A 224075-nucleotide genomic window follows, 5' to 3' on the forward strand; every position below is an offset into this window, starting at 1 on the left:
ATCAACTGTCTGTGTGGAATTTAATATGGAAGCTTCTAGATAAAGTATGAAAGAATAATTATATAGTGAAGGAAGTTAGATTATATAAATATAAAATAGATAATAAGTTAGTGATGGCAATAATGTTAATAATGTTAGTAGATAAGTATGTAATGGGTTAAGTTCAATTAGGTAGTAAATAACTGCTAAGTATGGTACCAACATTGCAGCAACATTTCAAAATCTATTGCTGAAGCACATAAACAAACAGCAATCACATTAAAGACAAATCTTTAGATGAAACCAGTCCTGCACCTGCAAAGAATGACAGATAAGAATTATAAAGCTATAGATTTATAATTATAAAGAAATGCTCTATGGACTTTGAAATAAGATATGCAGTAGTTTAAAAGATAGTAATTAAGGCAGTGATAAGTAAGAAATGTAAGTAATGTATAAAGACAATAATACAGGGGTCGGCAAACTTTTTGGTCTGAGGGCTACATCTGGGTGGGGAAATTGCATGCAGGGCCATGAATGTAGGGCTGGGGCAGGGGGTTGGGGTGCGGGGTGTGGGAGGGGGTGCAGTGTGCAGGAAGGGGCTCAGGGCAAGGGGCTGGGACAGAGGAGGGGTGCGGGGTGTACAAGGGGGCTCAGGGAAGGGGGTTGGGATGTAGGAGGGGGTGCACAGTGTGGGAGGGGGCTCAGGGCAGTGGTACAGGGAGGGTGTGGAGTGCGGGACGGCACTGAGGGCAGGGGTTGGGGTGTAAGAGGGGTGTGAAGTGCAGCGGGGGCTCAGGGCAGGGGGTTGGGGTGCAGAAGGGGTGCGAGGTGCGGCAGGGAATTGGGGTGCAGGGAGGGGGTTCAGGGCAGAGAGTTGGGGTGCGGGGTGCAGGAGGGGTTTGGGGTGTGGGCTCTGGCCCAGCACCACTTACCTGGAGTGGCTCCAGGGTGGCAACAGCATGCACCCAGGCCAGGGCAGGCTCCCTGCCCTGGCACCAGCCCCTCGCCGCTCTGGGAAGCTGCTGGCACCACGTCCCTGTGGCCCCTGGGGGAGGGGATGCAGAGGGCTCCGCTGCTCTTGCCTGTGGGTACCTCCCCTGAAGCTCCCAATGGCTGCGGTTCCCCATTTCCTGCCGATGGGAGCTTCGGGGGAGGTACCCACCGGCAAGGGTAGTGTGCTCAGCCCTCTGCCCCCCACTCCCCCAGGGGCTGCAGGGACGTGGTGCCGGCTGCTTACCAGAGCGGCATGGGGCCCATGGCGCCACGGGGGTGGCAATACCGTGGGCCGGATCCAAAGCTCTGAGGGGCCGGATCTGGCCCCTGGGCCATAGTTTGCCCACTCCTGCAATAATAACTAGTAATTTTGTTTAATAGGGAGAAAGAATTAGAAAGGGATAAACCAGATAAGAAAGATAACCATGGTGGAATATTGGGAGGAAGAAGACAGGAACAGTGAGGCAGTTGGAATGGAGAGGACAAGGAGAATTTGCTGGACTTAGTAATTGTAAGACTAATGGTAACTAGAGAGGCGACTTTTGGTTCCGGTGGTTATAATTCTACCAAACATGAATGTGGAGGTATTGTGTTATTTTAACACCGGATCATCCATCTCCATTCTGAATACCAACATGGAGGGAGATAATCTTACAGCATCTGCCACCAGGAATAGAATCATGCTCGATACTGGATTTAAGAGGCAACTCCATGTCCTGCTGAGACAACCAATCACTATTACAACTGGGAGGCAAAATTTACAAAACTTATAATTTGGGTTGGTTGATTTGGGAACAGCAATCGTTTGCTATCAACTTATCTAGATATTTGCCTAGTTTTACAACAGGTTACATAAAAGTTTACCTCTAGAAATAAGAAGTATAATGTGGAAATATGCCACTGAGGCTGAGAAAAGACTCTATTCCGGATGGAAGATGGTGAACTCCACATACAATCCTCAATTAAATCAAGTTGCTACATATATAATTATGGTGCAATGCCCAAATTGAATGGATATCTCCTATTGTAACACTGGGGTTAAATATTAATGGAACCAATAAAATACAAATTGTGGGCCATAAAACAAAATCAGACATGGAAAACTGTTGAACTTGAGGCTTGTATGGAGGAACGTGGAATTGGATATGTTTGCAATAATGATGCAATCATTATAAATAAAGAGAGAGGAAAATGCCATTATCAGTTAGATCCTTTTCCATTTAATGGATCAATTGCTGTATACATCAAAAGAAAATGTGTATGTATCAGAAGTTGGTGTATATTGTTTAAAGTAAATCATATATACAATATAACTCATAATCCTTATGAGAACAAATGCTTGTGTAACATTACTTCAGTTATTGGTTGCAATTTCAAGATCACATTACCCAAAATTGAAAATGAAGAAATTAAAGATCAATTCCAGCTATATGAAAGAATTGAATCGATAGCTTTAGGATTAAATATGAGCTTAGTTTAAGCAATTGATAAGCCACCCTGAATTGCAAAAATAATTACAAAAAGCTCAAGAAAATGCACAAAGAGTTATGATTACTGTTCACCACTCCACTAAGAAATGAAAACAAATAATTGAATATCTAAGAAGTGCTAAACACAACTGGTGGGAAGTGTTTTTGGGATGGTCTCCCACAACTACAGGATTTTTTAAAATAATCCCACACCCTATTGTGATAATATTGGCATTTCAAATTATAATGGTTATTATGCTCATTATTTTGGTGGGCTGGATCAAATGGAATTTCAGGCAGCTAAAGCATATGCAGACCCTCAGTCTTAAAAGAAATTACTATGGCACACAGGCGAGTGTGACCAAAGTGAGAATCAAGAGTGGTGAGGAATCGTGCCAATACGAAGACATGTCAGCTCGGTTTCCTACAAAGGAAACCCTTGAGCCAACACTGGACAAGACCACACACTTATTGGACTCACAAAATTATGAAATGCTGGATTTATAAAGAAGTTTGCAAACCCAGCAAGGAGGGGACTGTAACGAGAGATTTTGCTTTGAATGTTCTGAGATATCTTGCAGCACCTTAACAGAGGATTGCAGAAAAACCTCAGAGGGGGTTTAAAAATACCATAAAATTCACTTCTCCCAGTTGACATAATTAGGATGGTGACAGTATCAGGACACTTTGATTAGCATAAAATGATAATTACTTTTAAGATTAAGACTCTAAATAAGTAGAAATTAATTATAGTTTAAAAATAGAAAATCCAACATGGCAGATCAAAATCATAGAATCATAGGACTGGAAGTGATCTCAAGAGGTCATCTAGTCCAGTCCTCTGCACTCGTGGCAGGACTAAGTATTATCTAGACCATCCCTTACAGGTGTTTGTCAAACCTGCTCTTTAAAAACTCCAATGATGGAGATTCCACAACCTCCGTAGGCAATTTATTCCAGTGCTTAACCACCCTGACAGTCAGGAAGTTTTTCCTAATGTCCAAACTAAACCTCCCTTACTGCAATTTAAGCCCATTGCTTCTTGTCCTATTCTGGACTTTCTCCAATTTGTCCACATCTTTCCTGAAATGTAGCACCCAGAACTGGCACAATACTCCAGTTGAGGCTTAATCAGCACAGAGTAGAGCAGAAGAATTACTTCTCATGTCTTGCTTACACTACTCTTGCTAATACATCCCAGAATGATGTTCACTTTTTTTGCAAAAGTGTTACACTATGGATTCATATTTAGCTTGTGGTCCACTATGACTTCCAGATCCCTTTCTGCAGTACTCCTTCCTAGGCAGTCATTTACCATTTTGTATGTGTGCAACTGATTGTTCCTTCCAAAATGCAGTACTTTGCATTTGTCCTTATTGAATTTCATCCTATTTACTTCAGACCATTTTTCCAGTTTGTCCAGAGCATTTTGAATTTTAATCCTATCCTCCAAAGCACTTGCAACTCCTCCCAGCTTGGTATCATCTAAAAACTTTATGTGTACTCTCTATGCCATTATCTAAATTGTTGATGAAGATGTTGAACAGAACTGGATCCAGAACTGATCCCTGTGGGACCCCACTCATTATGCCCTTCCCACATGACTGAAAACCACTGGGATAACTACCTTCTGGGAATGGTTTTCCAACCAGTTATGCACCCACCTTATAGTAGCTCCATCTAGGTTGCATTTCCCTGTTTTTTTTATGAGAAGGTCATGTGAGACAGTATCAAAAGCTTTACTAAATTCAAGATATACCACATCTACCACTTCCCCCCATCCACAAGGCTTGTTACCCTGTCAAAGAAAGCTATCAGATTGTTTGACACGATTTGTTCTTGACAAATTCATGCTGATTGTTATTTATCACCTTATTATCTTCTAGACATTTGCAAATTGATTAATTATTTGCTCCATTTTCTTTCCGGGTACCGAAGTTAAGATGACTGATCTGTAATTCCCCAGGTTGTCCTTATTTCCCTTTTTATAGATGGGCACTATGTTTGCCCTTTTCCAGTCTTCTGGAATTTCTCACGTCTTCCATGTCTTTTAAAAGATAATCACTAATGGCTCAGATATCTCCTCAGTCAGCTCCTTGAGTATTCTAGGAAAGATGTAGTTTAAATTTAGAGTGGAAAATTCCAGTAGGTTCCAACAGCGTATGTTTTTCTGACAGAAACTTTCATTTCTATTTCCCTGTAGAAAAAGTGTTCTCTTAAATGAAAAACATGCACTGTCTTGAAATGTGACCATCGTATGACTGCAATTGGGGCATTTTTGGGGCCGAGGGTGAAGAGGTAGAGGTGTGTGTGCGCTGGGGACTGAACTGGGGTGGCCAGAGATTTTGTTAAATTAAAAGCGCTATCATAGGTTAATTTAATTGGCATCTACGTTTTAGGGTAACAATGCCATGTAATTTTTAAGTCCTGTACCATATTTACTTTACAAATTACACCCGGGCAATAGCACAGGCTTTTAACTGATAGTGTTTTCAATGTATATCACTGCATCTAGCTTTCTGCTGACAGTCAAGATTTGTAATCCGGGGACTACAAGATAGTACTTTGATCAGGAGTAGACTAGGGCCCAGGTTGCCCTTTGAACTTTTTGATAAACTGAGCCTCAAAAAAGGAAGCAAGATAATGCCAGTCATCAAACTATGGATTCCAGAAAGGGAAACTTTAGTCAGAGCTGCTCATAATTCTCAAATGTCCCTCATTTGAAGGAATCTTATTCATTATAATCCCAAGATTACTACAAATTTTGTGTCCACTCTCTTTTATTGCTAAAACTAATTAACAATTAATAAAAAAATATGAAACTGAAGATATAGAAAGAGGTCCTCATATGAAAGGAAGGAATCCCACAGCATTTTAAGTTCTCTGCATGAATAATTTTTGTGTCCCTCTTTTTGAGTCTGTCACATAGTGTTTTTGGGCCTTGATGGGTTAAAAAGTACTGCCAGTCACCCTGGGGCAGGTCCCAGACAGGACACCTTCGGGCACTGCTAGTCACTGGAAAGGAGCATGCAGGTTGCACCGGTGGGGTTTCTTTTCCCCTGTGAGGATATGCAGGCAGTCAGGCCATGCTGCCAAGGGCTCTTTGCAGGGTGGCAGTAGGGTCATGCATTGGGGTGCCAGTGCCCCTGTGTGGGATATGCAGGAGGGTGCCAGGTGGCTGCTGCTGTCCCCGAGGGCTACGCCAGCCATCCAGTGGACAGCCTGCTGCCACCATGGGAACCCTATCCCAGGGACCTAATTCCAGCCGTCAGCGGGGCGCCCTGGTGGGGGGAGAGGGATGCGCTGGCGCCATCATATCCCTGGACGCCCATCCCGCCCAGAGCCTCTGGAGAGACGCGTCGCGCGGCCGTGACACAGCGCGCGCCAGGCTTCCCCGCCCCGCCCCGGTCTCTGAGCTTTCGCTGCCGGACGGAAGAAGCCGGGACGCACCCTCCTTCCGCCCGGCCTGGCAGACGCTGCTCGGCAGCCGGCGCGTGCAGCCCAATGACCGCGGACATGCTGGGCGCGGGGGAAGGTACGTGCCCGGGGGGTCCGGCCCGGGGCTTTCCATCCATGCTCCCGAGCGGGGCGGCCGGCTCGGCTGCTGCCCAGCGCTTTCCTACTAGGGTGGGGCCCTGATCCCGGCCTCCCGTGCCATGCATGGGGATAATGCAATGGGAGCTGCCGTGCAGGGGACCCTGCTGCCGGCAGGGTGGTCAGTGCAGGGCTCCGTAGCTGTGCAGGGGATAACGCTGCTGGTGGTGTCCTGATAGCAGATCAATTCCAGTTCAAGATAATACCCAAAGAACGGCGCATGCAAAGCACTGCTCGTGTAAAGAGCAACGCTTCTTTGCAGGCTGGTGCTGCATGTAGACGATTATCATAGCGGAAGAAACAACACTGCCTTACCGAATGATGTTGCATGCAGTGTATTCTCATACAACAATGGTACAAGAAAAAAATACTCATTGTAGCAATGTATTGCCTACAATAATAGTGCTGGAATAATACATTATAGAGTAATATTGTGTACAGTAATTCTTACACAATGATGATGCAGATATACTAATTGTGGAATAATACTGCATTAAATTTCTCATGTTATAACAATATTGCAAGAACTAATTTTATGCAGTTAGGCATTCCGTAAAATCGATGTAGTAATATTACTAGTCGTAATATTTTTTCTGTGATATTACTAATTCTAAAGGTAAAATCTCTCAGAATATTTGTTATGTAAGTAGTCTCTTAAATGTACATGATGCCTCTATAAAACAAGAAGAAAAACTCCATGGCCCAACTCCCTATAAACAAAAGGTGGGACTTTCCAGGAGGGAGGGAGGAGGAATGGGGATGCTGCGCACTTAGGGGAGGAGGCAGAGAAGAGGTGGGGCTGGGGCAGGGATTTGGGGAAGGGGTTTGAATAGGGGCAGAGAGGGGGCGGAGTTGGGGCAGGGCCTCATGGAAGGGGTGGAGTGGGGGCAGGGCCGGGGGCGGAGGGGGGGGCTTTAACAGAAGTAATTCTAAAAGTAAATGCATGTTTTGTCATTTGAGTGAGGTGTATTACTGAGTGCTTATATTTTATTAAAACCCTCTTCGCATTACAGTTTTAAAAAGGTTAATACATTGACTTTTAATAAACTGCTGAGCTAGAATTGATATGCAAACTAGACACAATCAACTCCGGTTTGAATAAGGACTGGGAATGGCTGAGCCATTACAGACATTGAATCTGTCTCCCCTTGTTAGTATTCTCACACTTGTTATCTAACTGTCTGTCTGTACTAGGCTAGCTTGATTATCACTTCAAAAGTTTTTTTTCTCTTAATTAATTGGCCTCTCAGAGGTGGTAAGACAACTCCCACCTGTTTATGCTCTCTGTATGTGTGTATATATATCTCCTCAATATATGTTCCATTCTATATGCATCCGAAGAAGTGGGCTGTAGTCCACGAAAGCTTATGCTCTAATAAATTTGTTAGTCTCTAAGGTGCCACAAGTCCTCCTGTTCTTCTTTTTATATTACTCTTAAAGCTTTTAGTGATGCGGCCCTCAGGCCAATGTAGTAGTCCTCATGTGGCCCTCGTGGTGATTTGAGTTTGAGATCCCTGCACTAAGCCAAGTCAGGAGCCTAGGCTCCCTATACAATGCTCAGGGAGAGAGAGCGAACTTAGAACGCAATGCACAAAAGCTTGCTCACTAGGTGTGGAGCTCCCTAAACTAGCCAGTGGGAGACACCGATGGCAGGGATGTGTCCTAAGCCAGTAGTTCTCAACCAGGGGTATGTGTTCCCCTGGGGCTACTCAGAGGTCTTCCAGGGGGTAGCAACTTATCTAGATATTTGCCTAGTTTTACAACAGGCTACATAAAAAGCATAGCTAAGATGATATCCCTCGGCCCACGCCGCTTCCCGCAGCTCCCATTGGCTTGGAACGGCAAACTGCGGCCAGTGGGAGCTGCGATTGGCCGAACCTGTGGACAAACCATCCCGGCCCGCCAGCAGATTTCCCTGATGGGCCGCGTGCCAAAGGTTGCCGATCCCCAAATTAGTGCATGAGTCCTGAATCGGAAGCGAGTTTGTGCTCAAAGAGAAGGGCAGGGTGTGGAACATGTAGTAAAAAAGAGAGAGGGAAGAAGGCTTCAGATAGAGGATAATTGAGAGAGGAGGAATGAAAACTAAGGTTGAGAATGAGGGCCACATTCTCTTTTCTTGAGATAGGAGAGATTGATTTGCCACCAGGAAAATAATTGCTAATGAAGAGGGATGGAAGTTAGGCCCAAAGTAAGAGTTAAATTGAAGCGTCTATAACTCTGCAGTATGATAATTGCTTCCCCTCCTGCTACTCCTTGTAAATCACCATCCCCTCTTAAGACAGAGTGAGAGAAGAATTGTATTCTGTCCTTTGTGCTCCGATCTTCCTCTCTTAAAGCGTTGACCACTCTTTCACTCAGATCTCTCCATCAAACACACTTTTCTCTGATAGAAACTTTCATTTCTATTTCCCTGTAGAAAAAGTGTTCTCTTAAATGAAAAACATGCACTATCTTGAAATGTGTCCATTGTATGATGGTGATTGGGGCATTATTTGGACTGAGGGTGAAGAGGTAGAGGTGTGTGAGCGTTGGGGACTGAACTGGGCTGGCCAGAACTTTGTAGGGTTCCTGTAACGGGAGGAGCCCAGTGGTTGTGCCAAGATATTGGTACTTAAAGGGCTCTCCATCAGTACAGCTGGCTTGGTGTGCTGGAAAGCTGAGCCATCAGCTTCAAGCCTGGATGCCTGGGCTTGAATATATCGCGCCCAGGAGCAAAGTCGTAGGAGTTGAGTCTCGTTGCCAATGTAGTGGCATGTCAATGACTCCCAGTGACATTACTGCCTTGAAGTGCGAAGGAAACCCTTCAAGCAACAGTACCATAGTACAGAAGCACTGAACTACTCTCTACTTCAGGCCACCTGCTCAGCCGCAGTATTCCCACATACAGTCTCCCTTTACCCCAACCCATGGATCATCAGGGCAGATAACTTCTCTCCTCCACCTCTGATATACACCATCCTCTTCAACTCGTATCCCATTTTTCTCCCATCTCTGTCATTCACGTCCCTATTTGTTATCTGTATAGTGGTAGTACCTAAAAGCTGTGGTCATGGACCAAGACCCCATTGTGCTAGGTGCTGTGCACCCTTACAGCTTCACTTGCACATCATGCTTCCTCTTCCCATAATTCCAACACAGATGTCCCCCATGCTTCTCTGAGGGCCCACAGCAACCCCACATGATCCCTGCTACTCATCATGCTCCCTGTCACAGGGTGGCTGGCCCCTCTCTGTGAAGTAGGTCCAGCATCCCTGTACCAGAGCAGTTCTCCCATTTGGCCAGCTAAGGGGGTGGGCTAGCACCTGGGGTCTATGGAGTATCAGAGAGACAGCTAGTGAATAGAATCAGTGAGGAAAGGGCAGCTGAGAACTTCCAGAGACTGTATGTTTGGGACCTACAAGAAGGCTGAAGGTAGGAGAGCAGCAAGAGGGGTTTGCTGAGTGGTGGTCCCCAAGTCAGAGAATTAGAGATAGAGGGATGAAGGCAGGAGGACCAGTAGCCGAGGGAGGTGCCTGCTGGTTCTAAGCCAGAGAGCTGGAACCAAGGGCCAGAGAGGGCTGAATGCGGGGCAGCAGAGTTCACCTGCTGACCTCTCCAGGGGCGGAAAGCTGAATCCAGAGGAACTATGAGAGGGCAGGAGGGGTAAGGGATGCTCCCCTGGCAAGGAGGCTCCCCAGCAGAGAGGCTGTGAGGGTTCTCATTGGGAAAAGTGGGGTTGCACTCCAGTTGGAAGGGTGAAGGTGGCTGTTCTGGTACAAGGACAGGGGAGGATTGACAGAGAGTGTGAGCATGTTTGAAGATGCCGGTGTGTGATGTATGGGATGTTACTGGATGAGATATTGGGTGATCTTAATGACTGTTTGCACTGGGGTGAGAAATGAACTATATGTGTTGAGACTTCATTCAGGATTACATAAACTGTGTCTGGTAATAAACCGTGTGGATGGACTAGAGGATAAGCTTGCATGGAGTTATTGGGTTATCTGAGAGAGGAAACTGAGGCACAGATGCCTGTCAGGCTGTGTTCTGCCACAGAAGGGTGCTCCAGATGGGGCTGCCCAGTGACACTCCTCTCCCATGTTTAGCTCTTAAACGTTTAAACCAATTGACTCTGGTACTACTGAGTCTGGGAGGGAAGTAGGAGGGGCATGGTAAGCAGCAAGAATATGCCCGTGTTTGGGATGAGAGTGGAAATATGTGGGCTGTGGATGGTAGAAGGGGAGTTATTTGAGGTTTATGAGAGGGGTGTTGGATGTGTTTACTGCTTATTTCCTTGCTTTTCATGGTGTGTTTGGTTGATATGTGGAATACAGCATAATTTGACACCACACACAAACAAAAATAAAATAAAAATGGTTAACTTTTAAGTCTTTCTTCATAAGTACAGCTCCTGTTGTTGTAGTTGTGGGACTGAAAGATGTGCAGAAAGAAATCCCCTATTTGTCCACAGGCAGCAACAATGTGAGCTTCCCTGCTCTGCTTTGCCAAAGTGCTTTTGTGCCCATTCAAATATTGGCCTCTGCTGAGACTGCCCAAAGAGAACCAACCACTGGTAGTTTTTTTTCACATGGACATTTGTTCACAAGAACTGGAGTGAGACCAGCTACTCATTATGGCCCTGATAGTAATGGCTTTATTTCATTCATCACTGATCTTGGTTGGATTTGAACCAATAATTGAAAGGTGAAGAATTTGTATTTGGTTGAAAATCCTCTGAGTGATTCTTGCAAGTTAAGCCTGCAGCCAAGTAATGGCATCACATAGCAGTTTGACTGTAATATCAGATAGAGGGGCAGTTACTATACGTGGAAAGGGAGATTGTTAGGGCATAATTCTTATTTCACTTACACTATTGTAATTTGGACTAGATTAAAGGTACATCAGTGTAAATGGGAGGAAAACTGGGTATATAGTAGAAATAACAATCTCCTCCTGGTGGGTAACTGGATTCCCCTAAATACTATAATCTGTCATCTAGAGTCAATGGAGCAATCCGGATTTATGTCAGCTTTACATGTAGCCCTGATGTTTTGTGTTTGTTTTGTTTTTACAGGACCAGGTTAAAAAAAACACCCAAATTTCTTCGCTGACAATATTCAGCAGCCTGGAGTTAAAACCATGGGCTCATGCAATATTATTACTGAGGATTGTTTCACGGGCAGTTTTTATTAGATACTAGTGTTTGGTATAAGTTCTTATCTGCTTAATTGTCTTTCCTTCTAGCATCCATTTTTGCTTCCAAGCTGATACTACAGCATGCACATGCTATGAAATCAAAGTCCTGCTGTATTAAAACAGTAGCAAAAAAAGGCACTGTAAGCAACAAGACATGTTTCTGGTCTAACAATCCAAACTAAATTTGTTGCATTCCTTCGTTTTTGGTCTGATTCATGAACTGATCCCTCAAATCCTATTCATGTCAGTGGTCCTCATTCATGTCCCATTGGAGTTCTCAAGTGAAATTCTGGCCCCAGTGAAGTCAAAAGGAGTATTGCAATTGACTTCACTGGGTCCAGAATTTCACTGCTCCTATGAGACTTGCTTCTGTGAATAAGATATTGTAGGATCGGATTATATTTAAACTCTTCAGAACAAGGCAGCTAGACCAGATTTTGAACTCTGTTGCCCAGGTGTAAATCCCAGCTAATACCACTGACTTTCTAACAAAGCAACTACAATGTACTGAAGTTTGTAGATTTGTGAGTGTTGAGCAATTTAATAAAGCAAGGGTAATGCATCCTTTATTTTGACAATCATTAGGTTTAATTATTTATGTACTGGTCACTCGGTTGCAGAATATTTGAAAATAATGCAGAAGAATGAGCCCTTCCTTGAGTTACTGTGCTATTGAAGAATCTTTGAGGAATGGGGAGGAATTACTATTTCTATTTGCATATTTGCCAGATGTTGATTAGCAAGGATCTGCTGTAATTAAAACATAAGTATATTTGTCAAAATAAATGAGCAAAGTTATAGTGCAATATCCTTGATCCACTTCCTGCATTTTTTCACAGATTTTGCACAATTCGATAATTTGCAAAGGGACTTCCAATCATTACTATGAATTTGTAAGATCTGTTTTGTTTTATTAATGATTAAGTCAAACCCAGAAAAAGTTTTAAACTGAACCGTTTTTTAAAACAAATTGTTTTTCTTCACTCAAACTCTTTTGGTCGTATGCAGTTGCTTGTTGTGTCTTGCAACTTTATTTTAGAAAAATGTGTATTGACACAGTTGTTCATTTTAAAATAAGTACGAGCAAAGCATTGCATTAACTCACACTATAGAGGAGATATAAGAAAATGACTGGGAAAATCAGGTTTTGGTCCTACTGAATCAGTTAGGGTTCCTTAAAGTAAACTGTGAAACAAAAACCAAAAAGTGTTGACTGTGCCTTTTACTGCACGTTGGATACTTAAAATCAACTTCATGATCTTTTGTGGGTAAATCAGGGCCTAGTGTTGGGAACTCTGGGTTCTATTTGTCTTTTAATATAGGATTCTTTTGCCCTTTAGAAAATCATGTCTGCCTTCTATTTTACAGAGAGAGAAACTAACACCACTCACCTCCTGTGGTTGCTATGAGGCTTCATTCATTCATATTTGTAGAATGCCTTGAGATCCTAATATAGAAGATGCTGTATGAGAGTAAAATGTACAATGAATCTGTAACCCCTTGGGACTTCATGCTTATCGCTGTGCTGCTTAACACACCCACACAGAAATTCAGGACAGCAGTGGAGAACAGAGCTCAGATGTTATTGCTGAAAAAGTATGCAGGCCACCCATACCCCTTGAGCTATCAGAAACTCTTCATTAACGCTATTTAAAAGAAAACATTGCTCTCCCTCCCCCTCTCCATCCCCCTCCCCCATTCATTGCAATGAAAATTTAATTTGCTTACAGTCTAGTTCTGGTCAGGGCCAGCTCCAGGCACCAGCTTACCAAGCAGGTGCTTGGGGCAGCCACTTCGGAGAGGGGCGGCACGTCCAGCTGTTCGGTGGCAGTTCAGCGGACGGTCCCTCACTCTTGCTCGGAGTGAAGGACCTCCCTTCGAATTGCCGCCGCAGATCGCGATCGCGGCTTTTTTTTTGTTTTTGTTTGGCTGCTTGGGGCGGCCAAAACCCTGGAGCCGGCCCTGGTTCTGGTGGAACTCTGGACCTCATATAATCTGTATTGCTGACTCATTGTTTCAATTTAAATTGGAGCCTACAGTCTGTTTTTCTACTTATTACCCTCATTTTCTTTTGATATTATGTTTTATGTACAGTACTTAGGTACTCTGAAACAGCACTTCATGAACATTTCAGTAAGTTTACATTTCCGTATCACTTACACCTTTAAGTAGAAAAAAAGTATTTTTTTCCTCCATCCAGATCTTGGCCTTCTCTACACACAGTTTGAACTGTGATTTAATTAAAATCCAGTTTAGACATTGATGTAGTTAAATTGGTGCAATGCCCCTTGGTATAGATATTCCTATTTCAAATTAAAAGTGTCCACACAAAGGGTGGCTGCACCAATTTCACATAAATTGATTTAGTACTCCAACTGTGTTTAGACCCGTCGTTAATGTTTTAAGAAAGGCCTGAGATCTGGATCTTAGATTGGAAGAATGTAAGGCCTAAACTAATGCTCATTGAAGCTAATGATGGTTTGCTCATTGATTTCAGTGAGCTCTTGACTGGCTCTGTTGTATTTCAATGGAATGTATAGGACCAGCATTAAAGGTATTAACATGACTCTGTAACTGTCCAACATTAAACAGTTTTAACCCAGGTTCAGCATTTGGTATACAGCAGGGGTAGGCAACCTATGGCACACGTGCCGAAGGCGGCACACGAGCTGATTTTCAGTCGCACTCACACTGCCCGGGTCCTGGCCACCGGTCTGGGGGGCTCTGCATTTTAATTTAATTTTAAATGAAGCTTCTTAAACATTTTAAAAACTTTATTTACTTTACATAAAACAATAGTTTAGATATTTATTATAAACCTATAGAAAGAGACCTTCTAAAAACGTTAAAATGTATTACTGGCACGCGAAACCTTAAATTAGAGTGAATAAATGAAGACTCGGCACACCACTTCTGAAAGATTGCTGACCCCGGTATACAGAAACCTCAACCTGCTCAGTGTCATGGCAAATACACCATTAAAAATATTTAAAACCCTTTATTAAGGATACAGAAAAAAGAGTGAGGGGAGAGAAAAGGTTAAAGCATTTGAAATATAGAGTATTAAAAGTAAGACTTTTATTTTAACAACATCCCTTGTTTCCTTTCTCTTTAGCTGGAGAGAGTCTTCAGATGGGGAAAAAACCCTTAGCTGGTAATAACTGTCCTTTTTTGGGGAAAAAGAGAAAAAGTTACTTGAGATGGGCTGAAACTGTTGTTATCGCGGTCGTTGTTTAATGTCTGATTCCATTTCCTAGAAGATAGAACAAGGCAAACACGCATAAGATGGGAGAGAAAAGAGCAGAACAGCAAAGATAGAAAATGCAGCTTCTACCTCTGGTATTGACTGTAGTAGCGAAGGTATAGTAAAATACAGGCACAGTGCATGGTTTTATCAGCCATTCTGAGACCTGGCAAACTTGTACCATTATCGAACTATTTAAGACATTGTTTTTAACTGCCTCTTTGGTCATATGCTTACAGCAGTGTTGCAAAATATACAGGCTGTTTTGGCTAAACCGGACTTCTGTTAAACAGGAGGCAAAAGGAGAGAGATAGGAAAGAGAAGAAATAAGGTGGGGAAGGAAAAGGACATAAGGTGGGAAGGTGGGGAGAGCGACTAAACCTCACATGTGAGATGGTGTTTGGGATTTAGCCAGAGTTGGTGATGTCAATTGAGTTCTGTCTTTATTCCGATCTGGTCAAGACATCTCCTGGGATTAGGATGATGAAGGCCCAGTGATGTTATGCTGGATCCTGTGGTCCCAGGAGATGTTGGAGGATGAGGTGGGCCGTCATAATGGAAAGTTCACTCCTTTCTAGTCTTTCAGTTGATGATGATGATAATAATAATAATATTGAGATATACCTATCTCATAGAACTGGAATGGATGTTGAAAGGTCATCGAGTCCAGCCCCCTGCCTTCACTAGCAGGACCAAGTACTGATTTTTGCCCCAGATCCCTAAGTGGCCCCCTGAAGGATTGAACTCACAACCTTGGGTTTAGCAGGCCAGTGCTCAAACCACTGAGCTATCCCCCCCCATGATAATAGTTGCATCCGCCTCCCAACGTCTTTCTTTTTTAAAGGACCCCAAAAGGGAGTGATGGCTGGAATTGCCCATCCCTTCATTATTTTGTTCACCAGTTAGGCCTCTTTTCCGACTCATCATATTTGGTTCCCGGATTTCCAGTTCCACACTTCTTTTGTTTACCAGACATCATCTTAACACAGTCCTCGAGTTATCTCAATAGGCTTTTTCATTTGGTTTAATTCAGTCTTTGTCTTGCTTTTGCACCTTTCCCCATCGACATTCATTGTTATAAGTAATTGTGACACTTTATGAACGTTCACTTGTTTTTCACAGTTGAGCTTACGTTTAGGGTAAACTTGTAGGCCCATTTATCACAGTAGCCCCTGTGATGGTTCTCAGGGAACCCAAGACTGAGAGTCACCTTGTTACCCCTCTGCCTATAGTGTGAGAGGGTCTTGCTTGTGCTTACCTGGGTGTTGGCTCCTTGACACCACCAGCTTGTTAATCACCCAAGCACACTCTTCTGGGCTATGCCAGCTCTTTCTTTGCCTTTTGGATTAACAGTGGGTGCACTCCAGTCCCTGACTTCTTTTGAAGTGTTTCCCTGTAGTGTTCAGCCCTTTCTCCACTGGACACAAATACCAGGTCTGCTGACCCCAAAGGACCACTATACACACCAGCTTGTAGAATTCAACTCAGGATTATCACCTTGCTTAATGTTACAGCACATAGATATATGAATAGTGAAAACGAGAATAGGTTTATTATCAAAGATTTAAATGTTAGTGAGTCAGAATATTGGCAACAAAAGGTTGCATGTAAAACAAAATCATAACATGCTTTCTAGAGACTAAACTTTAACAGGTTTAAAAGGAAGTATTTCTTCACACAACGCACAGTCAACCTGTGGAACTCCTTGCCAGAGGATGTTGTGAAGGCCAAGACCATAAAAGTGTTCAAAAAAGAACTAGATAAATTCATGGAGTTTAGCTCCATCAATGGCTATTAGCCCGGATGGGCAGGGATGATGTCCCTAGCCTCTGTTTGCCAGAAGCTGGGAATGGGCAACAGGGGATGGATCACTTGATGGTTACCTGTTCTGTTCATTCCCTCTGGGACACTGGCACTGGCCACTGTTGGAAGACAGGATACTGGGCTAGATGGACCTCTGGTCTGACCCAGTAGGGCTGTTCTTATGTTACGTTAACCTCCTATCTCAAGAAATTTATCTCACCCCCAAAAGTCCTCTGCAGCATTTCGACCAAGGTTGGCTGATATCCCATTTTCATCAGTGTAAACGCATTACCCATTTACTTCATAAGTGTAGGAAAAGAGCGTGTCTTCTTTGCTGTCTCCTTATACTCTCCAAAGTACATAGAGACAGTATAACCACCCAGGGCTTCTTTTTCCTGAGTGCTTGTTCTCTGTTGACTTCATCTATAAATGGGTATCCATTATGTTAGTTTTCAGTGTTTGATTTACATCTGACACAGAGAAAGGTGAATAAAGACCTCTTGTCTGACAGAAAACTTGTTTTTGTTTTTTAATTCTTGTGGTGGCTCATACCTTGATACCTCTAAGACCTCACATGGCATTCTTTGGTGAAACAGAATATATATACCAGAATCAGGACATTGCTGTAACCTCTTTGCCAGTTGGCATTAAGGGTTTCTTGGGTAACATCCCCAAGTGATGATATATATATAAAATAACATTGAAACAGGGCCAGGCTTATGACTTTACAAGTCTTTTGGTTTGACAAATGCACCTGCCATTTCTTGATAAATGATCCTTCTGGCAAACATTCGCGTGTATGTCATAGTTCATGTTGATGACATTTTTATTCATAACTAGTGAGTTGATGAACACACACACCTTTTTGACTAATATTACAGATGTGTCTAGAGGTGAACAAAAGCTCCTGGTTAACAAAATTATCCAGTTCCCAGGTGACAGCCACTTGGATACTAGAAAGTGTCTAAATGATGAATATACGTATTGGTTGTTATGTTTGTGTGGCCCTTATATTTTCATATTATAGTGCATTGTTTTCTTTTCCATTGCTGTATTCAGACAATTAAAGAATTAAGAAAACACATTAAAATTAAATTTTGACACAGATATATAATTTGAACAAGCCAACGTAGCTTTAGACGATGAAGACCTTTCCTTGTATCCTATAAATATTCCCAGACAAAAACGACATTATAGTGAGTTTGAGGGTACGCACAACGCTGGGAGGCAGGGTACTGGACTGTGGCCTAAGAAATGTGGATTCTATTTCCAGTTTGACCGTTGACTGGCTGTGATGTTGGGCAAGTAACTTCTCCGATGCTTTCCTCTGCCACCCTTTATCTGACTTGTCTATTTAGATGATGAGGTCTTCAGGGTAGGGACTGTCTCTTACTATCTGTTTGGACAGCACCTACTACAATGAGGGCTCTGATCTCAGTTGGGCCTTACTTGAATACAAATTATAGATGATGATGGTAACACACATCAGTATGTCATGCTGATATCACCTCCCATTCCGTGTTTAGTGAAATTGGTATGTTAGTCTTGTTGAGCCTGTCATGGGGTGCATTCACTGCAGGTGGAGCGCTGGGGATTAGCTCTTTCCAGATGTGAGGCCCCCTTGTGCTGCTCACCGCACGCCTGGCTGCTGCTTTCTCTCTCACTCTCTGAGGCTCAGGGTGCTCCCTCTTTGTGACTTGGCCCTCCAGTCACCTCACTGTGCATGTTTCCCCATTCCGGGGTAACAAAGGCTTTCCTTACCAGCAGTCTTAGGCAGTCTTCCCATTCACTGCCCCATGGGACTGCTTCCCCAGGTGCTGGTATGGGAACCCAGGCCCACCCTCTGTTCCGGGTTCCAGCTCAAAGACCCTCTAATGAGCAACTGAGGTCTGTCCCATTCTGGACCTTACTGCCTTTCACCTGAACCTTTTCTAACCTTCTGGTTTCCCTCCTTCCCTGGGTTTGTCAGAACTCCCTCCTCCCTTTAGGCTACTTGTTTCTATAGCCCCAAACAGACCTCCCTTCTCCCATGGAGTGATTGCAGAATACCTCCCTGCAGCCCCTCTCTGCTATCAGCTCCCTGGCTTTATAGAAGCCCTGACTGTTGCTGCAGAAGTGAGCTTCCCCTAATTAGGTCCTTTCTCTCGGCCTAAATTCTTCCAGTTTGTAGCCTAATAGGTTAATTGGCCTAACTGGCTTCCATAAACCCCATCAGGGTAAGTGTGGGGTGTACTGTAATGCCTAAGGGGGGAAATATTCTCTCTCCTGTGTTTTTTTTTCCCCCAGTTTGTTTTTAGTGTACAGTTGTGCCTAACCAATGAACTGTTTCTTTCCTTTTAGACAAGGATCTGCCCATTATAGCCACCTGGGTAGAACCTTGCTCCCACACAGAGCTACCTCGAGTTCCATGGCCTGCTTGCTTGGATCTGAATGCAGGATCTGGTTCTTAGCTAGTCAGTTTTCCACTGTTAGTTTTGTTTTGGGACTTTGCACTCAGTTTCAGGGAAGAGGAAAACATTCTTTAAAAAGTTAGGAATATGTCATGTAAAATCCATAAAAACTGACAAAGGGAACTCGGAGACAGAAGCAGTAACTTAAAGTACTTAAGACCAGATTTGATGCTGACCGCTTCACTTTAACGGTGATGCTGTGTTACTTCTGTTACTTGGTCAGTACTGTCCACTTGCAGTCATGTCTTGTCTTGTTATACAACATGTATCATCTTCAGTATTAAAGTTTTCCACTTGTGGCTCTCAAAGCACCTTATAAACATTGTCATTTGCCACAGCTCTCCTTAACTCTCCTTATCACCATTCTATGATTGTATGGTGTGAGAAACTGAGGCACAGAGAAGTTATTGAATGATTTGCCCAAGAAGTCACACAGGGAGTTTGGAGCAAAGCATCTTTTGTGCATTAGCATAGAACCCAGTTGTCTTACTATGGCCACAGTTCAGGAAGTACTTAAGCACATGCCTGGCTTTAAGCATCTGAGTCAGTGGGGTTACTCACATTGTTGAAAGTTGATCTTGTTGAATGAGGACGTCCTTGTCCTGTTTTAGTAAATATAAAGTAATCCTTCTCTGTTATCTGTTTCCTGCTATTGGACTCAAAGTAAAAACTGTAAATATATAGCTTTGGGGGTGATTTCTCCCTGTCCAGAAAACCCCCATTAGTCTTTGCACTAGCAGCTTTGCAATATGAGATGTATTGCAAGATGGATGGACCCAGAGGTGTAGCAGGTGTAACAGTTGTACTGTGTTATGGCCTGATTGATCAATGTGTATGTCAGAGTCATGCACCCCCAATTTAGTGGCCTCTGTATCTTTATACAAATGTCTACAATATACTGTCACTGAATCAGGTTGTTGTTTAGTTGAACACTGGACATGGGAACTGGGTTTCTTTGGTTATTTATGATTTAATGATCGTGTGTGTAGTGCTGTGGTGCTAATTATACATAGATAATTACTGATATGTTATAACAGCATCTTGGTCTGTTTTGCAGAGAGCACAAGATCAGGATCAGAAGAGCAAGTCCCTCTGTATGAAGAATTTATTTACTGTTGTGGAGCTGCTACTCAGGTCTTAAAGTGTGGGCCCTGGAAAGACCTCTTGGAAACTGAAAGTAAAACTCTCCCCAGGCTCTTATTTCTCATTATTCCAGGTAAGTTTAGAAAAAATGCAAAGCTCTAATTAAAAGGACACTGGCAGGTTAAAATTAAATATGACAAAATTACCCAATTCGTCACACAGGGAGTTTGAGGTAGTTGCAGGAATAGAGCCCAAACTCCTGATGCTTTAATCACAAAATCATCCTTCATCTGTTTTTTTATGATCTATATTACAAGTAGTGCTTTACATGAATAAAACTGAAAATTTACAAAGTCTGATGTGCTCCTTATGCTGTTCACTTGCTTTCTGCATCATATTTATCTTGTAAAGTTAACAAACTAACAGATGTTAGTCTATAAGGTGCCACAGGACTCTATTGCTTTTTACAGATCCAGACTAACACAGCTACCCCTCTAATATTTATCTTGAACAGTTGAAGCAGGCAGGGCAGTTTTGCTTCTCTTCCTTGTCAGTTTCACTTTGCAGCTCTTGTCCTTTAGGGTAATGCTGCCTCGTCAGTCTTGCACACATGTCCAGTGGATGATTAAATTCACAGGGAAGAGTTTCAATTGCAATTTAAAAGAAAATAATTGATGAAAATAATTTCTTCTTATGAGAGTTTTGTAATATTTTTCTTTAAAAAATCCCAGATTTTCAGCCTAAACTACCCTTTACATCAACTGATATAACAAATATCCAAGATTATTACTTAAATTACACTATTAAATTTTGTACAAACAAAACTATTAACACTTGCCAGATTAAATAGAGTTAAGATTTAAGAGCCAAAATCTAGCTTCATTGAAATCAACGGGAGTTTTGCCATTGACATTAGTGGAAGCAAGAGTTGTTCTCTAGTGATCCAGTATAGCATGACAATTATAATTATGTTGAGTGACTTCAATAGTGATTGCTTATATTGGCTTGGGGGGCAACTGTTTTGGTACTTTTAACTCTCTTCTCTCCATCACAGTACTGTACTTTAGAGATAATGTTAATTGCCTGAGAGACAGTGAAGCAATGAATGACCCTTCTGGTTTTCCAGTTCCTTTTCACGTGTTTGACTAAAAAACCTCTTTATATACCTCTGTATACTCTGGTGCTATAAATAACTACTCAGGGGCAAGTCCAAAAAATTAATAATTTTTTGGGGTATGATGTATTTGGAACAAGTTGCATCATTAAAAATAGATGTTCTGATCTTACTTCAGTGGTAGTTAGCCTCTTAGCATCAGGGCTGTGAATGTTAATTGTGTGACAATACATTAAATATGTATTATTTCTGGACTGTGATTGGCAAAAATCATATTGTATATTAAAAAAAACACCCAATGCCTTAAAGACATTGTGTCCATTTCTGTAGCAAAAAAGCATGCTGTTTCCATTGTTGGATTCTTATGCAAGGTTTTGGAAGCCTCCCCAAAAGTTGTGTGTATTTGATATTTCTGGGCATATCTCTTTGGGACTTGGGCACTACATTTTGTGTGGTACCTACTGGAGTTGGATAATCATGTCATTTTAACAGATCAGCTATTGTTAAAACTATCACTATTTAACCAATAGTTGAGAAATAATGCTCCTAATAAATAAAAATCAGATGTTGCCACCTTTTCAGGGGTGAAGTAAGCACCAGCTAACACAAATAAGAGTGGCAGAATCTGTTCCTGCAATGACCTCTGTATGGGCAGACCCTCACTGAAGTCAGCAGAGCTCTTCAAAGGAGCAGGATTGGGACCAAAGTTTGTAGCATGCAGTCTGCTTTCAGTGGATGTACTTCTGGAAGGCCAAAACGGATCTGCCGAATTAAATAAGTGTTGTCCCATGTTGTAGATGCTTTCCTGAACATTGCTCCTGCGTTCAAGTGGTGAAGATGGGAAAAGAATTGTTATGTGTGAGGCAGTGGAGTGGCAGTACTACATTGATATAGTTTCCGAGAGAACCATTCTGCAAAAACTTTGTAAACGTCTTTTGGCCAAAGGAGCAGAAGTGAAATGTTCATAGCAACATTTGTCCTTGCGGTCTGGGAGGCTTTACTAACAGCTGATTCACGTTTTTGCCATTTATTTTCAGTACAAATTGGAAGTTCCCCTGACTGTGAAAACAATTTTTTTAAAAAGAAACAGGTTGCTAAACAAAATTTTGGACTAAGGAATAATGAATGATGGTGAGGGCATTTCCTGGCAGTCAGTAACCAGCTGGAGGAGCTGAGAGCCCTTGGCTCTCCCCCAGTCCCATAACCAGATGATTGTTTTTTCCGTTTTCACAGTTTATAGTAGCAATAATGACCTTCTGGTTCCTAGCAGTTAACAAAGTACCTTCTTATGTGTTAAAAAGTTAAAAATTGAATGACACTTTACCATGGATACAGTGATCTGTTTAAAGGGCTAATCTTTGCTCTAGCAGTTAGCAGCTGTAGAGTAACCAACCAAGATTTGATTCTGATTAAGTATATATTTATAAATTTCTCTTCAGGTGATTGCTAATATTTTTTTGACCTGAGATGTTAAATATTGACTCAAGCAAAGCAGATGTCAAGTTTTTCCTCCAAGCACTCAAAAGTTAGGAAATGCCGGCACTAAGGTTTCCTGTGCAACCTTCTTTTGGCCCTCTTGTGAGTAGTATTATGACAGTCTTTAATTATGTGATTCTATACTATTTTTTCCAAGCCCCTTTTCACCCTTGCTACTTCCTTCCCCTTCAGCACTAGCCTTAGCCCATCTCATGCACCCCTTGTTCCCATCCGTGTTCCTTGCCCTTTCCCAGCTCCTAGCTAGATCAGGAAAAAGTTTTCCCCTCCCATGAAATTTTTAGATTTTTCAAAAATGTTCCCATTCCACATTAGAATGAAACCAAGTCCTTTCAGTGTTTTTCATGAAAAACCAGAGAGAGATCTGCCCTAAAATAGCTGATAGCCAGTGGTTAGGGCACTCACTTGGGATGTGGGACACTCAGGCTGTGCTGCTCTCCTCCATCCCAGGCTATTCTGGGGTGGGTTTTAACCAGCAATTACATCCTGGACCTGGAAAGCCTTTCCCAATGGAAGTTTTTCAGTACATTCCCATGAAGAGTTTGGGGTTTTGACAAATTAGGATTTTATGACCCCCCCCCCCAACCTCCAAAAAAGTTTTGTCTGAAAATTTCCAACCAGCTCTATTCTTGACCCCTTACCTCACCAGCTCCAATTCTCCTACTGTGCTGTTCTCTCACTCCTTTGCATACGAGTCAAGGTGTTTCCTCTTCTCTGCCTTGGGCACTGGCAGGGGGAGCACTGAGTGCACAGAGGACACAATCGGCCTGCTCTCAGTTCTGGCACTTAGCCCCACTCTGGCACACAGCAGCCGAGAGGAGCAATTGCAGGGGAAGTCCTGCTCAGTCCTGGGATGGGACATGTTCATTTGGTCTCTGGTTAGCATATAGAGGCTGTCATGGGGAGCGCGCATGCTTGATGCAGACAGAATATTTAGAGAAACTGTCTTCCAGATTCTTAATATTGAGCATATGCAAAGTGCTTTTTTTGTTTTTGTTTTTTCCAGAGATTTATAACTAGGAATGATTTGGGCTCCTTTTTTTTCCCTAAGGACAGAAAAAGGCACATCGCTAACACCAGCATGACCCTCCTGCCAAATTTCAAGTCCCTGCTGCAAAGCACGGAGGCTCTAGAGTTTCTTGCCAAAACAATTGTAAGGTAGTTTTAACACGGGCAAAACAACGCATTTTCCCCTCACCTCGTTCTCGGAAGCAGCTGAACTGTTTTAGGTGAAACTTTCCAAAAAAGTGTGGAAAGTGCCTTAGGCCTATGACCGACATAAAACATTTCAGCCCAAACAGTTTGGCAAAATTTTATATGTATGCAACTGAAAACAGTCTTACAATTGAAAGTGTCAGGCAACTTTAACTATAGATATTGCTGCGTGAGGTGCCTATAATAAGACTCTGTATTATGTAGATTATTACATTCTGAATGTCTACCTGTTAACTCTTGTTTGTACCTCCGCTAGCACAGTGGCCATGATTTACTGCAGTGCCAGACTTGCCAATCCCCAGTATTCAAAAATCATGAGTTTGCCCTCCTTTCCCACCCCACGCCCCCAAATCATGAGATCAACTTAAAAAAAATTAGTTTTTTTTTTTAAATGGGTTCTTTTGATTTGCCTTCTGATTCTTGGGCCTTGAGGTTTCACACTGTCAAGCATTTCTCTCCAACCATAAGATTATTTTTTTTTAATGAGCTGAGATTCATCCCTCCAGGATCTAACACCAAACATTGTGACAGACATGGTAAAGCCATGAGAATTGGTATCATTGCAGAAATAATAATCTGAAATATCTAGAAATCTTTCCATTATCGCTGTAAACTTTTAAGAAATGTAACAGTTTTCCCTTCGTAATTAACAGTAACAAGCTGGCATTGTTAGCATGAAATGTCCCAGTCTGGTAGCAGGGGCTGATACTGGGCTAAGTGAGTATGCTGACCTACTGAGGCATGTGAGTTGTTAGGCAGATGTTTCTCTCTGGGGGAAGGAAGATCTAGGGCAGGGGCAGGCAAACTTTTTGGCCTGAGGGCCGCATCGGGTTTCATAAATTGTATGGAGGGCCGGTTAGGGGAGGGGGTTGTGGCCCGGCCCCCGCCTCCTATCTACCTCCACCCACCCGGGACTCCTGCCCCATCCAACCCCCCCGTTCCCTGATGCCCCTGGCACTCCTGCCCCATTCACACACCCCTTCTCCCTGTCCCCTGACCGCCCCATCCAACCCCACCTCTCATTCCTGACGGCCCTCCCTGGACCCCTGCCCCATCCAACCACCCCTTCTCCCTGTCCCCCGGACCCCTGCCACCATTCAACCCCCTATTCGCTCCCCTGACCGCCCCAACCCCTGTCCACACCGCCACCCCCTGAGCACCACCCCGAACTCCCCTGCCCTCTATTCAACCCCCCCTGCTCCCTGCCCCCTTACCGCGCTGCTTGGAGACGGCGCTACAGCCGGGCCACGCCGTAGCTGCTGCCACGCAGCACAGAGACACTGAATGCTGAGAAGTGCTAAGATGCTACAGTATTGGGGTCAGATGCATCTCTGAGAGCGAGGTGAGAATACCCTTAAAGTTGGGAAAGCTTTACTTTGAATCTGAAATATAGCATGTGGGCCTATCTATGATTAATTTTTAGGATGGTTTTCATTCTTCGTTTCCATTAGCTACAGACTGGAGCAGGTCGAAAAAAGAAAAAACTTGGCAGTATATGTTGAAGTCATCTTTGTTCCATGGATTTAGAAATTGAATTATGTTTTGGTTCCTGAAACTTTTCTTGAAGATTTTTCTCAAAATGTTTAGATATTTTGATCTTTAAGTTTTATTTTTTTCCACTCCCCACTGCTTTTCTCTTTCCTTTTTTTTTCATTTTATTGTTGGATACAATAGAATAAATGATGTCGGGGGGAGGAGGGGGGGTCTTTTTTTTTTTTTTAACAAGCTGCAAGTTGTCCGAAGTTGAGGAAACTTTCAAAAACTGCAAAGCTGCATAAGGAAGAAAGAAAATGAAACAAACAAAATTCCCCAACATCATTCATTCTGTTGAATTCAGCAGGAAAACTGGGGGTGGAGGTAGGGGGAAGGGCGGAGAGGAGAAGGGACAGGAGGAAAGAAAGTGTGCATGTGGGGGAATGGGTACATTTTTCATTTCCAATTTATTGAAAAACAGTTTTAATCTAAATTTTTTTTTGACCAGCTCTACTTATAACTTTTCCTCCCTGAATTATTTTCTTTACTTTGTAGTTTATTATGTTCTAATAGCAATAATTTACAATTCTCTATAATGCCTTTCATCCAAGGTTTTAAAAACATAAATTAACATCACAAAATTCCTGTGGGAAGTTTATAAAATGGTATTATATCCGTATCATAGATGGGTAAACTGAGACATAGAGAAGTAAGTCAGTGGCAAAGCCAAGAACAGGAGACACACCCCTTGCTCTGACCACCTGTTTAATGTAGTTTAGCTGTTTTAGTGTAATATCAATTTTATTTTTCATAACTCAACCTTTCTGTCACTGAAGTTTTCTGCTTTGGTGTTGGCCTATGTATATAATTCAACAAAATCTCTATTAACTGTGGAACATCTAAGACACTGGAGCAGGCCTTGAGAAAATCTGGGATCTCTGATCACCTTGCAATATATTCCCAGACATAAACATTCAGAATTAGATGAGTTCCCCCCTTCACCCCGTTCTCCCTCTAGCTTTTGTAAACTGTTTGAGCCACAAAATGATAAATAATTATTTCCCAGCACTGGAATTTTCACACTTGAAAGGTTTGTATTTATTGTTCAGTTCCTTTTATAGGGTGAGGCAGTGCAAGAAAGGGCAAAAGGGTGGCTGAGTAGTGGGTTGATGAAAGGAAAATCCAGGCAAGAGCTGAAGGGTGAGTCTTGCCCCAGAAGCAGAGGATGTGGAGCCAGGCACTCGCTGGTCTGAACCGAATATAGTTAGTTCTAATGTAGATGATGATTCATTGTTCTGCTTATTAGAATGATCTGGTGCATATTTTTCCAGTCTAATAAATTTCAAGCATATGACTTGTTTTATGTGTAATCAAATCAAACTGTTTTTAGAGTACAGAAAGGAAAGATACTAAAATGCTAAGGACCCTGCTCCTGCTCCCACCGGAGTCAATGGCAACAGGCCCAAGCTTTGCAGGGGATTTGGGAATATGTCCTGTATATTTATTTCCTTTTCATTGTTTAATCAAAACCATACATAAAGGGTCAAATTGCTCCCAGCTTAGACTTGTAAATATGGAAGGTGATTCAAAAATACTGCCTGATCCTGCACTCATTGAGTTTGATAGCAAAGGTTTCATTGACTTCAGTGTTGCAGGATTAAACCCATGGACAGTGTCTTACAGCCATTAAAATGCATAGACTTTAGAGGAGTTAATCCTAATGTAACTATGACCAGCTGATGCATTTTTAAATAGGATTGTCCTTATCCACATTTGGTGCCAAATTTGTTTAACGTCATGTTAGTTAGAATAGGTTAGTTAACGCATTCTCTAACTCAGTACTTTTCCCCACTGTAGGCAAAGCCCGGACTGTTTTAGTGTGAACACTTTTACTGCAGTATACTCTTCTGAAAAAAGGCACAATTAGACGTAGATTCTGCAAATGCTTATGCATATGCTCAATTTTACTACCATATACCTGTCCCATTGAAATCTGTGAGATTCACAGTAGTAAAGTTATGTATATTTGCTATCACTCATTCTAGGGATTAGCATCAGACAAAGTCATGAAAATTTATTTTTTATTTTGCAGAGTTGGTTTAGTGTAAAATTAGCAGTGGCATGTACAGTCTACAATAGCAATATTTGGCTTCATTGAACTGGGGCCCACAGAGTTTGATGGAAATTTCTTGTTCTGTTTTAAGAAAATCTGTCTATTTATGTCTGTGTATTTATAAAACACGCAACTTAGTAAATAAATAGAGTACAAACTTATATAACCTCTATGCTGTTTAGCTCAGTCTTCACAAAGTTTTCCTTACATTTCATTGCAGGAGTACTTTGTAATAGCTCCATTCCAAACATCCTAACTCTTGATTTCATTGATGTAAATAGGGCAGTTTTGTCATCTTTGTGGTTTTATACCAGGAAGTTTAGTTCATGGTTGATAATGCGTAATGTAAATCATAACATTTTTTGTGGTAAAGTGTGCTTGCACAAGTTTAATGCATTAATATACAAGAATCGTTTCATATTTTTATTCTTTGCTGTGCATGTAGAATACTCTCTTACTTGCCAAGTTTCCTGATCTGCTTGTTTGCAATTGGATTGCTTCTAGGTTATTGGATCATGATATTGTTTTACCAGTACATGCAGTGATTTGGTAGTATTACATTTCTTTTTTCATTGTACGATTTAGTCTTTTAGGGAGCTCTTCGTAATCTAAGACTGTCACATGGCAGCTGCTTATGGTGTTCTGCGCAACAAAAGATTGACATGCCCTGCAAAGATGTTTTGAGGGCTTAGATCCTCATTCTGCCAGCACTTAGGGATGTGTGTAATTCTACTCGTATGAGTAGTCAGTGGGAATATTCACCTGAGTAAATTTAGGTGTTTGCAGGATTGAGGGCTTTAGTCACTTGTCATCCTCAAAGTAAAATGTTTTTAATTTTAGTAAATTGTCATTTAAAGTGAGGTACTTTTTAAAGCCTTCACTTCCATTCGATAATGTACAAAAATGGAAATATATTTCAATACAATTCGAATAACCTTTTATTTTCGCTTGCTCCGGATTTCAACTTGTCAAAGAGGAAAGGGTAAGGAATATGAGAGATTGCTGGTTAAAATCCAGTCAGCTGCTTTCACAAATTATTCATTATATGAAGGGCTTATTACAGTTTTAAGGGAAATGTGAATTTTTTTTTAAAGAAATTACTACATAAATAGATTTTTGTATTAGAAATTAATTTGTTGGACCCATGGACTCTGAAACATGATTTCTTGTTTTTTCACTCCTATTAAGATACGGGAAAGCTAGATCTAGAATGTGAGTCCCTGACATTGGTGAGCAATTAAATTACTCATTCAGGTAACTGACGTCTACTGAAGGAGCTGCTTCTTTGAGTAACTACTCACCAGTGTGAGCAGGTGCTTTGTAGTCTGACCATTAATGAATTAAGTTCTATTTCCTGATTCAGCAAAGAACTTAAACCTGTTTAAATCTTTTTTGTTCTTCAGTAGGCCTTAAAGATGTGTTGAAATGATGTGCTTAAATTTTAAGCATATACTTAAGTGCTTTGCTCAAGGTGGACTGAATACTGCTGTCTAGCATGTGGGCTGAATCCTACCGAGGTTTACTATCGGACATAGTGCTTTCTGCTGTGAATAGTCACAGTGAAGTCCAGAGGGAAGTATTTGTAAGATCCCTCTGATCCTACAACTTTGGATGTGAATGGTCATACTCTTATTAAAGTCAGAACTGGAGGCCAGAATGTGGCCTTTATAATCTTCCTCTGTTAAGAATCTGTTGTTCTAGCTATGTGTTTTGTACAGTCTCTTTAGAAGGGAATTCTGTCTGCCATTTCAGTTTATTCTTCCTCACAGTCATGCAAGTGGCATTGTAAATCAGCAGTTTAGATCTTTAAGTTTATATGTAAGGCTTTGTAGCAGCTTCTTTGTTGTATCTTTTCTAATTTTCATAGTTTAGGGCTAGGTTCTACCACCATTACTCCTTGCTGAGTAGTACCTCTCTATGCTAATCCTCTGGATTTCACTTGGACAACTCACTTGGGGTGTGATCCAGAGCCCATTGTAGTCAATAGAAAGACTCCAGTTGTCTTTAGTGCACTTTGAATCAGGCCCCTGTCGTCCCTGATTCAGCAAGGCACTTAAGCACATGCCTAATCTTAAGCGTATGAGGAGTCCCATTGAAGTTAAAATGTTTTTTCTCACGTGATTAAAGTTAAGCATGTGCTTAAGTATTTTCATCAGTCAGGGCATAGAAAAGTGAATAATAATCAGGGTGAGTAAGGGTGGCAGAATCGCCCCTTCGTGCTATTCAGGAGTTATATCAATATTTTTTTCTTGAGCGCTTGTTGTTCTGACAACTGTCTGTACAGTCAACCCTCAGTGTTGAGCGATGAAAGTGAAGTTTCTCTTCCCTTCCCTTCAGAGATTGCTACAGAAGCACTCGCAGTCAGATGTTTATTGTTCACAGTTCTCACCATATGTTTTGCAGACACCGTTTATTACAAACCAAACAAAATTAACAACTGATAATAAGTGAGTCATGATTTTTGAATGTAGTATTGAATGGATATGCCAGAAGATGGAGCTGTTTGAAAGATTAGCATAAATATGTTTTATCGTTTTGGGAAACCTTTTTGCTGCAAACAAAGAGAAAATCATCTCTAGAATGCACTACATGGGGTGCAAGCAGTCACCGAAGGCATATATAAACTTAATCAAACTCTTTTTGTAATAGCTGTACTTCATGAAAGTCTGTTTTCAGACATTACCAGTGGAGTGTAAGGAGGCTGAATGTAACAGAATGGTTGATTGGCTTCCGCTATTTTATCATGCCAAACGGACTCCTTCCTTTGTTCATATTGTGCCTTAAAAAAAGCTTCTTTGCAAAGCATATCTATTGCCCAATTCTCAAGTGTGGTATCTAAGTTGTAAATAATAATGTTCAGTGACAATTAAGTAACAAATTAAAAATAAAAACATAATTCCCCCAGTAAAATATAACAGTAACACATCTCTCCCCTCCTCCAAAGGCATCTGCTCTGCTGATCCCAAGATTGGATCATCACCCATGTTCTCATGAAGCTGTTGTGTAGTGTATTGTCTGACTTTTTTGTAGTTGTAGCAGAAGATCCTTGAACAACACCAGATACACTAAAGGCACTCAGTAAAAATAACAGTAATCACAGTCCTTTGTGCTTCAACTACTCAATCTGTAAAATAGGGATAATAATTCATCTGTGTGGCTGAGTTAAATAATGTTTGTAAAGTGATTTTGAGATTCTCTGATGAAACCTACATAAGTGCAGTTGCAGTTGATGTTTAAATAACTTACAGATGCTTTGTGTTTACAGGGTAAAAATAATGTCCTGTTCTGTTCAGATTTTTATATCTTTGGCTGAATAAAATGTGAAGCCAAAGGAACCAGCTTGTTTTTATATGGACATGTGCTATCTGATCTCTCAGCACTGTGCTCTCTGTATTTACCCTAAGTACTGACCCCTCTTACTGTGGTATCCAAGTGCCTCACAATCCTTAACGTATTTATTCTAACAACAGCCCTCTGAGGAAGGGAAGTGCTATTATCCCCATTTTACACAGGGGGAACTGAGGCACAGAGAGGCTAAATGACTTGCTGAATGTTACCCAGGAAGTCTGTGGCAGAAAAAGGAATTTAACCCAGGTCTCCCAGATTAGCACCCTAACTGCTGATTCATCCTTCCTCACTGGCTATACTGCTGAGACCGCCACATAGATATCCCATCATTAAACATGGCTGACTCAGGTCTTAAATCTCAGTTCTTTTAATATCCCTGTGAAGCCCGTGGCATTGGCCACTGTTGGAAAACAGGATACTGGGCTAGATGGACCTTTGGTCTGACCTAATGTGGCTGTTCTTATGTTCTTTCCTTCTGGTACTTTTTTGGTGGTTACTGCGTACCCAGAGAGTAGAGTTCAGGGCAGTTAGTATTTCTGCAGTGATTAATCTGCTGAGCAGTCATAGATCAACTGAGGGCAGTGTGATGAATCTGTCAAGAATTAATCTCTTCTGCTGTGCGGGGATGGACGATGACTCTCCAGAAGCAGGGAGGTTCCTTGCCATGTGGGGAGGAGTGGGTCACAAAGGGTCTGGTGGCCCTGGGAGGAGTGTGGCATTTGGAAATAGTTGGCGTAGTGGGGCCAAGCTGACGCTAGATCCTAGAGATCCTAGCGCTTGGAGCACCTACAGTATTTGCCTTGGAGCCTGTGGTGCAAAGATACACTATCAGACATCTAGAAGGGATGGGGGAGGGGCGGAGAGATGACACTATAGCACTCCAGCATCCCACAAGAGGGCAGTGATTGCTCCAGTTCCACCATCCCTCATGGCTTCTGCCAGAGAAGGTCAGCTTTGGCTTGGTTTCCACCCAGAGCTCCAGGGCAGTTTTGCTAGTGGATGCTGAACCTAGTACATGACACACTGTGGAGCACCAGAGAGGTTGAGACCATATTTGAGCAGGGGGTTGGACTAGATGACCTCCTGAGGTCCCTTCCAACTCTGATATTCTATGATTCTATGATTCTATGATATTATGCAGCTCCAATTGCCCCTTAGCAGGCTTCCTGATGTTTGTGGACCTTAAGAAAGTTGGGGTACATTTAGTCCATTGGCTCTAGTGCTTTTGCTGATATCAGAATGTGGCTCTTCTTGTGTACTTTAAACATAACGTGCCGTTACTAGTACTGCGGAGGAGCAAGAGGAAGGGACTGATTGACAACGGGAAAAGAACCCCTACTGTTCTCTGGCAATTTTTGATATTTGTACTTAAATGAAACAACCAAAGGGAACGGATGGCTCAGCACAGTTCAGTGCTTCAAGTTAATGACCAGAGTATTCATGCTTGTCAAATACCCCCTGGAGAGCAAAATAACTTCCTCCCCCTCCCCCCCGCCTTCCACAATTACAGTTGAGGGAAATCGATAGTTAAGTTATTAAGAACACAATTCTCTGCTGCTATGTCACAGTATAGGTAGCATCTTGCTGATTCCCAGGCTAACTGAGATGTATTGCAAATGATTGAATTTTGCAAACTTATAAATGAAGGGAAACAGACAACAACAAAAAGCCAGGGTAATTCTTCCTTCTGCCTCCAAGCAGCAACGCTTCATCATGTATAAAAATACACCATTAACATAGTGTATATTAAAGCTGGCTAACTGATAGCTCTCGAAATGTAATTGTGTTTCTAGTGGGGTCCCACAGTGGTTCTTGGTCCTGTGCTATTTAACATTTTTATTACTTTCCTAAAAGAAAACATAAAATCATTACTGATAAAGTTTGCAGATGACACAAATGTTTGGGAGGTGATAAATAATGAAGAGTACAGGTCACTAATTCAGAGCAATCTGGATCACTTGGTAAGCCGGACTCGAGCAAATAATATGCATTTTAATATGGCTAAATGTTAAATTTATACCTCTAGGAAAAAGGAATGTAGGCCATACTTGCAGGATGGGGGACTCTATCTTGGGAAGCAGTGACTCCGAAAAAGATTTGGGGGTCATGGAGGATAATCAGCTGAACATGAGCTCCCAGATTGATGCTGTGGCCAAAAGAGCTAATGCAATCGTAGGATGCATAAACAGAGGAATCTCGAGTAGAATTAGAGAGGTTTTTTTACCTGTATTTGGCACTGGTGCAATTGCTGCAGGAATACACCTCCACCTCGATATAACGCTGTCCTCGGGAGCCAAAAAATTCTACCGCGTTAAACGTGAAACCACGTTATATCGAACTTGCTTTGATCCGCTGGAGTGCGCAGCCCTGCCCCCCCGGAGCACTGCTTTACCGCGTTATATCTGAATTCGTGTTATATCGGGTCGCGTTATATCGGGCTGGAGGTGTACTGTGTCCAGTTCTGGTGTCCACAATTCAAGAAGCATGTTGATAACTTGGAGAGGGTTCAGAGAGGAGCTGAATCTATGTAGCTTAACAAAGAGAAGGTTAAGGGGCGTCCTGATCACAGCCCCCAAGTACCTACGTTGGGAACTAATATATAATAATGGGTTTTTCAATCTAGCAAAGAAAAGCTGTAACATGATCCAAGGGCTGGAAGTTGATGCTAGACAAATTCAGACTGGAAATAAGGTGTAAATTTAACAGTGAAAGTAACTAACCATTGGAACAATTTACCGAAGGTCATGGTGGATTCCCAATCAGTGACAATTTTAAAATTAAGATTGGATGTTTTTCTAAAGGATCAGCGCTAGAAATTATTTTGAGGAAGTTCTCTCATCTGTGTTATACAGAAGATCAGACTAGATTATAACAATGGTCCCTTCTGGTCTTGGGTTCTATGAATTTCTAGACTTTTCTCAGTCATTAGGGGTCAGTTCATGATCTTGTACCTATTTTCTGTGCCAATTTATATTTATTTTTAATCAAAACAATGTGCTTTCTGTGATCAGCACTTCCACAATACAACCGCTGGTAAACTTAACTTGCATAATTATAATGACACAATACTCACTTTGCTGAACTTTAATAAGCTTTGTGGTGTGGTGGACAGGTAATGGATTGAGAGACCTGGGTTATGTTCCTACTAATGCCATGACTTGTTATGAGGCCTTTGGCAAGTCACTTTATGTCTGGCCTCATGAGTAAAATGAGAATAATTACACTTATCCTTTATATCAAGTGCTTTGAGAGCTACACATGACAAGCACTGTATGGGCTTCAGTGGAAAGACTCCCATTGAGTTCATTGGCTTTTGGATCAGCTCCTAAGAGCGCTAAATATTTGAGTAATACTATGTAATCTGACTGTTGCTGTGTTTTTTTCAGCTGAGTCATCACACCGGCTTCCACTGCGTTTCAAGACAAGAAAAAAATTTTTTTATTAAAAATAGGCGATGCATACTCCATGCTTCCTTCTTCCTGGGGCAGAAAGAGGCCTATGTCAAATCTGAGTTTGGGATGCTACTTTTGTTTCCTTCCCCAGTGCTGCAGAAATCCTTCTGATGGGGCCCTGCAGAGATTGGGCTTTGTCAAGTTTGAGAGGGCAGGGCAGTGACTGGAAGGATGAGTGACATCTATGCTTTGCCAGGTTCTCCCTCTACCAAATCAAAGGGATCGACATTTTGCATTGAAAACTTAATGCATTTTCTCTCTCTGCAGTTTAGTTGGCCTCTGCCAATGGAGTGGGTCCTTGATTGTGGAATCTTTTGGAAGGATAGCTGCTGCAGGATTGGCTGGGCAACACAGGAGAGGGAAAAGCCCCTTTATTATAATGTAAAACTTTGAGAATTTTCAAGCCATCCTTAGCCAGGGAGATGTTTTTAAACAATGGAATGTTTCTCATCAGTTGGCCCGTGAAGCAGAAGGAAAGAGGAAACTACCTGCTGTTAGATCTGGCTGTGGAGGGAATTCAGTTTTGGTGGAGTCAACATCTTGCATGCGTAAGAAGTTTAAAATGTTAGTAACTCCTGTATCAGTATATAATGTAGTTCTTCCTTCCTGGTAACTGCCGCTGAAAGTGCCTGAGCTGATACAGATCTGAAGTGACATTTAATACTTTGACCTGCTGATCTCTTTAAGTCACAGAAAGTAAACATGTCTTCCACTCTCTGAATCTAATTAACGCATAGGCCAGGCCTCATTTATCCCCTGGTATAAGCCTGTAGGAGTCATGGAGTTATGCCTGGGATAAATCTGACCCATTATTTTTTTAAAAAATGTTCAAATTGTGAAAAACTGACCAAGCCAAAAATTCAAAGTCAAAGCTGCCAATCTGTTCTTTTCTTCTCCTGTACCTGTGTGTTGCAGTGCTTTCCAATGAGTATGCTAGTATATATAATGGACAGCACTCCTTAGTCATTCCTAAAGAAGTAAAAACTTTCATAATAAACAATAACTTGCATTTTCATCATGTCTTTCCATCTCTCAGTTTTAAGATTTAGTACCTATTTCTAGTACCCAGGCTTCATCAGGTCAAAGGACTTCACAAGCACTTATGAGTTTAGCTTTGCAACACTCTTGCATGGTAGAGCAGTATTATCACCCCCATTTTACAGATGGAGAAACCGAGGCACAGAGAAGTTGATGGAGATGCAAAAGATCCCTCAGGAAGTCTGTGGCAGAGCCACTAATAGGAACCATCTTGCCCCCAGTCCTTTGCCTGAACACTGATGTCAGTGGGTGTTTTGGGTGAATTGAGAGTCAGTAACGAATACAGGTGTGAGTCCGTTATTAGACTTTAGGGAGCAAAACCTAAGGTATTATCTTTTCTTTAGGACTCAGGAGTGAGAGAGGATACCAAATTGCCTTTTAACATCTCTGTAAAAGTGTCGTGGTCCCTTGAAAGTTTTGAATATCCCAAAGGAATCTTCTCTTTTTTTAAGGAATGCAGACATAGCTTTTTCTAACCTTCTTCCATTATTAATGTTAGTCCTTGTATGCATGTGCTTACTTTATGTCTATAAACTGGTTTATACTTAAACTATCAAAAACACACACACTTTCCAGTTTTTGTCATTCAGGCCCCTGGTACAAGGTTGGGAGACCTTCAGTTTACATTTGAAAACTTTAAATTCAAAGATGCAAAAAAATTAATTGCTTTCTCCCCCTCTTCCACATAAGCATGAATTCCACACCAGTGGTGGATAAAATCATAGAACCATTTGCTATGCAATGTACTGTAGTCAAATAATATTGTGAGTACATTGTTTTTTAATGTTTTTTAGCCATAACTTCATTGCCTTATATTTCTCTCCATTGAATTGCGTAAGAGTTTGTCTGCCCGTTTGTAGTCTGTCCAACTCCATTTGGATTTATCTTGCCCTCTTTCCTTGTGTTGGCTGCTGCCAGTTTTGTTTCATTGGGTTATTTTTTTCCAACTTGCTCCATATAATTCATTAAAAATTATTAATATACCGTATAACCAGATTTTGCCCAATATTAATTTTTGTGCCATTCGTGAGTCTCTTTTCTTCATTTCATACCTTTCATTCCCAAGAAGATTGATTCCCCTTAGATCTGATTCAGCTTCATTAAAGCCAGTGGCAACACTCCCATTGGCTTAGAATCCAACCAAATTTGGGAAGACTCCCATTGGCCTCAGTGGATTTTGGATCAGGCTGTTTGAAAGGAGTAGGATCTAGCCACATCCTAAGTAACACCCTACATCACATTTACTGGCCTCCTAATTGTATCTTTTGTGTGATGATATTATTTTGAAAAACAAACAGATAAATCAAACTGAGTCCTAGCTTTGAAGTCAGTTACTGTGCTTTTTGGTCAGTGACTAGTAAACCTAGAAAAGATTATTTGGAAATGTTTAAAGGACATTCACAATTAGTCATTTGGAATATTTTTCCAGAATGCTACAGTAGAACCTGAGCGTAACGAACACCAGAGTTACGAACTGACCAGTCAACCACACACATCATTTGGAACCAGAAGTGCAATCAGGCAGCAGCAGAGACCCCCCCCAAAAAAACAAAAAACAAGTAGCACTGAGTTAAATAGTTAAATATAAACTACTTAAAAATGAAGGGAAAGCAGCATTTTTCTTCTGCATAGTAAAGTTTCAAAGCTGTATTAAGTGAATGTTCAGTTGTAAACTTTTGAAAGAGCAAGCATAATGTTTTGTTCAGAATTACGAACATTTCAGAGTTACGAATAACCTCCATTCCCCAAGTGTTTGTAACTGAGGTTCTCCTGTATAAACAGATTAATTTCATAAGGTCATTGTCCTTCAGAGAATAAAATAGAGAAGTAATTGGATTACCTTAAACAGACCTCAATACAGGTTGACTAATGTTTATTTGATAAATATATATATATATATATATATAAAATAAACATTAATCAAATATCTGGGTTGTTTTGTTGGGTTTTTGGGTTATGTGTTTTTTTTTCCTCTTTCATTCTCTTTGTATATTATCTGACTCAAAAAGTACTACAGAAACTAATATTAAAAATACCGTGGTCATTCAGCAGGGTGCCTGGCTTATTTGAAAACAAGACTTGAATTTGACATTGTTTTAGATTTCAAATAGGAAAATTACAAGTTCATTAATTTCCAGGGAAAAAAGTTTATACTAGGATTTATTAAACCTATTTTCCCCTTATTCTTGTGTCCATAAATGAACATTCGTCCTGGGCCAGGTCTTCAGTTGGTATAAATCAGTGTAGCTCCATATTGAATGTTGCATTTACACCTCATGAGGATCTGGTCCTATATCTTTTTATTTAAGATACATAGTACTGTTTAGTGTCACCATCTGACTTTTGAGTGTTTACATATTAAGTCATTCAGTGGCCCTTTTTGACATCGTCATTTCTGCAGTCTTGCTTAACAAACCTTTTGCTATACCAAGAAACATAATTAAATGGTCTAAATTGTTTATTTGTTCTGCAGGGAAGAGGAAAAAAAGTTGTTAAAGCTTAACCCCTGGGAAGTTGTGGGGGCCACCTTAAGAGACTACTGCATCCTGCTAAACTTTTATGCTGTCCTTTTTTCAGTCTGATCGCTTCCTCTTAACTTTTTTCTGCCTCTAATAAATATGAATTTGGAATATTGCAAAAGTTTCATAAGGAATCAATTTATTAATAAATTTACATACCATGACTTGCCATGTTTATGTACATTTAAAATCTGGGTGAGTTGAAGGTAATTATTGAAATATGACATTGCACTTGATAAATGTAATGCACCTCTTCAGTACTGCTTACTAATGTCTATGTCCAAAGGTTTTGCAAAGGCACATCTGGGATTTCAAACTTTAATTATCTGTAGCCTACACTGGCATATGCTCTTACTCATACATGGAAAATCAGGATGCGCTGTCCTGTTGTGATTTCTAGCCCTCAGTCCATGGAATTGATTCACAGGCACAATTGGTTAGCTGGTTAGATTCAGGCACGTTAGTTAGGCTGGCAGTGAGCTCTCTCACAGAATGGTACAGACCTGATTCATCCTACAGATGGAATTTAAATATGTAGGCTGCGTAGCGTGACCAGGTGTCCAGTTTTTGACTGGCCCACCCACTTGAAAAGGGATCACGGCGGCTCCGGTCAGCACCGCTGACCAGGATGTTGACTGTCTGGTCTCCCTGCTAGCCGCCGCGCAGCTGCTGGGAAGCGCCGGCATGTTCCCTCCTCCGGCTCCTACGCGTAGGGGCAGCCAGGAGGCTCCTCACACTGCCCGCACCCCAAGTGCCACCCCTGCAGCTCCCATTGGCCGGGAGCTGTGGCCAATGGGAGCTGTGGGGGGTGGCACCTGCGGACAGGGCAGCACGCAGAGCCACCTGGTTGCACCTCTGTGTAGGAGCTGGAGGTGGGACATGCCACTGCTTCTCAGAGCTGCTTGAGGTAAGCGCTGGTGGGAGCCTGCACCCCTGACCCCCTCCCGGGTCCCAACCCCCTGCTCCAGTCCTGAGCCCCCTCCTGCCCTCTGAATCCCTCAATCCCAGCCCGGAGGACCTTCCTACACCCCAAACTCCCCATCCCCAGCCTTACCCCAGAGCCCGCACCCCTAGCCAGAGCCCTCATTCTCCCCCACACCCCAGTCCTGATCCCCCTCCAGCCCTCTGAATCCCTCAGTCCCAGCCCGGAGCACCCTCCTGCACCCCAAGCCCCTTATCCCCAGACCCACCCCAGAGCTGGCACCCCCAGCTGGAGCCCTCACCCCCTCTCGCATCCCAACCCACTGCCTCAGCCTAGAGCTGCCTCTTGCACTCTGAACTCCTCATTTCTGGCCACACCCCGGAGCCTGCACCGCCAGCCAAAGCCCTCACTCCAGCCCTCTGAGCCAGCCTGGTGAAAATGAGCAAGTGAGTGAGGGTGGGGAGAGTGAGCGAGAGAGGGGGGAGGGATGAACTGAGTGGGGGCGGGGCCTCAGAGAAGTTGCGGGCATGGGAGGGGTCCCGGAGGAGGGGCGGGGCATGGGTGTTTGGGTTTGTGCAAATAGAAAGTTGGCAACCCTAAGACTGCCCACAGTTCTTTGATTACTTTGCCATGTGGGTTCCACATGCCTCTTCACACACAAAATAGCCTGATTCTTATAGCTATCTGGGCAAAAATTCAATATGTTTAGAGTTCAGGAGGGGAAGAAGGGGGGACTTGGGGAATCTCAGGGACATAATAAGCTGTATTTACAGGAGGTGCTTGACAGAATCCTTTTGAGTTTTCCACTAGTCTGTAAATGTGGACAAGTGACTGTAAGTGCAAAATGCAGATTAGGTCCCCTGTTTACATAATGGAGGCAAAAACTATAAGGTGCTCTTCAACCGAGTTCGTAGTGCCATAGTTATGATGGGTCAAAATGAAGCCCACTTGTATGTGTTTCTGCTTAAGATGCTTGCAGTTGCCTGCACTTCGGCTATGTTTAAGGGAAAGAATAAAGGAGAGAGATCATCATGCCCTTGTATGTGCACACAGGTAAGAAATGAAAGTTAATTGACAAGAGCTAATTATGATGATCATTTGTATAAATATAATATACATTCGATATATCTTATTTGCAAATCCTTTGCCCAGCCTGTCATGGAAACCTATGTTTCCCTTTAAGGCCTGATCCGTTTGTTTGAGGTGTGTGTGTGACAGCCTCCTTAAGCCTTTCCCATGTGTGAGAACATCATTGTATTCTGTATATGCTCCATTTAAATCTGTCTGACATCTATGGGGGCTGCTTTCCATGCATGAACATAGGTGAGTTACATCTCTGACTTCCTTGGTTGCTGGACTGCAGCCAAGGACAGATTAAGTTTCTGTGAGCAAGAAACTTGTCTTCGTGATTCCTCAAGTCAGAATTGGGAGCCATGGCAGCCCTGGAAGGGGGCAACTGGAATCCATGCGACAGAAATGAAATCTGTGGGGTCCTGCTGTGCACCTCGGAGTTAAACTTTCATTTATAGTTGCTCATTTCAAAACACCATTCAGCATTTTGATTTTGTCGAAACAAATGATCACGTGAATCTTGTTGCAAAAGTTCTGAGTTCTGGAATGTTTCTAAAATTAAATCTGTGGCAATTGTTGATTATATCTAGCAGTTCTAAAGCTCTTTGTAAATCCACTGCTGCCTGTATTTCTCCCTTCATTTATTCAGAGAGCTTCTCTCATTCTCTATGCTCTCTTCACACTCCCTTACACCCTGTGGGTCAGATTTAGACCTTGTGTGTGTATAGGAATCTCCAAACTAAATTGGACCGGTGGTCTAGCTACCTCAGTATCCTGTCTCCAACAGTGGCAAATACCAGCTGCTTAAGAAGAAGGTGCAAGAAACCTTATAGCTGGCAGTGATGGAATAACTTGCTGTGGCAGGGTGCTAGGGTAGCACCCTCAGCACTGAGTATGCTGCAGCACAAGGAAAGGTGCAGGTTCAGCTGGGAGCAAGTTTCTGTTGGGACCGGTTTCTGTTGGGAGGGATGACTGACACCTGGGTGGTAATTGCCGGGCTAATGAGACATTTGGCTCAGTAGCTGGGTGGATATATATAAAAATAAATTTGGGAGGAACAGGAAGTTATGGGGAGCTCAGAGGATGAGCTGCTGGAGGAGAGAGAGGGCTGTGTATAAGTGGCCTCCTGCTGTATATTTGTGTCATGTTCTGTTTTGCTTGGGAACCGAAGAATAAATGTACATGTGGTGAAAATTTCTTTCCTAAACTTCAATAAATTAGAGGGTGGCTCATGCCTTGATGCAGAGGTATTTATACCCCTTCCAAAACTGTTTGAGTTGTTTTGTTCTGTTTTTTACTCTGTGCTCCCCCTGGAGTAGTCAGGTTTCCCTAGGTTGGGAAACATGGCTGTGAAGCCAGATGTGTTCCTGAGTTACCCCTTTTTTGTCAGGAACTGGATTGTGCAGTATGTGGGCTTGTCTATACGAATGTCTAGGTCTTGGCAAATGGGTGTAAATCTACCCCTCGCTAGCATGTCACACACTAAATGTGTATGTGGACTCTGCTGCCATGCACTAAAAATTCCACAGTGCGCTTTAATCTATTCCTGTTTCAAAAACAAGCCCTCTCTGTGTTGTTTTTGTGTCATGTGCCTACTGCTAAATTTAATGGTACACTAATTTTTTTACAAACCTAAACAATTCACTTTTATATTTTATTGGTACTATTGTTTTGAGGATGTTTTGAGTTCTGCAGTAAATCTGGGGATTATTTCAAAGTATGCTGGGCTATGTGCTACCCCTGTTTTCCCGACTAAGGTTCAGGCTACATATTATAAAAAAAAAAAAAAATTTGCAGAAAAATTCAAAATGCTTGAGTCTTATAGACCCAAAAGCTACCTGTCTTTGCTGCACTGTGTGCAGGGGTTATGGTGATTTTAAAATGAACATTATTATTTACTTATATTTTGAGCACAAAACTTCAGCCACTTAATTAACTTGGATGGTGATACTATATCCAATTCCATACTTCCTTACTATATAGATAGCTTGGTTCTTTTGAAAGTGCGTGTGTGCGCGTGTGTGTTTAAACAAACCTACAGTTTCCCTCTGTGTAGCTTTCCAGAGGAAATGTCAAGTTGTTTGGCAGCATTGCTATTGTTTATCAATGAAACACTGGGGCAGAACTCCAGCTGGTGTAAATTGTCATACCTCCCAGCTAAGTACCTTCATGGGGAGAGGGCTCTTTAATCTACCAGATTATGGCATAACAAGAACTCATGTCTGAAAGTTAAAGCCAGACAAATTTAAATTAAAAATAAAGGACACCTTTCTAACAACGTGAGTGATTAACAATTGGAACAAATTACCAAGGGAGGTGATGGATTCTCCATCTCTTGAGATCTTTAAATCAAGACTGAATATGTGTTTGGACGATTCGCTTTAGCCATGCAAAAGTTTATTGAGCTAAATGCAGGGGTAAATGGGTGGAATTCTCTGGCCTGTTTTATACAGAAGGTCAGACTAGATGATCTGATAGCCATAAATCCTATGAAACTGAGAGTTTATTACCACTCCCCCAGTTTTTATGCCATCTGCAAACTTTATCAATGGTTTTGTTTTCTTCCAGGTCACTAATAAAAATGTTCACTAGCGCAGGACGAAGAACTGATCCCTGAAGGACCCCACTAGAAACACCCATTAGATGATTCCCCATTTTCAGTTACATTCTGAGATCTATCAGTTAGCCAGCTCTTTATTCATTTAGTGTCAATTTTATATCGTTCTATTTATTAATCAAAATGCCATGCTGTACACCGTCAAACACCTTTCGGAAGTCTAAGTATTCCCGTGAACAGTGGTACCTTTATCAGTCAAACTTGTAATCTAATCCAAGAAATCAAAATCAAAATATTTGTTTCTGTTGTGTTCACTCCTTATCAATAATTGATTTGATATTTTTGAAAATATGAAAACCATAACAAAGAAAGCACAGTTGGGGACATCTGCTTAATATGTACTTCTTCCTATTGATTAATCTTTGGAACTTGAAACTGCTACCGTACATGAATGATTTAGTTGCCCTGAGGTGGTTGAGAAATGATGTGTTGCTCAAATAAACTTGAGTACCCTGCAAATGGTGAAAGTTGATACAGCATATTGCATTCACTCAGGGTTTCCATTTTTCAACAGTTACTTGCTGGGATAAAGAAATCGAGATATGCTGCATGGTTTTTGTTTTGATGCTATTGGGAAATCTGTAGAATGGACAAATGAGCAGTAGTACATTGCTCCAGGAGCATTTATCATTGTGATAAACTTGGCAGTTCATCCCACAAGGTAAATAAAGTTTAAATTGTTTAATTAGATAATATTTTGGTTGCAACAGAAGAGCTCCTAAAACTACATATTTTGGTCCCAAACCAATGCACAGACTAAAACTCATTGTCTTTCATTGATATAGAATATGTGGGTTGGAAGGGACCTCAGGAGGTCATCTAGTCCAACCCCCTGCTCAAAGCAGGACCAATCCCCAGACAGATTTTTGCCACAGATCCCTAAGTGGCCCGCGCAAGGATACTCCTGCCTAGGAAACATTTGTTACCTTGTAATTGTGATGCATGGAAATGCTTTGCTTAGATTCCTTTTGCACTAAAAACAACAACCCGGTCCCCAAAAAACCCTCCTTTACTGACAGACACCTTTTGTGTCTTTCAGACTGACCAGGTAAAGCTGCTGAACATTATACTGGGGTGTAGAAGTTTGAAATACAATAGGTAGTAAACTCCACTGGCTTGGGGATTGCAAATGTTACCCTTAACTGGATGCTTAAATTTGTCTACAGTGCAGCTGGGAGTGTGCTTCCCAGTGTGGGTAGACAGACAAATGTTAGCTCTGCTTGAGCTAGCATGCTAAATATAACCGTGTAGCTGGTGTATCATAGGTGGCAGCCCAGGCTAGCCACCTGAGCACAAGCCCACCTGGACCCCTTCGTTATGTACTTGAGCAGCTAGCCCAAGTTACTGCCTATGCTACCCCAGTTATACTGCTATACTCAAGCATACTAGCTTGAGTAGACCTAGTGTGTGTCCGTCTACCCGTGCTCGGATTGTAGACATACCCTGTGTGTGTCCGTCTACCCAGCTGCATTGTAGACATACCCTGAGAGGCTTCCATTTTGCACCACTTCTAAGGCGTCGGCATTGTGGCTTTTCGATTGTGGATGAGGTGCTATGCTCTGCTGTCGGTTACACTGCTGCAACTCTGGAGTAACTCCATTGGAACTGAAAGCTCAATAAGCAATTTGCTTATAACTATTCTTCAATTCGCTATGGAATTTCTCTACTACTAACTACTAGCTACTAACTATTCTCAGTTCACTTTTTGTTGGTTAAAACCTTGACATGCAATTGATTTCTCTTATTAAGAAGCTCACTTTGTGGCAATGGTTCTCATTTCTACCCTTTCAAGACATTTTTAAGTATCAGTAGCTATTTTAACAATTGACTGCACAGTATTTCTTTTATCCTGAGCAGGTACTTATAATGAGGGTTCCGGGTGGGGTGCACTTGCCTGCTTTTTATGGGTCTTATCTCTCTTCCCTGTCTGAAATAAACTTCAGGTAGCAGCTCCATTTATCAGAGGATAAAAATCTCCTTTGTCTCAGAAAGGCATTAGTCACAGGTGCCCTGAGCTATATAGAGGATTTAACACAAAGCCTGACAAGTACTCTATAAACACTTCAGACTTTCACTATTCTTCAGCGGGTGACTGAAGCATGAGAATACTTTCATACTAGCTGCCCTAGTTGATGATGGGAGAGAATGTGTAAAAGCTCTGGACATTGTAAGATTGTTTTTTTCTCTTTAGTTGTTTTTGAGTTAATAAAATAGAAACTGGTTGAAAATGGATATTGGAAGCATTCAGAGAGGAAAATATCTGCTTTGAGGTTAACTGGATTCCTTGACCATAAAACACCTTAATGCATTGTATTTCAGAGTTGAAGTATAATGCAGGAACATTTCTCAGTGATCAGATACACTATATCTCTGGGTAGCTACTTTCATCTTCTTTCTTGCTGAAAGACAGGCTTCCTTTTTTGTAACGTGAGTTCAAGATGTTTGTCAAGTGGTACCTAGAGTCCTTTTCAATATCTTTCTACCTCTCTACATGAAGCATTTTTAAGGAGTGCTGTTTAATAAAGCATTTCTGTGGTATATATTTTTGCATCTGTTTTTATTTTCTCAAAAATAATTGTTTAATCAAAAATCCTTTTTTGTTGTTGTTTTACTTGACACGTATGATGTAGCTCAGTTGTATAGAATCTAGACATTTAGAAATGGACACATTTTTAACTTTTCCTAATTATTTTTTCCAGGTGCTAATATAAACCTTGTAATGCTTCTTTGATTATACACACACTATTTTTATCTGTTCGCATTGTAATTTTGCTAATGAACATCATGGGCTTGAATACATAAAATGGTGTTGAGTCTGTTTAAATCTGTACAGTTTAGTAACAATACATTTATTTTTAGAATAGTACTTCTATTAAACCTCAAACAGTCAGACCTAACACTAGCAATTAGCTAGAGATAAGTGAAGGAGAAAGTGCACGTTCAACATGTTTTCTAGGGAACACCTCTTTTCAGGGCACTGTATTTACTGTATAATACCTGAAGAATAAAAGGGCTAAAGTGAGAGATTTAAAATAAATGAAAATATGCAGCACAGAAAGAAAAGGAGGTGGAATAAACTTAGATCTGATCTACACACAATTTTTGTACCTGTATAATTATTTTGCTTCGGGGTGTGGGTATTTTTATCAGAATAAGTTTACTGGCACAACCCTTAGTGTGCACACAGTTATGCTGATATAAAGGAGCCTTATACCAGGATTATTTCCCTTCTGGCGCCTTTATACTAGCATAACTGCATCTACGCAAATAGGGCTGTACTGGTATAACTGTACTGGTATAGTTACTGCTGTACAATTTTTGTGTGCAGAGAAGCTCTAAGTGGTGTTCGGCTGATAGCACCCACACTTTAAGTGCTACTGAAGGAAGACTTGCTGATATACCCTTAATGTCATGGTGCACTCTGCACATTTTTAATGGGCTGTATTCTGAATTTCTCAGTCACCAAAGTCTTGGAAGTTTAGCCTGAGAAATGGAATTAGTGAATGTTGAGTATGGGTTTCACGATATGTCCCTAAAATCAATAAATATTGTGAATGGAATTTTCGAAGGCCCCTCAGGGTGTTAGGCATCTAAATCACGTTCAGTTTCAATGGGAGTTAGTCCCGTGGAGTATTTGAAAATACCAGCCTGTATTTTTAAATAAGTATTGGTGATAATTAAAAAATATATATTATGGTGCTTCATCTTGAAATATACTTGAAAGCTGCTTCTAGTTTATAATCTAATTAGCTGCCAGTGTGGACATGATCGAAAAATGTCTCATTTTTTTACTGGACCAAGAAATACCTTCACATTCCCAATGTGACACAAATCCGCTTTTAAAGAGATAAAGGAATATTATGACGTTTCAGAGAATGGAGTAGCAGAACATCTAGTATCTACATCAGTGTGATATGGAGAAATCATTGTGATATTTTCATTCTGCACTCATCAGTGGGTTTCCCCAGAGCTAACTTTATATTGTCATTTGATATTTGTTAGTATATAAGGTAGGTATAATTTATGAGTTTTCAGACAGAGTTAACAGAAATCAAGAGGATAGACAGGGAAAGCAGCTTGACCTTCAATGGAAAAAGAGTTATTGCTTTCAGTGTGGGTAGCAATGCACTTTTCACTGTGGTTACTCTCTCAGCTTGTCAAAATATACAGTACCCATGGTCTGTAGAATTGAAGCAGTTTGGTACTGTAGTGAAATAAGGTGAAATATCAGAGGTACGAGACATAAGAACATAAGACGCAACAAATGTTTGTTTTATACAGAACTGCGTTGTCGTTTGTCAGTTGTTGTAAGATCAACATGAACACACTTGTGTGTTTCTCTTGTCAGGTAACCCAGGACTGGCAGGCTATTACAGGACCTTCATACGGGCATTATACCATGGACTAAACCGGCGGTATCCAGTTTGGGTTGTGAGCCATGCTGGGCACTGCAAGCCCCCTAGTGGCATGGGAATGACAGAAGGTACTGTACTGTAATTTGTAACATACACAGATTTTACCATAGCAATGATTTGTCCTGCAAAACCTATGTTTATTAATAATATCACTTAACACTTCCATGGCACTATTCGTCTTTGGAATGCCCTGCAGACATTCCCTCAGAACAGCCTTGTGAGGGAGAAAGTACTGTGAGTGTTCTTATTATTGAACACTGTAGGCACCTCTACATGAGAGAGTTGCTGTGGGTTCACTGAAACTGATTTTAACTGATTTTACTTCTGTTGTCGCAAGGAATGTGGACACTCTTAGTTCAGTTTAAAGCAGATTTATTTTGGTTTAGCATAAATCAATTAGGGATGGATTTAAGGTAATTGGAAATATTTTGGTCAGAAACCAAAATAAAAATGTCTATACGTTGATTTGCTCCAATGTTACTAGATTTATCTTAAAACTGTTTTTAAATCGATTAGTGCAACTTCAGTGTATAGACAAGACCTCTGTCTTATAGATGGAGGGAGGGACCAGGGAGAAGGAGCACAGTGACACAGTCCAAGGCCATGGAAGTAGTATTGCCATATCCAAAACCTAGGACAAGGGTTCCTGGCTCCCAGGCCTACACCCTGACCACTAAATGGTACTTCTCTGGTCTTAAATTACTTTCTTAAGTCTTAGACAAACCTGAGCATTTGCTCTTTGCATTTACACCTGCACAAAGCAGTTTTCAGGATCAGGGGCTTAACAGCAGAAATGTTTAAGGTCACTTTCCTTACCATAGCATTTGCACCTGAGCTTTTGAGCCTTAGTATTTGCTTCTGTAATTTTAACGTTGAAAGTGAAATCTGAAACCTAACGGTGTTTTTGTCAAATTGCTACTAATCATTCTGGTCAAATGTCAAACTCTAAGGCAAACATTAGCACTTTGGCAGTGGAATGAGAATTCCCCATACTTCCAACTACTAGCTATACCATAATATATGTTAGGATCTACACTTGCTGGTAAGCCTGCAGCACCATGGAGTTAATAAAAGTATAGATAACTGTTGACGGATAGCTACAGAAAAAAATTAATGAAACAATGCAGGGTTTTAGTGTAACTTCTTGTTTATTTTATTAGGAACAGGAAGTTCAAATCCTGTCAGTGTGAATTTAGAATTTATTTAAAAATATTCTTCAGGCAGCTTTTTCAAACTAGTCTTCTAGGAAATCCAAAAATGTTAATAATTTTTAAAAATTTTGTATTACTAAACTGATTTCTTGAGTAGGGCAGCAAGCTACACTCTGTAATAACACGTGAAGCATGTAACAACAAAAAATCAGTTAATTTCTTATTAACCCGAGGGAAAATGCTAAGCAGCTAGAAGTCCTCGAGTTAATCTTATTATCATAATCATAAATTGAGTGCAATTGGGGAAACAGATGTTGGTCAGTGTTGGGAGAAAGGAGGAGAAGAGGAAATAATAAAAAAGTAAATTTTGAGTTATTAGAAGCTGATCCCCTTTCCTGCATTTGTTTATTGCAACATATGCAGTGAACTAAATCATGAATTAATTGCAAGAGTTTTACCTGAAAACTGCAAACTAAAGCCTCAAATGATGGATTAAGAAAAGAGGAAGCCAGAATGAATCTCTAAAAAAAAATCATTTGCGAAATGTATCTATGAGGTGCTGCAGTGTGAATAACCCACCAAAGTGCCTTTAAGAGTCAGCACAAGGAAAATGCAGTCAGATCACATCTACAGTGCAAAAATATAAAATACTCGTATTACACAATACACTCATATTACACAATACACAGTTGAAAACTGAGGGAGGTAGGAAACCTCAGAAGAATGAAAGTTTCCTATTCATTTGTCAGGATGCAAAAAAAAAAGTGTCTTCACTGCTGTGTAACACACATCTGCAAGCACATTCCTCTCTCAACACTAGGGTATGGGTGACGTTTTTCCAGTTGATACTGTGTTTGATTTAAACATCCCTGCTATTTCTTCATTGTGTTCATTCAGTTTACAGAAAACAATATTTTATATTAAGTTTGCTCTTTTTCAAAGGGATCTAAAAGCCTGTTACAAATTATGGGGCAAATCCTGACTTCCTGTGTAAGGCTCGAGTAGCAGGGTGCCTTGTTTCGCCAAGGGGAATGGCAGGCTCTCCATAGACTGTGGGTCAAAATGGCTGTAGTCACCAATATGTTATCTAAATCTTCTCTGCCCTTCACAAAGGGGTTTGGCTGGTGGATACAGGTGATGGACCCATTTTCTATGACCCTCCACCCCTCATGCCTCCTACGTCAGCCCCCAACATACATCTTGCAGCATTGTGGATAATAAAACCCCTGAGGAACACAAATCTATAGGCACAGGGGGAAAGGATCCTGCTCTCTGCTGCTGCTATCTATTGGGCCCTGAATTTCTGGAGAGTGGAGTGCTAGAAACAGAATTTAAGCCTATATAAATGCTGCAGGAGGATGGAAACCAGGTGGATAACTGGCACACTACACAGCAATGGAGGAAAAGGAGAGTTTGCCCAAGAATACTAGGGCTTAGATCTTTTTTCTGTGGACTCTTTCACGTCCCCAATAAGCACCAACAACCTCTAGTTTTAAGTTCTCATTTGAAAGACCCACACAAAGAATTTCAGGAAACCCAATTTCAATACAGATGCTCCCTGGGTTACGCAAACCCGACTTACGGAAATCCGCACTTACGGAAAAAGTTCTGTTTTTTTGCGTAATTGTCAGAGATACATTCCCAACTTATGCAAAATTTGACTTATGCAAGGTGTTCTGGAACAGAACGCATGCATAAGTCGGGGAGCATCTGTACTTGGGAAGGATGAAGGGATAAACTGATTATGCTAGTAATTAAACCTGTGATTCAAGAGTCTTTCAAATCTGAGCCTTAGAGCAGTAAGAAATGTGTTCTTTTCAAAACCTCATGCATCCTCAGAAGAAAGGAGGCTCCATCCCCTTGTTGCTCAGTGAGCACTGACCTTTTACACGTAGAGAACAAAGTCTACCTGAGTATTTGTCGCCTTAGTGGAAAGAGATTGTGGTCAGGCTGTATTCTCTTAAAGAATCTCAGAAAGGATCTAAGGCTGTATTTTGCTCTGCTATCAGCTGTCTAATCTTTCTCCCCTTCATGGGGCAAGGCCCCATTCCACAAGAGTGCAAGCAACATCTATGGTATTGCTTCAAGAAGTTCTACTTGATATCTTACATGTTAGTAAGACTTTATGCTTTGGTATAAGAGTCCTCCGCTGATGTATCCTTTGGAATGGTGGTCCTTCATTCAGCTCTGCTGCTTGTGTCCTCACACCCTCCTCCTACTTGAGTACTGCTTGTCAGTCACCCATAGGGACCAGTACTTGAAGAAGAAGAAGAGACCTTATAGTAACTGAAGGTTCTTTGAGATCAAAGAACCTTGTGGTTCTTGTCTGTGTTCCGCTACCTATCCTCCTTCCCCTCTGCTTCGGACCATCTTTTGGATCGTGACAGAGAAGGAACTGAAGAGGCTGTCGGTCTGCCCCTTCCTGTATCTCCTAGGTCGGGGGCATGAGGTGAGTGAGGATACATATTTGGCCCAATGGACACTGCTTTCAAAATTTCAAAATCCACATGCTCCCGGCATGTGGAGCGCCTGCGTACTCCCAGTGGAATACAGATGGGGCCACACATCTTGAAGAACCTCCAGTTACTATAAGGCAAGTAACTTTCTCTTCCCTTTTGTAAGTTTCATGTTCTGTGTTTGTTTTCCTAATACTCTAAGGAGAACCAACAGATGCACCAGTATTCTGTACTTTCGAATAAGAGTCACTGATGGTAACAAAATTGTTGTTAGCAGTGCATGTTGCTTAGCAATTTGATTGTGAATGGGATGTTAAATAACCCACCATTTGCTGCTGTGGCTTGTGAAAAGCAGTAATCATATGGTATCTGGTAAAGGAATCTTCTTCTGTCATCCTTGCCTCCTGATATGGATTGAAGCAAAGAGGCTTAGCACTCACCAATTTGCATGATGCTCCCTGTTCGGAGGTAGATATGTTGAGTTTTAGCTGATTTAAGTTATATGTTCCTGAATGTTGAGTTTAATCAGTAATTTAGACTTTTAGCAACCAGTTGTGCATAAATTATTCATAATTTTCACGTTCACTTAGCCAAAAATCAGTCTTGCCCCTTAGTCAAAAAGAGTGGCTCATCTTCCAGCTCAACTGTTATAAAAATCCTTGTAGGCTGAACACTGCTGGGATTGTTCACTGTATATAGCACCTGATGCTGAAGTATTTAAAATTGCGAAAAGGAGAGCAGCTTCTGAGCACTTTCTTGGACACACTGTTTAAAAATCAACATAATCTATATATGCTGTAGAAACGTTTGCAGAATCTTAAAGGTGTTGCTTTTTCCTTTGCAATGCCTAATATTGACACTTTGACTCACAGTTTTCCTAATGGTTAATGTGCTTGAGTCAGTCACACAGATGCTACCTATGAACGGCTTCTTTTATAATGTCATAAACACTGACTACTTATTTATCCTGGCAGTTTTGTCTGCTACGTGAAATGTATTATGATTTTATTGGTGACTGCCTTTATGAGCTGCGAGTATTTGGACATCAGTTGTTTAATTTCAATTTAAAATACAGGTTTGTAAGAAACAAAGGGGGAAAAAGTATGAACCCAAACAGATCATAATTCAGATATAGCAATGTCTGCCTTTAATTAAAATAAACAGTGAAAGTATACCCATAATTAGTTTATTTGTCCAAGTTTGTAGGGTTTCTTTTAGCATGTCACTAATAAAAGGGATTTGCATTACTTTTCTTTGAGATTTCCGGTCACATTTTGATGAGAAATGTAATCTTCTACAGCTCATAGAGTAACATGTTAGGCATTGAGAAAGTTTATTTAAACTACGAGTTAGTGCTTTTCCTATAAGAGGCTTTTTAAAATACATTGCAGCTCAATGCCCTGGCTGTCAAAACAGAGGCTACTGCCTGAGAATGGATGTCAGTTTGTATTTTCATAGGGATTAAATAGATGGGCCTTTGAGTTATTAGCAAGACTAAATGTGGGTAATGATGGTGTATAACTGGCATTTAAGGAGCAAATAGAGTAAAAATGTGCAGCGCTTGATATATGGAAAATGTTTACTCTGAAAAGGAACAGTGGGCAATTAAGAAAAGAATGGAGGGAAATGGTTCTCCAGGAAACAGTTAATTACTGAAAGAGAATAGTATAGATACTTTAGCGTAACTTTGTAAATGACATGTAATTATTTTCAAATAACTTCCTTTTAAAAAAATTACAAAAGTTCACCAAAGATGCAAATGGGGATTGCTTGAGGAATGAGGTATCATTGCACATGAGTAAGTTGTGGCAGAAACTGGCTCTGTGTTTATACGTTGAAATGTCCATGCTGCTACCAAGAAATACAGCCTGATTCTCATCTCACAACACTGTAACTCAGGAGCATATCCATAGTGTTAAACCTATTTGGGATCAGAATCTGGCTTAAAATAGTCTTTGCAGTCAAATTCCTCCTCCATTATTTTTCTTAAAATGAACTCCTATTGTTTGGAAAATGAGAGATGAATTCATTTATTTAGAAATTGAATACCCACCATCTTAAGTAGTTCAGTGGTCTTTTGTTTACTTTGTTATAATTATCATCCACATTTTACAGGCAAGGATCTGGGGCACTGAGTATTGCCCAAGGTCATGCTGGATGTCTGTGGAAGAGCTGGGAATTGAACCAGATCTCAAGAGTCCCAGCCCATTGCTTCTGCCACAGTAGATCATTTCTCCTGCATGCAAAGTGCCCATAGTGCTCCATAAATAATAACAAAAGGTGCAGACAGTATCAGGGTTGGTAGAAAAAAAAGTCTCTTCTAAAGCATTCAAATTAAGTGCTTGTTCATTCTTTTGAAACACTCCACTCTGCTTGGATTTTAACCCTGTCTTTATCTCCAGATACATTTGTATAAATAAAGTAGACACACATAAGCAGCCGTGCATTACAATTGCGTTCCACAAAGGTTTTTGATGACTTGATCAACAATAAGGAATACAATGTCCCTGGCCAGAATATGAATAAAAATCCAGTGTTTCTTCCCCAAAAAAACCCAAATGAAATTGTCTTCTACAGATACTTTTCTATCTTGCATTATAAGCTCAGAAAACTTGTATTTGAATTTTAAATCTTTAGCTTATTTATTATTGGTTTAGTAATTTACGGTAGTACCCATAATGTGTTAGGTGCTATAGAAATATAAAGTAAGGTATGAGCCCTGTCTTAATGAGTTTATAATCTAAGACATAAAGTAGACAGATGGACAGGTGGTACACTGAAGAGGTAAAATAGGCAAAGTGGTTTTTGGTAAAACAATGTGTGATAGTCTATATATAAAACTATTATGTTATCTCCAGTCAACTATTCTATTGAAAGATGAAGCTAGGCAAATTCAGACTACAAATAATGTTTCTTTTTTTAACAGAGTGTAATTAACTATTAGAATAATTTACCTTGAGATGTGCTGTATTATCTATCACTAGATATCTATGAATCAAGATTGATTGATTTTCTAAACGATATGCTCTAATTCATCCAGATGTTATAGGTGAAATTCTTGATGCAGGAATTACTGGATGAAATTCTATGGCCTCTGTTATGCAGGAAGACAGCTAAATGATCATGAGGGTTCCTTCTGGCCTTACAACCTATGAATTGAATATCAGTCAGTTAATTTCATTTAGCCATCATGGTGGAAGAGAGTATTCATGAGCATGTTAAGGGCTGAGTCAAAGCCCTTGAAGGTTACTAGAAATCTCTTCATTGATTTCAGTGGGCTTTGGGTCAGGCCCTTAATACGGAGAGGGCAGTCCAACACATTCAGAAAGTAGGTTGTATGCTTAAGCAGCAACATGGAAGAAGGCCCAGGAAAGGGTAGTGGGAGAAGCAAACAAACAGCACCTGAAGATATGGAGAGCTTTAGGTTACATCCTCCAAAATGGTAACATTCTTATCAGTGTAAAACAATGACAGTGAAATGGCTATGTATCAAGTATCAGAGGGGTAGCCGTGTTAGTCTGGATCTGTAAAAGCAGCAAAGCATCTGACGAAGTGGGTATTCACCCACGAAAGCTCATGCTCCAATACATCTGTTAGTCTATAAGGTGCCACGGGACTCTTTATGGCTACTCTGAAATATGGCTATGTATGTTCTCTCTCACTCCGTGGAACATTTGGAAACTCTGTGCTATGTTGTTTCTTTGGTTAATTGCCTCTTGGCTCTGTTTTAGGATTTACTACCTGACAAAATGGAGTTTGTGGTTCCATTTGCAAATCCTCTCTGTGTAACTAATATAGGAACAGATTCTGCCTTCAGTTACAATGATATAAATCCAGATTAACCCCAAATGAAGTCAACAGAGTTACTCTGGATTTACACTAGAGTAAATCAGGCCAGAATCTGGCCTATTGTGTAATATGTTGGATCATTGTTTGTCTGCCAGATGACACAATATGAGGGTGTGCATGAATGCCAGAGAAGGACCATTCATTTGTATAATCCTATGATTAACTATTCTGCTAGGAAAATGGCTAAAATAGTAGTCTGAAGAAGACAAGGAACACTGTGTGCCATAATAAGAGGGTTGCGTATTATTTTAGGACTGTGATTCCCAAACTGTGGTCTGTGAGCCACTGGTGGTTCCCAGGCACTTGCTGGTGGTCTGTGGAGAGCTTGTAGATCAGGCAGTGTTGGCTCTCACACTTGTTCCTACTTGCTGAGATGTATTAATGATAGCTAAGAATACATGCAGTACTTTTCTAATAATATTTTTGTGTGTGTAAGCAATTACCATGGCGGTCACTATGCCACCACTAATGGGATTGTGGCCTGCACAATGGCAAATGTCAAGGGAAGTAATCCAATGAAAATGTCATATTACAGGGAAATCTAAATGTAAATCAGTTGTAATAGTGACTAACCAACTTTGCTCTCATTATTGTCTCTGTATAAGCAACAAGGAGGGAGTTTATGGAAAGGGGTATGAAGTCAGAATCCATTGGCAACCTTATGGTTTTTAACTTATTTGGAAGCATATCAAATGTTTTTAATGCTTGCTTGTTTTGAAAAATACCATCTCTTTGGGGTGACTGGGTGTTATTGACAAATTGTGGGTCCAGTGTTGAAATAAGTCAGCTCTAGGTTTGTGTCTATGGCATTTTTCTAGACAACTCCTGAAAATGTAGTGACTCCCTTTCTGTGCTTCAGCAAAGAGTATATTTGAGATGTTGGATAGCAAGTGCAGTATTAAAAACGTGATCAGATTCAAAGGCTAAATATAAGGTGGTGCAAGGTCCACAATTGGTAGGTAGGTGTAAGAGAGTTTTAGGTGGGTGATTTGGGTGCTTAGTGGGCAGAAGACAGGGAAGTAGCAGAAGAAGCAACTAAAGAGTGTAAAAGTGTAAGGCCTTGTGTACACTACACAGTTTTGTCAACAAAAGTCAGCTTTCGTCAACAAAACAGTGGAGGTGTACACACTGAAATGTTCTTCCCACCGATGTCACTCCCCTGCTATGCCAACATAATAAAACCACCTCGACGAACGATAGAGCTTTTTGTGACATAGAGTGACGCAGCATCAGTGTAGACGCTGCGTTTGGTTATGTCACCCTAATTGGCCTCCTGGAGGTGTCCCACAATGCCCATCCTGACCGCTCTGGTCAGCAGTTTGAACTCCACTGCCCTGAAGGTACACAAGTATGTGCCCCTCACCTTGTTAAAGGCCCTGGAATTCCTCTTCCTGTTTACTTGGCGTGCACAGTTCACGTAGCATTTTTCCAGCTGACCATGCTGGCTTTCTGCTGCAGACGCTCTCCTGCGTAGAGCATACCGGAACTATTGGATCTGCTCAGTCTATGGGGAGAGAAGGCTGTGCAGTCACAGCTTCGCTTCAGCTGTAGGAAATTTGATACCTACAGGCTGATTGCTAGTGCCATGCAGAAGAAGGGGCACGAGAGGGACACGCAGCAGTGCAGTGCTAAGATCAAGGATCTGAAGCAGGTGTACCAGAAGGCAAGGGAGGCCAACCGTCACTGTGATGCAGCGCTGAAGACATGCCACTTCTATAAGAGCTGGATGCCATCCTCGGCAGTGACCCCACCTCCATCCCCAAGAGCCCCATGGATACTTCGGGGGGATTGGAGGCAGTGGCCAGCAGACTGAACCCCAGTGACAAAGTGGTGGATGAAGTGGAGCTGGAGGACGATATGGAGCAAACAGCAGGGTCATCCAGTGGCGTGGCGAGTCAGGACCTCTCTTCCACTCCAGAGGGGTCTAGCCAGTCCCAGCACTCTGACTCTGGCATGCAGGATGGGGAGCTCTAGTAAGTGCTCACTTTGCTTTGATACTGAACGGTGAAAGGAGTTTGAGCTCTTCTGTACTTTGTTGTATGGTAAAAGAGGAATAAGGGACAGAAATTAACAATGGAGCCTGTGCTTCTACGCAATGGGTCCATGGGGGAAAAGTTTGTTAATGTACACAGCGATGTTCCTGTAATCCTCCATAGAGATCTCTAGGAAACTTTCCTGTAGGTATTCTACAGTCCTCTGCTGAAGAAGGTTCATTGGTAGAAGTGTTCATTTCTCCCTCCCACTGTACGAAACTTTGCTGCACCACCCGGTAATTATTTCTACAAGGACCAGAGCAGCACACAGGCGAGCAGCATACGGAGCCGGTCTGAAGCCACACGCATGCAGGAGATGCCCCCTTGCATCCTGGGTTACCCTTAGGAGTGAGATCCTGGGTTTGATTACCCTAGTGTGTGGAAAAGGGTACCAGTATTCAGAATAGTCTCCCTAGCTGCTTGTCGTAACCCTTTTGCAAACTACCCTTTGTCCCTTCTCCCCCTTGCCCGCCTCTTGCCCCCCCCCCCCCCCCCCCCGCCAACTCACCATATTTGGGACTCAGGCCGACCTGTATGCTAGCTCAGGGACAGTGAGAAATAGGTGCGTGTAACTTTAGTGACTCACAGTCCTGTCTCTGTTCATTGTTTCTTTGGCTTCTGCCGATGAACCCTTGAGGTCCCCCTCCTCCACACCGGCAGAGCACTTCCGTCAGATAAGGTGGCGAACCAGGAGGCATAAGGAGGATATATTTCGTGAAGTGCTGCAGTCAACAGATGCAGCACATAGTGAAACAAGAGACCCCAAATTAATGAAAGACTGAGGCTAGATAGCTTGGAAAGGACTCAGGGGCAGGAGCAGATGATAAAGCTCCTGGAGTGCCAGACAGAGACGATGGAGTCCCTCATTACCCTGCAATCTGAGCTCATCCGTGCACGACTCCCCCTGCAGCCATTATAGAACTCCAATCTATGCCCTCCCCAAACTCCCCCACAGCAGTCCTTGCGTGTTCGCAGTCCCTCACAGTACCCCCCCCATGCACTCCACACCTAGGGACTGATTTCCTATAGAAAGCTGGAGTTACACACAGCTGTGAAAACCCTAACGGCGAGACTGTTCCTCATTGTCATGTCGCCTATCTTGCCAAAAAAATTTGTTTTGTCCTGTTATTAAAATGAGTATTTGTAACAAACACACATTGATTAGTGCTAACGTTGAAACACACTGGCTATACAGTTAACTCTCAGGAAACAAGCAAGGTAATTCAAGGCTGCAAGTAATCATTGCTTGGCCTAATGCATCACATAAAGACACATTACTGGGAATCATTGTCAAAATGCTCCTTCAAAGCCTCCCTGATTCAAACAGTCTCTTGCTATGCCCCTCAAATTGCCCTTGTATCTGGCTGTTCAAAATCAGCAGCCAGCCGATCAGCCTCTGCAGTCCACACCAAATATTTTGTAGAGTACAGCAGGCCACAATGACCATTGGAATATTTTCCTCATTGAGGTCTAACCGGCCAAAAAGACAGCACCAGCGACCTTTTAATTGGCCAAAAGCACATTCAACAGTCATTCGGCACTTGCTGAGCTTGATGTTGAAGTTCTCCTTGCTGCTGTCTAGGTTCCTGGTGTAAGGCTTCATGAGCCACTGGAGCAAAGGGTAGGTGGGGTCTCCAAGGGTTACTGTGGACATTTGCACATCCCGCATTGGGCTCTTCATGTCTGGAAAGAAAGTCCCAGCATGCAGCTTTCTATACAGTCCAGTGTTCTGAAAGATGCATGCATCATGCCCACTCTGCATTGAGGTCAGTGAAATGGCCCCTGTGATCCACCAGCCTCTGTAAGATCATGGAGAAGTAGCCCTTTTGGTTGATGTACTCCGTCGCAAGATAGTCAGGGACCAAAATTGGGATATGTGTGCCATCTATCACGCCCTATAGTTAGGGAATCCCATTGCCACAAAGCCATCGATTATTTCCTGCACATTACCAAGAGTCTCATTTCATAGCAGGAGGCGATTAATGACCCTGCACATTTGCATCACCACAACCCCCGCGGTGGACTTTCCAACCCCAAACTGATTTGTGACTGACCAGCGGCAGTGTGGAGTTGCCAGTTTCCACACAGCAATCGCAACTCGCTTTTCCACTGTGAGGGCAGCTGTTATTCTGGTATCCTTGTGCAGCAGTGCTGGGTCGAGCTCAGCACCCAGTTCCATGAAGGTGGATTTGTGCATCTGAAAGTTTTGCAGCTACTGCTCATCATCCCATACCTGCATCACGATGCAATCCCACCGTTCAGTGCTTGTTTCCCTAGCCCAGTATCGACCGTCCACTGTGGCAAGCTGCTCCATGAATGCCAGCAGTAATCTTGAATTCTTTGTTTCCATGGCACACAACAGGGCAGGCATCACCCGTTCACACTCTTGTTTCACAGCTCATGAAGTACTGCAGGACCAGCCATGTTGTGTTCATAGCGCTCATCACCAGACTGGTCAGCAGGTCAGGATCCATGCTGTCAGGCAGAGATGGTGGGCACACAGTTCACAAAGACAGTTGAAAAATGACGCAAAACAAAGTAGGAAGCCCATGGAGTGATGGGATGGGAAGAACGGCATCACGGGACAGCGAGCACGTCCCTATGATGTACTGCGACACAGGGTTTTGAGTTGCACAGAGGGGTAGCTACCCACAGTGCAACACTCTCTCTCTCGATGCTAGAGAACCAACTGTGGACGCTGTCCATCAACGCAAGGAGCTTTGTGTGGACGTGCACAACCAATGTTACTAAAGCGACTTATGATCGTCAGCATAACTTAAGTCAACTTAACTCTGTAGTGTAGACATGGCCTAAATTAAACTACAGTGCCTAAACACATACACTTAATTTATGCCTGTTTACAACAACATCTGCCCCAAAGGCATGCAAATTACATCAGTTGAAACCCAGTAGACTCCCTTACACCAAGATATATATCTGCAACTTAATTTATCACTCAATTTAGCCTCCAAAATTTGTCCTCCAAGTTTATATTAGGACAGGTTTTTTTTCTTTTCTGATTTTGGTCATCATGAAAGCTGCTTGTTCTTAGAATTGTGGATAGCACTGAGTCCAAAGAAATGCAGTCAGGACCGAATTCTCGAATCATGGCATCTTTTGGCTGTGTTAAAGAAAACCAAATCATGAACCTGTTATCCAGGCAGAGTTAGGCAGGCTTCATTTGTAAGCATGGATTTTAAATATAGGTGGACGTTGAGCTTCCTGTTTATGTAGCTAGCTACTGCAGGTGATGATTCACTTTGAGCCCCTCACATGGGATTCGTCACCAGTGAGCTATCCCACATCAATGCCTGTGCAGAGGAACTGGTTGTTTTCTCAGGACAGGGCAGGAACTGCCTCAACACAGACTAGTCATGCTGCCTATCTTGATGCTGCAATCTCTGTTGCTCAAAAAGCTTGTACTTCTCAGCCTTTTGAGGACTGTTTAAATCCTAAATGTACATCATGAATCATTAGTATTGATATAAATGTTGACATTTTTGTCACTGCTTGGCAATACTGATATTTCACTTTACAGTTTTATTACTGGATGCTTATTTTAGGGAAACAAATGTACATTTCATTTTATGAACCCACTGGAATGTATTAAATTGAAATGTGTGAAAAGCAAATAGCCCTAGAGATGCTGCAATGTTTTATTTACTGTGACTTTTTTCCCTTTGAGCCGCATGCAGTAAATTATTAATAAAGACCCTGATTGAGCAAGATTCTTTAGCACATGCTGAACTATAATCATGTGAGTACACCTAATGGTGATTCCTGGCACCCAATTAAACTCAATGGCAAAACTCCCATTGACTTCCACAGAACCCCTTAGATGCTTAAAGCGAGGCAAGGGCTTAAGAACCTTGCTCAATCATGGTCAAAATGAATGAAATGGAATTTTGCAGCATGCATCAAGGAAATGTGTCTACATTTTCCTGTTTATTTTCTTAGCATCCCACCCAAACATTTAGTAACTTTAATGATAAAGCCAGATCTTACAATGTTGTGTGTGCAGTTATTTACTTACTTGAACTGAAAGGCTACAGACTTGATTCAAATATTATTTTGATATTCCCGTGGACTTCAATGGAGTTATGCCCAGTTTGTACTGGTGTGAGAAAAGACTCTGACTGTCTTCATTTGTATTGTTGCCATGTGAAAGATTTGCATTCTTGAGCTGTCTGTGTCAAGGTTTTCTACAGTGTCCATCATCATAATATCTTAGGGCTTATTTCTTAAAGAACGTCCACTGGTACATTTCTAATGCATTATTCAATATTTCACTAATACTTTTTGTTAAAATAAACCTGCACTGTTCGTCCCAAATTACACATGATCTTAGTATGTTTATATTTTTAAAGAATTGTTTGAAAGTGACAATTGCTGAATCCCTAAAATACTCTTTGAGATTCTTGTGTAGAAAATAAGAGGCATGTTAAAATTTGTTGATAGCCATCCATTGCGGAGTTTAAACCTTTCACTGACTGCATTCCATGGAGCTTTGGAGCTAAGTTTTAGGATTGTTTATGGATCGTTTTCAGCCTTTCACCCCATGACACAGGTATGTTCTCCAGCTGATACCATCATCTCTAATTAGATGCAGATGGCTGTTTGTGCACGCACAAAAAAGTTTGAACCCAAAGGAACCCCATGAAAAGGTAACATTTGTGTCTTTGGTGTCCTGCCTTAGAAAATAGGCCATAGTTCACTGAGTTGAGCAACAGTGTGATGTTTCAGTATATTTTGTTTGTGCCTTTACTGTCTTCTTGTTTGTAAATGGATTAAGAATGAAATTTGGTTTAAATATAGTAAACAAGAGATTGGGGTTGATGCGAAAGCATGTTGTTTCATTTTGATTTTGAGGACTTCCTCCCGGAAATCCAAGGCAATTTGGACAATATATTTTACATCTGTAAGCAGAATGAACTTGGACTATCCCCATTGCTCAGAATCATTCCATGTGACTGAGATACACTGTTTCTGCTTTTGTTGTGACTATTGTCTCTTCATTCCCTACACAGGCTAGGTTTAAGATAAGAATCATTCACCAAGAACTCTAACTTATTAGCGTAAAGTTTCTATTTCATGACTAGGACATTTAGATTTTTTTTTTCTGTTACCTGGTAGATTGGCACTGGGAATAAATAATGTTATAGAGACTTGATGGCATCAGTTCAACAACTGCTAACGGTGGTTTTCTTTTTATTCCACCTGATCTACAGTGTCAAGAACCATTACAATATGAATTTGGAAATCTCCATCTGTTAGTGCAAGAAACATTGCTTGATATAATTGTTTGTTGGTAATTATGTCTCTGAATATAAACCCATAACCTGTTGTGGGGGAGAGGTTGGGGGTCATGGAGTTGCAAATTAAATTCAAATTTGGACCAATGCAAAGCAATGCACGCTGGAAGGAGTAGCTCCAAGTAACAGAGAATTTATTGCATCCCTTGGTCGTCTCTTCCAATGATTAATTACGCTTACTGCTAAAAACTAATTAGATAAACAACTAAAGGGGATTCCTTTAGAGCAGCGTTGTGACATACTGGCAGCAGGGCTGCTGTCAGAGGATGCAGGAGGATAAATGGAAACAATGTCCCAGGGTCAGACTGAGCAGGTTGATATCGCTGCTGTTCTGCCTGAACTTTTTAATTTTTATTTTTTTTTCTTTCTGATGCTTGACGGAACTACTACTAACCTGCCTGAAGTTACTTGCTTGTGTGTTTTGCCGAAGGAAGGAGTCTGGGGGGTCATAGTAGATCACAACTAATCACGAGTCAACAGTGTAACACTGTTGCAAAAAAAAAAAAGCAAACATCCTTCTGGAATGTATTAGCAAGAATGTTGTAAGCAAGACACGAGAAGTACTGTATATACTCGCCGAATATTTTTGGTTAAAAGTGATGCATCAGAGAGCGGGGGTCGGCTTATAAAGGGGTCTACACCAAAATTTGATGATTTTAAACTCTATGGAATCATTGAATTGAATATCTAATACAGTGTCGTTTTGTTTACCTGGAGCGTCTGCAGGCATGGAGCCCCTCAGCTCCCTGTGGCCGCAGTTTGCGGCCCCCAGCCAATGAGGGGCTCCATGCCTGCAAACACTCTAAGTAAACAAAACGTCCCGACCCACCAGCGGCTTACCCTGACAGCCGGGAGCTAAAGTTTGCCAACCCCTGAAATATAGGGTCGGCTTATGAAAGGGTCATAGAGTTTTTGCTATTTTTACCTAACCAGGTTGGGGGGTCGGCTTATAAACGAATGGGCTAATGAACGAGTATATACGGTAGTTCTGCTCTATTCTGCACTGATTAAGCCTCAACTGGAGTATTGTGTCCAGTTCTGGGAGCCACATTTCAGGAAAGATGTGGAAAAATTGAAGAAAGTCCAGAGAAGAGCAACAAAAATGATTAAAGATCTAGAAAGCATGACCTATGAAGAAAGATTGAAGAATTGGGTTTGTTTAGTCTGGAGAAGAGAAGAGCAAGAGGGAACATGATAACACTTTTCAAGTACATAAAAAGTTGTTACGAGGAGGAGGGAGAAATATTGTTTTCTTTAACCTCTGAGGGTAGGAGAAGCAATGGGCTTAAATAGCAAGGGTGATTTAGGTTGGACATTAGGAAAAACTTGCTAACTCTCGGGGTGGTTAAGCACTGGAATAAATTGTCAGGAATGGTCTAGATAATAGTTAATCCTGCCATGAGACTGGACTAGATGACCTCTCAAGGTCCCTTCCAATGCTATGATTAATGTACTAGAAGCACCTCAGAATCTTTAAAGATTGTGAGGTGCTCATATGCTACAGTATTTGGGGGCAGGGGGGCGCATCAGCTAAATGGGAGGAATTTTCAAAGGTGCTCAATATTCACCTAATTTTTTGCTCCCAGTGAAGCAATGGTAAAACTCCCAGTTAGTTTGGTCTATGCTGAGCCCTTTTGAAAATCTTACCTGAAACTTTACCCATTTAAAATTGCAGACAACTGAATAGCGGACAAAATTGAATTTTTAAAGTAGCCGTGAAAGCCCTGAAGTGATATAAATGAAACTAAGTGTAGCTAACTAGCTACTTTAATACAGTTAGTACGGTAACTGATTTAGTTAAGTTAGTTAAGTATACGTTTAATGCCTTTAAATACTAAACTTGGACAATATTGTATTAATAAAAGCATACAGAAAAAAGGCGAGTGGTGTAGTGCCCTCATTCATCTACATGTATTTGCTATTAAGACACTAGTTTGATAATCCTGTCTTTTAAGAAGATGCCTCCAGTAATAATAATCGATCATGTAAAAATGATTAATTATACAGTATTGTATCTGTTCCTTTTTTATCAGGGGACCATCACCTGCCCTTGCAGGTGATGCATTTTTCCCCTCTCTCATTGCTATTATTCAGCACTGGAGGGATGGTAAAGGCGTCTCTGAATGCCATAGCGCAGATCCTCAGCTCGTGTAACTTGATGTTGCACCATTGACCTCAGTGGATCTATGTCAGTTTGTACTAGCTCACAATGCTTCAGTAATGATTTTAGCTATGACCTCTTTAAAAAGTTTAACCCCGGCTCTCCGCTATGACTAAGTGATGCACATTGTGTAGCGTGTCAGACAACAGGAGCCAGCTGGGACTCCCTGATTCCTGGCCACTGCTCCCCTAAGGTGCCTGCTCTAATGCTCACTTTTGGCATAAGTGGCACAAAGTGAATTGCGCAGACTACAGAATCTGTCTCACAGGGTCCAATCTCCCCTGCTTTATATTTTGTGTAGTCATTGATGCTTGTGAAAAGTGAGTGGGGAAAACCACAGTTTTGATTTGGTAGCATTTTACACTCACTTTGTGCTCACTTTGCATGGGTTTAAATCAGGGTGGATTTGATTTAAATCACTAGTCAGGAAGACTCGATTTAATCATGGATTTCTACATAAAAGTGCATTCTTGTTGGTTGTTACAACCTTAATACATATTCTTCACAACTCAGAGATAGATGTAGGTTTCATTTTTAGAAGGTACGCACTATACATATTTAAAGTGATTTATTTTGAAAACTTTTCAGATTAGTTTTACAGCTATATCGGAAAATGAATGATTGTTCGGTTATTTCATTACAAAGATAATTGAAGCAGATATTTATGAAGTCATTGGGAGGTGAACTATCTCCAATTCAACAGGTTAATCATAAATATTTGGAGGATTTTCTTGCCACACTGTATTAGGAGGAGACATCACCAGACAGACATTTAAATTGTTTTATTTACCGTATATACTTGATCATAAGCCGGTTCGCTTATAAGCCGACCCCCCCAAGATGGATAAAAATGGAAATTTTTTATGATCCATTCATAAGCTGACCCTATAATTCAGGGGTCGGCAAACTTTGGCTCCCGGGGCCATCACGATAAGCCGCTGCTGGGCCAAGATGGTTTGTTTACCTCGAGCATCCACAGGCACGGAGGTAAACCTAAGTAAACAAAGTGTCCCGGCGCACCAGCGGCTTACCCTGACGGGCCGGGATAGCAACCGGTGGGGAAATTTGGGGGGGGAGGGAGAGGAAAGAGAAGCTGGGGGTTAGGGGAGTAACCCCTGTGACCACCCCCCACATGACCCCATCCCTAGCCCAGGACCCCCACACTCTCCCCATCCCATCCCTTCCCACCTTAGCTGGGGCGGGCCAGGGGAGGATGTCTCTGGCCTGGCCAGAGCTGCTCCAGCAGGCCGGGCAGCGCAGCCACAGCCTGCTCCGGCGGGCCAGACCAGGCGGCATGGCCACAGTGTGCTCTGGCGTAGCCGGGCGGCGTGGCTGGGCGGCCCTGGAGCTGCAGCTGCTTCGGAGGCTGCGGGGAGAGCAGTGTGGCCAGAAGGGGAGAGACTCTGGCCCCGCCTCTTCCCTTCTGTCTCTGCTGCCTGTGCTGCCTCTCCTTGCTCCCTGTGTTGGGGGGAGGGTCTGTGCCCACCTCTCCCTCTCTATACCCATTCATAAGCCAACCCTCTTCTCTGGTGCTTCCCTTTTTTACTAAAAAAATTCGGCTTATGAACGAGTATATATGGTAATTAAAACAACGTTATGTATTCTGGATTTTTGTCTTCAACAACAAATATATAATATTTTAACAAAACAAGCATATGAATTTTTGAATTTAGTTAAACATTCAAGTTTTTTAAAATCAGGTTTGGTTTTGTTAAAATTGTTTTTAACTAAAATAGTTAAATTAAATATTTAAAAAAATAATAATTTAATCAACTATGTCAGCCAGTTCAACATGAGAAACTTAAAATATTGGCTTCTGCAGCTAACTCAGTTGTCTTCACCTTCATTTTGCTGTTTGTTCGTAATCTGGAAAAGAAAAACAAGCTTTCCTGCTTTTTCAGGTCCCAAACAATTTCTCAATTTGGAAATGAATTAGTCCAAAGGAAGAAAATATTCTTTCTATACCGGCAGAAGAAGCTACTGCTGTTAAAAGTGAGATTATCACTTCAACAATCTCTGAATCCAAGTGCTTACGTGACTTCCACCAGTTCACTGGTGTGATTTTCTTTAAAGCATCATCAGCAAACATATATTTCTTGAATGGTTCTTATTCCCAAACTGGGTCTCTTTTATGGCCTGCTGCCATTATAGGTTTTCCCTTCTAGTGAGAGAATGGTATGGTAGATCTCAAATCAATTAAGGCTACACTCAGAAAGACCTCAAGACTTCTGGAATATGCTGCTCAAACATTTTCACTTTTGTTTCTACTGCCTGTCCCTCCCTTCTCATGTTTATCTCCAGACTTCTTCTCCTTGTAAATCTATTCCGCCTCCAACAATCTTCTATTCATTGAACTATTTGAAACTTTGCCCTTTTACAGAGAGGTAAGGGATTGACTCTGTATACACACATTTGCAGAGGGACAATAGGGTTGAGGTCTGTTATTTCTCACCTCTATATATTTATTTATTTAAAAACATTTTTGCTGTTAACAAGCATGTTATCTCTGGAGACACAAATCCACAGTTTGAGAACTGCAAAACTAAGCATCTCTGATGGTATCTTCTAGACTGAGCACTGAGGCACATTGGGTAGATAGAAAGATTAACCTAAATAATCTATACAGAAGCCCCTGGAACCCCATAAAATTGGGTCCCTAATCCATGAACTATTGGAACTCATTTACAAAACTTTTCTTAAACCTTACATGAATATACTGTCTCATACTATAGAATTAGAATGAATAATCCCTATTGCAGGATGAGATATCTTTGAGCTATAATGTATCTTTAGATCGTTTTTTTTCCCTCAAAACAATACAAAAAATCTGATTTTTTTTAAATGATTGATTTTTATCCACCCTGGTTTAAATGGCTACACATAGTGCAAGGCAGTGGTGAACTGGAGTCTGTGGGTGAAATCCTAGCTCCATCAAAATCGAAGTCAGAATTCCCATTTACATCAGTGGGGCTCGGGTTCCACCCTGTAGCTTATTTAAACAATGTAGGCTTATTTATTGATGTTTTATCAGCCTTCTGTGTATGCCATTTAAAACAAGGAAGCATTCCAACCTTCAAATTATTATGTAGCTTAGGGAAACAAAGCAATTTATGTTAACAATCAGGACAGTGCAATATACATTCTTCTACTGCCAATAGTTTTAAAATAAGGTAGCAGTTTAATCGAGAAGATTGCCATCCTGTTACCAAGAATCCAGTTCTTCTTTCATCATTCATGAAGAAAGAGCTGGTGGCTTTCAAGTGTCTGCAAAGATTCTTAGTCCTCTATCTGAGCTATAATGCTGCAGGTATGGCAATGCGCCAAAGACATTAGGATGGATTTATTTTTCTTGGAATTCTGCATTATGGCTGAAAAAGAGACCTAAGTGCTACTGTTGCAAAGTTGATCTTTCGTTATACTTAAATAAGGGCTTATTTTTGTTTTCAGTCTACCCAGGTGAGGTGTGCTACACAGAGCTCCGTTGAATTCACCTATGAATCACAAACTGTAAATCTGTAACAGGTTTGTGTTTGTGCAAATGCAGACTGTTTTCTTCATTCACATAAGCACACACTTCCATGGTCATGCAAACTCCTAGGCATTCCCTGTGGTCTTGCAGAATCACAGTCTATTATATAGACAGAGCATTACTGACTCTGATCTTTGTTGTCCATGTCACAGGTCCAAAGATGAGCATATTGTTAGCGTTCTATGAAACACTAATAAAAGAGAGGTGTCAGTAGTAGCTATCCTGGCCTTGAATCAACTTCCTCTTGGTCCATTGCTAGTTTCCTGTCTTTCTTGTTTAAAGAATTTAAAGTTCAAATTCTGTGTCTTCCCTTTATAGGCACTGCACAGTTCAGCTCTATCTGAATCTCCTCTCCTTCATCCCTGCCTTTACCTCTGTGCTCTCATCTTCTCACAGTGTTGCTGTCCTTGCCTCCTTTTCCCATTCTCTCCATGGCTCCTCTTATTCCACTCCCTCGCGGTGGAGACTCGTCTTTTTTCTCACCTCTCCTCCTGTCTTGTTTTCCTCATTCACATCCAACCTGCATACCCATACTTTTCACTTTGCTCTCTACTCTTGGGCTCTCTACCCCTCTTCCCTACTTCCATCTATTCAAACATATCAAAGCTCATAAGCTTTGTTCTTTATGGTCAGATTCTGCTAGTCTTATTTATGTTTGCTTAGTACCTTATTTACTGAGTAACCCCATTGACTCTGTCCTGAGTAATGCCACTCATGTTACTTATTTTTGTTTAAACCTTTATCCGATTACCTCCCTCTTTCTTTTATGTGTTATCATCATATACTGTCTGCCTAATTTAGGTTACAAATCCCTTCGGTGCAGGGATAGCCTCTGTTTTATTCTCTGTAAAGACCGTGCACAAAGTATTAAAATTAATAATAGCTCTTGGATAGAAGTCACTATGGAAATACAGTACAAGGTGTTATTAAAATGGACTGTGGGCTGAAGTTCTTCTGCCTTTTCCCCAGTCAGTGATCAAACTTTGCCTGAATCTGATGGCAGGAATTTCCCTTTGTAAAACTGGAAGATATTTATGTGTGGCCAAATATTAAATGATGATTATACCACTATACATCTAAAGAATTAAAGAAGGAACACACCATATTGTAAGCCTCTGTCCAGGAATGCTACCTTACACACCTCAGGCTGGTGACACAACAGACTAAGATATCAGTGAAACAGTTTTCTCCTTTTAAAACTGGACTTATGTTGTCCAAATATGCAATAAAAATAAGACAGTTCCTAAAGGAAACGCATAAGGTAAGAAATGTACTAGATTGCTGCCTGCCAGAGTCCAACTCAGGAGCTAGAGCTGGGAGGACTTTTGGGAAGGGCCTTTTACAGCACAATCAGATTGCTCAGCTGAAACATGGCCTTTCTCTGTGAGAAATCAAATGAAGATGGCTTCCGCCAAGCAGGCGGGTCCTCCTCATCACATGGAGTAGACTCAGTGAGTTAGTGATGCCAGAAAATTGCAGGATTTCCACCATGTAACTTCCTCGTTATTATTATTGTAATATATTATTTGTATTCTGGTAGTCCTGAGAGACCCAGCTGAGGTCAGAGCCTTATTGTGTTGGGTGCAGTGTAGACATAAGAAGAGACAGTTCCCATCTTGATGGTCTTGCTGCCAGCCTTCATCACTGACTTGGTTACATCTTTAAACAAGCACTTTCCTGCTTTCTCTCTTGCTGCCCCTCATGTTTGAGAAGAGCTCTCTTTAAAAATCCACAAAGCTACTTCCTTCTCCTCCTTTAAATCACTCCTTACTGCTCACCTTTTCTGTGATGCCTCTAAAGAAACACGATGACAGTCAGGCAGCTGGTGTATTGAGATCATTGCATATTATGGTGACCAATATTGTCTCCTTATGCTCCTGTTTGTCTGTGTTGCCACCTGTTGTCTTTAGTCTTATATTCTTAGGTTCTAAATTCTTCGGGGCAAGGACTGCTGTGGGTTGTTTTTGTCCTGTTTTTACAGCACGGACCTGATCCATGACTGATGCCCCTAAGCGGTATGAATAAAAAGTCAAGATGAAATGAAGTATGATTGTCTCCATTTTCAAGATGACAAATTGGTGCACATGTAGATCAAGTGACTAGCTCATGATCACACAGGAAGTCTGGCAGAGCCAGGAATTGAACCCAAATCTCGTGTCTCCCAGTCCAGGCTCTAGAACCACAAACTGACTATCTGAGTTTTCCCTCCTCTACCATTCATTCCAATTAACCTTCTGAGGTCAGCATGAGCTGCAACTTGATACAGTTTACAGGCATCTAAAAACAAAATCATAACTGGCTTCTGTGGACAGTTTGCAAAGAACAACATTCACTCAAAATACCATTGGTCTATGTACATGGTTGGAACTCAAAGCAGCATCCGTTAGCAGCTGGTGCTGAAGGCAGACCAAAATGTTCCAAGAGCAGACCTCTGTCTTCACCCACTGGAGGCCACTGTGCTGAGTAGGCAGAAGGCGTCCTCTGGTGGCCATGTAAAACAGAGAGAAGCTCTGGCAAGGGAACACAGACAGCAAGCAGTAAATTGGCAATTTCCAAGCAACAGCATCTGTTCCCTTTGTCCTCCTCTATTGCTGCAACAATAACTGGAAGGCGATTTGGGGGAGGGGACTGATTCATGATCAGTTGAAGCCAAACGAAGAGATGGGTGGAGACAGAAATGCCCAGCCACCTGTATGCTGTATAAAGAAAACGTGGGGCAAAGTCCCATACCTCCAAGGACCAGAGGGAAGGGTAGAGGCATCCTAAAATTGTTGGAGAAGGGGCAAATACAGATCCGTTGTCCTCCTCAGAGTTGCCTAAAGGCATCAATGGAGAGTTTCAGCCTGGTGTTCTTTTGTGAAATGGCAGAGAAGATAGCAAGCTACTGGGCCTTCTCCCAGGAAGACTCCCTGGTAGGAGGAAGTTTGTTTGGGGATGGGGAGTTGTATATGAGTGTAGGATTGACTGAGGAACTTCATGGGATCCTTCATTGGAATTCTGATGAGTGTCCATACCTCCTACTTCTAATTGGCTCAGGCCTCATTGGCCCTCCCAGTACTCTTTTTGAGGTAATTTTATATTAGCAGTTTCATGTATACACTTCAGCTCCTCTTACAGTGCTGATGCTTTCCTGCCCTCCTCCCCACCAATGTTTATTTTATAGCCTTGAAAGCTCTAGTAAATGATTAGGGCCTGGCTCCCCACTCTCCTATACCATATGTAGTCCTGTAACTCTTATAACTATAACCATTTTTATATGGTAGCATTTTATACCCATATCACACTTTCTTTACATCAGGGTAAGTGATTATACAAGGTGTAGGGAAACAGAATTCGACCATCAAAACATATGTAAAGTACCTGTATTGACTTCCTATTTGGGCACTCAGGGAGATTTAGTGCTCCAAAGGTCTGTATTTTTATCTCTTAGGTCTTGAAGTTCATCTCGGCAAAAGTAGCTCTCTGCTGATTATTGCTTAGAGAAGTTTTAAATATGCAGAGCAAAATAGACACTAATGTGTATGCCTAGTTAATTTGTTTGCTGTAATTAATTTTTATTTTAAAAACAAATCTTTTTTTTACTGCATTTGTTGTGATCACACAAATATGATTTATTTTTAATACAAGACCCGTTGAAAAACAAATTAGACATTAAAGAATATTATTGCAGACATGGAAAGCAAATATTTGAGAACAAAATATAGATAGTCAATTTTATAAATTAAGTTTCATATTATTTTCTAATAAAGAAAATAATGCACATAAATCAATCCTGAGAAAATTGCAATTTATTTGTGGAGGATACTTTTACAAAAAGTAATTACTCCAATAAACACTAATGAATAGTACGTTTATCTTAAATGTCTCATGAACAGTTCCCTAGGGGAGAAGGGCCCAGATTGAGGTCTAAAGGTTAATCTAAAACACAGTGCTTTAAGAACTTGTTCCTGGTGTCAATAGGGGTTTTTTAAATATTTATTGAACATTCTTTCATGCTGCCCCCACCATTACTTTGGCATTTTACAGTTTGCTAATATAAATTAGCTAGGGTTCAATAATCGAATTGGGCTGGGTAAAGCGTGCAGGCTTTAAGCAGTAGATCTATGGGGGATACATTTTCCAAAAATTTGCCTGTATTTCACGTGCAAAGCAAAAACTGGGCAGTTCAGTTTCTGAGTGCACAGTTCCATGGCTTTTAACATGTTTATTTTGGGTTTCTCAGTGGCAAAAAAAAAAAAAATCCTAGATTCCACGGCCAGAAGTGATCATTTTGATCATCTTGTCTGACCTCCTATATAACACAGACCACAGATCTTTCCCAAAATAATTCCTCGAGCACATCTTTTAGGAAAACATCAATCTGGATTTCAAAATTGTTAGTGATGGGGAAGCCACCATAACCCTTGGTAAACTGTAATCATTGTATGCCTAAATAAGAGCAAGAGCAGTGAGGTGGGTTGATGAGAAGGGAAAAGTTTAGGGTCATTGAACTTGGCATCTAATTATGCAGCCAAACAGTGCTGATGTATTTCCCCATGTAAATCATATTTAGGGCTACTGTGGGGGGGACCAAAACTTAACCCCTTATATACATTTCTGTTCCGTAGCCAGTCATCATCACAATCCCTGCCCTCTTAGCATCCTTGGGTTTCACTTTATCCCGACAGGAGCAAAGAAAAGGCAGGCCCAAAGTTATATTCTCTTCATACTGGACTGGTTAATAAAGCATGGAAAGGGGAACACACTATCATTCAAAGAGTGGAGTTGACATATATCCCTCTGAATTTCTAGATAAACCGTCCCTCTCTGAAACTGAGTGGCTCTTGGAGCAACTTTAGCTCCTCCCCATGTTGTAGCACAGCCCTCTGTTGCCTTAGTATATTTGCAAATAGATGAGTGTCTACTTGTGCTATAGGAGGACCTATTTCCAAGTTCTTTTTTCCCTTCTTACAGTGATGAATTAACCCTTTTTCACCTTTCAAAAGTAGTACATTTTTTTCCTCCCTGATTTGGCAGCCCTCCATCACAGCTACGTTTTCCTGGATCCATGCTACCGTTGACCTATAGGGGTAGGCTTGTGACCATGGAAGATAGACCCTTCACTGGAGCCAGACAAAGAATATGGGAGTCACTGCTAGTTGAAACACCTCAGTGTGTTCAAAGCCAAATGTAAACTCCACCTATTTGCCCACAATAGTATCCTCCATTTCCACAGAGTCATTCATTAAATAAAAGCCAAAACAAAAATAAAACCAAAGCCTGCTTGATAGGAGGGAAGGAAACGAGAGAATATCGTCATCTTTGGAAAAATGGGAAGTGCTCAGTGACAAAGGCCATATAAATAGACTCATAACTGAATAACATAACTGAATGGGTGGCTGAACTGGTTGATTATCTTAAAAATAAAGTAACTGATAGTATCTGCTTTGTAGGTATCTGAAACTCTACTCTTCTATTTAAAAAAAATGAAAAGATAACTTTTCTCACAAGTGGCTGCCTCTAGCACTCCCCTAGATTATCTTCCCTTTATTTCGAAGGAAAGTCTATATTGTGTCTTAGCAGACCATGACTAAAATTTGGGGGTTATGGAATTACTGTGTGAAGTCTTCAACTATGATTAAACATCCTGGGCCAGATTTCAAAGTTTGACCCTGGCAACTGCACAGAGATATTCATAGGTACCCAACTTGAGTGTTCAAAATCCTGTTGCCTAACTGGCCATGTGTGCATGAAAGTCCCTTATTTCCATGCACACTTCAGGGATGTACATGCAAAAATTAGGCATGTACAAAGGTAAGAGTACAATTTCATCCCTGCAGATCTTGCCTGCAGTGTCTTTTATGAGCAACTAGTTTAAAAGAGATCCAAGATCTTGTAGACTTTGTAATGATATGCCCCTGTTTATGGTCTCTGTGTCAGTCTCATGGGGGTTGTTACTGTCTGCTCATATGGCTGTATCGATTTTCTTCTCATCTAATTTCACTCACATACAACACCACCCCTTTCCCCCCTCCAAAAAGGCTATTTCTCTCAAACCCATTCTTCTTAGCAAGGTTAACCAGACAACTAAACTCTGAACAAGCACTTGAATTTAATCTATCATTGTTTTCTGACTCTGGGTTTAATAGAGGTCAGAAAAAGAGATTCTTTAAAGCAATCGCAAGCTTATTTTTCCAAAAGCACATCAGTAGATTAACATTTTGCCAAAGAAAATACAGAAATACAGTATTTCTTTTAATACATTTCAGCTAAATAAAGTCTTAAGACTACATGGCTTGGCTCAGATAGGGTGTATTCAGCATAAGGTACAAGTCATGTAACTTCTGCTATCTAAAAATTCAGCTTAAATGAGCTTCATTTCAGCCGTGCAATTTATTCCACACCTGAGGTGAAGTAGCTCGTCCTTTGCTCTCTTCTCTGATGTAGAGCCATTAGAAAGGGAACTGCCAATGTGTTTGTGCAAATCTTTTTGCTTATATAAAGATCCCATTTAAACATCTCCACCCAAGAAATTCATGTTGATTTTGGACAATCCCTGGATGATTTTATTCTATAAAAATAAATAAATAATCATGTAAACCAATGACACGACCCTGCTCCCATAGATTTCATTCCATTATAAAGGTAACGCTTGCACTGGAGAGACATTTTGAGATAACATGAGACCAGGACAATTTTATATGGGGCCAAAAAAATTAAAATAAATGTAAATATATATGAGGATACACGATGATGTGGGATGGTCTAGAAGTCTTGGAGTTTGGAATGTGTGGATTATTCATGATTGGCAAAGCCGTGAGTGATTTCAGCATCTGCCAATAGGGGTTTTATGGGTCCAGTCCAGTAAATTTCTTATTTGTTCAAATGCTATTAACCATTGATTTGTGGCCATTCTTATTCATCTGTGAAAACAGCTATTGAAATCAGCAGGATTCCACACTGGCGCACATCTGCTTGTGGGATCAGGGCCATCGTTAGTTATTTTCCATGCTGAAAGCAGTTTCATATTTCTCTCTTGTACTATTATGTTTAGAGATGAAAGTTACTAGAATAATCACTGCTGTTAAACAAGGGAAGAAAATCTCATAGAAAAAATAGAAAGTTTCAAACTGGTTTGTTCTATAGGTCTCAGCCCTGCCGTCCTTAGTTCGATTTTCTATTGAAATTAATAGGTGTTTTACCTGAGTAAAGAGTGCAGGAGCAAGGCATAATCTGTAATTTATTGAAAGTTAGCATATGGATCCTAGAAAACTCCAGTACATGTTTATCCTTCCATGCAGTGTTTGTCATACTAGTGTAATTTGGCTTCACAATATACCAGCGTGTGAAAAGAAAAGGACATGCTTGCCGCCTAAAATTAGGCATCTAAATAAGTGGCCATCCTTTCAGTGGTTCTGAGCAACCACAGCTCCTACTGAAATTAATGAGAGCTGTGGGTACCTTAGCATCTTATAGGTCAATTATTTGGGTGTCTAAATATGGATTTAGGTGCCTATCTTCGGGAAGGCTAGTTTGAAAATGTTGGCACTATGTTTGCCCATAGTTGTTGATGTTTTGTGTATTTACACAACTGTTTTAGTATGTCCATTGTATCAGGTAATGAACATACGCATGGTGAGCAACTTTCCCTGACCTGAAGTTTGTAATGTAGAAAGATACAGTATCTGAACCCCAAATGCTCAAAAATCATTATTCATGCCCCACAGAAAATCATGAGATAAATTTATTATTATTTATTATTTATGCATGTTTTCCATTTACCAGCTGGTGTTTTGAGCTTTGTGGTACATATTTTTGAGCTTTTCACTACAATAATGAGAGTTACAGATTTATTTTTGTTTTATTTTATAAAATGAAAGCTGAGATTCCCATAAAATCACTTCTTTCTAGGTACCGGGGCTTTAAGTAAAACATCCGATATTACAAAACTCTCAATAAAATCCACAGAGCGAGCAACACAAGACAAATAAAGGATGGGATCAGAAACAGGCATATAGAAAGAAACTGATTTGCCTAAGGGCCCGCAGTAGGTTAGTAGAAGAGCCTGAAATAGAACTCAGGTCTACTGAGTTCCAGTGAAGTGTCATGCCTTACCCATGAACCACGTTGCTATTCTGAATCTGACATGTTCTGTCTGTACTTTTACTGAGATGAGTGAGGTGGCCAACTATCTCCTGCATGAAGTTAGGCTGCCGAATAAACAAATAAAAAGTAGTAAAGACAATTTTTTGCTAAAAACAGAAATTAAGATGAAAAACAATGTTTTGGCCTTAGGCCCTTATTTGAAGTTTTGGAAAACAGAACAAGCTTTTTCATTTTCCATTACCTGCAGAAAGCCTCATTGGCAAAACATTGCTTCTCATCTAATTTTCTGTCCCTCACATGTGTTTTAATAAAACTTTTTTTTTTTTTCATTTAAAGCAACCTAATATAAATCATACCAGGACATGACCAATAAATAACAGTTTTACTAGGAGTATTAGTTTGGTTGAACAAAGCCCTTTCTGTGGCAAACTCTGTGGTAATTTGCTTGAGGTTTCGGGGGGGAGATATTAGGATACATTATTTTCTTTTAACAATTATCATTTTGCATCAAAAGGTCATTTTATGTAGGCAACTAAAAAGGTAGTCTAGTACAGTATCAGCTCATTCCATCCAGGAAAGTGGCTACTACATGCACAGTAGCTACAGTACATTAATGTGGAAAAAAAAATATTTAAAACTGCTGACTGTGATTGACAAGAAATTTACTGTATGTGGATTTAAAACTTTGATGGCGGCATTAACAGTATTGTGGACTATATTCTCATTTATGCTAAGCCCCCTTTATATTGTGGAAAGGGCCTTTAAAGAGGGTATAAATGTCATTTATTCTATGTATATTATTGTAAATGAAAATTTGGCCCTGTCTACGTTTTTCTCTCTCCCTCTTTCTCTCTTCAGAAATTAAATATATCTGAGTGCCTCACAGTCTTTAATGTATCTATCCTCACAAAACCCCTTCCTGGTAGGGAGATGCTACTATCCCAGTTTTACAGATGGGGCACTGAGACACTTGCCTGGGGTTTCACAAAGTCTTTGACGGAGTGGAGAATTAGCAGTGATCGGTGAAGTCTAAGAATTTGTGTAAATTTATTTACAAGTTTATTAAAGTGGACTCAAAACAATCTGTGTATATCTGTGTATGTGTGTGTGTGTGTGTGTGTGTGTGTGTGCGCGCGTGCCTCTGTATTTTTAAATGTGAGATTTTGGTAGGGTTATTTTGAAGGTGGGAAGCGTGGGGTTGAAGAAGTGGATTACATTATATAATGCACTGAAGGTCCTAAGGTTCATGGTCATTCTGACCTTTTCTGGAAACAAGTTCCACAGCTGTGGTCTGTTTGGAGAAAAAGTTCTATTTTACGTGTGTTAGTTTCGATCCTTAAGTTGCTGGTTCCATTGTTTATGAGGTACATCGCTGTTGTAGGTCTTGATCACACAAGGTAAATTGTCCCTGAGGAACCTGAGTCAGTCCATAGAGTACTTTGAAGATCAGGACCGAAGCCTTGAATTTGATCTTGAATTGAATGAAAAGCCATTGAAAAGAGAGCATCAGGCTGGGATGATGTGCTCTCAGTTCCCTGGGTTGCTAAGTCCTTCCCTTTCTTCAGTTAGACGCAACATTTCACATCCTGTGCAGGTCATAATGAAGGTCTAAGTTTATCAGTGGGTGATCACTCAAAATTACAAATTATTTTCATTTCAGAGAGTTTCCTAGAGAAGTGGGGAGAGATGAGTTAGTGGAAATGCCCTTAAATAAAAGAATGTGTATTTGTTTTATTTTTCAGACACGGATATTAAAGAACTAGAGGATGTCTTTGGACTTCACGGACAAATTGAGCACAAGTTGGACTTCCTCAGAAAGAACGTGCCAAAAGATATGAAGCTTGTGCTGATTGGTCATTCAATCGGTTGCTACATCACCCTTGAAATGATGAAGAGGGCATCAGAACTTCAGGTATGTCAGCCTTGGGGAAGGGAAGTTATATCGCTCAGCAGAGCATCCCCCAAACTTAACATTTGATTAATCAACAAAGACGATAATCGGATTCCACATCCTTTGTTTAGAAGCAGCATCCCCTCTACTTTCAGACCAAGTTCTTATTAAAGTAAATGACGTTCAGTTACTTTTCATGAGTGTCTGACTCCAGAAGAGAGGAGAGTGATACAGAAATATATGATCTGATTTTTCCACTGTAAAGCACTGTGCGTGGCAATTTACGCCCCTGCAAAAGAGATATGGGGAACTGCTGCCAACTCAGAATAGTAGTAATTCCCTATTTGTAAGATGAGGTAGGTATTTATGCAGGACTGATGTATCTCAAAGGATGCCGTGAATGTTAATTAACTTGAGTAATCCGGTTTGGTAATTCAGTAGTAAATGTCATTATTGGCAGTGATGCAATTTGATATGTTTACATTTTAATAATATTATGCAATATATAATTTGAATGGAAGATCACATAACATATACGCTGCTGCATGTCATGGATATAAGGTGGGGTTTTTTTATTAAAAGGGCTACTGCTAGCCAGTTTCAGGATTAACATGCACCTAATTAATGTGTTTGAAAAGCCTATGGTAATATGTGTCAAAATGTTTTCATAATTTTTTAAAATTTCCTTGAACATTTATTTATTATTTAAACATCTGCTATCAGTGCCATGAATTTAAATAATAACCAACAGAATAATAGCCTAGTAAAATGAGGGCCTGATTCAGTCTCTAATTGCTACTGTAATATAAATGTTTAAGAATAAGAATACTTAGGGCTTCCATGGTGCTTTCATAACTTCAGAGCAATTTGCAAACATTAAACCTCACAAAATCCTAGTAAGCCAGAAAAGTAAATATTTCCATTTTACAGAAAGAGAAACGAAGGCCCAACAGTTAACTGGTTTGCACAAGGTTAGAAGGAGGTAGTGATGATACTAGGATTGAAATTCCAGAGTTCCTTGCTAATAATCCTGTGCGGAGACCACTAGATATTTGACATCTGCATTGTGTTGTTGCATGAGAACCTAAAACTGAAACTAGCTAATAATAAAAATTGACATTTTTAAAGGAAAGTATTATGAATCAATCTGCTCTTATTGTCTGAAGATGAGTAAAATGCTAAATGTAAATGAAAAAAGCATAAATTGTGAAAAATGAATTAGAGATTTCAATTTTTTAATTATATAAAGTGTTAGTAGTAGTAGAGTTAAGGACATTCTTTCTTTTTAAATGAAATACAAATGTACTAAAATTCTTGCTTTTGTGGCTTAGACCTAGTTTAGGCAGAGAAGTTTGTATGTGTGAGAGGGGGAAGATCTCGTATCTGGTGACATTTTCCTTTATATCTCAACATTTTCAGTGAGCTCCTTTGTGTCTAATGTTTTCTAGATAGCAAGTGACTTCAGGCAGGGACAGTGTCCTTCCTTTGAATGTGAGTGCCTAACACACTGTCAACACTTAGCAATAAATCATAAGAATTAATAATAGTGAGATTCTTTACTTCCACTCCTCCCAAATATTCACCTTTTCTTTTATATTAATTCCCTACTGGGGCAGGAGGGGGAATACAATGCTCATATATATATATATATAATCCATTCACTTCTTCTTAACTATTTCCCCTCCCATTCAAGCTTTTTCCCTCTCTAAAAGAAACAGCAATTTTTTTCAAAAAATGAAACATTAACTTAACCTGATCTATTTCCACAGGCATAACTCATTCTGTGATTATAAACAAAGTTTTCTGAAGGAACTTGTGTAACTGTTTTTTCTTTTCAAGAAGGGAGTGTTCTAGAAAATATCATGTGCAGTAATTTGTCCAAAAATATCAACTTTTCTTTGGTCTCCATATGTATGATTTTTATTACTCAAATTGTTTTATCTGGTTTCCATTAACTATGAATTGTTGAGTAATTTTTGTTACACCTGGCCCGGTGGATACTGGCAGCATGATATTTGTCAATGTGTTGAAACTTCGGTATCTTTAGGACACTCTGAAACTGCACTGCGCAATGTGTGCTTGAAGTTAATATATGACACGCTACATTTAAGATGCATTTAACAATAGAAAAATATTTGTGTAAGCCAGAGTGTTGTGCAACCTTTGTCCTTTTGCCAAAAATAAGTTAACTGTTATGTTTTATAACGTATGAAGTGTGATAATAAGAAACTTGTGTTTCCATCTCCCTTTTTATTTTTACTGGAATATTTGATTCCCACAAGATTTCAAGCACATATGTGTAGTTTAGTAGCTAGATCATTTGGTTTTATTTTTGTATAGTTCTTTTGTGATATTCCTTTATTATATAAATTTTTGGTTTGGTCTTAAATTCACTGCTTTTTATGAACCTTTCATTGCTCATGTTTTACTGTTCTGATCTGGAGCTTAACGTGTTGTATATATTCTAGCAGTTCACTAGTTTTTATATCCTTAGTGAATATTTAGCAGGTTTAATTTTTGGTACTTAGTTTAAAACACTGTCATAATCTAACCAAATATTGTCCTCTTTATGAACAGTGATGAGAGAAACAGTGATGATAGAATATGCTGGCAGGCATGAAAGGGAAGAAGTGAAATCTCTGTAGCATTGCCCTTCTGCTTCTCTTGCACTCCATGGTTCCTCATCATCCAGAACTCTGGAGGCTTTAAGCTGTGCTAGAGTTTGACATCAGAGCTAGGACTAGGTTGGGGGTATTGTCAGGGATCACCCTATCACCACAGCAGCATCCCTTGCTGGCCTCAGTCCTCTTGTCAGAATTCCAAGTAGGAGTTTCTCTCTGTGTCCTCTGTGTGATTGCTACTGTGTAGTACGGGAGACTCTGCCAATGGTATCTCCAGTGAGAAAAGGGGCAGTGCAGGGGTGGGAATGACCCTCCAAAGGACTGCATTTTCCCGTTTCTCCAGATGCTGAGAATCAGTATAAATGGACAGACAGTTAGATGACTGGCCTGGTTTATGGGTATGTATTTAAGAATAGTCAAAAAGTACCCAAAGCAAGGAATAGGCTTTCCTTGTTAATGAATGGATGTATAAGTCTAAACAAATAAATATTTTTTTGAATCCTGCTAATCTCTCGGCCTCAGTGATACTTTGTGATGGTGAGATCCACGGATTAATTGTGCACTGGGTAAAAAGAAAAATGTGATTCCTTTTAGCAGTTTGTTCTGCTGCCTCTTCTTTTTTATTTGGATGTCTCTATAGTCTTGCATTAGGGGAGAGAGAGAAAATGGGACAAGCCAATTTGCCTTCACTGTGCCAGTCATTCCTTTGTGTTCATAGATTCTAAGGCCAGAAGGAACCACTGTGATAATTTATTCTGACCTTCTGCATGACACAGGCAATAGCCTTTACTGTGACCCTTCTTGGTAGTCTTCTCCAAACAAAACAGACCCAGTCTTGTGTGTGTGTGTGTGTGTGGTGGTGGTGGTGATGATGATGATGACCAGAACTGAACACAAGTTTGAAGGCATCATTGCCTGAAAACATTGTTATCCCATTCCATGTGCAAATTACCCCCAGCTCTTTATCCTCAGTGGTTACAGCTCATTCAGAATCCAGCAGCGTGTCTGAGTATTTCAAATTGTTCCTTCCAATATATCGTACGTTACATTAGTCAACATTGAATTCACCCACCCTGATGCAGTCCAATAACCCTGCTTTGTTGAGTCTCTCTGAAGTTTATCATCTTGACTAACTTAAATAATTTTGTGCCATATGCAAATTTTGTTGCAGTTCATCCCCTTTTTCAGATCATTAATAAATATATCAAACATGGCTAATATGGATTGTTGGGCACCTCACAGTTAACCTTTTGCCATGTAGAAAATTGATCATTTTTGCCCATTCTTTGTTTTCTCTCTCTTAACTAGTTTCCAATGCATGAGTGAACTTTGCCTCTCACCCCATTATTAGTTACATTTCTTCACAGTCTTAGGGACTTAAAATCCCTCACCCTGTGACTATTATCTAAGACTTTGAAAATCCATATGCATCGTTTCAACCAAATCTCCTGTGTCCATTATTTATGTATGTATTTTATTTATTTTTAACACATCCAGAAAAAACGAGTAGAGAAGAGAGACACAATTTTCCTTTACAAAAGTCACTCTCTGATTATTTATGATCATATTATGCTCATATAGATATTTTATCATTCCCTTTAATTTACCTGGTACTGAAAGAAGGCTTATTGGTCTACAATTCCAAGGTTGTTACTATCTTCTTTTTTCTTTTTCTTTCTTTAATAACATGATATATATTACCCTCCATTCTTCCACTTTAGGATCTGCCTTCAAGCCCAAGAAATCCAGCAGTTCTTAAGGTTCTTGAGAGCATTTAGGATTAAAATCAAATTTGGGCCACCAAAATGAATTCTTTCAAGTGGAATCTTCTGTATCCAAAGATTGGCCAGTCCAGCTGCCATGCAAGACATAATGCCTGGTGTCAGCTACATTCCCTTCAAATCTCAGTGCCTCCTTGATGTATCTTTTCCTGCCTTTATGTGACACCTTCATTGGAAGAGGACACCTTTGCCCATACCCCTTCTGATGAGATTTCCAGAACCTCCTTAGCCTTTGCCTCTCTGTTTAATGGTGTAGGGTTTTGCACTCTTTTAGGGCAGACTGTAGCAAATTGCCTGTACAACAAACTTTATTAAAAAATACGGAGAAAATTATAGTAAAAGAAAATAAATGGTTCGCATAACAATATATATAGATTTGCACTCATAAACTAAGTGAAAGCATCAATTAGAAATAAAAGAAGCAGGTGGGGAAAAGGGAGAAAAAGCAATTACCAGTAATTTAAATTAGAATCTATAAAGTATAGAAAATTGGGAAGCTGAAGATATCAGAGAAAAATGAGTGGCTGGGAAGGCTACGGCCAATGAAGAGGAGTTTTAGTGTACTAGAAACAACAGAAATCTTAGCAATGGTTTAGGCCCATTATTAGATGGAGATGGTAAAAAGACGCAGAAATGTTCAGTAAATATTTGTTTTGTATTTGGAAAAGCAGAATTATGTGCTTGTATCATGTGAGGATCATGTACTTTCCAGTCCATCAGCAACCAAGAAGGATGCTATACATAATGTACTAGGGATAAATATTTTAAAATCTGAGGACCCTAGTAACTTGCACCCAAGAATCTTAAAAGAGATGGCTTAGGATCTCTTATCTTCTGATACTAATTTTTTAATAAATCTTGGAATAACAAGGATATTCCAGAAGACTGAAAGAGTGCTAATGTTAAATCAATATTTTAAAAAGGGCAAGTGGGATGACCTGGGTGTGAAATCATTTCCAGGCAAAATTATGGAAAACCCGATACAGGGTTTTATTAATAAAAAAATTAGGGCTGTCGATTAATCACAGTTAACTCACGCGATTAACTAAAAAAAATTAATTGAGATTAAAAAAATTAATCACGGTTAATCGCAGTTTTAATCACACTGTTAAATAATAGAATACCAATTTAAATTTATTAAATATTTTGAATGTTTTTCTACATTTTCATATATATTGTATTCTGTGTTGTAATTGAAATCAAAGTGTGTATTATTTTTTATTACAAATATTTGCACTGTAAAATGATAAACAAAAGAAATAGTATTTTTCAATTCACCTCATACAAGTACTGTCGTGCAATTTCTTTGTCATGAAGGTGCAACTTACAAATGTAGATTTTTTTGGTTACATAACTACACTCAAAAACAAATGTAAAATGTCAGAGCCTACAAGTCCACTCAGTCCTACTTCTTGTTCAGCCAATCACTAAGGCAAACAAGTTTGTTTACATTTACAGGAGATAATGCTGCCCTCTTCTTATTTACAATGTCACCAGAAAGTGAGAACAGGCATTTGCATGGCACTTTTGTAGCTGGCATTGCAAGGTATTTACGTGCCAGATATGTTAAACATTTTTATGCCCCTTCATGTTTCAGCCACCATTCCAGAGGACATGCTTCCATGCTGAGGATGCTCATTTAAAAAAAAAATGCGTTAATTAAATTTGTGACTGAACTCCTTGGGGGGAGAATTCTGTCTCCTGCTCTATTTTACCTGCATTCTGCCATATATTTCATGATATAGTAATCACGGATGATGACCCAGCACATGTTTGTTCATTTTAAAAACACTTTCACTGCAGATTAGATAAAACACACAGCAGGTACCAATGTGAGACTTCTAAAGATAGGTACAGCACTCAACCCAAGATTTAAGAATCTGAAGTGCCTTCCAAAATCTGAGACGGACGAGGTGTGGAGTATGTTTTCAAAAATCTTAAGAGGGCAACACTCCGATGCGGAAACTACAGAACCTGAACCACCAAAAAAAAAAAAAATTAACCTTCTGCTGGTGGCATCTGACTCAGATAATGAAAATGAACATGCGTCGGTCCACTCTGCTATCAAGCAGAACCCATCGTTAGCATGGACGCATGTCTCCTGGAATGGTGGTTGAAGCATGAAGGGACATATGACTCTTTTTAGCGCATCTGGCACGTAAATATCTTGCGACACAGGCTACAATAGTGCCATGAGAACGCCAGTTCTCACTTTCAGGTGACATTGTGAACAAGAAGCAAGCAGCATTATTTCCTGGAAATATAAACAAACTTGTTTGTCTGAGCGATTGACTGAATAATAAGTAGGGTTGAGTAGACTTGTAGGCTCTAAAATTTTACATTGTTTTATTTTTGAATGCAGTTTTTTTGTACATAATTCTACATTTGTAAATTCAACTTTCATGATAAAGAGGTTGCACTACAGTACTTGTATTAGGTAAATTGAAAAATACGATTTCTGTTTTTTTACAGTGCAAATACTTTGTAATCAAAAATCAGTATAAAGTGAGCACTGTACACTTTGTGTTCTGTGTTGTAATTGAAATCAATATATTTGAAAATGTAGAAAACATCCAAAAATATTTAAATAAATGGTATTCTATTATTGTTTAACAGTGTGATTAATCGCAATTAATTTTAGTCGCACGATTAATCACAATTAATATTTTTAGTCACTTGACAGCCCTATAATAAGTTAGAGGATAGGAATATAATAATGCCTGTCAACATGGTTTCATGAAAAATAGGTCTTGTCATACAAACCTGATTTCAGTTTTTACAGGATTACAAGTTTGACTGATAAAGGTAACTACTTAAACGTACTATGCTTGCACTTTTGTAAGGCATTTGACTTAGTCCTGCATGAGATTCTGATTTTAAAAATTAGCACTACACAGTATCACGGCACACATTAAATGAATTAAGAACTGGTTAACTGACAGTTCTCAAAAAGCAGCTGTCATTGCGGGGAATCATCATCAAATGGGGATTGTTGTGGGGTGTGTCTGTCCTGTAGCGCCCCCCTGTCGCTCTAGAGCCCCCCTGTTTACCTAGTGGGGTGCTGCAGGCACCCTTCTCACAGAGCCCTTTAAGAACTCCACACAATCCAGATGGTTGTAAAACAAAATTTCCCTGCTGGGGTTGTACTTCAAATTAAATCCCAAAATAACCTTGAAATAAAGTCCCCTCCTCTCCCCCCCCCCTTGGGCTCAGGGATCACACAGCCCTTTTCCTTGTGACCTGTGGTCTCTGGGAAGAGTTCTCTCCCAGGAGAGCTTGTCCTTCTCTCTGAGCACCCGCCCTACAACTGAGCCCTGGTGGCCTTTTTCAGGCCCAGGTGGTCATTGTTTAATTCAAGTAGGAGTAGAGAGGTTATTTTACCTCTGTATTTGGCATTGGTGTAACCACTGCTGGAATACTGTGTCCAGATATGGTATCCACAATTCAAAAAGGATGTTGATAAATTGGAGCGGGCTCAGATAAGAGCCATGAGAATAATTAATAGATTGGAAAACTTGCCTTATAGTTACAGACTCAAGGAGCTCAGTCTGTTTAGTTTAACAAAGAGAAGGTTGTGGGGTGAGTTGATTACTATCTGTAAATACCTACACTGGGAACAAATATTTAATAATGGGCTCCTCTGTCTAGCAAACAAAGGTGTAAGACAATACAGTGGCTGGGAATTGAAGCTAGACAAATTTAGACTAGAAATAAGATGTAAATTTTTAACTGTGAGAGTAATTAACCATTGGAACAATTTACCATGGGTCGTGGTTATTCTCCATTACGGACCATTTTAAAATCAAGATTGGATGTTTTTTTCCAAAAGATAAGCTCTAGGAATTATTTTGGGAATGTTCTATGGCCTCTCTTATACAGGAGGTCATACCCACAGACTGGAGGACTGTACCCTGGGAAGCAGTGAGTCTTGAAAGAATTTAGGGGTCATGGTGGACAGTAACTGAACGTGAGCTCCCACAGTTGTGCTGTGGCAAAAAGGAATACGGTGATCCCTGGATGTATAAAAGGGGGAATAATGAGTAGGAGAAGGGAGATGATTTCACCTCTTTATATGTCACTGATAAGACAATACAGGACTACTGTGTACTGTTTCAATGTCTACATTTTAAAAAGTATGTTGAAAAACTGAAGAGGATGCAGAAAAGAGCCACAAAATTAATCAAGGGCTACAGAAAATGCCTTACAGTGAGAGAGCTCATTGTGCTTAATTTCTCAAAAAGAAGATTGAGAGGTGAATTGATTGCACTCTGTCATTCCTACTTCTGTCTCCACACACAGAACTGCTCCTTTTGTTCCTCAGTAACAGCCTGAACCTTCTTCCACTTTGATTTCAATGGGAGCAGGATTGGGTCATAAGAGAGGTAAATAACAAGTTAGTCACAATTCCTTTGCCAAGTGATGTATTATGATACAAAATTCAATCCACTGACCCCTTGAGTTAATAATTTAGATTCAATTGTGTTGAAAGCCTGATTATGAAGTTGGGAAGTATTTTCATAATGACAGGAAAGAAAGAAGTCACCACAATATTAAATAAGGGCCTCTTACGAGAAAACAAAATTCTTTAGTATAGAATTGCTGGAAATCCAAGAGGGACTACGGGATCAAAAGAGGGAAATTTATTAACAATACATGAACTGCTAGAACTATCCTTATGTGAGTGTCTGACCTTCGAAATAATGAGAGAATGTTATCAGCAACATGGAAGGATAGGCGGAAAGAGCGTAAGGGTCATGAGGTTTTTATTTTTCTGATGAGATTATGACCTGTGAACATAAGCCAACAGGCACGTGGTGCCATCATTATAGAAAACACTTTCTGAAAGGAAACTTTAACTTAGCCGGTGTAAGAGTTCTTTGAATGAATCCTGTAGTTCGAGAAGTAGACGGCAGATGAAAACCTGTGAAAGAGGCAAAGCAACGTCATGACTGACAGAAAATACGAACACGGGTTTTGATCCCACTTTTGAGGTTTTAACTTCGTACAAGGGGTTTGTAGTCACTGCATAGAGTCTAATTCAGTTACGGTGATCAGCTCTTAGAGTAGTCAGTTGTAATGATCACTTTCGGGAATCTTGGACTTCATTGACAGGTTTGCTTTTGATTGACATTTACAAAGTCTCCGTTGCACTCACGGAACACATCTATCTCTGCCCTATTTTCTGCCTTTTGAACAGTGTCTCTGCCAGGAGTAGGCAGGTCTCAGCCTTAAAGCATGGCAAAGCGTTCTGAGTAAACATTTCCCTAAAAAGAAGCATCTCCTCTTATGCTGGGGGAACATGCTGGCTGTGCTGTGTAGATCTGTGTGTCATGTGCTGGAACACTGGCACGGGAGAAACAAATTAATAGCTTTTCTTGGCTTACACAGACTTGTTATATTTGATTTATACCTAAATGAGAAGTGATAGACTTCTAACCAAGGACCATAGGTGATAGGTAAGAAAGAAACTTGACCATTGGTGCTCAGATACTATTGTGAAAGGCATGATCTGAAAATATAGGGTGAATAGATAAGGAGACTGTAGTTTCATATTGATTGTATGTTACTGAAATGTTACAAATAAAAAAACAAATTAAGGAAATGAACAGGGGGGAAAGAAAGCATCAAATGAAAAGGAAAAACAGAAAACAATAAGGAATAGTTTAACACAAACCCAGTGACAGCAGGCACAGAACTGTTGCACAGATCCAAGTAGAAATAATATTTAACAAACAGTTCAAGAGGGGGGATTGTATAAAATAGCAAATAAAATTGCAATTGGAAAAACCATAATAAAACATAGTGTAAAGCTAGACAACGGAAAGGAGCATTTTTATAATCCTTCTCTCCATCATACCAGATAAATTCAACATATTTTAAACCAGTAATGTTTGGCTGCTATATACCCATCCCCTTCCCATTATCAGCAGCCAGTAGGAAAATGAATGAGGAAAAAGGGGGAGAAACTAACATAATTTGGCCCTGATTCAACAATGCAGTTAAGCAGAGACTTAGGCACATGCTTAAGTATGTTGCTGAATTGGAAACTTTTTGTAATATATCTGTTACTTTTCAGTAATACCCGTTACCAAGTCTGTGTAAATGACAAATCTTTGAGAATCCTTGAAAGTAGGCGCAGGTGGACTGAGTCTGTCATTACAATAAAACTTAGTACAGTTTGCGACCAACTATCACATCTGCAGATGCTGCAAAATCTACTTTTACAAAGGTATGAGAAGTATATTCTCCCACAGAATTCGGTTTGTTTATTTTGCCCATAAGCAGCAGAATAGCTGTGCTGAGAGGAACAGACGTTCAACCAAGCTATAAGGTCCTAGAGCAATCCTTCATCTATCTGGAAATAGCAAGAACTAATGTTAGATGATTTATTAAATCTGCCCAAATATGACAAATAAAATGTTAAGATCCTTGAAGCATCTAGGGAGTAAAAGCTCCTGCAAAAGTTTGTGGAGGACTTTGGACAAAAATTATGGAAGAGGAGGGAAAACAACCTGCATCCGAAAATTCGGGACAAACATAAAGCTATCCTATTTGGGGGAAAGGCAGAAAGCAAGAACAAGCTATAGAGAGCTCACAGCCAGCAAAGACTTCTTAGAGAGAGAGCACCTGCTGACCAAAATGGATAAATTTATGAGATCTCTTTCAATGGTATTAGATTGCAGATCCTGCAACCTTAAAGTCCTCAATCCTACTCCCTTCAACTAAAAAATGTGTCAAGGAATTTGGTGTGTTTTCTCATATTTCACAGTCAGCAGTCATGCAGGGCTGGTTATGTAAGCGTCAGTGCATACAGATTCTCTCTCTGGGTGAATATTCATAATCTGAACTCATCCAAATTACCACATTCTCTATATAGCTCTCTCCATGAAAAGACTCTCTCCGTTACAAAGGAATGAAAAAATTGCAGTCAGATGACAGAAGAATGTGAAGTTAGTGAACTCCTTCGAGTATATGAAATAATTTCAGAGGACTCCAAATGTGGCAAGAGATACACAGACCTGTTAGAAGAGAGATGAATATATACTGATACTATACGTTAGGTAATATGCCTAAGGATGGAGTCAGAGAGCCAAATGTATCCCTAGTGCTTTCATTAGGGATAGGTGTGGCTCCAACTCCTGAGACTCCTAAGAGTAACACCCAGGGCTGAAATTTCTGTCCTCAAAATCAGTCACATGATCCATTGTCAGTTAGGAAATTAAGCCTATTGAGAACAGTTCCCACCTGTTCCCTATGGAGATGTAAGAACATTGCATAGCAGCTCACTGGTGTCCTTAATGCTCTCAAATTCTATCTCTGGGCGGGGAGAGAAGACTTCATCCTGATATATAATGCAAGCATTAGTCACTAAACATAGCACAGGCAAGAGTTCACAAATAAACTGTGGTCAATTGTATTTAACTCCCTATTATTTCAGTTATGCACACTGATATATTATCTGATTTCTTCTAAAATGGGACAGGAGGATGTTTGCTTTAAAATTTCTAAAGAATTTAAACCAATGCTGTTGCCTAAAGATTTTCACTTTCTGCTGTGGCAAACTGTAGCTCAGAGAGCTTTAAAGGCATAGGTCTCCTTTCTATTTGAGTACTGCATTAAAATGCTAATTTGGGGCTTGTTCTCAGGAAGTGGTGCTCTGCCAGTGCAAAGAGAACTACTGTGTAGCTCCATCCACATGCTTCTGGAGGCAGGAATACACAGATTTTGGCCTGGTAAAACCCAGTTTTGTCATCCCAACTCCCAGGCTTCCTGCTTTAAGCTGCTTCTACAGGGTTGGAGTTTCCTTCAGTTTTTGGATTTCCCTCCTCTCCCATGGTGAAGGGACTGCCGGGTCACAGAATGGCTGGAGTATCCTCCACAGGGTGGCTCTAAAACCCAGCAAGAGAATTTTTTCCCTCTGTATCCCACTAAGTTTGCCCAGCTCTCAGTCAGGTTACTCAGACTCGGCACTAGGCAGCGAGTTCATCCTTCATGCTATCCATAAAGCTGACTGGAACTCAATGGCTGTTTGTTGAGCGGCAGTAGTACTTACTGTATTCTTAGGTTCAAACAGTTCTCTGTAGAGACCCTAGTACGCATAGGTTTCTACTATCTAAATCTGTTCTTGTCTGCAACTGGGTGTTGGCTAGAAGCAGTGAAACATAAGGGTCAAGTGACCATGTAATAAATTTCAGTATAGTTTGGAAATACAAACCATTAAGACTAGGAGTATGTAGAACTCTTAAAGCTTCATATTAAGAAGGGATTACCTGCTTCAACTGTCCCTTTGTTGTACACCCTCTGGGTCTTGGCTGACAAGATCTTAAACTTCTAACCCAAATCTCATTGTCCCCCCCCAAACATAAAGTAAAAAGTTGAGATAATCTTTGGGGTTCTTCAGGCTACTTGTCAGAAGTTCCTTCCTGATTCTGTGTTCTAAAGAGGGGTGTCTTAAAATTAATCTTGACTCAGAATGATTTGTTTTAGTCTCCTCACTAATATTTCAAGCTGTGTTTCCATTACATATCACCAGAACACAATTGCTCTGATTATGCTGTCCACATGGAAGCTGCAGTTCATCGCGTCGTCAACACTTGAGGTGAGCCATTTAGTCCTGTATTTGCTTGGTTGTGTTTAGCACCAGAACAAAAGAAATTTAGATAGAAAATCAATGAGGATGAAGATGGCAAAATGATTGTAAATGAGTGGACAGAAAAGATAGATATATATTCTTAAAAAGTAAAATAGACACCCCTCATGTTAAATCCATTCCTCTTGCAATGCTCCGACAGAAGCAGATCAAGAACTACAACGATATGTCTTATCACCTAGTTCCTGCTCACCTCTGTTGAAAACCAAGAAGGTAGTCCAGGGGAAGGTTACAGTAATGTGGAACTAGGGTTAAAAGGATATGGGTGCTTTAAATAAATTTTGAACTGTTAAGTGACTAGTTCCTGGATATTGCTCTATGCCTACGGTTGAAGACAGTAACTGCTTTCTAACCTACACTGCCAAACATCTCTTCTTGAATGATTTTTAAATTGGTGAAACAGCTATTCAATCTGTACCCTATCCTGCCAAGGTAGTAAACATCTCCTACAGTGTTGAGTGTCCTCGGATCCCAGTGAGTACTACTCAGAACCTTGCATGATCAGGTCCCAAGTTAGGAAAATGTATAGCTAGCAAATCTTGAAGACGAAATTAAACTGATATCTGACAGGGTGGTAATAAAAGACAAAGCTTGATGTGTTAGATATTCTTGGTAGTCCATTGATCCGATGATGACAAATCTGTGCAGATCATCTGTTGTTGGTCTTATGGTGTGCCCTCTGATGGCTATACAAGCCAATTCTAGAGGTGCACATTTTGCTGCAGATGGTGCATGGGAAGTTCGCGGTCAGTGGATTGTGCGCTGCTGATGCTTTGTGACGTCGTTCGCGTGCCTCTTGTAGACGCTGGCAGTGGTCTTCCTCAAAGGCGATGCAAGTATTTCTGACTGTTGCACGCCACTGTGTTCTGTTGCTGGCGGCATCCTCAAGGTCCCTAGGTTTGATACTGTTGTACTGCAGATTGGCTTTGATGGTGTCCTTGTAACGTTTCCGTGGACGATCTATATGCCGGATGCCCTGGGAGAGCTCACCATACAGAAGCTGACGGGGGATTCTGTTGGCATCCATGCGGCTGACATGACCTGTCCAACGTAGCTGTGACTTCATGATCATCATTTTGATGCTTGCCATCTGGGCTCTCTCGAGGACCTCGAGATTGTGCACTTTGTCTTGACAGCGAATCTTCATGATGTTGCGGAGGCAGCGCATGTGAAATGCTTCAAACTGCTTGATGTGACGCCTATATAATGTCCATGTTTTGCACCCGTACAAAAGAGATGAAAGAACAACAGCTCTGTACACAAGCAGTTTTGTTGACATCCGGATGTTGTGGTGATTTAAAACTTTGACACGCAGACAGCCAAGTGCCTGGCTTGCTTTGGATATTCGTGCATTGATCTCATTATCCAGTGATCCATCACTGGATATGACACTACCCAGATATTTAAAGTTCTCCACTACTTTCAGCCGTCGATGGAGATACTTGGGACAGAAGCATTTGATCCAGGTGCAGGTTGATGGAAAACGCCTGTCTTTCCGAGGCTGATAGTTAGTCCGAAAAGTTGTGAGGCCTCAGCAAACTTGTTGACAATGTGCTGAAGATCATTTTCAGTGTGAGCCATGAGGGCACAGTCGTCAGCAAAGAGCGCCTCAAGAAGGAGTTTCTGCACTGTCTTAGTCTTTGCATTCAGGCGACGGAGGTCAAAAAGTGAACCATCGTGCCGATATTTCAAGTATATACCTCGGTCTAGATCTTTCATTGCATGGTTAAGGACATATGCAAAGAACAGATTAAATAGGACAGGAGCAAGAACACATCCTTATTTCACGCTGTCGGTGATGTTAAAGGGGGCTGATGTGGCTCCATCAGACAATACTTTGCTTGTCATGCTGTGATGAAAAAGGCGTATAATCTGGACAAATTTTCTTTCGCAGCCAAGTCATGTTAGAATGGTCCAAAGGGCTTTCCTGTTGACGGTATCAAACGCCTTTGTCAGATCTATGAAGATAGCATACAGGTGCATGTGCTGTTCAATGCACTTCTCTTGTATTTGTCTGACAGCAAACACCATGTCGACCGTGCTCCGGCCAGATCGAAAACCACATTGACTTTCAGGTAGATTTGCCTCGGAAATACTGGCTATTAGGCAGTTCAAGATGATGCAGGCGATGATCTTCCCTCCAACAGAGAGGAGGGATATGCCTCTATAGTTTCTACATTCTGCTTTGCTGCCTTTGTTCTTGAAGAGAGAGACAATAGTAGCATCGTGAAGGTCCTCTGGTATGTTTTCATCCTCCCAGGTGTTGATGATAATGCTGTGGAACACTGCTAGTGCTGCTGGACCTGCTGCTTTGTATATCTCTACTGGTATCCCATCTTTTCCAGGAGCTTTCCCTGAACTCATCTGGCTAACAGCTTTTTTAATTTCATCTATAGTGAGCGGAAAGTCAAGATCTGTCAGAGCAGGTTGTTGTGGAATTTCATTAAGGACATTATTATTCACGTTTGATGGTCTATTGAGAAGGTTGCTAAAGTGTTCTCGCCATCTTTCGTTGATGCCTTCTTTATCTTTAATTAGCGTTGTGTTGTCTAATGAGAGCAACGGGGTGGTCCTTGGTTTAAAGGGTCCATAGACAGTCTTAATAGCACTGAAGAACATCTTTAAGTTGTGGGTGTCAGCATAGTGCTCAATTTCTTTGGCTTTGCTCTCCCACCAGTTGTCTTGTATCTGATGGAGGTCTTTATGTGTTTTACTCTGAAGGTACTTGAAATGGTCCCGTGTGTTAGATAAAGGTGATGCTAATTGCCAGGAATAAATGTGTAAAACAGATTAACAGAAAGCTACAGTTGTATCCATTAGAAGATAACTAGCATGGGAGTACAAGGTTTTGTTTTATCCCTCATAACATTTTAAGAGTTAATGTGCAAGGTTCTGAGTAGTAATCTGTTCGTTAATTTACATCATCAGGCTGCCTTTGGTAAGAAACCCTGGAAAAAATAGAAAGAGCGGTGGTTTCTTTAAAAGGACTTTCATGGGAATTGTCTTAGATTCATAGACTTTAAGGTCAGAAAGGACCATCATGATCATCTAGACTGACCTCCTATACATTATAGGCCACAGAACTTCACCTATCCACTCCTATAAAAGACTCTGGATGAGTTACTGAAGTCCTCAAATCATGGTTTAAAGTCTTCAAGTTACAGAGAATCCACTTAAAACTGCACGTGACTCATGCCCATGCTGCAGAAGAAGGCAAAAAACTCCCAGGCTCTCTGCCAATCTCACCTGGGGGAAATTTTTTCCCGACACCAAATATAGCGATCAGTTAGACCCTGAGCACGTGGGCAAGACCCACCAGCCAGACACCTGGGAAAGACTTCTCTGTAGTAACTCAGAGCCCTCCCCATCTCTTCACCCTGTCCACTTTAAATTACAACCTGTATCACTTCCTGTAATCATGGCTATGGTTGACTTCTTTGTGTGTAGAAGCAATATGGTAAGCAAGATTTTTTATGTGCGCTTACACACAGTGTAGAAACATTGGAACAATACTGCTAAGAGCCTCTTAAAATCTAATTTTTGAAAACATTTATGTTTGTTGCATTGCTAAGGGAAACATCTGATTTAAAATAAATCTAAAGACAATTCTGGGATGTTACAAGACACTGAAATAACACTGGTCTACAATTTTTGAGAAGTCATCTGCTTCAGAGATAAAATGTGCTATTTATTATGTATTTTCATGTGCTGAATTCAAATATAACAATTAAAACAACTGATTGGCTACTGTTTCTAAGATATTTAATTTTTTACATTTTATGTCTATGTATATTGTGTAGATAGTAGAGTTTTAATCTTAAATTGTAAACCTAGGTCTTTTCATGTGTTTATGGTTGCTTTACATGATAATATTTCACCTGTCCTGTTTATGTAACACTTTAAAAATCAGCAAAAAGGTTATATAAATAAAATTTATTATGAAACAAAAGGCAAAAAACTATTATGTACATAGTTTAGTCCTAATCAGTGTCTACTCGGCGCTTCTTGGCTTGTCTCTTGTATTCATTAAATGGAGCATCTCTTGTCACTGTCCAGCAATAGTCTGCAAGCATTGATGGGCTCCATTTGCCCTGATAGCGTTTCTCCATTGTTGCAATGTCCTGGTGAAATCGCTCGCCGTGCTCGTCGCTCACTGCTCCGCAGTTCGGTGGAAAAAAATCTAGATGAGAGTGCAAAAAATGTATCTTTAGTGACATGTTGCAACCAAGGCTTTTGTATGCCTTGAGGAGGTTTTCCACCAACAACCTGTAGTTGTCTGCCTTGTTGTTTCCGAGAAAATTTATTGCCACTAACTGGAAGGCTTTCCATGCTGTCTTTTCCTTGCCACGCAGTGCATGGTCAAATGCATCATCTCGAAGAAGTTCACGAATCTGAGGACCAACAAAGACACCTTCCGTTATCTTAGCTTCACTTAACCTTGGAAATTTTCCACGGAGGTACTTGAAAGCTGCTTGTGTTTTGTCAATGGCCTTGACAAAGTTCTTCATCAGACCCAGCTTGATGTGTAAGGGTGGTAACAAAATCTTCCTTGATTCAACAAGTGGTGGATGCTGAACACTTTTCCTCCCAGGCTCCAATGACTGTTGGATTGGCCAATCTTTCTTGATGTAGTGGGAATCTCTTGCACGACTATCCCATTCGCAGAGAAAACAGCAGTACTTTGTGTATCCAGTCTGCAGACCAAGCAAGAGAGCAACGACCTTCAAATCGCCACAAAGCTGCCACTGATGTTGGTCATAGTTTATGCACCTCAAAAGTTGTTTCATGTTGTCATAGGTTTCCTTTATATGGACTGCATGACCAACTGGAATTGATGGCAAAACATTGCCATTATGCAGTAAAACAGCTTTAAGACTCGTCTTCGATGAATCAATGAACAGTCTCCAATCATCTGGATCGTGAACGATGTTGAGGGCTGCCATCACACCATCGATGTTGTTGCAGGCTACAAGATCACCTTCCATGAAGAAGAATGGGACAAGATCCTTTTGACGGTCATGGAACATGGAAACTCTAACATCACCTGCCAGGAGATTCCACTGCTATAGACTGGAGCCCAACAGCTCTGCCTTACTCTTGGGTAGTTCCAAATCCCTGACAAGGTCATTCAGTTCACCTTGTGTTATGAGGTGTGGTTCAGAGGAGGAGGATGGGAGAAAATGTGGGTCCTGTGACATTGATGGTTCAGGACCGGAAGTTTCATCCTCTTCCTCTTCCTCGTCTGACTCAAGTGAGAATGATTCTGGTGCATCAGGAACCGGCAGTCCTTCTCCGTGAGGTTCTGGACGTATAGCTAATGGAATGTTTGGATAATGCACAGTCCACTTTTTCTTCTTTGACACACCTTTCCCAACTGGAGGCACCATGCAGAAGTAACAATTGCTGGTATGATCTGTTGGCTCTCTCCAAATCATTGACACTGCAAAAGGCATAGATTTCCTTTTCCTGTTCAACCACTGGCAAAGATTTGTTGCACAAGTGTTGCAGCGTATGTGTGGGGCCGTCCTCTTGTCCTGATCTCCAATTTTGCAGCCAAAATAAAGGTGATAGGCTTTCTTAGCCATAGTGGTTATATTGCGCTTTTGTGATGCAAAAGTCACTTCACCACAAACATAGCAGAAGTTCTCTGCACTGTTCACACAAGTAGGAGGCATCTCTGCTCACTTTGGCTAAACAGAAATGTGTCCCTTTGCAAAATCAAACACTGACAAATAAGAGAGCACGACACTGTATGATTTCTAGAGCTGATATAGGGCAATTTGTTCAGCAGAGTGATGTAAGCTTCGTTATGATTGCCTCATCCATGACTTCTAGGAATAACATGATGCAATTCATATAATGTATGACGCAATACCAGCTTCAGATTGCATCATTCATTGTTTTGCCTAAAAAGCAAGTACTGTCCAAACCCAGTCATAGATTTATTCATAGATCCAGTCAAAGATGTATTTTAGTCATTTCTGGTTTAAATTGAGATCCCTTCCCTTTATAACTCACTTATCCTCCGCCATTCCCAAGTCAAGGGTCGTATATACTGACCCAATAGCATATCTTGAAAACTAGAGTCAATCAACAATTTTAAGCATCATTTTCGTTCTCAGTGACCCAGAATTAGTAAAGTTTGACTACTTTTATTTCAGAAGCATTTTGGCTGTAGAGCAGTGTAACCAAACATAAAAACAGAAAAGGAATAAAAATAGGAACTGAAAACCAGAATCTGTGATCACTCATCAAAAATCCAGCTTAAACCTAATTGTGAAGGGGAAATGAAGAACTGAAAATAAAAAGAGGTCTAGAAAGGCAAATGACAGAACAGGATTTATTAAGGCCTGTAGATTTTTACAGGTCTGTTCATTTTTGATCTCCAAATATTTGGATCCATATTTTAATAACTAAATCAGATAGTTCCACAAAAAATGAAGGTGTCCTAAACACAGAGCACGAGGTGAATAAATGTGACAAACAATTAGAACTTTATGGCCAATATTTTCAAAAGAGCACAGCACCCAAAATTGCAGCCAAATTTCCGAAAGAGCCGCTTATCCTGTGTACTGAGCCTTTTTGAGAAGTGTCACAATGGGAGCTGCTGGGTGTTGAGCTCTTTTGAAAATCTGGCCCTATATCTGGCAAATGCTCAAAATCTAGTGTTGAGGCATGCTACTTACATCTGGGAATTGTTGTTTTTTTGTATTTAATATGTTTTCATAGAAATCGAATAGAGCCAGCATTCTGCACTTTTTATATGAAATTCAACTTGATTTAAAGAGAAGGGGGAAAAGGCAATTAAGACAAAATTCTCCCAGGCACTAAAAAACGCACGTGCGCGCGCGCACACACACAGGCACTTTATTTTAATGCTCCTAGAGCGTAGCCTCTGAGCAAATAGGGCGTGGCCATTTCAGTGTGGCCAGTGAATCCCCAGGCCAGAACCTGTGCCTAGAAGCCACACATGAAACCATGATTGCTTCTGTAGCCCTGAGTCAGCACCAAAAAGGTGGCACTGGTGCTTCATGCTCTGCCTTTAGTTCCATTTCATACAACCCATTTACTAGGGGGGAGGGATAGCTTAGTGGTTTGAGCATTGGCCTGTGAAACCCAGGGTTGTGAGTTCAAACCTTGAGGGGGCAATTTAGTGAACTGGGGTAAAAATCTGTCTGGGGATTTGTCCTGCTTTGAGCAGGGGGTTGGACTAGATGACCTTCTGAGGCCCCTTCCAACTATGATTAAGCTGTGCACAGGGACCAGGACAGGATCTTCTAGCCAGTAGGGATCTTTAGAATGGGCATAATACTGTAGATAACTCTCTCAAGGTGTGCTAGGATGTTGCACTAATAGTACTGTAAGACAGGAATCTGAGAAAAAAATATTAAGATTGTCCACGTCGGCTTATTACTGAACATGCTTCATTGATAAGGAAGAAAACAAGCATGGCATAGCAAAGAATACAAAGAATTGATTCCAAGATTGAATTATACGAAGTGTCAGGACACATTCAATTTTATTAATCTCTGTCCTATTGAAGAAACACTTCCTCATGTTTAAAGAGTTTCTGTGAATGTTTCTGAGGTTCTGCCATGGAGGCTGGCATGTTCCCACTTACCAGTAGGAAGCAAAGGAAACTCGGGAACAAACTCATTCTTCATAGAAATCAGTGAGAAAAGCTCTGGACTTTGAATGTTGCATTTAGGCAAATTTTAATATATGTTACTGAAATTTTTTCAGGTAAATGTCATTTTGTTTTAAATTAACTTGTATTTCTTTCCTTTATTGCTACCTGATTTCCAGGAATTTCTGATGACCTTGACCTCTTTCTCTTATAGATCTTAAGGCCACAGGGATAATTAGGACTCTATAGTATGACAGTCTGCATAATACAGGCCATAGAATTTCACCCAGTACTTCCTGTATGTATTTATCTAGGATACTAATATGGCCCCACAGTATCTGAGTACCTCTCAGTTTTTCACATAACTCCTGTGAGGTAGGGGAATACCATTATCCCCATTAACACATGCGGTGCTCAGGCACAAAAAGTCCTAGGGCCTCTAGAGAATCACGGGAACACACTGCAATTCACAAAGCCTTGGTTAGGCACTCAGGCTCCTATGCAATGAATGGGGAGAGAGAGACTGTGATTCACAAGCCAGCACGCTAGTCTGCTCCACCCCGCTCTCTGAGTTAGATGTCTAAGTCTAGGCTGAACGAAGGCACCTATCTCTGTTAGCCAGAATCCCTCTTTGGAATTAGACGGCAGCTAAGATTTTGCAGTAAAGTTTGTTTAGATGCCTATCAGGTTCAGCAGAAGTTTTGTGAATTGCAGTGGAGCCTAAATCTGGGGTTGTGACTCTAGTCCTAAATGACTTGTTTAAAGTCACTCAAGAAGTCTGTCACAACAGGAAAGTGAACCCTGATTTCTCAAGACCTAGATTAAAATCTTAGCCACTTCACTATCAAATCATATAACTTGTGATTGAAATAGAGCATATTGTGACATTGCACTCCATAATGTTTTATGGAAATATGCTTATGAGTGTAAATATGATGTAACTGGAATATGCTTTATGCAAAAGGTCTCTTGTAAGATATCATTACAAAGCTTATAATCTACTGAGTATGTTCATCCTATTTGTATGAATGTTTCATTCTTGTATCTGAAACTAGGAATATGAAGTATAACTCTAAGGTCCTATTGTAATTATGCAAAGTGTGGGCCATTAATGGTGGTTTAGAATCTTGATGGCTCCCATTGACTAGGACAACTGGTTGTAAATGGTCTGTTTACTTGCAAACCTTCCTGGGTACGTGCAGGCCAGCCCTGGAAGAATGGAGGGGGTCTCACAGGACATGTGAACATGTCACTTGATATGGGAATCCATCTTAAACCTGGTGCTTTTCCATTTAGAAGGAGGGGTGGGAACCCAGAGAGACAAAACATTTCTGTCTTGTGCCAAAAATATAAAAGGGGATGGAACAGAACAAAAGGGGTGCCAGTCACGAGAAAGCCCCTGCTTTTCACCTAAGATGCCTGCTGGAACTAACAAGGACTGTACCATTGGAAAGAATTGGGCCCAGACTAGAAAGGAGTCTGGTCTGTGGAAAAAAGCCTATTGGAACATCTCTGAGGGTGAGATTTACCTGTAATCAGTTACTTAATGTATTAGGCTTAGACTTGCGTGTTTTGTTATATTTTGCTTGGTAACTTACTTTGTTCTGTCTGTTATTACTTGGAACCACTTAAATCCTACGTTTTTTACTTAATAAAATCACTTTTGTTTATTGATAAACCCAGAATAAGTGATTAATACCTGGGGGAGCAAACAGCTGTGCATATTTCTCTATCAGTGTTATAGAGGGCGGACAATTTATGAGTTTACCCTGTATAAGCTTTATACAGAGCAAAATGGATTTATTTGGGGTTTGGATACCATTGGGGTCTGGGTGCTGGAGATAGGTGACCTATTGAGTAGTTTTTGGTTAAAGTCTGCAGCTTTGGGGGCATGGACCAGACCTGGGTGTGTGTTGCAGCAGGCTAGCATGTCTGGCTCAACAAGGCATGGTTCTGTAGTCCCAAGCTGGCAGGGAAAACAGGCTCAGAGGTAATCTCAGCACATCAGGTGACAGTCCCAAGGGGGTCTCTGTGACCGAACCTGTCACACATATGTTTTAGAATGATATTCAATCTTGATGTTTTGGATTCTGACCTCTTCTGTCCCTGCATCTTCAGAGCAGTATTCTCTAAAGGTAAGTGGGAGGAGGTAGTACTAATGTTGGATTTGAGAGAGTGAACAGAGTAGGTAAAATCTAGTGCTGAGGATGGGTGGAATGTTGAACTTAGGCTGCAAGGGGGAGTTTGGTCTGTGAGAGCAGTTACACTGCAGAGACAGAGTAGAGGAAACACATCAAAGGAATGCTGTTTCTTTGGAAGGGGTGCAAGTTGATTATCTTTTGAAATTTCTGAGACAAGGTGGATGGAGTAATATCTTTTACTGGACCAACTTCTGGTGGTGAGAGAGACAAGCTTTCGAGCCACACAGAGCTCTTCCTCATGTCTGGGAAAGGTACTCCCAAGTGTCACAGCTAAATGCAAGATAGAGCAGATTGTTTAGCATAAGTAGTTAGCACATATTCTAAGAGACAGTTCAAGGTAGAGTGGCCTGTTAACATCTCTGCAGTCACAGGGCAAAAGAAGGGGTGAATGAGTTACAGATTGTTGTAATAAGTCTTAAATCCAGTGTCTCTCTTCAGTCCATGATTTTTAGAGCTTATCTACACTACAAAGTTTTGTCGACGCAAGTTAAGCCGATGATCAAAAACAGGTATAATTATATCGCTTGTGCATGTTCACACAATGCTCATTCTGTTGGCAGAGTGTGTCCACAGTTGGTGCTGTAGCTTCGACAGAGAGAGCAGTGCACTGTGGGTAGCTATCCCACTGTGTTACTCACCACCTTCTGCAGTTAGGAGTTGTGCGACAGTGGAATGGATTGCAGTGCATCGTGGGTGCGGGCTCAACTCCCATGATACAATTTTTTCCCTTCCATCATTCCATAGGTTTCCAGCTTCATTTTGCGGCATTTTCAACAGCCCCTGTTTACTGTGCACCCACATTGTGTTCTGCCTGGAGCGTCTCTGTTTGCTCCTCCATCACTTTTATCATCTGCTCCTGGTCCTTCACAGTTTGCACCTCGCTCTGCTTTCTGTTCTGCCTGTCTATTTTAAATTTTTCCTTTAAAGTCTTTTCCCCACTCCCTGTGTTCCCTCAGAGGAGTGGAACATCTCTCAGAACATGGCCTCCTTGCTTCAACTTGGTCACTTCCTTATCTGGTAGAGGTGCTCCGCCGGTGTGTGGGGGGTTCCCCTGAAGGCCACATCTGCAGAAGCACAAGAAACAATAAACAGAAGTATGATTGTTATTTCACACATAGCATTGAATCTTTATAATAAAATACACCTCTTTTTACATACGAATCATTTTCTCATTGTTCCTTGGCAAGCACACATCTCAGTGAACACCCTAAACGGGGAGTTCAGCCCAGGGCCAGGGCTGGGCAATCAAGATGAGGCAAAGGGTCAGGTGTTTTTTTAAGGGGATCACTTCAGGCGACTAGGGACATGTTGTAAATTCTGCCACAGGCAGGATTTTCCACAGGCAGGGGTCATTGAAGCCGATATCTCACTACTGAGGGTAAGCAAGGGTGCATCTCCTGCATGCGTGCAGCTTCAGAGCTAGTCCCTATGTTCCTCACCTATGTGACACTTTGGTCCCTGCACAAGTGATTGCTGACTGGCTCGAGAAAGTTTCCTACAATGGCGGGGAGGAACCAATCAGCTCTGTCAAGGAACCTTTGGCAGAGGATTGGCGAGTACGTCCAGGAAAGTTTCCTAAAGATATCTCTGGAGGATTCCCGTGAAATCTCGGTGTGCATTAACACACTGTTCCGCTGCACTGCTTAGCTACACGGGGGAATGTGAAGCACATGCAAACACAGCTACTCTTGTACATTTCTATCCCTTCACCCACTTCTAGAATATACAAAGCAAAGGGCAGCTCTACCTCATATAACCGAGCAGCATCAAATCAAAAAGATCACTTACCTGGTCTCTCCTCTCCCACATCATGCGCACCAGAGATGGAATGCTGGGACTGGCTAAACCCCTCCAGAGTGGAAATGAGGCCCTGACTCACTGTGCCACTGGACGACCCTGCTGTGGGGTCCATGTCATCCTTCAACTCGACCTCCTCATCCACGACTTCATCCTCGGGGTTGAGTCCACTGTCCGCCATCTCCAGCCCTGCAGAAGTGTTCCCGGTGTTCTTGGTGGTGGCCGAGGATGGCATCCAGCTGCTTATAGAAGCGTCAGGTCTTCAGCGCAGCACCAGAGCAATGGTTTGACTCCCTTGCCTTCTCATATGCCTGCCTCATAGCCTTTATCTTCAGATGGCACCGATGTATGTCCCATAAGTAGCCCTTATTCAGCATACCACGAGAAATCTGACCATAGATATTGAAGTTACTACGGCTGGAGTGGAGATGGGATTGCACAGCCTCCTCTCCCCTCAGTGCCAGCAGATCCAGCAGCTCAGGTGTGCTCCAAGCAAGGAAGATTTGCTGCGTGGAGCCGCCATGGACAGCTGGGAAGATGCGACGTGAGCTCTCCGTGCCAAGCAAACAGGAAGTGGAATTTCAAAAATTCCTGGCCCTTTAAAGGGACAGAAGCCTGTATACCTTGGTGCAAGGCTGTGGAGTTCAAACCGCTGACCAGAGCGGTCAGGATGGGCATTGTGGGACACCTCCTGGGGGCCATATATAGTGACATAACCAAGCGTGGTGTCTACACTGACACTTCGTCGATATAACTTTGCTGCAAAAAGCTCTATGCCTCTCATCAATGTGGTTTTATTTTGTCGGCAAAGCAGGAGAGTTTTGTCGGCAGAAGGAGCATGGCAGTGCGTACACTTCCACTGTTTTGTCAATGAAACCTGACTTTTGTAGACAATACTGTATAGTGTAGACAAGGCTTTAGTGTCTAGCAGAGTTATGAATTTAAGCTCCCAGGGTTGTCTTTTGAAAATGTTATATAGGTTTCCTTTGAAGGTGATGACTGAAAGGTCGGACAGAGCGAGTGCTTTGTGAAAAGCGTTCACCCACAGGTGATAGGGTGTTTTGGTTTTTTATCATTTTCCTTTGTGGGTTCATTTGAGAGTGAAGTGATTGTCTGGTTTAACCCACATAGTTGTTGTCGGAACATATAGTGCACTGGATGTGGTAACACCACCTGTTCATTGTAGCAGTGAAGACATGTCTACAGGTTTTGCATCAGGCAGGATCTGGTGCCACTTCCATATTTAGCTATAAAATAAGAAAATATCAGTTAAATTAAAAGAGAAATGTATTTACCTTCAAAATAATTTAAAATACATGTTGAACCTTGCCACAAAAATGGCAATATAAGTCCAATGTTTTTCCCTTTGATCCCAATGTATTATTATTTAATTTTTAGCACCCAGTGGTTTGCTAGGTACTTAACTGTAAGCTCTTTCGGTCAGGTTCCAATTGTACTGTCATATGAAAACAGAATGTCAATGTGCAATGCATTTCTTCCTCTGCCAACTTCCCTTAATTCCTGTCTGGTAGCAGGAAAATAGAAGCCACTGAGTAAGTGCTTTATTTTTTTCTCTTTAAGTGTACTATTACTTCGTTTTGCTTTGTTTCAAATGACAATTCCTATTGTCCGGACACAAGTCTAGTTAACTCTGACATTTTGAAAAACACTAGCTTTTTCCCTTAATGTGGAATACAGCCTGAAATATTCTTTTAAGTGGAAATCCAGAAACCACAAATGTATTTAATGAACTTGTTAACTTTGGAATCATGTGTGAAAGTTCAATTAACGCTAATGAAAATATGCTTCTAATAACAGTCTCAGCATTTCTAGTCACTGGAAAATTTCTAAGCACACTCCATTTAATTTCAGCTTCTGCAATGAAGCATCGCCCTTTATAGAAGTGGAATGCACTGAATCCTAATTGTTCTTGAAAGCATTAGCATGAATGTCTCCCCTTTAATAGAATTTAAAGAGCCTTCTGGTGACTAGTCAAAGTAGGTATTTTCCTGAAAAAGAAAGCACAAAATCAAGGTTTTGGTCAATCTTAAACGTTAAATAGTGGATTTTTACATTGGAATGTATAGAGCTCAAACCTTTTAGTAGGTTATTCTTGTTTTCCTAGCTTGGGCAGCAAAAAGTGAATTCGGCACAAAACCTTTGTATGGCTGACTTTAATTCAAACAGTGAATTTAGATGTGCTGTTTTAGCCTGTGCTGCACCTTTTCCATTTAACTTAATAATTGAAGGTTTGAGTAGTCTGTAAACTTGCTTAGGAAACAAGCTTATATTTTCCCCTCTCATGCATGCAATGCTTGCAGTCCTGGGAAAGTCAATGGAGGGGAGGAAAAGGCAAGTTGAAGAGCTCCGCGGTGCATCCCCTCCTTTTTCTCTTTCAAGTGCTGGCAATATTTAGGGTGTCAACTTTCTTAGGCCGCAGTCCATGCTCTTGTTTTCTTTCTCCCTAGAACAAACTGCTTGAAAAACAGAAAACAGCACAAAGTTCTGGTTTTTACCCCCCTTTAATTCTCTGTGCACATTTCCTCTCTCTCATCTGAGCATATCACAGATTTCACTAGTCAGGACTTGTTTTGCCGTTTGACCCATGTTGGTTAAATTTAAAAAAATATCTTAATGTTCTACGTTTGTTCTTTTGGAAGATCTCAGCTAATGTTTTCTCATAAGCTTGCTAAGCTTTATGGCTGAAATAAACTAATGATTTTGGGTGACCAACCTCAACTGGGCCTGATCTTCAGGAAGTGCTGAGCACCTGCTCTCTGGAAATCAGGTCCTTTTAACGTGTATCAGTTTGGGCATCTAAAAACTGAGGCATCAGAATCACTGCTCATTTATGGAAAATCTTGGTTTACATTTCTTAGCTGCTTCAGGAGATTCAAATTATAGGGCAGTCGTCCCCAAGCTTTTTACGTTGCACCCCCCATTATCTCTGTCCATGCCCTCCACTTCCCTGCCCCCCCGCCCCTAGGAGCTGTAGCTGGGAGTGGGGCTATGGTCCGGACCGAGGCTGGGGCTGGAGCTGCGGGTGGGCCAGGAGCCAGGACTGCGGCTGGGAGTGGGGCTAGGAGCGGAGCCACAGCTGGGGGGCATGGCCGTGGCCTGGGTCAGAGCTGGGGACAGAGTGGGGCTGGGTGGCACTCCCTCCCCACCCCCCCTGGGGACTGGCCTGGACCCTGCCATGCACCCTCCCCCCCCCCCAAACGTTCCTCTACACCCCACAATTTGGAGAACGCTGCTATAGGGTAAGGTTCTCCATTGTCCCTAATTGTTTGTGTATTCATTTACAACAGTATAAAGTAAATACGTTGCCATTGTGATTTATTAGTGTTTTATACTCTCTGCTCTACACCTGTTACTGGGCAACAAAGAACCTGACCCTTAATGTTTTCTTCATGTGGAGCCATCTCTCCATTTGTGAGCATTAAGGACACACTGTAGGTTCATCCCAAACAATAAGTCTACCAGAATATGGGTTGCAAGGATTGAATTTACCAGTGCATATACCTTATGGGTGCCTTGCAAACACAATGAAGTGATCTTGTGGGAGTGCTACACTATCCTACCCCACATTTTCAAAATGAAAATGGAAAGAATGTCTCCTAGAAAGTGGCAGCTGCTTTTTGACATTCGTGGAATGGGAGAAGTGAAAGCTTTATGGTGTGTAACTGTGACACTGCATTCCAACATAAGCTTCTCCCTGTCCTTCTTCCAACCAATAAACCAGTCTTCTTCCCTTTTCACTCTCTCCTCTCCTAAACTTCTGCTGTTTATGTGTATTAATCATAATAGCAACAAATCCTTCCATGCCGGCATTATCATACCGTTACAAATTTTGGCTGTCGCCTCTGGCACTTTCCTCAGAGTCAGGATGATATTGTCCGCTTTGATGGAACTTAATTCTGAGTGTAAAATACTGCTCTGTCAGTGAATATTTTCTACATTAAACTTTTCAGTCCAACAATAAGATACAGATTTTTGGGAGAACAGTTTTCTCATTATTACCAAAACCCATAAAAAGCTTTTTTTTAATGTTTTTAGGCGAGTCTTCACAGTTACCCAAATATTTATAGTACAGAATAATTTGCATTTCAGCCCTGCGAGACTTGTAAATGTAATGCACAGTCTGTGAGTTTAATATTTGTAAAATACATACTTTAATAATTCACAAATAGTTCTGTATATAGTATTAGCCCATAGAGTATTAACCAAAGGAGAAATATTTTGTACTGTCTACAAATTGCATTAAGGCTAGAACTCAAAACTGCATAGTGCAATTCCACATTCCATATGGCAAAGTTCTTGTTATGAGTACTTGCTTTTGGGGGGAAAAAATCAACCAAGTTCAAAATACAGATGACCATTTTTTTCCTATTAAATTTCCCACATAGAATATTCTAATTAAATCATATTCTTTTCCTCCAGGTTGACAGCAAATCAGATTGAAGTCAGTGGGGACTAATCATTTGAGTAAGGTTTTTCATGTGCATAAGTAGGTTTTCACTCTTTGTCAGTGCAATTTCCTACCCTCGGGTAATTGGTATTGGGATACAAGTTCTTTCCCTTGGGCTACAGAATCCAGCCCTCATCCATTGTAACCAAAGTCTTTGTCCTGTGATGTCCTATGATGACCCGTGTGAAATGAGTTGATGGTCGCAGTTCACTTTCCATTAGACAGGTGTCCACATTGCAAAACCATTGCCATAGTTGGCACTGACAGCCTTGTTGGGAGCTGCATCTGAGGACCGTGGACTCGGAAACTGATTCAAAGGCCACTGACATCAGCACAGATTGAAGTACTCACACCTCTACAAGAGGTGGTAATTGAGCATGGGCAAAACCTGATTTGCTGCTGCCCCGTCTTTACCGGTTCCGTGGAGAAAGAGAAGGTCTTTGCCTCCAGTGCTGTCAGCCTCTTGACTTGGGTGAGCTCTGCATTGACTATAAAATATCCTAGATGATAAATCCAGTATTATCCTGGTAAATTATTCTTTTAAATATACACCTCTACCCCGATATAATGCTGTCTTCGGGAGCCAAAAAATCTTACCACGTTATAGGTGAAACCGTGTTATATAGAACTTGCTTTGATCCACCGGAGTGCGCAGCCCTGCCCCCCCCCCCCCCCCCCCCGGAGCACTGCTTGGCCGCGTTCTATCCGAATTCGTGTCATATCGGGCTGCATTTTATCGGGGTAGAGGTGTATTTTATTCATATTGGTCTTGATTCTGCCCCACTGGAGGCAATGGGAGTTTTGCCGCTGATTTCAATGGGAGCAGGATCACACCCATAACCACCATACGAAGAGTTGTGTAGCATTGGAAACACCCCACAGAACCATAAAGTCTCCAGTATTCTGATTACAACTCAGCCATGTAAAGTCAATACACATTTATACTTACTGTTATTCTGTTGTGATTAGAAATACTGGCAACAAGTAATTCTCTGCTGTCAGAAGCCAAAATGAGACACAGCGTAAGATTTCTCTGCCTCTGGCTTTCTTGCCCCGAAAGACCCATCATTACTGATGCTCATTTAATCTTGGATCTTCTGTGAGATGACTGAGCTAACAAAATGGATGTTTCATAAAGTATTAGAAATTCCATGATAATGTAAACAGAAAAGTCTGATGGTATTCAACAGATCTGGTGCAAAACACCACTGTACAAAAGTATTACCCTGGTGTTTGGGGCAGTTAGTGTGGATATTGTAGTATGTTTTTAATAATGGTATGAAAAACAACATAAGAGCTAAAACTCCAGAGGCCTGATTCACATTTACCCTAAGGCCTCTTAACACTGTCAGAACAGTAAATAAGAATCAGGACCCAGGCGTCCAGCCTTCATGACCAGATTCACATTTACACTAAGGCAGCAGAAAGCGACCTTAAAATGGACATACATTTTTTTATCTCACCTTAGTGGAGATGAGAATCAAGCCCACAGAATTAAGAACTGGTTTTCTGCCTTAGCGCTGCACAATATTCATCATTAAACTGAAGAGCTGCTGTCTAAAATACAAATACCTTTTAAAAAAAATGTTTGCCCCTAAGGTTTGTTTCTATCCAGGTGAAACTGCCAGGAAGTACTGTAGGCATAAGGCATTAAAGACATACTTCAAATAAAACTGAATAATCTGGTGATGGTCTTCTTTGTGTGCCCTCTGCATAGTCCCAATTTTGGCGTTGTGCCAACCAGTTCATTCTGAACAATAGAATTCTAGCTAGTTCAAATGCCTCCCTTGCCCCTCCCCTCTGTGCACATCAACTGTTCCAGGGCAAGAGTATAAAAAGGGTGTTGAGCTCCAGCCAGCTCAGTTCCTTCCAGCCATAACCATCTGAATGGATTAAGAACCACTCTGGGGTGTTCCTGAACATATAGCTGGTTTGGTTTTAGTTTGATAGTCAGTTAAATAGTTTTAATATTAATATTAGATCAGAGTAATTATAAGTTCTTTGGTGAAAGGAGGGCGGAACCGAAGAATAAAGCCTGGATTGAAAAGGTGCATGTCATACCTGTCTGTGTTCCCGGTGTCTGACAGACATGACAGATGCCTGGCGTGTTTGGGTGAGGGACACTCACTGCTGCAATGCTTAATTTGCTCAACTGTCAAAATATGAGCAAATCAGGAGAGGCAGAATAGGCTTCAAGCAATTTTACCACAAGAGGCTCAGTCAGCAAAACTGTCTGGAACTGTATGAGTGCAAGGTTCAGAAAAATCTCAGAGACCAGCTTCAGCTCTCTGAAGTTTTAGGGTACAACTCAGACCAGTAAGGGGCTGTGTTACCACCTGACCTGTAACCCTGGGTGTGTTAAACGCCCTGCTGCTGCAGCTCACAGCCTGGATACTGACAGCCAGAAGACAAGCATGCAGTTCCAGAGTGTCTGTATGCTGTACAGCCCTGGCTTAACGCTCTGACCCCAGCCAACACAACAGTCTGGGTTATTACTTGCAGGATGAGCCCAACACACTCCCAATCCCAAATTTCCCCAAAACCATCTGCCCTGAAGTGTCCAGCCCTATCCTCGAACCTTCAGAGAAGCAATAAGGTTTGTTGCTCCTTTAAAGAGACAAAAGTGCAGCTCATTATTTGAACTGCAGTTAATAATCTCTTCAATTCAAAAACAGCACTGGGTGGTTTAGAGTAAATGTAACAAGTTTATAAACAAAAAGAGAGAGGTTTTAAGTGACTTCAAGTAAAAGGGATAATGACAAAAATGGTTACAAGCAAATAAAAGTAAACTGCTTTCTAGTGGTTAGGACTTAACAAGCTGCCGTCTATGTCCAAGGTAGATTGGTGAGAAATTTTTCTTCTTTCCAGCCATGGCTCACGTTCTCTCAGTCAGGACCTTCCACAGAAGTATAAGGTGCTAGTGTCCCCTTTCTTTCTAGGTGAAGGATGATGTAGGGGCATGCTGCCCCTCTCTTTGTAGTCCAGTAAACCTTTGAAAAGTATCTCTCTCAAAGTTCAGTGACCCTGCTTCAATAGGCAGGGTGATCTCGTACTGTTTTTCCCTTCCTGTGGACTTCCCAACCCCCTGCTGATTTGTATGTAAATAGGGCTTCCAATGTTTTGATTCCATAATGCTTGCTTTACAGTGGAGACAGGTAGATAACTCACTTCCCTCTTGTCTGGTGGAAAACCTGTTTTCCTCTGTGTCTGGTCACAGATTTTAAAGCATAATATTAGTGAGTATCTAGAATTCCTCATATACTGTTAATGCATACATTTCACAATGATATTCATCACCAGTATGTCAGAAGCTTTCATAGAAGATGTTACTCAATACACTTTTATACCACAGTAATATTGCATACAATCAGTTGATTCGTTTGTTTAACATATGAGGTTCAGACCTCAGTAAGAGGCTATCTCCCCCACTTACTAGGCTGATGGCTTTGTTTACCATTTATGTATATGTACCTTCATTGTCTGTACCTGGCGACTAAAGTGGTCAAACAAGCAAATACCCATTCCTTTGTCTAGGGGAGACTGTGCGTATGCTTTGGAACCAAACACATTTTAAGAATATAATTCTGGCACATATTCATAACTCTTTGTACACTCCTTGAAAATAAATTACTTAAGAATATTAATGATTAGTGAGTTACTAGTTTTTCAATGGTATGTTACATGCCACCTTTGGGGTATATATTATGGCAACAATGTGTCAGGTGTAGTGAGTGTGTCAGGCCTGAAAAGATATGCTGACACAATTGTGGACCAGCAATGGGCCTCTGTGTCATAGGCTCCGCGCAAACTCACATGGAAAGAAAGATAAAGCCTCTCCCTTGATATGCAGCACCAAAGGGTCCAATAGCAGGATGGATCCAAAGAGGAAAGTCTCTTCTACCGTTGTGTCAGGCTTTGTTTCTAGCACCAATCCTTTTCTCATGGACACAGATATTATGGGGGGCATGAAGGCTCCATTCTTGTTGGTGTTGGCCTCTTTGAAAAGTGCTGATCCACAAGAGGAGGATCTACCTGGCTAGAGGGTCTTCAAGGAACCCACTGTGAGAACAGTGTCTCATGGTAGAGGCAGGAAACAATCTTCTTCATGTTGGATCCAGTTTCTGAAAATTAAAGCTAAGGAACTAATGGTTTGAGGGAAAGATAAAGATCCAATAACAGATATTGACATGATGCTGCAACAAATAGTAGTTACGGCACAGGTACTTAGATTGGCTCTGTCTCAGACTCTGTTGGTGATTAACCCAGGAGAGTTGAGGAAGTCGGGATTTTTCCATTACTCCCACCTTCCAACACTCCTGGATCTCCAGAAAAGAATTTTTCTCTATTCTACTTTATTCAGCGTGGAAGATTGATCTCTCCAGTTCCATCCGAACTGATCTGGCTCAGATTGCAGAATGGGTGTGGATCAGAGGTCAGATCTGGAAAAAGACTGTTACAGGCAATCTCATACATCAGTGTCAGATCTATACGGACAAAGATATTTCCATCTGGCTTCAAATATGGACTTTTGGCTCCTTGGGTTCAGTGGTCTCTTTGACCATCTCCTGCTCCTTATCAAGATGTTACTATGTATGGGATTAGAATTTTCCCGATGCAGTACTGAGAGGGGTCACACTCCCTTTATTGGAAGGATTGCTGTTGCTGGTTGGAACAATCTGGAATGCCCCGTCAGCCTTTTGGCCTGCATCCAAAAAGACTGACAAATTGTACCAATTTCCTCAGGAAGGGTTTACATACTCATCCCTCTGCTTCATTAGTAGAAGGGGCTGCATTACGTAAGTCAAAGGATAGGCAAGTTCACTCTACTCCTTCTGATAAAGAAGGAAAAAGACTGGATATCTTTGTGAGGAAAATATTTTCTTCAGCTTCTTTAGTAAGCATGTGAATAGCAAATTATGAAGCTGTCATGACTAGTTATCAATATCATTTATGGGGGGAAATGGTAATGCTCCTGAATGCTCTGTCAGAGGAACTGAAAAGATTAGCAAATGCTCTTTTAGAAGAGGGGCAAAATGAGGCTAAATACTAATTGAGAGCAACATTTAACTCTTCAGTTGTATCAGGTAGCTTCAGCTACTGCATTAAGAAGACATGCTTGGCTGAGATCAGTGGGCCTTAGGAGACAAGGATGAGAATTGAGGAACTTCCTTTTGAAGGAAATGGTTTGTTTAACATACAGGCAGATGATGTGCTAGAGAAAATGAAGAATGTCAGATCTACAGCTAGATCTTTGGGGAAATTTAATCCAACAAGAAGATCATCTTCAGTTCCATTTTTCCTGTATCAGAGACAATACCCACTTTCTTCATTGTCGGTTCCTTGCTCTTATCACCAGCCTCAGCAACATTCCTCCCAAGAACACCAGAAGAGGTCATTTAAACCTCACAGTAATAAAGGGAAATCTCATTCCTCCAAGATCTCAGATTCAGTATAAGGACATAGAGCTACCAACCAGTCTTGTTATCCCTCTGTTTGGGGGACCACCTGCCTATTTTTGCCATCAATGGGAATTAATAACATAGGAAAGGTAACTTTGCATGTGTTTATTTACTAGAGGTCAAATCCCTTCCTCCCCCCAACCTCTCCCTTCCCACCATCTGCATTTTATCATCAAGCAACAACCTGGTTCATTTAGGTTTGCTCAGAGAGGAAATTCAGTCCCTATTATAATTGGGGTGATAGAGGAAGTACATCATGAATACACAGGGAGGGATTTCCATTCATGTTGTTTTCTAATAAAAAAAGATGGGGGCTGTCACCCTCTTTTGGATCTCAGGAGATTGAACACCTTTACAAAACATTTGTGTTTCCTCACGTCATCTCTAACTTCTATAATCCCTTCCCTTTCCCTTCAGGATTGGTTTGCAGCACTGGATTTAAAAGATGCGCATTTCCACATTTAATTATGGCCACATCATTGAAAATATCTCTGTTTCATGGTAGGAGAAAACCATTTTCAGTACAAGTTCCTCCTTTTTGATTTATCTACAAAATGCCTCTCTGTCATAGCATCGTATTTGAGAAAACAGTAGATTTATGTATATCCTTGCATAGACGACTAGTTAATAAAAATGTCATCTAAGGAAGAGATCGTGTTACGTATAAAACAAATATGTTTAATTTTTGCCAAAATGGGATTATGCATAAATTTGGAAAAATCACTCTTAAATCCAACTCAAAGGATCCCTTTCATAGGGGCCAAATTGGACTTAACTGTAGCAAATTTCTTTCTCCTGGAAAAAGGTTTATAAAAACAAAATAGTCTTTACAGTTTCCTCAGCAGTCAATACTCTTCCTCCCCTCCCCCTCTCTGGGCTGTAGTCCACGAAAGCTTATGCTCTAATAAATTTGTTAGTCTCTAAGGTGCCACAAGTACTCCTGTTCTTTTTTCTCTGGTTAATGGGTCTCTTCGCATCAGTCTTTGAATGTGAGGTCTGCAACACTAATTAGCAAGAAATTACAAACCAGGCATAGACAATATGCATTGTAAATTAGTAATTCCACAGTATGTGTTAACAACACTGATGTGGTGGACATGCAGTCTAAATGCCATTCAATTTGCCTCTGCCACCAGTCATACCTCTGATACATCTGCTCTGGGATGAGGAGCCCACTTAAACAACAATCTTGTGGTCAGGCGGCACTGGTTACCAGGAGAAAAGAAACTTATTATCAGTGGGTTAGAACTGAGAGCTGGCTCTCAAATCATTCCTACTTCAGGTCAGACAATGAGTTGATCAGGTGCCATGTGACAGCATTATATAATCCAAACAAACCAGGTGGGGCTCATTCTCTATAATTGTCCAAAGAGGCAAGGAATCTTTGGGATTGGTGTGTAGAACAAAGTGTTCGCTCAGTAGTGATTTGCATATCAGGAGAAGAAAAAACCTTTGCAAATCATCTTAGCAGATCAACTTCTCAAATGCACAAATGGTCTATAAAAAACAACATGGTAACACACCTCTTCAGGTGGTGAGGAAAGCCTGTAATGGATCTTTTTGTATCCAGGAGCAACAGAAGTGTCAGAAATTTTGCTCGAGGGCAGGCAAAGTCAGAGACCCAATATCAGATGTGTTTCTGATAAGTTGGGGTCAAGGCCTCATGTATGCATTTCCCCTCATTCAGGGAGTGATAACCAAGACAGAGCCAGGGTAATTTGAATAGTAACAGTTCTTTGTGATGAACTCTGCATGTTCACGCTCCCTACCAACCTTTCCCCACCGCTTCGGAGTCGTACTTCCAAAGTACGTGGGGCCAAGGGGGAAGGAACTCAGGTGGCTGGAGTGCCATGCCCCTCTTATGCCCTCACTCTGAAATGTTCAGCATTCACTGAAGAGAAGGACAAGGGAAGTGGATGAGCGCTCCCATGACTACTACTAACTAGAATTCTACCATCCAGCCTTCACCAGTCGGAGCATCCCCAGAGTGTGAATATGTAGAGTCCATCTCAAAGAACCCTCGTTACAAATAAGTAACTTCATCTCTGTGTGGATCATTTAAAACAGATTTATATTGTTTATATTATATTTATTTAAATATTTAATATGATTTATTATATTTATTATGAATTATATATATTTATATTATATTTTCTATTTATATTGTCGCAGCATATTTATATTGGCATGGCTATGATGTAGCCGTGATGGCACACAGAATGGACTTCCATCTCAAATGGTCCCTTCCAAGTCATTTTTTTTCAGCAAGAGTCCATATGGGAGGATTTAGGCTTCTTAAATCTCTCAAAATTGCATCTCCAACCTCATTCATGGTCATCCTCATCCTCTATTTCCTTCAGCCTCAGTTCTATAAACCTTCTGTAAAAGCATACCTACTGCACGTTGGACATGACCCCACCATTGCAGTCATCTTGTTCTCAACTGGTGCAAGACTGCAACTTGCCGGGTGAGATGGATTCAAAAAGGAGAGAGAGAGAGAGAGAGAGTGTGTGTGTAAGAGAGAACACAATAGGACATTTTCAGATGTGATGTATACATTAGCACTGGGTGTAAGACTAGGGTTGCCAACTGTCTAATCGCACCAGCCCAAACACCCTTCCCCTTCCCTGAGGCCATGCCTCCCACTCAGTCCATCCCCCCTCCCTCCGTTGCTCGCCCTCTTCCACCCTCACTCACTTTCACCAGGCTGGGGCAGAGGTTTAGGGTGCAGGAGGAGGTGCGGGCTCTGGGCTGGGGGGTGGGGCCAAGAGGTTCAGAATATGGGAAGGGGCTCCAGGCTGAGCCTGGGGCAGGGGGTTGGGGTGCAGGAGGGGGTGCGGGGTGCAAGCTATGGGAGGGAGTTTGGGTGTGGGAGGGGGCTCAGGGCTGGGGCAGGGGGTTGGGGTGCCGGAGGGGGAGAGGGGTACGGGCTCCAGCTGGGCTGCACTTACCTCAGGCAGCTCCTGGAAACAACTGGCATGTCCGGCTCCTAAGCTCAGGGATGGCCAGAGGGCTCTGCGTGCTGCCCCTGCCTGCAGGCACCACCCCTGTAGCTCCCATTGGCAGCGTTTCCCAGCCAGTGGGAGCTGCGGAGTCGGCGCTCGGGGTGGGAGCAGCACAAAGAGACCCCCTGGCTGTCCCTGTACCTAGGAGCCAGAGGGACATGCCAGTTGCTTCCGGGAGCCGCATGGAGCCAGGGCTGGTAGGGAGCCTACTTTCACCCTGTTGCACTGCTGACTGGACTTTTAGCTGCCTATTAAAATCTCCCAGATTGGTTTCAGTAGCCAACAGGAGATAGATTCCGATTCCGGAAGACTCCTGGCCAATCCAGGAGGGTTGGCAACCATATGTAAAGCAGTGTAAATTAGCATGCCTAATGTACTTGAGGAATGTGTAAATTAAAATGGGCACTTTAACTTACAACTTCTTAAAGCCTCCTGTTAATTGCTCTTCCTGCTAAATTCCTTTCTTCCTGCTCCATAGTGTATAAGTTAAACCATCGTAGTTACCCTGCCAGACTGAGGGTCAGATGCTCTGTTGATGTAAATTGTCATCACTTCATTGGCTTCAATGGAGCAATGACTATTTACATCAGCTGAGGATCCATCCTTGAGTCTCCAGCTTGCTTCCCTGCCTCTAAAAAGTACTAGCCTAGTAGCTAGAACCATAGAATATCAGGGTTGGAAGGGACCTCAGCAGGTCATCTAGTCCAACCCCCTGCTCAAAGCAGGACCAACCCCAACTAAATCATCCCAGCCAGGGCTTTGTCAAGCCTGACCTTACAAACTTCTAAGGAAGGAGATTCCACCACCTCCCTAGGTAACCCATTCCAGTGCTTCACCACCCTCCTAGTGAAAAAGTTTTTTCCTAATATCCAACCTAAACCTCCCCCACTGCAACTTGATACCATTACTCCTTGTTCTGTCATCTGCTACCACTGAGAACAGTCTAGATTCATTCATGTCTGAAATGTGGCTGGCAGGAATATATTGCGGCAATAAGTTCCACAGGTGGAGAGTGTTCCTGCATGTTTGTAGAAGACAGCCTTTTTCACCTTTAGAAAATCAGTGTAGTGTGTATACTTCACCAGTTTGAAAGTACAGTTAATAAAAGGGAGAAGGGCTGTAGGGCAACACAGAGTGATTCGGTCTCACAGAGGGGGTAGTAATTTTAGGCAGGAGCATAAGCATTTCTCTAGAAGACAATTTGTGCTCTTGGAGTCCATTTGAAGAGGATAACTCTCAGGTCTTTCAACAACATTTTATGAATACCATCTCCCACAGTGTACATTGGAACTAAGTAACACACCTGGCTAAAGATCCCTTGTAAGCATGCCCAATTCAAAATTGAAATGGGCCTGAGCTAAAATTTGAATACAGGATGTTTGAGTCCATTGTTTTGGTCCAGCCCATTATACGAATAGGATGAGCTGCTAAGTTTAGGTATGGATACGAACTTCCCCAAAGTTCTGAGGTATTTGGATCTCTCTCTCTAATTCAGAGTAATGGGGACAGATCCTTAACGGATGTAAAATAACGTAGCCCCTTTGAAGTCAGTGGAGCTCTGCAGATTTACAGCAGCTAAGAGTCTGTCCCAGATGGGTCATGCCTGCCTCTTACAGATTCCTGAAGGATCCGTCTCTTTCTCACACTTTGGCAACACTTACACCACTTGTTACACCAATAAAGCCTCGTTGAAGTTGAACTGACTCCAAACTAGTAGGCAAGAATATGACGCAAGTATCTTTTAAATATAAAAACATGAAGCTAACTATGAACAAAGGAGAATGCATAAGATGCCAAAAAGCAGAGACATCCCTGACACGGGACAAAGATAAACAGAAGACAGCACTCAAACAGGAAACAGCCCTTGTCACACAGCCAGCCTGAGCTTAGAATGCATGTGCAACGCAATATGAAGGTAATATTGTTTTGTTAAAGCATGTTATGAATTCCAAATTGCTTCGCTTTGCTAATCTCTAGAGGAGACATTGACTGGAGCCCTGGTTACCGCCTGTCTTCTGCCTCAGCTCTAGCTTACGGTTCTCTAGTTTGTCCCATAAGTGACAGTCCTGTTGAGAGAAGTTTTTTGACGACGGCCATGTCAGTGTAGGACTTTAAGGAGTCAGACTCCTCTTGTGTGTGTTTTGCAAAAAACAAAAGGCTAGGGTGCGTGCTTTTTAAGCCTAGATAAGAGTCAAGAGAGTGACTGAAAAAATATAGTATCTTGTTATTGCCTATATCTGCTCCCTGTTTGGTACAGTGTGTCTTCTGAGTTATATCTGCTTAGTTTATTGATGGGTGGGGGATAACCACAGTAGAGGATTGAGGCTTTCCAAGCACCTAGGGCGCTGACCCAACTTGGAAAAATGAAGAAATAGTATTAAAGTAAATTCAGCATCATCCCAGTTTTATGCAACACTCACTGCTGTTACTTCCTCTGAATTTCTCTACCCACATAAGGGATATGTGTAGAGTCTGTATAGTGCACATTTCAACAAGGGCTCTAAAGCACTTTTAGGATCAGCACTTCATTGAACAGCTTGACAGCCATAGCAAAGTAATGAGGATAATTTCAAAAGTGCATATAATTAATTAGTACCTATAACTAAAGCAAATTACAGTTTTCCACCCAAAAATCGGACTTAGAAGTGTCCCTGAAGCTGCATTTATTCTGCTTTATGCAGCAAAAAATGTTGCAGGTTAAGTTTTGCAGAATGTATAAGATAGAAAACCTGGTGGTGTATTTTCTATCTGTCTATTTTTGGTGCTTATCTGACCCTCATCGCCATAATCTGAGCACCTCAGACAGCAGACTGACCTTACCATGCTGTCAACTGAGAAAATGTGGCAGAAAAGTAACCAAGGGTAAACATAGTCCACTGATATGTCATTCATGGTCTCTGTCTTCCGGGCATAACCACACTGCAAAGATTCTGTCATCTTACTGTAAAACCCAAAGGTGTTTTCAGAGTGCTGTTTGTGTGGTAATAGTGAACACAAACTAAAATGAAATGAAGGGAAAATGCTACCAAGTTCAAATGACCAGGCCGCTGTGCCTTTATTCCAGTTTATTAATTTATGATATGTCTTTATGATGGATCACTTGATGATTATGTTCATGTCCTCTGAAGCATCTGGCAATGGCCAACGGTGGGAAGACAGGATACTGGGCTAGATGGACCTTTGGTGTGACCCAGTAGGGCCATTCTTAAGTTCTTATATCTCAGTACAGTGCAGTTATAATCAGAAAGTTGAGTATACTGAAGACATTATGGGTTTCCATATTGCTTCTCTGAGGATAGGACAAGAAGCAATAGACTTAAATTGCAGCAGGGCGGTTTAGGTTGGACATTAGGAAAAACTTACTAACTGTCAGAGTGGTTAAGCACTGGAATTAATTGCCTACGGAGGTTGTGGAATCTCCATCATTGGGGATTTTTAAGAGCAGGTTGGACAAACACCTGTCACGGATGGTCTAGATAATACTTAGCCCAGCCTTCAGTGCAGTGGACTAGACTAGATGACCTCTCAAGGTCCCTTCCAGTTCTGTGATTCTATGATTCTCTATCTATGGCTTCCTGCTAAAATGTACTGTTTGCAAATAATAAAAAAAAGGATTATTCTGACATTTCCATGTGGCATGTGAAAAGATGGTTTCTTTTTTGAGTACTTGCTCATGTCCATTCCACATTAGGTGTATGTGCTCGCCACATGCACCAGTGCCAGAAGTTTTTCCCTCAGCAGTATCCCTACGGGAGTGGCTCTGGTGCCCCCTGGAGTGACGCCTGCAGGCACAGTATAAGGGGTGCCGCCGGCTCCCCCCGCACCCTCAGTTCCTTTTTGCCACCAGTGACAGTGCACGAAACGTTCGCTGCTCTTACTAGCGTTTCTTAGGCTTCATTGTTATGAGCTAGAGTTCTTGTAAAGTTAGTGTACATAGTAGTTGAGTTAGTTAGCCCTTAGCAGTCGTTAGAGTTTTGTTAGTCCCACTGGGGACTCAGCTGGAGGATGGGGCATGCCCCGGTCTCCAGGCTTTAAGCCCCGTGATCGCTGCAAACGGTCCGTGCCCATGAGTGATCCCTTCACCCTCTCGAAGGCGTCATGCCTCATAGTTAGGGAGGCAGACGCATAGGAGTCCTCTACGGTCACTGGACCCTGGGCACCGGCAGCAGGATTCGAGGCGGACCTCGCCGGTTACCTGGCGCAGACCTATGGAGGCACATGCTCCCCAGCAGGAATGTTGGGACCGGCCTTTCCCATCGCTGGAATGCCATTACAGATCCCGGGAACAATTGGAAGACGGGAGCTGCAGGCCCTGCCAACAATCCCTGAGACGGGTGTCACCGTACTCGGGGACATTCCCCTGGTGCCCGGCCCGTGATACCTCCAGATCCTGCTCCTCGTCCTGGTACTGGTTTCGAAGCGTGAGACGTAGGTCACCAGTCTTCCATCGTGGATCCACCTAGTGCTGCCAGTCACTGAGGTCCCTACTGAGGCGCACATCCTGCTCGGACCAGTCGTCCTCTAGGCATGATCGTGATTATCATCAGGCACGAGTTGCCACTCCAGTGGATCCTGGTCACTGGGTAGCAGTTGCTCCAGTATGGAGCAAGGTTCCATGTTGGCAGGGCAGCCTCCCAGACCCTCGTTGCCACCTGCATCGTCGGTTCCAAAACCTGCCCCAGGCACAGTGGTGCCCCTGCAATCTGTGGGGGTTCACCCAGCCTGCCCATTCAGTGTCAGGAGCCTCGGACGGGCCGGTGGCCTCGATGACCCAACTCTGTCTGGTGCTTGAGGCCCCAGGGGATAGGACCCCACAAGTCCATGTGGACCAAGGGAAACAGCCTGCTGGACCAACAATGGGTGCCATGGAACCCGTGGTACAGGCCTCCTCCTCGTCATCACCGGATGAGGCCATCATGGAGCCCCCTAACCCGGTTCCTCAGGTTGACAGTAAGGTGCACTAGGAGCTGTTGAAGAGGGTCGCGTCCAACCTTGGCCTGCAGGCGGAGGAGTTGGAGGAGCAAGAGGACTCTGTTTGATGTCCTCTCCTCCACAGCCCCTCCTAGGGTGGCCCTTCCCCTTCACGAAAGGGTATTGAAGATATCCAGCGCCTTGTGGCAAACCCCCTCCTCTCTGCCCCCCATTTCCAAATGGGCAGAGTGTAAGTACTTCATCCTGACTAAGGGGCACTTATACAGATTCCATATTCAAAACCTGAGAGTTTTGTTGGTGGTAAAAGTTGATGCTGAAACTGAATCCATCTCTTTCTTCTGTACGTGAACTGGCTACACATTCTTAACAGAAGCAAAATTTTGCTCCTTTTCAATAAGGTAACAAGTCTGCCTTGAAGACAATAGAGGAAGAATGAATGCTGTGTAAGAACAAATATTTGTTTGTAGTCATATTAACTATTATCATTACGTATTAAATACCCTGTTTGAGTTTTCTGCCGGGCCTCCACATCTGTGTATGCAAAACTGTGGAACTAGAGACATATGCCTGTACTTTGTGCAAATACATGTGGGTTTTATGGGTGCAAAATCTAACTCTCGTGTAGGTGACAGAACTGTTCAATCAGGAGTGTTGGTGTTTACACCTGCAAATTATGTGTGTAGATATGTGCATGACAATTTTACATGCACATAAACTGAGGCTAAAAATAAAGTTATATGGCATTTTGACTGTCTGTGTAGCATGGTCTCAAAAGAGGTGGGCACTAATTCTTCATGCCACTACACTGGTTTTATTGCCAGTGCATGTCAGTCTCACTGAGGCTACAGTGGAAACTCAGAACCATGGACATAGAGGACGGAAAGCAACATCGTCCAACACTTCCACATCCTTGCAATTGTATATAATAGTGTGGGAAACACCCACCCAGGTGTTAAAGAACAGTCCCTAATGAGCACTCCAGCACATGGAAAAATCTGTGCTATATCTTCAACAATATGTCATAAGGAAAATTTCTTCCTGTACCCCACTTTTGGCCATCAACTTAATCCTGTGCAAATGAGCAAAACTTACTGAGGTTAAGTTTTTAATTGGCGCTTTACCTTGAGCTATCACTATCTAATGAATTGTCTGTTCTTTTCTCTGAAGTGCCAATGATGTGGATTCTCTGGAGAAGAGAATAACAAGCAATACATTTTCTTTCTGGGGGAAAAAGCCCTCCTTGTTGACGCTAAGCTATAATAACAGGAAAGGATAAACAGCATTTTTAACTTTCGGAGTTTGTTGTTGTACACTGTTACCACAATAGTGTATAATTGTTGTCTTTCAAATACTTTTGCTTTCTCAAACGAAGAGACTTAAAATAAGGAGTTTACAGGCCTGTTTTAAGTGTACAAAACCACCTCTCTGAGTCCTGATCTTAACTTTGGCAATATGGCATGGGGAGAGCTGCAGCTTTTCAAGTAAATAGGTCTCTTCGTTCTGCTAGTGCCAGAAAATCCCCTGGGCTAATGGCCACAAGGATAGATATCAAGATTCCCATTATAAATTGAATCAAATGGCTTTGTTTTAGCCACTTGCTGTCCAGGATTTGCCTTGCTCCTTCTGTTTTCTTGAAAACTACAAATAAATGTGAGCCAACCCAAAGGAAGCTTGTAAACTGAGGGGCCAGTTTCATTTCTTAGTCACACGATAATTCCTAGTATGATGAAAAACCCTGTCTTAAGTTACCTTATGTGTCATTGAGGCTGAGAGCTTAATAGTGTTCAAAAAAGGATTACACAGATTGATATGGCTAATGAGAACATCTGTTACAGTGGACAGATTTAAAAAAATAGGGCTGTAAACTTTCATGTCTCAGGCCAGAAGACAATGAATAACTGACAGAAGTTAGGAAGAAACTTCACCTGGAAGCAAACTATTCCATCATTGTCCATTGTGAAGCTTCTTGTACCTTCCTCTGAAGCTTTTGGTACTGGCCACTGGCTGAGATAGGAGACTGGACAAGATGAGTCACTGGTCTGATCCCCTGTGATTTGTCGACAACAGATCCCAAAGTTCCAAAACAAAATGTCTGAAAGCATTCTATGGATACAAGGAAACTACTTTTATTTAAGTTTATAATTAGAGATGGACCCAAACCAGAGCTTCAATTCCAAACCACCTGTTAATTTATTTTATTTATATTAATAAATCCATAGATCTGCATAATTGTTTACGATTTAATGTCTAGGTCCAATCCAAAATCAGGAAGAGCCTATTTTCTGGTTCCAGTTCAGATGTGACCAACATCTGACCATGACTCTGTCTTGAAGATGTACCGTAGCCGCAGCCCAACCAGATTCAAATATTCTCATCAGCGATAGGAGTACTGACTGCGATAGCCTCAGTACCTTACACAATGAATAACTATATACAAGAAGAAAGATGGCATATATGATTGAGCTTGATAGAAAACTTATTTGAGAATTTATTTGGAGATGTTTTCCAGTTGGGAGACTTGCCTCTTACCTTGGTGCTATTAATCTTAGCTATCTTATATGGTTAGACTAATTGAAACTTTTCAGGTTGTCTTTGAGAGTTGGATGTAGGGGGGGAAGTAGAGAGTTGGGCTAAGGTTCAGCTGCAGTGGTGTAGTAATGTTAGGAGACCCCTTAATTGCAGATGTGTATATATACCCCAAGGATATCCCAAGAGATACAATAATGGTCTCCCTTCTGTACAAAGAGGGAAGTTGAAATGAAACCAAACAGTATTACCTTCCAGAGGAACAAGAAGAGAGACTGGGTGTACAACTCGGAATGAGTACTTTTTATAGAGTCATAGAGTTTAAGGCCAGAAGGGACCACCAGATCATTTAGTCAGACTACCTGTTTATCACAGGCCACTGACACAACCCAGCACCTGCTCACTAAACCCAACAACTGGAATTAAACCAAAGTATTTAAGCCCATTACACGTTGATAGTTCTGTAACCACTTGGATTATTTAACTAGTAAATGTTTTTTGTTTTATAGAAACCTTTACTGATTTGAAAAACAAACAAAATGCCTGTAGTTGGATGAAAATGGTCTGAACAGATTTACTTTTGGATCAGTTGTCATCAGAGTACAGTTTTGTTGATCTGTTACCATGTAGTGATAGCCAAATATGATTGTAGGATGCAGGTGGTTTTATTTATTTGCATAGTGGTAGAAGTATACTGGATGTTTCACGTAGGCCTGGAAGGGATCTCCTGGGTCATCGAGTTCAGTCCCCTTCTATTGTAGGCAATCCCATCATATAATCAAACACATATAAAAGAAGGCACCTGCAAAAAGAATTTGTGGTCTAGATAATTTGGGCTCCCATCTTGCAAACACACGTGCTTAATGTTATTCATACAAGTAATCTCATTGACTTCAACTAGACTACTTACATATAGAACATGCATAAATGTTTGTAGGATTGGGCCTGAGTTGCCAAATACTAATAATACTTAGTACTTGAATAGTGTTTACATTTTAAAATTAATTACAGACATTAATTAGCTCTCAGCACTCTTATGATGTTGGTTATTATTATGAGTGGCACAATTAGCAACACACAGTTTGCCCTACACTTCCCATTATATTAACTGTTTTCATTTGCTTATAATGTCACGTAACTTTAATCATTCAGACTGAAATTTTTCCTACTGGGTGTCTATCTGAGGCTGATTTTTTATTTTTTATTTCAGCAAAAATGGTTCAGCCATTCTGAGAATGAGATTAGGCAAAACATAGTTTTGTCCTTGTTAACAAATTGGTTGTACGAATTTTTTAAACTCTGCCACCGCCAAGCTTTCTAGCAGGGACTTGAAATTTGGCTTTGGGGTTGCCCTATTGTCCGAGGCATGCCTTTTGCTCTTCCTGTGAAAAATTACTTGGATTTGGCCAAATTCTGAACCTTGGGGATGGGGGGAGGGGAGAGAAATAGTTCATACATGCTCAGTAGAGGCTTGTATGCAGTGTTTTTGTAGCCATGTTGGTCCCCTTGTTAGTCTAGCAGCTAAATTCTCTGAAGATTCCATCTGCACCGAGCATGCTCATGTCCTTTGCTATGTATATCAGTCTGTATGTGTACCATCTGCACAGAGCAACTGAGCAGGCTCCATCTCGGGACTTCAGGGAATGAGCAGGACTTTATCTGCAATTGCTGCTCTAGGCTACTGTCGCTCAGAACTGATAGCAGCAAGACCGTCTCTCCTGTGCTCTGTGTTTCCTCTACCCTGCTCCTTGGTTGGCAGCGAGGAGGAGGAGGAGGAAAGCAGCCTGATTTAGAATGAAGAGGGGTGAGGAATTGGGATGGGTGACAATGTGTGATGCTTCCCAACGGTCCCCAGAGTTGTGAGGAACCTTGCTACTACCTGCATGAGGAAGCCTTGTCTAGGCCTGCCAGGGATCAGCTCCCTGACTACACCAGCCCCAGGCAACACAAGCACTCCCCTCTCAGCATGCACAGGTTCTGCTGTCCCTCTGCAGGGATAAGCACACTCCAGCCCCCAAGTCCTCCGAGCATCCCCCTGGAGTGTCCAGCTCCTGTTCCACTGGACACTCAGACTTCAGAGATCTGCTATTCCCCAATGGGACACTGCACACCAGCTGACCAGTTTCACCTCAGGAGCAGCACTTTGCCCCACTCACAGCACTTCGATGTGTTTATAGTGAAAACAAGTAAAAGTTTAGTGAATAAAGAGCAGAAATTTGAGAAGAAGCAAATAGAATTAATGGGAAACAGTTACATTTATATATGATTTGTAGAGCCTAAACTTAACTAACAAAACATTCCCCTGACTTATAAAGATCGGCTCACCTAAAGTGTCTCTCTCAGCATTAAACAGCCAGCCCAGCTGTATTTCTCTGTTCATAAGACATGACAGCTGGCAACTTGTCCCCCCAGTGAAGGATAACTGGGTGTACCTGTGCACCCCCAGATGTAGAACTGAACAGCCACAGTCTTCACTTGTTTTTTCCTGTATAGACTCTGACCTAGAGTCTTTGCAACCACTTGATTCGCATTTTGCTTAGATTTAAACAGGAGTTCATTGTGAATATACAATACTCAGTCTCCATGTAGCCAGACAGGTAGATAAGTGAACCTTGCCTGAAAGAAACTTGTCACCTTCTGGTAACCAGACCCAACTCACGGACCTTAAAACAGTGATCACCAAACTATGGGGTGCACCCCCCCCCAGTGGGGACCAGAGTGAGGTGCGGGGAAGAAGCACCACCCAGTCCCGCTCTTCCCCCCCTTCCACTCTGGCCAAGCCCCCGCTCTTGCTCTGGCCTCAGCCCTCACCTCCGGGCCCCAGGCCCCACTCCCTGCCACGGCCCCAGACGCAGCTCCGGCCCTGGCTCCTGGCTCCATGCTCAGCCCAGCTCCTGACTGTGAGTCTACTCCCACCCCAGCTCCCACCCACAGCTCCTTGAGGGCATGGATAGATTTCATTACCAGTAAGGGTGGACATGACAGAGAAAGTTTGGGGACTACTTCCTTAAGAGCATAATTTTCAGTGTATATATACACAACTCCTTAAATATTATCCGTATATAGAGTTTTGCAATGATTATGATGACCAGTGTGACACATTCTTACAGGACACTCTTTGATGAACATTATGTAGAGACCGGATCCAGGGGATCCCTATAGCACTGTGCCCTCTGCCAGTTGGCACCAAGAGGTTCCTGGGTCACACTAGGGACATGGGGAGAGTGAGAACCCAGAGGGTAAGGAAAAGCAGGAGATGGACAGTAACAAGAAGGGGAGGGGAGACAGGAGCTGCAGAGGACAGGAACCAGAGAGCTGGATAAAGGCAGAGGAAGAGGAGAGGTCTGGTGGGTATATAGTCAAAATATGGGGGGGGGGAGAATAGGAGCAGACATTGGGAGCTCCAACAAGGGCAGAACAGGAGCAGAGGGAGATGGAGGCAGATGTGGGTGGGGAGGCAGGGACAAAAGCTTCTGATCACTAGACCATGCTCCCCCCCCAGGTCCTGGAATGGAACCAAGGAGTTCTGAGTTCCTCTGTTGTCAGCAAATAACTGAGAAGGCTACTGGCAAAGTGTGTATCTTATTCTTCTCTTGTGCTTGAGCCTCATATTATTGCTGCCAGTTATTCCATTAGCTGAAGTGGTAGAAGTCTCTTCTGTGGGTCTAAAAGTCCAAACTCTGCTGATGACTCATATTAACATGCTTCCAGGTGATGGAATTTCTGATTTTTCAGTTAGTTATTTCCTATGTTTTTTAAAGAAAACAATGTTAAAAGAATATTATGCTTACAAAGTTAAGTACTAAAAAGATAGAAAATGCCAAACTTAAAGTTGCCTGTCCAAAGAATAGCTGGTAAAATTTGCAGATGGCACATAAATTGCTGAAGAGGCAAATAATAAGGGGGAAAGGTCAATTATACAGACTGACCTGGATCACTTGCACTCATTTCAACAATATGATGGTTCTTGGGGTGCCCAGGACTGCAAGGTACCTTAGTATCCTGTGCTTGTGCTTAACTGGGTGTCAGCTCCATGACACCTCCAATCTGTTAGCCACCCAAACAACTGCAGATTAATTATAAATGTACCCCAAGCCTCTTTGAAGCATTCCCCTGTAGTGTCCAGCCCTTTCTCTGGTGAACACTCACACAATTACCAGGTCAGCTGTCCCCAAAGCGACTGCATCCACATCAGCTTGTATGATTCAACTCAGGATTACTGTTTTGCTTAACACCACAGCACGTAGATATATTTGTAGTGAAGAATAAGTTTATTAACAAAGAGCAGAAATTGAAATATTCAAGTGGACAGTGAGTAAGAGTATTGGAAACTAAAATAGTTACATACAAAACAAAATCATTACATTCTTTCTAGAGATTAAACTTAACTGGCTAACCTCCTGTCGAGAGCATTCTTATCTCACCCAAAGCCTTTTGCAGCATTTCCAACCAAGGCTGATTGTTTTATTGTTTTCATTAATGTAAAAGTACTGTCCATTTATTTCCTAGGCACAGGATAAGGGAGTATCTTCCTGGTCTTCTACATATACCCCCAAAAGTTCATTGCCTTCGCCAGGTTAACCTCCGTGGCTCGTTTTTTTTCCTGTATACTCCTTTCCTGTTGACTCCGTATGTGAACTGGGCTTCCACTAAATTGACTTACAATGCTTAATTTACATATAGACAGAACGATACACATATTACCTCCTGTCTGGAAGAAAATCTGTTTTCCTTTTTGGCTGGTGACAGACTTTAAAACACATTTTCAGTACATATGCACAACTTCTTAAATATCATCTGTATGTACATCTTGCAATGATAACGAGGATTTGTGTGACAAGCTTTTGTTAGAGACTTCACATGACCCTTTTTGGCAAACTAGAATGAACATGCCAGACCTGGGACATACCTGTAACCTCTATGCCCCCCCTTCTGTGCCCCTTTGTCAGCTGGCATTAAGAGGTTCCTGGGTCACACATGCATTTTAGTACAGCCAAATATAAGGTCCTATATCAAGGAACACATGTTCATGGGTAACAGTAGATTTTTTTTAAAAAGAGAAAAACTTGGAATTTTTAATTTAAATTAAATACAGGTTTATTTAAATAAATGTATTTAAAATTAAATTTGAATTTGACAGCTTATGTTAAGACATAAACTTATTATCATATATTAAAATAATGTAAATGAAATACATAAAGTAATTTTAAGGAGTAAGGTCTGATGCTGAAGCTTTAAAGAAAGTCACAGCTCTGACTAAGCCCCTGGAATCAGAGGTTTTTGACGTGCTAAACCAGCTTTTGGCAACAGTAGCCTCTTCTGCAGATGCAGAGAAAATATTTTCTTCCTTTCAGTTTATTCAGCTACTTCAGTTCAATGACTAATTCAAAGTTAAGAAACAAGCTGGGAGTTGAAAAGCCAAAAAAGCTTGTTTTCCTCTTCCAGTTATAAAAACTAAGTGTGAGAGGATGACCTCTTCTAGTTCTAAAATCTTGCAGAACGTGGTAAAATGAGTTTAATTCACTAACTTCAGATAAAACTTTAATGTATCAATAAGTTTTAAATGCAAAACATATTTTGATAAACTTTTTAGTAAACTTTTTTCTTACGAATCTACCACATTTAAGTTAGTTTTATTTAATAAAAAAATAAAATGCTGTTCTTGTACATTTTAATTGAACTTTCATGTAAAAGGAGTTTGACATAAATTACAAGTAAAAAATTAATCTAGTAAATAAAAAATGCATCATTCACCATTTTGTAACATAATACAAGTGTAAAAATTCAGAATCTGAATAAATATAAGTAGGGCTGTCAAATGATTTTTAAAATCACAATTAATCGTGAGATAAAAATAGTCATGATTAATCACAGTTTTAATCACACTGTAAAACAATAATAGAATACCAATTTAAATTTATTTAGGACTGTCAAGTGATTAAAAAAATTGCTATTAATTGCACGATTAAAAAATTAATCACGATTAATCGTGCGATTAATCGTGCTGTTAAAAGAATAACACTTAAATATTTTTGCATGTTTTCTACATTTTCAAATATATTGATTTCAATTACAACACAGAATACAAAATGTAGACTGCTCACTTTATATTTATATTTTTATTACAAATATTTGCACTGTAAAAAACAAAACAAATAGTATTTTTTAATTCACCTAATACAAGTACTGTAGTGCAATCTCTTTATCGTGAAAGTTGAACTTACAAATATAGAATTATGTACAAAAAAACCTGCATCCAAAAATAAAACAATGTAAAATTTTAGAGCCTACAAGCCCAATCAGTCCTACTTTTTGTTTAGCCAATCGCTCAGACAAAGAAGTTTGTTTACATTTGCAGAAGATAATGCTGCCTGCTTCTTGTTTGCAATGTCACCTGAAAGTGAGAACAGGTTCTGTTCGATAACGATCCAAAGCAGTGCGGACCGACGCCTGTTCATTTTCATCATGTGAGTCAGATGCCATCAGTAGAAGGTTGATTTTCTTTTTTGATGGTTTGGTTTCTGTAGTCAGAAATTTAATTAACGCATTTTTTTTTAATGAGCATCGTCAGCATGGAAGCATGTCCTCTGGAATGATGGCCGAAGCATGAAGTGGCATATGAATCTTTAGTGCATCTAGCACATAAATATCTTGCAACGCCAGCTACAACATTGCCATGTGAATGCCTGTTCTCACTTTCGGGTGACATTGTAATTAAGAAGTGGGCAGCATTATCTACCGTAAATGTAAACAAACTTGTTTTTGTAATTGAAATCAATATATATTTGAAAATTGTAGAAAAACATCCAAAATATTTAATAAATTTCAATTAGTATTCCATTGTTTAACAGTGTGATTAATTGTGATTAATTTTTTTAATCATGATTAATTTTTTTGAGTTAATCGATAAGTTAACTGCGATTGATCGACAGCCCTAAATGTATTATAAATAATTTTGGATGTTTTTCAACATTTTCAAATATATTGATTTCAGTTATATAACACAGAATACAAAGTATACAGTGCTCACTTTATATATTTTTATTACAAATATTTGCACTGTACAAAAAAGATAAAAGAAGTACTATTTTTTAGTTTGCCTCATAGAAGTACTATAGTGCAATTTTTTTAAGATGAAAGTGCATTACAAATGTAGAATTTTTTTTTTTTACATAACTGCACTCAAAAATAAAGCAATGTAAAACTTTAGAGCCTACAAGTTCACTCAGTCTTCCTTCTTGTTCGGCCAATTGCTAAGACAAACAAGTTTGTTTACATTTACGGGAGATAAATGTGCCCGCTTCTTATTTACAATGTCACCTGATAGTGAGAACAGGTATGCACATGGCACTGTTGTAGCTGGTGTTGCAAGGTATTTATCTGCCAGATATGCTAAACATTTGTATGTCCCTTCATGCTTCGACGCACCTTCATTTTCATCATCTGAGTCAGATGCTACCAACAAAAGGTTGATTTTCTTTGTTGGAGCTTCGCGTTCTGCGTTTCCGCATCATAGTTTTGCTCTTTTAAGACTTCTGACAGCATGTTCCACACCTCGTCCCTCTCAGATTTTAGAAGGCACTTCAGAGTCTTAAACCACCCTAAGTGCTGTAACTATCTTTAGAAATCTGATATTGGTACCTCCTTAGTGTTTTGTCAAATCTGCAGTGAAAGTGTTCTTAAATCAAACAACATAGGCTGGGTTGCCATCCGAGACTGCCATAGCACAAAATATATGGCAGAATGTGGGTAAAACCATGCAGCAGCAGACATACAATTCTTCCCCAGGGAGTTCACTCACAAATCTGCAGGGCTCAAGTAGCGTTTCTAGCTTTTGCAGTTTTTCAAAATCACTACCTGTTGGCACTGATAGATTGTACTTTTGAAGAGCTAATGTGGCTGTGATAGCGACTTTATTTCTAAGCAGGCGCTGAACCATACCCAATGTGGAGTTCCATCTGGTTGAAATATCTTGTACAAGAGGTTCCTGTTTCTGCCTATTTGCAGCTTGTTGTATTTCTAATTCTGTACTGTCAGCTGGACTGTATTTGAAATGACCCACACGTTTTCTACATTTTGCCAGCACATTTTCAAAGTCACTATCACTGAGCGCTACTATAATGTCTCTCTTCAGTATGTGTTACTGTTAATACAAACTGCAGTGTCCATGCAGCATCAGTCAGGTGTGCCGTGACTCCAAGATAGCTTTTGATTGCTCAAGGATGTCCAGTCAAAGCAACAGCTAGTGCATTTTTCAGAAGCTCTAAATTTGTAGTCTGCTCAATGTGATATAGGTTATGTATTTGTGTTGCAATGGGTCCTCGGGAAGGCAAGGTGTATGACTAATTGGAAGATGTAATTTGAATAACATCTCTCAGCCTTCTATCATTTACAATGTTACGTGGTCTGCAGTCCATAGCTATCCACTTTGCAGTAGCATTAGTTAAGCTGCTGTACTTTGTTTGATCCATGGGCTTGCAGCGATTCTGAAATTCTGTAAGCGTACGCTGTCACGACTGGTGGGATTCGTTTGCTGTCACTGTGTTACCTGTAGCACAAGAACTGGAGGCAAAAGCATATTTAGCACATAGGTGGTACTGCAGACTTGAAGTACTTCGATGGTATTGGAACTCAACTACAGATAACCGTCTTTTTATCCAGAGAACCTGCCAGAAGTTTTTTAAAAATAAATTTCCCATTCAAAGGACCTGAACTTTTGCTGCTTTGCTCCATTAACTTTTTCTGATATTTAATCACTCTAGATCATGAGAACACAGTACAACTGTGCCAACGTCCGCCAAGCAATGAAGTACAATAAGTGAAGATGGTCAAAACAGAGGCGTGCGATTAATGCTTGTTGAAAAGAAGCGTTAATTTGTTTTGTATTAATCATGTGTGTTAACTGCAATTAATGACTGCCCTAAAAAAAATAATAATTCTATATTTGGAAGTTGTACTTTCACGATAAAGGGATTGCAATACAGTACTTGTATGAAGTGAATTGAAAAATACTTTTTCTTTTATCTTTTTTACAGTGCAAATATTTGTAATCAAAAATCATATAAAATGAGTACTGTACACTTTGTATTCTGTATTGTAATTGAAATCAATATATTTGAAAATGTAGAAAAACATCCAAAAATATTTATAACGACTTTAAATTGGTATTCTATTATTGTTCATCAGTGTGATTAAAACTGCAAATAATTGATTTTTTTTAATCTAGTTAATTTTGTTTTGCTTAAATCGCTTGAGTTAACCGATTAATTGACAGCCCTAAATATAAGTTAAGCTATATATAAGAACGGCCATGCTTGGTCAGACTAGTGGTCCATCTAACCCTGTATCCCATTGCCTGACAGTGGCCAGATGCTTCAGAGGGACTGAATAGAATAGGGCAATTTCAAATGATCCATCTCCTGTCATCTAGTCCCCACTTCTGACTGTCAGAGGTTTTGGGATACCCAGAGCATGGGGTTGTGTCCCTGACCACCTTGGCTAATTGCCATTGATGGACCTATCCTCCATGAACTTATCTAATTCTTTTTTAACCCAGTTGTAATTTTGGCCTTCACAACATCTTATGGAAATAAATTCCAGAGATTGACTGTGTGGTGTGTGAAGAATTATTTCTTTTTGTTTGTTTTAAACCTTCTGCCTGTTAATTTCATTGGGTGATCCCTCATTCTGTGTTGTGTAAAGGGGTAAATAACACTTCCCTATTCACTATGTCAATACCATTCCTGGTTTTATAGACCTCTATCATATCCCACGTTAGTCATCTCTTTTCCGCACTGAATAGTCCCAGTCTTTTTAATCTCTCCTCATATGGAAGCTGATCCATACCCCTAATTGTTTTTAGAACAGGAGTACTTGTGGCACCTTAGAGACTAACAAATTTATTTGAGCATAAGCTTTCGTGGGCTACAGACCACTTCTTCCCAGGAAAGATTATGCTCAAATAAATGTGTTTGTTAGTTTCTAAGGTGCCACAAGTACTCCTGTTCTTTTTGCGGATACAGACTAAGGGTACGTCTATACTTACTTCCTGGTCCGGATGTAAGCGATCGATCTTCTGGGATCGATTTATCGCGTCTTGTCTAGACGCGATAAATCGATCCCGGATCGATCCCGGAAGTGCTTGCCGTCGACGCCGGTACTCCAGCTCAGCGAGAGGAGTACGCGGCATCGACGGGGGAGCCTGCCTGCCGCGTCTGGACCCGCGGTAAATTCGGACTAAGGTACTTCGAATTCAGCTATGTTATTAACGTAGCTGAATTTGCGTACCTTAGTCCGAAGTGGGGGGTTAGTGTGGACCAGGCCTAACACAGCTGCTACTCTGAAACCTAATTGTTTTTGTTGCATTTCTCTATGCCTTTTCCAATTCTAATATATCTTTTTTGAGATGAGATGACCAGTACTGCACTCAGTATTCAAGGTGTAGGCATACCATGGGATTATATAGCATCATTATATTTTCTGGTGGATTTTAATAGATTGATGAGGCATGATTTCCCTTCACAAAAGCCGGGTTGACTCTTCCCCAACATATTGTGTTTGTGCATCTGATAATTCTGTTCTTTATTGTAGTTTCAACTAATTTGCCTGGTACTGAAGTTAGGCCTACCAACACGTAATTGCCAGGATCACATCTGGAGCCTTTTTAAAAAATAAGTGTTACATTAGCTGTCCGCCAGTCATCTGGCCCAGAGGCTAATTTAAGCAATAGGTTACATACCACAGTTAGTAGTTCCGCAGTTTCATATCTGAGTTCCTTCAGAACTCTTGGGTAAATACCATCTGGTCCTGGTGACCTATTACCGTTTAATTTAGCAACTTGTTCCAAAACCTCCTCTACTGAAACCTCAGTCTGGGTCAGTTCCTTAGATTTATCATCTGAAAAGAATGGATCGGGTGTGGGGATCTGTCTCCTACATCTTCTGCAGTGAAAATAGATGTAAAGAATTAATTTAGTTTCTTCTCAATGGCCTTGTCTTCCTTGAGTGCTCCCTTACCAATGCCACACTGACTGGTAGACTTCTTGTTTCTGATGCATTTAAAAAAAATTGCTGTTAGTTTGTGTGTTTTTATCTAGTTACTCTTCAGATTCTTTCTTGGCCTGTCTTATTATACTTTTACACTTGACTTTGCCAAAGTTCATACTCCTTTCTATTTTCTAAACTAGGATTTGACTTCCAATTTTTAAAGGATGCCTTTTTGCCTCTAACCACCTCTTTTACTCTGCTGTTTAGCCATGGTGGAATTTTTTTGATCCTCTTACTGGTTTTTTTTTTATTTGGGGCATACATTTAGTTTGAACCTCAATTATGGTGTTTTTAAATAGTCTTTGTGCAGTTTACAGGTATTTCACCCTTGTAACTTTTCCCTTTAATTTCCATGTAACTAGCTTCCTCATTTTTGTGTAGTTCCTCTTTTTGAAGTTAAATGGTACTGTGGCGGGTTTCTTTGGCACCCCTCCCCACACAGGAATGTTAAATTTAATTACAGTATGAATGCTATTACTGAGCAGTTCAGCTATATTCACCTCTTGGACCGAATCCTGTGCTCCATTTAAGACAAAATCAGGAGTTGTCTCTCCCCTTGTGAGTTCCAGGACAGGCTGCTCCAAGGAGCAGTCATTCATTCAGGGGTCTGGGCGGCGCTTACCTCAAACAGCTCCCAGAAGCAGAAGTATGTCCCCCCCACTGAAGTAAGGCCAGACAGCTCTGCACGCTGCCCTGTCTGCAGGCGCTGCCCCCGCAGCTCCCACTGGCCGCAGTTGGGTGCCTTCCCCTAAGGTATTTGGGGGTGAGGTTTGGAGTGTGGGAGCTAGGTAGATCACCCTTCTCCCTTCAGTTTCCTTTGGGCAGTGATGTGGTGCTGCTATAGAACGTTTCCCCCACCTGTGTAGTTGGTGGGGGTGACAGTTGCATCAATGTCTCTAGTAGTACATCAAAAATGCATTCTGCTCCTATTGTCAGCTAATTCTACTGAGCAATGGTATTGAGAAGGGTGCATCCTGTCCATTAAGAATTAGCCCCCAGATCTCTCTGCAAAGAGGGAGAAGTAGTCACCTTTTAAACACTCTCTGCCAAAGGCCTGTGTCTGGCATTGGAGGAGGTCAACCAGGCTCTCGGAGAAAGCAGTAGAGGTGAACTCTCTCTTCCTGATAACGTCTATGGTTAGAAGGATGGTCTTGGGGCTTGTTGAGGGGAATGCAGGGAAGGGGACTCATGGGTTTCCAAGTTTCACAGAAAACCTTAGCACATGCCCACTTGTTCACATATAGGGGCTGAGGTTCACCCCACACATTGAACCTTGAATCCAAGGCTAGATGTCACACAGCTCTGCATTGGGATCTGTTGCCCTTCTAAATCTAGCCAGCAAAGAATTGTAAGTTTGCATCTGGGTTGGGGGTGAATCGGCTGGGCCCCAGGAGCATCCCTAGACTTAATGCCATATGGCAGACATCGCAGAAATTGTCAAGTGTTTTTACATCCAAAGTTTACCTGGTAAACTGGGATTATGAGCAATTTGTATCCTCACCTAAGGGTGGTTTGCTTTTATGCCTTGGTGTTGTGCCTTGGGCACAGTTGTTTGAATTAATGTATATATGTACATTTTTAAAAAATTACTGTCCAGAACGTGTAAATACATTTTCATCTTTGTCTAAGCACTTTACTGTATGCTGCTATACTGCTGCTTTCACACCACTGCTCCCAAGCAGAGTACGGATTTGCTTGAGGGGAGGGAGTTTCTTAAAAATGCATCCAGACAATTAATTGTTGTCTTTTTACTAAACTCCCCAGATGCTAGGAGATAAATTCTACTTTTGAGAGTGTTTGTGTGTCTCCCGCTGGAGCAGTGTACGGGTGACTTGCAGGGCTCAGAGCCACGCATGAGTGCATTTTCACTCTGATCCTGCCAATAGTTATCGCTGAACATAGGGATCACTACCCTGAGAATTCCTTAGTCTCTGAGTTCTGAAAACTGAGTAACGGTGGCAGACTCTTTACTCAAGTGGCATTGGCAAGCACTGTCATCAAACAGTTAAATACATACAAAGAAGTTTACATTTTCTGGGGAGCAAAAATTCCTTAATCCCATTAGAAGAGAGTCAAGTGTATAATTTCCAGTTTTGAACACTTGCTTCCTAACAGTATATTTCCTGAGAATTGCATAGACTAGCCAGTTAAGGCTCACTTGTGAAACAATTTATGCTCTGCATGAGGTCGCTATTCGTGTGCCAATGACTTCCATGGAAAATTCGTGCAATGTGCCTCTTTCTGTCACTTACACTAAACCGTTACTCATTAACATAGGTTGCATGCTGTACAATGAGAGATTTGGGAGGGGGAGAATAATGAAAACGAGGTACCAAGATGGAAACTGGGCTATTAATAAATGCAAAATATAGAAAATTAAAGTTGGATGTATAAAAAACATATGTCCTAAGTGGGAAATTGTCTTGCCCGATGTAACAGCACATACAGATGGGTTACATTTGGTAACATATGAATCTATTTGAACTAACCAACTACAAGAATACACACTGGCTCTCCTGCACAGTACAAGCCTCTTTCCCTCCAAAGTTTGGATTAATTACACAAACATGCTTTTTCTCCTTCAGATTGTTTGCTGACTTTGTACTCTAGCAGTTCCACTTCTTCAGAAGTGTGATCTGGTGGTTACAGCAGGGGACTGGGAGCTAGGATGCCTGTGTTTGTATTCCTGGCTCTTTCATTTATACAGAATGTACCCTCGAGCAAGTTACTAAACTTCCCTGCGCTTCGGTTTATCCATCTGTAAAATAGGTATAATGAGTAAGGATACGATTCCTTCACGGAGGTCATGGATTCTGTGACTTTCCGGGACTTTTCTGGAGCAGGACAGGAGCAGCTGTCAGGGGTTGCTGGAGGAGCAGCCCCCAGGCTGCCAGAACAGCTGGCCAGTGGTCAGCCCTGGGGCCACCAGAGCAGTGGCCGATGGCCAGCCCCGGAAGCAGTCCCAGAGCTGAAGCAGCAGCAGAGTTAGGTCAGCACCGCTGGGGCTGGAGCAGTGGCAGGTCTGAAGCAGCTGTCTGTGGTCAGCCCTGTTGCTACTGGAGCAGGAGCCACCAGAACAGCCGTCAGCCTCAGGACCACTAGAGCACCGGCCAGTGGCTAACCCCAGGAAAGTGGCCACCAGACTAGTGGTTAGGGTTAGGTCAGCCCCATAGGAGCTGGAGCAGCAGCACTCAGCCCCTGCCACGAGCAGCGGAGGAGCCCTTGTAGTGAAATAGGTTTTAGATATTTGTATCTTTGTTCACAAACTTTCCTGGCATCTTTTTTTGGTCCTAATTCTATTGTTCCCTGTCACACAATACTGTGGTTGTACTGATCTAATGTGAAGGTAAATGGCTAGCTAATATAACGAACAAAATACTGACTTTAAATGTACAGTGCAAGGAAAACTCATTTAGAGCATTAAAAATCTTTTTATATTCAGAGAAAATTACAGTATCTCAACAGTTCTTGTGTGTCGATTTCAAATGAGATTGCAAGTGTTTAAAATATTGACATAGAGAGCAAACTGAATTGGTGAGTCTAGAAAGTCTTGCTTTGATGAGAGAGAAACATAAGAAAATGTCTGTTTTGTCATGTGCTTTAACTTGGATACCTTCTCTGCACAGCTGTGTTAATAAAGTAGGGTATATTTCCATGACCCTAGGGGTTTTGCTTGCAGGTTCCTACATGCTGAGTAAAAGAAATGTTGATTAATGTGACACTCTCAAGTCAAATGTGGACTGTAGATTACCATTAAGTACATCATTATGTTATCTTTGAAAAATGTAGTAGGTTTCACCTGACAGATAATGGCTTTTCCTCTGCCACGGCAACAGATGAATAATAAACTAATACATGGGATGAACTAAAATATATCAAAATAAGTGTTATTTTTGACAGACAAACAGCCTTTGGTTTCCACAAATTCTTGAAGGAGTCAGTGATCTATTAAGAATGCTTTATGAAACTTCCTTACTGTATTTCTTTCCAGTCCTGTGATTTCAAAGTATGCCTTATTTCTACATGCTAATGTTTTTTTTTATATGGATCGATGGTGTGTGGCTGCAGAATCTGCATGTGAGTTTTAGTATCGTACTTGGATACAGCTTTATTGAACGTGGGTCACTGTAATGGATCAGTTATAAAAAGTAATGGATTGCTTCCTGTTTCTGCCAGCTGATTTGATCTCTAAGTTCATTGTAAACTGTGAGTTACATAACTGGTATGGAATCTGAGTCCTACATTCTTTTGGTTAACGGTGATTACATTAACTGTTTGTACACCCCAAATAATTTAAAACAGGTTCTTCAGCAAGAGCCAAACAAGCTCCAGAATATTTCTGCCTTAGACGTGCCAGTGAACCGCAACTGCCATTGATTCTGTCACTAACATAGAGTGAGCCAGCAAGTCATTTCCGAGCCAGTTCCAGTTTCTGACAGTATGAGAACCACAGTTTTGTCAATGGACTAGAACATTGCTGTTTTAAAACTGCAGCATCTCTGTGAAATGATATACACAGAGATAACTTGTCCATTTACAGCCAAGATACACAACTGATGAAACCTGATGGGCTTAGAACAGAATTCACCTACTCTGGCAAGTCAGGTTTCTTAGGGGGAAAAAAAGTATCTCAGTCCTTTTTATCACTTCAATATCTATGCATGTGCTCTCACACTCTTCTCTCTGCCCTCCCTTCTTTTCACACACATATATATAGATAGATAGATATATAAAAACACACACACATACATACATACAATTTTTACCTGGGTGACTGAATTTGCCATCTAAATAAGTGGCTGGATTTCAGATGAGCTGAGCTGAGCATTCCTAGTTCCCATTGGCTCCCATGGAAGGTGTGGGAACTGTGCACCTCTGAAGACCATGTCACTTGTTTTGGTGCCTAAAGTTAAGTGGCACTCAAGTTTTAGAACACTGGTGTTAACCTGTCAGTTCTGCAACTTTACCCCTCTGTAAAAAATAAATAAATCAACCTCAACTTTTGATCTCCTCCCCATACCTCTAGAAATTGTAGAAACATCAGTAAAATAAGCCCTTGCATGTGCATGCATGTGTGATACTAACCTAGCTAGTGTAACTGTTTCTGTCAACACCTCGCCTAGTTTACGTTGCAGTAAAACTAGAGTGCCTTGTTTTCACTGTGGTTTTTATCTCAGGATAGCTCATGCATGTTAGTTACCCCAAAGTAAAAAATACACCTTCTTTAGCAGTGAAGAGAAGCCCGGAGTCTGTTTCTCTCTGGACCAAAAACCTTTTAGATAAAATTCTGTCAATACAGAAACTCCTTAAAACATTTTGACTTAGAGCTGGTTGGAACCTTCATTTCACCTATTTTTTTAAGTTGGCATCATCCCTGGTAATTTTTGAAGCTGTTTTCACTTTTCCCTCTCCCAGGTAGATTGTGTTGTTTGCATTTTACTCTCTCTTGGAAAGTCAAACTATAGGAATAGAGAAGCATGTTTTGTTTATACATAGTTTACAGGCAGGATCAGTTTTCACTGTTTTAGACCAGTAACCAAATGCTGAGGATAGCAATTAATACTGAATGATCACATGAAGCCAATTGTAGCATTCAAAGTAGTGCATTTATAGACGTTGCCTGAAAAAATACTTGAAATTAACCTGGCTGTATGATATGAAAAAGAGATTTACTGTTCTCTGCCCAGAGGGCTCATTCTTGCCCTTACATATCTAGTTTCCCTATAATCTGTTTTATAAAATCTCCTATTGACCATGTGTCTGAGCTCAGGGATTACATTGTGACCAATAGCATCACTATATTCACACCCTACATGTTATTGTAATAATCTTTGTGCGAAACATGCCTGGTGAGGTGGTATTTAAAAGGAATAACTCACTGATCATCAATATTCTTACATAATGTATGTACGATATGTGTATTAAGAGTTATGAACATAAGCTGAAATGATGACAAAAAAGTGTTTACCGGACAAGTCTGGGAAGGGGGTAAATGGGTTTCTCAAAGACAAAGGACAAGCTGATGCCTTTAGCCTGGTGCCATCAAAGTTGATTGGCAATAACTTGTCAAGTGTCCATTCTTTGGCAACAAAGCAGGGCAGGAACAGATTGCTCTGCATTCTAGCAAACAACATGGAACCTCTTTCACCACGAGACTTCATGTCTCTGTCCTCGCAGCTGTAATTAACTTTATTTAGGGGTAACCCCCAGGAAAATGCATTTCAGAAGGGTGAAAAAGAAAGAAAGAAAGAAAGAGCTGGAAGGGACCCTGAAAGGTCATCGAGTCCAGCCCCCTGCCTTCACTAGCAGGACCAAGTACTGATTTTGCCCTAGATCCCTAAGTGGCCCCCTCAAGGACTGAACTCACAACCCTGGGTTTAGCAGGCTAATGCTCAAACCACTGAGCTATCCCTCAGTGGACTATAAAACTGAGAGGGCAAAAACACCCCAATCTCTCTCATTCACTCACTCACCTGAGAAGACAAAGGAACCAGCCCTTTGACTTTGGGGAGAAATCCTGACCTGAGAATTTGGTCAGCCATATTGCTGGGAACCCAGGGTAAGGATTTTTCCTTGAACCAAGTCTAGCTTGTTAAAACGCTTTGTAGTAGCTAAAAATGATTTTTATTTCTCTTGTAACCCTTTCTGACTTTAATATCTGATACTTGAATTCACTTAACATCCTATCTTCTTTTGTTAATAAACTTGTTTTATATTTTAATCTAAACCAATCCTGTGTTTAAACTGAACTGTTTGGGAACTCCAGTTAAAGTAGCAAGCTGTTGAATATTGACCCATTATAGGGACAACAGACCTTTAATATTTGAACAGCTCAGGAGAGGGCTGGATAGTGCAGAACACATATTCTTGGGGAAAATTTGGGACTGGGAGTGTGTTGGGGCCACCCTGTAAGTAGTAACCCAGGCTGGTGGAAGTCAGAGTATGACTGGAGTGTTGCTGACAGGTTCTGGGGCAGAACGGCTGGGCCAGGACTGTAGCTATACACAGACATTCAGGATGTGACCAGCACGCAGTCTGGCTGTTTGTGAGAGGCCCAGCTTGGGATATACCACAGCAAAGCATTATCAGGCACCCGGGGTTACGGGACAGGTGGTGACACAACCGCTCACTGGTCTGAATTGCATCCTGGAATGTGACATACATGTACCTGAAAAGCTATGGACTGATAGTATTAGACACCAGATCTCATAGGCAGTGGCAGTGGAAACCTCCCTACACTTCCCTACTAATGTCAGTCTGTTTTGGAGGGACATATGGTGAAATATAATCAGGTTCTATGCCAGTTCATTCCTTGGCCTCCCAGTTCATGCTACCAGCAAGGTTGCCAGTTGCTTCTATTAGTGATATGCACACTACTCAGTTAGGAACCGGACTAGGAAATCAGTTCATTTCATATATACCATGAAAGAGCTGACAGATGGCAAAAACTTGCAGTTGCTATCAAGATTTATATTGGACACTGAAAGGTGAAAGGGTCTGCATCCTATTATCAATCTGTTGAACCATCCAGGTCTTTGAGCCTTAGATATTTAAGTGAGAAGTTGATGATGAATGCACACAGCAGGCTGGCTGGGGACAAAACCAGAAAGAAAAATTTGTATTTAAAATTTCACATAACGTACTTTTAATTGCAAGTGCATGTGCCATCTCTAGCGTTGAAACAGTGCACCTTCACAGGATCTTTCAACTGAGACCATAAAACACTTCATATTTTATTATCATGACACTCCAATAATGTGTGAGACTATAATGACCATTTTACATATAGGCAAACAGAGGCATGAAAGGTTAAGTGACTTGACCAAGGAGATTCACAGAGTCACTGTCACAGTCTAGAATAGAATAGAACATAGGAGCCCAGAACGTTTGTTCCCCTGCTCTAACCACTAGACTTATTACCTATTTATGTAATAATATTTTCTGTGTGTCTTGGTTGATTGGGTACCATGAAAAGTCTGTTTCCCAAAGTATGAAGAATGATTTCCTTACACTGAGGGACAAGTAAACCTATATGCTTTAGTTAATGCTGATAATAGTAATTATAATACTTAGCACTTACACAGTGCTTTATATTGTCAAACTGCCTGGCTGACATTTAAAAGCTGGCTCTGCAACTTTAGTTATTTTAGTAGCATAAAATGTATTCATATCTTTGGTTCTTCTAAGTGGATTCTACTAGTGTAAATGGTGTATTCTGTATATAGTGTGAGATGTGTACTTGACACTTCAAAATATTAATAAAATGTAAGTGCAGTAGATGTTAGATATTTGCATTCTGATTAGTTGCAGTAAGTATACATTCAAAATAAAGGTAAATGTATACTCCAATGCAGATTCTGCATGGAACAGAAGCAACATATTTCTCCTATGAATATTTGTACTAACACAATAAGAGTTTAAATAATCATTTATATTTTGTCAGTTTTATCCTCATGTTATCTGTAAGTAAGTTAAAATTAAACTGTGTCTTCAAACAAATCTGGGACTCTGGATGCTGGCAGATAGCTAAACAGTTGATGAGTGGTTGAGAAATACATATATTTTAAAAAGCAACAGAGGGTCCTGTGGCACCTTTGAGACTAACAGAAGTACTGGGAGCATAAGCTTTCGTGGGTAAGAACCTCACTTCTTCTTGCATCTGAAGAAGTGAGGTTCTTACCCACGAAAGCTTATGCTCCCAGTACTTCTGTTAGTCTCAAAGGTGCCACAGGACCCTCTGTTGCTTTTTACAGATTCAGACTAACACGGCTACCCCTCTGATATATTTTAAAGCTCTCTTTGTATTATGTGCAGAACACACACAAAAAGAAAAAGAAATTTGCCCTTAAATCCCTCATATCTCCACCTTTTAAACTTGATACAGTACAATTTTAAATATATATATATATATATCAATATCAGCACAGTACAGGAGAGGAAGGGACATAACTACTTTCTAGGTTTTTCCTTCTCTTGCCTCTAAGCTTTAGCAACTTCTCTCAAAGCAGCTAATCCTGTATCTATAAACTGTAATGTCATAGGATTAATGTGTGGCTGAGAACATGGGTCAAATCTGCTTTAGATCACAAGAGTTTGAGTTCAGCGCCTAGCCGAAATATCACAAAACTACCACATAATTTAGTACAAGTTGCATTCCTATACGCCAGCTGTTGGTTGCCTTTAATAAAAAGAGGCCCAGGATTGATTTTCACTGAGAGTATATTTTTCTTTGTCTGAAATCAAGGTAGTCTCAGCTGGAAGACTGTAGGGAGTTCTTAAAATGTTTGTGCCTTTGACATAAATAACCCTTTAAAGTCCTGTCTTAAATATAGTATAGAAAATATATTGTGACCTATTATTGGCATTTTCCCTATTTCTTTTGTTACCTTATAAGGCCCTGATCCTGCAAGTTACTCTGCATGGCTGGGCCATCAATCCATAACTGAAGTCAGTGGGGCTCCACATAGGCTAGCAGAGCAGTTTGCAGGATCTAGGTCTAATAGACTGGGAAGATCATTAATTTAAAAACAAAATCCCAGCCTAAATCATACGATATGTGGAATAATTAAAAGAATCCTTGGAAATCTGGACAGTCTGATAACTGGGCAGAGGTAACTGCTTGCCTCTTATGCAGAGTACGTTGTGAAACACAACAAGTCTCCCATAATTACCTAGCACTCCAACGTCCATAATATCTTTGGCTTAGTCTGCCTCCTTCATACTACTACCAGCTATTGCGTTTGTGTATCTTTACAGGTGTTTCCTAAACGAAAGCTCGTGTGATAGTCCAAGGTACTTGAAAAGGGAGTAACATCCGACAGTAGATTCCTATAATATATTCTCTAAGAATATTTATACAATCTCTTCAATAAAATAGAAATTAAAAATAGGCATCAGTTAAATGTTTCCTCTTAATGGTTGGTTCATATTATTTTTCTTTTTAGTCTGAGATCAGAGTGTTTTCAGTCCTTATGAGCTAAAATCACCATGCAGCTTAAAGATACATATGTTATAGTACAATATTGTGAGCTGTATTATGCAACATTAGACTAGCACCAGTAAATGTGTTATGTCCTAGCACAGTGGAGTCCCAGTCCATGACCATGGCTCTTAGGTGCTCTTTATTGGTAATACTAATAAATAACGATAATAACCTTGTTTTAACTGTAGTTATAGCCCCACTTTACTATGGTTTGATCAACCTTTCTGTAGTTGCACTACCCACTGAAAAGACCATGATGTGATAGCTATGATTTTGAAAAAATCAGTTTTCTCCTGCAGGAAACAATTAATCAGATAAAATCATTAGAATAAAAAACCTGCATAGACACAAAAAAATGACTTTTCCTGTGTACTGCCCTCTTGTGGTATCACCGTCATCTCTACGTAACAATTGATTATGTTCAAAGCATTGGGCACTTGCTTCTAAATTGTACTTCGAGCCCAGTCTGGCACCATGCTGAGCACCTCCAACTCCCACTAAAGTCAATGGGAGTTGAGGCTTCCCAGTATCTTGCAGAATCAGGCCCTTATTTGCTCCCTCCAAAAAAACTGGCATTCCATGTAGCCCATAAATATCTTTGCAAGTTAATAGTGCATCTGACAAACTTCATTTCACTTAAAAAGGAGCCTCATTAAAAAAAAATCTGTCTTCCAGAATTTGATACGGTGCTAGAGGACTTTCCTGACAGTCTCTTTCTCATGGCTGTACAGGTTCTCCGCTCTGTGCTGCTGTTTCCAACAATAGAACGCATGGCTCAGTCCCCGCAAGGCAAGCTCCTGACACCTGTGCTGTGCAAGCTTCGGTACATTCTGTACATGCCAGTCTACCTGCTGTCATTTCTCCCGGAAAGAGTCAAAACTTCCATGGTGCAATTTGTGCTGCGAGGATTGAAATATCCTGATGAAGCTTCAATAGTTACCTCCCTAAATCTCTTCAGTGTGGATTGTGTTGGTGAGCAGAAAATATTTTTTTTACTATATCTACTTTTTATCCTACCGCTTCAACAAACGAGTGACCTAGCATGCTGTATAGGGCGTGAGTCTTTAAAAATGAACTTGAGGTTAAAACAGGAACAAATCTCTGAACAAATTTTAAAGAGAGGCAGGATTTGTATGTGTCCTGAAGTCCTTTTCTCTTCTCAAGTTAAGAATTCTGGAACGGATACAGCGAAATTTGAACCTGGTCGTAAAATAGTGCTCTGAATATTTCCATAAAATGATCCACAATATTAGAGCTTATGCTCTAATAAATTTGTTAGTCTCTAAGGTGCCACCAGTACTCCTGTTCTTCTTTTTCCACAATATTTGGAGTTTTAAGAACCTTATCAGAACCAGGGAGTGAATCAAGTGGTTGGATGTCTTGAAAATTTCTTTTCTTAAACAGAGACTGTTAGGTTAAAAATTATATTTTCCCAAAAATCTATTGAAAAAGAAAATCTTTACCTGTACTATTAGCACCTTAAATTATTAAAAAGAATGCATTTTAAAGTATAATTTACTTTACACCTTTGGAGTTTTTGTTGACCTTTTTCACTTCACGCAGGTTGGACAATGAAAATTTGGACATTTGACACTGTTATAGTCAATTTTTTTCTTTCTGGCTGTAATTAACATTACAAAGTCCTTAGCGTGATGCTATTAAATGCAGAAAAGAAAATCCTGCTGACGTTTACACACATGAGTAACTTTACACCCATGAGGAATTTCATTAATGCTTTACACGTATGAATTTTAAAATTCTCCAAAGAAAGGCAGAAAATCAAAATTCTTCATATGTTGTGGCATACTGTAAAATAAAATAAAATGCATATATAAACTTTGTACATCTTTCATGGACAAAAGCAGCTTTCAGGTAGGGAATTATTCACCCAAATTCTGCTGAGCATTCCAAAATGAAAATCAAAGCATATTGTGGTGTTTTACACATTATTTTAATAAATTAACACTTGAAAACACTTTGATATAGAAACTGACATGCGGTGATTCATAGATTCATAGACTCAAGGACTGGAAGGGACCTCGAGAGGTCATTGAGTCCAGTCCCCTGCCCTCATGGCAGGACCAAATATTATCTAGACCATCCCTGATAGACATTTATCTAACCTATTCTTAAATATCTCCAGAAATGGAGAATCCACAACCTCTCTAGGCAGTCTATTCCAGTGTTTAACCACCCTGACAGTTAGGAACTTTTTCCTAATGTCCAACATAAACCTCCCTTGCTGCAGTTTAAGCCCATTGCTTCTTGTTCTATCCTTAGAGGCTAAGATGAACAACTTTTCTCCCACCTCCTTATGACACCCTTTTAGATATCTGAAAACTGCTATCATGTCCCCTCTCAGTCTTCTCTTTTCCAAACTAAACAAACCCAATTCTTTCAGCCTTCCTTCATAGGTCATGTTCTCTAGACCTTTAATCATTCTTGTTGCTCTTCTCTGGACCCTCTCCAATTTCGCCACATATTTCTTGAAATGCGGTGCCCAGAATTGGACACAATACTCCAGTTGAGGCCTAACCAGAGCAGAGTAGAGCGGAAGAATGACTTCTTGTATCTTGCTCACAACACACCTGTTAATACATCCCAGAATCACGTTTGCTTTTTTTGCAACAGCATCATACTGTTGACTCATATTTAGCTTGTGGTCCACTATAACCCCTAGATCCCTTTTTGCCACACTCCTTCCTAAACAGTCTCTTCCCATTCTGTATGTGTGAAACTGATTGTTCCTTCCTAAGTGGAGCACTTTGCATTTGTCTTTATTAAACTTCATCCTGTTTAACTCAGACCATTTCTCCAATTTGTCCAGATTATTTTGAATGTTGACCCTATCCTCCAAAGCAGTTGCAGTCCCTCCCAGTTTGGTATCATCTGCAAACTTAATAAACGTACTTTCTATGCCAATATCTAAGTCGTTGATAAAGATATTGAACAGAGCCGGTCCCAAAACAGACCTCTGCGGAACCCCGCTTGTTATACCTTTCCAGCAGGATTGGAAACCATTAATAACAACTCTCTGAGTACGGTTATCCAGCCAGTTATGCACCCACCTTATAGTAGCCCCATCTAAGTTGTATTTGCCTAGTTTATCGATAAGAATATCATACGAGACCATATCAAATGCCTTACTAAAGTCTAGGTATGCCATATACACTGCTTCTTCCTTATCCACAACACTCATTATCCTATCAAAGAAAGCTATCAGATTAGTTTGACATGATTTGTTCTTTACAAATCCATGCTGGCTATTCCCTATCAGTTTACCACCTTCCAAGTGTTTGCAGATGATTTCCTTAATTACTTGTTCCATTATCTTCCCTGGCACGGAAGTTAAACTAAGTGGTCTGTAGTCTTCTGGAGTCTCTCCTGTCTCCCATGATTTTCCAAAGATAATAGCTAGAGGCTCAGATATCTCCTCTGTTAGCTCCTTGACTATTCTAGGATGCATTTCATCAGGCCCTGGTGACTTGCAGGCATCTCACTTTTCTAAATGATTTTGAACTTGTTCTTTTTTTATTTTATCTGCTAAACCTACCCCCTTCCCATTAGCATTCACTATGTTTGGCATTCCTTCAGACTTCTCGGTGAAGACCGAAACAAAGAAGTCATTAAGCATCTCTGCCATTTCCAAGTTTCCTGTTACTGTTTCTCCCTCCTCACTGAGCAGTGGGCCTACCCTGTCTTTGGTCTTCGTCTTGCTTCAAATGTATTGATAAAACGTCTTCTTGTTTCCCTTTATTCCCATAGCTAGTTTGAGCTCATTTGGTGCCTTTGCCTTTCTAATCTTGCCCCTGCATTCCTGTGCTGTTTGCCTATATTCATCCTTTGTAATTTGTCCTAGTTTCCATTTTTTATATGACTCCTTTTCATTTTTTAGATCATGCAAGATCTTGTGGTTAAGCCAAGGTGGTCTTTTGCCACATTTTCTATATTTCCTACCCAGTGGAATAGCTTGCTTTTGGGCCCTTAATAGTGTCCCTTTGAAAAACTGCCAACTCTCCTCAGTTGTTTTTCCCCTCAGTCCTGATTCCTGTGGGACCTTACCTATCAGCTCTCTGAGCTTACCAAAATCCGCCTTCCTGAAATCCATTGTCTCTATTTTGCTGTACTCCCTTCTACCTTCCTTAGAATTGTGAACTCTATGATTTCATGATCACTTTCACCCAAGCTACCTTCTACTTTCAAATTCTCAATGAGTTCCTTCCTATTTGTTAAAATCAAATCTAGAACAGCTTCTCCCCAGTAGCATTCTCAACCTTCTGAAATAAAAAGTTGTCTGCAATGCAGTCCAAGAACTTATTGGCTAGTCTATGCCCTGCTGTGTTATTTTCCCAACATATATCTGGATAGTTGAAGTCCCCCATCACCACCAGATCTTGGGCTTTGGATGATTTTGTTAGTTGTTTAAAAAAAGCCTCATCCACCTCTTCCACCTGGTTAGGTAGCCTGTAGTAGACTCCTAGCATGACATCATCCTTGCTTTTTACCCCTTTTAGCCTAACCCAGAGACTCTCAACACTTCCGTCTCAAAAGAAGTAAATTTTGATTTTGTTATAGTAATCTTTTAGAGACATTCTTACCTGACACCTAGACTTTCCAGTGAGTCCTGCTTTCTAAGAGATTGTTTAGACCCCAGTGCTGCAACGAGCTCTGCCAGGGTAGACCGAGTCACACTGACTTCAGTGCAACTCTGCGCAGGTGGAAGAGTCTGCACTCGATCCTCATTCGCAGGATCAAGGCCTTAGATCGTAAAGTGTCTGGACAGGGAGTGTCTTTGTTGTCTGTTCTGGACAGTGCACAAATTCTAATATATAGTTCCAAGTAAGCAGTTAAGTAAATCAAGTTATAGGGGTATGGGAGTACTTGGAACCTCACAGAATTAGGCTCAAAGTTACTAAACATTGTTCTCTAAGTAAGGGGCATGTCATCTTTTACAGGATATATCATCAACTTCGGAAGTAAATATAAGATCACAGTATTTTTTGAGTTCCTTTCCTCAGTACCTCAGCCGTGGCAAGAACTCAATTCTAGGATGCGAACATCTCTATCTTATAGTAGTTTTCATCATGCTAAGTGCACTAGTTGCTTTAATTTCTCTAACATCTTCCCAGGCAAAGAGACGATTCAGATATAAGCAGCCAAGGATGTCCACCTTATACCTTTAAGACATGCTCCTCAGCTGCTGTAAAATTGGTGTCGCTCCATTCACTTTATTGAGTTAAATCAGGTGCGGGTCTGAAGCCCTGAAGCCAGTCTTGCAAACCCTTATGTAAGTGGGTCTTACTCATGTGACGTTCATTGGGCCGCATCATGCCATCCGTTTTTAAGCAGAATTCCCCATTGATTTCAGCAAAGAGTACTGTTTGGAAACTGATGGCACTATAAAAGCAGCAAAGAGTCCTGTGGCACCTTATAGACTAACAGACATATTGGAGCATGAGCTTTCGTGGGTGAATACCCACTTCGTCGGATGCATGTGATGGCACTATGTGGCCCATTGACCTTAAAGGAACTACACGCATAGGTTACCGCTACCCGAGCAAGTTCGGTTTTACAGGATCAAACCCATAGGTCTTTTTTGTAGATTCACAAACAGGGAAGAAAGAAGGATCATAGCATGGTCATCAGTTCAGCAAAAATATATTTAGTTCAGCAATCTGGCCTATTTAAATCCTGTTGTATGTAACTACTCATCTGTAAACTAGTGTAGCATATTAAACTGTCATAAATGTTGTTCTGATAGATTCCCCTGTCCTTTTAATAGCTATTAAATATGATTCAAAAATGTTCTGAAAATGAATTTGTTTCTCCTCTCCAGGAAGTTTGTGTCGACTCATTAAAAATACACATATTACCTTTGGCATGTACATCTGTTGAATTACTGCAATTGCAATAAAAGCTATGATTAAGGGCAAGAAAAAATGGTAAAAGTTTCCTTAAAAGTAAATGTGTCCATTAAAACAAACTAACCTGCCAGGGATTTGTTACCACATCCAAAGCTTAGTCACAACAATGTGTTTTCTCTCCGCTGAAAGGAAATGAGATTTATAAAACTTAATTATAACAAGGCTTTGAGTTCCGATCCTGTTTTCACTAGAGTCAAGAGTAAATCTCCTTTCAGAGGGAGCAGAAAGAGGGCCTTAATGAGAATTGTCAACCAAAGAGATGAGTGTATGGAGATAGAAAGGTTGCGTTCCTTTTTGCCCACCCCACTACTGATTGAAAAAATATTTGCTTCTACATGTGATCTAAAATAACATTTTGTTATTATTATGTATTTATTCTTTAGAAACCCCAGTCAAAGATCAGGGCCCCATTGTATGAGGCATTGTATTGACATACAGGGATAACAAAACAATAGTCCCTGCCCCAGGGCGCTTACAATGTCTGTGCAGACGGGAGGCAGCAAGAGGACAAACAGACACATGGGCAGGGGGAGGGTGGGAGAACAAGATAAAATAACGTACCTATAAAGATGCCATCTACAGTCCTGAAAGCGGTTTGCTAAAGACTGACGCCAAATCATCAAAGACTTACAATGAAGTATTTTTGAGGAAAGGCATTTGAAGTGGAAATGTTATAAATTGCAAACTAATTTTAGGATTTGGAACCAAGTGTTTCAGACCTGCACTAATGAAGAGACAGAAAAAATGTTACAGTACTGAGTATGGGACTTTATTAGCCTTGCCATTATCTGAAACATAGACAGTCATTAGGTTAGCAAGTAAAAATTAATTTGTAAATTCTCATACTTAATAAAAATAATGATAATATAAAACTGGCCTTGTTCTTCAGTACTGGAACATTTATGTGACTGTAATGTTTTAAAATCTGAAAACATTTCTTCTGTGACATGGAAGTATGGGGTTTATGGTGACAGTAAACCACTCTATCTACATAGGACAGGATTTATTGTCCACTAGTTTGACTGGCAAACTTCCTCCATTTGTTTCTGTAAAATTTCCACAAAAGCACAGACATTACATAATGGGTAAACACTGCAAGGCTTTTTAGAGAGGCAGGCTTGTAGGTCAGAGGTTAACGTCTGGATGACAGCGAAGATACAGATAAGCACAATAGCAAGAAAAACCTCCAAATGGCCCATATGCCCGGTCATCCTTTGTGATCTTGAACCTGTGACTTCTCTTGAGGAATCTCCCTGTTTGTTTAACCTGTTTACAGGCCAGGGGAGTAGCTAAAATCTGTGGAGGGGATAGTTTGCTTTATGGTGTTTGGAAAGGATGGGGAGGAGTGAAAAAATCATAACTTGGAAAACAGCATTTGAAATTGTTTTAAAACATCATAAAAATTAAGAGTGGAGACAATAATCTTCCTTTTGCTATATTCTAGAGGGCTGTGAGAGGATATAAAATGACATCGAAATATACTGAGCCACAGAGTTTGGATCCAAATCAAAACTTCTCCAAAGTTTGGAGCTTTTTGGATCCAGGATTTGGGTTTGGCTGATTATAAGGTAAAATTTGTCAAAAGTGTCATAGGCACTTGAAGGTAGTTAAGCAATTAGGTTGTTTTGAGAATTTTACCCCTGGGGGCAATTGGGACGTTTGAGTCTGGATCTGGGAAAGTTTGGGAATGCTCAGATCCCAGGATTTGTTTTTGATCCATCTATCTCTTTAAAACAAAGAGACATTCAATAATGGCATATTAGCTACAGATGGTTTATTTTGTTGCATTCAGCAGAAAACAACATGATCTGAGTATTCGGGAAAGCTTTACCTTTATTGCCAGTTAGGGAAGCAGAACGTTTAGTGGTTAGCGAGGACTAGCTGTCAGGACTCCTGGATTCTAACTGCAGCTCTGCCACTGACTTGCTGTCTTATCTGAACGAGTCATTTCCCTTCTCTGCCTCAGTTTCCTTATATATAAAATGGGAAGCTTCCTTGCTGGTAATGTTGTTGGAGCACTTTGAGATTAAAACATTACCGAAGTGCTAATTGCATGACAGCATCCGGTTCAGCCTGCCACACGAGCATTGTGAAAACTATTCAAAACTATTTAACATCCACCTTTCCCAGACCTTTTTTTTAATTTTAAATGTTTTAAAAAGTATACTAGGCAGTTCGTTTACAAGTCTGTCATTTTAAATGATGAAATACAAATACTTTCCCCTTCAATTCTCAATGACAGTTTTCAGACTTAAGAACCTAAAATTAGGCACCTACATTATCTTACTTTTAAGCTTGATCTTTGCTTTGAAATGAAGACAGTATCATTTACAGAATGTATTTGCTTGCATTGAAAAGATAGTCTTAACTCCTAAAAGATTACGGGCCAAATCATTAGCTTGTGTAAATGCCACAGCTCTGCTGAAGTGCACTGATTTGCCCGTAACCACCTGGAAACTAAAATCCTCTGTACGGTTACGAGGGTGTTGCCTACAGTGTTCTGCTAATGCCTTTCACCTTGATTCAAGGAAATCATTTTCCTGTGATGATGGTGGTGGTGGTGCTGGGGATGGTATTATTATTCATTACATTAGGGCCTAGAGCCCCAATCATGATCAAGGTCCAATTGTGCTAGGCTCTATACAGACACATAGTAAAAAACCGTCCTGGCCACAAACAGACAAGACAAAGAATAAGGAGGGGAATCAGACGCACAGAGAAGTATAGTGAGACACCCAAGGTCGCACAGCAGGGCAATTTCTTCGGATAATACTGTAAGCCTTAAATAACCCATTCCAGTATTATAGGAGAAACCTTGCAAAATTTGTGTTTGCCTTGATAGCCAGAGATTCTGAATTTTGAAGGTGAAGTTTAGTTACAAGTCAAGTCAGTGAAATCAGCATCTTGCCTGCATGATTAGACAGTTGCATCTGTATAGCATGGACCAGATTGTTACAGCTGTACAGTAGGAACCAGTGTGGCCATGGAGAGAGGTCTCCTCCCTCTTTCCCTTCCACCCTAGTGCACTCATGCAAGTGCTAGTCACAGTGGCAACCCTTAGGCTTCTCTAAGGACAGGTCTACACTTACAGTGGTGTGTAGAGTACAGACACTGCACATCCAGCTAGCATAGGTATAAATAGCAGTGTAGAGAGTGAGGCACCGCTTAGGTGAGTAGAGTACAGATATGCCAGCACCCTGTGCATATACACCTCCACCCCGATATAACGCGGTCCTCGGGAGCCAAAAAATCTTACCGCATTATAGGTGAAACCACGTTATATCGGGTAGGGAAGGCTGTGCCTCCCCAAACAGCCTGGCCCTGCCCTCTATCCGACTCCCACATACTTTCCGCCCCTGACTGACCCCTCAGAATCCCTGACCCATCCAACCCCACCCTGCTCCTTGTCCCCTGACTGCCCCCTGAGACTTTCTGCCCCTTATCCAATCCCTCGGCCCCGGCCCGGTACCCTTAACACACCACTGAGAGCAGCGTGTCAGAGCCGTCCCTAGAAGGGTGCGGAGCCCGGGATAAATCAGCCTCCCCACTAGTCTCCTCACCGTCCACCCAGCACTCCCGCCCGCCCGGCCGCCGCTCGCCTCCTCACCCCATCTACCCACCCACCTGCCCACCGCTCACCTCCCCGCTAGTCTTCTCACCGTCTGTTCGGCGCGCCTCCCTGTGTCCGCCCGATCACTGCTCTCCTGCTCGCCGTCTTCCCGCCTGCCTGCCTCCTCACCCCCCTCCTGCCTGACGCTGACCTCCCCATTCGCCTCCTCACCCTGCTTGCCCACCCGCCTCCCACTCACCTCCCACCCTTAACATGCTGCTCAGAGCAGCGTGTCGGAGCCTGACGCGCTGATCTGCTGGAGCGTGCAGCCTGTTCCCCAGAGCTCTGCTTTACCGCATTGTATGCGAATCCGTGTTATATTGGATCGCGTTATACTGGGGTAGAGGTGTATACCCTAAACGGCTCTGTGGGTGTCCAAGCAGTGCCTTCCACATCTACACTGCTGTTTTTCACAGTGTAGTGTCCCACTGCCTCCCTGCTGCCAGAGCCTTTCCCTGACACAGGGAAAGGCCCTGGTAGAGGGGAGGCAGTTAGGGAAAGGCTCTGGCAGTGGGGAGCTGCCAATCTTTCACTGCTGTCTCAGAGTGGCACAGCATCTGATCTCCCTCTCTTCTTACCTTCTGACTAATGGGGGTTCAGAAAGGACTTTCCCTCAGAGCAGGTTATTCCATAGCTGCCTACTGCAAGGTGTCTTAAACTTTTCCCCTAAATCTGCTGCTACCGAATACTGTCAAGAGACAGGACACTGGACTAGGTGGTCCACTGGGCTGACCCAGAATGGCAAATCCTATTCTCCTTTGCTCCTGCAGTCACAGAGCCTCCACAGGCCTTTCTGTGCTGCCACAGTTGAGCCTCATACGGCATGACATTTTAAATTATTATTGTAATATGTATTTTTGCGAGGCACTTAAGAGAGTGTTTCCTTACCTGTGGAAATACAGTAATATTTTATCACCTGCCTTCCAGGAAAACGGGCTAAAGAATAACAGCCTTTCATATTTTCATGCTTCCTCTGCTACTGTTTATTTTCCTGTGCGATGCCTGACTAAAATGTTTGCTTAATGTTGTCAGACAACTCACCTTCCCAAGACAGCACTTAAACACGGACGGAAAAATCCCACATCTGCTTTATTCTCTCTGTGAGTGAACTAAAGTTTTCCCAATTTAGGAATAGGATGCTCATATTAAATTATTGGAGGAAGGTGAATGACTTTTATATATTTACAGTCCTATTTATTTTTTTAAGTCACTCTGCTTTCTAAATGTACCCCACTTCCAAAAGAAAGAGAGATAAAAGTTTAACAAGGGCATTTTATTACTTGTAAAAGCTTTTATTTTCCTACAGATGCCCTGTGCATGTATATAGGAAAAATAATACTAAATCTGGAAAATAAACCAAATGGGAATATATATATTATTTTCCAGATTTATTATTCATTTTCTTTTTCAAAGAAAAAACATATTAAATACTGTCAGTTTTCTTCTCATCATAAATATTACTCATGGGTCTTGAATGTTTTGATAATGGGCCTGTTGATAATGTCCAAGAAGTACACAGCACAGTTTGGGATTTGTTTGAGGGTTTGTGTATTCACCGTTTTGGAGGTGTCATCCCTGGGAACTGAGTTAATTTGACAAACTGGTGATGAGTCAGGTGATACACTGCTAAGAGACTGGAAGTGGGAGAAGAAAACCCTGCAGCATGGAGGAGTTGTTGAAAATAGGTATCTGCTGGTTAAATGCTAGCAGCTGTGGTCACTTTGTATGTTAGACAGTAGCAGTAGTGACAGTCATCTGCATAGTGGGGCTTTGTTCGTTTTGAGCCTGACCCAAAGCCCACTGAATTCAGTGGAGAAATTCACATTGATTTCAACAAGCTTTGGAACAGACCTTTTCCTGTGCCTTTCTCAGTTCCACGAGGGTACGTCTAGAATAGAGTTTGTGGTCGTGTTGTGACTTGAGTTAATTGATTGGCAATTAACTTCATTTAGGTAATGGCTTTGACAGTAGACACTCCACAAACGTTTTCTCCGGGGCACAAACATGTACCACTTACTTTAGGGTAAAATGGTTCCAACAAAGCTAACAACACTCAGGAGTAAACCACAAACATTTGTGTCCTGGAGTAAACATTTGTGGGGGTATCTGGATGAGCATTTATAAAGGCACTAACTAACTCGGTTAAATACTGGTCATTTGCAACAGGCTCACAGATTCTAGTCTAGATATGTAGTGAGTCGTTAAAAGAGTATTTAAGCCAGCCTTGCCATGTGTCATGAGTGTAGTGTTGGAAGGGTGATTTCAGTTACTGCTAATTGCAACAATCAGGTGAACAGGTATTTAAAGACAGCAATACCAAGCCATAACTAGAATTGTGTTGCATGTATGGCGATCGGGGGTGGGGGTTCAACACTACAGAACATGGGAGTGAAATCAGCCCAAGCTGACACAGGGAGGTGTAGGTTCACCTTCCCAATGCTAATTAAATCCACTGTGCCTGAGTGGGAATTCACCTACTTAGAAAGCAAATGGTGATCCAAGTGCTGCCCTCCATCATGGTTCCATGAGGAAGGGTCAACTTTAGGCCCTGATCCACAAAAACATTGAGATTGACTTCAGTGGAGCTACTCACATGCTGAAATACTTGGCTAGAATGGGGCCTTGATTCTAGGGTGTCCAGATGTCCCAATTTTATAGGGACAGTCCCGATTTTGGGGTCTTTTTCTTATATAGGCTCCTATTAGCCCCCACCCCCGTCCCGATTTTTCACACTTGCTGTCTGGTCACCCTACTTGATTCCCATCAGAGCTCTGGCAGGACCCTCTGCATGGAGTTGCTACATTGGAACACACGCTGCCCATTCTACTTTGTAGCCAGCCCTTCCTCCTTTTGAGGTCCATTCTGTGCCCTTCCTACACAACAAGTGAGGTTTTAGTTGCTTTCCACCATTAAAACCTAGACCCTCCACCAAAATTACCATCACCAGGGCCATCTTGCAGAGGATGCGAGAGTTTAATTGGTTAAGACTGAGTTTGATTGGTTAAGACTCAGTTCTCTCCATCAGTTGAAGTCAATGGGAGTTAACTCCAAGTTACTCAGAGCAGGAATAAGTGCACAGATATTTCAATTTCCGTCACACACCCCACTCAGGCTGTGCATGCTGCAGTGCACAAAGCAAATGAATATTTTTCTCGCTCCCTGACAAGGCATCCATTGTTTGTTAAAGCACCTGGATATAGTTGTTGAATAATGTTTTGTTTATTGTTGCCTTCAGCCCTGCTGTGCTTTTTTCGAGTGCTCCCGGCTAAATTTCGTGTATAGTTGTGGTCTTGCTGTAACTTTAATATCGAGCAGATTGGAGAAGACGTTTATATTAAATGCAGCTATTATGCATGTTGGGGGGGTTATTATTATTATTATTCTACACTAATTAAACTGTTTTCATTTGAGACCCATGTGTAAACCAGCAAGGAAGCCAAAGCAAACGTTTACATCATGTAAATCTCCAAACGTCAACATTTTTTTTTTAACATTTATTTTTTTCTCATATTCCTACTTCAGTCATCCCTGGTACTAAACAGTTCCTTCTGTTTGATGCTTTAAACAGTAAATTATACAAAATTTCCAAGATTGCTGTTGGCAATAATTACAGATAGAAAATATGTTTTCCCCTTAGGAAATTACACTGCTGTTTGGTATTATTATTTCTTACCACCGTGTTCTGAGCTTTTCTAAGGAATGACAGAGATTGCTTCCTTGGGAGCAAAGGATAAACTGGAAAGGAAACTAGTGTTACACTCCTCTGAAGAACCTTACAATAAGATGGGCAACTTACCAGGAAAAAATGTGACCAGATGGTAGTACATTCCCTGAGGAAAACATATTTTCAAAGGCTAAATCTACTCCTTGCAGGTCATTTCAATTTGACATGGAAACTCAACCTAAATTTGATTAATTACATTGCAATTTGGCTAATACTATCTCAGTAGTGAGAGGACATTTAAGAGACAGGCAAACCGTAATATTCAAATAAGCTACAAAGTACAAATGAGCGAGGGGGCTTGTGTTTCCACCCCTTCGGAAATAATTTTCATACGTCGGACTCTGATCATTTTTTTTTCTTTCTTAGGGAAAGTGTGGCCATCAATCCAGTGCTTATGAACAACTTAGTGTTACACAGATATGGAATCTAGAGACAAACTGTAAACCCTTTGGGGCAGGGATTGGATTTAGCACAGTGGGACCAGAATCCAAGTCATTGCAGGATTTTCTGCTTTTGCACATTTTCTAGCATATTGTTCATTCTACCTTTAAATATGCCAGATGTTGGGAAGTACACTTTCAAGAACTTACTTATTTAAACATATTTCTTGTAACGTTTGCAACAATCTGAAATGATCATATGGCCAGTCAACCTTAGTAAGGGAGGCTAAGAACTTTTGAGAAGACTCTGCAGACAGCCCCTTTATGACATTAGACTTGAATAAGAATGTATCGTTGCAGACTTCCATGTACGTAGTACTGCCAGCACCTAGGACTGTGGGACCCTGATACTGATTGGTGCCCTGGTGCACAACTTTAACACACAAAAATAATACATATGAATGAAGTAACTCGTCGCGCCATACAAAATCAATTATTCTCAACTTCATGTCAGCCCTTCCCCTGTCCCTAGTTCTTACTGGCTTCTGCAGAAAGCCGTTCAGTCCATGCTGATCACTACCTGTCTCTAAGGCGATACCGTACATTTGTATTGTTTCTATTACTGTAGCGCCTTGGAGCCCCAGTTATGGGCCAGGACCCCATTGTGCTAAGCGCTGTACAAACAGAACAGCTGCAGAGAATAGCTGCTAAACATCAAGAAGTGATTATGTTGACCCAATAGGTTTAGACCCAGAAAACTAGCTGTAGCCACTCTTGTAAATCTTTACCTGGTGGAATAGAAATTATATTCTTCTTCCCCCACCCCAGTTGGGTCTCTTGTAGCTCCGTGGACTGGGCCAGGAAAGACAGGGACTCTCATTTTGTCTAGGTTGCTGGAATATATAATGCCTCACAAGATATTGCTGAAAAATTAGTTCAGAGTGGGCTGGTCATGGATGAACATAAATTTCTCATGCTAACTGGTACAGTATTGAGTTGCTAGGAACAGGGAAATTGCCAGACTGGATCAGACCAGAGGTCCATCTAGTCGAGTATTTGCCTCTAGCAAAGGCCAAGCGCATCTGACGAAGCTGCAAGAAGCCCATGGAAGGCGGATGTGGGATAATCCTTCCCTCAGCATAGATCTCAAAAGGTTTGTCTACACAGCCCGCAGCAGTGAGCCTGAGAGCCTGGGTCGACAGACTCGGACTCACACCACAGTGCTAAAAAAAGCTGTGTAGATGTTCGGGACTGGAGCTGGGACTCTGAAGCCTAAGGACAGAGGTGGGCTTCAGAACCTGAGCGGCCCAAGCTGTAGTATCTACACAGCTATCTTCAGCGCTTCACGAGCCCACATCTGTTGACCCAGGCTCTGAGATGCTACCTGTATAGACATATCCTAATAGTTAGAGATTGGCTTATGCCCTGAAACACAAGTTTTAATATCCCTTCCAAAATTGTTGTTGCCATTAATTACGGTATCACTGGATGTTCTTTGATATCCATATAAACATCCAATCCCTTTTTGAAGCTTGTTAAATTCTTGGCCTCAACAACTTCCTGTGCAACGAGTTCTACAGTTTAATCACACATTGTGTGAAAAATATTTCCTTTGATTGGTTTTGAATTTTCCACCATTTAATGTCATTGAATGTCCCCTTGTTTTGTGTTAGAAATGAGTTTGCAGACGATTACTAGAGCTTACTGAAGGAAGCTCTGCTAAGGCCTGGTGGTATTTCAAGATCGTTATTCAGAGGTAGAGATGATACTGAAAGGGGAGGTGCTGCAAATGCCAGTGAGGACAGCGACATAATAGAAAAGGCTAGAAATGCAGGCAGCAAACAATGAAATACGATTCAGGCTGGAAAAATGCAGGCTAATAAAGTACATCTGTGGAAGAAAAGAAAAAAAGCCTAAACAGACATACTGTGTGGAAGGAGGCGGGTATCTGGAAAGCAGGAGTGCCAGAAGTGATTGGGAGTGATAGTGGGCAGCAATCTGATAGGAGGTTGCCATGTGATATGGTGTCAAAATACCCAATGCAAAGACACCATGTCATGGAGCAGGCAAAAGACTGGAGAGTAGAGCACAGGGAGCAGGAGCTCGATGTGCCAATTTCCATGGGCTGGATTGTGCCTGGCTTGGGCAGGTGTGTAAATGAGATGGGTCGGGGATGAAGTGGCACAAGAAGCCTTCCCTCACCTCTGCACACGTAGTGTGTCTGAACCTGTCTGGCGAGCAGTAGCACTAGCCTCCCAGCAAGGAGCGTGGGGAAGGGAGGGCCGTGACCCTTTTCCCCCTCCTCCTGAGCCTGTGGGTGGGTGGTAGTACCGCTGCTGTGAGGGAATGCTGCCACACTCACCCTGAGGAGGAACTTTGGCCGAGTCCAACAACATTTTTCCTGATGCCCCTGCTGGAGCGTAGCTCCTCTTCGTACTCCCTGGCCTGGCTCCCACCAAATGCAGCCGGGAAGTCACACACACAATTGGATCCAAAGATTTCATGTGCCCATTAAAAAAAACAAAAACAAAAAAATCTTTCAGGCATAGTGTGGGCTGTCCCCTCACTCTCGCTATTGGTTAGTACAAGCAGAAGCTCAAACTAAGGAACTTCCAACCGGAGTGGCTGAGCAGATTAGGCCTTTCATCAAGCCTGTTTCTGAGCCACCTCCAGATTTGTGAGCAGCATTTGCTTCCCAGGCACGAATAAATTGCCTATCAAAATTGCTTTATTCTCCCTCATTACTGACCTATAACATAACTTTGAGCCACCTTTAATGAGCAGAATTCATAGGCATAGAATTCAGTCAGTCCTGTAGGCGGGAGGATAGGCTGAGCGGAGCCAACAAGCGTGGGGGGAATGAAGTGCTCTCTCGAGCGTGGGTAGCTCTGTGTAGTCCCAGATTTGCTGTAGCCTGAAGAACAAATGATGGGGCGCCCGGTATTAAAGGGGCTGTCTTCATGGCCACTCATTTTTTGTTAGAAAAGAAGTCTTCATATTTATTTCCTTAATTGCTTGGTCAACCAAGTGGAAAATAATTTTTCTTTGGATCTTCTCTATTGTTCCACTAGTGTGCCATTGCTTTGTATCTATTTTTTACGTTACAGAGGACCCCAGATGCTTGGGCAATTAAGAGAACACAGTATTGTTTTTACATTTCTTTATTTACGTTGCTAAGTGTTTATTACATAGTGAGACAATGGGGACAAGAGCTAAAGTCATGGCATCTCAAAGCGCTGTTGTTTTTTACCTAATTCAGGGCTCACGTCCATCTCAAAATGTAACCACAAGTAACACAATGTGGCTCTTCAATGTCCAACTGGAGTTTGCAATTAACTATTCCTGCTAATACAATGTTCCTGTTGCAAATCAGCAACTTAGTGGTATTTGCAGATTGCAACATTGAGTCACCAAGCAAAAAGCTAGGGGGTTTCAAGAAAACGTGCACATTCTCTTCAAACTGTGGAAGTGAAGTTGAAGGAAATCACTAAATTGCTTGATATGTCACATATAAACTTAGCCGAGCTGAGTAGCATCATGTGTCCTGCCTGAAAACTTGTACAGGTTTTAAAGTTTTAGGGCCATTTCTTCAGTGCAGCTCCATTGACTACTATAGAGCTGCACTACAGATACACCAGCGGAGGATCCGGCTCTTAAACCTGAGAAATAAATACGGCGATTGGACTTCTTGTGCCATCAAAGCAGGGGAAATCTTTTATTTTATACTTTACTTGCCTTACTCTATATTGAGGTAAATGAGGGGAGTTTGAACTTCAGCTCAGTAGATACAGATATTCATTTGACAATTGGTTAATTGAATCAGCATTAAATAGCCCGAAAGACTGAAAAGCTTGATTGATTTCAGTCACTGTGGTTTGTGAAAACTATTAATTTAGCCGATGGATATTAAGCCCTTGCTGTGACACTTTGGGTTAAAGAACTACCAATGATATAAAGCAGTCTTTTCTTTTCTGGGTCCTTGATTTGAGTCTAATCAGTGTTCCTCTGTCACAAAACCACCAGGAATAAATCAAACACATTTTGGCACAGTTAGCCGTCTCTGCTTAGCAAAGGCCTGAGACTAAATTGACACTGATGCTTAATCACCTCTAATTCATGGAGAGAGAGTGATCCTTCCAGGTCAGGAGAAAGGTCATTGGCAGGATCATGTGGAGAAACTTGCGCTGCAGTTAACTGCACTATACCTGACCTGTGAATAAATGAAGGACTTCCATTTTCAATCCCGCCATTGCCTTCACCTTTGCAGTATGATGTATAAAAAGGACATACATATCAAACTTTTTTTTTTAAAGAAAATAGGCAGGATTTACCAGTTCAAAATGGCTTTACATTTTAAAAGTGAAGTGTAATTTTTAATGATAACTTTATTATTGGCTTTGTGGGTTTTTTTTAATTAAACCCTAAAGTTTTGGTTCTGAATATAAAGGGACACCAACAACTTGCAAAGTAAGCAATTTAATAAAATATATTAAAAATTATTTCAGATACTACTACAGCTGTCTCCGATCACCCTGATTGCTATGTGAAAAACCCACATGATCAGAGGAAATTGACAGAGGTCCTGATCCTGCAAAAACTAATATATTCTTAACTTTATACTCTGCGAGTTGTCTCATTGAAGCCGGACTACTTACAGTGTGTCAAGATAAGCGTGTGCGCACATTTTTGTAGGATCATGGCCTAACCGATTATGCAGTGGAAACAACGAAACTGGCTGTGCACAAATCACTGTCATGTACACAAAATAAACAAACTGGACAAGTAGAAATATTGTTTGAGAGAGGGCGTTGGATAGGGTTACCATTCGTCCGGATTTACCCGGACATGTCCTCCTTTTGTGTGCTAAAAATAGCGTCCGGGGGGAATTTGTAAAGCACTCACAATGTCCGGGATTTCCCCCTCCCCCGGCAGAGCAGAGCGAGCGGCTGGGAGGGCTGCAGGAAAGTCCCGGGCTGGACTCCGGAGCAGCTTCCTCCTCCCACCACCCCCTCCCTGCATTCTGAGCCGGCCGGCAGCTCCTCCTCCTGCAGCCCGCTCCGGCAACCCTGTGCAGGGCCAGGGACCGGGTTTTGTGTTGTGCAGGGGAGCTCAGCCATGTGTCCGGCTGGCACAGAGCCCAACACCCTGTTCTGAGCAGCAGGGTAAGGGGGGGCAGGAGAAGGGACAGGGAGGTTCTGGAGGGGGCAGTCAAGAAACGGGGGGGGCTTTTGGAGGGGAGTGGAGAAAGTTTTGGGCAGTCAGGGTACAGGTAGGGGGTAGGGTCCTGGGGGGCAGTTGGGGGGGGTCTTAGGAGGGGGCAGTTAGGGGACAAGGAACAGGGAGTCTTAGGTAGGGGGTGGGGTTCTGGAGGGCAGTTAGGAGCAGGGGTCCCAGGAGGGGGCAGTCAGGGGACAAGGAGCGGGGGGTAGGGGGCTGGGAGTTCTGGGGGGGAGCTGTCAGGGGGCAGGAGTGGAGAGAGGGATCGGAGCAGTCAGGGGACAGGGAGCAGAGGGGTTTAGATGGGTTGGGAGTTCTGGGGGGGCTGTCAGGGGGCAGGAGTGTGGAGAGGGATCGGAGCAGTCAGGGGACAGGGAGCAGAGGGGTTTAGATGGGTTGGGAGTTCTGGGGGGGGGCTGTCAGGGGGTGGGGAGTGGTTGGATGGGGCGTGGGAGTCCCAGGGGTCTGTCTGGGGGTGGGGGTGTGGATAAGGGTTGGGGCAGTCAGGGGACAAGAGGCAAGGAGGCTTAGATAGGGAGTGGAGTCCCGGGGGGCAGTTAGGGGCAGGGGTCCCAGGAGGGGGCAGTCAGGGGACAAGGAACGGGGGGAGGGTTGGGGGTTCTGGGGGGGCGGGAAGTGGGAGGGGCAGGGGCGGGGCTAGGGCGGGGCTCCTCCCGTCCTCTTTTTTGCTTGTTGAAATATGGTAACCCTAGCGTTGGAGGGGTTGCTAACTTTTTTCTTTTTTAGCACTCTTAGATGTTACTTATAACAAGCGTAGGTAAAACAAATGTCAGACATAAGTGTGTTTTTAAATTTTACAGTACGCCTCTTTAATGTCTGTAAAATATGTAGGAGACCAAGGGCCTCAATTTCAAAAGAGCTTATCTCCCATTTAGGTACCAAAATAAGTGGTCCGAGTTTCAAAAGAACCTGGTACGTTTCATGTTGATCTTGTTTGAAAATCTGGTCGCACGAGTGCCACGATGGGAACTGCTGAGTGCTGAGCACTTTGGTAAATCTGACTTTGTTTAGGTCCCTAAATCTCAGCCGAGGCCTTGTCTACATGAGAAAGTTGCACCAGTTAAACTTAAATCCGTTTTTTAACCAGTGGAGTTATGCTGGTGCAAACCCCTGTGTAGACACTTTTATTTCAGAGGAAGAGTGGCTTATTTCAGTTCAACTTACATCAATTTCTAATCAATTTAAGATAAACCAAACTAATCCTGATTTAAACCAAAATGAGGCCCTGATCTTGAAGACACACAGGTTCTTAACGTAATAACTGTGAGCTGTCCTAAGGCTTCTAATGATAGCAGAGTTAAGCACATGTATACGGATATGCAGGAATCAGGGTCTAACAGTATCCACACAGCCTGTTGCACCAGTTTCACTAAATCCATTTAAAATTGCACTTTAATTAAACCAATGCAACGTTTCCATGTAGATGAGCCCAGACTTTGGGTGCTGTTGAGCATTTGAAAATTTGGCCCTTAGGCCTGCTATTGCAGGGCTTTTTAGTATTCAGGACAGCCGTTTACATTCAGTCCTCTTGTACTGGCTCTCTGTAACATGCAGTATGTGAGGCAGTAGTGGAAATTTTTAAAGGGACGTGATCAAGTTCACAAACTTTGTTAGTGTCTTTTAAATTATCTTTTATAAATCCTAATTGATGGTAATCTGTGTTTATATAATGTTTTCCTTCCAACTATTTCAAGGCTTTTTACAAACATTAACTAATTAATTCACACACCACCCCCATCAGGCCACCCTGTATTATTATCAAATGGGGAAACTGCGGCACAAGGATTTTGTGACTGCTCCAAAGCCACAGAGGAATTCTGTGGCAGAGATGGGGAGATAATCCAGACCTCTTGATTCCTCATCCAACTCTGTATCTAAAAGATAATTATTATCTTTCACATTACTAAAAGATGTAAGGAATTTAAAAAAAAAATGTTGTTTTTTAACTTTTGTTTGCCTTTAATAAACCAAATTTACCTGAACTCAGACATGCAATTTATTTCTGAGTGGCACTGCTCACTCAGTGTTTCAAACTGCAACTTTGGTGCAAAGGTCACAACCCTGATGTAACTTGGACACAGTCCTAAATTAGCGGCATAGTTCAGGTGATTACCCCAGGCTCCAATCCTGCAAAGACTTATGCACATGCTTAATTTTGCACACTGTGAGTAATCCCATTGATTTCTATGAAATTACTCACAGTGCATAAAGTTAAGCATGTGCATATGTCCACATGATATGGGCCCTGCTTTGAACAAAAGAGGTACACTACACTGTGCTTGTTTACATCATACCAGAAGTTGGAACAAACAATAAATATTGTTCCAGGTTACAGGACTCTAATAATGATTCTAGGCAGTTTCATAGAAATTTTCAGACAAAATAAGCCATTTGGCTCTTGTCTTACACTGTCCTAGCTGCAGAAATGGGTGACAAGCACCTAGCATGTGACCTCCGTGGGGAGCCTCCCACTGACCAATTTGACAGAAGATTTCAGATGTGTTCGTTAATTTTGTGTGCCTCAGATTCTGGGTGTCCAACTCGCAGTCAGATTTTCAGAAGGGCCAAGCACTCCACTCCCATAGACTTTGGTTAGAGCTGGATGTTCTCAGAACCTGTTGAAAATCAGGCCTAAAGTTGGGCACAAAATGTAGTGGATACTTCTGAATAATTTTCTTTGAAAACAAAGCTCAGTGTTCTCCTAGTAAGGAAACAGGACAACATGTCAAGTTTAGCAGAGTACGGAACTAGGAAGCGGTGGCAGAGAAGGATTTCTCCCTGAACTTTATGACTTTGTTTTTGAGAAAAATATCACTGTGAAGGAGTCCAATTTGTCATATTGTAACAGCAAAGGGGAGAGAAAACCACTGATCCTGCCTATAAACAATATATCTGTACACCCAATTTTATTCATTCAGTAGCCACTTCACAATATACATATTTAATAAATAAACAGAGTGCAGTATTGACGGTACATTATTTTAAAATGTTGGGATTTTCCATTTGATTTAACCAGTTAATGTAAGTATGATCTAGCTCACAACATTTTTTAAGGCTTTGATGCTACTCTTTGTTTAAGCACATCTTAATTTTATGTCCACGTGTGGACCAGTTCACTTCAGTGGGATTACTTGCATGCATAAGTCTTTTCAGGTTCAGGCCTTAGATTGTTCCAGGGTAGTAAGCTGTTATGAAAGATGTCCATGTCTGTTGTACATCTGTGCTGTGCATGTATTTTATTGCTGCAGTATATATTTATACCTGTCCTATTGCATTTAAACTACTAAATAGAATATTAATGATAAAAATATAAAAAAAACCTTTGTATTCCGTTATTATATTGGTCAGCGAAGAAATAGCAGTAGGAAGGTGTTATCAGTTTTTACTATCACAAGAAGTTGAGGGGCTGATTTTCACAAGTGCTGAGCACCTACAGTTCCAATTGAAATCAATCAACTCGTGGCTACTCAGTGTTTTTGAAAGTCCACGCCCCAGGCATTTTCACTTGGTTGGCCCCTTGTAGAGAGGGGTGGGTTGGGATAGGGATGGGGGGGAGGTTTGTTTTTAAATAAATGGTGAATATTCGTCATTCACCCAGTACACTGATGTTTTCTGTACCCTTTCCTTTTTGGTTGAGCATTTGAGTTATTTTCAGGTTAGATTTTTATATAAATATCTGGAGAAGTTACTTTTTAAAATATCACCACTAGCCCTGATAAAATAATAATTAGGAAAAGGAGTAAATTTCACGAGGTACTCCAAAAGCATTGTGTTTAAGAATTTAGGAATTGCCAGACTAGATCAGATCTGAGGCCCATCTTGTCCACTGTTCTGTCTCTGACATTGGCCAGTGCCAGATGTTTCAGATTAAGGTGTAAGAACCCCTCAGTCTGCAGATGTGGGGTGATCTGCCTTCTACATTAGGTCTCTTCCACATTTCTATAGTTAGAGACAAGTTTAAGCTCTTATGCATGAGGTTTAACATCCCTTGCACCAAAAAAAATGGTTATATGTTTTCCATATAAATGTGCAATCCCATTTTGAATCTTGTTAAATTCTTCGCCTCAACAACTTCCTGTGGCACTGAGTTCCAAGGTTTAATCACACTGTGTGTGGGAAAAGTTTTTTTTTTTTTAATTTTCCACCTTTTAATTGTACTGACTGCCCTCTTGTTCTTGTGTTATGAGACAGCGAGAACAGGCGTTCCCAATCTACCTTCTCTATACCATATTTCATATATTGGTATCATGTCCTCTCTCATTCATCGCCTTATTTAAGTGAACAATCCCAGTCTTTTCAGTCTCTCTTTGTATGATTTTTTTATGCCTTAGATTATTCTTGCCACCTTTCTCTGAATCCACCTAGTTCTGCAATACCTTATATCAGATGGGGTGACCAATACCAATTCCAGATGAGGCTGCACCATTGATTTACATTTCAGTATTCTCTGTATTATTCACCATCCCATTCCTTGTGCAACCTAACATCTTGTTTGCTTTTTTAACTGCAGCTGCACACTGAGCAGAGGTTTTCGTTGAATTGTCTACAGTGACATCCAGGTCCCTTCTTTGAGCTGATACTGTTCATTTAGACCCCTGTAAGAGGTCCAAATAGTTAAAAAATTTTCCTCCCCACATGGATTACTGTGTATTTATTGACACTGAATTTAATTTGCCATTGCATTGCCCTTTCACCTAATTTGTTTAGGTCTGTCTGAAGTTCCTCACAGTCTTGTCTGATCCTGACTAACCTAAATGTCATCTGCAAATGTTGCTACCTCACTACTCAGTCCCCTTTTCCAGATCATTAATAAATTTATTAAACAACACAGGACCTAGTATGGAACCTTGAAGCAACTGCTGTTAACCTTTTGCCATTTAATCTTACCCTTTGTTTTCTGTCTCTTTGCCAGTTTTTGATCCAGGCAACACTTTGCCTCTCATGCTGTTACTACTTATCTTCTTTATTAGCCTTTTCTGTGGAACTTTGTCAAAGGCCTTTTGGAAGTCTAAATAAATTATGTCAACTGGTTCTCCTTTATCCACTACTTCATTGACACATTCAAGAATTATAAGAGATTAGTGAAACATGATTTTCCTTTTCAGACTCCATGTTAGTTAGACACCTTCCAGGTGTTTTGTTGTTCAGTTTTCAGTTATCATTTCAATCAATTTACCCGCTGCAGATGTAAGGCTTACCAGTCGATAATTCCCCGGTTCACTCCAGGGTCTTTTTAAAATATAGATACAACACTTGCTGCTCTCTAAATCTCTGGAACAGTGGCTATGTTTAATGAGATTGCAATTTTTTGGTTAGCAGTTCAGCCACTCCTTATTTAAGCTTCTTCAGAACTCTTGGATACACCATCTGGGCCTGATGACTTATACTTTCTAAATGATCAGTTTGCTCCAGCAATAATTTTTCTGGCACCTCAGACTGTTGGCGCATCTCATCCTTATTACGAGAAAAAAGCAGGTCTGAAGTAAGAATCTCCCCAACATTCTAATTGATAAAGACCAGGCAAAGAAATCATTTGGCTTCTCAGCAATGTCCTTATCTTCCTTATTTGTTCTCTTTAGCCCTGATGATCCCACAGGCTCCCCAAGTCTATTGCAGGTTTCCTTCCTCTTGTTCTTTGTTTTTACATCTTGAGCTAGTTATGTTGTGGTCTCTGTTACTTAGTGGCACAGCCATTGTCACTTCTTGATTACCTTCTATGTGTTTCCTAAGATATCAAGAATAACCTCTCCTCTTGTGTGCTCTAGAACTGGCTATTCCAAGCAGTCACTCAAAGTGTCTAGTGTTAAAGTGTCAAGAAATTGTTTCTCTAAACTTTGTCCTGTTGTGCTGTTTAACCCGTTTATGTGGGTAATTGAATTCCACCTTAATTACCACCTTTATTACGATTTTGCTAGATTTTGCTGCCTTTTTGTAATCCTTCACCGCTCTGCACTCAGTTTCTTTTTCTTGATCCAGAGGCAAGTAGTGTAGCCCTACTGCTATATAGACATTCTCACAGCTCGGGGTTTGTACCCATATTGATTCTACGACATTTCCTATTTTTCGGTGCACTTTAAAGCCAAGGTTTTCAAAAATGGCCTCTGATCTGAGATGCCATCGGTCTGATTTTCAGAGATGCTGAACAGCCACTACTCCACTGGGAGCCAGCCGAATCTGCAGGTGCTCAGCACTTCTGAAAGTCACGGGTCTAAGGTTACCACACGTCCTGGTTTTCCCGGATACAATATCTATTTTGATCCCCCGCCCTCTGTCCGGGGGGACTTTTCAAATAAGAGGCAATGTCCAGAATTTTTGCAAGCAGATGTTGCAGCTCAGAAAGAGCTGTCTCTGTGTCCCAACTGGTCCCTTTCCTGCAGTCGTAGCTCATTGGTTCCTTCCTTGCAGCCACAGATCCTGCCCACTCAGGCCCTGGCTCCTAGCCCTGGGGATGGGGAGAGGCAGGGAGGCTTTGACTGACGGCTGGCACTGCGTCCCGGGCCTGTGCCAGCCACTTTACCACTGTGACAGGAAGTGACACTGCCCCCCACCTCAAGAGTGAGGCCTCAGGTACCTGCTCCAGTACCACCACGGTACCCTTCCCAGTATTCGCACACCCCTGCAGCAGCCCCCCAAATACTCCCTCCCAGTACACACACTCCTCCAGCACCCCCAAGCCCCGTCCCAGTAAACACACCCCTCCAGTACCCCCAAATATCCCTCCCAATACACACACACATCCCTCCAGCTCACCCACCAGCACCCCCTGCCCCAGCAGTGTCCTCTTTTTGGGAACCTGAAATATGGTAACCCTAAAGGTGTCTCATTTTGTGCACCCAAAATCATCAGTCGCACATGAAAATTGTAGCCCAAGGCTTGGATCTTTGCAGGAGCCTAAGGGAGTTTGGTTCTTAACTCCCACTGAATTTCGGTGGGAATTGGGCAGCCCCGGACTCTTTTCTTTTTGTTGTGCAAGTGGTTGCTTCTGCGCTCCCTGAAGAGGAAAAACCCTCTTTGTGGGCAAATACCACAATAGCAACTCAGTATGTCTCAATAGAACCCATCAGTGAGCAATCTGTCACCTCCTGAAGCAGAGATGGGAGAGAGGGGAGACAGGAGACTCTAAATAGGCTGCAGGCAGAAGACTTTTTACATGTCTGTCCTTGCCCTAACTCAGTTTTGCTGTCGCTGTTGGGCTGAGAACAGGAAATTGCATGCGGTATCCCTAGCAAGATTGTCAAGTTCCACGTTGGTGGTCAGTAATATTTTTAATGTATATAGCCCCATTCATCCCAGTCCCAACAGGCTGGCTTCTGGTGCTCTTGCAAATTAGTGGCAAAACTCCCATGAACTTCAACTGGAGCCAGATCAGACTATACACAAAGCACTGCTAGCAACCAGCCACCCTGGTGATGGCTGCCAAGAAGACATGGTTGGAAGGAGGGGCCATGGCCAGGTACGCCATCCACAGAGGGCCTCATGGGGTCTTTTATGTCCATAGTAAGCAGACAGGACCCTGTTTTTAGAAAGTCTCTCCTGAAAAACCAGCAGCCAGCGTAGTATTAGCCGTCATGGATACCTGACCATTCCCTCCTCAGGTGAGGATTGCTTCTGACAGCCGGATAGCTTAGAGTCTGTGCTAGTGCAGTACCTAGCACAAAGGGGTCCTGGATTGTGATTGGAACCTCTAGGCACTACCACAATCCATAGAATAATAATAATAATAATAATTGACATTAACTCAGAATTACCTAACTTACAGGAGTATTGAGAAAATAAATTACTGTATATATTTGCAAAGTGCTTTGAAAATGAAAAAATGCTGTTTGAGTGCTGAGAATTCCATCCATTCTGATTATTCCAAAAGAGCATACTAGAGATCACACCGAAGAATATAATAATAATTAATTAATACATTGCACCTTTTTCTTCACTAATACTTTGGGTCAGGTAGCCCTCTCAGAAAGTCGATAGCAAAGTGGCTGTGTCATATGAATAGTGAAAAGTGAATTTCACTGAAAATTATCTTGCTTGATATTTTAGGGCCCAAGGCCCAGTCCTGCGAACGCTTTCTATCAGCTGTGTTGCTTTTCGTGGATTTTGCAGGATAATAAGTGCACAGCCGGTAGCATTTGTTTGCAGGATTGGGCCCATAGCTTGCTGTAAGTGTAAGAGATATGCTTTCTAATTGCATTACTGTGCATTTCTTTTTCTGCAGCGAATGTCCTGTATATGGCAAGCCAAGAAATGATGAAGGTTGTGGAGAGAGACAGTACAACTATCAAACAAAATTTAAAGAAGGTAACCGTTTAATCTTCAGAGTTTTGTGAGATGCCTAATCACTTGGGGACAACTTCTGCGTTCAGTTACACCAATGTAAATCCAGAGGAATTCCACTGGGCCTGATTTTGATTTCAGACCACTTTTACACCAGTGTAACTCCATTGACTTCAGAGGGGTTACTTCTGATGTACACCAATGTAAAAGAAGACTCAGACCTGTTGACTCTAATTACTCTGGCTTTACACCACTGTAACTGAGAGCAGAATCTGGTCCATGATATTTTCTACTTAAGATCAACAATTATTATTAGACTAGTAACTGAAAACCCATGCTATTGCATAGGTGTAATTCGTAAAGTTGTGTGTAAAAAAGCTGAAAATATCTGAGAACTTAAAAATTGGACAGTAACAGACCACAAATCCCAGTGATGATTGAACCTGATGATATGCTAAACAAAAAGAGCTCTCAAACGTACTTGTAGCTGTATTTGTCACTTCACAGTAACTCAAGAGACATTCTAGGCTTCAGAGTGATGTTTGGGGTTGTTGTGTCAGTGGTTATGTTGATTTGTGTGTCAGTTGCATTGTGCTGGGAGAATTGTGTAGATTTGTATGGGTGACAAAGCGAGGAGTGTGTGGTGAGGAGCTATGTATTTGGGTTATTGTGTGTACTGGTTGTGGTGTTTATGGGTATAGGTGGTTGTGTTGATTTGTGTCTGAGGGATTGTACTAGGGTTTATGTTGATTTGTGTGGGTTGCAGTTGGGTGCGGGCAGTTAAGCCAAGTAGTCCACCATCTGAGCAGTCTTCCTCACAGAACCAATGAATTAGTTCCATGCAAATAAGCTGTAGAGTAAGTGTGGTGATTGGTTGGCATTCACCCAAGAGTTCTGAAAGAACTCAAATGTGAAATTGCGGAACTATTAACTATGGTTTGTAACCTGTCCTTTAAATCAGCTTCTGTACCCAATGACTGGAAGATAGCTAATGTAATGCCAATATTTTAAAAGGGCTCTAGAGGTGATCCCGGCAACTACAGACCGGTAAGTCCTATGTCAGTACCGGGCAAATTAGTTGAAACAATAGTAAAGAATACAATTGTCAGACACATAGAAGAACATAAATTGTTGGGCAAAAGTCAACATGGTTTCTGTAAAGGGAAATCATGTCTCACTAATCTATTAGAGTTCTTTGAAGGGGTCAGCAAACATGTGGACAAGGGGGATCCAGTGGACATAGTGTACTTAGATTTCCAGAAAGCCTTTGACAAGTTCCCTCACCAAAGGCTCTTACGTAAATTAAGTTGTTATGGGATAAGAAGGAAGATCCTTTCATGAATTGAGGACTGGTTAAAAGACAGGGAACAAAGGGTAGGAATAAATGGTAAATTTTCAGAATGGAGAGGGGTAACTAGTGGTGTTCCCCAAGGGTCAATCCTAGGACCAATCCTATTCAACTTATTCATAAACGATCTGGAGAAACGAGTAAACAGAGAGGTGGCAAAGTTTTCAGACAATACTAAACAGCTCAAGATAGTTAAGACCAAAGCAGACTGTGAATAACTTCAAAAAGATCTCACAAAATGAAGTGATTGGGCAACAAAATGGCAAATGAAATTTAACGTGGATAAATGTAAAGTAATGCACATTGGAAAAAATAACCCCAACTATACATACAATATGATGGGGGCTAATTTAGCTACAACGAATCAGGAAAGAGATCTTGGAGTCATCGTGGATAGTTCTCTGAAGACGTCCACACAGTGTGCAGTGGCAGTCAAAAAAGCAAACAGGATGTTAGGAATCATTACAAAAGGGATAGAGAATAAGATGGAGAATATCTTGCCCTTATATAAATCCATGGTATGCCCACATCTTGAATGCTCCGTACAGATGTGGTCTCCTCATCTCAAAAAAGATACACTGGCATTAGAAAAGGTTCAGAGAAGGGCAACTAAAATGATTAGGGGTTTGGAATGGGTCCATATGAGGAGAGATTAAAGAGGCTAGGACTCTTCAGCTTGGAAAAGTGGAGACTAAGGGGGGGATATGATAAAGGTATATAAAATCATGAGTGGTGTGGAGAAAGTGAATAAGGAAAAGTTATTTACTTGTTCCCATAATGAAATTAATGGGCAACAGGTTTAAAACAAATAAAAGGAAGTTCTTCTTCACACAGCGCACAGTCAACCTGTGGAACTCCTTGCCTGAAGAGGTTGTGAAGGCTAGGACTATAACATGGTTTAAAAGAGAACTAGATAAATTCATGGAGGTTAAGTCCATTAATGGCTATTAGCCAGGATGGGTAAGGAATGATGTCCCTAGCCTCTGTTGTCAGAGGGTGGAGATGGATGGCAGGAGAGAGATCACTTGATCTTTACCTGTTAGGATCACTCCCTCTGGGGCACCTAGCATTGGCCACTGTCAGAAGACAGGATACTGGGCTGAATGGACCTTTGGTCTGACCCAGTATGGCCATTCTTATGTTCTCATGTTGAGTTACCTCTGACATCACAATCATCTCAAACTCTTTGCATGGCATAGATACATGCCCTGCTGTCTCAGGCAGTGGTGCTGGAACAATTTTTATAGTGGGGGGTGCTGAAGGCAGAAACCATGTATGTGGGTTGTTATTACTACTTCAAGCCAGGGGGTGTGGCAGCCCCCTAGTTCCAGCACCTCTGCACTCAGGTGTAATTTGTAAAGTCAAAATGGCAGAGAACTTAATTGGATAGTGACAGACTGCAAAATCCAATGATAATTGAACCTGGTGATATTCTGAATAAAAAGAGCTCTCAGCCTTCTTTATAGCTGTTTCCAGTGCTTCACACTAACTCAACAGACACAGGAGGCTTCAGAGTGCTAATCCTGGAAACTTATTATATAGAATCAGATTCTGTGGGCTTGATTTTCCACTGCACCTGAAACAGCCCAGGCACAGTGCAGAGGGGTCAGGGAGACAATAGGGAGATATGCATCCGAAGAAGTGGGCTGTAGTCCACGAAAGCTTATGCTCTAATAAATTTGTTAGTCTCTAAGGTGCCACAAGTACTCCTGTTCTTCTTTTTGCGGAGACAATAGTGACTCCCTGATCTTCAGCTGCTTGGCTCTGGTATAAGTTAAGGCCAGATAGGGGCAACTTTGACTTACTCTACTGAGGGACCTTACACCAATGGAGAATCAGGAGTAGCAAAGACTCGCTCAGCCACGCCCCCTCCTTTCTCCATGCTTTTCACACTCTCTCTCCCTGGACCTGCAAGAGTGGTTTCCAGCACTTGACACTGGCAGAGATTCCCTCTCTACAGAGGGGAATTCTCCAGTGTAAATCTCCAGCTACCGTAGCCCACTGTGTGCCATGCAATGTAAGCAGGGCAAGGTGAACTTGGCAGATCATAGAATCCAACCATGTCTATTTTCTGTCAGTTGGTTAAGGTTAGATTTTGATTTTATGTGTCACTTTGCTGCTGCACGCTTCGAAATGCATTTTAATATTTTGCGCACTGGAAATAAAATACTGCAAGTTGGGGCTAGGTAACCAAAAATCTCCACTCACAGTCAGCAGTGCCGTAGCAATGCTGTCTATCATTCCTTTCAACACAATTATTCCCTTAAGCTGCCCAGACAGGTTTGGCGTGGATGCAGATAGAGAAAGCACAAGATGCAATCTCAACGAATCCTTCAGAAGAGCATGCTCCAGTTCTGATGTTCAAAAAACGTTGCCATGACACTCTCATCATGCAGCACTGGGCTTGTATGATTTTATTTTATTTAACTCGGCCTTTGTGGGGAAGGACAATTGTCCTGTCTCCCTTAAGGAGATTCTTAAAGAAGACCCCGAAGGCCTGATCCTTGCAGGTAGTCTCATTGACTTGACTTAAATAGAACTAATCACAAAAAGCAGTGGGTTTAAACTGCAGCAAGGGAGGTCTAGGTTGGACATTAGGAAAAAGTTCCTAGCTGCCAGGGTGGTTAAACACTGGAATAAATTGCCTAGGGAGGTTGTGGAATCTCCATCTCTGGAGATATTTAAGAGTCGGTTAGATAAATGTCTATCAGGGATGGTCTAGACAGTATTTGGTCCTGCCATGCGGGCAGGGGACTGGACTCGATGACCTCTCGAGGTCCCTTCCAGTCCTAGAATCTATGAATCTATGAATATGCTTGATCCAAAGGTCATTAAAGCCACTGGAGACTCCCACTCATTTCAGTGTGCTTTGGATCACACCCCATGTCAGTAAAGCTTTGCAGGTTACAATGGGACTGCTCGTGGTAATAAAGTGAAGTAGTTATTTGCAAGATTGGACTTTAGGCACTTTTGGAAATTTTACCTTAATCACATGCTTAACTTTAAGCACGAGCAGACCCATTGACTTCAATGAGACTATCGATGTGCATTATGTGCTTTGCTGGGTCAGAGCCACAGTGCTTATAGCTAGAGCCCTACCAAATTCACGGTCCATTTTGGTCAGTTTCACGGTTCTAGGATTTTTTAAATCGTACATTTCATGATTTCAGCTATTTCAATCTGAAATTTCACGGTGTTGTAATTGTAGGGGTCCTGACCAAAAAAGGGGTCACAAGATTATTGTAGGGGGAGTTTTTCATAGATTCATAGATTCTAGGACTGGAAGGGACCTCGAGAGGTCATTGAGTCCAGTCCCCTGCCCGCATGGCAGGACCAAATACTGTCTAGACCATCTCTGATAGACATTTATCTAATCTACTCTTAAATATCTCCAGAGATGGAGATTCCACAACCTCCCTAGGCAATTTATTCCAGTGTTTAACCACCCTGACAGTTAGGAACTTTTTCCTAATGTCCAACCTAAACTTCCCTTGCTGCTGTTTAAGCCCACTGCTTCTTGTTCTATCCTTAGAGGCTAAGGTGAACAAGTTTTCTCCCTCCTCCTTATGACACCCTTTTAGATACCTGAAAATTGCTATTATGTCCCCTGTCAGTCTTCTCTTTTCCAAACTAAACAAACCCAATTCTTTCAGCCTTCCTTCATAGGTCATGTTCTCAAGACCTTTAATCATTCTTGTTGCTCTTCTCTGGACCCTCTCCAATCCACATCTTTCTTGAAATGCGGTGTCCAGAACTGGACACAATACTCCAGTTGAGGCCTATCCAGCGCAGAGTAGAGCGGAAGAATGACTTCTCGTGTCTTGCTCACAACACACCTGTTAATACATCCCAGAATCACGTTTGCTTTTTTTGCAACAGCATCATACTGTTGACTCATATTTAGCTTGTGGTCCACTATAACCCCTAGATCCCTTTCTGCCGTACTCCTTCCTAGACAGTCTCTTCCCATTCTGTATGTGTGAAACTGATTGTTCCTTCCTAAGTGGAGCACTTTGCATTTGTCTTTGTTAAACTTCATCCTGTTTACCTCAGACCATTTCTCCAATTTGTCCAGATCATTTTGAATTATGACCCTGTCCTCTAAAGCAGTTGCCATCCCTCCCAGTTTGATATCATCTGCAAACTTAATAATCGTACTTTCTATGCCAATATCTAAGTCGTTAATGAAGATATTGAACAGAGCCGGTCCCAAAACAGACCCCTGTGGAACCCCACTTGTTATGCCTTTCCAGCAGGATTGGGAACCATTAATAACAACTCTCTGAATAAGGTTATCCAGCCAGTTATGCACCCACCTTATAGTAGCCCCATCTAAATTGTATTTGCCTAGTTTATTGATAAGAATATCATGCGAGACCGTATCAAATGCCCTACTAAAGTCTAGGTATACCACATCCACAGCTTCTCCCTTATCCACAAGACTCATTATCCTATCAAAGAAAGCTATCAGATTGGTTTGACACGATTTGTTCTTTACAAATCCATGCTGGCTATTCCCTATCACCTTACCACCTTCCAAGTGTTTGCAGATGATATCCTTAATTTCTTGCTCCATTATCTTCCCTGGCACAGAAGTTAAACTAAGTGGTCTGTAGTTTCCTGGGTTGTTTTTATTTCCCTTTTTATAGATGGGCACTATATTTGCCCTTTTCCAGTCTTCTGGAATCTCTCCCGTCTCCCATGATTTTCCAAAGATAATAGCTAGAGGCTCAGATACCTCCTCTATTAGCTCCTTGACTATTCTAGGATGCATTTCATTAGGCCCTGGTGACTTGCAGGCATCTAACTTTTCTAAATGATTTTGAACTTGTTCTTTTTTTATTTTATCTGCTAAACCTACCCCCTTCCCATTAGCATTCACTATGTTTGGCATTCCTTCAGACTTCTCGGTGAAGACCGAAACAAAGAAGTCATTAAGCATCTCTGCCATTTCCAAGTTTCCTGTTACTGTTTCTCCCTCTTCACTGAGCAGTGGGCCTACCCTGTCTTTGGTCTTCCTCTTGCTTCTAATGTATTGATAAAAAGTCTTCTTGTTTCCCTTTATTCCTGTAGCTAGTTTGAGCTCATTTTGTGCCTTTGCCTTTCTAATCTTGCCCCTGCATTCCTGTGCTGTTTGCCTATATTCATCCTTTGTAATCTGTCCTAGTTTCCATTTTTTATATGACTCCTTTTTATTTTTTAGATCATGCAAGATCTCGTGGTTAAACCAAGGTGGTCTTTTGCCACATTTTCTATCTTTCCTAACCAGCGGAATAGCTTGCTTTTGGGCCCTTAATAGTGTCCCTTTGAAAAACTGCCAACTCTCCTCAGTTGTTTTTCCCCTCAGTCTTGATTTCCATGGGACTTACCTATCAGCTCTCTGAGCTTACCAAAAATCTGCCTTCCTGAAATCCATTGTCTCTATTTTGCTGTACTCCCTTCTACCCATCCTGAGAATTGCAAACTCTATGATTTCATGATCACTTTCACCCAAGCTGCCTTCTACTTTCAAATTCTCAATGAGTTCCTCCCTATTTGTTAAAATCAAGTCTAGAAAGCTTCCCCCCTAGTAGCTTTTTCAACCTTCTGAAATAAAAAGTTGTCTGCAATGCAGTCCAAGAATTTATTGGATAGTCTGTGCCCCGCTGTGTTATTTTCACAACATATATCTGGATAGTTGAAGTCCCCCATCACCACCAAATCTTGGGCTTTGGATGATTTTGTTAGTTGTTTAAAAAAAGCCTCATCCACCTCTTCCACCTGGTTAGGTGGCCTGTAGTAGACCCCTAGCATGACATCACCCTTGTTTTTTACCCCTTTTAGCCTAACCCAGAGACTCTCAACACTTCCGTCTCCTATGTCCATCTCCACCTCAGTCCAAGTGTGTACATTTTTAATATATAAGGCAACACCTCCTCCCTTTTTCCCCTGTCTATCCTTCCTGAGCAAGCTGTACCCATTCACACCAATATTCCAATCGTGTGTATTATCCCACCAAGTTTCATTGATGTCAACAATGTCATAGTTGTATTTATTTATTAGCACTTCCAGTTCTTCCTGCTTATTACCCATACTTCTCGCATTTGTATATAGGCATCTAAGATACTGGTTTGATCTTGCCTTCCAGTTTTGCCCTGACCCTCCTTTCTCTCTGCCATTATAGCCCACGCTCCCTCTTGTTTCCGACCCATCTCCCAGGTCTCCATGTTCCCCACTTACCTGTGGGCTTTGCTCACCTGTCCCCGTCAAACCTAGTTTAAAGCCCAAGTATTGCTACCCTTACTGCCGCACTGCTGCGGGCTGCGGCACTGTCTTCAGAGCTGGGCAGCTGGAGAGTGGCTCTGTTGGCAGGAAGCCCACCTCTGAAGGCAGAGCTGCCACCAGCAGTAGCGCAGAAGTAAGGAAGGCGGGGTATGGTATCACCACCCTTACTGCTGCGCTGATGCCTGCAGAGCTGGGCCCTCAGCCAGCAGCCGCCACTCTCCAGCCGCCCTGCTCTGAAGGCAGCAGCGCAGAAGCAAGGGTGGCATGGTATAGTATTGCCATGCTCACTTCTGTGCTGCTGCTGGGGGGGGTGCTGCCTCCAGAGCTGGGTGCATGGCCAAGAGCCGCCGCTCTCCAGCCACTCAGCTCTGAAGGCAGCGCAGAAGTAAGGGTGGCAATACAGTGACCCCCCTGCAACTCCCTTTTGGGTCAGGACCCCCAAAATGCTGGTCTCCCCTGTGAAATCTGTATCTTATAGGGTAAAAGCACACAAAAGACCAGATTTCACGGTCTGTGACGTGTTTTTCATGGCCATGAATTTGGTAGGGCCCTACTTACAGCTACGTAGTTCCATTGAATTCAGTGGGACTGCTCACATGCTTCAGGTTACACACATGCTTATTTCCTTTGCTGAATCAGAACCTATGATAACAGTTTGCAGGTGCCTTTGTCTGCTTTAGTAAGTGTTTTTCTTGACACTGTCAACCTATGCAATGCCTGGGCATGCAGGGACCTTTGAAAACCTGCGTTAACTTTGTTTTATTGATTCCACTGTGTCGTCACCTTTCAAAAAGGGCAAATGTACCCAAGACAATGAAATGTTGAGGCAAGGTTATGGGCAGCTGGCAAGCCAAAGAAGCAGCAGAAACAAACGTGAGGTTAAATGCCTCTCTTTTTTTATTCTTCCTTCTAGTAATTTCTGGGAATGTGAGAATTAGGGGAAAAATCTGAGTTGGCCTTAAGTTAAATTGGAAGTATATTGACAGTAAAAGTGGGTTTGATTTATAAAGGTTGGAAGTTTATAAAAATAGGAACTATAGTCCAAGTTGCTATAGAGTTGGCAAGTTGTCGCTTTAAAAAATTTATACTGTTGAGTAGTCAGTGTGATCATAAGTTAAAAGCCAACCTTAACACCTGACGGTGCCAGCTGCTGGGAAATAGAAAAGTTATTTCTGGATCATGTTTTCATGTTGTGTTCTGAAGGAGAGGGAAGAGGAGACACTAAATTATTCCAGTCTCCCTCCGTCCAGATTTAAGTGTAATTCTTACTAGTTGGGGAGCAATAGAAAATATGTTTCTCTTCAGAACTAGGGTTCCCAGTCTAACAATGCTAATTGGTCAGATGTGTGTTTTGTGGGGCTTGGAACATTATTTGGGTCGTTAGTTGAGGCATTTCACTTGCAGACTTCTAAAGAGGGAAAATATGCACATTTGATGGCGGTGGCAATGGAATTGTATGCAGAAAATGGAGATTTGCCTGTTTCCCATATAATTATGGTGGATTTTTTTTAAATAGGGGCACGAACATTGTTAATGAAAACCATGCAGTGAGTGAATCTCCAATAGGCTCGGTATTGCAGCACCCTCCAGAGTTATGTTAAATTACAAAATCCAGACAAAAAAGGTAGGGTTTAGTGATGCAAGACTAACTAAGCTATGGGGGTTAATTATTGTTAGCTGATTATTCTAGAGCCAGCTGAACTGAGTTCCTTCACTGTAATAACACCTACTCCCTTTCCTAACAGAAACTGGAAGCACAGATACTGTACTAGAGGAAGTTTATTGTGATTTTTACAAAAAAGGAAATGTGCTGTAATTCAATATTGGTAAAAGACGAATCAACACTGAACATCACAATCTTTGCAAGTGTAAGGAAAAGTCAGAAGAAAGGGTAAATGGCTATAGCAGATTTTCCACAAGGCTGTGATAAGCAGTAACATTACCGCATAGTGTTCCCAAATGATATTTAATTCCTTTAAGTATATTCCTGGGCTTGTTTTAAGGCCTGGGCTTGTAAGTCTTACTTGTGACTTATCTTTATTCACATGAGCAGTCCTGTGGCCATCAATGGGAATGCACTCTTAAAAAAGGACTAATATCTCTGCTTTTAGGGCTTCCAAGAGAAGGCATTTAGTAAATTCTTGCACTCTGGTTTTATAGAAATTCTCCCAATTTTTGTCCCATTTCGTCACACCCAACGTGCAGTGGTTCATGGCTATTTTTTTCTGTAGGACCTGCCCCAGAGCCCACCCCTGCCCCAAGGCTTCAGATCCTGAGTTGCAGCCCAAGCCCGAACATCTACACAGCTATTATTAGCACCATAGTATGTAGACCCAGGCTCTGAGACTAGCTGCCACAGGATCCTGCTTGCTGTGTAGACGTACCCATAGTCATAGATGAAGAAAAATAGAGCCCAGTGTTATGAGCTGAGAACCAGGTCAGTTTCAGCTTTGCTCTGCCTGGCCTGGCCTTTGTCACTGTGGGTCACAGTGGGCTAGATGCTGCTGCCCTCACTCATCTTTCCCCTTCAATTGTCATGTTGAAGTCAATGGAACTGCTCGCCAAAGACCAGGCTTTGATATCCTTACTCAAGTTGAGTAGCACCCTACTCCATGGCAATCCCAATGACATAGGGGAGGTAAGGTCCTGTTGAATGTCAGTAAGAGTATCAGAATCTGGTCTGGAGTGAGCAAGGGCAGCAGAATCCGATCATATATTGCTAAAACTTCAACTGCGGTTTTCAAATCCGTTTTTTTATATTTGAAGTTTAGACAAACTTTCCTTATGAGATTGCACATTACTGACACAGCTAAATATATATTGCAAAGCACTTTATTTAAGCTTTTAAAAATAATCTGTATTATGTAAAGGGCTGTTCCAGTCTCCCTTATTTATGGCAAATCCTATGCATCCTTTATTAAAAGGATATTTTTTACCCGATAGCCTTTGAGTCTCAGGCACTGTAAGTAAATAGTTCTCTGTGTAATCTTTGGTCCACATGCATAGCTGCCGTTAGCATTATTAACAGATATTTTTGCATGAGGTTGCACTGAAGCAAAGAGAGAGCGAACAAACTTCCCTGTTGTCCAGACATATACATTCCATAAACCCTGATGGGGATTAGGCATGAACACCAAGGAGTCTACTCTACGCAGTGTATTCCATAGCATGAAACATATCGCAAATACAGAGGAATCACATGGCCTATAGAATCATGTGCTAAATAGCCACGTGTACAGAACCCACTTTTCAGAACTCAGTACTTTCATCACATTGAAAGCTGGGTTTCAGTTGCCTTTCAGCTCTCAGTTTTTACAGAGAAGCTGATTTTATTTATTTAGGTTTCACAAAATCTAGTGCTTTCCTTAATGTTTGTTTTTTAAAACCACACAAATAATTAAGATCTGTCCCTTACAACTTTACCACAAGCCAGACAAGTAACTATTCCAAATACTGTCCTGTGCTGCAGATTGACAACCAGCCCATCTGCAGAGTCCCAGCAAACAAACAAAAATTGCTTTACAATGTGCCTGGAAAGTTAACAAATCTGGGCTCTGACAGAGCTAGCTAGGCAGCAAGGTCCAAAGGCTTTGCCATCACACCCATTGATCTCAACTGCAGCAATATCGCAGGGGGAGAGAGGTGGCGTCTCAGAGAACCAGGTCCCCAAATGTTTAGAGTATTATAGGTTAAAACCAACACTTTGAATTCCACCCAGAAACGGATTGGTGAAGCCAAAGCACTGCTGAGGCAAATCCAAAACTGGAATAGAGCATCCCAGACCAATCCATTTCTGTCTCATTCACATTATGCTCTTGGCAGGAGGAGGAGGCACTTCCACAAATCAGTTTCGATACATCTTGACTGAGACAAAAATTAATCCTGGGCTAAAGTCTTTTAAACCAGCTATTGACTAGTTACTTTGGAGAGACCCTTCAGGAAGGAACGCTGCTGCCTTATCCAGTGAATGCATGCGGGAGTAATAATAGAGTTAGCATTTCTGACATCAGGATTTTACAATGAGGATACTGATACTAGCTTGATTGCAGTGGCACATGTGCCACCGCCAGTTTATATCCACTCAGGGCCAATCCTTTGTTCCGTGCCATCAGTTGGAGTAGTGCTTGCCCAAGGAGTAGTGTACTCTGTGTTGTGTACCGAATTCCAAAAAGATAAAGGAAACTGTGTTTAATCCAATCGATATTTTTAACTATTTTTGTTTGTTTGTTTTCGGTATTGACCTATCAGAGTCATAGAAGAGGCATAAGGAAATTCGACCCTCAATAATGTATACTTTTTTTGAACTGTCATACATACTAAAATAAATGCCAATAGAGTCAACTGCAGGAAATCTTTACTGTTTTCTTAGAAACTCTTTAAGATGTAAACATCCTGTTGATATCAATCTCAGATTCTCCTAGTGTTTACACAGCAGCAGCTATCATTGTGCCAGGTCTGGCAGAGGAGCTGATAATACTGTATGCAGGCAACATTTAAGGAGTTAAGGTTAAAAATACTTAAGAGTAAAACAGCTCACAAGAACATTGTCATTACTACTATATGAAGCGTTAAGATTAAACTTAAACCCCAAAATTTTAAAATCTTGAAATACCCAGTTAAAACCTTAACTCTGTCCCTGTAGAGAAATTCTGAGAAAAACCAGACAGCTTTGTTCATTCACAAGCAACAGGTGCCTCTCGTGAGGGATCACATAAGCTAAAATGCCTTACTCACAGGATTACCAACTCTCACAATTTTATCATGTCTTGTGATATTTGAGGGTTTTTCTTAAAGCCCCAATTACAGTAACTCCTCACTTAAAGTCATCCCAGTTAATGTTGTTTCGTTGTTACGTTGCCGATCAATTAGGGAACATGCTCGTTTAAAGTTGTGTAATGCTCTCTTCTAACGTCGTTTGGCAGCCGCCTGCTTTGTATACTGCTTGCAGGAAGAGCAGCCCGTTGGAGCTAGCTGGTGGAGGCTTGGAACCAGGGTGGACCGGCAGCCCCCCTATTAGCTCCCCGCTCCCCTAAGTTCCCTGTGCAGCAGCCGCCCAGCAGGCTATCAATTGCAGCTGTCCCTCCTCCCACTGCCATGTGCTGCTCCTGCCCTCTGCCTTGGAGCTGCTACCCGAGACTCCTGCTTGCTGTGCGGGGGGGAGGGAAGGAAGAACCGGGGCTAATGTCAGGGTGTCCCACTCTCCCCTGCTCCTGCACCCTGCTTACCCCATCTTCCATAGAGTAGGGGGGGACACACCAGGGCTCAGGACGGAGGGAGCTTGCAGCAGCTGCGGTCTCAGCAAGCTGATCTAATTAACAAGGCAGTGTACTTAAAGGGGAAATGCGCATATCTCCCTCTATTCCTGCTGCCTTATAGAGTGAGAGAGTTAACCCTGGAGGGCTCAGCCAATTGCTAGTTCATCATTTAGCAGTAAGGAAATATCCCACCCTCTGACTCCTCCACATCAACCAAGCTTCACAATCATCATCACTGTGTACAAGTATTAAATTGTTTGTTTAAAACTTATACCGTGTGTATATATATATATATGTAATATAGTCTTTTGTCTGGTGAAAAAAATTTCCCTGGAACCTAACCCCCTCATTTATATTAATTCTTATGGGAAAATTGGATTCGCTTAACATCGTTTTGCTTAAAGTCACATTTTTCAGGAACACAACTACAACGTTAAGTGAGGAGTTACTGTGCTGGATCAGGTTATTACCTGAGTGTCTTAGCTTTCATTTTTTACAAAGTAAGCGTCTAGTTCTCCTGGTGTCAGCTACAAAATGTGAATCTTACATGTCCCAAGATCAGAAGGAAAATAATAAGAATCCCAAATTTATTGTTTTTTCCCTTAAATCTCGTGATTTTTTAAGCCAGTCTTGTGAATATTGGGGCCTGACTCATGTTTTTTGAATACTTGGGTTGGCAATAGTGTACTCCTAATGGTATAGCGATTGTACTGACTCCGGTCAACTCTACAGCCACACATGGGCCAGAGGAAAAGATGTATTTTACAGATTCCCAAGTACACAAATAGCATACAGAAGGCCAACATGCCCCACTCTTGATGAAGAGTCCACATGCCTCCAACTACTCATGTTTCGTTAATTACAGAGCTACTTAATCTAAATGCAGTAAAACCTGCCTTAGGGACCACCTCTGAAGAGAGACCACCTGTCATGAGTGACCACTTACAGAGGCCATGGAATGTTTTCCCCCTATAATTTAACTATGAAGAATCTGTGAACAGTAACAACCTGTCATCTGTGACTAGCGACCACATTTCCTTACTCCCTTCCGTAAAAACAAACCTGTAGGAGAAACCAATCTTCCTTACTTCTGTGCTGCTGCTGACGGCGGCGTTGCCTTCAGAGCTGGGTGCTTGGCTAGCAGCTGCTGCTTTCTGGCCACCCCGCTCTGAAGGCAGAGCAGAGAGCAGCAGTTGCTGGCTGAGTGCCCAGCTCTGAAGGCAGTACCACTGCCAGCAGCAGCACAGAAGTAAGGGTGGCATGGCATGGTATGGTATTGTCACCCTTACTTCTCTGCTGGCACTGGAGTGGCCTGCAGAGCTGGGTGCCCAGCCAGCAGCCCCCACTCTACAGCCGCCCAGCTCTGAAGGCAGCGCAGAAATCAGGGTGGCGATACCATAAACCCCCTACAATAGCCTTGCAACCCCCTTTTGGGTCTGGACCCCCAATTTGAGAAATGCTGTGTACTTTTGTATACTCTGCTGTTCTACTGTATTAATAAACCCACCAAGAGATTTTAAATACCGTACAGAACTGTATTGTATACTGTATGTAATGTTCATTCAAAAGGCGATTCAAATTAAACATGAAACATGGGTAATAATAGTAGTCTTTTTCTACATCACAAAAGTGCCCATTTTACAGCAAACCTTTGAAGAGCGACCACCTCTTACAAGTCACCCCTTTTGCTAACTCCCATGAGGTGTCGCTCTTGGCAGGTTTTACTGTATGCAGCCTGGAGGTAAAGAAAGTCTTTTCCATAAAGTGCTAGCTGCAGTGGAGAACGTTTGTTCTCAACCAGTCACCAAATTGTACAGAGGGACAGAGGAGTAGCCGCAGGCTCGATAAGCAAAAGAATTGGGGAAAGGAGTAAAGGGCCATGAAGTGGGCCAGAGCCAGGCGATTGATCTTAAAAGGAAGGAGGGCACATTTGAATTGTGGAGGTCTGAATGAGTTGGGATTAATGGCAAAGTTCATCTACAGTTTTCTTGGCAACGTAGTGTATAGGTGAAGAGTTTCACTGCTTTACCCTTTACAGAGAGAATTTCAAAGCTATAAATGATAGTTAGATACCGAACTCCCATTGACTTTTCGTTGGTGCCTTAATTCCATGTGTGCCATTGAAAATCTCCCCCGCCGATTGTGACCCACATTTTAGATTGTATGGCACAATCCATTCAACACCTGGATTCAGGTAGCAGAACTGACTATCAGAAAACAAATTTGGATTCTAACAAAGTTCAGGAATTTCTAATTAGAATATTTATGAATATAATTTTTTTATATTAAACTGGCATGGCTGGTAATCCCACCTATTATTAAAATTACATAACACTGCCCATTGCGAGACTCTGTGTTCAGTAGCTTAGTTGTGTTTATGTTAAACACATGTGCGCACGCAGTTAGATGTATAACTTGTATTAGTTACGTGTCCATTAAAGACTGGCTGTTACAGCCAGTATTCCACTGTATCCAAAATTTGGGTTGGTGAGCTTCAGTGAGAGGAAAACAAATGAGACACAAACATTTTGTGAAATGCCATCCATAATGAAATTTTGGCCCTTTGCCCACCTCTACTCCAGTATACAATGAGGTGTATTTATTTCTATTTCAAATTGTTGCAGAATCGTTTAAAATTAAAACAATTGAAGCTTTTTTGTGATTGAAAACAATCTTGTTTGTCTCCTGATTTGTTTGTGTTGCTCAGTTATGCGCTGAAGCTCAGAAATGAAATATGCAACAAATATAATTAATGTAATTGGACCAAGCTGTACATGTGACCCATTGAGAAATCAACATATTTTCGTACTTGCATTCAGACATTTTAGCACAAAGCATCATTTTTTGACCCATTCTTGCACATTTTCAAAATCTTACGACTTTGCCGTCTGTAACCCCTTGAAAAAGCGGTTATGAAAATTTGAGACGATACCAGAAGGGTTTTGAAATGATTTCTAAGAAAGAGACATTTTCACTTTCCTAGTAGAGAGGAAGATGCTCCATTGGTTACAGCATTAACTTAGGACTTTGGAGCCCTGGCTTCAGATTCCTGCTCTGCCAGAGACATCCTTTGTGACCTTGGACAACTCATTTACCATCTCTTAGCCTTGGTTCCCCATCTGTAAATGGGGATAATACCTCACAGGGGTGTTGTGAAGATAAATACATTAAAGATTGTGAAGTGTACAGGGATCATTTTGTTTTCATCACCAATGTGATGACTGGAACAACGTTATCTGGTGGTTCAACATCTTTCATGGTGTATGGGAGAAAGAAGATGGTATGTTTATATGTAAATTGTATCAGGCCAGATCCTGAGCTGGTGTAAATTGATTTCAATGGAGCTGTGCCAGCAGAGGATCTGGCCTTTAGATTTAATTTTTCTTTATATACGGTAGTGTTAAAGAATATTTAATATGTGTATCCAGTCACAACTTAACTGGTCATTTCTTACTAGACAGAATCATTGGAAAACTCTCCCTTAATAACGTAGATACTGTTAAGAAGCTTACGGTCTGCCCTGGTGAGGCATGGACTTCTTGATCTAATGGGTTTAACAGGGTTTTCAATCTCAAATAATAATGAAAATCTTCGCCCTTACTGAGTACTCATCCAGTTGATCTCAGAACACTTCACAAAGTATCATTATCCCTAGTTTTGCAGATGGGGAAACAGAGGCATAGCGAGGTGAAGTTATTTTATCATGATCAGTAGCAGGACTGCTGGATCATGCCATTTCCCCTAATTTCTAGGATTCTGTGTTGTTCCTTTATTTGACTATTGCTCCCTCCTTCCCCTTTCAAATGAATGTTTTTTCTATGCTTTGATTTCTAGCTGATTTTTTATTATGGAGTTGCAGACAACTGGTGCCCACAACAGTATTTTGAAGAGATCAAGATGGATTTTCCGGATGGGGACATTCGGCTCTGTGAGAAGGGAATCCGCCATGCTTTTGTCCTAGATGCCAGCAGAGAGGTGGCGGCGATGATCACAGACTGGTTACAAGACATTCTGACCAGATTATAAACACTCCTTCAGTGAATAATGACAAGAAAAAAAAAGTTGCCCTTTGGTGAATGTGTAATTCTCTGTCAGAGTCTGACCCTAATTTTTCTGTGCATTATAGATTATGGCTTGTTTTCTACTGAGACATCTTACAGAAGGATAAAGTCCCACTGACTGGTCTAAAGTATAGCTCCATCAGCACAATAATATTGGATCCCCATGCTGTACCAGCAGGGCTCTACAAGGCATTTCAGGGATTCTATCAAATATAGATCAGGACTTTACAGAGTATGAAATAATTATCAGCTGATAGCACTGTCCACAAAATTGGTATGAGAACTACCAAGACATCTCTTTGGACACATGGCTGGTAAGTGCTAGAAGAGCTACACGTTCAAAATGAGAGCAGGGAAAGGACAGACCTAAGGTCAAAAGTGTCAGAGTGGAATGTCTCAAGTTAAATAGCTAAATCCATGTTCATCCACTTACATAAGTGGCGTAGTTCTCAGAGGTACTGCACACCCACTGCGGTCAATGGGAACTGCAGGTGTTCAGCCCCTTTAAAAAATCAAGCCACTTTTGTCATGTGCCTAAATATAGATTTAAGTCCCTAACTCTAGAGGGATGCAAGATTAAAACTTTTGACCCAAATGCACAAGTTGAATGAATTCACAATAAGAAAATGGCCAACATTTCTGTCACAACTGGATGTGCATATGAAATTTCATGAACCCTTTTAAAACATATAGGCCCAGATCCTCAGATGATGTAAATAAGCTCCATCAGTTTGTCAGTTTGTATCAGCTGAGGATCTGGTCCTTACTCTAATACATTACTGATAAATACACTTCATCATCCTCATGCACACTCCTTCGCCCTTTTATTTCACTTCAATCGAGATTGCAAACAGTGCAAAAAAAAAATCTGTCATTGTGAAAATGACACAAAGCTAAGAATGAAAACTCTGTAGGCATTGGGAGCAGAAATTGCCAAGAGAGACAGGTGGAATCAGGAAAAGATGTCCTAACAGTGAGATTGTGAAATAGTCTCTCAAAGGAAAAGATATGAGCCCAGTCCCCAGAGACACTTAAAAATAGAAAAAGCACTGGATAATATAGTGTAAGGAGCAACCCTTCCCTGGCAGGGAGATTGGTGACCTAATATGTCTTTTACATCTCTGACTTGTATGATCCATTAAGAATTTAAATAAGGCACTAGGGGAGATGATAAGGAAGTCCTGTATGATGCAGGAGGTCAGACTGGATAACCCAAGAATTCTCTTCTTGCTATTCCTTTATATGATTACACACACAGTCATTTCTGTTTAAATTCCTTTGTTACGTTCTGATATTTAAAGGCAAACTGTAGCAGAATCCAATTTCCAGTTTTCTGTGGACTTGTCTTCAAAACTCCAGGGTTGTATAACATCTGGTACACCAATGAATTTATGGATGATGTTTGTGAATGATGTTAATGAAACAGAAGATGATGCTTAAGGTTGAAATGTTAGGCAGTCTGTAGTGGCATAAGTTGAGTGTGTGTGAGGCAATTGTCCCAGACTGTTCTGTGAAACTAACCCGGTCATGGTTATTACAAGCTCATAGAAGCCGCCTTCCCTCAGCAGGACCATAGTGGCACAATAGAATATATGTTGTTGCCTTATATGGTCATAACAACTGCAACAACAAAAATCACTGTGCCCAGTTTTGAAATCTACAGTTATATGTGTGGTCAAACAGCCCCCAGATGCTGATATGCAGTCATTTTAAATGTTCTTTCTGCTGCGGCTTCTGAACCCATGTTCTGGCATAGATACTCCATGTGCAGGGTGAAGCATATATATGTATGTTAGCAACAAATGTCAGCATTGAGTTCAGTAGATTCTTCTGTAATTACGTGTTGATATGATTGAATAAATTGTTCATTCCTTGCAGTATATTGAATTGAATAGCTGGGTATGGAATCAGTTTGTAAACATTCAGCTGTTTTAAGTGGCCCTTCCAGAGGTAGAAAATCTTGCCGTAACAAGAGACTACAAGCAACCACCGAAGCCTGGAAACTGAAAACCTATGGCGTACTCTTGTTCACGGTGTATAATTCATATACAGAAGATGGGGAACTGACTTCACAATACATGAACTTTGTGTATTCTTTTTATATTGTTCCTCTCTTGTGCCCTGTTAAATGATGATAGTAAATCCCACTGAATGCACTGAGACCTATCATGTGGGTAGAGATGGTCAGTAACAGCCAGACCTGCTGCTGAATAATCCCTTATGACTTTATTAAATCTGTTTGCTCTAAGGCTAATGAGAATTTTATGAATCAATCAATTCCTTCCTCTTGGGAGCTGATTCCGCATGGTTGAAGTCTGGAAATACGCTACTCTGCTCAGTGCTAACAAGAAGGGGCCTAGTTTTCAGAAGTAGTGACCCCCCTCTCCGCCCCGCACCTCTTGTTGAAGCCAATGGGAACTAATCAGCACCTCTGAAAATCAAGCTCTATGTGTTGTGCTGACTGATCTGATCTGCAGTATGAGAAATATTATTCTTTTCACGCTGAGAGCAGCAGGCTTTTCACCAGGAAAATCCCAACTCCTCTGGTGCTAAGAGGTTAGCCAAGATCCGAGGCACAGAACTTCAAAAGAGAGCATGGGTCAAACATGCCAGTTTAACTGTAAGAATACAGTAAAACCTTGCTAATTTGCAATAATGACTGGTGACCGATTGTAAATGAATTAATTTTGTGAATTAGGCCCTGATCCAGTCAAGCTCTAAAGCTCATGTTTAACTCGTGAACAGCCCCATTAACTTCAACGGGACTTCAGCTGATGCTTAAGTGCTTTGCGGAGTAAGTATGAGATGTTGCATATCTAAAGGTAAACACAAGGTAAGTGTTTTGCTCAATTGGGGCCTTTTGGAGAAAGTGAGCAAACACAGTCAGAAAAGTACAAACATTTCTAGCAAAATGGACTTGCTTGTATTTTGACATCAATTATTTGGTTTTAATTCTCCTACTTCATAACCTAGTGCCTGCAGAATTTTCAAAAACTACTGCCTGACTTAGGGGCCCAATTCCCATTTTCAAAAGTGACTTAGGCACATAGGAGCCTACATCTCAGTGAAAGTCAATGGATTTAAGCTCCTGAATCACCTAGACTATTTAATCTTTGCTGCCAACAGCACCTCTTTGTATGTGTTATAGTATCTGTGGTTTAGTGAGATTCCACTATATAGGAGAAGTTTGCCTGATATGTGTACAGCAGTTATAGTGGAGATTTTGCACTGGGACATGAAGCTAAGCAGGGAGGACAGTGTAGGTACACACACACAGCAGAATCTGTCCTCTACAGTTGTTCACATTTACATATTTAATTTTTCAGCGAATCAGTTCATATTTGCATCTTTTCTTCATCTTTTCTTCCACCACCCAACACCCGAAGCCTAGCTAGCCTACGAACAAACACTCTGAACAAGAGACAAAGTTTTTTTGTTAGCACAGTTGCTCAAAACGTTATTGGATTTGTGTAAACCTGCTGGACCCAGGAGACTGTCATGTTACTCTCAGTGTCACAGGTCACGCTCAAGCTCACAGTTACAGTGAGGTTCTGCGTCTCTTCGCTCACAGCAAAACGTTCTCTTTCTCAGCGTTTAGACAAAATAAGAATCCAGGGAGAGTTTGTGAGTGACCCGGCACCATTAAAGCAGCATATATTGCTAGAACAACTGATGGGATTTTAGTAAAAGCAAAAACTGTAGCGGCAGTAAATACAATCCGGTTGCCAGAAGTGATTGTTGCTCAAGGCGGCATCACGCAGAAGTTATGAAACAGGACAATTCTCATGCACAAGTGGGACAGAGGAAGAAAAAGCCACTGCCTTTGCCTCGAGAGAGCCTCAATTAGAGATTATTTTCAAGTGTTCAAGCTGATGCTAAGTGAAGTGGATTTTTCCATTTCGTATATTGCACAAAAGTACTTGCAAGAAAATAATTGTGCTGCGGTTTCCTACCAGTTTGCAGAGGCTAATAAATATAGCATGTTGTTTAAAACATATGACTCATTTTTCAATGTGTAGTTTGTTGTTCAAATCCTTGCTGAAAAGTTCTCTACTACCCTCTGTGAAGAAACTCAGAGTGTAAAAGACAGCTGGAGAATGCTCCTTATTTTTCCTATTCACTAAAATCTCGATCTAACATCCTTTAAAGCCCCCAACCTCTCAAATACACTACACTATACCCAATCTTCACCAAAATCCTTTGGTATGCAGGCCATATGGAATGGAGTTTGGCAGGGGGAGGGGCAATAGAGGCATTCCCAATGCCAGTGCCCAGTTTTTCGCTTTTATTGAAGGGAGAAATCTTTTTAAATTGCCAACAATGTTTTTGTGCCAACTACACTTGTTGTTAGGAGGAATAATGTTCACAGTTTGAGCTGTCCTATATAAATGTTTACTTCATCTATTGTTCCTTCTGTATGGGTCCCTTTTCACTAGCAAAACAGGTGAATCTACACATAAGAGATCAGACAAGAGTGAAAGTCAAAGGGATAACAAATGCAGATTATTGGTCAAGGACCCAGTACTGGGAATCGCTTAAGCATGTGCCTAACTTTAAGCATATGAGTAGCCTCCTGGAAATCAATGAGATCATTCAAGTGCTTAAAGTTACACACGTGCTTAAGTGCTTTCCTGAAGTGGGGCCCAGGATAGGTGGCACCGGGTAAAAGTCCTTTTACATGCTAATCTTTCTTATCTCTAACTTACAGCAGACGAGAGTGAAGATTTTAAAAGAAAAGGAAAACAAGTTATGTGGCTCGCCAGATGGGGGTTTCCTTCTGTTATCATAACCCTATGGGCTTGCACCAGGCAATTTCCAAAACAGGACAGAGCCAAACACAGCGACATTCCTTTGGAAATTTCCACTTTGTGGGAGAGAAAATTGAAGTACTTGCATAAATGAAACAATGGCCAGGTAATATTTAACTGGTGAACATAGACTGAGCCGTACCTCCTGTGCTATACTTTGTACAAAAGTCCTCCCAAATCATCTCCCCAGACATCTCTTGGGGTTTACTAAAATGTGTAGAACTGCATGGGGTATGACAGGAAACACTCCAGTTAAGTCTCCACATGGGTATAAGAGCCTGATCCGAAGCCCATTAAAATTAGCTGCAGTCTGGAAAATGCCAGCATTATAAGAGTTAAATACTTCAGGCAAACTTCTAGTGTCTGATCTGCATATGTTTCTCTGGCTTTGAAAAGTGATGTTGGTCTGTTGTGAATGAAACACATATCTGATGCATTTCAGGATTTTTCCATGCTCCTAAATGTGCCTTACTGCAAATAAATGCGCTTACAATATTGTAGATGGTAAAGTTCTAATAGGAGGCATTTTTAGTAATACACCACTCTTTCATCTTGTGTAAATCACTGAGCTGGTGTCCATTTTATGAACACAGTTTAGAACAATTCATTCTCTACACCTTGATTTTTCTGGCAATTATGTTTATGCAACTATTTCACCAAATATAAAGGTCCCACTGAAAACACATGCAGCAAAGATTCGTGCATAGATATTGGACAATCCCTTAATGAATGTAGTCCCCAGAAAGGAAAGGTTTTCGTAGGATTTGTTTTTCATGCATCCCATGAAATTAAAAGTTAGCCTGAAAAGCATTTTTGAAAGGACTTTGCCAAAATAGCTTTTTATTATATATAAAAGGAGCCTGACATTTCAAAAAATAAAAATGAAGAAAGAAGAAATAATGAAGGAAGACCAAAATCCAAAGGATGCTTAATTATAAAAATTACTTAATACAAAAATTGCTACCTAAATACTATGTGATCTAATGTCTACAAATTATCACTAGAGCTGGTCAAAAAATTCCCAAAGCAATTCATTAATATTTTTTTCCAAAATGTTTCCCTTTTTTTTTTTCCAAATTTTGAATTCAAAATTTCATCAACATTTTCAAATTCAGTTTGTTTTGATCAGATATTTAAATCATGCATATTTGTCCCCTGGATATCATTAGCATTATATCTGTGTGAAAAATAAATTACAGAGCCATGTGAGGGATGCAGTTGTCAGTCACATTTTACTGTCACCTGCACTCTGCCCCCTCCTTTGGGACAGCTGTTAACATTTCTCGACTCTGAGCAGTCTCCAAGGCTTGCCTTTTGTCTATCAGCCATAAAGACATTTCCTTCTTTCCCCCTTCCTACTCTTAACAGGTGTTAAGGCTTAATACCGTGAGGTGATAATCATTCTAGGCCTAATACATCTAGGCACATAACTTCATACCAGGGGGACTACTCATGCTTAAAATTAAGCACGTACTTGGTCATTGGCTCCACAGGAGCCAATGTGATTGGCACCTTGCAGAATCGAGCCTTCAGTGAGAGCATGACTTGGCCTAAGGTTGGTAATGGGTGACAGGGAAAAACTCAGTTTTACTCTCAGGGCCTTATTTTCACTGACACTTGTGTAAATCAAGAGTAACCGCAATGAAATCACCACTCTGGTGGAAAACTGTAAGTGGGAGGAGTATCCAGGTGCGTAGAGTCCAGTTCAAGGGTGGGAAGAGCATTAGATGCCCAACTCCCATTGAAAGACAATGGAGTTGGGCCCTTAAATTCCTTTTTTGCCACCCTTTCTCATACCTGGCTAGCATGTGCTCTCCAATCTGCCCTGAGTAAGAGGTGGGGTGTAGCACCTCACGTGGGTCATCAGGGTTTGAACAGGTGACATTCAACATCACAGCACAACCATCTACTGTTTGAACTAAAGGAGTAATCCCTTTAGACCCTGAGCCACTTCCCACTAAAGTCAGGGGAGAAGCTTCTATTGATTAATTGCGAGTTGCCTGTCTAGTAGCCAAAGTAGGTGGGCCGTTATTAGTTGCAGACCAGACAGCAGGGATGTGACACACCCTCGTTGCTCTGCACATTTATATAGAACAGAGTTTGGATTAGAAAGGAAAAAGTAGTTAATTTTACATTGCATTTGTTTTTGCTTTTAATATCCTAGACAAACCAGGAAGTGCAGACACTTTAGCGATACAACTAGACCAGTGAAGGATGTTCATAACCAAACGTACTCCATTTTTCAACACACACAAATCCTCAAAAGGAAGAAAACTTTTCAGAAAAACATATCCATAAAATATTTAATAAACTTAGCTGTACAAAATATTAAAAAGGTTAATGAAGAGTATACAAGAATGCTTATTTAACAAATATATACTGCTATAAAATATATTCAAGAAAATATAGATTGCTGTTTACAGTTCATTTACAGTTCAATATGTACAATTCTATTTAAACTTTAGAATACATACACACAATGCATTTACACCATCAGTTACAGAACTATCTTCGGTAGAAACATATCACATAGATCTGGAAAAGGTGAGCAAAATGAATGTATAGTTTTGGAGGCATATACAGGGATATGAGAGAAAATATTGTTTAGAGAAAAGGGGTTATACAAGAGGTACATACAGGAACAAGGACCCACAGGTTGTTTTTTAGGCCTTCTTTAATCAGAGAAAAACACATAAATAAAGCTATGGCTGATCAAGACAGAGTCTTATTTTGCTGCGAATATTGTGTTCTTACTTGAAAGAATGCAATTGCAATGATAGTAAATTCAGTAATGGAGCAGGCTCGGATGAACATTTCTCTTGGTGTCATTAGAAATATGGAGCCGGTGGAGGGGTGTTTTCTGCAAAAAAAAATGCATCACATTCTTGCTCAGGGAAAAAGTCCAGAATTTCAAATATGTAACAGCATGAAATTTGCCCCAAAATGTTCAGCTGAAGTTGTTAACAGACTTCAGCCACTTTTATTTCAAAATAAGAGTGTCCACACACAGACACGCACCAAAAATAGCTAAATTGGTTTTAGGAGACGGATGTAGTTAAATGGGGGAAGGCTTGTGAATAAACCCAGCCCTAAGTGTATGCTTGAAAATGTTGGTCTTTATTCTTTTTAAGTTAAGAGGGAGAAAACGAATGATGCATTGGAGAATCCCACCTGACTTTCCAAACATATAGGGCATATAGGCTTTCTTGAAGTTCATGGCAAAACTCCCAGTAGGGCCAGGATTTAAACCCATGATCTGATTCTGATCGTTCTTACATTGGTATAAATCAGGAGTAACCCCACTGAAGTTAATGGAGATACACCAGGGTACAACTGATGTCAGATCCGAATCAGGCACTTTGGCTTCCATTCAGCAGAGCATCCCCATTCAGCAAAGCACTTAAGCGTATGATTAATTTTCAGAACACGTTTAAATCCCACTGACATCAGATTGCCTCAAAGTTAAGCATGTGCTTAAGTGCTTTGCTGCTCAGGGTCATAGTGTTCCTGTTTAGCATGCTCTGTGAGTTCTAACCCACCCTCTGTCTTTGGTTATGAGAAGCCTTCCACGCCTTGAAAAATCAGGCCCCCAAAATATAAAAATATGCTAGAAAGTAATGATGAAGAAAGACAAGACGCAAATCCAAACCATTGAAAATGAAATGCCATTCGGCCATTACTGAGATCAAGGTTTGGTTTACAACATTCAAAACCAAACTATTTAAAAACCATCTAGATTTGCAATACTATTTTTAATTCCCAAATTTCTACCCTATTTCATCTGGTCATAGTTTCAGTATAATTGTGAGCCTGATTCTGATCTCCTTTGCACCAGTCTGAGTCAGGCCTGTCTCCAATAAAGTAAATAAATTTACACTGGTGGAAAACCACTGCAGGTAAGGAGCAAATCAGCCCTAGTACCCCTAAATAGTCTTTAAGTATTAGAACATCGAGTTCTAATAATGGCTGAGCGCTCCCAAAGCTTTGTAAAATGCCAAGTTCTGCCTTTCCACTCTGCCAGCGTGACTGTACAGATCTCTATTTATTCCCCAATACTGAAAAGGTGACCATTCAACCCTTTGGGCCAAACGCTTTGCTGGTGTAAATCAGCATAGCTCCATTGAAGTCAAGGGAACCCCTCTGGCTACAGCAGCTGAAGATCTGGCCCCAGTGATTTACCTGAAGAGGAAACAGCTGTCAAGGGTCCCAAGATGCAGAGCATGTCATATTACTAGCGAATGATAATGTAAACTATGGAAAAATACATGGAGGGAGGGGGGAAAACAAATATCCCCCCGATAGGATGTTACTGACTGTTCAGAGCCAATGAAATGGGGCAGGAGGAATTGTTTTAGCTTCCTTCTCTTCAAATAAATCACTGATAAAAACCTAGTATATTATAACAGGATTGACGTGTGTTACACGTTACACTGTAGCCTAAGCAGTTTTATGTTTTCTATGGCACATAATCTGAATCCAATTTCTTTTATCCATAATATGGTGCATTACTAAGCACAAGTCAGTGCACGTTATGCAAAGCGATCTATGTCCTATGCAAGTCTGCCTGTTTTGGATCTTTAAAAAAATTAAGAGTCAGATCTTCAACTGGTGTAAGTTACCAGTTGAGGATCTAGCTCTACATCGCTCAGCCATTATTAGCACTATTGCAAGGCAAAAAATTAAACCCATTCCAACCTCAGTTATACAAATGTCATGGGGATATTGACTAATTTGGTATATTTGGCCTTTGGGGGACTGAGTCAAAGCCGATGGAAGTCCAGTGGAGTCCTTCCATGGGCTTTCAGCTCAGACCCTTGGGTAGCTAGTGGGAGCTGGGGAACATGACCCTATTTTGAAGAACAGGGAGGTGTGAACAGTACAGTATTCAGATTGTCATTGTTTTCTCCTTTGCTCAGACTTTTTTTCTCCTCAACACAGCCACATTGCCCCTATGGAAATAAAAAAATAGCCACTGTTATTACAGTGCTGGCTACAAGGACAACAGGAAGCCACCATGTTTCCAGATGGACTCACTCCAAAGTAGGTACATACCCTTCATCAATGCCACAGCTATTAGCATTTATGATGCCTGTGTCAGGGAGGCATATTAGAAGTGGAGTTAGGTCTTTTGTGTATGAATTTTAGTGATTTTAAATGAAAGGTAGATTCCTCACCTCTTTCAATATTACACGTGAAAGTGTGAAACCGATCCTGCTTCTATTGAACTCAATGGTAAAACTCCCATTAGCTTCAGCTGGGAGAAGCAACCCCTAATTCATCACATCAGTTCTCAGGGCTGATTCACCATGGTGTTAGTCCAATTGTAGCTCCATGAAATGGCATGCAAGTGGAGCAAGAGAATGGTGAATCAGACCCCCTTATCTCTGATTTCCCGTAAGGTCTCCGTCCTGCAAATACTTATGCATGTGCCAAACTTTATGCATGAGGATTTCAGTGGGATCACTCAGGTACAAAAATTAAGCATGTGCCCAAGAGCTTGCAGGCTTGGGGCCTAAAGCTGTAAATGGAAAGATGATTTGTTTGCTTTGGAAAGTGAAAGTGAAGAATACAGCAAAATATGAACATTACAGACTATCCAATTGTCTTTTTAATAACACTGGGGAGAGAGAGAGACAATGACATAATCAAACTGCTAGTGTGCAAATATCCACAATATTTTTGTCTCAATATCACATTTCAGTATTAGACAGGCTTTGAGGAGCTTAGACTATGTACACACTACCACTTATGTCGGTATAACTTATGTCACTCAGAGGTGTGAATAAGTCACCCCCCTGAGCGACGTTAGTTACACCGACCTCAGCGCCAGTGTGGACGTAGCTACTGCCACTCGCGGGGGCTGGAGTAATTAGGTCGACAGAAGAGCTTTCTCCCATCGGCTTAGAGCATCTGTACTAGCAGTGCTGCAGCTGCTCCGCTGTAAGCTCTGTGATGTAGCCATAGCCTCTGTGTTTTGTTATTATTGTGCATCTGTCCATTTCTGGTTCTGGTCATTAAGAGAATTCCAGGCATCATACAGCTAGCCAAAGAATACATTTTGGGCCTGAATCTGATCCACTTACCCCGCTGTCAACTAGGCATAATTTCACTGAAGTCCATACAGCTCTATCAGTGTAAAACTGCTGTAAGATAAGAAGCTGTCACTACAGATTTTTCTTAGTCTATGTCAGTGATTACACCTTTTCCTTCTATGCTTGTCTTTCTATTTCACGTAAAAAGTTTTTATTATAGTCTTGGTTCTTTAAGAACATTTAAAAAAAATCTGTGAGGGGAAGAAAAAAGGTTTAAACGTTCTGGAAAAAGTGATTTTTGCCAGTAATCAGCTTAGACATCATAATGATTAGCAAGTTAACTTTGGCACAAACCCATTTTGCCTTCAACTATCCCTACCCTGCCATTCCATAGAACACATGTGCCTGTGTACACAACAATACTCTTGAGGTTTTCGGACCCCATTCAGGAATGTACTTAAGCATATGCTTAAGTGCCATTGGTTTCGATGTGCTTAAAGTTAGGCACATGCATCTGCATTTTCCTGAAAGCAGAGGCTTCCCTGAATTCGAGCATTAGTGCCTCCAAATCAAATGGTAACAATTTGCAAGTTTCCTCTTGCCTTTGTGAATTATATCCCATGGAGGGGAGAATGGAGCCAACAAATTGTAAATACACAGTTCTTTTCAAATGCTTAATATTTCTAACTTAGCTGTAATTATATCCTGCAGATAAAAACAGTGCTGAAGGTCAAATAAACCCTGCTGTAGAATATTCTCTGCATGGAAACTGTGGCTTTTTTATTGGAAAGGTTGTATAAACACTGCAGATGGAGAACCTGTAATTATCCATTGAAATCACTCTAAACCTACTGAATTCACATTTGTTCATGTTCATACTCCACTATCCTATTTATAATGCTTAGACGTGCCCAAAAAGTTAGCCCAGGCAAGAAGTATCTGATCAAAAAGACATTCTTAGTTGACTGTTTTTATTACTTCAAATGTTATTGTTATGGCTTTGATTAAAAGGAAAATGAGAGGACCAGTGGTTAGCGAATTGGCCTCGGACTTGGGAGACATGGTTTCAATTCCTGGCTCTGCCACAGACTTCCTCCGTGACCTTGGGCAAGGCATTTAGTCTCTCTCTGTGCACCAGTTCTCCACCTGTACAATGGGGATAATATCACTGCCCTATCAGGGGTATTGGGAGAATAAATACATTAATGACTGTGAGATGCTCAGAGACTACAGTGATAAGGACCACATCAGTACCATAGAGAGTGATTCTTCCTAGCACACAGCTTGCCTTGATGTATGTCGTTAGCTGTAGTAGCTATAAACATTGGTGGAAGCCAGGCCGTACAGTATTTAAGTCCCACTAAAGGCCTGAGGAAATGGAAACCTCAGGACTTGGGTGGGACATAAGTGACACAGAGGCCGTGTGCAGTCTCTCTGCATCAGGGGAATTTCACCCACCACTTTAGAGTGATGGGGGCAGGATCAGCACGGGCATGTCATTTTATCTTCAAATATTGCCCGGGAAGGATTGTTGGGGCTCTGGGGATAAAATGGGGTTTAGGGCCCCATTTTCCAGAAGCGATCAGCAGATTTTCCCTGGCTACTTCCAGTATTTTGCAGCTGCTTTAGAGTGATGTTGTTCTACACACAGAGACGGTTGGCAACAGATTGCAAACAGGTGAACTAAGAGAACAGAACTCATGACCTTTGGCTCCAAAATCGGCATCTACAGGAATAATGCTGAGCAACGCTCCTTCTACTAGAAGACAGTAGTGTGGTTATACACACAAAATGTATCCCAGCTCCACTTTATCTTATTTCCGCCTTCCCTGCCTTCTTTCTGGACTTACACCTGGGATACATTTGACCCCAAAGACCTGATTTCTATCTCACTTACACTCGTCTTTTGCTGGTTAACTGCAATGGAGTTCATCCTGGCTTATTCATGTGAGTGAAAGCAATATTAGGCCCCAAAGGTGAAATCCTGGATCCCTCAAAGTCAGTGAGAGTTTTGCAATTGACTTCAATAGAGCCAGGATTTCACCCTTGGTGGTTAAATCCTGCATCTTTAGAGCAAACGTATGGAGAACAGTCACAAGGAGCTGTGGCCTCATGTACTTGCAGATCTTACTGTAATTTCACTCTTTCTTTACACCTCTGTGTTGCAATAACTGATATTCCTGCTGAGAACAGAAATAATTACCCTGTGCAAAATAGGTCAGGTGCCAATCCAGAGTAATACCATTACCTGCAGTGAAGTCACTCAGGATTTACTCCGGTACAACAGAGAACCACCTCTAGCCCACTGAACAAAAAGATTGACTCTCTTTTCTTCCTCCATGCTTAGAACATGAGCATTTTTGCAGATCTCATCTTAATGAACAGATCAAGTCCTGGCCTTCAGTGAGGAATACAACAATAAATTTCTTGTTGCCAAAACACACTGAAAGCTCTTCTGATGCTGCAGAAAGTCAAGGGGAATTGGATTCTTCCAGAGCAGCAACACTTTCAAATAAAAAGATAAATGTGTTTTTGCTCCCCACTTTTTTTTTGCCCAGTGATTGCTATTCCCATGAAATTCTCATAACATTTTGCAGGCAAAAAAGAAGACAGAAAATCTTTCTTTCTGAAGGATGTGCAGCTGTAGTTTTCTCTGTCTAAAACCAAATGCATCTACCTAACAGAAAGGCAGCCACAGACAGCCGATTGGTGACTGGTTCTAATATAAACGAACAATGGATATCATCACAGCCTCTCTCACTGTGCCTTAAACTCACCCCATTTTTTTAAATGTAGTGATCATGAAAGATGAAAGAGACTAAATTTTACTGTTTATCCACAGAGTAGGCAAAGTATTCACTACGGGCAGAACAATGCAGGTTTTCACTACGCTGTCCTGCCAATGCATGTCAGTCTATTTTAGGATATGTCTACACTGCACAGTAACCCTGGGCTTTGACTCAGGTTTGAGCCCAAGCCCTCCTTCTGTTCATACACAAATCAGTCCAGCTCGGGTCAGCAGAGCCCAAGTCCCACTGTGACTCAAGTCCAAATCCTACCATTTTGCAGTGTGGACACAGGTCAAGCCACAGACCCGAGTCAGAGGGTCTGAGTAGTTCAGTACGGATGTGCAAGCATGGCTGTGAGACCTAAGTCCAGCAATTGTAAACCCGGGTTTATAATACAGTGTGGATGCTCAAGCATGGGCTTGGAAATACTAAGTCCTCAAGCCCAAGCCCCACAGACCCAGTCTTAGTGTGCAGTGTAGCAATATCCTTAGATTTTTCTACACTTGTCGCATAGTGTCTAACCTTGTTCTGGAGGGACCATCTCTAGTATTGAGAAGTGAGTTCAGTTTCCAGGGCCTATTCTTACCTTGCCAACAGGAAATGTCAATTAATGTCACTTCTGGCAGTGGCCTTTGTCTGTTTAGAAATTGGTTAGAGGCTACCAACTTCTTTGACAAGGTAGCCATCAGATGACAATGACTTCCTGTATCTGTATATAGAGCTCAGCTAGGTTTGAACCAGCTTTGATCTGCCACCACTAATATTTTTGGAAAATAGAGGACTGGGGGTGGGGGGGTGTTTGAGCAGTGGGAAAAAATATCAAGCAGCCAGTAGCGTTTGAAAAATTAGGCACTTAAAAGTCTCAGCAACATTGTAAACTACATGATATTTCCAGAACAAATTGCTTCAGAGAAGTTCATGTCAGCCTCCTTGCTTTTAATAACTTCTAACTTTTATCCTTAATAACACTGAAACTTGAAACAAACCTATGAACTCTCCAGCTAACCTTTACTGGAGCACTTGCTGTGGCTTATCCTCATGAAATTCATGTCACCTGGCTAGTCTTATTTACAAGCCTCAAGCCACTGAGAATCAGGTCCAGCTGAAAAAATCATGACATCCAAAATAGAAAAAAACACACCACACACCACTGGCAAGAAGTCAAGTCTTCCTTTACACTGTTAACCTCTGTGTCTTGAAGTAATCCCACTGTAAGAATATGCCATACTTAGCATGTATTTACATTCATTCTGATGTCTGGAGCCAAATTGTCCTTTGTTAGTTATACTGGTGTAAATACAGAGTAACTCCATTGAAGTCAATGGAGTTAAACTAGATTTACATGGAGCAGAATTTGCCCCATTGAATCTTAGCTTTGCAGACTTAAAGGACCAGACCCTCAGGTGATGTAATGACAGATCTATACATAGAATGTCAGGGTTGGAAGGCACCTCAGGAGGTCATCTAGTCCAACCCCCTGCTCAAAGCAGGACCAATCCCCAGACAGATTTTTACCCCAGTTCCCTAAATGCCCCCCCTTAAGGGTTGAACTCACAACCCTGGGTTTAGCAGGCCAATGCTCGAACCACTAAGCTATCCCTCCCCCCTGCAAATTTATACCAGCTGAGGATCTAGCCCAGAGTCTGTTTTGTTATTATTAATATTGCCTAGTTTATTCTCTGTAACTGTATTGTCCTCTCAGGGTACTTGTTATAATTAGAACTGACCCCAAACCAAAGATCCAAACTCTTCTGAACTTTGAAATAGTTTGGATCCCAATCTAGTTCTTTGAGGTTACTCCGTCTCTCTACAATAGCACAAATCAAATCAGATCCAAACACCCCTGAGCTTTGGGAAAGTTTGGTTTCAGATCTAGACCCAAACTTTGCCACTTAAACCCACATATAGTAACGACATTGATTTAACTCCTACAAAAGCAAACTACTGTAGCTACCAGGCATTGGTATTAATTTGGCAATATTTTAGCTAGTACTAGAAAACATATCATATTTTCTCAAAGACCTATTAAATTGCCACGAAGATGTGCAAATAAGATTCTAATCTCAGCCAACAGAGCTAAGAAATCCAGAATTTGTGGCCAACTGCCGCCCTCTTTTGCATAGATGTAATAGAGGCCAATGTCAGGTCCATGGTGTCCATTTCTGCCCATTCATTGAGGCATGAGTATCTCAGACTTAAGACCGTAAGTGCTATTCAGGTCCTGGGTTGCTTACATTACTTTGGAGTAGTACAAAGCGCTTCTATTTAACTATATATAGGGGGAGGGGAGGATTAGGCTGTGGTTTAAGTCTTCTACAAACCTATATGTAGCCACAAGCAAACTGTTCACCTTTTATGATCAGAGTGTAAATATTAGTGAATGTTTCACTCAAGTGCTTTTTGGCCCCTGAGTCATTGGCTAGAAAAACAAAAGGCCTAATTAAATGGTTGGATTTTCTCTGAGGAACTCCAGGATCCATTCATTTGTTTTAATTCTGTCAAAAGAATTAAAAACAGTTTTTTTAAGTCTTTGGCCCCAGTTGTGCACTCATATTGGTGTCAATCAGAAGCAACTCATTAAAGTGAATGGAGTTTCATAGATTCATATATGTTAAGGAACCATTATGATAATCTAGTCAGAATTCCTGTATAAGAGACCATAGAACAGCATACACTAATATCTCCAACGAGCCCATACCTTCTGAGTTATAGCAGATTTTTAGAAAGATATTCAATCTTGATTTAAATACTTGTAGAAACCATCACTTCACTCGGTAAATTGTTCCAATGGTTAATTACCTTTACTGTTAAAAATTTGCACCTTCTTTCTAGTCTGCATTTGTCTAGCTTCATTGGAGATCATTGTGCCTTTTTCTGCTAGTTTAAAGAGCCTTCTCCTTTGGGAAATCTCTTCCCCTGATAGGTACTTGTAGCCCATGATGAAGTTACTTCTTCAGTTTCTCTTGAATGAACTAAATAGATTGAGCTCTTACAGTGAGAGTCTTAAGGGAGGCTTTCCAAACCTTGAATCATTCTTGTAGCTTTTTTCTGAATCCTCTCCAATTTTTTCAACACGTGTAATTTACACAAATGTAAAACCAGAATCAAACCCTGGGAATTTATCTTTAGCCCTACCAGTGCCCTATAAAGTCAAGATATGATTGAAGCTTAATGAGAGCTTTGCCTGCAAAAGGGCAGCAGGATGCGGCCTGATGTCTAGTTTCTATCCCCTTAACCCAACAAGCAGATTCTCAATAGTTAAAATTCTTCAGGGGCACCTTGGCAATTTGTCATTTTTGTTCCTGATTATGTGTCCACTATTCAGCACATAATTGAGAATGAATAGTATAATGGCAAAAAGGTGCTTACTGATGTGAGTAGCCCCATTTAAATTGAAGAGCCTGGGTAAGTTTTGTCCCATTGCGGACAAATCATTTGCAAAGTTACATAGTTTGGAAATTGTTGCAATTTTAAGAGATCATAGAAAGCATCTAGGCAGTCAATGTATATTTCTTTTACATTCATAACACTTGTGTCAGTTTCACCTCACCTGCATCATTGTTTGAATAGGTCAGTAAGATGCATGGGCATGATTCACCTATCACTTACATCAACTTTACACCAGTTTAACTCCATTAAGTTACTCCTGGTGTACACTGGAGTGAGAGCAAAGTACTACTAGCATTTCTCCATTCTATAGCACCATATGACAGATACTTGGGACCAAAATCTGCTCTCATTTAAATGGGTGAAAATCTGGAGGTACTCCATCCACTTCCATGGAGTGACTCCATATTATCACTTGTACAAGAGACATTGTACATTGGTGGTCATACAGTGCAGTGCGGGGGTTAAAATGATTTAACCCTAATAACAGAGTATATAGAAAAATGTTTTTTATAAAAACAAGTAAGAACTGGCGCTCCTTTTTCCCAAGGTAAATTCGTACAGCCATGTTACAAAATCTTGAAGAATGGAGTTTAAATTCACACTGACTAAACAAAGCAGACCATGGGGGGGGGCTGGGCCTGGACTGTTGGTATAATAAAATGGTGTGGGGAGGCATAGCTCAGCGGTTTGAGTACTAGTCTGCTAAACCCAGGGTTATGAGTTCAATCCTTGAGGGGGCCACTTAGAGATCTGGGGCAAAATCAGTACTTGGTCCTGCTAGTGAAGGCAGGGGGCTGGACTTGATGACCTTTCAAGGTCCCTTCTAGTTCTAGGAGATAGGATATCTCCATTAATTAATTTATTTTATTTTTAATGGGGGGGGGCAAAAACTGTAGTTTGTGTCAACAGAGAAGTGTCAAAACCTAATGTCAACAAGCAACGTGAACAGACGCTGGGGCAGTTTCAACAAGAAAGAAAGAGAGCGAGCCTGTATTATTACCATAACGGATTCTCCTCAGCTGACCTTCTAGACTGGGCGGGACAGCAAATGTGTGGGTAAGTATATTCGAGCTTGATTGTAATTCCAGGAAAAACAGTCACGGATTTTTCCCCCCTTTTAAAGTGCCCATTTGTGTGATGTTTCTGCACAATATTTAGGATCAAGTTGGGATGCAAATATACTGTGTCTGGGCACAGCCAGTAGCACCCAGGCAATGATCCTGCTTCCAATGTCCCGTCTTTTCCATGCACGTTAGATATTGTATGCAGAGTGTTAGACACAGCAGACCGTGCGTCTTCAGGAGGACTGTAATTCATCCTCCGTTACAGGTACACACCAAATATATATATATATAAAATAGGGCTGGCTGCTGGGATAACGGGGCTGCAGAAATTGCTACCTGCAGCCACATGTTTCGACCACCATGTCCTCGTATTGTTTGTAAACCACGTTGTTTCCGGAGTCTATGTAGAGGATGCTGATGGGGCTGAGTTTGGAAGGCACGCAGCAGCTGGGAGGAGTGGACTCGGGGTCCATGGAGTTCATCAGCGTCTGGATGATGGCGTGGTTGGTAGGCTCCAGGTGGGACCTCAAGGGGAAATCGCAGATCCCCTCGCAATGGTACGCCTCGTAATCCAGAGGGGCGATTATCCAGTCATCCCAGCCCAGCTCCTTGAAATTAACATGCAGGGCCTTCCTGCTGCACCGTGTCTTTGCCTTCTTGCCCTGCCCTCTCCCCCCAGCCCGGGCGGCGATTGTGGTCCTGCGCCTCCTCCTGGGTTTAGAGGGCGTTTCCTGGCCAGGATCGGGGGGCTCCAAGAACGGGGGGCCGCCCAGGGCTTTCACCTGATCCCTGATCTCCTTGAAGAGATTCTCCTTCCTCTTGCTGTGCGAAAAAGCCACCAGGAGGGCTCTCTCGTGGGGCTGGGGCTGGGGCTTGCTGAAGCCCAGCTGCCCAGGGGGCAGAGGCCTCCCGGACTGATCCGACACGATCCTCAGAAGGAAGCACATTCGCTGGCCCGAGCCGGGTTTCTCTCGCCAGTCCCTCATGGCTTCCCACACGTCAAACACCTCCCAGCGGGGCGAGCCCGAGTCGAGAATGTCTGCAGCCCGGGAGTCCCACAGCCGGGGCGGCCCGTCTGCGCTGGGGCAGGCGGAGAGCAGCAGGTGGTGGAGGGCTCCCTCTCTGGACAGGGCTAAACTCCGGTTCGCGGGGGGCTTTCGGAGGATCCGGAGCTCAGCGCCCACCACCTCGTCCGTCTCCGGCAGGCTGGAGACATCGAAGAGGTACGTCTGGCCGGCCTCTGTCGGGGAGTCAGCTGGAAGAGAGAAAGCAAAGGCAAACTGAGACAGGGCTAGGGAGGGAGAGAGATTCTGGATTACAGCGGGTGTTAGCTCCAGCAAGGGCCTGCCAGGGAAATGGGGCAGGCTAACGACCCCTCGCTGCTGCAATGGCCATCCCGGCTGGGCACGGGGTGGATGGAGCCGCCTGCTTTCAAAGGAGGGTTTGTGTGTTCCTTCCGCGCGGCTGCTTTCCAGCGCTTCCGCGATCGCGGAGTCCTTGCGCGAGGGTGGATTTTTTTGAGAACGTGCTTAACAATCTACCCGGCTTCCCGGGCGCTGCAGAGCCCCGGGGGAGCCCCCGGCAGCCTTGCCTCGCAAGTGGGACACTGGCTGTGAAACGAACAGGCGCTGCAATCCCCATAAAAAGCCTGGAGCGAAAGCCACAATCTGTAATTCGATTCCCATTTAGCAGGTTCTCAAGGATTTAGTTTCTCTCTCTCTCTCCCCCCTCCCCCCCCCCCATGCCAAGTTAAACATTTTGAAATCTGTCAGGGCAATTTGACTCATATCTAGCTAGCTCGCTAGAAAAAAGGATATAACTTGAATTTTGTGCGTGTGAATGGAATCCCTTGTGAGTCAGATTGAAACCCAAACTCCTGTTCCAAGCCATACTTGAATATTTACTGGGAGTAATTAAAGGAGCTAGATGTGAAGAAAACAAAATTAAAAGGAAGGGAGAGAAAAAGAAGGAGATGGCTGTGAACCCCTAAGAGCTTTTTTCCCCCCTAACTAGAAATCCGATCCTCAAATGTTGCAAGTTCTGAACCTCGCCTCAGACAGCAGCCACTTGCTGGGGAAGTGAATATTGTCCTAGCAACGAGGCTAATTGTGTGAAGTATTTGCACATTTATATCGTCTCTTAAACTGAGGCCGATTGAGTCGAAAGCCATTGTCTCTGGTAGCGGACAGAATTAGTGTTGCTTTGATTCACCATTGAAGAGGAGGAGAACCCCTGGTTCTTTTCTCCAAAGAGGGAAATCAACCCATTTTGGTGCGTTCTCTGATATAGTATTTTTTTCTCGTCGTCATTTTTAAAACAGATTTAAAATTCCTGCGAGAGGCAGATAAGGAGATCTCTTTGAAGAGCTCATCTGGTTTCGTTTTGCTCTGAAACTCCCAGATACTGTGCAGACTTTCCTCAGCATTAAGCGATTTGCGCTCACACAACGGCTGAGCTGCAGAAAAGTTTGCTCGATAAATATCAGATCGGAGGCTTAAGGGGTCTTTGTTGCGCGAGATACGGGGACGGATTATTCATTTAAGCACGATCGCTGAGTGTTTCAAAAGGTTGAGCCATCGGGTTTTAAGTAGAAATCCTGATTTCCGTTTAAAAGCTGATAGCGCGGCATAGCCTATTGACATACGTATTTCAATAATAATAATTGATCAATAATTAAGAACAGAACGGGACATTTATTTTTAAGCAAAACCTCCCAATGATTTTACCGAAACAGATACAAAACCAGGGATGTCTATTTATGCGTATTCAAGTGCCTTCTGGTCCTATAGCTAGGGAAGCCTAAAATGCGTATTTTAGTTCATGTTAAATAATATTCAAGATTATATTAATATTGTTATATTTTATTTATATAATATACCGGATTGTGTCTTTTTTCCCCCCAAGCAGAACTCACGACAATAGCAATGGGAAATCAATGACACTGTCTTGTCCAGTAATAAATAATAATAGATACACATCCTGATTACTATTCAACAGGAGCTAATGTGTACATTTCAGGCTTCCCTAAGGAGACGTGGCCACCTCAGAATCTAGAGTTGTACAGTTTTGTATCTTTATATCAGAATATAACGTAACTAAAATAACCTGTATGTCAGAATAAAACCAGGTGTTTTAATTTGGCCATTGACTCTCCTCCTTAGGACTGTAATTCGAGCGATGTAGCTTCTTTCATTTGACAGTTTTCATTTGACAGTCACCCTCCAGCAGATCTGTCTTCATTAGGGAAAATTGCATTTGCTAGATACCAACTAACCCCAGGCAGCAATCCCGGAGCTATCTTTAGAGTTTTGCGGCGTTGAGCGCTTTAACTTGCCACGATTTTTAATCTCTCTATATACAAACTTTCATCCTGATCTAAATCTATTTTTACAGCCCAGCTTGTCCGTTTCAAACTTCCTAGACCAGTCAAAACTGTAATTTCGTTACATCATAAATAAAAATGAAAGCGCTCTCATTTTTATGGGAAGTGGAAGGCGTTTAGCTGCCCTACTCGGGGTTCATGGCGCCCACACCAGCTCAATAGATTCGCGTGTAATATACCGGGACAAAAACTGTACTGCCGTTTGGGGCGAACAGAGACCATTTGACAACGCTTTCTAAAGGGCATTTGGCGATCAACTTGCGTTTCCTCGGTGCAAACAGGGAGCTGCTCGTTCGAGCCCGAAGCATCACCGATTGCAATCGGTTGTGACTTGTCGATTTCAGTCCCCAGCCATGCTGGTGCTCTCGTTAAGGAGGACCCAGGCTCTGCCCCGGCTCCCCCGGCACCACCCCTATGCCACTGCCCAGGGCATGACGATTCAAACGGCTTGCCTTTCCAGCTTCAATGAGTTACATTTGTCTCCATCTCCGCTGCGATGACCGCAGCGGAGATTAACACAAGCCAGATGACAAATGCACCAAACCCAGCAACTCAAAGGTCTGCGGAGGTCCCTGCCTTTCCGAGCTCGCCTGGAATCAGATGCCAGTAAGAATAAGAATAATTAATAATTAAGGGGAAAGAGCAAAAACCAGCCAGATACTCACCCACGGGCCAACTGGGCGCCCGCTGGAGAGAAAGGGGGGCAGACACCCGCACACCGGGGCTGCCTGAGCGCCAGCCCCAAGCGATCGCAAAGCGGGGCGAGTCGCTGCGGAATGCGCTGAGAGGTCTGTGGCTGTGCACGGTGCTGGAGGAGGTGTCCCACTCGGGAAGGCCGTGGCTGGAGCTGGGTAGCAGGTCAGTCTCGGGGTGGGATGGGATGGGAGCAGTGTGCGCCTCCCTAGTTTCCTCCTTGGCTAGCCACGGTGGGGTCTGGGAGACCCTGGGCCCTTTCCCCGCACAGCCCGGAGGAGAGGAGACTGTGCTCCCTTTTACTCCCCTCCTCCCGCGGCCCCCCACCTTCCTCCCAGAAGGGGAGCAGCACGACAGGGCCCCCCGGGATCTTTGACGCCTCTCCTTTCTGCCTCCGCCTCTTTCTCCGGCACACCTGCCTCCTCCAGCCCAGAAGTCGGCCAGCCTGCAGCTTTCCCACTCTCCTTCCCAGGCTGGCAGCGCGTCAGCGGCCCTTCCGTGTGCCCACCCCGCGACACGGCACGGTCCCTTCCCTCTAGAAGCCATGTCCACTCGCCGGTTTACACTGATGATCTGGGAAAGTGGGGCAGTGGGTGGATTGGGGGAGAGGAGGGAGGATTGAGTTTCTCTTCACACACCCATCCAGAGTATGAGGGTGGAGGTGGGGGGCAATCGGTGGGACACAGGAAACCCGGAAAAAATATTTTCGTTTCAAAAGCTGTTTAAATAGCCGTGCTAGTTATTCTGGGGGTTGTGTTTGAAACACCTTGCCTTGGAAATAAAGCGTGAAAGGAAACAGATCTAGGCAGGCAGATACATCCGTTAGACTAGGATGAGATAGATTGGATTACATAAATCTATTAGATTAGGATAAGGCAGATCAGGATGCTATTAGATCGCTCATATTAGGAGCAGATATTTTGGGATTAGCGCGCGCTATTAGACTAGGATGAGAGATCTCGGGATTAGCTCGATCTATTAGATTAGGAGCAGAGAGCTGGGGAGTAGCTCGAGCTGTTAGATTAGGAACAGAGATCTCAGGATTAGCTCGATCTATTAGATTAGGAACGGAGAGCTCGAGATTAGCTCCAGATGTTAGATTAGGACTACAAGGCTCCGGATTAAATGATATGTGGATTAACCCGTTCCATGGTTTGACACAGCCACGTCCCTTGCCCTCCCCTCTTCTGTGAGACCCCAGATGCCCCACTGCGCACACCCTGAGTTTCATTCGCTTGCTTGGTGAGCAGAGGAGCGGCCCCGGGCCAGGGGAGCCCGCCCCGCTCCCTCCCTCCCCCAGGGACCCTGCCTCTGCCCGGGCCAAGCGCACAGGTGCCTGCGCGGCTGCTCCAGCTGTTCCTCCACGACTCACCTCCGGCCGCCAGGTCCGCGAAGCCCGTGATCGTATCGGCGCGGCTCCCGCCGCTGCTGGCGGCTGCCCCCGGCGGCTCGGGGGCGGACAGGCTCCGGTAGAGGGACACCATATACTGGTGGGGCACCACCGTGCCGTTCCGCAGAGCCCCTCCGCCGCGGCGTCCAGCCTCCCTCTGCCTCGGGAGCCTCCCCTGCGAGGAGGAGGCAGAGGCGAGTGCAAGTGGCCCTGGGCTGCCGGCTCCTGGCGAGCCCCTCACCGCAGCCGCCTCCAGCCCGTCCCGGGGGCGGCAGGCGCTCAGCACCCACAGGCAAAGGGCCGCAGCCGCCCTCAGATCCATGCTGTCAGTGGGCTCCGCTCGGCGAGGAGAGCGTTGTGCAGGGGCTTTGATGGCTTTGGAAACTCCCCGGTTGCTTTTTAACATTGTGTTAATCAGCGAGTGAGATCCTTAGCCCCTGCACAGCGCCCCCTGCCGAGCTCTCTGGGGTTAGCGCCCCCCCCAACACACACCTTCCAGCTCTCCTACCGCCCACCCTGCTGCCCCACAGTATATTGGCAAACGCCAAAAGGGAGACCCAAACATGTAATCATTTATTTTTCTTTTCAAATTCCTGCCCTTCCCCCCCCCCCTTTTCCTTTGGAATCCGTCGGAAATACCGCGACTCTGTTATGCCCCGGGCTTTGCACGAATGCTAATGTTTTGTTTCCAGGTAGGCAATTTTTTTTCACAGTTGGCATTAATCCTTAAAACTAGTCAGATACCGAAATTTCGGAGAGAGGACTGTGAAATGAACAGAAATGTGAAGAAGGGGTTTCACCCAGGATCTGGAGAAAACCATGTTTCCCCAAAGGGTGACACATATTAACCAAGGGTGGCAGAAAAATAGTATTTATTTGATTTATAAATCGTGCTTTTAAAGTGGTTTCTTATTTTTTCTTTTCTACTTTAATCCTGATTTTTTAAATAAGACAATATAACTGGAGATAGAACTGTTCTAATAGCAGCAAACAGGCTGAGTGTTTAGAAGAGAAGTTAGAAATGTCCTATTTAAAAACCCAGCCTATGAAAGAATATGAAATAAAGTAGCAGAAACTCTTGACAATAATATACTTTTTACAAATTGAAAAGTAGAGCACAGCGGTGCTCTAAATACAGAATGAGGAGAGACTGCTGCATTGCAACATAGTGTAATTCATTTATTTTTATTTTTACTCATATTGGAGATTGTACAGTTTTTTAGAAAGCACGTTAAACAACAGGAGAAGGGGGTCATTAAAGAAGCATCTCGCCGTTTTCATTTAGCGTGAGACTTGAAACTAGCCCAAATGCAAAGTAGAGGCTGTGATTATTTAAAGTGGAGATAGTTTATCTTCGTTTATAATTCTTTCTTGAAAGACAAAAATAAAGCAAAACAAAACTTAAGTCTGCATGAGTGTGAATGTTTTTCCTTGTACCGAGGGTTTCCTTGGTAAAATTCAGATGTTTCCTTGGATCCCGATTAAAATAACAAACTGCGATATTTACTAGGATGTTATTTCAAGTTTTCTTCAGCGGCTTTCTGGTTATGTCTGTTGCGATTTCTCAACAAATACAAAAACAAGCGCTGCAATGATTTATTTAAGGAATGTAGGTGTTTAGCCAAACCAAACACTTTTCTCCCCCCAAACAACCATTTATCAAGAGCATTTGTCACTAAAGTATTTAGGATTTAGAAAAAAGATTACAGGTGCTTTGTCACTATATTAAAAGCAAAGTTTTATGTCAGGCAGCTAGATTTGTTCTGTACTTACAAGTAGCATGATGCAACAGAAACAGTCCCAGTGACAACCTCCTGATGAAATTATAGTCCATGCTAAGTAAAGTACAAAATCTCCTTAAAACGGGACTATTTATACACTACTCTCGTTCTGCATTGCTCTCTGCATCGCTCGCTGTGTAATTCAGCAGCCACTGAGAATAATAGTCCGAAGGGTGGGGGGGGGAAGAGACTTGGTTAACTGTTTTTCTTCTCTGAGATACTTATTATAATGGGACTGCAGCGGTTTCAAAAGCGAAAGGTCACTTTAAAAAGCATCTGTCAACATCCTTCATTGGTTGGCATAATCTCTCTGGGGTATGGATCGAAAGCTTTATGTCTCCCCCTCCCCCTTGGTTTGTTATACTTTGTCTTACTGTAATTTACAAAGTCAGGATAAACGCTTGATTTGGAAGTCAGGGGAAAGTGCCCCCCCTCACCCCCCATCCATCTCTCTCGAGGTCTCCAGCTCTGCGGAGTTCGGTGAGGATGTGCCCGCCTCTTGCAATGCCAGGGTGTTCTTTGTCCAGACCAACAGAACAGAAATGCCTTAGAGCAGTACATAGTTTTGGTTCAGTGTTTCTGGATCTGCCAAGAGGATTGTAACGGCTCTTCCATAACGTCAAGAGGATTGTGTGTCGGTGGAGGGAGAAGATTATTTTTTGGGGGGAGGGGGCTCACTGCTAAAATATTGCGATGTATTAAAATGCTCCTGGCTCAGCTCAGGAAGGTGGCAACGACATTTGCGGGCATTCACTATGTTAGAACAATGTGCATTTCATACACACACGGAGGAACCCGTCCCGGAGTAACTTCGGAGTGTACTGTCTCCCCAGCAGTAGGTTGGAGGCTGAGCTGAGCGATCGGTGTTTTGGGTGGCCCGGGGTGCCAGGGGAAGCTCGTTTAAATCCAAGCCCCTCCTCTGAGTGCAACCCCCGGGTGCCTGCCGGCGCCCAGCCGCGCACATGCTTTCCGCCTCCCAAGGTGTTTCATTATCCCAGCGCTTCTGGCTTTCGGTGAGATTCCACCTCCCACCTTCCCGTGCGCTCGCTCGCCAGCCCGCAGTAGTGCGCCTGCCTTGGCTGGGCAGCGGGGGGGCGGAGCTCAGCCCCTCCCGACGTGCGAATCACACGCCTAACCTCGCACAGAGAGAGCCTAGAGGTCAGAGGGCCAGGCAGACAAATCGCGCTGTGTCGGAGTTTGGGGAGGTGGGACCCCCCCCCCCCCCAGGACGCGTTTCTAATAGAAGGAAAGCAGGGATCACAGCTCCAGTCATTTAGTCTAAGGGATTATTTCTCTCCTGGGTCCAGAGACAATCCCTCTCCTCCAGGAGGCAGGGTCCTCCTCTCTCCTTTTGCTCCCTGGGCTGCAGAGGGCGCCCAGCTAGTTCTAAGGGACCTACTTCCGAGGGGACAAAGCTGCTCCTTGTCCTTTCAGCCCCACGGTGAGGGAGCCGGACTTACCACGTGTGGGAATTTAGCGCTTTTGCTCCATTCATGCCGGTAACACGCCACCCACCTCCCCATTCAACGGTTCCCACCGCCTGATGTAGCGAAGTTCTAAGGATCCACGTCAGAGGCTGTCTAATTGCTGGAAGGATTCACGTTAGAACTGCATGAGAACCCACCGTTTGTCAGAAAAGAGCCACCGTACAAAACCCGCACGCAGCCAAACCCACTTAACTGATGTGTCTTTAAAAAAAAAAAAAAGAGAAGGGGGGAGAGGATGTTTCTAATCCGTTTGAAGTCTCGGGGTTAAAACAGAAACAATATTAACCCGCACTCACTGCCACTGAGTAACTTGCATCATCTGCCTTGTTGTGTTGCTGCCACGTTACTGTAACCAAGGAGCCACAGACTTTAACCAGGCTGTGTGGCTCATGGCTTGTTTATCATCATCGTCATCATAGTAAATACAAACAACGGAAGCCAGATGGGGGGGGGGGGGGAGGGAGCGATTTGAGCAACAGACAGCTAGGGTCAGTTCCAAAGGTGGGGTAAATCTGCATGGCTGCACGAGGGACCTATGCGGATATACACCGGCTGGAGAGCTGACCCGAGTACTTTAATTCTCCACTCGCAACTGCAGTGCAAATCTGGAGTGACTCCACTGAGTTCGATGGAACTGTACTGCTATAAAGCCAGTGAAGATAAGAATCAACCCCCCCCCCGCACACACACACACACACACACGCACAAATCCTGACTGCCCAAAACTAAGGGATGCACATTATAAATCCAACATTCTGTCCTTTATCAATTTGCATCTATCAGAGGAGCAAAAGTGCAGAGTTTCCCATCTGTTCTGCATTGCAGCGTTGGCTAAATCCTTTTGGGCTTTCTTGAATTTCCATCAGCCCAGCCCAGGCCAGCTGCAGGACCTTCCAGAGCTGCAGTGGCCCAGAGGTTCCTGAAGTGCAGCCTCTCACCCTCTAGCTCTTTCCTGCTCCTTGGACAGATCTGCTTTCCTTCCTTTGCTAGGAGTGCAAACTTTTTGCGCATAACTTCGTGCTGGCAGGTGGCCACCCCCACCAACCCCCTTCCAAAGCCCAAATTAACACACGGCAGCAGCAGAAATTGGAGAGGAAAGGCCACAGTTTTATTTTACAACTCAATTAGCCAGTTTATACAGAGAAAACACCCTTACAACCAGGAGAGATTTTATATCCATTGGACCTTGCCAGCAAACAGATCTGTTCCAATAGAGAATAACATCTCTTTCCACTTGAGGGCACTCTCAGTTGCCAATCATACAAAGATCTGTCCCTCCCCTTAGCCCTTCACAGATCAAAGTTAAAGATAATGGGCCAAATCCTACCCTGATGCAAACTAAATGAAGTCAGAATGATTGCATCATTCTTTAGCTTCAATTAATGGCCACAGTCTGGAGGGCGTAAACCAAGATGTTCTGAGGTATTGCCTCATGCCTAATAGGGTAACCCCTCCTCTCTTCATCAAGCAACCAAGTGATTTAGCTGGAGTGAGGGTAAGGAATTATTGTTGAGCCTGGATTTATTTTTATAAACATTATATGCAATTGAGTCTCTTTCCTCTAACTCCCTCACTATCCTTGTTTCCCATAGATTTGGCCAATCTGCAGCCTCTCCCACCCAAACCCACGGCCATTCCTCAGAGGAAACATCTCCTGTTCTGACCTCACTCTCACCTGTGCTGGCAACTCTCCAACTGATTGAACAGTCTCTCCACCACTCCATCACAATCTCTAGCACCTCCACCCCACTTGATTGATTTGTTCTACTGAGCCCTCTTTTACTGACTCAGCTCCCACAACCCTGTGTCTTGATCCCCAAAATGCTACTCTTGTCCCCGCCTTTAATCAATTTGCCCCATCAACACACACACTGTAGAGAAGCAGATGTTTGAGGCTGGAGCAGATGGCTGCTCCATTACTTAGGGCCTTAGGACTGGAGCCCAGAGGAGGGAAAAGGCATTGTCTCCCCTATACCACAGTATTTCCTGGCTGGGGACATCCCTGACACACAGGATGGAGGATTATTTGCAGATCCCAGTGAGAGGGCTGCACCGATGGAAGAGCTGTCTATGGAGGCTCTGTCCCAAGGGGAGAAAGCTTGGCTTTTGGTTAACCCAGAAAAGGAGGTCTTTTGATTTGCCAACAGGGCCAAATAATAAAATCACCATACCAGCCCAAGAAAGACCATCTCCCAAGGAGAGAAACTGAGGCACCAAGGAGAAACTACAAGGCAGCAGCTGCACATCTGTCATCGGAGTGGTAAGCCACATCCTCACAACTCTATATCTCCCTACATGCTGAGATTTCCTGCCATTAGCAGCTATTAATGCAATAAACATAAACAGAATTGACACTACTCTTCAAACCTCATAAGACAAGATGATTACCACCAGCTAAACATCTACTTCCATACTACTGCATGGACAGCTCTGCTGGCAATAGAGCAGTGTCATCATTTTGTGTCAAAAATCTGCCAGTGCCTCTTTTTGTCACTTGTTTCATCTAAAAGCTGAGCTGAGCTGCTCTCTTAGAAAAAAAATAGACCTTCCAATTAGCTACTGATTACTAGATAAAAATAGGCTGGTGGCTGAACACCTTACTAGATTGCACAAGGCATCGTGTTCCCCCTGTGAGCGTGTTGAACTGATGAATAAGCACCAATAAAACATTACAAGTAAACTTCTTGGTGAAGGCCGTCAATTTACAAATCCTTCATTCATAGAACAATCAGAATAAAGTCATGTCTTCATGGGGGAAAAATGTTTTACATCAAGATGGTGAACTCAAGGTAGCTGTCTCCCTATAAATTCCTAATGGAGACAAGGCAGTGTCATTTTTACCTCGATGCAGCTAGTCAAGGTAACCCCAGGTTGGGGTACAGCGTAAATTACACTGCCTTGTCTCCATTAGGATTTTACAAAGATAGCTACCTTGAGTTCTCCATCTTGATGTAAAGACTCACCTATTTTTTGCATTAAAGAATAGCTGTGACCCTAAGCTCCCCTGTGTTCACACCTCATATGTTACTGCAATGAGGTTTCACAAAATATGCCTTGTCCCAAGGTATCCTTTGAAAACTAATAGGCCATTGGTTCTTAATATTGTTGTAAAATACACACGTTAACCTTATTAATGATGTTATGAATTCCCTTTGTATAATGAGAACTCATATAAGGAGACAGCCTAGCCCAGTGGTCCCCAACATGGTGCCCGCAGGCGCCATGGGGCCCGCTGGGGCATCTATGTGCGCCCGCCTACTGACAAGAGAGCGCCGCCACCAGACAAGCAGCCGAGAAGTGGCAACGCCAAGAAGCATCGCCGCTGAAATGCCTCCAAGAAGCGACAACGTCAAGAAGTGTCGTCACCGAAATGCCGCTACTTCTTGGCAGCATTTCGGCGGCTGCTTGTCCAGCGGCCACGCTTCTCGGTGGGCGCCCGCCACACTGAAAGGTTGGGGACCACTGGCCTATCCTACAGAGGTGATAAACTGGTCTCTCTTAGATAAAGGAATGTGGGTTTACCTCAATTTACAAATTAGTCATAACCAAAGCTATCAAGCAAACAAGCAGGGGTTGTTTTGAGCCTGAACCCAAGAAACAGAAAATTTACCTGGCTTCTGCACCCCAGAGAGACAAAGGAGGCCAAGGAGGCCTTCCTAACTTTGAGAACAAAGACAATTCTTTGGGACTATAAGGGACAGAGAGAGGCTCCATCTTTACCTGTCACCTAAGAAGACAAGAGAAACCAACACCTTGTACGTCTGTGGAAGGTCCTGACTGAACCAGCCAGCTATGCTGGACAAAGAATAATTGGTGAGAGAAACCATCTTAAACAAAGACTGTATTTTGCTAGATTACGTTTTAGACGTGTGTTTTCACTTTCGTTTGCTTGTAACCATCCCTACCTTTATTTCTTGTACAGTAACTCCTCACTTAAAGTCATCCCGGTTAACGTTTCGTTGCTACGTAGCTGATCAATTAGGGAACATGCTCTTTTAAAGTTGCGCAATGCTCCCTTATAATGTTGTTTGGTAGCCGCTTGCTTTGTCCACTGCTTGCAGTAAGACTGTTGGAGCCTGTTGGAGCTAGTGGTGAGGCTTGGAACTAGGGTGGACCGTCTGCCCCCCATCAGCTCCCCTCTCCCCTACATTCCCTGTACGGCAGCCGCCCAGCAGGCCAGCAATTGCCAGGCAGTTCAGCTGTCCCTTACCCCACTGCCATGTGCTGCTCCTGCCCTCTGCCTTGAAGCTGATCCTGGGGGCCTCCTGCTTGCTGTGCAGAGGGGTGGGGGAAAGGGTTGCTAACGTCAGGGTGTCCCTCTCCCCCTTCTCCTGTACCTTATCTCCACAAAGAAGGGGGGGGGCACAACAGGGCTCAGGATGGAGGGAGTGTGCTGGCAGCAGCTGCTGTCTCAACTTGCTGATCTACTTTAAAAGACTGTACTTAGAGTGGGGTCAGCGTACTTAAAGGGCCAATGCGCATCTCTCTCTCTCACATGTGTTTCTCTGGCTCTCTCTGCCATGCTGTCTCCCCTCCCTCCATTCGTGCTGACTTGTAGAGTGTGAGGCTACATTAACAACAGTGTGTTACCCCTTGAGGGCTCAGCCAAGTGCTAGTTCACCATTTAGCAGTAAGGCATTCCCTGGGAAATATCCTACCCTCTGACTTCACCACCTCAACCAAGCATCACAATCATAGAATATCAGGGTTGGAAGGGACCTCAGGAGGTTATCTAGTCCAACCCCTGCTCAAAGCAGGACAAATCCCCAGACAGATTTTTGCCTCAGATCCCTAAATGGCCCACACAAGGATTTAACTCACAACCCTGGGTTTAGCAGGCCAATGCTCAAACTTCTGAGCTATCCCTCCCCCCTAAAGAAACCTGTAATCGGCAGGATTTGAACCTGTGCGGGGAGACCCCAATGGATTTCTAGTCCATCGCCTTAACTCAACCACGACTACAACTTATTTTAGTTTTACTGTACATCATTGCTGTGTACAGTATTAAATTGTTTGCTTAAAACTTATACTGTGTATATATATATATATAAGTTAGGTTCCAGGGAAATTTTTTTATATATAAATAGTCTTTTGTCTGGTGAAAAAAATTTCCCTGGAACTTAACTTCCCCTATTTACATTAATTCTTATGGGGAAATTGGATTCGCTTAACATCATTTTGCTTAAAGTAGCATTTTTCAGGAACATAACTACAACGTTAAGCAAGCAAGTTAAATGTACTTGCCACCATTTAACTCATGTCCTTTTGTTAATAAACTTGTTTCACTTTGAATCTAAACCAACTCAGTGCTGTGTTTGAGTGGAAGTAATTGTTAACTCCAGTTAATGTGGCAAGCTGCTGGGCATGATCTCTTTAAAGGAGCAAACAAACATTATTATTTATCTGAGTGGTCCAGGAGAGGGCTGGACACTTCAAGGAACACAGCCCGGGGGAAATTCGGGGCTGGGCGTGTGTTGGGGTCACTTGGCTAGTAGTAAGCAAGGCTCATGGAGACCAGAACGTGGCCGAGGTGTGACCAGCAGGCTGCTGGAGGCAGAACTGCTGGACCAGGGCTGCTTATCACACAGACACTCAGTCTGTGCTTGTACACTGATAGTGAGCTACAGCAACAGAGCATCTCAAGGCACTTCAGGGTTACAGGAGTAGCGCTGACACAACCTCTCACTGGACTGGGTTGTGCCCTCAAATGTGACAATAGCCAGCAGAAAAATTTTCAAAGGATTACTACACCTACTTCTAGAACATCTAAACGTTACCCTACGTCTTGCTCTGTTCTCCAGCCATCGTAGCTGATTCTTGCAAACTTTCAACACTTTTCTGACTATAAGGGGTTTGGCTGGGTTCTACCCCATTTAACTTGGCAAAGAATGGCACGCCTACTAACTGTGAAAAATAGCCACTAAAAAGGTGTGAGTAGCACCCCTAAACTACTGTAACCATAGAACAAAAGACTCATGGATGTGGTTTGTTGGGATAGTACAAACCTTGTGAAAACCTATACATCCAAAAAAAATTGTAGAAGGTCCTTGGAATAAACTTTCTTTGTCTTAAGGACAACCTGGACCTGTATCAGGACCATTATTCAGAGGCTGTTCTTCAACATCTGGCACCAGCAACCTGAAAGAAGGTGAGTGGAAATAATGAGAGTTCATAATTTGACTGAGTGCCCATCTCATTTTAAAAGAAACACGTTCAGCTGATTGTTCTTTCACGAAACTGCCACCAGGCTGTCTGAACAGAAGAGGCCCTGTCAGCATTTCAGCTGTTTCTGTCCAAAATCACTACTTCCAAAACTATCGGAAATGACGCAAGGAACATGATATTCTGAGGTTTGTCTAGACTACAATTTCTGGTCAGATCGTAAGTAACACGATTGCAAATGTTAATATAAACCCCTGCAAATCTTTATTCACAAACATTTTTTCCTTGTCATGGCTCACCCTAGGACTCAGCCATGACAAGGTACAGATGTTGGGGAGCGTCTACATTATAATCATGTTAGTTAACTTGAGTTAACTAGAAATCAGATAACTCGAGTTACCATCCCACAAAATCCTCCTTTTCTTAACAGCCTTGGAAGTGAGCACCAAAACATTAACACATGGATCTGCGGGAAGGAACAATCATTCTGTGTTGACTGGAAAATGCCGCTATTGTACTCTGCTGCAGCCCTCTAAGCTGACTTTCAGCATCTTCCTTTCAAGGTCTTGGCAAAATGATTTGTTCTAACACGATGAAGCACAGAGGCACCATCAGAAAACTCACTCTGACTAAGTTTAGCTCACGTATTGATGACTGCATTCATTTCAAATATACCTTATTGGCCTCAAGTCCTTTTACAGGCAACTTAACCTTTTGAAGATTATTCACAAGAAACAGAGATAGAGCTCACCCTTTTGAATGTAATTAAGTGGTCTATAATGAAGTTCAAGCAGCTCTGAGGAATATATGAACCACCACTTGTGAAGCAGACCTATACCTCTCCCAGCTCGGGAAAGCCAGCAAAGAATAACTGTGCCCACTGCTAATGGAAATTATCAACCCCCCTTTCAGGGAGGTTACCCTGCCAACTCCATTGACAGGACAATAGTCTGCTCTATCCTCTAAAAGCTAATGTAACACAGAAAACTTAATTCAGCTACCCTCCCATCTTCAACCTCCCGTTCCTAGACGTTATAATTGGGAATGCAATGCAACCAAGCTCCAACATGTGACACCTGCTGATGTCCTGGGTCCCTCACCAGCATCCTTCAATCTGGTACAGAATTAACTCATCATGGCAACTGACAGAGGACATAGCTTAATGCTCATATAGGTTGGCCCCTTTGACACAATCAGCCACAAGCTATTGCTGATCCATTTACGTTACTTAGCTGTAGCAGACAGCACAGCACTGCTCCAGCTCCACTAATTCCTTCTCTGGTTTTTCAAAATCTGAGTTCCCACCCTCCAACCACCATCTCATCTCCTTCGGATACCCTACCTCTCTGTCACAGGGGGGCTGGCCCCTTTATGAGGAGTTAAGGCCCCATCTTCTTTTTCTTCTTGTGTTTTATGATGAAGCAGGTTCACTTGCTGAGTCTATGACGCAAGCACTGGACACTGTAGATAATTCAAGTCTTTCACCTTCCCCAGTATTCTTAAAGAATTGCAGGATGACTTTTTTATCGGGCTCCATTTGCCTGGGGCTCTTACTAGGTATTGCAGCGAAAATGTTTAAATTTTAAATTTTTCATATATACCCCCTTTCGATGGTATACATTGGCACCTCCCAGGAGATAATCTGCTGTTTCTTGGACTCTGCACATCCCATGTAATCCATCTTTATGTTTGTTTATTAGAAACAAATTACTATTTAAACCACATTGGCCAGCTAAAATTTTCAATGGAGCCACTTCATTCTTTCTGTCTGGGCCTTGGAGTATATCAGCATTTTCGACTCAGGCATATTTCACCGAATCTTTCTCCTGTTGTTTCTTTGGCCCATAATTCCTGCCATTCCTATCTTAACTCATTTTTAATTAGATTTTAAAACTCCACTTTACTTCAAGGGATCTCTACGTCAACTTGCTCGTGTTTGACAGCATTTTTGCCATTTTGTCTGCCAGCTCATTGCCTGCTACCCCTGCATATGCTGGGATCCATGCTGTGATTCCTATGATTACACCCAATTGCATCAATTCTGTTGGTTACAGTAAGATTTCATTCAGTATATCATTGCTGCTTGCTGAAATGCAAGGCCCTGTCTGCCTGCAATGGGCTTTTTTAAGGAGAACGAGCCCATTTCAGCCCACCGGTAAGTGACTAACTGCCTAGGTGGCTGGTTGGCAACCAATTGCCTAACGAGCCCATGGACCTGCTAAAAGGCTACCAGAGCGCACTTGGAGAAAGGTGTGCTGAGGGAGAGGAGCTCCCAGGGAAAGGGGCTTAGGCAGGAGCCCCAGTCAGAGAGGAGCTGTGTAGTGCTGTGGGAAGAGCTGCAGTCAGTAGGAAGGCCCTGTAGAAGGCCTGGCTCTAGGGAAGGAATCAAGGCTGAGTGTGTGAGGTGGGTAAGGTCCTGGGTATGGGATTGATAGACTCAGGTGGGACGGATAAACACAGATGGAGCCTGCTTCCCCGCTAAGATGCCAGGGTGAAGGGCTGTCTTGTGTTTCTGGTGAACTTTATTAATAAGTCAGATGCTCAGAAGGGGGCTCTGTTCAAGCCTTAGTGAACTTACTGATGACCCACTTGGGCAAACTAAGGGAGGGCACAGCTGCAGCACCACAAGGGGTCGCATAGGGATGGCACGTGCCTTTTACACTCCTCCTCCACCCCACCTTCCCATGGTTTTCAGTCCATCCACATCTGTGACTTCTCTAACTCTCAGTTCCCTCCTCCCAGCCCTCTCCTTAGTCGCCTCTGCTAACCTAGTTAATTAATCCCTCCATTCCACTATCAAGCCCTTTTTCCCCTGCCTCAATGTAAAGTCTGTCCCACTAACTCCCACCTCTGGCTCACTCCTAACATCCAGTTCCTATGCTCTTGCAGGGCGTATCTCCTCCTTTGGCCCTGCTGTGTTCCTTGCCAAAGAGCACTGCTTTTCTGCTCTCATTCACTCCCATGCTCACAACCCTGATCAGCAATTTTCAGCCTGTAGATTAGTAGTTCTCAACCCCATTGTAATGGGGTCGCCAGGGCTGGTGTTATACTTGCTGGGGCCCAGGGCCAAAGCCCAAGCCCCACCACCCAGGGCCAAAGCCCAAGCCCGAGCCCCACTGCCTGGGGCTGAAGCCCAAGCCTGAGGACTTTAGCCCTTGGTGGTGGGCTCAGGGTTACAGGCCCCCTGCCTGGGTCTGAAGCCTTTGGGCTATGGCTTTGCCTCCCCATCCCCCCCGCCCCCCCCAGGGTGGTGGGGCTTGGGCTTTGACTCTGCCCCCCCTGCCCAGGGCGTCGGAGTCCGGTTGACTCAGGCTTCGGTTCCCCCATCTTGGGTATTGTCAGAAAGGGGTCACGGTGCAATGAAGTTTGAGAACCCCTGAACTAGACAGATAATGTCATCACTTTGCTAGGTGAGTTTTCCCCATTGCTAAAGGAACTCTAACATCCCTGTCAACTTTCCCAAAGTCCATTATCAATAATTTCCACATTTGAGAGAGTTTTAATGGCAGCCACATAAAAAAGAAAATCCTTTGATAAAGGGATGATTTTACCCATCATCTGTATCATCATCCCATGCATGAAATGTAGCCGTCTCAAAGAAAGACCAAGTGCCCATGCAACCTAGGGACTTGACCTTAACTGTGAAAAACGAGTGATATTGACTTGAATGAAGCTATGAAAAGCTCCCAGAAGAAACAGAAAAGGACTGAGTGAAGTAGCAAACTTCCTTCTTTCTCAGTGGATCATCTTTTGGGATTCCCTAAAGGTCAGTATTTTAATATGGAGGGTCACTCTTTGGGGACTTCTGTTTTCCTGTGTTCTTTTCTGTCCTGACCTCTCATTTCCCTTTCCTAGTATCTTTATCCATGGGCAA

At 41.9% G+C, this 224075-nt stretch overlaps 2 protein-coding genes across 6 annotated transcripts; one reads left to right on the forward strand and one right to left on the reverse strand.

Moving 5' to 3' along the window:
• Positions 1–5458: 5458 nt before the first annotated feature.
• LDAH (lipid droplet associated hydrolase) lies at positions 5459–189100 on the forward strand. 4 transcript variants are annotated; one of them, XR_010599388.1, is made up of 8 exons: positions 5737–5979; positions 19768–19926; positions 46518–46652; positions 76903–77072; positions 143877–144117; positions 170237–170319; positions 186997–187964; positions 188295–189100. XR_010599388.1 is itself a non-coding variant. In XM_065587611.1 (7 exons), the coding sequence occupies exons 1-7, from the start codon at positions 5949–5951 to the stop codon at positions 187186–187188; spliced, it is 1011 nt and encodes a 336-aa protein (XP_065443683.1). In that variant the 5' UTR covers positions 5737–5948; the 3' UTR covers positions 187189–189100. The 4 variants fall into 4 exon arrangements, 3 of the variants coding, with proteins under 3 accessions (XP_065443684.1, XP_065443683.1, XP_065443685.1); XM_065587611.1 differs by having other exon boundaries at positions 186997–189100; XM_065587612.1 differs by lacking the exon at positions 46518–46652 and having other exon boundaries at positions 5459–5979; positions 186997–189100.
• Positions 189101–194312: 5212 nt separating this feature from the next.
• On the reverse strand, positions 194313–211195 carry GDF7 (growth differentiation factor 7). 2 transcript variants are annotated; one of them, XR_010599382.1, is made up of 3 exons: positions 210754–211195; positions 205243–206561; positions 194313–194891 (listed from the first exon to the last, which is right to left on the reverse strand). XR_010599382.1 is itself a non-coding variant. In XM_065587603.1 (2 exons), the coding sequence occupies exons 1-2, from the start codon at positions 211175–211177 to the stop codon at positions 205639–205641; spliced, it is 1347 nt and encodes a 448-aa protein (XP_065443675.1). In that variant the 5' UTR covers positions 211178–211195; the 3' UTR covers positions 194313–205638. The 2 variants fall into 2 exon arrangements, 1 of the variants encoding a protein (XP_065443675.1); XM_065587603.1 differs by having other exon boundaries at positions 194313–206561.
• Between the last annotated feature and the right edge of the window lie 12880 nt (positions 211196–224075).

Source organism: Chrysemys picta, chromosome 3 (genome assembly GCF_011386835.1).
Source record: "Chrysemys picta bellii isolate R12L10 chromosome 3, ASM1138683v2, whole genome shotgun sequence".
NCBI classification, from domain to species: domain Eukaryota; kingdom Metazoa; phylum Chordata; order Testudines; family Emydidae; genus Chrysemys; species Chrysemys picta.

Bases quoted from the DNA above. Each gene is read 5' to 3' on its own strand.
- LDAH (XM_065587611.1), top strand. From the start codon at position 5,949: ATGACCGCGGACATGCTGGGCGCGGGGGAAG. The intron at 46,653-76,902 runs GTACTGTACTGT...TTTATTTTTCAG, and splicing joins TGGCATGGGAATGACAGAAG to ACACGGATATTAAAGAACTA. The intron at 144,118-170,236 runs GTGAGCAGAAAA...CTTTTTCTGCAG, and splicing joins CTTCAGTGTGGATTGTGTTG to CGAATGTCCTGTATATGGCA.
- GDF7 (XM_065587603.1), bottom strand. From the start codon at position 211,177: ATGTTAAAAAGCAACCGGGGAGTTTCCAAAGCCATCAAAGCCCCTGCA. The intron at 206,562-210,753 runs GTGAGTCGTGGA...TCTCTCTTCCAG, and splicing joins CGCGGACCTGGCGGCCGGAG to CTGACTCCCCGACAGAGGCC.